The 288,358-nt window shown below is 39.1% G+C and overlaps 4 protein-coding genes across 12 annotated transcripts; 2 read left to right on the top strand and 2 right to left on the bottom strand.

Annotated features, from left to right (window-relative positions):
• Positions 1-11,692: 11,692 nt before the first annotated feature.
• Positions 11,693-47,431, bottom strand: Nct (Nicastrin). Of its 3 annotated transcripts, none has more exons than XM_083121127.1 (15): positions 47,300-47,431; positions 43,207-43,305; positions 40,639-40,762; positions 38,921-39,042; positions 37,552-37,679; positions 36,428-36,572; positions 35,307-35,391; positions 33,361-33,778; positions 32,040-32,206; positions 30,070-30,253; positions 29,237-29,461; positions 27,490-27,646; positions 25,649-25,841; positions 15,755-15,856; positions 11,693-13,525 (listed from the first exon to the last, which is right to left on the bottom strand). In XM_083121127.1, the coding sequence occupies exons 1-15, from the start codon at positions 47,358-47,360 to the stop codon at positions 13,507-13,509; spliced, it is 2,229 nt and encodes a 742-aa protein (XP_082977253.1). In that variant the 5' UTR covers positions 47,361-47,431; the 3' UTR covers positions 11,693-13,506. The 3 variants fall into 3 exon arrangements, with proteins under 3 accessions (XP_082977253.1, XP_082977254.1, XP_082977255.1); XM_083121128.1 differs by having other exon boundaries at positions 15,759-15,856; XM_083121129.1 differs by lacking the exon at positions 15,755-15,856.
• A 24,854-nt stretch (positions 47,432-72,285) lies between these two features.
• Positions 72,286-100,601, top strand: LOC145987326 (apolipoprotein D-like). Its single transcript, XM_083121848.1, has 4 exons — positions 72,286-72,474; positions 98,124-98,331; positions 98,494-98,632; positions 100,272-100,601. The coding sequence occupies exons 1-4, from the start codon at positions 72,310-72,312 to the stop codon at positions 100,375-100,377; spliced, it is 618 nt and encodes a 205-aa protein (XP_082977974.1). The 5' UTR covers positions 72,286-72,309; the 3' UTR covers positions 100,378-100,601.
• A 9,229-nt stretch (positions 100,602-109,830) lies between these two features.
• On the bottom strand, positions 109,831-263,764 carry LOC145986749 (homeobox protein PKNOX2-like). 7 transcript variants are annotated; one of them, XM_083121123.1, is made up of 10 exons: positions 263,276-263,559; positions 219,600-219,684; positions 184,201-184,253; positions 137,105-137,304; positions 126,043-126,214; positions 123,417-123,638; positions 121,854-122,094; positions 120,016-120,155; positions 118,357-118,624; positions 109,831-111,242 (listed from the first exon to the last, which is right to left on the bottom strand). In XM_083121123.1, exons 4-10 carry the CDS (start codon positions 137,272-137,274, stop codon positions 111,133-111,135), a joined length of 1,323 nt encoding a protein of 440 aa, XP_082977249.1. In that variant the 5' UTR covers positions 137,275-137,304; positions 184,201-184,253; positions 219,600-219,684; positions 263,276-263,559; the 3' UTR covers positions 109,831-111,132. The 7 variants fall into 7 exon arrangements, with proteins under 7 accessions (XP_082977249.1, XP_082977246.1, XP_082977252.1 ...); XM_083121120.1 differs by lacking the exons at positions 184,201-184,253; positions 263,276-263,559 and adding an exon at positions 263,634-263,764; XM_083121126.1 differs by lacking the exons at positions 184,201-184,253; positions 263,276-263,559 and adding an exon at positions 263,634-263,764 and having other exon boundaries at positions 121,923-122,094.
• A 792-nt stretch (positions 263,765-264,556) lies between these two features.
• Paf-AHalpha (Platelet-activating factor acetylhydrolase alpha) lies at positions 264,557-284,121 on the top strand. The gene is made up of 4 exons (XM_083121119.1): positions 264,557-264,733; positions 270,072-270,278; positions 274,046-274,168; positions 281,571-284,121. Exons 1-4 carry the CDS (start codon positions 264,668-264,670, stop codon positions 281,853-281,855), a joined length of 681 nt encoding a protein of 226 aa, XP_082977245.1. The 5' UTR covers positions 264,557-264,667; the 3' UTR covers positions 281,856-284,121.
• The last annotated feature ends 4,237 nt before the right edge of the window (positions 284,122-288,358 follow it).

The raw sequence follows: 288,358 nt of genomic DNA, 5'->3' as shown, positions 1-288,358 counted from the left end.
TGCAAATTCAGAGTGTTTAATATTCAATTGATCTATCAAACTGCTTATTATTTTGTCTGAATTTGCATTTGAATATACCGGTACAGTTTCTGTTATGTGGGGCTGTGTAAATTTTGTGCCATTTGGCTTCTTATATTGTGTAAACAATTTGAGAGACAGCTTATAAGAGCCATTTTGTGCATTTAGAATTGCCTGCACATCTGGATTTATACTATTCAAAAAATTCTTAATGTCACATCTTGGCTCTGATACAAAACGGTGATCCCTTAATTGGCCGTTAAAACTGCTATGGATGGGTTCATAGCGTGGCTGCTTTGCTGGTCCAGCATTAACAGGTGTTTCATGCTTCCTTTTCAGACCAGATGTAGATGGTTGAGGGGGCAATGTTGATGACTGTACAGAACAAGTACCCACATGTCTATTGAAATATGCCTTGCTAAATATTTTATTGCATTTGGGACATATTTTAGTGGGAGTTCTGAATTTGCCTGGGTCACAATTCTTTTGGTGTCTGGCCCAATTGGGGCTGGATATATTCTTATTACACTGATTGCAATATTTTTGATTTGGCATTTTTTGTTGTTGGTTTATTATATAAGATTTCCTGGGGTTCAATTCAAAATTTTGTACTTAATATATATATATATATTTTGTTCAGCTGTGTGCTTTGTTTATTTCTTGTGTATATTTAATATGTTAATATTATTAATTTTTATTCTCAGTTTATTATATAAAATTTTTTGGGTTTTAAACCAAAACTCTATGCTTATTATGACAGGTTGTAAAGCCAATAGCCTACAAGTGGAAAAAAAGAATAAATATTGATCTACACTGACCTTCCGCAAATGCCTGCACAAACATGCATGTCCTAGAAAGGCAATGACCTAGCGCTGTGTTATGTATTGATTTTTGTACAACAGGCTGGGGCAAATATAAGCCTGACTCTAAATATGCGTGGATTACAACAAACAAGCTGGATGTAACAAATATCAGATTTTTTATACAAAATATAAACCCTTTTGTTCAATATACCAGAAATATATTTAATATAAATAATAAGAATTAAACCAAACAGGCCTGTATGAGAAGCACTGTAACAACACATCTGTTCTCCTCAGCCACTCTCACAATACTGGCTGAGGAGTAGCACAAAATCTCTTTATATACCCTAAGCACGGATTAAAACATCTGAAACAATAAAGCAATCAGAATATAACACATCATCACATTATGTCATAATTAACCAATCAGAAAACAACACATGCATAATAATTTGTTGCACAGCATGATGCAATAGAAATAAACCAGAAGTAAGCATGTATGTGTGTGGGTAGGTGTGTGCGTGTGTGTTTTATGAGGATTTTGGCTTAATTTCAAATGTATCCAAAACAATATCAAGAAGAGCTTATTTTTAACAAATTTATGGACAACAATCTGGCTGATGCAACTTTTGTAAGTATGGGCAAATCAATCTGAGGGGGCTCATCATTTGTACACTGTAGCTTTGGGCATTTTTACAAAAATCTTGGATTAGACGGGGTGCTACACTTGAGCAAAAAACTCATATGGGCATGTTGAGCAAGTTTTAAGTGTAGGCAAATCTGCTTGAGGGGGGCTCATCATTTGTACACTGTAGCTTTGGGCATTTTTACAAAAATCTTGGATTAGACGGGGTGCTACACTTGAGCAAAAAACTCATATGGGAATGTTGAGCAAGTTTTAAGTGTAGCCAAATCTGCTTGAGGGGGGCTCATCATTTGTACGCTATAAGTGCGCTGGTTATATAGCCAATCATACTACTTATTGCCTATTTGTCCCCGATATGCAACGTTCCGTTGTCCGAATTGGAAAGGAGTTTCTATTGTGTAACACTAGATGGCAGACAGATGAAACAGTTGAATTGTTGCCTTGTCCGGCAGCCATTGATTTGTTTGTGTTGTACGTAGAGGCGAAAGGAATAAAGAGATCCTAATCCGTTACGGCTTGTTAACGTCTCCGCTAAAATCAGCTGGTCAGCCTGCCTGATCACTTACGGGCTACCTGCTCCCTGCTCAAATTGCTTCAAAAATGGCTGCCTCGTTTCCTCTCTAGTGTTCATATATAGGGTGCGTTCCGAAAGTCTTAACGAAACAAAACGAATCGGACAAAAGTAACTGGCCTCGTGAACCTGGCGAAACCAGTTACTTTTCAGACTTATGAAACGCTCTAGACGAAAGCGCAGGCGCAGAGTTTTGTTTATACAAATTTTCCGCTTGGCGTCCAGCGAAAGGCATGTCCTTCTGGCAGAAATTAACTCTGCTGTGAACACTATTACTCATTTTAATCACTGTAAGAATAGTTATGGCACACTCATCTTGCGCATGTTGCTTCATATCGCTCTCTGTTACAATTATAATACATTTTCCGAACTTGAAGTCATCATGCACGCGCGAAGTCTGCAAGCAGCAGACGATTCTCACCAGGGTTGGCATGTTTAAAACAAGTGTTTAAAACACTTTGTTTTAAAGGTTTAAAACACACGGCTTTGTTTTTTTACAAATGTTTTAAACGTTTAAAACAATGTGTTTTAAACATGTTTTTTTTACAAGTGTTTAAAACACATTTTGGTGGTAGATATTTTATAGTCTGTGATATTTTTTTGTTTGGCAACCCTATTTTTCATTTAATCTGTGTCAATTAAACCGTGCTTTGCAGGTCTCACCTATCGCACAACACTTGGGCAACCTTTTGTTCTGACGTCACGGGAGAAAGCTTTTTAATTTTAGGCTAAATGCCTATGTTGTTAGGTTAGGCAGGCTAGCTATGTATGCACAAGGTAGCAAAATTGTTGTGCGACAAGAAAGACCCATTCTTTACTGTAGAAATCGAAACCTCTCAGTTCCTTGTTTCGTATCGTCCTGTAAGTTTGAGAGTGGTGGAAGCTTGAAATGGAAACTAATTATCTAAATACACAATGCGTGATTTTGATCATGAAGTGATTTTTTTTTCTTTTGCGATGTTTGGTAACATAATTTTGACTTTGAAAGATAAATTCATCTGGAGAATCTATTATGACACTGCAGGTTGTTTTCTGCTATATAAACTGTTCAGGCAGCAGGAAATATTTCACCGTGATTTTTTCAGGACGAGGACAGTAATTCTATAATATTTAGTTTCTTGAAATTTAGATGAATATAAATCCTAACCTACTTCAGTAGTGGCGGAAAAAGGGGGGTTATTACCCACAACTTTTGTCCCTGCAGACATGGGCGCCGACTTGTCAAAATTATTGGGGGGGCTCTGATCACTGAAATAAATTAATGAATGATTCACTCTCTCCCTTCTTTAACTTTTGGCCTCAGTGTTCGGAATCTCATAAAAGCTAGGGGTGTGCGGGATCCCGAAAAGTCAGGACCGGGATCGGGAAAAAAATTTCCCGTTCCGATCCGGACTTCGGGAAATGATTTCCCGAATTTTCGGGATCCCGTGCAGTCGGGAAATACCGAATGCTCATTCGAAAATGACGTTATTTCTCGACGTTTTCTGCATTGTCAATTTCTGGAACTTAACGTAAATGGTTAGTTTTTAATCCAGAAATCCCTTAAAGTGAAAATGACGTGTATAATTCGAGATTTTCAGAGCTTCGAGAAATTTTGAACATTTCCCGACTCAGTAGGGAAATTGAAAATGTTTCCCGTCCCCATCCCGTCCCGCACACCCTTAATAAAAGCCCATGAATTCCTCAAAAATATCATTTTTTTATTCACAGTTCGAATGCAGAATATTAATTGTCCACGGATGGATATGTCACAAGTTTCGTCAACCGTCAACCATAATAGCAAAATATTCCCGACTTTTATTATCTGCTACCACGGAGCGTAAAAGAGATCTCCCTAATATATCAATGATCTCGTTCTGAATGTCATGCGAGAGCCATTTGTAGCCCGAACGTCCCATCCACTACCCTAGTTCATGCACGTCGTCTTTTGAAACTCTTTTTTAATAAAAATTTTAACAATACTCATAATTACATACTTAGTATATACTAGTAATAAATCATGCGTTTTGCTGTCTCTGGTCATAGCCTCCCCAAAGTTGATGGTTTAGCGGTTTCAGCCCCCAAAAGTTGATGGTCTAGAAAATTTTAAATGTGTATTAAAAGTTAAGTTCATGTGGCACAATTCAGAGTAAACTTTACAAGAGAAGCAAAATAATACATTAGATCCTCTTAAGCAAAATTATTTGGGGGGATCTGCCCCACATTGTTAATATTGGGGGGCTAGAGCCCCCAAGCCCCATGGAGTCGGCGCCTATGCCTGCAGTAGAGGTGTGCGGGATCCCGAAAAGTCGGGACCGGGATCGGGAAAGAAAATTTCCATCTCGATCCCGACTTCCGGAAATGACTTCCCGACTTTTTGGGATCCCAAGCAGTCTGGAAATTCCGAATGGTCATTTTAAGACGTCGTCAATTCTAGACGTTCTCTGCATTGTGGTTTTGTACCAGAAGTGAAAAAACAAGCACTTAAGATGGAAATTACGGGTAGAATTCGAAATTTCAAGAGCTTTGGGAAATTTCGAACACATCCCATCCCGAAAATTTTCCGACTTTTTCGGGAAATTGAGAATTTTCCCCATCCCGAATGTCGCAATTTCAGCATCCAACACCTTTTGCCAACGTTCCTGCAGCTGCACAAAACCATGGTGATAAAACTCGGCGGGCTTGGATGCAAAGAAGTCCGTGAGTGCGTTCCGCAGGTCTCCCTAATTTGCGAAGGATCTCCCACGGAGGTAGTTGTTCGAGGGAATGAAAAAGGTGGTAATCTGTTGGTGCAAGGTCCAGTGAATATGGTGGATGGCACAGTGTCTCCAAGCCAAGTTGTTGAAGGGTCTCCCGGGTCCTCTTTGTCACTTGTGGCTTGGCATTGTCGTGCAGGAACAGCACACCCTTGCAATTCACTAATGCCGGCTCCTTCTGCTGCAATGTACGGTGCACCCTTTGCAACTGCTGAGAGTAGCGGTCAGCAGTGATAATCTGACCAGGTGGAAGGAGCTCGTAATGCACCACTTGCCGACAACCTTTTCGTGGGTGCAGAGGAGGTGGTCTTGAGGTGTGAGGAACAGGGTCACATGGCGACAACCAATGTCTGGTACACTTGGGAGTGTCATAGAGGACCCACTTTTCGTCACCAGTGAGCGAGCAATCAAATATGGGTGTCTTCAGGTGCAGAGTGAGCAAGGACAAACACGCTGTCACTCGTTGTTCCTTGTTGGCTGCCGACAATGTGTGGGGTACCCACGACATGAATATGAATTATGTAACATTCTCCACTCACCTGTCTCATCCCTTTCAGGCCCAACTATTTTCCTAAGGATCTTATTTTCAAATATTCTCAATTTATGTTCCTCTTTCAATGTAAGGGACCAAGTTTCCCATCCATGTAATATTACAGGTAAAATTACTGTTTTGTATATTTTAACTTTTAGTTCCTTAGATATTAAACAAGAAGACAAAAGTTTAAGAAGAGAAAAGTAACATGCATTTCCTAAATTAAGCCTGATTTTACTTCCTCTTAAATATAATTTTCATTTGTTAGTATTACTCCTAAGTACTTGAATTTGGAAACTAGTTCAAACGAATTATCAATAATTAGATTTTGATTATACCTAACACTTGGTTTTGGCCTGTAAGCATATATTTAGTTTTTTCTTTGCTAACTTCCAAACCTATCTCTTTAGCTGCTTTGAAAAATATTTTAGCATTATTCTTAATTGTATTTACATCACCCCCCCCCCCCTAAGTCTACATCATCTGCATATGCTAACAGCATATGAATATTAAATTCTAGTCCTTCGTAAGTTTCTTTTACCTTACTAACAGCGTATTCTAAGGCAAAATTAAAGAGCAATGGAGATAATGCATCCCCTTGTTTTAAACCATCATGAATTGTAAATTTGTCAGACATATTAATATCCACACGAATTTTACTTTCTGTTTCACTGGTGCATACTTTTATCATATTAACAAGCATCTTAGGTATTCCAAACTCTACTAATATATTACATGATTTCTCTCTTTTGACTGAATCACATACTTTTTTAAAATCGATGAATAGCTGATGGACATTTTAATTATATTCCCACATTTTCTCACGTGTTTGTCTGATATGAAAATTTTGCTTGCACACCCCTTAATTTTCAACCGAAAACACTATTTACTCTTGCAGTGACTTATTGTCATGTTGCCATATCATAGCTCCTTTGTAACTTATGTCTGAATGTATACACCAATACCCCATGACCACTTTCTTGGGAGTGTAACATGACACACAATGTGCATCATTGGATCGACTTCAAAAAGGTGTTGCTTGCAAATTTCCAAACTGGCAGAAAACAACGTAAAATAAGAATAACCTAAATCAATAAATCAAATTTCTAAACATGTAGTAGTTGTGGTATAATCAAGCAAAAATGAAGCGTCACTAGTATTCTTCAGTTTCATTCATTGGCATATTATCACAAATGCTTACTAAAAGTGATGGTTATTTGATGTAGTGGAAAGATTGCATGCATATTTCATTCTCATTGCACCCCCTAAATTTCATCCTGCAACCCCTTAGCACCCATAGATGATAATTCTGGTGCCATCGCTGCTTGCCGCTTTCAATGGCTAAAACAAAAAGAAAAAAAATATGGTGGAAAATTTGCTTGGAAATACCACAAAATACAAAAAAATAATGCATACGTCAGTGTCGTTAAGTTAAATAATTTGTAGTTCAGTAGGTACTTGATGTTAGCGCAGCAAGAAACATTAATTTCACACTTGTATCGCTTAACTTGTCAACCTTTCCTCACAAGGGGTAAAAGAATTCATAGTTCAGTTCATACCTTATGTTGGCACAACAAGGAAGAAACATTAATTGTACTTGTGAACACGTAGCTTGTCAATCTTTCCCAGGAAGGGGTATACAAATCATGGTTAAGCTGGTACCATATTTTGGCGCAACAAGGATGGAACAATAATTTCATACTTCTAAGGCCTGCCGAAATAATCATTTTCAGTGTTTTAATTGAGTTTTTTAGTGTTGGTAAATGCTGAACATTTCTGAAAATTTCCCAACATTAGGTGTATTTGAAAGTCACACTTTAAGGAGTTTCCAAAATCCAGGCATGCGCGAACTTCATTCTCACATGAAATTCAGACCAGGAGGTTGGGGTTTGTTCAGTGAAAATTGTGTGCATCATGGCTTCAAACTGCGCTAGTTCAGAAAATATGATATGAAGCAACATGCACATTATGAGTGCATGTTCTAAATATGTGATTAAAATTAACATAAATGTCTGCAATAGTTTATTTCTCAGCAGGACACCATGTGAAAACTTTCTGTAAACACTGCAACTGAAGGGTTAACCTAGTGCGTTCCTTAAAACAGAAATCTGATTTCATCAGGTTCATGAGGCCAGTTACTTTCGTCAATTTGTGCATTTTGTTACAACTTAACCACTTGCCTCACACATTATTTTCCCAAAAATGGTCCATATTTTACACATTTTTTTATTGTGTGTTTGTAATGTACCGATATCGGCAATTTAGGAACAGTAATGAAATTCTATTTTTGGGGTCAAATAAGGTTACCAAACTATTCAAAAAACCTCCATAATTATTAACCCGAGTTAACTCGTACATACATGGAAAGTACTACAAATGTTTCAAAAAAGCATATAAACTGTGGAAAATAAAATGTCTTCACATTTTAATGTTGAATTCCAAAGAGACAGATTCAACAGATGAAAGAAAATCTTTTTATAATACTTTTTGCCACGCTTCGTTGGCTTGGCGTACGAAGCAAGATGCTGATCAACACCACCCATTTTGTCGTCGTAATCGACCACCACTCGTGGTTTAATTTTTGCTTTGTGATGTGTTACAGTCATCATTTCAACAGAATGGATGGTTGACAACAATGTCACCTCCTTCTTATCTTTCCATTTCATGACTGTCACTTTGCAGCATTTCAACCCTACTTCTTCACCTTTCTTTAATTTGGCTGTTCTTAGAGCCTGTGGTACATCTTTCCTACTGCGTTTCAGTGTTCCAAATACATCAGTCTCTTTCGAAATGAACAGATCTGCAAGTTGTGGTGAGTTATAATAATTGTCAATTGTCAAACAGTACCCCTTTCCCAACAAATCATATACCAAAGCAAAGATTTTGGAAGGCGACTTACACCACCACAACTATCTATCTGTCTCATCAGTACACACATTGTCCACTGTTGTATCACTTCCACTAACGTCCATTTCCTCCTCCTCCTCCTCCTCCTCTATACTGTTGTCTGTAAGCTTGTCGTCACTCATCTTGTCGTTCTTCACATGATGGAAAACACTAAAACATGAACAGAATGAATTCACAACACAAAAACGCTCTGAAAGTTTTGGCACTACACTCACACAACGACCACAAGTACCACTGGAAAGGTGACAACTACGTAGTGTCATGGGAATCCGGTAGATGGCAGCAGTACCTCGACAAGCTATCTACACCTTCCTCTAGTGCCCAAAATGGGAATTAACACCTTTTAAAGCTCAAACGAGTCTGTCCGGGTAGGCAGAAAATTGCACTGCAGTTGCACGATTTTAACGAGATAACTCGGGTTAATCAGGCAAGTGGTTAAGGAATGCACTCTTTGTCATTTTTTTTTTTTTTTGCCAGTCCTGACGGAAATATTTCCACCCTGCACACTCCCACCAAGATAATTTCTCCATTTCACTTGAAGAGAGCCTTCAGTAAGAGAATACAAAGCTATATAAAAATTTCTTAAATTCGAACATTTTCAATTATTTCAGGTTCAATTAATTTAAAACTTAATAAATATGAGATTTTATTTCACACTCTTTCTCATATTAAGAAAATTCACACTTCCAATATGTACAAAATCAGACATCATAATTAAACATTTTCTAACACATCATTTGTTTCATACAAAACTTATACTACATTTATAATCTTGTACTATTCATACTATAATTCCAATTTATATTAATACTTCCAAGCTAGAAACTATGTAACCATTAAATTATAACAAAATCTTAATATTCAGCAAATCAATATCACCTAAATTTAGGGAAAATTACTTCTAAAAACAAATTATATTTGTAAGAAAAAAAGAATCCAAGTTCTTCACTTGGAAAGGGACAACAATAATTCTTTTAATTAATCTTCAAAATTCAAGATTATAATGTAATTAAATTCTAGTTTTAACTTCTATTTGATGACTTTGAATTTCAACTGTTACCCTACATGATTTCTTATTTTTGAAATGAACAAAATTTCATGCATGCATATCAGAAGCATACAATCTGTGAATTTTATTTATAACAAGTAAATTACAAAGAACTTGCAAGAAGAAAAAAAATAAGCCTATCTCTGCTTTCTGAATTCTATTTCCTCTTCGTTAACAATGGTGTCATTAAATGTATCTATGAAAATACCATCCTAGAATGGAGAAGAAAATCTGACATTTCAGACACCTAAAAGAGGATATAGAATGATTTTTATATTATTATTTTTATCTAGTTCCAAAATCTCTACAACACATCCAGCAAGCTTCAGTCAAAATTAAGAAAATGCAGATACTTCATTCAGGCATATTACACAATTTCTACTGATGGAAATATCACAATTGGAAGTTCATAATTTTAATGCAAACTTTCACCTGAAATGTCATTAATAACCACTCTTATATACATTCATTCTTCACGTAATTCCTCTCAATATCATTGTATTAAAGCTTGTTTTTGTGCTCCTGAAAAACATGCAACGCGTGATTCTACACCAAAAATTACATATTATTTTTAAAAATAAACATGTAAGCAAGCCTTATTTTGTTATTAATATTCACATCTCATTATGATAAAAATCACAGTTAATCATTATTACACCATACAAACATGCCTTACCAACTTTTACACTTATTACTCTTAGTACTCAAACATACGTACTTTCAAATGTATTTTTTAATAAATTACTGCAATTAGCATGTGCTCTCTCTCTCTCACACACACACACGCACACTAACTTCTTCTTAGCATGTTATCAGGCACCTCTGATAATTTTGCATAAATACTTGAATTTATACAAAGCATTTATATATTACAACAAAATATTTAGTTAAAAATAAATAGTGTTCAGAGTAATCACTATTCTCAAAGTTAACACTAAATATAGGAGAGAGCAAACACTTTCACAAAAGTATCATTACAGTTAAGAATATATTAAAATTTATTAATTACACATAAATGCATCATTTGATTTGCTGGGTCTCCTCATTACAATTATTTATAAGACGTAAGCGAGTTACTAAAGATATATGCGCGAAACTTACTTGTAAATGTTCTATTAATTTCGGTGGCCACTGCCACCATCCACTTGGGAACTCTATGCATCACTGTTAGGTTGACTTCCGGTTCCTGTTATTGTTTCCTCGACTACCGCTAGAGGTCACACTACATTGGCAGATTCATCAGATCTGTCAACGAGCGTATACAACAGCACTTAGCGGATGCAAAAAAAATCCCAAGCCACTACCGGACTAGCAACGCACCTCAAGTTCAACAAACACAGAATCCAAAAAGTTTCATTTTTCAGTTAGGAATGCATCACACACCACAATCGACACCAAAATCAAAGAGATGCATGCAATTATGCACTTTCCGCACGAGCTGAATATTGACAGCAGTCAGGCTTATCATGTTTGGCTCCCATTATTACAACAGCTCAAACCCATCGCACGAGCAGACGACATGGCTACACCAGCACCCCTAGCGGTAGTCAAGGAAACAACAACAGGAACCGGAAGTCAACCTAACAGTGAAGCATAGAGTTCTCAAGTGGATTGTGGCAGTCGCCACCGAATTTAATAGAACATTTACAAGTAAATTTTGTGGATATATCTTTAGTAACTCGCTTACGTCTTACATTAGCAACCGCGTTGTTTATTCCCCTCAACATGAACAATTATTTAATTTATAACTGTTAAAACATTCCCTGATAATCAATTCGTACAAAATTTGAAAAGCAGAATCGTTATTTGTACACAATATACAAGCACACATTTACAGGAAATTCATTTTGGAATATTTTTTTCAAATGAAACATTTACAAGATATGATTATCATCAAAGATTAAAAGAAATGAGTGTGTATTTTCCTGAAAACCAGTTTTCTACACTGGATTGTTACCTTGAAAGAAAAAATGCATCATATGTTCAATAACAACTTACCTTTGCCATGTTGTAGCCAATTTATTGAAGGTAAAATGTTGCATTTTGACAAACGATACAAGTTTGTGAACTGTATCATATTTTTCTCTGCAAGAATTCAGCATTGTAAATGCCATGGTGCTTTTGTGAAGGTTTATAATAAAATTCAGATAGGGAAATTAATTCACTACAAATAGGGCCTATTAAATGGCCAAATACTACTACTAACTTTATTAATCTGATATCAGTTTTAAAAAAGTAACTTGCTTCCATGGTTCTGTTTTTCTATTATTTTACCACATTCATGCACACTGTCTTTTAAATAACCACCTAGTACCTCAAAGGCTGAGGTACAGGTTTTGTGTGACCTGATCTACCATGACGAAACTGTGCAACTTTCGAAGTGTCCGATACTATTATGGTTTTGAAAATGTGCAGGTCACGGTAAGGAGTCTTGTAGCTGATCACCTCCCCCCCAGTGTCATTTTCCTAGATCTGATCTCCTTCTGATCACTACCCTGTCCTTTTTCCTCTCCAAACATTTCAGACTTCTGCAATTCTGACTAAAGTCACTCCAGCAGTAACTGGACATTTCCCTGAAGAATTTTCCTCTAATCACTTTCATGTCGGGAGACTCATACCTGCACTGACAGATTCCATGATAAATTTCTGAGAATTTAGTTCCCTTTTTGCTAACTTACTATCAACCAGAGTCATCTGATTAATTGGTATAATTACTGAAGTAATCAGGTTCTGCACAGAAAATTAGTATACGAGTTATTGGTTATACAAATTATAGTACTCTTATTAGTAAACTTTTCACACTGGTGGATATTACATGCACAGAGATGGTTAGTACCAATTAAAAAAAATGATAAAAGGGTGTTCTACTAGAATTATAGGAGTATTCTGCAGATAAATAATTCTTACTCTATACCTGCTACCTTGAAAAATGTATAATCGATATTCCATTGTATATGTATCAAGATTGTCACAAAGACTACAGTGAAACTTTCAGTGTTCAAAAGAATAATCTCTATGTGGATCAAAATACATGTGTGTACTAAACATGGCTAAACATAGCCATTTGTTGCTGAGTGAACCAGAAGAACAGTTATGGTCTTCTTTCTCAAACATGTCCAGACATGTTATCTTTACCCCCATGGAAGCAAGATAGATATCAGTACATAAACAATTATTATTGGTATTAACATGAAAACAAGTTATTTCATTACACTTCTTGCATGTACAACGAGGCATATTTATACCTTTTCGCAGTCTTCCATATTGTAGTTATTCATATGGAACTATATTTCATGGCATTAAAATTAAAAACAAAATTAAGTTGCTGTAATACCCAATTTTACAGGTTAAAAAAGACATATCCCATGTGCTAGAATGATATGTTTGACTTGAGTTTTTCCAAATTTCCTTTTCCAATTCACAATTTGCCAGATCACGTAAGAAATCACGATACTGAAAAATTCAAATGCAAAATCTCTTACCACCAAATCAGACCTTGCATTCATGTATTCTTATTTGTATTATAAATGGACTACAAACAAGCATATAGAAACCAACTCAAATAACAAACACGTAGCACACGCAGAGGCAGAAAGTGCCTCCATTTGAAGGAAAAAAAACTCACAGTTTACTTACATGGCCTAATACGACCAATGATAAAGAAATGTCTTCATTGCAGATGTGCTTAATATGGACGTCCGAGGCTGCAAATCAAATACCCTTTCCGCGCAACCATCAAAAGTGACCACAGACTTGTGAAACAGGGGGAAACATCACAAAACAATACAAAATAAAAATATATATTTTTTTTAAACAACATTCTCTCACTAGCACTAAAAACTGAGTGGCTGGATTCATAATAAAATACATCGTATTACGGAATGTTGAGTGTGCTGGAACGCCGGTCCAAAAATCACAATCCTTTGACAAGATTGCGACCTTCACAATTCACTTCTTCTAGACAACAACAAGGATGTACAGAGGGGAAGAAAATATATTCATTATTTCAGCCTTAAATGTCCTTCAATACTGAAATATTTTATGTACACAATAATAAAAAAAAATTATATGTAAACACTGTCAAAATGGCTCCGGGTCAAGACTGAGCACTCCCTGTTTCAGATAAGGATCCGCAATTCTGATGATGGTTTTTAAGTATTCCTCTAAAAACGAGTTACAACTGGGTCACAGGAACTGATGACTCCCGGCGGAATGTTGTTAAGGATATTTGATTTGCATCGCTTTCCTAGCAACCAGTACCTAACCTGCAAGAAAAATAAGAGAATAAGATTTGTTTACAAAACTTACTTTAAAACATTGCCGTATTTTTTAACACTTTATGGTGTTTGACTTGCCTTTATGCTGTTGAAGCACATACAACTGACACGAGCGAACCAACAACAAATGTTACATTTGCGTTGCTTTTAGGGCCAACACTATTATACTCTCCCCCGAGAATGTCTGGAGCAAAGCTGCGCGTGATGGTAAAGAAGGGGATAAACCAAGTGGGTGGAGTACAAGCTACTGCAAAGGCTGCTAACTGCAGGCACTCTTCCCGCTCAATGCGATCCCATTCCTTCACACTTGTTCATTGGCCAAGCCCTGTCAAGTCACTACTTGCCACAGAGACTTGCTTTTGCTTGCTCCAGAGATCCGCAAGACAGGGTATAGGTTGAGTTTTAGATACCAGGTTTTGGTAACTGTCGCATACTGAAAAAATATTTAAATACCAAAACACCAAGAACACATACATAACATACAGGTTTTCTCTTCTGTATATTAATACAATACCACAGTCTCAGTATATTACAATATGAGTATTGATACTGATATATCGAGTGAACTTAGCATCAGTATATTAATACTTCCAGCAGGCTGAAGGGTGATTTCATACCGAAGCGACAACTCATTTACACCTTAGGAATAAATGCAATCTTTCGCTCTGGAATGACATAACATGCTCTACATGTGCAGTAAATGATTTTTTTTTACATTGGAAAGGGAAGTGGCTATTCACTGTGTAAGTTTGTAGAGATGTGTAATTTGCCATTTGCCACTGTCGTGAAAGACTCATTCTATTTGCTAATTCACTGTGAAATCTTTTAAACACATTATTACCCGTTAACGAACAGGGTGTTCCACATTAAACAACTGCACTTTTGGAGTTAAAGAAATAAATTGGCCACTTCAACTTGTGTTCCTTTGGTAGCACAGGCAATTTTGAGTGAATAGTCAGATGCTCTGCATTACATCTTTCATGTCATGTAAGCGTAGTGCTTTTTATTTAGCTAGGTGATCTGCTGCTTAATGAAAATTGTGATTTTTCATAATTGTTAAGTCCATATTCTGATTAAAATAAATAATATTTACATATCTTAACACTTTTTAGTGCATATAAATGTGTTTCCTGCTAGTAACCAACTTTTAAGTGTTAAACACACTTTTTTTCAAGAGAATCAATTTATTCAAGATTGTTCAAAATAAATTAACAAAAACAATAACAAAAACATTTAATAACGATAACTTTCACCAAGAAGCTGGTTAAAGAAAAAATGGAATTTATTTCCACCCCAAGTCCTAGCAAGTACAAAAAACACTAAATTTTCCCTGACTTTCCCAGGTTTTCAGTTATATTTTCAAAAATCCCTGACATTTCAACTTGTATATTTTCCCTGAATATTCCAGATCAATTGTAACCCTGAGAAAGGGCAACCTTCTATATTCTGGTATAAGAACATGAAAAAGAATGACAGGATTACAAGGGCATACTACTCAAAAAGCATTAAACATATCAAAATGATTTGAGGGATAGTTTTCAATGGATGCAAGATGTGCAGTGATACAACAACAGCAGAGAGAACCGTAATGGTCATTGGAAACATCCTGCCAGAGTTTAAGCAGCAGACTTAGCATCAAATCAATTTCCATTACAAGGTCTACCATACAACACACATCGAAACCTACTAAGGTAGGATGAACACTTCAGACATTCTGTAGCATTTCAACATTGTTTAACACATTTTGAGTAATATGTTTCTACGACCATGACACTATTTTTTTTTAATGATACTGCATTCTAGGTCACATTTATAAGTTTTGCCCAGGATGTAGTGGAATAGTAATGTGACAAATAAATATCCAAGAAAACAAACACACAGAAGTACACATATTATATCCCACTACAGATTGTTACATAACCACTAAATCGTGGAAGTCAGCTAGCACCAGTGCCCTAGCTAAATGCATTACAGTGGTATTTATACATGGAAAATACACTAGAAAGAAAAAAACAGTATGTCTATGTACATATTTCTTTTGAACAAAGTTTTACAAGAATGAAGCAACAGTACTTATCCCAAACCAACATTGTTGTAGGCTACAGTTAGTGTTATCTACTCGAAGCATTGTTCCCAACGTTGTGCTCTAACCAGTACCACAGTGAAGACGGTGAACGAAGGAGCAAGAAATGGAGACAAATGTGCTATAAAACTTACCCACCATCACGTGAAACTTCACTTGTTATTTGCGCACATTGCAAAGCCACATACTGAAGTTGGCCATCACTGCTTCTATCGGGTAGAGATATCTGGTTCAATCTGCCAATATTGTTAAATTAACCCATTAAAGGCCAATGATGCGTTAACACAATATTTTTAATCACCCCTCCCCAACTGATTATTGGATTCCTGTCAGTACAAACATACACATATGCATACGTGCACGCACACACAAAAAAAACACACACACACAAAGCCAACATTGCAAACAGCCATTTAAAGTGGCTTTCCAACTGTTCTCACGATGCTGGGTCAAACACAGACATTCCAACAGGAATCATACACAGGACCGCTTGAACCAATGGTGAGACTGCTGACCATTAGGTTACATGGGAGCTCCTTACCAGAACATAAATGAATGTTTCAATCTGCCTAATGAAATTTTTGTTTCTATTACATCTGATAATATGTACAGTGAAACCATGATATTATATTTCCCATCATTATATATTCAATGCACATATTCCCAAGAAGGCACAATATCATAAAATTTTCCCAATTTTATATTTCCCTGCATTTACAGGAGGAAAATGTATAATCAAAGTTTCACTACAATGCCTTCTTAAAATTTGAAATTTTGTTGTACGAGGGTCGTTTGAAAAGTTCTAAGAATGGCAAAGGAAAAACAGAGTTTCCTGTTAAAATTGGTTTTATTTTACTACATAGTCTCTCTTGAGAGCAATGCACTTCATCCAGCGATGTTTAGCACCACAACCCCATCACCAAATCCAGATTCCTCAAGGCTTGCAAAATAGTCCTCCACTGACACTTTCACATCTTCATATGATGAGAATTGCTTTCCACTGAGGAATTTTTAATCTGTGGTAAGAGATGAAAGTCTGAGGATTCCAGGTCAAGCAAATAAGCAGGATGTGGTAGCAAATCATACTTCAACTGGTCAATTTTTGACATTGCAACAACACAAGTGTGTGGGTGGGCATTGTCCTGATGCATGATGGTTTTCTTCTCGCTCAATGCTGGTCTTTTTGAAGGACTATTTGTGTCCAGTTGCTCAAGGAGGTTAGCACAGCACTGTTAATTGAAGGTGGATCCGGTTGGGAGATAATGTATCAATAGGTTGCCATTTGCATCCCAAAAAATTGAACTATGATTTTTCCCGCTGATTTTAACGCCTTCGCCTTCTTTGGTGGTGGTGAATTACGATGCTTCCACTGCTTTGATTGTTCTCTTGTCTCTGGTGTGTAGTAGTGTATCCAGGTTTCATCTGTAGTTATGAATATTTGCACAAAATCTGTTGTTTTTCTTAAAATGAGCCAGACAACTCATGGGACACTCGCATCCACATTCGTTTCTGACCAACTGTTAACAGATGTGGCACCATCTTGCAGACATTTATCTCATCGCCAATTCTTCAGAAAAAAAAAACACCTGTTCACCTGAGATACCCATACCTTCAATTTCACGCACCTTCAGACGACGGTCCTCCAACACCATATCATGGACCTTTTCAAACATTTCTGTCGTTGTATCTGATTTTGGCCTTCCACTACGTGAGTCATCTTCTAAGCTCTCACGGCCACGTTTAAATTCGGTAGTCCACTTTGCCACAGTGGCAAATGAAGGAGCAGAGTCCCCTAAACTGTCCCTCATATCGACATGAATTTCTGTCTGTTTCATTCCCTTTTTTCATGAAGCACTTTTGTCACTGCACGGTGCTCAATCTTATCCATTTTACACTACAGTCACACCTGCTCAGCTGTTCCTGCATCTCTACAAAAAACAAAGGAAGGCACTCAGGCGATACTGTGCACATGTTCCCTTGAAAGGTGGAGGATTCCACTGGTACGCATCGTTCCGAACTACTGTGGCCATCTGTCCGTCATTCTTAGAACTTTTCAAATGACCCTCATATATGTATGACTGTAAGGAGCATTTTTTATAAAAAATGTTGTGTTAACGCAACTTTGACCTCTAGTCTGGTACTTGTTCGCCGCCATCTGGTACTCTCAACCATGTATTGTCACTCGTTTGTAAACTGAAGAAGGGGAAGGAGTTGCTCCTGCAACAAGGGATTCGGCCCATTCTCATTCCTTCTGAAATAGATATCATATGAAAAAATAGTTCTCCCCTGTGACTGTGTATCATATTATGCTATGAAGGCACATAGAGGATATGGAGGCGGGGCTCAACTCATCCTCGATCTTGGTCGAAGTGGGGGTGATGTGATCAGCACCATGCTCAAACTGGCTCCAGGCCTGGTAGGGCAGCTTATGCAAGTCGAACCCCCATTCTCTTATAGTTAGATGCACTAAGATCGTGGTTGTACGGTCTATAAAGTAGAAGGTGAGTGAAATAAAAACTCACATTTCAGAACATAACAAACCAAGGGAATTTAGGAGTATGAACAACTTTGCAATTGGTGAACTTAGATGTGAATTGATACAAGCTTTCCTTTGATTCAGCTTCAAAGTGTAGCATCATCTACAGAAGACCTATGCCAATGTAGTCCTTATCGAAGGCACGAAGGCTTGGATTTTGGAGCACAGAGAGTTTGCATATGAATTACAGCTTTAATAACAAAATGAAGACTCTTGATCCTAGTTATGAAATGTCAGTGTGTTAAATTAAAACTGATAACAAATCATTATCTATCAATACCGATAGGGTATGAATTTATCACCTCCAAAGTGGTTTCAAGTGTGGAACACATAACAGTGGTGATGGGACTCAATGTACTGGCCAAATGCCATCACATAAAAAGCTTCTTAACAAGATTTGGCCATCATGAGGCTGTTGCATTACAGTGTCTGAAATGTGTCTATTATAATAAATATCCTTTATTTACAAATGTACCACAATAACCAGAGTTTATAACTACTAGATGTGAAGATTCATTTCTTGAATAATATTTCCTTTTCATGTATCAGTACACTATCAGTATCTGTAAAATTTCCATATATCAAACATATGTCCACTAACACAGTTATCAATTTGTTTCATGGATTTTAGTGAATTTCAAAGCAGCAAATATACAGGGTTACCTCAAACTCGACGTATTCCTTTGAAGGCATGATAGTATAGCGAATTTGGAACAAATTTAACCGTAAAGTGCATTATACGAATGGGGTCCATTTTCGAGATATTCCACATTTATTGATTTTGTTGAAAAACTCCCATTTCCAGGTTCAAAATTAAAATAAGAAAAAAGTGGTTATCGAATTCAACTTGTTTTAATTTGAATGTCATGCCAACACGTTGACAATGTTTTATGAACAGTAAAGCAATCAAAAGTGCCGAACATTTTCAAAGAGCAGGTCAAAACTTACTCGATGTTTAAATTTTCAATGAAGTTGCTTCCCAAAAAACAGCAAATATCTGAAAATATCAATAAGACACTAAGCGTACAAACTACTAGAAAATCTTCCTTGTTTTATCAGCTGTCGACGACGTATTATTATGTTCACAAAAAATTAAAAATTCTGGAAAAAAGTTCAATATCAACTGGACAGGTAGAGTGTGACTATGAAGTGGAAATTGAAAGAACAATTAACCTTTTGCTGCCCAAGCGTCTCGAATGAGATACCCAAAAGTAACCCTCACGGAACCAAGCATCTCGAACGGGATGCTGTGTCAAGGTCGTAGTTTTTACGTTATAACTTTTCTATTTTTGGCTAGAATTTCGATTTTATTTTTTTATATTGTTCCTAACACATGTATTTAACAGAAATGGTTTTTTGCATTTTTTTTGTCTTCATGAAAATGGAGGGGAAAAGGCGGGAAAAGGTACTTCTCTTTTGCGGCTCTTTTCAACGTCAAATTTTTGCCGACAAAGGAAGACCAGCTTTGTTGTTCTAAAGCAATGCTTTTCACATCCTCCTGCTATCTGCCTTCGAAGGAAGCTTGTTTATAAGTATCCGATGTCAAAATGAAAGTTTTCCGTGAGGGCGGAAGCAGGGGGGAGGGGGAAAACTGGTTGTTGAATCTGCGTTGTGAGAATGGGAATTCGAAGCACGCTGAAGGAAACCTTTTGTTTGTGAGCACAAGTGTTCCACAATGTTGAGCAGAGCATTGTCTAAAAATAGAACGTTCATATCTCCAGGGCAAATAGTCTCTGAGCTGTAGTCAATTCAATGTAACTCTGCATTTTGCTCAATTCCGAAGCTTGAGACAGTGGCATACAAGCCTTTCGTTTCAGGGGTACAGCTCGCGTTACATTGGTCATACAGCAATGATGCAAATATTTTTCTGTTTCTTACATGCCAGTGATAATTTCTATGTGCATTTTGAACTTTTCATATCCTTTTTTTTGGGGGCGGGGGGAGAAACCCCATTTTTTAAAAAAAATATCAGGGGATTTCCCCCTCCATATGTGCGCCGAATGTGCATAATTATATATCGTCTGAATCTGTGATTCATTCTGCATACAATGGTATATCGTTCATATCTCAAGGGCAAATAGTCTCTGAGCTAAAGTCATTTCAAGGTACCGCTGCATTTTGAAGCTTGAATCAGTGGCGTGCTGACAATTCCTTTTGGGGGTATAACTCAAGTTACATTGGTCATATGATAATAATGCAAATATTTTTGTGTTCCTTACATGTTAGCGATCATTTCCATGTGCATGTCGACACTGTCATGTACTTTTTGCTTGAGGGGAGGGTGGGGGAACAAAATTTTTTTTCCCGAAATTTTGGAATTTTGAGAGTTAGCCCCCTCCCCCTCCCCCCGCCACATATATGCCGAATTTGCAAAAATTTCATATAGTCTGAATCTCTGGTTCATTCCGCGTACAACGATATATATCACTCATCTCTCTAGGGCAATTAGCCTCCGATCTACACTCATTTAATTGAAACTCTGCATTTTGCTCAAAATCGGCTCGGGCAATAGAGGCTTACTTGTGAAAAAGGCCTTGGGCGGCAAAAGGTTAAATGAAAGAAAGTTTGTATGTAATAATGGATTTAGTTCACAAGTCGTTCTCAAAATGTTCTACTCTATGTTGAATACACACCCGAACCCGCTTCCTTACTTCTGTTTTAGTTACTTTTGAAGTGAAAGAGCTTCACATTTCTTCAGTCGCATCGAAAATTCTTGGTTTGAGATTTTACACGGAAAGTACTGGTGTTGTGTAAGCTAAGACCTTCATGTGCCTCCCCCCCCCCCCCCACACACACACATCAAAATCAACAGGTAGGGCCAATCCTGTGGCCTGCAAGGTGTCCCGACTTGATTCCTGTCGATTTTGATGTGTGTTTGTTGGGGGGGGGGGAGGGCAATGAAGGTCTTAGTTTACGCAATACCAGTACTTTCCGTGGAAAACCTCAAACCAAGAAACCTTGCAGGCCACGGGATTGGCCCTACCCTACAGATCTAACTCCTTGGAAAAACCTGAAAAAGTGGAACCAACAGGTTCAGAAAGACGTTTTTCTCTGAATTATGGATGGGAGTAACTGACAACTATTTGATTGAGCCTTACTTTCTGCCTCGAACTTGAAAAGGGGAGAATTAGGAAGAATTTTTAAGAAATGAGCTGATGACATTGCTTGGGGATGTCACTCTTGGAACAAGACGACAAATGATATTCCAGAACAACGGCTGTCCACCGGGTATCTAACCAGGAACTCCTTGATTACAAAATGATGACGTTACCACGATGCCATCGGGGAGGCAAAAGAGAAATATATACATAACCCTTCCCCCCTCGAAAATCCTAAAGTAAGAATCACGAACCTTCCTACCTTCTGTAAACAACCGTCTCACTTCGAGTAACGTATCACTCCGCGCCAGCTGTTCGTGAATGGTGCGGCCATCATATGCTGCTCACTCGCAACCTTTAATTTTACGTAACATGGAAAAAGGTATTCTTATTTTAACTGATAATCTACACATTGAAGTATAATAAATTTTCTACAAGTGATTAAATATGTGTTCTTGTTCAAGAATGAACATATTTTTCTATGCCAAAAGTTCAATTTATCTGACACTGGGTTAACAGATCCCCCTTCCCCCTCCTCTCTCAGTATGACAGCGCCAAAGTTATACAAGAGAGAGAGAGAGAGAGAGATTCGTTTCAGTAATTCAAGCCTTTTGGTTTTATTTCCACCAAATTATTGTCCAACATTGTTGACATGTGGAGTATTGTTTTCTCCTTTGTGCAATAAATATACCGCCAGTTTTAGCAGAAGCTGAACAAAGATAAGCCGGGGAATAAAAAGAGATTGTTTATCTTTCTGTCGGTTTCTCGTGCACTAGAAAACAAGAAGACTTTAATAAGCACATTATTTACGCTCGTCTCATGCAAGTAATGTATTTTCTTACCTTGATTCAGCAGTTCCTTTTTGAACTTGAGGCATTTTCGGCGCTAGACATCATCCTGTCAGAGTACGGTCTGTCAAATTTGCTTCCCAAAAAGGAACTCAACGTGGCACAAGAGGCGATTTAACGTCGACTGCTAAAATTGGGGAGATCGTCATCAATCATCACTCTCAACATCTTCCCCACAGTGGACAGGACGGCTCTTTGATTGAAAGAATACGATAGCACCTCGCTTTGTATTGCGCTTATCTCAAAATCGGTGTACTTGTTTATACGAGCAACGTGTTTTTTCCGCGGGACTCACAACTTGACCGGTCGTTTTACTTTCTTTCACCACACCGAAAACACAAAGACGCACACACACAATTACACTTGGACACCAACTTCAAGGCTTGCTTAGGATAGTACCGACACAACGTCACATGAACGTTAAGAACAACCTGCTTCTTGCCACTTTTCGAACGGCTGTATTTCCGAAAGACTTCTCTGAAAACACGGGAGACCTTCCTGCACGCATGGAAGTCGCCATGTTCGAAACTGGCGCTATTTTCTTGCTGTTCACGTGATCGATTGTAATTTATGCAATAATCACGTATTATTATTATAAACAGAAACCTTTAATGAAAATATATTTTAAAATGTATAATGCAATGTAATTTACACGTTTTTCTTCCATTAGTGTACTTTCATAGAACGGACTACATGATGCGGAAGAAATCCATTATTAGGCTGTTGCCAACCACAATACTTCTCACTAAGTACAGAAACGGAAGTGGTATGTCGATTGTCGGCATATGATAGTATATTTTCACATTGTCAGTGACGATCCTCCGGGGATGGGGAGGGGGGTGGGATGCGGGAGTCGATCTATAATACAGAGGTGTTCACCATCTGGATGGTGACATCCTCACACTCCGGAATACTTTTGCAGGTGAAGGAGGGCAGGCCGTAGGGTGAGGGAGGTTGATTTAAAATGAACACCTCACAACAAGAGAGAAGAAAAATGTGACAATATTTAAAAATTCATCCCCCCCCCCCATATGCATTTTATTTTATATGTAGCGTACAATAAAATGTGACTGCCTCAAAATATTTCTGTATTCTACAGTCTTCTTTCCCCAATTTTATGCATCTCTAAGTTGCCAATTTAGTTTCCCTTGGTGTCTTTGCTGCATAATTATTAATTTAGTCAATCAAATCATATGTATTAGCTTACTTTCATTATCTATAATAATAAATCATAACACTTTCCAACATCAAATAAATTTAATGAAGAAACCCCGGTTTAAAAACGTAATTTATCTCATGTGTCACATTCTTCTAGCAAGGTTTTTTTAGTAAAATATGAGAGAAAATTAATCCTTTGGTACGGAACCGTCTTACTCCTGGGGGATAAGATGTATTTCATTTTTTTTATTTAGCGTTGCTTTTCTTCCACTTTTGGCTAATCCCGACGATGAGAATGAGTGATCGTCAGATGAAATTGATGAAGGGATACTCACAAATAACACCCATGACGGGGTGAGCCAGGGAACTTCGGTGATGAGTCTGAAAGTCGGCCACCAGGCAAGATGTACATTTTTTAAACATACATTCAATAACTTTCAACAGGTCATCACTCAGTGATACACTGCATATTCCGCATCTGTTGACAAATGGAATGTTTTTACACCTTGTAGGCTATGTGGATTATTTTTTCTTTCATAAGTTTGCAACACTGTTAGGGTACACGTGCTTTTGTTTACAGAAGGTCTGAAGTTCTATGATTCTCACTTTAGACATGCCACTGACTCGAGTGTTCAAAAGGATTAATCTTGTGTTATCTGCCAGATAAGAGTTACGGTTTTGCATCCTCTATGTTGGATGAGTCATTGCTGTCGGAAGCGATTTAGGCAAGGGACTGCTTTGGAAGAGCTAGACATAACACTGGTACCTGTAGCAGCCTCCCTCCAGACAATGCACAGGTGACGGAATAGAATGTTCTGCACGTTTCAAAGATAAAGCACTTGTTGAAGACCAAGAAAAGCTGGACTACCGCATTCATGTTGTTTTTTTTGGGTTTTTTTGCCAGCAGCTTGCTTATTCCTGAATCAAGCTACAGAAAGAGGGAAGGATTATTGTATTGTAAGGGACACTGGAGCAATGTTTTGTATGCAGACAGCTGCATTAAAAAGAAGGCTGCTTCGTGAATACCCCTGCACAGTGGTGTGCCCAAGGGAAAGGGGGGATTTGGCAGGAATCATACCCCCCCCCTTGGCCCAGAATTCCTAAAAAAAGAACGTTGTACGCAGGAAAAGATGGTATAATTAGGGCTGACTACTAAAAAAAAAAAAAAGTATTCTTAAATCCCTCTCATTTAAAAATCCTGGGCACGCCACTGGCCCTGCAAGCAGTTGCAGATTAATTATCTCTTGTGAGAGGAGATTAGCGACTTTTTTCACCTGTTCCTAAACCAATATCGGATAACCGGGATTGGCAAATTATTCTTACTTTTCTCCCAGCAAACAATAAAAGAAAGTTTTCCAAGCAAGCCCCTCTCACCCCACTCCCTCTCTCCTTCCCCATTCTACTAGGAACAATTACGTAGATAAAGAAATGGGAATAGTGATTGAGCCATGTTCTCAATTGTCCACATACGTTTTTTTTTTGGGGGGGGGGGCACAACAGACACCAGAGTCACGCTTTTAGAATGTGTTAAAACGCTAGAGAAAGCAGCATTTAATGACTATCGTTTTAGCAATAGTTTGCTTCTTCCCCGATCGGAAGGCAGGAGTTCAAGGTCGCATGGTGAATGGTGAATGAATAGTTTGCTACAAAAGCAAGGAAGGGGGGGGGGGGGGGGGAGAGATCGACTGGCATATGGGGCAGGCTTCTGGCAAATGTTGTCATCGGCGGGGTTTGTAAAACGTATAAAGTGGGGAAACGAGAGTTACAGCAAACATAAGATCGAGATAAACGTCCTAATGTTCAGCATAGTTTTTTGCAGGGAATTGGCTGAATGGATCAAGCAGGTAAACCTTGCTTGTACCCCTTTCACCCCCCCCCCCCAGTGCCTTCAATGTCTATTTCTCGTGAATTTGTGAATTTACAATAACAATTTAGAACAGATTAGTGCAATACAGCAAACTTTGGTGTATATGTAGTACTCCTTTTCTTCCTTTGTGTACTTAAATTTACCATTTCAATTATATTTCAATAATACGTTTTTCTCAGTTATACGTTTTTACCCTTCTGTCCCCCATAAAACGTATAACTCAGATTTCACTGTATCCCGAAAATGGACCCCCTTGGTATAAGGCACTTTTGGGTTAAATTTGTTGCAAATTCGCTGTACTATCATGCCTTCAAAGAAATATGTCGAGTTTGAGGTAACCCAGTATATGGAGTTCCAACAAGTAACCTGCAAATTTGTGCATACATACAGAGACTGCCATTTGTATAAACAATGTATGCTCATGACAGAGGCGGGCATAATACCTGTAATTCGCAATAAGTAACAAATAGAATTTTAGCATGTACAAAAATGCACTTAAAAAGGAGAAATATTGTACTTACGTATTACTAAATAGGAGATCAGTTCTAGAATTTGTAAAATAAACTACAACGAAAGACAGAATTAAAACAACAAGTCCAACAGAAAATGTCATTATTTCATGACTTCTGGATGGCTTCAGGAAAATTCTAACTGATATGGCACTCCATATAGACTCCGCCCACGAAGAGTAATTCCCTGATTTCAAGTTATAACCTGATGAGAGAGAGAGAAAATGCATACAACGTTAACAATTTCAAAATAGTTTCTCTTTTACAGAAAAATCCAACATCACAAAATACTTCAATTGTTTACATTATTTTTATGGACACTGACATTCAACTTATTTCCTTCTTGTACTGGTAGGTTACTTATAAACATGTCTGATAGGGTAAAAAATTAGAAGGTGAAAAAAAAAGGTAAAGTGCTCCCCTGTGCATAGCACCACGCCGTGAAGGCGTATAGGGGGTGTGGGGGTAATGCCCCACACTTTCTTGATCCGGTCATGAGTGGGGGTGATGTGATCAGCATCACGCCCCTGACCGCCTTTACCCCCCAGGGTTTCCCCCAGGTACCCATGTTATTCGACGCTGGGTGGGCACCGGAGCCGCTTCCATCGTTAGAAAAGTTCCCGGATTTGAACCGGCCGGGGATCGAACCCGGGACCTTTAGCATGGTAGCTAGATGTGTTACCGACAGCCACCGCAGAATTTGTCTCATTTTTGTAGGACTTACCAGAGCTGAGATAAAAAAGTTGCCGCAGATGCTTATGAACGGAGAAAATGATGTGCGCTATGATAAAAAGATGCCCGCCATCTTCAAATCGGTCATAGTAAAAATAAAATAACAGTGGTTCTGAACTGTCAACATATGAGGTTCACACCACACAAAAAATAAGCTTTTTTAAAAATGGTCAAGCAACCATGTTGTATGACTGCATATGGATTGACCTCTGCATGAAGTTTCATGCTTCCGCGTTGCACAATTGTATAGGTTTTGCCCGATTAACTAACAACTAACAAAGAAGTGACGTGCTACCATCTCCGCTCCAAATGCTGTGCCCTTACTGAATGAAGGCACTGAGCCTTCAAAAATAATCACAAAAAACTATCCAATTGTGCAACGTGGAAACATGAAACTTCACCCAGGTAATAACCACATTGATTGTTTTAAAGTGGGTAATATTTTGCAAACTTGAATGTATTGTGGATTACATAACTTGCTAAATCAGTTTCAAGATGTTGGTGACAAAACAAATACTTCGTTCTTCATTCAATTCCACTGGAGTCCTAATTGATTGATTGATTTGGTGTTTTACGTCCACTTTATGCACAGTAAGGCTAATCGGCACTGGACCTATAGTTTAAAGTGGGATCCGAACCATTATGTGCCTCCACCGGGTATTGAACCTGGGACCCCTTGATTACAAGGTGACGATGCTTCCATTGCGCCATCGGGAAGGCCCACTGGAGTCTAATGATGAAAATGAGAAGTTAATGAAACAATGTGCTGTTCAAGGATTAAAATTGTTTTTAAAACATTCAGGGATGACTGCAAGTTTAAGTAGGACTTTTCTGTTTCGTTTTGTTTCTCTGCACTTTAAAGATGTATTTCCTTTTACATCAACATTCTGAACTTAACTGAAATGGGATGCAGGGCAGATCTGGCTCCCAGTTCCTTCATGTCAACTGGCAACCAGTACCTTGTTCTTGTTATGGTAGGAGAGGACTTCCATAAACAGTAGCGTTCATATCATTTAAATTAGAGGATTTGAATAGTATTGATACTTTTTGATCGCAAGTCATACATACTCTGATATTATTGCATTCAAATGTAGCAGAAAAAATATGAAAAATCAACTTACCGTCAATAACAAATGCAGGACTAATAGCAGCTGAGTAGTTCATTGTAGTCTCCACACAAATTCCAGTTGCATTTTCTTCATGCTGACAATCTTTCAACCACTGTTCACCCTTGTCTTCCCCTGGCTCACAGCCCTTTACCCATATGTATTGGAGAATCTGTAAGAGTAACGACTATGTTATAACACGGTCATAATATTTTGAAATAATAATTCTCAACTCAAACCTTCCAGGTGGACAAGGATTGATTGAAAGAGTGACGTTATCTCTCGCAAGCTTGGAAACCTATCCGAAAATCACCTGGTTGATATCCCGAGAAAACCTCTTTATTAAAGATTGATCGAGTTTCAATTTACACACAGAATGGCTAATCTGGACTGGGCAATAATTTATATCGAAGACTTCACATTTAAATATTTGTGTTCGGACCTATTCTCTTTCCAATTCCCATGAAAACCTAAACATTACAACATAAAGTAGTTCAGGGTATTTATACATTTTATAAATAAAACACAGAAGTATTCCATTAAAATTAGTCCATATCAAGCATTTCCTCTAACATTTTCGCTATCATAAATGCTATGTAAATGCTTCCAAAAATATCAGCAAATAGTACCTTACAAGAAAGCATTTCATGGAATATTTCGGTTAGCTTTTGCCATTACAATGTATAACATATACAGCATGAAAGGCACGTTGAGTTACACCATCTATGCTGAGTGCACGGTGTTCACAATTGAAACAACTAGAATATTCTTCCATACGTGTACAGTAAACGTTGTAAAGTATGTATTTAAGCAGCTCCATTGTTTTATACGAAACATCATTCCTCTCGGTTCAATAGTTCTCGGTTTTTAAAAGTGTGAAGTGATACACTGTTTACATCTCACGCGGCCGCCATTACATCTTCAGTTGTGACCAAGAGGTTGCTTCTGATTGGTTATGCTATGGAAATAGGGCAAGTTCTATCCTTGAGAAATGCTATGGCATCTGAAAAGCCATAAGATTTTTCACTTTACACGGTAGCATTTTGGTCATGGCACAAATGTGAAGGAAAATGCTTTCGTCAAAAGTGGGCTTTAGATATTCAAACACTGATAAAGTACAGGTTGGAATTAGTGGATCTTTCTGATACTCACACCTAATTTGTGTCTAAAATGAGGATCAACCCCAGAATATTATAGGGATATATGAATGCACAGGTGTGTATTATTTATTACCAATACCAACATAATATAAATATAAAATGTAAGAATATTGGCAGTGTAACGAACAGATATAAAGTAGCAAACATATCGGGAAGAACCTGAATGACCTATTGCCTTACCTGTGACAATGACACATAAATTGCAAATAATAAAAAAAAAAAGTGCAAATTTAAAAACTTGTTTTACAATAACACTTATGTTATTTACACATCTATATGTTTCATTCATTTATCTTGTAGCTTATGATTCTTACAAGCACGTAACCACAATTTTGAATGTGACATTTTGGGAGAACACACACTCCCGTCATCATGCATTTATTCTAAGTCCAATTAATATTGCGGTTACAACAATGTAGTAAATTTAACAAAAATAACGTGTAAATAATTTTTGCAAGGTCAATTTCAATAAACAATACCTTGACGTTTGAAGATAAATTATTCTCCTTTGGGCACAACACAACAGTACAAGGAGTATTCTACTGCATCCAAGCATCGCCTGTGAATTAAATTTCCCAACCTTAAACAATTGGTCAACCTACCTGCTGATTTGCATCGCTGTGGCAGTCTTCTTCTGTGATGTTTTTCTTCAGATTGCCGGTAAGAAGGGCCAAAACCTGACCAGTCAGTGATGTCACAAGGTTTGGGGAAACAGTCACTCCAACGTACAGGGATAACGGCTTGCTCTGTAACTTCTGTTTGTAGCTGGCCGCTCTGAACAGGCTACAGTTTGGTGTCACAATGTAGCAGTACATAAGTTCATCAACCTAAAAAAAAACAAAAACATGTGATTACAGTGAAATTGGTGTAGCTTTCTTCAATAAGCAAAATTTTCCTTCATTTTCAAAGTAAAGTATTACCTTAATGATTCTGCGGTAAGTCTGATTTCTGGGATGCCAGCAGGATCAGACTTTCTTTCTTTTGCTTGTAAGAACTTTTTTTTTCTGTAGGTATGAGGCCAGAAATGTTTCCAAAACATTGAAAAAAAAAATATATGAAATTTAACCATCTGTAAGTGCACTTTTGTAGCATCTTTACACATAATTTATTCCTCACATTAAGCAAACTTAATATTGAACCATTTTTCTGATAGTGTTAACTCAAGGTGGCTACTCTATGATCTAGATAAACTCAAATATAATTTCAGGTTTTCAAGGTGAAATTTCAACAAATTGGTATTAGTATCTTTTCACTTCCTTGCACATCTTACAAGACGTGAATAATTTCCAGGTAGCTTTCAGAAAACTACTGATAATTCGTGAGTGTTAATAATATATTAAGTTATAGCTAAGTTGTATTTAAATTTCTGAAATCCGGATATCATTAAAAAAATGGCAAGCCAGTATAGAACTAAGGAAAAGGTCCATGTACATACCAATGTGGCATTTGCAGTTAAATTCTCTGGGTTCTCATTGGTTATTAACTTGTACAATGTCCTTGCTAGAGCAGTTGACAAATTTGCAATGAAAAGCTGTATTGAATCATCTACTTTATCATCAGTCCCATTGAAATATGAATAATTCAGTTGTTTTCCATTATCATATATGCTGTGATAATACCTGGAAAAAAATATATGTTTTTGAGAGTCATTCACATGAAAACCAAACAAAAATTCAGATTTAAAATGAAATGTATATTGCTTGAAAATACATGTGCCAAGCATCAAACCCAAGACCTTTTGATTATAAGGGGATCATTATACCATTGGCGACATCATATTACTGACTATTAACATTATAAATGCACATACCCTGATATCACAAATGGGGATGTTTCACAAACTTCTGTTTGCATCATTCATCAGGTAAATGTTTATAAAGTTACTGGTAGAATGTATTGAATTACAAGTGGGTTGTTCTTTGCCTCTTTTTATCGATGTGACCATCTGAAGTTAATGTTAAATAAACCTAGTGCACTTAAATTATAAAAATAGAGCGGTAAGAAGATTTAAAGTAAACCCTTAAAAACACAACGGTCTTCAAGCATTCACCAAGCCATGTGTTTTCTTCAGGAGGGTGGATGAGATTGAGGTTAAAACATGATGAAAGGTAAATTCCTAAAAAGTTTAACCTTCTTTCAATACAGCTTTTTAACATTTTAAAAACCATTTTTAAAGTTAAAATTTAAAATATTTTCTAACACACAGATTGTTCAAAATTTTTAATCTTCTAAAATATTTTAACAATGCACCTTTTAACTTATTAAAAACCTTTTGACAATCGAACCTTCAACCTTTTGAAACCGTTTATCATATTTTAATCTAAACCTCGTTCACCCTTCAAAAATAACCACATGATGTGGTGAAAGGTCGAGAAAATGAAGGTACGTGCTTGAACATTAATCTTCCTGAAAAATGTTGGTATGAGTTGTAAGCTATGATTTATCTAAACCCTTGGTTGAAAAATATTACATCATGCAAAACATTTAACAAATGTCCTGTGAACCTTCAATATACATTCTTGGGGGGAACGTGGCTAAAGAACTTTGAAAAAATCCATAATTTCAATAGTAACAAAGGTTATATTCATAATTGGAGAAAAAGAGACACAGAAGTATACAAATATGGAGCGAGTACAAGTTTCTTCATATTTAAAGATTATATTGTTTTCTAATTCGAGTATGGCATTGCTTCAAATGTATACTAATGAACAAAAAAAGGCAGAACCAAAATATCATGTGTAGGTTTTAAGAAATGGCATGTTTATTGCTGCCATGTAGTCTGGGAAAATTTAGAACTCTGGTTCTTTGCTCCCAATGTATTCCTTGGACCCATAATTGTTACACTTTGTTAAATTGTTGCTTTTTGCCTATTATTACATGTAAAATTAAAAATTTTCAGAAAAAAAGTAGCGGTTGAGTTGTAGCCCTTTTTATAACATCTATCACATAATACCAAGTGAGAAACAAAGGGCTTTTTCAATCTCCACTTGTTATTAATAATAACAATGGATATATTGTTTTGTAATCCGAGTATTTAATACCTTCGTATGTATACTAATGAACCTACAAGACAGAACTGAATTATCATGTGTAGCTTTCAAGAAATGGCATGTTAATTGATGCCACTTGGTACTAGTATATCCCATCTGTCCTCAACGAAAATACACATGATAGGTATATATATTATTATACAACTCTACAATACATTCCATCCGTGTGATAAAGGTTAATAAACGTGTCACAGCGTACATGAAAAGTTTTGCTCTACGGAACACTACATATTTAAAGTTTTAAAAATATATATATTCATTAGAATATAAAATACTACTGTCGAAATAAATTACATCTACATCTACCTATTTTGATATGCAATTATTAAAAATATAATAATAATGGAACAATTACTTGTTGACGTATGCTTTCTCATGGTCTGTTATCACAACTCCGGGGATATTCTTATCACTTTTCAAGAAGCTGTGAAGTGATGATGGAGGCAAACTCTGGCTGACGTTTGTGAATTTTATTCCCATTTCTTGGCTTCTAGTCCTCATTTCCTCCATGAAGTCCCACAGCTAAAAGAGAGAAGGTTACGTTGCTTCAAGAACAGTCATTGCATTGATTTCTCAGGCATGAACACAACAAAGGGTTGTACAGAAGAGGCAACAACAAAAATACGGACCACAAAGTTTGAATTTTTAATGAGGCAATATGTAAAATCAAGGAACATAAAATTGGGATTTCAGTGTATTTTTGAAGTTCGCACTATTATAGCCACACATGACTTTCACTATTATAAGATTAAGCGTTTGATTGATGCACTTTTTCTTGGTCATTTTAAATAAATCGTGAAAGGACTAATTTATTTACTGAATTAAGTGATCGATATATTTTTTCAACTTTCCCCCACAAAAAAAGGGGTGGGAGCTTCCTTGTGTCTTGGCTGTCAAATGTGCATTAACAGGATTAAAAATTCAAGGATAAATATTTTTTAGTTTCAATTAGTGCACAAAAAAAATGCCATCAACAGAAATAAGATGTTACGGAAATGACAACAGATTCTCCGAGCATCTGGGAATCTTACAAGATTCTCCACAATAATCCAACGCTCAGCACAGACGAATAACAAACCTACCAACTTCGATAATCAATTTTTTTAAAAAAATTCAAAGAAAGGAATTGAAACAAGAATAACAGGGACAGTCAGTGATCCAAACTGAAATAAAATGTACCAAACATGGACAAAATTTCACACATACATAGATTCGTATACACAATCCATAGCTTATCAATTGTTCATCAACAAGGGTGCTGTTGACCCACTGTAACCCCCTCAAGAATTATGTTGATTTTTTTTTAATTAACAGATTTCGATATTTTACGTAATATAAAATTGGTTCCAGCACACGGGAAACACAAATAACAGATATTTGATCCGAAAGTATGGTCCATATAAGTAAAAACCTGCCATTTTGGAGTAGTACTGCTTGTATGAAAACTCAAATAACTATCGGTCCCAAACCTAACTATGTAAAATCATAGTTGCTGTTGTGGAATGTTGTGTTGAGTGCTATATTCACTTCTGTGAAACCTTCGGGCTGTTCTGCTTCACGGTAAGGTAACACACTAAAGTGACAGACTACTTTACTTCACAATAATACATTTCTGCAAACTAAAATGGTAACACAAATGCGGATGTTAATATGCATAAGGAGTGAAAATAACTTACCTTGTTATGTGACAGCACTTTATTGAATGATTGTTTAGGGGTGTGAAATACCAATTGCTGTTCATTCAGGAAGGACACCTGGTTTAGCTCAATGAACAATCCTACATTGCTCAAATTCATTGGGGGAACCTGCTGAGGCACTTGCGAGTCGTTCTTTGCTGGGAACTGTCCCTTCTCCATGTCGTAAACAATGCGGCTGGAACCAATGTAATCGTAGGATTCTCCATTGATGATGAGAAACATCACGTTCTTCAGATCCATCTGCTCATTTTTCTCTGGGTTCATCTTTGACATTTTCGACAGCAAGTTGGCGGCAGCCATCAAGGTGACCAATCCCGTCACTGGGGAATTCGCTCCAGGCACCAGGTCATCGAACATTGTGGTTGTGTCCAATCTTGTGGCAACAACTATTATAGATCTGAAAGTAACAAAGTAGTTTTTTTTTCTAACACTTCATTACTTTTTTAGCCTTAAATCAAGTTAAACTTTCCCATACAGTATCTCTAAAAAAAATGTCTAACTCAGTGCTAAATTTTGCCATTTTATTGTTATTTGTTTAACTTGCTTTCTTAACCCTTAAACAAGTGAGTATGTTTGCTGGTGAACCCACAAACTACGGATGTGTTTTCAACGGGAAACTTAAACTTCCGCATGCTTTTAAATGATTTTTCATACACCTGGAACTAAGAATGCAAGAGTTTCAAATTATGCCTCATATTCTTCAGTACACATTGGGCTATAAGAAGAAAAATCTTTTTTCACGAAGTTTAAAATTCATCGGACCTCCATGCAGGCAATGCCACTACATAAAGGTACAAAACAGTACCTGCATATTGCCCGGTAAGTTTTCCATTACCATGGTAAAAATTGCACACTTATTGCTTTCCATTGATAAAATTAAAAGTGTGAAAGAATTGAGTAAAGTGCGATGTCAAAATCAATGAAAAAAAGACAAAAAGAAAAATTGCACATCAGGACAACACCCCTCCTTGCCTTTCCAAATATATCAAGAATGAAATTATACTTTACTAATTGCTAATTACATACTTCAAGGCTTGTGCAGAACTCAAAACATGTATTTCCCACCATTATCCTAGTCACAGTATGTCACAAAAGTCACGTACTTCGAGTAAAAGCTCCTTGATTCATTATGGAACAAGCTGCAGTTAACGAAAATACCTGCGGTTACATTATGGAACAAGCTATACTTTAAGGGTTAAAATAAAGGTTTAATTACATAGTTCCTTTTCCTAAGGTAATACACGGGTCGTTCAACAATGACCAGAATATTTGTGCACCAAAAATGGTGAATAGCTGCACAAAGACAAAACTCCCAGAGAATGTACGTTCATCCTTTGTGAGTATTGCACGTTGGCACACAGCTAATTTGACAGCTACAACTCTCGCCAAAATACACTGGAAGGTTTTGTTTCATGTCCTTATACTCTGGACCTAGCCTTCTGTGATTATTATATTTGCTTCAGCTCCTTAAAGAGCATATGAGAGGAAATAAATTGAAGAAAGATGAAGCACTGACAAAAGATGACCTGCAGTGACTACAACAGTAGTCAACTTCCCTTCTATGCCAAAAGCTTCAAGAAACTGACACAATAATGGCCTGGAAATTCAGGGGGAATCCTTTCAAAAACTGGCCTAGTTTCGAGCTTGTAGAAGATTCCAATTATTCCCTAGAGATAAAAGTCGTCCCAGTCACCCTTGTATTTATTGGTTTTAACTACCTGGTTACATATGTTAATGATGTAGAAATTTAAGTGAAAAATGTAGATTCTACCAGGACATGAACCTGAATCCCTGGCCTACCATGCCATTGTTACACTAAGTTACTGAGCAAACCTTTGTTTCAAATGGCTCTCAGTGTTAATCCTTCTGAAGGGTGGAAGTTGTACACTGGGCTGTATGGGCATTGATATATTCATGTTTCATACCTGTCTGCTTCAATGCCATCAGATTTGTTCCTTGGGTCGAGGGTCATCCATACATTCCTGTCTCCGAGTGGATCACACACCTTGACTGAAAAAAGAATACCTCAAGAATATCATAAAATCATAAGCAAATATAAAAAACGTAAGCAATCTGAACAGTTCCGGAATGCATATACATACCAGAATGGTTGCATGAAATTTTTCACTTACCCCACTATATTTTATCATGTTTGTATTAAAAACACAAACCTTGTCCTCCAAATTTTTGGATCAACCTTGGTCCTATGCTTCAGTGATATGATCAGAGTATTACGTTTTTATACATTTTCATCCCTATTAACTATTTGAACCATGTTTTAACCCATTCACGACTCATTTGTCTTCTCTCCTATCCCTGAAGATGGAGCTACATGTTTTGATTTTATCTCATTTTTAATATATTGATGTGACACAGCAACTTATTTGTTTACAAATATTTGTATACATAATACTACCTACACTGACCAGAGCCTTTGAATTTTCCAATACTGTCACATAAAGGCATTAAAACTTTCTCCACAATGTACACGAAAATACAGTTCAGACTGCTTTATACGTAATTACTGTAAGTCCCGGCAAGGAATACCGGTAATTTAAAAACATGTTAATTAAACCTCATTTATTTTTAATGCATTTATTATATGTAATTCTGTATTATACATACTCATTTTCATAAAATGCAGTTGATTTGCAGCTGATTTGTACGTAACCAAGCTACAACACAGGAGTATACATTTCTGGTTGTTACAATTTCTTTCGTACGTGATTGCGATATGAAAGTACATATGCCAGTCGGCTATTGGTGCAGCCATAATTATAAATGAACAAACTTAGGGTTGTGAGACTTTTGTAACATGCCGTACAGAAGAAAAATACATTTTGGGGAGAAGAAAGGTGAATTTTGCTTTAATGTGCAAATCATGCAATGAAAGAAACACATGTTAACGAAGACTAGAACGTTTTCAATAAAATATTTCAAGGACAAACAATACGGACTCTCCTTACGCCTTGAAGGAAAAATTAATAGGAAGCAATGCAGATGGATGCAAGTAGTTCATTTAGCACTTTTATTGTGCAATACATACCTGGATTAAAATTTGTTATGATGTTACTCCTGCGAATACACGTGACTGTATCTACAGCTGCATACATTGTGGCTTGTAGTTCCACAGCACATAATGACCTTGTCATTTGCTTGTCCCTCTCGTGCGAGTTGTACTTCTCAAAACACTGAAAATGAATAAAAACTTGAGGGTATAATTGCAGGTTATAACCAAAACCACAAAAGAACCCATTGTCCCAGTTGAGTGCAAGTGGCATAAATGTAGTGAGAATTCATTCACGCAACTGAAAAATGGAGATTTATGAGAAAAATGTTCTGTGCAAAGGGTCCATTAAGACAGACACACCAAGTGGCATGTGTGTCGATTGTTTCATGCACATGTGCTATTGTAGGATTCACTGGGTAGTTCATCAGTTTTAAAACAAATTGTATGAAAGCTTTCACTTTATTGTACAGAGTTATCACTGAAACATATTTTAAGTTACGGTATATTTTTGGAGTTTTAGGCTGTAATTATTCTTTATACATTGACAAAAATTATACCATTCTCAAGTAACTCCGAAAATTAAGAGAACACACTTTCACTTAATAAGTGCAATTTCTGTGACATGAATGGGAAAAGAAGAAACCTATCCAGCATTTTGGTATTTCACGGGGTGCACATAAATGCCACATGATACTCTCAGACTAATTATCCTGGAATTATGAAAAATTCAAAGTTTCCATTTATTCTGCAGCAATATTGTTGAAAAACTGTATTTTGTACTTGCATTTTACTATTCTGAAATAATATTTTGAAGCAAAACTGTGCTCAATTGATGCTTATAATTGAAGCCAAGTACTCACTCACAAATATTAATAAACATTTTGCACAACTTTTAATTCTTTCAAGTTTTAAGCATTGGCATCAGAGGAATCAGTAAAGTGGCCTCAGCACACTATACCAACACCAAAATTTTAAGAGCTAAAGTTGGGGATGGAAGCCACGACTCATTGCCAATATCAGATTGAGTACACAATAACACAATTTTGAAGGGGAGAAATAAAATGAAATGTTTTTATGCCTAGCTACAAGACAACTGAAGCCAGGTCAATATGCATTCCAAGAAATTATGATACAGAGGAAGAAAAACTATACCAACTTACATCTTTAATAAAAGTTGCATTGCTTTCGTCTCCCACATGAAAAATTGGGAAGCCCCAATCATCAAGCATCATCTTTGTGCCCTCGGGGTTCCAGGGATTCTCATCCGTGCACTGTTCTTTCTCAAGACCTGAGAAAAAGAATGAAAAAAAAGTAAAAAATGACTTCTAAATATAGTAAAATCATTAAAACTTCCCTTCTGCAATAGTATTTTGGACAAAATAAACTTTATTATCCTCACAGTAGTATGAAAACTAATCTTTATCGATAACAAAATAATTAAATGCTGAAGAAGAATGGTGGTGGGCGCAGGAGTAACAACAGCAGGATTGCAAAAACAAATAAAGAAAACCTTTAAAAGACATGTCAAGAAAACCTAAGTAGAGTTGACAATAGATCCCTTGATCATCAAATGAAGAGGAGTGTTGTTTCTGTATGTATCATAAAATTAATTGAAATGAAAATTTTAGTTGCATCAGTACTTGCCACATTATATGGGGTCAAGGCCCTTATTACAAACAAAATCAACACGTGTCTCGGAGAACTAATGTCTCCTTAGCTAGGTTAAAAGCTGAGGCTGTAAACGGGGACTCAATATGAGGACAAAACACAGCCTCCTACAAAAGTCACCCTCACACCCCAGCACAAATAGCTCTAAAATGCCTATTTATGTTATTTTAAACTTCCAGGCAGGTTTCAGAGGGTTAGAGTATGTCCTGGTTGGCCAAGGTGCACCCCTTCCCCCCACCCCAGTGGCTAAGCCATTCGGATATTGTCTAGATTATCCCGATATGTAATATTTGGATTACCGGAAATATTCACATTGTCCAAAATGTCCAGATATCCGCATGTGTGCTTTATTCAGAGTTTTATCGTTTATCTGTTTCACGGGCTATCCACATATTCTTTTATACTTTATTTTTGTATTTCACTGTACGGATTTTCTTTAAATTCTTCATCAAATCTGTTCTTTATCTAGATATTTGGATTATCTATTGCATCTGAAATGGATATCGAATAATATGAAATCCGAATATCAGTTATCTGAATTTTGTAGCCAATCTTAGTTTAAATGTTTAAAATACATTTCAAACACTGCTTTTAAACCCTGAATAATTGTAATATAATTACTTGTAGCTGACAGCTCTATCACTTTGTGGCCCAGCATGTTAAGAGTCGACTTTTAGACTTGCAACTGAAGTATGCACATCCAAGTACTTCCATCAATTTCATTGAATCAGCACTCAACCGCATCATCACAATTAGCCAAAACTAGCAGTAAAGCAATGTTAAATAACAAAAATACAAAAACATCACCAGCTGGAACACACTACACATAATAAAATGGCAAACTCCATGGAATAACTTTACCTGAGTATCTATTAGGGCAAGTATCTTCATGAGTGAAATGGATGGGATCTTCCTGTGCACAGGTGCCTAACAAAATTACTCCATTCACCTTCCCAGAATGCTTCAACTGCATCATCACATTTCTGTAAAATTAACAAGAACATTAGAGACGGTCTTCAAGAATCTCAAAAATACTTAACTGCATCTAATCTAAAAGAATCTGATGTTGAGATCAGCCTATGCACAAATCATGCATAAATTAGACCACATGTACAATGAGAGGCATTACTAAGTTCATAACCCTTGTTTTATCTACTACAAGGTTCAAGAGCCAGTCCCCGTGGTGGAGTGGTTAGCACATAGCCCTACGACACCAGGGGTACCAGGTTCAAATTCCGGCCTGGGCATGGATGTTTGTGAGTGTCGATTGATCAATTTCATCATGTCATCACTCATCCCCATCTTTGCAAATTAGCTACAAAAAGGGGCACAAAAAGTATAGTAAAATAAATCCAATCAAATCAATCAATCAATCAAACAAGGTTCAAGAACAAGAACTGAAACAAAACATCAACAAAGCAGATTTTTTCATCATTATTATTATTTTATTTTACGTTAACAGAGAAATGACAGAATTATTTGAATTCTGCATGTCGAATATTGAAATATATCTGTGTGTGTTATGCTTGGAAATCATTCTATACAAGTACAACAGTCAGCCAACGAGATCCCAAAACAAGAGGAGACAAGATGCAGGGAGTAAAGGGAAAAGCCGGTCTATTTACAGATTTTAGGGATAGCAGGAAGCCTTCTGCTGCAGTCAATGTCCCTATACAAGTGTGCGGGAGTTGGTTTGTGTCAGTTACACGAAGTGTATGTCTGCAGAAACAAGTTGTTGCTTTCTTCAGTGTACAGAATATTTTTGTAATGCTTATCCTGAATTATTATTAGAATAATTAAATCAAGAAGACTTAAATGTGCAGGCTATATGGCACGAATGGAAGAGGAAAGAAGAGTTTACAGGATTCTTGTTGGGGAAACCCGATGGTAAGAGACCTATAGGAAGGCCAAGATGAAGATGGAGTGATAACGTTCAGATGAATCTACAGGAAATCGATAAGGATGGAAAAGATTGGATTGATCTTGCCCAGGATAGGGACAGATGGAAACCTTGTTTTGCTGCAGCCATAACCCTTCGAGATTAAGAAGGCTAGAGAGTTAGTTAGGTCTCCTGTATTTCAAAGAAGCTCAAAGAAAGTATACAGCAACGACTTGCACCTGTTATTATATCGCCAGCATGTGTTTTTGACTCAAGTTGTACTCCCCCAATTGTAATAGTGGAGTCACTTCACTTCTGTCAGGGATCTTCTCGTGAACAGTCAGCTGTATTGTATACTTGCAAAGAGTGGAAACACTAAGGCAATGAAACCTAACCTACTTGAAACATATAAATAGTAGCACTGTAAGCAAGTAGTAATAATGCTAAGAACAATGAACCTGACCTGCCTAACATACACACATAAGCATAGACAAGCAGGATGGAAAGAAATGTTCTGTACAAAAAATGTGTTAATCAAAAAACCTGTTCAACATGTTCTAACAGGTACATGAAAAAGATATGATTAAAAGAGAAAACAGGTGTGTGCCAGTATCATATCAGAATTACACAATTGGGACATGAGCCTCTGCCACATGTGCACACAAACTCCACTAGGCCTCAAAGGAACTGAAGAACTCACCTTGTAAACATATCTGGACAGATTACTGCAGCATAGGGCGTTGCTTCACCATGATCTACTAACCACCTCAGGTCGGTTTGGTTGTTTACAATGTGTATCACTCCAACATTACCGGATCGATGAGCTAAAAAAAAAAAAACAATGTAACATGTACATTCATTTCTAGAAAATTACATCCATGCAACTGTTTACGTTAATAGTGGACTGATATTTGCATCGTAAGATATTAATACAATGAATGAAGAAACAAAATCACATTCTTCTGTGTTGCCTAAAGTGGCCTAGGGTGTCAGTAGCATCCACTTTATACGTATATATATTAACCAAATACTATCCAACTGCAGCCAGTGTAACTTATACGTGGAGAATAATTGGCATATACAAAGCCTCATTAACAATAATGTTTTAAAACAGCCATTTACATGAAATATTTTTTGGATGGAGCTTGACAGGATATGCAGATTACTGCCATAACATTCTACTTGGGACTCCCTTGGATTGTCTGGCCCTTCTGTTGTTCTAGTGCCTATTCTACTTTTGCCCCAAGCAGTGCCATTATTTTTCCTAATAACAGAGCACAATGGGAATACGCTGTATATTTGAATATTTGTAATGAATCAAGAGAAGATACCAATCTAGGTAACTGTTTGATCTCGGCTCAACGCATTTCTTCACTTTTACAGAAGAAACTACTTACGGAAATGAGTTTCTGTAGCATTTTCAAATTTCGTGAAGGTATTTACTTCCATCGTGGAATTTATTTGACCGGGAATTCATGTATTTTTCAAGAAAAATATCTCTCTGACACACAATTATTTGCTTTTTCTACGTGAACCGGATGTTGCGTACGTTTGATGACATAACCTCCTGCCCGTGTTTCAATCACGCCGTTGTTTTGCAAGATGAAAAAACGAAATATACGTTCCTGATATTACTATGACCCCAAATTTTAACTATGTTTGCCTAACCTAACCTTACCGTGAATGGTTTTTGGGGCTATGCGTGAATGGTTTCTGGGGCATTTTTCGGTTAAGAACGTTGGAAACACTGCATACCCACGGATGATCCACGACGCTACTCAAGCTGTGCCCGCCATATTGTGTGTTACGAAAGCAAAAGAAGGAAGAACAATAATTACTCTTAATGTGAAAAATTGAAATTATTTTCGTGAAAAAAGCAAAATCCCACCTTAAAGAATTAAGGTTGAACATTAAAAACGACGAAATGAACGAGTGAGAGGTGTTGGGCCGAGATCGAATAGGTACCCTGATCTATTTTGCAGCATGCAGTATATCACGTAATAATAGTAATAATTTTACTTCCATTAAATTCAAATCCCTTACCATATTAGAACTTTCAAAACGTGAGTTTACATGTATATCCACTAGAATCACTACTCAAGCTGTGCCCGCCATATTGTGTGTTACGGAAGCAAAAGAAGGAAGAACAATAATTACTCTTAATGTGAAAAATTGAAATTATTTTCGTGAAAAAAGCAAAATCCCACCTTAAAGAATTAAGGTTGAACATTAAAAACGACGAAATGAACGAGTGAGAGGTGTTGGGCCGAGATCGAATAGGTACCCTGATCTATTTTGCAGCATGCAGTATATCACGTAATAATAGTAATAATTTTACTTCCATTAAATTCAAATCCCATACCATATTAGAACTTTCAAAACGTGAGTTTACATGTATATCCACTATAATCCCGGACTAGTTTAAAATAAAAATGTATTTAATTAATCTTCATTAAACATGATGTTGCTTTCTAACCAGGGTTGATAAATATCATGATTTTTATTTTTAAAAAACCCTTTTTGACAATTTTTTTTATTCTTTTTAAAAACATGCTTAAAATTGCTTGTATGGTTCTTGGCACCATACACATAGATATATGTTTTTAGGTTTTTTCTAGTAAACAGCCCTGTAAAATATTTGAACAGTATGATTAAAGCAAATAAAAAAATATATGTAAATATACAATTTTCTGTTTCTGATACTGGAACCTGCTATGCAAATGTTTGTTGAGTGCATTAATGAAATTATAATAATTTCAGTAACTTTTCTTCCAGTGAAAATCAGTGTACTTGATAATTGTAACTTCAAATATTTTTTAGTCTTTGAAGCTGAATTTTTGGAAATTTTTTTATTACAGTTTAATGATAATGACACTATTTACGGTTTAACATGATTAGTATTTTGTATATTTTTCTACACAAAATGTTTGCTATTTTTGCCCATAAAAATCTATGAATTAAAAATCAAAAGAAATGTAAGTGTGTTTGCAGTTTAAATTTCCTTTCGTATGAGCTTCACACCATCAGTACATATATTTTGTTTCCTTTCTTAGAGCCTAACAAACACCATTAAATGATTACGAGATTAATGCACTTTCACAAAAAGTGAATGTGATATCTACAAAATCCTTATGTACATTATTCTATAAATTATTTATTTAAAATGATTTAAATCAATCCACCTTGTTTCTAACTAAAGCAAATATTGATTGTCACCAACAATAATTTTGTAACCATCCATTGTAATGCTAGGAATGTTCCAAAGTACCTGCACATCCAAACTGATGGGTGCCATTCAACCTCCTGAAACAAGCAACAGCTCCACCAATTTCCTGATACATTTTATCTTTTGTTCTTTCACATGATGCTGTAAGAGAATAAAATGGAAATCAATAAAAAAAAATAATTATAATCCAAGTCAACAGTCATTGTTACATTCACATTATGCACAGATAGGTTAAACTAAAATTGAAAAGGGCAAAATGAACTACCAAAGTGTTGACTAAAAAGAGATTATACACTATCATGAACTACAAAATTAGTCTTTCTTGATACCACTAACATTGTTATCTAATATTTGGTTTACAATAACGCTAACTTGGTTTGAATTGGTGTTTTAAGAACACTTTATGCACAGATAGGCTAATCAGGACTGGACCTACAGTTTAAAGGGGGATCTGAACCACTATGTGCCTCCACCGGGTATCGAACCCAGGACCCCTTGATTACAAGGCGACGATGCTACCACTGCGCCATCGGGGAGGCCCTTACTAATGCTAACTAGATTAATACTGTTAACAGGTTATAAACTAACAGTTGGGCTGAAAAGTTCATAGGCTGACTCATAGATGGCGTTACTAGAATTAAATCCATGTGATTTTTACTTAGTACTAACCTTCAAAAGATACGTGTATAAATTTCACAGCTGCCGGATAATTAGTTCGTGAGATATAGCATTGTGAGTGAAACAGCTTTTGTTATTGTGAAAAAATGGATAAAAAATAATTTCGTGTGTTAATAAAGCATTGCTTTTTGGCGAAAAAAATACTGCTGAAGCCAAGGCTTGGCTTGATAAACATTATTCGGATTCTGCACCAGGAAAATCAATGTTGAGAAGTGGTTTGCTACATTTAAACGAGGCGAAATGAGCATCGTAGACGATGCACGCAGTGGACGCCCCAAAGAGGCTGTTACCGACGAAAACATCAAAAAAGTCCACAAAATAATTTTAAATGATCGTAAAGTGAAGTTGATCGAGATAGCTGAGACTTTAAAAATATCAAAGGAACGTGTTGGACATATTGTGCATGAATATTTGAACATGCGAAAGCTGTGTGCAAAATGGGTGCCGCGCGTGCTCACAATCGATCAAAAGCAACAATGTTTTGATGATTCGGAGAAATGTTTAGCGATATTCAACCGTAATAAACACGAATTTTTTCGTCGATATATTACAATGGATGAAACATGGCTCCATAACTACACTCCAGAGTCCAATCGACAGTCAGCCGAGTGGACTGCACGTGATGAACTGAATCCAAATCGTGGAAAGACGCAACAGTCGGCTGGCAAGGTTATGGCATCAGTATTCTGGGATGCACATGGTATTATATTCATCGATTACCTCAAAAAGGGCCAGACCATCAACAGCGATTATTACATAGCGTTGTTGGAGCATTTAAAGGATGAAATCACGAAAAAACGGCCCCATTTGAAGAAGAAAAAAAGTGCTGTTTCATCAAGACAATGCACCGTGTCACAAATCAATGAAAACGATGGCAAAATTATATGAATTAGACTACGAATTGCTTCCCCATCCACCATATTCTCCAGATCTGACCCCTAGTGACTTTTTCCTGTTTGCAGACCTTAAAAGAATGCTCGCTGGAAAGAAATTTAGCACTGATGAAGAGGTCATCGCCGAAACTGAGGCCTATTTTGAGGCTAAAGAGAAATCGTACTATAAAAATGGCATCGAAAAATTGTATGACCGCTATAATCGTTGTATCGCCCTCAAAGGCAACTATATTAAATAATAAAATCGAATTTTGTCAAAAAAATATTTTTTACTATGTTAGCCTACGAACTTTTCAGCCCAACTGTTAAATGGAGGAAGGGAAGGATTTTTTTGTTACTTATCTTTGTAAAAAGGCTACATTTTTCATGTACAGTATCATAGGAATACAATATCGATCTAGTGAAAACGGATTTCTTCAATTTTACAGAAGAAACTACTTACGGAAATCAGTTTTTGTAGCATTATCAAAGTTCGTAAATGTATTTTCTTTCATCGTGTAATCTCTTTTAGCGCGAATTCATGTTTTTTTTTCTAGAAAAATGAATTTTTAACTTTGTTTGCCTAACTTAACAGAACCTAACCTAACCTTACCGTGAATGGTTTTTGTGGTTATCTGTTATTGGTTTTTGGGGCTATCCGCAATCATTTTCGTGAGAAAAGCATAATTCTGCAGTCTTACCCTAATTTATTTTGTCCTTTTTAAGATTCCCACTTACGTATTCTGCATTGCGGAACATTCTTTAGGGTGGAATTATGCTTTTCTCACGAAAATGATAGCGGATAGCCCCAAAAACCTTTCACGCATAGCACCAAAAACCATTCATGGTAAGGTTAGGTTAGGTTCTGTTAAGTTAGGCAAACATAGTTAAAAATTCATTTTTCTAGAAAATAAACGAGTTCGCACTAAAAGAGATTACACGATGAAAGAAAATACATTGACGAACTTCGATAATGCTACAAAAACTGATTTCCGGGTAAGACTGCAGAATATGTGCTGCTTAGGAGGAACGTGGTTCATAATTTTTTGGTAACGTTTTGTAGTTAGTAATCGGGAAAAGTAAGTTTGAAGGTGTGGAATTTTTTTTCTTTGAAAAAAAAAAAACAAGAAATACATATTCAGGTTGGGCGCTCTTGGAAGGAAAAAGTGACATGGTGGCGCACATTCCTGCACAAATCTAGTGAAAGCAAAAAATGCCTAGGTTGTTAGGTAGCTAGGTTTAGTTCTCTTAGCCTGAATAATAATTTGTCATTGTATTTATGCTAATGAAACCTAACCTAACAGGCCAAACCTAACCTTGTAGGCATTCCTCGTCGAAATAATGAAAGTAACTGTGCGTAAACAATATGGACGTGAACGAATAGAGAAATGCATTGCTTTTAGTAGCAGTAAAAACATTTTTTCATTGTATTTATGCTATTGGAACCCAACCTAACAGGCCTAACCTAACCTTGTAAGCATTCATCGTCTGAAATAATGAAAGAAACTGTGCATGTGTGGGTGGAATCCAGAGCGACAAATCAACTCGAGTTCAGCTAAACGAAGGGTCTCGCTTATCGCACAACACTTGAGCAACCTTGTGTTCTGACGTCATGGGAAAAAGCATTTTTATTTTAGGCTAGCTTGGTTGTTATCTTAGCCCAAAGAATAATTTTTCCATTGTATTTATGCTAATGGAACCTAACCTAACAGGCCTAACCTAACCTCATAGGCATTCCTCGTCTGACATTGGAACACAAGGTAGCCAAACTCTTGTGCAAAGAGGAAGACCCCGAAACAAATGACAGCAACTGTGTGTAAACAATATGGACGCGAACGAATGGGAAAATGTATTGCTTTTAGCAGCAGGAAAAACATTCTTTTACACGCAATAATATAATAGTAATCGGAAAAGTAACACCAGAAAATGGAAGTAGAAGGTACATACTTTCAGTGGATATAAATTTTGTTAGTTTATTTAGAGGAAAAAAGCAGCCCATGTTCTGCAGTGAGACCTAAATGAGTGTTTTCACGAGATCGAAGTGGTAATAAAGTGAACAGCTTTATAATGTAACAGTGGTCCAATGTTTCCCTACATGACACTTAATCTGATCGTTTGTAATTAAAATGTCAACTCATTTCAAAATTAAGCAACCGCACTTTGAAAAGATTGGAAATGCTTGTCTTGCAGCTTATATATGACCATGACATTTGAACAACTTCCAAATATGTGCACTCTTTATTCATTATTTTCAAATACATTTGTATTCGTCAAGTAGGTAAACAATGACCTATGTAAAGAGCCACTGTAATATTGAATGGAATATCCCATAGGAGCGGTGGACCACTATCATGTAACGAAAAAAATAAGTAACAATTTTGTGGTATAAACAAAGGGGCACACCCCACATGAGTTATTGGGAATTTTGTCAAATTCCAATGTCTTATCACAATGAACAAGTCACCCACACAAACACGGGAGCTACATCGTTTTTCTTGTTAAACGATGGCTCTGAATTACACACAATTTAATATAATATTTTCCTCTTTCGTTAATTACGAGTGTTTATGATTTTTGTTACGTACCGAAACTAAATATCACGAGTATACAACATATTAGACACAAGAGCTTCCCACATAACGCCATGTTCTGATAAAAGTCGGTGCTGGTCCTTTTCTTCTACTTCTTCTTCTCTTTCGTTTTGTGCTATCCAAAGTATACATACAGCGCTGTAGTAATGAGACAACCGGGGATATCATCACCCCCGTACCCCCTCCCTTCGGATGTTGTTGACCACAGACAAATTTGAACATGAACCTTAATCAGGGGATTTAAAAAAATACCCTTAATGGAGAATTCACACCGAAACGACAAGCGGTAGGTGACACGTGTCGCTTGATGATTTCACCAATCAAGAACAGCCTTGTGCGACTTGCTGCTGATTGTCTCGTTCGAAAGCCTATCGCTTCGGTGTGATTGATTGATTGATTGATTTGGTGTTTTAAGTCCACTTTATGCACAGTAAGGCTGATCGGGACTGGACCTACAGTTTAAATTGGGATCCGAACCACCATGTGCCTCCACCGGGTATCGAACCCGGGACCCCTTGATCAAGGCGACGACGGTACCACTGCGCCATCGAGAAACCGCTTCGGTGTGAATTCTCTCTAACAGTAAATGTTAATAAACCTGAAAATTTAGGTAAAGACAAGACAACTGACTCCTAACCCCCCTCCCTCAAGTTAGGTCTATTGCACCAGAAACACATTCTGGAAACGGCTAACAAGGGCTCCCAAAGAGTAGGCCAACTCTACAGTCTATTGAAGAACCTGCCTCTTCACACCCGGGTATCCATCTATGTACAATATAGAAATCAGCTCCCTTCTCACCTATGCTTGTGTCATATGGGGACACGCAGCACCAAGTACCCTTTGTACAAAAGCTCTCCCTTTCCGTTTCATCGCAGGGGCTGACAGATTCACACTAGGGATGGCCAGATACGGATCCTGGCGGATCCGAAATCCGAATCCGGTTGGTTCCGGATGATCCGGATCCTAAAATTTTTCGGATCCGGATCCAGAATTTTCGGATTCGGATCCGGGACTTTCAGATCCGGATCAGGTACTTTCGGATCCGGATTCGGTACTTTTGGATCCTGATCAGGAATTTTCGGATCCGGATCCGTTTTACCATCCCACATGCGCTTCTTTGGAAAGTAAGAATGTGCTTATAACATATTGTTACCTGCTAATATACATATATACCACGGCCGTAGGCAGGAAAAATTTTCGGGGGGGGGGGGTTCATTCATAATTGTTCCCATGGGCGTCGCCAGAAATTTGAATAATAGAAATAATAACAATAATTGTACAATAATTATTAAAATTTCATAATAATAAAACAATTTTATTCCATAATAATACTAATAATAATTATTATTATATTATTGTTATATCCTTGAGGGGGGGCTTACTCAATCCAGCAGATGAGTGAATATCCAGCACAAGTTTCTTTTTGTTTTTTTTACGTTTCATACAGAGTGTACTGAAATGCACAATTATTATACTTCGTCTTTAAACTTTAGACACCTTCAAGAAAAAGCTTTAAAAGTTAGATGGAAATTTTAGTCATAAAGGTTTTGTTGTTTAACTTTAAAATTACATTTTTGGAAAATAATAATTTCATAATAATAAAACAATTTTATTCCATAATAATACTAATAATAATTATTATTATATTATTGTTATATCCTTGAGGGGGCTTACTCAATCCAGCAGATGAGTGAATATCCAGCACAAGTTTCTTTTTGTTTTTTTACGTTTCATACAGAGTGTACTGAAATGCACAATTATTATACTTCGTCTTTAAACTTTAGACACCTTCAAGAAAAAGCTTTAAAAGTTAGATGGAAATTTTAGTCATAAAGGTTTTGTTGTTTAACTTTAAAATTACATTTTTGGAATTTTTAAAAGTGTCGAAGCAGTTATTATTTTTAAAAACTTAGCCTGGTGCATGGATTGTAACCTCAATCGCGAACGTAATGCGCTACGAAACTGGAGATCCTAGGTTTGAACTCCTATCAAGGGGGGTTTTCGACTTTATCGGACAGAAAATTTAAAAGCTGGAAAGCGAATTTTGGGACAATCATAAGGGAATCTTCAGTCTATATTCCTTGTGACGCAGGAACAACACTGGAAAGATGACAGCAGAAGTGATAATGGAGGGGTCGCGGGTTGGCTACGATTCTAAGAATAAATCCTGTTTCACTCAACTTTCAGAATTCCAAATGTATGAAAATTCTAGCTCGATCGTTTCAACATTGTCTCCTTGTATTTTTGTGATGCTTCGAAAAAAAATTGAAAATTTGTTACATATTTTGGTTTCTGAACTTCCATTAATCCAACATGTCAGAAGTTTCGGGGGGGGTTTGAACCCTAGAAACCCCCCCTCTAAATACGGCCATGATATATACCGTATATAATATAAATACACACACACATATATATAGTGTGTGTGCGCGCGTGCGCGATTTGTAATTAATTAATACACTTACTAGGGAGGTATAAGTCTCCCCCTCCGATTTCCATGAAACTTGGCAGGTGTATAGAGGGCCCCCCCTCAAATGTCAAGATGACGAGAAATTGAAGTGGGGATCTGACCCCGAAACCACGTAAATATGGCATAGGAAGAAACAGGGGGCATAGGGCCTCTCTATACACCTGTCAAATTTCATGGGAATCGGAGGGGGACACAGGGGTCAGATAATCCCCACGTCAATTGGTCTTCATCTTGACATTTGAGGCGGGTTTTGCCCCCTAAAACAGTCTTTTAGCCGAAACAAAAAAACACGTATTTCTTCCTTTGGGCCCCTCTATACACCTGCCAAGTTTCATGAAAATCGGAGGGGGACACAGGGGTCAGATCCTTACTTCAATTTGTCCTCATCTTGACATTTGAGGGGATTTTGCCCCCTGAAACAGTTTTTAGCTGAAACAAAAAAAACACGTAATTCTTCCTTCGGGCCCCTCTATACACCTGCCAAGTTTCATGGAAATCGGAGGGGGACACAGGGGTCAGATCCCCACTTCAATTTGTCCTCATCTTCACAATTCAGTGGGTTTCGCCCCGTAAAACCGTTTTTTAGCTGAAACAAAAAAAAAACGTATTTCTTCCTTTGGGCCCCACTATACACCTGCCAAGTTTCATGGAAATCGGAGGAGGACACAAAAATTAAATGCCCACTTAAATTTGTCCTCATCTTGACATTTGAGGGGGTTTTGCCCCCTAAAACCGTTTTTAGCTGAAACAAAAAAAAAACACGTATTTCTTCCATTGGGCCCCACTATACACCTGCCAAGTTTCATGGAAATCGGAGAGACACAGGGGTCAGATCCTCAATTCAATTTGTCCTCTCATCTTGACATTTGAGGGGGTTATGCCCCCTAAAACCGTTTTTAGCTGAAACAAAAAAACACATAATTCTTCCTTTGGGCCCCACTATACTGCCAAGTTTCATGGAAATCGGAGGGCAACACTTAGATAACCTCCCTTGTTAGTCTTACACTTTGTAATTATTTAACACTGCATATATTATAATGTTTTATTTTAATTTGTAAAACTGTAACTGTAGAACAATTGTATAATTTTTGTATAACATTTCTATCTTGTTATATGTGTTAAAGGTTTCATCCTGGAATGGAATGTCTCACATTTATGTGTGTTTTCATTTCCAATACATTCGAATGAATACATATTCGTTTCAATGGCATTTACAAAATCACCTCGGACATTTGTGCACGAGTGTGTTAGCCGATGCGTAGCAAAGTATTTTAGGAACAACACTTGAAAAAAAATTCTTGTAGGACTAACGAAAAATTTCTTTGTAATCGAAGATCATAATACCTTTTAAGGTGTGGTAATATTATAATGGGATTGAAATACGAAACTCTCGGATCCGGATCCGGATCCAGATCCGAAACTTTCGGACCCGGATCCGAAATCGGATCCGGAACTCTGGGATCCGGATTCAGATCCGAAACTTTCAGACCCGGATCCGGAACTCTCGGATCCGGATCCGGACCCAGATCCGGAATTTTCGGATCCGGATCCAGATCCGTAACTTTTGGATACGGATCCGGATGCGAATGGATCCGGATTTTTCGGATCCGGATCCGTTTGGCCATCCCTAATTCACACGTTATGTGCAACTTCACCACCATCTCGACCTGGAAACGCTTAATGAATTCACGCTTCGCACAAGAATCAAATTCTGGGCGATGTTACCCCACCACCTCAATCCTACAATCCAACTTGTCAGCCAAGTCCAGCCTGATAGAAACGCTCACAAAATGCATGCCAGGACTACAATGAGTAGCTCATATTCACCAGTACAAATACTGTACGTCATCACTAGACCTCGGATTTTTAGGTTCTAGAAAATGTGCTTTTGTGTTCCTAAAATAGGCTCTAAATATCCGAAAATAGGTTCTAAAAATCCCAAAATAGGTTCTAAATACCTTAAATTAGGTTCCAAAAATCCTGAAAGAGGTTGCAAAAAGACTTAATTTGGTACAAAATTTCTGAAAAATACTGATTAGATACAATCGTTAAAAACAAAATTTCACAAGAACCGTAATAACTAAATATTAATTTTCTAAACAAATTTTCATTTCTTTATATCATTTTCAAAATAATCTACAAATTATTAAAATACTGCAGTTGTGCTGTTAGAAAATGTTACTTGTTGATATGAAAAATGAATTACGTATGTATAGGTGTGTTTCACCTACGTCACAAAGTGTTGCATTGTGGGATCGAGCAGCCATGATTGCGGCCGGTTCTGGTAAACATACGGAATTCAAGCGGGCGGGCGGGAGATTTCAACCTTGTTTACGATGGTACTGTGCCGTATTCAGTTGTTTAACAGAAACTTACGTTCATCCTCGAATTTTCCGAGAAAGAACAGAAGGTGCGTTTCACGGCACGGAAATCGATAATTAGCTATTGTTGATCAGAAGATACCGCGTCGCAAATATTACAGTGTGTGCAGTGAACATTTTCTCTCGCAGGTACGTTTATATGCCATCTTTCTCTGTGACTTTTAGTACAAATGGAACGAACTGGTGTGTTTAATCATACTTGCAATAGTGTTTCTTTTTTTTTTTTTTTTTTTGGTAGAACGATGCTAATACTTCCGATAAGTTTAATGATAAAAATGATAATATTCAAAGTTTAATTCATCTTGATAATTGTACGTTTGTACTACCTGATTATTTATTATATTTCGTTCGTTAACACGAACTGTTATTAATTGCTATTCGATCCATGAGAAAATGTGCCGGTAGTAGGCTTTGCGTACTGTCAGGAAAATAAACACTGCTATCAAAGTATCGTCAATTGATTGATTGTTACTTCGCTTTTATGCCAGTTTTGGCTAATCGTGAAGACGAGGCTGAGTGATGATATGTTGAAACTGATAAAAGCAAAACGTATCAGAACACCCATGTTCAGGCTGGGATTCGAACCCGGGACCCCTGCCATCGTAGCGCGCTGTATTAACCACTCCGCCACGGAGGCCGGTATATCCCAAATTGTTAAAGCAAGGAGTGAAATTACTGTTTTTGAGCAACTCAACATTTTAAGTTACAGCGCTTGAACAAACCTTAAAGGAAAACAGAGACGATAATGTCAGAGCCTAGAAAATATTAGTAAATCTGTACTGGATGTAAATATTTCAAGCCGAATCCGAACCACTAATAAATACGAAAACGAATTGATTCCAGGTAGCTGGGTCAAGTAATTAAACAGATGTGAACTAGAGTTGGACAAAGGTTTAGGCCCCTTTTCATTTCGTTATCGTCCAGTTCATATGGTTCTAAACCGCAAAACTTCGCCTTTTCTCCATATCTTTTTGTGTCGACTGCGCAAAGAGCTTGAATCCGAAAAATTACCGCCATGTCCAGATGGCACAACAGTGTCATTAATTGTATGCAATGCCGGACCCTGTGACTGAGTGGTTAGCAAATCGCGCTGCGACGCCAAGGGTCCTGGGTTCGAATCCCGCTCGGGCATGGTTGTTTGTGAATGTCCATTCATCAATTTCATCATTTCATCACTCATCCCCATCTTCGCAAATTAGCCAAGAGGCACAAAACGCGAAATAAAATAAAATAAATCAAAAAATTGTATGCAATGTTTTACCGAAAATTTACACAGTACTAGCAACAAACGTACAGTTGGCGCAGGTGTAACGAACGCTACGTGCAAAGAGAATGGATCCCATTCTCCTACGTGGTGGGTATTTCCTTGCAGACGACAAACAACTCGGCCGCAAACATGGCGGCGGTGCAAATTCTGACGTCACATGAAACCCACCTATAAGCTGCTGCACAATATCAGGGTGGCTACTCACTTGGAATTCCTCGAATTCCGGGAATTACACGTGAATTATTGGCTCCGGAAATTATGCGTGAATTATTGACTGGAAATTATTCATGAATTTGGCAAAACATGAAATAAGGTAAAAGCGGATGTTTTCTCCGTAGACGTGAAAAATTGCAACTTTTATTAATCCAAATCCCATTAAATTTATACATGTTTATAAATGCACTGAGGCAAGTTTCTCTCAGTTTAGCTTTCTTTTAGGAAGAAAAAGAAAGCTACGTGGAAAATAAAACTAATTTTTTTCAATCCGTTTACTTTGTTAGTGTCTTTTGCAGAACAATCTATCTGACAAACGGAAGATTATTACAAAACAATATATCTTGAAGTTGATTAGGTAAATTGTTTGGTACACTGGAATCATACAAACCCTTCATATTGTAAATACTTTTGTGTGTGGAAGGGAGGGTGAGAGTCGGTAATACGTAAGGTTGGAATAGAGAAACCATCTGCTTGTATCCTTGAAGTTTTGGAAAGTTCGCCTTGAAAATCAGGAATTATAGCTACTAGTGACCACCATGAATCTTTTTGCGTTTTCCACACTCAAACTCCGCCTTTTGTCTGTGAGGATCATTTCATGTCCTGAAAATTATCTTTCAACAGAAACATAGTCAATAGTGCAAATTTGAATGCTGAAACATTTCATCGCAAGGCGTGAATGCCAAGAAGGACCAAACTGACACGAGAGTGTGACACGTCCTTTCCCATTGCACAAATATTTATTGTTATTAATTATCTTTTCTCTTGTGCAAATGTTTATTGTTTTTGTAATATTAATTACTGTAATTTACCTATCACTGATAATGTCAGGATAGTGACTAACCTGTATATAATTATCTTGTTAAGAGCTGTTGCCATGGGAATTACCAGTGTCTTTTGTCTTGACTTAAGAGTTCGGACACAGATGGTTCGGACTGGGTTTTTGGAAATAGAGTGATCAAGTTGAATTGTAAGAAGATTTATTTGTTTGAGTGACATGGATTATATGTTAGGAATATAAGTATTTAGTTTGCAAAGAAGTAAAATAGACTTCCTTTTTCTTAGTGCAAACTTAACTTTGATTTTTATTTGGTTTGAACAACGAAGAGAGATATTACCCCATACCCTGAGAGGCATCACGTGTATGCTTTCGAGTCTTTCATGTGAACTTATTATTTGTTCTTTTAGTTAAATCATGTTCTTTTGACTAAAGAACGTTTCAAGTGGGCAAGGCCGACACAGATCAGCAGTTTGCACTTGGGACTAGTGTTGCCCACGAGACGAGACATGTCCCAACTCGTCTCGAAAACGAGACGAAACACGAGACGGGACAGCCTTTCTAAAATTCGAGACGGGACGGGACAAGAAGGCTCCTAAAAAGTCTCGTCTCGTCTCGAAAAAATATAAACAAAATAACTAATCAATTACAAATATTTATTTATTCGGAATAAAGCATTTTCTTTGGAAACCCAAAACAGCTTCAATTACATGAATAAAGATCTGCAAGATTCGAAAAATTCTAATTCGTCACACGTTGCCCAGACTTTAGCCTCGCGTCCCAGTTATCTTAACTTGCAAAATCCCTGTATCTTTCTATTGACATTTCCTCAGAATACCTTAAATCTGGCTACTATCTGCTACCCCAAGAGCTCTCTACCATTCATTCGTGCGCAAAACGATCCGGAGGTAGTCACTGCCATTGTTTACTATGGCTACAGCTGTACTATGGCCCTGTTCAAGCCATGCTGGCGACAATCGTCATAAAACTTCTCGCCCAAACAGACCCTTCTTTCATTTGCAACCCTCTTCTCAAAATTCACAGCAGCTTCGAGTGCTGGTTGCACACTCCAAAGATTTCACACTAAAAACCTAGGTAAAGGTAAAGTTCCAAATGCATATAACACAGTGCCATGAAAGCACTTTTACGGGATGTGGGGGAAAGGTCATTTTGGAGTCGAAGTGATCAGCATCACACTCCGGCCGCTTTTGCCCTCCAGGATAGCCCCCATGCACCCATTGATATGAGGCTGTTGAGCCCCGGAGCTGCTTTATGCGGGGACAATGCAGAAAAATTCCGACCTTTATTCACCCATCCCGGGAATCGAACCCGGGTCTCCCGCCTGGCAGTCAGACGCCCTAACGACTACACCATCGCGGCTCTAAAAACTTAGTAAAAGCTAGTGCAATTAGATACTCTGCTTTGACGTAACGAACACAAATTTGCCTGAAATCATAGGAGTAATAAGCGACATGCGATAGCAACAAGTGTCGCTTTGAATTGAACACACTGTAATAAATGCAACCTTCCGAAGCTTTGTCGCTTGCTTGTCGTTCGGACTAGGCCGTTTTTTAATAGCGTGCATTTTGTCGCCTCTGTCTGTTGGCAGTGAATTCACAGTGAAAGCTTGCTTATAGACTAAGGGAGATTTCACATCGAAGCGACACGCGACCCGTAACACGTGTCGCTTCAGGATTTCACCAATCGAACGCAGGTTTGTGCGGCTTGCCATGCTCCTACCCTGTGAAACGTTGCTGTTGATTGGCTCGTTCCAAAGCAACATGTGTCGCGTGTCGCTTGCCGCTTCGGTCTGAAATCTCCCTAAAGGAGCGTGTCGCTCGTTGCTTTGGTGTGAAAACCCTGTGTTGCTTGTCGCCTGTCGCTTCAACCTAAAAGCTATCTTGTGGAAATTTCACACCGAAGCGACAAGCGACACGTATAATTCACACCCAAGCGACACAACCCCCTTCAGTCTGAAGGAAAACATTCACCCCGCATCCGTGAACAACGGACCGAGGCGACAAGACATCTGTTCGAAAGGTTGCATTGATTACTGAAAGTTCGCTTCCAAGCGACTCGTGTCGCTTGTCGCCTGTAACTTTGGTGTGAAGAAATCTTCCTCACAGGAAACTCTTCGAACCGAAGCTGCACGTCTCGCTTGTCGCTTGCTTGTTGTTCTGCTTAGGCCGTTTTCTGGATACCGTGTATATAGTCGCGAGGGTTGTTATCCGCGCATGCGCGATGAATGCTTGCTTACAAACTGAAGTGTCCCTGTCGTTCGTTGCTTCAGTGTGATACTTCCGTGTCGCTTGTCACATTGAACAAGCCACAGGAGAGAACCGACAAGCAAGAAACATGTTTCGCTTGGATACGAACCCTCAGTAAACGTAACCTTCCGAATCGAAGCACCACGTGTCTCGTGTCGCTCAAATTGGGTCGTTTTCTTAATATCGAGCGTAGAATCGCCTCGATCTGTTGGTACTGCCCGTGCGGTGAATACTTTTATCATAGACGGAACGGAAGGGGATCCTGTTGCTTGTCACTTCAGTGTAAACCCCCGTGTGTCTTGTCGCCTGTCGCGTGTTCCTTCCGTCTGAAAGCTCCCTGCGTGTACGATGGATAAAGAGTGGATAGGAGCTAGAAAAGCAAGGCAGATTCTATACATTATCTAGCTATTGATAATCAACAAACTTTATTTGATATACTCATGTTCTTATGATTAAGGAATCATATTTATTCTCACTATAGCTACAGTGAGCAAAGTGATTACAGGTTTAACCCATTTTCGAGAATAATATTTTGTGATGTCTCCCAGTTATAACTTTTGTTGGTATAATATACTGCATTATTTTTACGAGACGAGACAAAACGAGACGGGACGAGACGAGACGAGACAGAACCCTTCGAGACGAGACACGAGACGGGACAAACGAATATTTTCGAGACAGCATTTCCCCGAGACGAGACGAGACAGACCGAAGTCTCGTCTCGTCTCGTGGGCAACACTACTTGGGACTGTGCAGGCAGTAGAGACGATTGGGTGCCAAAACTGAGAATGGGGAGAGGGGGGAGAGGGGAAAGTACAGTTTACTTTATCTTAGTAGGCAAGGCTTAGAATTAAGAGTTTATACTGCAGGGATAAAAAGTATGGGGGAACTGTCCTCTTTCTGACGTCACTGTTACCTGAAGATAACAGTGACGTCAGACATTTTTTGTTCTGTTTAATGGTTTGATAAAGATCATATACTTGGAGGGAGGGAAATCAACAGAGAACATGTTTCAAACACGCCAGTCATTGAATTATTTCACCACCAAACCTAGTAAATACCTCTGCCAGATATAAAAATCCTGTAAAACCTAAAAAAAAATATAAAAACCTACAAAAAGGTTTAATTTAGGCACTATAAAACTTCGTCAGTTGTTTCGTTTTTTAATGACTTGTTATTTCTTATTTGCCTGCAAAGGAAAAAAATAGGTTAAAAACCTAAAATCCAAGGTCTAGTCATCACAGTGGCGATTCCTCCATGTAGGAAGTGAGGAACTTCATACAGTTTCATTTATACTTATTTCCAGTTCTCTACTTTTTAAAAGTTTAAAGAGCGGTATAAAATTTTGAACGCAATCAAGGTTCACTACTCGACTGTCAAGAGTCAATGTGCCATCACCCGCTAGCTCCAGATCTGTTGCCCAAAGACGACCGTCTTTGCCTGCCGCTGACGAAGCTTTCTCGCCATCCTACAGACAGTTGCCCAGTTATACGGTCCGCGAGGAAGCTCCCGTGGTTTCCTCAATCAGTGATGCCAACCCTAGCATAATAGTTCTAAACCTAGCAAAATTTGAACTTCGTTGGCACCTTAAAAAAAAACTGCAGGAGGCCTTACAAAGAGCGCTTCGCGGTCTAACAGCAGACGTCGCTCGCACTCTGTTGCCGATACTCTCGTGTCGTCTGCTCCTCAGCCGAACAAACAGGCCGGGGTAGCAACAGGCAGAAGTCACTGGGTTCGCTCTGGTTGGTTCTTGCAGACACGCGCCCATATTGTCGTCTGCTGCAAGCCCGCGAAGCGATCTTTTTAAGGCCTCATGGAGTATAGCACGCTGTGTTTGGCATAATGGTAAAATCCAGCATCATCTCAAAAAAGTGCGTCCCTGCGAAGCAGATAAATTGAATCCTAATGTGATATTTTGAGGAAATATTTATTTTTAAAAAATCTCCAGATCTTGTTTGTACTTACCTCTCCAGCGGACATGTTTCAAACAAAAGGAAGTATGCCAACCAAGGGACAAGCTTTTACAGGCCCTGATCTATCCTCTTGTTTTCATCTTTTCTTTATCCTCCCCGATTTAACAAGTGGGGAACATTTTATAAGAGGAAATGGGTAGAAAGTTAGGTGTCACAAATAAAACAAACGAACGCCGTTACCAGTCGTCGAATTTATTTCAACTTTTTTCAAGCACTTTACTGAACCCATTTTATTAAATGGTCGAAATTCCTAATGTTACTTAACTACAATAAATAATCTATGGGGGATATTCACCGGATGTTTACATTTCTGTGCTTCCTTGGCGTGGGCGGGAACTTTACTTCCGGTTTCCAATAGAATAACATGGAGTTCAAAGTTGTAAAGGCAGTTTCTTAAGAAAAGGCGACAATCATTGTGTAGCTTGTGGTTACAACACAAGGTTGGGAACAAATATTTTTTCTCCGGTATCTATACATAGTTTTCAGACAGATCCGATACGGAAAAATCAGTGGATTCAGGCAGTAAAGCGAAAAGACTGGACACATCACCGGAGTAATTCAAATGAAAATGTTTTACATGTTTCGAAAATCATAATCGTATAACGCACATGTTTTGACTATATTGAAACTGTTTATAATCATCCAGAATTCCAAAAATTATAATTTTATAACTTAATGTAATCAATGTAAACTTTATTAGTAAAATAAAGTCTTTTCTTGAACAACACTTGCAAAAGTTAATAATAAAATACAATAACTGTGCATTTCAGTATTGTAACTGTTGTGCTAGATATGCACTCGAATAGCATTAATAAATAAATAATATTAAAATTTAGAATACAATTTGATTACATTAATTTAGTAATTATTTATTGTATAACATTTATAACAGTTGTAATTATTATTATTATTTCTACTATTCTACTTTTATTACTGGCCTTACCCCCTGCAAAAATTTCTGACGACGCTCTCTCTCTTTTTTTTTTTTTTTTTTTTTTTTTTGGATTTGATTTAGTTTATTTTACTTCGCGTTTTGTGCGAAGATGGGGATGAGTGATGAAATGATGAAATTGATGAATGGACATTCACAAACAACCAAGCCCGACCGGGATTCGAACCCGGGACCCTTGGCGTCGCAGCGCGATGTCCTAAGCACTTTTTTTTTTTTTTTAAAGGAAATACCCCCTACACGGAGGTATCCCCCACCATTCACTCTTTTTCTCACTTTTACACTTTTCAATTCTTACATTTTTCTTTGTTTCTTATCAACTGGACGAACACAAATACCCATGCCTTACCCGGGACTCGAACCCAGAACCCCTGGCGTTGTAGCGCGCTCTGCTAACCACTTCGCCACGGAGGTCGACACCACTCGGCCACAGGGTCGGGCACGACGCTCTCTCTAAGCCATATGATAAATTTAATCTAAAATTAAAGGGGCTGTGTTTGATTACACAATGTCGAAAATTATGGACCCTGTTAAAAATGTAAACATAAATATTGGTGATGGTCTTGCCCGGTCCCCCAGGGACTTCCGGTTTAAGCCAGTCCCCATTGTTTCCAGTACAGAAACAGCGGCATACAATACCAAGTAAGATATGAGCGCTTGTTTTCGTCAGTTGTGAAACGATAATCAAGAAAGGCATTTGCTAAAGTTTTACCAAGAAGGAGTGGACTTGTTGAATCCTTTGGATGATCAACTGCAGTGCAGATTATGTAAAAAATAACTTGTCTTTGTGGCCGCCAGTTGTATGTTCAGTATACACAATGCCACGGGCAGTACACGCACAACGAACTCAAAACGTACAAAAGTTTAGATATATTCAATTGTTTTGTAAATTGAAAAGTGAGGGAAATAGAATGCTATAAAACTGCTGATATTGTTATGATGTATGCTGAAGTGAATCTTTAGCAACAAATCTGCAGAAGTAACGAGTAATACAAATACTAGTAAGAAACGAGGACGTAGATGCAGCGGTGGAGGCCTTGAATGATAACATTATCAGATTAATAGATAAGCACGCCCCCCAGCGAAAAATTCGTGTAACCAAACCTCCCGCCCCCTGGATTTCAAATCAAGTAAGGGAATTCTGGAAGTTGCGCGACTTCTTTCATCTGAGATATGTAAATACAGGAGACCCAGACGCTCTTCTATCGTACAAATACTTCAGAAACAGAGCCAAAAAAGCAGTCAGAAACGCAAAATTTAAGCACTATAACGAAACGGTAAATATGAATGTAAAAAATGCTAAACATTTATGGTCTAACCTCAGAAGCCAGGGACTTTTACCAAATAAAAAGAGTAATGCGCTCTCCTCAGACACATTTCGGCCGAATGCGGTAAACGAGTTCTTTGTTAAGCCGAGTGCACCCTCAGATAACAATGCAGCGGTGATTGATGAAACCAACACGTATCTTGAGCAACCCAACAATGACTCGTTCTTTTTTACCCCAGTAAGTAGCGAACAAGTACGTAAAATTTTTAACAAAATGAAATCAAAAGCGTGCGGTTATGATGGCATAAACCTAACTGTTTTACAGTATTGCATCCCCTTTTGCTTAAAAGCTCTTACGCACATTATTAATCTTTCCCTTTCCAAAGGTTGGTTCCCTCAAGAGTGGAAAAAATGCGAAGTAACACCTATACCTAAAAAATCCAACTCCACAGAAATAAAAGATCTACGACCTATTAGCATTCTATCCACAATGTCCAAAATACTTGAAAAAGTAATTTATGAACAAATACTTTCACATATTCAAGGTTTCCTACCACACTTTCAATCTGGTTTCAGAAAAATGCATAGTACTTGCACTGCGCTGGTAGATATCGTAGACAATGTAAGTAAAGGAATAGATGAAAATGAAGTTACACTTTTAGTCCTGTTGGATTATTCAAGAGCGTTCGACTCGATCAATCATGAATTGCTATTGGCCAAACTGTATCACTATGGCGTTACCGGAAACGCGTTAAATTGGTTTCGATCATATCTCGGCAACAGGAAACAACGTGTGAAATATCGGGAACCGGAAGTCACATACTCTAAATGGTTAGTTGTTCAACAAGGCGTCCCTCAAGGAAGTATATTGGGTCCACTACTATACATGATTTACGTAGCTGATTTCGACCGCGCTGTCCAATATTGCCACTACCATCAGTATGCTGACGATTCGCAAATCTATATTCAGTGTAATACAGAAAACTACGATAATGCGATGACCAAACTTCAATTCGACCTTGATGCTATAACAAATTGGTCACGGAGGAACTCCCTTCAATTAAATCCAACAAAATCTTGCTTCATGACCATAGGAACTCATGGTACCCTTAAGAAACTTCACAAAAACGCACCTTCTCCTCCAACTCTTGGCAGTATACCGCTAAGCGAAGTGGATACAAGCAAAAACTTGGGGATTGTGTTCGATAGACACTTAAATTGGGAGCCACAAGTCGAATTTATTGTGAAAAACTGTATGGGGAAACTTAAATCTCTGTATCATTTAAAACATGCTCTGGACGCTAATGTTAAAGATCGTCTTATGCAATCACTCGTCCTATCCACATTAGACTATTGCGCTCCAGTGTACAGTAATATATCCCAGGGCTTAAACTATAAACTTCAAAAAATTCAGAATTGTTGTATACGTTTCATATTTAACCTAAACAGAAAGGAACATGTATCCCCCTATTTAAAGAAACTTTCTTGGCTAAACATTAACAATAGAAGAAAATACTTAACACTCACCTTGATGCACAAAATACTTAAGAGTGGCTCCCCAAAATACTTATCCGATAAGATCTGTTCTCGTAGAACATCAGCCGAACATAATATCCGCAACAAGCACAATCTAAAAATCCCCAAACATAAAACCGCCACATATAACAAGTCATTCATTGTTACAGGGATCAGGGAATGGAACAAACTGCCTGCACCATTGACTAACATTATTTGCCATCAAAGTTTTAAGAAAAATCTGAAGAACTTACTATTGTCCCAACAACTTAATTAACCTTCATATGTTAACAATTGCACCTGCACTTATACAGGGTGTTTCTAAAGGTCGTTTACAACGCTTGGGAGGTGATTCCTCACACGAAAACAAGCAAAAAGTCTAAGTTCCATTTTTACGACTGAGGCTTCGTTTCCGAGATAGGAGCCTGGCAAAAGGTGACAAAGTGAACGTCACACCTAACTGGGACGAATACTATCACAGATAGAGAGGCGGTTCCAAGGGAATCATAAAGGAATCGTATGTGCTCAGTCCGGAAGTCACTATGAAAAGTTCACTGCACGCATGCGCAATGGAGTCCTCAAAGGAATTGGGGATTTCCAGCAACAACAATGCATGGAAAAGGTATGTAACGCAGCAAGAAGGACCGTGACAATGAGAAATGCGTTCAAGACAACACATCCCGACCTCAAACATCAAAACATGACCACCGAACACAAAATCCGAAAAGTTGAGCACGGTTGCATACCCCAGTTACACGCGAGGAATGAACGAATCATGTCATGTGGCATACGAGAGACAGGAGGAGGGAAAGAAAAACACAATATCAGATGATTGCGACAACGTGTATTTTTACACGCTACAACTGCGTAATATCCCCCCCCACACACACAACAAACAACAAATGCTACAATATCTTACGCACAGACAGTCCGTGTCACTGTACACCAACTGAAGATGTCACTTTCACCACACAAAGGGGGTGGGGAGCAATACCAAAAGTGTTCTCACTGGTATTTGCCGAGGGCAATAATCACAGACGGTTTTCAAAATGTCTGCCGTTTACTTCTACGCAGAGATGACAGCGACGAATCAATGATTGTCGAGTACGAGCAAACAAGCCAGGTGTATCTGCTACCGTCGCGGCGGCGACGTTGATGCGAGCAACGAGGTCCTCAGCTGATGTGACAGGTGTGTCGTATACGAGGGTTTTCATTTCTACCCAGAAGAAAAAATCGAGAGGGTTGAGATCTGGCGACCTCGGTGGCCAAGGCACAGGCTCATCCCTACCAATGAACCTATTGCGAAACACGTCATGCAGGAAATGTCGTACATTACGATCGAAATGAGCTGGTGCACCATCGTGTTGGTACCACATTTCTTGCCGCAGTGCCAAAGGTACGGTCTCCAACAGTTCAGGCAGAACCTCACTAAGAAATGCATGATACGTGCGACCATTCAGGCGAACAGGGAGAATGTATGGTCCAATTAAATGATCATGTACTATCCCGCACCACACATTCACTGAAAACCTGTGCTGGTGATGGGCCACAAAAAGTGCATGTGGGTTGTCAAAGTCCCATACATGACTGTTTCTACTATTGAAGACATCCATCCTGGTGAAAATGGCTTCATCTGTCCACAATACGTTTGCCCCGAAGTGAGGGTTTGTGTCCAGCTGATGCAACAACCATTGGCAAAACTCCATACGAGGGCGAAAGTCACGAGGTAACAGTTCTTGTACTTTCTGCAGTTTAAAAGGGTGCATTCCTTCATCTGACAACACTCGCCAAACATTCACATGAGACGTGTTTCGTGCCCGAGCGAGCACTCGCGTACTGGTGCCAGGATGTTCTGCGACCGCTGTTAACACATCTTCTGCAAACTGATGTGTGCGTACACTTCGGGGTCTTCCAACTTCTTGTCGCGGTGGTAACACTGACCCTGTTTCACGCAGTCGACTGTCCACTACCTGAAAGAAGGTGTGAGACGGTAAACGTCTATGTGGAAAGCGTTCTCCATAAAGACGCCTTGCCTCACGGCTATTACCACGTGCCTCCCCATACATGAGATGCATGTCTGCTAGCTGCTGGGTCGTATACGCAGCCATCTGTGTAATAGGGAGCTGGAACTGCAAAGTATCGTTTTTGTTTAACACTGGCACACTGCACAAATTGGCCGTATCACCGTACGAACACCACAGACCAATTGTTGCGATACTTGACTTGCCCACTCCACCACGTCAACTTCTTTCAATGCAACATACTAGTACTCTTCAATGCGTATGACAACCTAGAGCGAACTGCTGATCATATCCCAGCACCTGCAACACGATTGGGACGACTGCCGGAGAGAACCAACCCTTCGAGCTCCTCTCGCGGGAACAGCAGTCATGAAGGTCAAACGTAGACTACGAGAGCCAGACTTGCCTGTGCAGCGCTTCCAAAACTGGTCTCTTTTACGTCACAATGATCGCGTGCGAACACTTTTGGTATTGCTCCCCACCCCCTTTGTGTGGTGAAAGTGACATCTTCAGTTGGTGTACAGTGACACGGACTGTCTGTGCGTAAGATATTGTAGCATTTCTTGTTTGTTGTGTGTGTGTGGGGGGGGGGGATATTACGTAGTTGTCGCGTGTAAAAATACACGTTGTCGCAATCATCTGATATTGTGTTTTTCTTTCCCTCCTCCTGTCTCTCGTATGCCACATGACATGATTCGTTCATTCCTCGCGTGTAACTGGGGTATGCAACCGTGCTCAACTTTTCGGATTTTGTGTTCGGTGGTCATGTTTTGATGTTTGAGGTCGGGATGTGTTGTCTTGAACGCATTTCTCATTGTCACGGTCCTTCTTGCTGCGTTACATACCTTTTCCATGCATTGTTGTTGCTGGAAATCCCCAATTCCTTTGAGGACTCCATTGCGCATGCGTGCAGTGAACTTTTCATAGTGACTTCCGGACTGAGCACATACGATTCCTTTATGATTCCCTTGGAACCGCCTCTCTATCTGTGATAGTATTCGTCCCAGTTAGGTGTGACGTTCACTTTGTCACCTTTTGCGAGGCTCCTATCTCGGAAACGAAGCCTCAGTCGTAAAAATGGAACTTAGACTTTTTGCTTGTTTTCGTGTGAGGAATCACCTCCCAAGCGTTGTAAACGACCTTTAGAAACACCCTGTATATCATATAATACATACCTAACCTACCCCCCCCCCCCGCATACACATTGAACTACCGAAGACTTATTACTTATCTTTACTCAACAGTATATATACTAATCTATTCAATGTATTATTTTATCATTGTATAATCTTTATATTATCTTTATTGTATTATCATGATCATTATGTGTTTTTTTTCTTTCTTTTTGTTTTTATTCATTTATTGTATCTTTGACAAGGGTTGGTTGTAAGAACGGCCCATGAGGCCGAAACACGCCTGCTTAAATAAAGACCATTCTATTCTATTCTATTCTATTCTATATGTGACAATAATTCCCCTTGGCGCCTGAGGGATTTATGGAAAAGCTTTGATAAGACATGCAACTTTTACTTGCACGAATGTAATTCAAACAGTAAGGGAGAATTCACACCGAAGCGACAGGCGACACGTGTCGCTTGGGAACGAGCCAATCAGCAGCAATATTTCAATTCATAGCGACATGGCAGGTCGCAGAAGTATGAGTTCTATTGGTGAAATCCTCAAGTGGCATGTGTTACCTGTCGCTTCGGTGTGAATTCTCCCTAAGGAAGCTTTCAGACTGAAGCGACAAACGACATGGGGATTTCACACCGAAGAGACAAGAAGTATTAAAGCAAACCATTCACCACGCATGCGCAAACAACAGACCGAGGCGAGAAAATGCACGGTAATGATAAAACAGCCCACCGAGCGACACGTAAGCGACAAGCGAGACGTGGAACTTGTTGTGTCGTTTCGGTTCGGCACGTTTTGTTTATTTCTGAAGGTTAGTCTCCAAGAGGCACGTGTAGCTTGTCGCTTCAGTCTGAAAGCTTCTTTTCAAAAGGCACGTGTCGATTGGACTGGGCCGTTTTTTTTTCAATACCATGCATCATGTCGCCTTGGTCTGTTGTTCTCGTATGCGCGGTGAATGGTTTGCTTTAGAATAATTTCACGGTTTGATATCTCCTTGTCGCTTGAAAGCGAACCCTAGGTAATACATGTAATCTTTCTAACCGAAGCGACACAACAAGCTGTACGTGTCGCTCGGACTGAGACCATTTCTCTATGGTGTCGCTTCGATCCGTTGTTTTCGAATTCGTGGTAAATGCTTGCTTCGGTCTCGTGTCTCTTGGCACTTCGGTCTGAAATCTTTCTAAGGGATCTTCCAGTCCGAAGCGACAATTGTCTCTTGGAAGCAAACCACCAGTAATCAATAGAACCTTTTAAACCGAAGCTGAAAATGTGGCCCAGACTCCAAATGGCGTGCGTCGTGTTGCCTCAGTCTATGGTCGCCCATGCGCGGTGAGGGCTTGCTTATAGACTAAAGAGTCCTGTGTCACACTTCGGTGTGAAGCCCCGGTGTCGTGTGTCACTTCGATCTGAAACTTCCCTAAGAGACGTGTTTTCCAGCATAACACCACGGACAGATCCACGATCCACATGCTTGTAAGAAAATGCAAGTCGTACAAACGACTGTCTTGAGCCGTGCCAATCCTTTCTTGTTCCGCTTTTTATCCATAGGTTCAGTGGCGGCCGGCGGCAAGTATGATGGGTAGTGCCAACGTGATCAAGAAATCGAAAAAAAAAACCTCCTCAATGCTCCTTCCTTGAGGTTGCCCCACTAGCCAAGATGTTTATCCTCGTTTGGTAACGTGGAAAACAGTGTGTGTTTAAGTAATAACACACTAATAAGATTCATCTTCAGTCACTAACCTATCTTTATACACTACAGGACACTTCACTAAAAACACAATTACAAGAGGAAGGGAAAACAAATCTTCTCACCTTCTCCTCCCCCATGCACACGTATTCCAACTGGATGTTGAAAATATTCTAGACATTTGATGTAAAAAGAAATTGTCGAAATGCCAAAGGAAGCTTGCATCACCATAGGATTTTTTACTTTTATATTTTTAAAAAGTCTGGATAGCCCTCTAGCCTTGTAAAGGAATCTCCATTTCGCCGTTTCATATTAACGCCCCTAGCACCGTCAGCTTAACCGGATGTGCGAGGGAACCGGACATGTGCGCATCCTCCGCACTAGCTCCGCCTTTAACACCGTCTATACATTTTACTGTTGTAAAATTAAAGTATTTCAATGCTTATAATTTATGTGAGCTTTATTTTAACCTGCAGAAGTAGGGGTGTGCGGGAACCCGAAAAGTCGGGACCGAGATCGGGAAAGAAAAATTCCCGTCCCGATCCCGACTTCGGGAAATGACTTCCCGAATTTTCAAGATCCCGTGAAATACCGAATGGTCATTTTAAAAAGTTGTTAATTCTCAACGTTTTCTGCATTGCAAATGTCTGGAACTTATCCGAAATTGTTTGTTTTTAGTCCAGAAATGCAAAAACAATCACTTAAGTTGAAAATGACGAACATTTCCCGTCCCGAAAATTTCCCGACTTTTTCGGGAAATGCCGAATTTTTCCCGTCCCGAATGTAGGGATTAAAAAAAATTCCCGTCCCGACCAAAAAGACTTCTGTCCCGCACACCCCTATGCAGAAGTGTTAACACGAAACTGTTGGTAGAAGATCAACATTGTCTTGGAAAAGACTACTATTTTTCCGTAAATTTTCATCCAAAGGATCAGGGAAATTGCCAATCTTTTCTAGGTACTACCTTTGTTTCTCCATATCACTCCAAAATTTCAAGTGATCCATTACGTATCTTATCTTTTGTAATAAAATAAGCTCGGTGATGATCTGTATTCCACTTGTTTACATTGGAAAATTACCCAAACCGGAAGTTCTTTCCCCGCCATCTATAATCGAATTGCCTGATAGATTATTTTTTGTTTACTCAGGAATAACCCCTATAACGCAGTTCACAACTCCAAAATAGCAAAATAAAATTGAACTAAAAACTACTACAGTCATCAGAAAATGATAATAATAAATTAATAATAATGGTATAATAATAATAATAATAATAAACCCTAGCATAATTGTATCACATTTAGCGTAATTTAAGAGTTCAAACAGCACATTTTCTTATCAGGAGGTTGGTATAGGCATAGCTGTCCTCAATCCACACACGACAGGCAGGGTGGGTGGGTGGGGGGGGGGACTGCACCTAACATTACAAATGCAATGGCTAGTACAAAGTGCAAGCGATGCGTGTGACTGTGTAATTGAACACATTTTCGAAAACTTTTCTCAGCCGGTTTACCATAACTTCCTACACCCCAAAAAATTCAGGAGTCGCTACTGCGTCAGCACCCCTTTCCCACTCATCTATTGTAGAACTCAAATTCCAGACCTCAGGCAGGTCACCTTCCCCAAACGACCCACACCTAACCTAAACCCTGTGACAGTTGCAGGGGTTGACAAGCCACAATCCACGAAAAACACAGCCAAGAAATAAGACAAAGGACCTATCAATTCAGAGGCATAGTCTCTTTCACGACTGAAACTCTACAAATTAAAGATAAACTACTACGACTCCGATCAAAATAATAATAATAATAATAATAATAATAAACATAATCAAGATATGCGTCCGTTCATCGGAAGATGCGGCGATGACATTTTATAGAATAAGTGACAAAAATATGTCAGAATAGTAGCATATTTGCGCAAGAGATTCGCTAAGTTTAGTGCATCGAAATGAGAACTCCCGTGCCCAACCGTCCCACTACGTTTCCTGTTGAGTGCAATGTTGCCAGGCGGCCCAGGTCATCGCAGGAATTGTGCGAATCCAAGGTCCTTCGACCACTTGTCCCCCGCTCTTGAAGGTCTGGTCATAAAACTTTTTTTCAGCCCCTATGTTTAAAACCAAGGCAGGGTTTCTGTGACGTCACCAAGATGAAACTTCTCCGAGTGTCTCCTATTCCCAGCACTGTAAAGCATGCAACGCTCCACAACTTACACAGAATACATGAAAGTAATGTGTGCATATAAGGAATTATACGTAAGCAAAAGCATAAATTTACCCACGGTTAGAGCTGGAAAGAACTGGAAAAAGACAAGTTCTGGTTCCATGTATTTCATTCGTAGTATTTCTCCTTTTAATTTTCTTGGATCCTGCGGTTCCAATATCGAATTTGAAAAAAAAAAACGTTACTTCTTTACAGAACACGAAGTACTTCCTGTTGTTATGTATTTATTATGCGATTTAGTGATTTGGTTTATTTTACTTCGCTCTTGTGCCACTTTTGTCATTACGAACACTGTTATCATTATTATCAATGTAGGAATGGCGCCTTTCTTCACTCTCTTCTTTGGTGTAATAATACCTAGTAATTCGAATTTTATATACAGTTCGTAATATTATAGTAAAAAAATGCTTGCACCTGAAATTTGGTATTTTCGATGGGATTTGCTCTTGTAATTTTCGGAACATCTCACTGGATGTAAATGTATGGTAAACAATCTCAGAATTTTTTTGTTTTCTTGAGACAATGTGGACATGCACCTACAGCACCGTGAGATATTATCAGAATATGAATCGCATAACATATCGCATGACCTTGGTGTTTACCGTGGAGAAATATTGACCCCCTTCCCCTGGTTGAAAGATTTACCATGACGTTGGCAAGTCTTCCGATGACTACGTAAAAATATCACGCTTCGCCACTGGATATGCGAACAATATTCTTCCCATCCGTGTACATTGATTCAAGAGCTGTGTACGTATTTGTTGAAGTTGGAGTTTGTTCTAATCTTCATTATGCACAGAGAGTAATCAGGACTGGGGTTTCAGTTTAAGGAGGGATCAGACACTGCCCATACCCATACTCTGATGTCGGCATTGTTGCCATGATGCCAGAACATACTGTTGCTCCCAGTCCGTCGCTGGATACTTTCTTGGTGATTTTTTCTCCTCTCCGCTAACCAAGAGAAAATGGAAACATATGAAACTGTTAGTTTTGGTGACATTTGACAGGCTCGTTTATCGGTGAGGCATTGACATATTTCAACCAATGAAGGTATTGTCACCACTGATATATACCGTAAGGTAAATGTATACATACAGGGTGTCTCAATGAAATGTGTACACATGTTGAATGATTATAATGTCAGTGTTTATTAACAGTTCATTTTGAAAATTTAAAATAATCTACAGACATGAATATTTTTTTTCCGTCAGCGCCTGATTCCAAACTGATTGATGACCGTTCTGGTCCAGGCACTGTTGGAAAACGCGAAGCTATGCAATCGCGAACACCAAGAATCATTCCTTTCGGTATTTGGACGCATTCGCGTTCAATCGCTGCCTTCAATTCGTCGACTCGTGCTGATTTCTTACAGTAAACCTCATCTTTTACGTATCCCCATACAAAAAGTCTATAGTGGCGTGAGGTCTGGTGAACGGGAAGGGAATTTTGAATATCTTCGTCCAATCTATTAGTTCTGCTCATAAAACTGCACTCTCCGGTCCGGAACATCTGCGTTCAGACCATGAACTCTTCCCGGAATGTAAGGGGTTCGATACATGGTGGAGGCACATATGTGGTTCGGATCCCACTTTAAACTGTAGGTCCAGTCCCGATTAGCCTTTCTGTTCATAAAGTGAACTTAAAACAACAACACTCAAACACCCATGCCCAGGCCAGGATTCCAACCCGGGACCTCTGGCGTCGTAGTGCGATGTGCCACGGGGGGCGGTACCTGATTTTGATGTTACTGTTAACGTGTGTATACATTTTTGGGACGCCCTGTAGATGCAGGTTGCCCCCTGAACAGTGTGTACATTCAGATGCTATCTAAACTGATAAAATGACTAATTTTCTTGAGTCAGTTCAGTTCCGATTAGCTTTTCTATGCATAAAGTTGACTTAAAACACCAAATCGACAAACAAATCGACCAACCGTGGGGGAGTGGTTATCACAGCGCGCTACGACACTAGGAGTTCCGGGTTCGAACCCCGACCTGGGCATAATGTTATTTGTGTTTTTCCCTTCATTAATTTTATCGTATCATCTTCGTAATTAACGAAATGTGACAAAAAAGCGACGCTAAGTAACAAAAATCAAATCATTGATTGATTGCTTGATTAGGTTTATTTTACTCCGCTTTTCCGCCACTTTTGGCTACTCGCGAAGATAATACGATAAAATTGATGAAGGGACACACACACAAAGAACACCTGGCCAAGCCGAGATTCGAACCCGGGATCTCTGGCTTAGTAGTCAAATCAAATAATTTTTCATTTTCGAAAGGGCCTGGGAGTTTGTGTACTTTTTAAAAGTACCTATTGATCATTTTGAAATATTTTCCTTTTTTTGACGTTCTTTCTTTAGGAATAACGGACCCTAAAAGAGGGGAGGGGTATGACCTACACCAAACCCCCTTGGGCGCGCCACTGATTTCTACCCCAAGTGTCGACGTCACCGCACGTCACTGGTTATTGCACCATTCCAATGATTTCCTAGGTGCGGCATGCATGCAAACGAATATATACTAAACTGTACGCTTGCATGAGTGTAAAAAACAATCCTAACCCACACATATTAGCTACAGAAGAACTGAATATGCATTAGGTATGTTAAACATACTTAACGTTTAGAGGTTGAGAAAGTTTTCCTTGTACTGAGCTACCAATGAATCCAAAAGCTAGTTGCACGTTAGTTCTAATTGCTTAACTGTGTCCCCATTGTGGCAGATAATGCGAAACCAAACAGGAAGAAAGACAGGAGGGACGATGTTTGCGTCGCAAATCATCCATGATATTTTCACCTCACGCCCGTCCCCAAACCTACACCAAGGTCAAACAATGGAAGCAATGTGTGTGCCTCCCAATGCTTTCCGCTCGTAACCGTTTTCCCACACAGTTGTCTAGCAGTACAGGCTCAATGAAGGTGCTACTTTCTACGGTTTTCTGTGCATTTTTACTTGCACTTGCAGCAAATGGCGACAATCTCTGCCCCCACATCAGGACCAAGTTTCCTTTCGACTTGCATCGGGTGAGTGTTTCGCTTTGAATTACTTTTGACAGCACTTACGTCACTTTCGTTATTGTATCAAAAAGTAAAAATTTCCACTGTGAACTTCAGGCAACCGTCCTCAACAACTTATGACTGAGATTACATACACTAGTGTTTCTCAACCTCCGGCCCGGTACGTATCAGACCACAGACCCTGGTGTCAATTATATCGGGACGCGAGAGGTTCTCCTGAAGTTTGCAACTTGCAGCCCGAACTGCAAACTATCTTGCCTTTCATTCGAGGTTCACCAGAAATACAAATAAGAGGAAATTCTTTCTCGCCAGAGCTGGTGAGAAACAGGGAGTCGTAACGTAACGAAATGGAACGGTATTTTCAATTACGGTTTCCGTTACGTTACAACCAGAAACAGAATAACTTTTTTCGTGAACAGAAACGTTACCTCAGGTATATGAACATTACGTTACAGGTGTGCATAACGGTACCGAACCATAACTGATCTTTAAAGAAGTAGGTCTTCACGTGACACTTTAACGTTACATCCATTGCCGGCAACCAGTAACGTTACAGGGTAAGAAAGAGGTTCGTCACGTATTGACTAGTAACTTTAGTGTGTGTGGAAAGTGATAGTAACGTTACAATTAACCAGTAACTTAATTGAGGTCACTACTGAAAAAACGTTACACTCCTTTTTTCAAAGCAACAACGTTATTTATAGCTGGTATCATACAGACGTTCCGATGTGCAATACCGTGTCCGATGCCGTGTTCCGGAGAGAATAACATAGGTCTCTCGTATAATTGTGCTCGTTACTTTTGTAACGTTACAGTTCTTTTCCTCCACAAAAGTCTGTTTCGAAAAAGTGATACACATATCCGTTACGAATAGCAAATACCGTTATCGAAGGCGTTTTCGAAGAAGTCTCATAATTGTTTGATTTTGATATGCTTTATTTGACTTCGCTTTTTTTTTGCCACTTTTGGCTAATTCTCGAAGATGGAGATTGGTGATAACAATATGAAATTGATGAATGCACACTCACAAACATCCACGCCCAGGCCGGGATTCGGACCCGGGACCCGTAGCGTTCTCATAATTGTGATCGGCAGCATAGTAACATTACAATATTTTGACACCTTGAAAGTCATTAAGTTATAATACGTATTTTCGTTTTGGATGTCAGTGAAAACATTAAATTGTAAAACAAAACGTTTCATTCGGCGTGACAGAATTCTGGTTATCGGAATTTACTGACTAACTATGTATTTATCACAAATATATTTCTTTTCTGCATACTTAATCACTTTACGTGAATTTGTTCTAATTTGAATATCTATGCAAGATGAATTTTAACATGTGCGTTCACTTTATACAATAGGAAAACAAACGTTTGTTGAAGGAAAACGTTTCTATCTATCTATCTATCTCTCGCTCTCGGTTTACATGTGTTACATCAATTAAAAAAAAATACATTATGTTTTTCGATGAGAATGATTCGTTCTTAGATTAAAATGCTGAAGGACGAAACATAAAGGACCAACCATGGTCGAGCCAAAAAGTCATCCGTGCCACGCGTTCGTCCACATAAGCGAGAGGCAAGCTTTTTCCTATCGGAAGACGAAAAATAATTGCTTGCTGCGCGACCTTGAGATGGCGAACCGAACTGATAGCAGCAGCACCACGCAAATCGGAAAATCTGAAACTTTGTACACGTGACCTTCGATCACGAAGCATCCGAGTAGACAACGCCCTGAGGCGATATGAAAGGCACTTTTAGCCAGTGGCGGCCGGCGGGTACTGTCAACGTGATCAAGAAATCGAAGAAAAAAAACCTCCGCAATGCCTTGGCCCCCCTCCTTGAGGTTGCCCCACTGGCCAAGATGTATATCCTTGTTTGGTAACGTGGAAAACAGTGTGTTTAAGTAATAACACACTAATACGATTCATCTTCACTCACTAACCTATCTTTAAACACTACAGGACACTTCACTAAAAACACAATTACAAGAGGAAGGGAAAGCAAATCTTCTCACCTTCTCCTCCCCCATGCACACGTATTCCAACTGGACGTTGAAAATATTCTACATTTGATGTAAAAAGAAATTGTCGAAATGCCAAAGGAATTTTTACTTTTATATTTTTAAAAAGTCTGGATGGCCCTCTAGGCGCATCTATCTATTATCAAAATGTTCATTTAACTTCGGAAAAATACTAGGTTCGTTTCTCCAAATGTTGGCAGAAAAGTAGATAGTACCTTTTTCACGAATTACTTCCCCAACGGGTCGTACAAATCCGTCGTATTTAGCGACTTATCTCTGAAGATGGCAACGGTGTCAACACTGAGAAAGTTCCCTCGCTGTGCTAAACGGGCACGGCTGGTGTCTTATGGGCTAACCCCATTGGCTAACACCACCCCCTGCCACCTTCTTCCCGGCTTATGGTGCAAAGGTTACTCGCTGAGACTTCACCAACCCTCTGCACGCGTTTCAACTTGGTTAGGCCAGCTCTTGGGTGGCGCCGACCGCTGCCTCGCCGAGGATACGAAACAGCTGGCGATGCAGTGAGGAGGTTGGGGCGGTTCATATCTAGTCTGTGGTTGGGGCGGTCGTCACGTCAGCTTGACCGATTGAAAGATTCGAATCTCATTGTCTGTAAACTATCAATGTATTAATTTAACAATACTTGGGCTAGGGGCTAGGTATGCATTTCTTCTGAGGGTAGTGCCATGGCACGGCGGCTCTCCCCCTTGAGCCGCCGCTGCTTTTAGCAAGTAGAAAATACGTATAAAGGATGGAATTTGTGTACGAAACAAATGAAACCGCGTTTGCGCAACTGGTCTGTAGCTAGACAGGGCCTTTGGACTCTGAAGTAGGCAACAATTGTATGGAGAGTGATTCTCAAAACTAAGCGAATAAAAGGACAGTACACGTATTTTACAAGGGCCCTCATCTGCTTACAATTTTGAAAATTACTTTCAGTAATTCGTGCCTTTTTGGACAGGAGATGAATTAAACTTTTTGGTGTAGAAACAGACAGAGCGCCTACCACGTTTGAAAGAAGAGCATAGGCAGACATTAAAGTAATTTTCAAGAATGTAAGAACGACAGTCGACATGGACATTGAGCAACGTGTGACTGAGAAATACAATCGGAACAAAGGACAAGATTCTTCAAGAAACAGTAATTTTATAAAACTTCCTATCATTAACTAAGTTCATCCTTTTATCCTCTTTTGTTTCTTCTACTTTTGTATTGTTCTTGTATCGCTTTTCTGCCACTTGTAGATAATCGCGACTATGAACATTAATGATGATCATATTAAATCTATGAAGGGATGGTTACCAAAGAAAACGCTCATGCCCAGGTGTCTACTCGAACTTGAAATGTTTGGTAGAGAGTTTATGAGTGGATCACTCAACGACTTCGGCTTCGAGGATACTGTTTCAGTTGCAACATGCAGTATAATTACGTTTCTACTACTCTCAATTGACCCAAGCATGTGGTATGTGTCCTTCATTTTACTTAAAAAGCCCCCTTGATACATGAGATACTGCAAATAATTTCAGGCATGCCGTCGAATTCACATTGCCTGGCACTTTTTTTAAACTAAGTAATGAAGTGACGTGCATATTCATATTACGACTAGCTCGAACTAAAAACTCTTGTGGAATACTGTGTATATGTTGTCCTTGTTGAAGTGAGGAACTTCATATTTTGCTAAGAAAATATGTATGAAAAAATATGTTTGTAGCTACTAGAAGAATTCAAATTATTATGATGGAATTTCAACTTGCGTATACTCTTCATATAACGTGGTATATAGTTATCGCAGACGAGGTCTTGTTTCGCAGTCAATTTATTTTTAGTTGAGGAACTCGAGAGTAAGTTGCAAATATTTAATGACCCACGTTGTGGTGTGCTGTTCGATTAAGCAGAATTGGAGTGAGAGAAATCATTCAACACGTCAATTTGTAACTGTGAATGCAAGTTTTCTTTGATTTAGCGGGAAATCAGTCTGCTATTGTTGTAAGTAATAAATGGAAACATATACATTTTCTGCTCGAGTAGGAATCCACAGGCGTTATCCAATCAATCAGTTTCTGTGTTTGAAACTTCTGTCTAGGAAAGCTACATAAAATTTGCTTTTAATAACAGCAGCTTCAAAATAACCTATCCATTCTTGTCATGCCAAGTAATGTTTGATTTTGATTTGTTATATTTAACTTTGGTTTTCTGCCACTTTTGGCTAATCGCGAAGACGAGGATGGGTGATGAAATTACAAAATTGACGAAAGGACATCACAAAGAAAAATGAAAATGATGCATAGGCTGGGATACGAACTCGGGACCTGTGGCGTCGTATTGCGATGTGCTAACCGCTCCGCCACGGAGGTCTGCAAAGTTGTATTTGACCATTGTACATTGTTAATGAAATAAAAACATTACATATACAGTGGCTCACATTAGTAACCGAAACGTAGCATTTTGTTTCATTTCTTCACAATATTTCACAATTAACAACATGTACATAAATATAATCCATTGTGAAATATTTATACGCATTTATTAAAGCTATATTCCCTGTTACGTTTTTTTTTTTTTTTTAATTTTGGGTGTTTCAGCACTTAGGCTATTTTGCACCCGCCACGTTATACTGGGTCCAGCCCCTTACCACAACAAATAACATAACTGTAAGGTCGCATAACTGAAATATGAAAATATTCTGACTTAGGTTAAAAGCTGAGGCTGTAAAGGGGCACTCAGCACACATGACAAAAAGCAGGAGAACATACAGAATTATACTGGCCAGTCGCCAGAGACTTGTTAGTCAGCAAAAGGCAGCCCAGGGTGTACTACGTGGAACTGATTTTGACGATCGGGTGTATGTACTGCGTGGAAGGTCACCCCTTACACCCCTGTTACGTTTTCAAATCTGAAATTAGTTATTTATATTTGGGTGTGAAAAAAAAGATCACTTTAATATTCAGACAAATCTTGAAAGCCTTCTGTTACTGTTACATAGTTTTTTACCGGTCAACTACAATGCGGGGAAAGAACAATTCATGCTACTTCCTGACTACATCTGTTATGAGTAACTGCATTGATCCCTGACTGAAGTACGAGAAAAATGGGTAACAAAACAAAAAAACAACATTTGACGAACGACAGCTATTTATATTTGCCGTATCTAACCAAAGGGTGTCGGTACGTGCAAGGAAATTGAAAATGTTAAGTACATGTAAGCGTACCGTGGGTAACGCAATAAAACGTAATGAAAAGCAAAATGAGGTAAATTCCGTATCTCAGAAAATTCAACCAAGATAAATGGGAGAAAGAAATGAAGGAGCTTCGGTATGAAAAATCAAGACCCTTTCCTCACCCCCACCCCCTTCTCAAACCAAGGGCTCTGAAAGCAGCTGTGCAACTTGGAGCAGACATTGGGACTGCTTTACAGACGGGATAAAATGAAATGTACTTCCGTTTTCCTACCAACTCAGAAGCGAGTTGGAAACTCTTCATTGCTCCTGTATAGATAAGAAAGTGGGGGAGGGCAGTAGCAGACAAGGCCACCACGGAAACTTGTTTCCAGCAAGCTTTATGTTGGAGTCTTGGCAGTTTGTGGAAGGATTTTGTGTTCTGCCTTCCCCCCCTCCTCTCTCTCTTTGGATTGAAAAACAGGGTGCGACGATTATGCGATGAAATACGGTAATATATAACGATAAAGCTTTATTTGATTGAAGATGATGATAATAATAATAATAATAATAATAACCCGTGACGCAACGGTCCGTGAGGGCCACGTCCTACCTACCGACTGCCGGCTTCACTTCCACCTGCCGAGGTTGGAATTATGGGGTGACGCGTGGTTAACAAGACAAGTCTTCAGCTAATCTGTGGTCTTCAGTCTTTGCAGGTTTCCATGGCCGCGTCACGCTACTAATTTGTAGCTCCTCAATTTCCTCACGACGGTGGATGGCCACCAACCCCATACACAGGCCGAAATCTCAGAACCAGGGGTTCCGGGTTCGAATCCTGGCCTGGCCATGAATGTTTGATCTTTGCAAATTAGCCAAAAGTGGCACAAAAAGCGAAGTATAATAAAAGAAAATCAATCAATAAATTGTTTATTGTTGGTTGACGTGAATTGTTAATATGCCTAAACTATTAAAATACTCTAATATCAGGTTTTCTGTTGCAAATTATTATTTGAATTTTGAGGGCATCCATGACGAAGTGCTTTGCATACTGCTCTATGAAACCGGAGACCCTATGATCGATTGATTGATTGATTTGCTTTATTTTAATTCGCTTCTTGTGCCACTTTTGGCTAAACGCGACGATGAGGATGGTCGATGAAATGATGAAATTAATGAAGGGACACTCACAATGAACACCGAATGAACACAATGCCAAAGCCGGTGTTTAAGCAAGCTGTGCTAACCACTCTACCACGGAGGCCGGAATCCTTCTTAATGTATAGGAGAAATCGTTCTTTGACATCGAACTAAGAACAGTTAATATGCGTCACCTCGGAGTTATTATATTTTAAATTTCGAACAATCAATTGAGATTTATTCTTCACCATTATTTTGTCCACATCAAAACTTCCACACAATAAGATCAATTACACTAAGGACAACAGCATTAGAGTCTATGCTTTAAGGAATGATTAAGCACACAACGATGACGGAAAATAATTCACATGATTAAAGTGATGCATTACATCAGTGAAACATAAATTTTCGGTCATGAAGAAAGATTGAAAAACGCAGGGACACAATAATCGATGTGTTTATTTATTTTATTTCGCTTTTCTTCCACTTTTGGGTAATCACAAAGATAAGTATGAAAGGTGTGTTAAGATGAAATTTGTGAAAGGACAACTACAAACGTAAATGGATAGGACACAGTCCAAACCCCACAGACCATTATACTGACCTTATGTCATGACGCCAGATCCTCGTTAGTGTGCAAAATGCACTCCATGGTCACAATGACGTAAGCATTCGTAGAATTGATTTGTATATCATTCTTTCTTTTTTTCAGAAAAACGCGAGCTAAACTATTGCGCGTTCTGTGATATGTTCATTACTTCTCAGGAACACTCGCGGACTTCAACCAGTTTTATCCTTAAACAAAATTGCGGGTTAGGATGTTAACAGATACTTCAAAGACAATATCCAAAAAATTACTTGTCACATACGCAGAATGTAAAACATTTTTATTTTCTCGTTTCTTCTACATCCTTGGGGAGTAAAGACGGCTGGAGCGTGGTGCTGGTCATATGACCTCCAAAATGTCCGAACTCGAGAATATGCGACACCCTACTGCCACAAACCCTTAAATGTGCCTTCATGGCACGGTTCTATACGCACGACGAACTTTACCTTACCTTTACTACTACTAAGTACTCATGCCCGGAATTTTTGTATTTTTGATCCCTCATTATGTCTCCATTGCTAACCTGTTTCATTTCCAGTCATGACAGCAATTAGTCCATGCAATAAAAATACGTCAAACTTAAAATGAAACAGGTGTCGGCGCGCGCACACACACACACACACACACAAACACAAACTCAAGGAGAGAGAGAAAGGCGGGGTTGGGGTGGGGGAGGAACACAAAATCCTTCCACAAACTGCCAAGACTCCAACAAGACGCTTTGCCGGAAACAAGTTTGCGTGCTGGCCTTGTCTGCTATTGCCCTCCCCCACTTTCTTATCTATACAGGAGCAATGAAGAGTTTCCAACTCGCTTCTGAGTTGGTAGGAAAACGGAAGTACATTTCATTTGATCCCGTCTGTACATCCGAAATGGTAATCTGGCGGTTAAGAAAGCAACGATGAGTATGAGCGACGAAATGGTGAAACTGATGAAGGGACAATCACAAAGAACACTCCTGCACAGGTCGGGATTCGAAACCGGAACCCCTGGCGTCGTAGCGTGCTGTGCCACTCTACCACGTAATATTTTTTATGTACTCATTTTTAGCTACTTCCTTTGTTCCTTATTTTATTAAGTGTATCCGAATATTAATGTTGCTGCTATGTAAAGTCCAACGTTCATAATTTAATATCTGACTAAATTGTATTTTTTCAAAATTGTTCCACTTTGTATCACACATCTACGATACCGAAGATATTTTTTTTAAAAAAATTCTAACGTTCCTTCATTTAAAATGTGTCTGACATGCCTTAAAATGAAAACGTCTTATCTGGCCAAATATTCGAGAGTCTACCTATTTAGCGAAGCGTTTTTCTGTTGTTTGCGACGTGAACAACGTAACGTCTCGAAGGTAGTGAAGTATAAAGACATTTGTAGACATGTGAGCACTTTTGTTATCATATTCACTGATTGTAAATGTCAAATGATGGGGAATTGCAGAATTAAGCCTGTTTATTTGATGGAATTCTAAGTGAAAAAGAAGAGAGGAAATGGAGATATTAATACTAACATTTATTGAACGTTTTATCCTGGATGCGAACCCGGCTTCTTAAAGGTAAGTGATCTCACTTTGTATTTGTTGAATATGTATTTAGTGTACACATTTGTGCCTAATAAAGAAGTCCAAGAAAAATGTATTTTTTAGCTAATACTTTTTAGAATTATTATTTTTTTAAGTATTTGTAGGTGTGTTTTACAACAAAAGAGCATTTCGGTATCAAAGCAGAGGGACACAAGAAAGAAAATGCAAGGGCATTAAATGAAAACTCCTTAACTTCATTAGGGGTAACATCTGAAATAAATAAATCAATAAATAAATCTAAGCGTACATATGGTGAGACATGAATCCATAGGGACAAAAGTATATTTTTGGTGAAATGGATTAGAATCACTGCGTGCACCCTAGAAAGTTTGATAAAACACCTCAAGTGTTTTTCTTAAGAGAAGTGTAATACTACCAAATAGGACCTCTGGCAAGAAATCGCTAATAGGCGGTGTGTGCCAAACAAAGAAGACGACGACAACCTATCTCCAGTTCTCAAGGGCATTTAGTGGAATGAGTGATTATAAAGTTTTATTTTGGATTTGTTCAGTAATATGGTGCAGGCGATAATCGTTCAGGTGTGTATATGTATATGATTAATTGAATTAGGTTATTTTACTTACCTTTTTGTCATTTTAGTATATATATATACTAAAGCAAGATATATATATATATATATATATATATATATATATATATATATATATATATATATATATATATCTCTTGCTTTAACCCACGGAAATAACTATTTCTGCTTCTGCATTTTTCAGCAGTGTACAAATACGCCACAAGCTGCTTCTACATGGAGCCAATCAGATTCGCAGTGTTCGATTTAAGGGAGGGGTAGGAGGTTAGAACTACATTTTACAGCGGAGGTAGATGAAGAAATTGGGATCCTTAAAACTAGCGTGAATGGGAATCTCGGTCTTTTACGATTGGTTACAATGGAAGGAGAAGGTTCTTCGCTATCCAAGGGAAGAAAGAGAAAAAATCCCGTTCGCATGTTTTTCTCCTTTGATGACATACGACGAGAATCTCACTGTCTTATTCCGGGCTGCGGAAAGAAAGTTGCGGTAAGTGCAATCTTCGGGCAGGTTGAAATGTTTCAGTTCTCGCCGTAAATTCCGTTATTTAGGATTTCAGGATGGGACTTATCTTAACTTGTCGAATCTCATAGCCGTCCTAGACCGAAGCCACCTTGATCGTGTTATTACTATTTAAACATCATAAGTGTTTTCTATCTTATAAGTTACATTCTTCCTCTCAATTGTTCTGCCAGTGAGGGTCAACGTAGAGAACGTGGTCTCGAAAAAGGAAACTGAAAACAGCTCGTCTAAATGTCGGAGAGCCTTAGTTTAGAGTGCAATGGGGTTATACGTCGTATAGAGCGACCACAAGGGGAAAAAAAACGCCGAAAAGTGTACGCACAGATTTTCCTTCTTCCATTCAGCTCTGGCCATAAGAAAGCATGCTTTACTGTGCCCCTCTCCTCCACGCGAGAGTACGGTGCACGCGAGCCGCGAGTCTGCTCAGGTTTATATCCTTGTGGTCCCACAGTAGTTTCTGTTCATTTCTGCAGGAATTCAATCTTATCATAAGGAAATGGAAAATAATTAACGTTTGTAAATTACACGTAGGATTGTGCACGAGTGCACTCTTGCTCACACATCACATTCTGCTATGAGCCAGCGTATTTAAAGGTGCTTGAAGACTATGGGCAGATCTTTTCATGTCTGCAGGTTTGCCTTGGGAAAATTCAAATGCCTAGTTTCAATACATTAATTAATTTAACTTTATTTGGGATTCTATGAAATTATTTGCATGGAGGTGCATATAGAAACGTTCATTTCATCATGTTAACGTTTGAAAGCAACTGATATAGTCTGACCGTGGGCAATAGTTGCTTCGGCATTTCAAAACTCGGCTGCATATGCATGTGTGGGGGGTAGAGGAGTATTTTATTTCCTATTTCGGCAATTTTACGTAGCTTTCCTACCTCTTCAGTTATTTACTATGTTGAGGTTGAATAGATATTGGGACAAACTCAATGGTACGTCCATACCTTAGCCAGGGTTTCAAATAGCAGCTTAGCTGATCAGTCACGGAGCAGGCAACGACTTTAGTCTTTACGGTGTTCTTCAAGCAGCAATTTTAGTATGGTGTCTTGATACTAATTTTTTCATGGCCATTATTTTGTTGGCCGTGACGATATAAGTTGTTATTGAACATGGTATCTAAAACTCAAAGTTTGCTGATTTACGTGAATGCTGAACTCTTACTCCAAATTGAAATGAATGCAATACTCCTTGACTACTAAAAAGTGATAGCGATACTTGAAGTGAAGGTCGGCTTCCCCGATGTCGCAGTGGTAGCGTCGTCGCCTTGTATTCCAGGGGTCCCGGGTTCGATACCCGGTGGAGGCACACAGTGGTTCGGATCCAATTTTATAAACTGTAGGTTCAGTTCCGATTAGCCTTACTGTGCATAAAGTCTGACTCTTAAACGTGACTCAGTCTTACAGATAAGAATTAGAAGTGGAAAAATGTCGATTTACTTCAAATACCCTTCAGAGGATTTTTTTTTTAACAAAACTGAAAACCGCATTTTTGTAGTTACGTTCGTCTGATTCCCGTAGGACGATAGGTGAAATACGTTTCCCGAGAAATATTTGAAAGGAGTTGTGTTAAGATGTCAAGCATGTAGCCCACAGCCATGCTGTATGATGAAAGCATAGAGGATAAGCCCCACACTTAATCTAGGTTCACAACAAAGATAGCGACTGAGAGGCCTAGCGTAATGAAAGGCAAGGAAAACTGTTAATCATTGGAAGAGACAATGAGTTTCATGTTTAGATCATTCTATCATATGTATAATTAATGAAATTGCTTATAAAAATAAAAAATGGTACAAAATGCTTCAAAGTAATTGAAAATATCGTCTCCAGGAAAAACCGAGAAAAGGAATACGCCCATTCAAACTGCAAACCTCGATTTGCATACTATATAGAAGGAATTTCCACCACATACTTGAAATTAGTTTGAGAAAATCTAAAATACGAGGAATCCCTATTCTCGTGTTGCTATTTCCTGTCAAATAAGAGGCTGTTGCGGTCTACTTCCGCGCTATACATTGAAGAAACAACGCTTTATACTCCGAAGTAGATACCAATGGTTCATGGACGCCCGCATTTTTTTTCAGGGAAGGGCAAGCAAGGTAGTTTTTTCCAGGGGGGGAAACAAGGTGCATGTCCTACACCATAAGTGTTGTCTTTTAAAAAAAAACATTACTTTAATTTGAAGTTATGTTCATGCAATAATTAACATATATTATTGTAGCTGAAATGACATTATATGTGTGATATATATATATATATATATATATATATATATAATTTTTGGTTGACTTTCATTTTCCAGGGGGGTCGTCCACCCCTTGCCCCTCTTTCGGACGTCCTTGCAAAGGTTCTATTTTTATTTCGCGTCTACCACTGTTAATCGCGATGATAAAGGATGCGATAGATGATGGAAGTGGTATAAAGACAATATCTTCTAGTCCAGGTTCTAATCAGACTTTAGACTTCGCATTGTATTACGCTAATTAATTTGCCACGGGATCGGCTACTTTGTGTTTGTCTGCTCATCAAATGATTAATTAGTTATTCAAACTCTATAGGTAGCAAAGCGATATAAAATAACGAAACGGAAAAAATCCACTTGACGTCTTGTAGTACTATCATCAACCTACAATTTCATGCTCACAAATCCACACAGGAAACTTCTTGTGGCATTAGTTTTGCGGAATGGCCTTGGGAAATAAAGATCGCCCATTTCCTTGTTCAGCTCTAGACAATTCAGGTGCCTTATCGAAGCTGCTCTTGAGCACGCAGGGTTTCTAACCTACTTCGCCGTAATTCAGTTGTTGTATCTTGATCAATATGCTGCATTGAACATTCCACTCAGAAATCCCATCCTATTCAACAGGGCGAGCTCACTACCATTCACGATTTTCGTCTGTATAAAGTTTGAAAAAGAAGAAATTTTCAGAAAACTCGTGTCTAATGTATTTCATTCTTTGATGTTTGTGTACAATTTGTAATACTATTAGTAATTGTAATACAGCGCGTCATTTTACTAGATATTCAACTAGTCTCTGTAGAAATAAGACAAAAAAGGAAGGAGGCTACTTAATGAAAAGGTGCAAACTGCTAATTTATAAATCTAAAGTCACGAAAAGAGTTCAGTCAAGGTCACGCCGCTCACCTAGTCTTGCCAGTAAGTAGACACATCCATATTTCGTTTTTGACGAAAACACGAAATGTGAAATGACATGCTGTAATGTTAATTTTTCATGTTTCTGAAAGGTGAGGTGCATTTTCCTACCCTGTTTCGTAACGAAATGATCTGCAAAATAAGAAATACTCCTAAACACAAAATTAGTTTATTTACCGATGCGATACTTTCTGAAGTTTGAAATATCCTGAGTTAGGTAATTCACGGAGAAATGATTAATTCTGCTGTAAATATTTGAGAAGCATAAATTGACCCCTTTATACAGAATAGACTTAATACTCTCGTAACTACATAAATGCGTAGCGTTCCAACATAACTGATATGCTACGAATGTACTATAAGGGATATACTTATTTTGTGTAATAAGTGCAGTTTTCTAATCAAATTTAGGATTATATTCAATTTGTCATTTTATACACCACTTTTGATCAGATTTTTCACCGCTATAACAACGAATTTTTATTTTATTTAGCGCATTTGAACCCGAAAATTGTACCGAAATTTTGTATTATTTACCAAAAATATATGCCTCTTCTACCAATAAGCAACAATTTCAGCTGACGCAATCAACCGCATACGTACAGTGCGATGCACTAATATTGCTCGGCAAATTGTCCGACTATTTTCGTTATTTTTCTCGTACATCCTATGTGTTTTAAGCGATGGATTTTTATGTATACTGGTGCAGAAGTTGTCAACAGCTTGTTTTGAGTTTTCTTTTAATTCTTGAAGCTCTTATTGGGTCAAATAAAATGCACTAACATGGTGATGGACAATTTGCACGGTAATACTCATGGATCCCACTGTACAACGCGCGAAGTGTCGACTGAGCAGCTAAGATGTGTGGCAACCCTGTAGGACCAGGGGTGTGGAGGAGACAAGGGGAAGCTCAGACTTTGACTGGACTGTTTTCGTGGAGAGAGCAATCGTGGGAAATTCCTACTATCCATTAGCTAGTATATCCATATAAAATTGCGGAGGATGGTTACATTCTAACATTCCAAGTAGGACCTTTATTCCATCACTTGAATTGTTTAGTAAAATTTATTATTTTAATTCGTATATGCAAAATTGGACTAAATTGATCAATTTGATGGAGTGGTAAGTTAAATTTTACGTTTGGTACATACATTATATTTCGTCAGAAACCAAATGCTTTATTGATGGCGTTGCGGGCCAAAACTGAACGTATGAAAATATTTCAGATCAAATTGTGACTTTACTGGAAAGACAAAATATCAGGTTCAGGAAAGATTTCCGTGGGTTGTAGTTTATAAAACACACACCTCTGAATGGGTGTCCAATATGTCCAGGATTGAATTGCAGTAATTGGTTAATATCAAGGAAATAGCGTTTATAACAGGGCGAAGCAATTAATGACCTAAAAATAAAATTTTAAAAATATATCATTTGTTATTAATTCCTTAACAGTTGATGAGTTAATTTTTGATAAATTTAATGGATAAGTGTAAAATGTTTAAATTTACTACAACTTGTTCGGAAAATGGAGTAATACACACTGTTAGCAGCAGTGAGATTAATGCAGAATTGGCAAATACGTGAGATTTAAAATCATTTTTTTTAAAAAATAATTTTATGTTGTATTGTTACAGAAGACAAAAGTTGCAATGGCTTTTCAGAATAAAGCTGAAGTAATATGATCAATAAACACTTGACGGAGATTCTAAAATAAAAATGATTGTCTGCTAGTAAAGACGTGTACAGTACGATACACAAGTATCGTGTGGGAAATTGACAAAGATTACTTTTGTTAATTTTTTTTCTTGCATCGTGCGTGTGTTTGAGAAATAAATGCTTGTGTAGAGATTCAGTTGCTTGTCTGGCGCTTTGTTCAAATTCGCAACTCTCATTGGGTAAAACAGAACAAACGCGATGGTGGATAATTTGCTTAGTAATTAATACTTATGCATCGAAATCAGCATGGAAAAGCTCCTCTATACTCTCATTGAAAGAACTGAAAGATACTGAAAGCAGTGTGTCCTAGGTTTACTTCAGTCAGCAAGAGGACATTATCACATGACAAAATTTGAAAAATAAGGGTAAAAGATATTCAATTAATAAAATGTCAAACTCTACAAAAAATCTTCAGAAAACTACTATAAATGTTCAAAATTACCTAGAATTGACAAAAGTTACTTATCATTACTTAAGCATTAAAAATTCAAAGCAAATTTGCCTGAACAAATTGGCTTTACTGAACAAAGTTTTTACGCACATTGTTCTTGCATTGGAGCAATCTTTGCATCCTTTTTTTAAAATTCAAAATCAAATTACTTGTTCTATTATTATAGTAAAAAGAGCAAAAGTGTGCCCATTCATCATATCACTCATCCCCAACTTCGCAATTAGACAAAATTGGCAGAAAAGCGAAGTAAAATATACTAAATCAACTCAAATGCATATCCCAATCATTGACTTTCAATTTTTCCCAAAATCTCAAAATCCATAAGCACAACTTTCTCCCTATAACCTGTAGAGTTTATCTAGAAGTTAGGCGAGCTTATACCGCAAATTAGTCTTGTTCTGTCACTTATCACCACGCCCCCCTCTATAGTTGCCTCCAGCTCGTTGTCCTGTAAATTCTCCACACGCATTGTAGTCTAGCTTTCCCCATGTTCAAGAATTTCGACGTATTTTATATTGGGGAAGGTCCACTATGTGTAGGGTATTCTATAGTATTTTAATCAGGCGTAAAAAGTGCTGGGATTCCAATTTGTGACTAATCTCCATACATTAAGCATATTGTTATATAATGACAGTTAGTGGTCTCCATATATTTACGTATATGGGTATATTGTACGAATACACAAACTCGCACATAGATTTTACTTTGATATTAATTCTTTCAGTATGAATAAAACTATTTTCTTTATAGGGAGATCATAGTGGTAACCTAGAGAAACATATCAAGCGGAGGCATCAAGATAAGCTGTCATTTCTGCAGAAGAAGAAAATGAGAAATGCTATCTCTAGTAATCCGAAAGCCAATATTCTCCTAAATGTAAAGATGACCGCAGACATCCTCAGGCAGTCTTGCATCCGACTCATCTCGGAGCACGGACGTCCTTTTTCACTGATGAATGACCAAGCATTTCAAGATATAGTGAATCCTCTTTTGGAAGCGATGCCAGCTTCTGACAGGTGCGTATTTTCATCAATGTCGTCAGATTGTCCTTTACATGTATTCCTTAGTATGTTCACATTGTATACGAATGAAATTATTTTCATTGTTAGTAACGGACAGTCTTAATCAGTGTTCGGAAAGTTACTCGAGTCAGTTGCTTGGTTCAAAAAGTAGGTTCGGTGCAGCTACTCAATTTAAAGAATAACTTACTTTTGCAGTTACTTTCTGTTGGATATTTTATTGCGAAAAATTGAACACACCCAATGATCATTAATTACAAGAAAATAAATATTTAAGAAATTTTATTTTGGATTTTATGTCTGTGGTATGTCATCGCATTGTAATATTATGACAACAATCAAGATTAAACCAAACACTGAAGTTTTAATGAGCAACTAGAAATGACGAATTGCAACAAAGCGTGGATGTCCTAAATTCAAAATGGAACGAAGCCCAGCTTTCTTGCCTTAGTAGGAGATTCCGAAAAAAAAAAGGAAACAAAAGCGTCCAGAAAAGAAATAGTTGGAAGCTAAACTACCCCTCTAAGAGAAAGGCCCTTAAATCAATTTGACGTATACAAACAAGACTAATTATTCAAATGCCAACAACTCTAAGCTGATTTTTCAAAGGATGACGCTTGGTCCGCGCATAGTCCATCGCAGCTATTTCTGGCTTTCAAGACAGAACCCACTCCTTAACTAGCTCAACTACTGTCCTCGCGTAGCTGGGCAGGACTGAAATTTTGGAGGGCTCCCACCAGGAATTTAACCCTGGACCGCTAGCGCCAAATGTTAAATCACTAATAATTTGGCTACGCGGGAGCCCATAGTTGAAACAGTGTTGCCAAATTTAACTTTTTCCCCCAACGCTACAAATTTTAAAGTTAAAAATTTGTCTTAAAGAATAGTAAAAGTAACGTCATAAAGTTACATCTATTGCAAAAATGAAACTCTGCTACGGTTACAGCTACCTTCTTTAGTTAGAATTCCTTAGAAATTCATTTCAGGTTACTTCAAATACATTGATTTTATTGATCCAGCCTCATGTAATGAAGGTAGAGAGTTCTGTATATCCTTACAATGTTTAGAAGGAATGCAATTACGTTAAGTTAGTTTTTCAAATAACTGTAAAACTAGTTACTCACTGACATAATCATGAGTAATTTCAACTGCAACAGTTACTCTTTGAATAAGTAAACTAAGTATAACTGTCTGGAAAAGTAATTTTCTGAAGACTGATATGTATGAGACACATTTTTTCATCAAATGATATTTAACACACTTTTGTACACTCAAACAAAACTAATTAATATAAAGTTTTCAAATATTATGTCAAATTTTCCTCAATTTTACAAAGTTGTTACATATACAGTGCGTTCGTTTTAAACTCTTATAACACAGGTTAGGTCGGAATATGTAATATAAATACTGTATAATTGTCTGCATGCTAGACGTTACGGGACGAAAATGCCGGCATCTGTCCCATATCACGTGCTAACTCTGCGCAGAGACAAAACAAACTCACTGTACTCCATATGCCTAGAGACAGGTTATGCTAACATTCTGTAGCTTTCCAGTGCTGGATGGAACTGAGCATGCAGTACAACTTATTTAGATATCCCCTATATACTATTGTTAATATATTTTAGAAAATAAAAAAAATATAGGTGTCACATATATCCTTTTCACAGCCTTAGGTATATCTGAATGAAGCAAAAAGACCTATTGCCAAAGCCCAGTGCTGTGACCAGGGAGGGTGGTGTTATAACTTCCTCATTAGTTCAAACTTTACTAAAGAGCGTTGATTGCATCAAATAACACTGTTTATTGCATGCAAGCTGCGTTAGTTTCTAGACACACTGATAGAGGTTAACCTATTATGGTTTTAAATAACAATCTTTTTCACTTTCACCAAAAAAGTGTTCTGCTTTCTCATATTTGTAGCATTTGCCTAGTTGATGAAAGCTTGATAATATAATTAATTCATACTATTTGAAAAATATTTTTAAGAATTTTAATTCTATTTTGGGTTTGAAACAAATGTCTTGAAAATTTCAAAAATCAAGAAACAACTTATCAATTAAGGATTAAAGCAAATTTTATTCTCTGCAGGTTTATCGTGAACAAGGAAGGTGTACGGAACATGCTATTCAGTCAGGCCCAGCAGATCAGAGAAACAATACGCGGCGAAATGGAGGGAAAATTGATACATCTAAAAGTTGATTCTACTTCGAAAAATGGACGATCATTCTTTGGTGTCAACGTCCAGTTTGTTGTAAATGGGGCTCTCCAATTGCGTACTTTGTCAGTTCAAGAGTTATTTGTGTCTCAAACAGGTAGCAATTTGCGTTACGAATTGTTGAATATTCTGGATAAGTATAATGTGCCCGTGGAGAATATATATAGTTTAACTACAGACACTGGAGCAAACATGATTAAAGCCGGGAAACTTATTGGGGAAGATCAAGAAACAAAGATGTCTAATATTTCTCAAGACACTTACGAAGATGAAGATATTGAAATGGAATTGACGAGTAAAGATTATCGTCTCCAATCCGTTCGTTGCGCGTCGCATACTCTTCATTTAGTCGTGAATGATGCTCTCAATTCCATTCCTGAAGTTAAGGATATTATTGTGACATGTCAAGCAGCATGCCGTGTCTTACGATCGCCTACAGCACGGCGTCAATTGAATGCAGAATCACTGCCGGTACCATCCCTTGATGTCCCGACAAGATGGAACAGCACAAATGATATGCTCCAGTCACTTTTTACACTTAAAAAGTTCATAGGGGATTACTATCAAGAGCAAGTTAAAATAAAGCAAGAAGACTGGATATACATTGAGGCTATTTTGACGTCACTGGAACCAGCCAAAGTAGCCACAAAGAGGCTGCAAGAAGAACAGCTTCTACTTGGCGACTTCTACGGGATATGGCTGGAGTGTCGCCTTAAAACATCAACAATCAACACAGACCTTGCACGCCACATAGTAGAGGGCATGGACAAACGAGAAAAACAAGCATTATATGTCAATAACGAAGAGAGACTTCCATCATTATTTGAGTATCCAGGATTTCTTGCTTCTATTTACATGGATCCCAGGTACTTTTCTGTTTTAAGTGAAGAAAACATCCATGTGGCGAAGGTGTATCTCCAGAAGTTGTGGTTAAGACTTGAACACATGAAATCCTTATCAGTGTGTGGAGAGGTAAAGAAACAAGAAGATTCCAGCACTGAAGATGATGACAGTGACCATGTCACAAACTACTTAAAGAAACAAGATTTATTGCGGCGGAATACCATATCTGCACCAAAGTTTAATATTGCATCATTATTGGACACTTACTTTGTTTCAACTCGAAGACTGAAAAGGACTGAAAATGTTCTAAATTTCTGGGAAATTAGAAAATCAAGTTGTCCCGAATTGTACATTTTGGCTTGTATTGTTCTCTCTACTCCTGCAACACAAGTTAGTGTCGAGAGACTCTTTTCATCTCTGAAATTCATACTAAACCCACTCAGGTGTAATATGGCAACCGAAATTATTGATGACATACTTGTTATTAGAAATAATTATATTTTCATGAAAAAAAATCTAACTAAATCTTCATTAAAAAGCAATCTCAGAAATAGCAGCACAGAATTGACTACAAACATTGTAGCAAACTTTGTGGAATCCAATGATACACCACAGAAAGATCTTGTACAACATGTTGAAAATGTGGGGAATATTACTGTCTAGATTAATAATGTATATAATTACTTGATTTTTTTTGTGATCTTATAGTTCATTATACATAAGTAGCTGTAACCAAAGAAAATCTTTTCAGAGGTTCCATAAGAAGTAATTTAATTAAAAGAACAATTTTGCTCGTACTTGTTTAATGTTTCCTAGTAATTAATACATTTAGTTTTGAGTAGCTGTCTTACCTGTTCACAAAATTGCACAGATATACTGATGTTATACAAGAGTATGAAATATATTTTTATTCATGTCAAATTTGTGGAATTCTGTTTAGTTTTAAATTGACACCTGGAGGAAATGACAGTGTATTTGCTTTGTTTTGAAAGATACAAAATTTCTCTAGTTTTTTAAGTAATAAGGTATTTTTTTTCCTTGTTTTAGAATTTACCTTGGAATGATTAAGAGAATAATAAAGATATTCAACAAAATTTTAAAAACTGTTTCAATATATACTTTTCAGAACCTCCGTTCTATTCTTATGCTTATACAGTACGAATGCATACTTTAAATATATGTATATTTACATTTTTTTAAAAAAAATTGAGCTTCGATGTTGTAGGGAGTTGAATATATGGCAAATATTGTTATTCCTTGGTTGGTGAACAAATCCTAATTTTTTTTTATTGTATTAATTCCCATGATATCTATTTCTTTGTGAGAGATTAGTGTAAATTTTTAGATTTTTTATGATAAATTTGACAGCCATTTTAGAATGTACCTCAAAATGTAACATTTAGAGCAAATTACTCAGGAACACCACTCAATAACAGACGTTACTGTTAGCCTCCTAATATGTAACCTAAAATCAATTCTTGTTTTTCAAACACGCTACTTCCTAAGGTTAAGTTTAGTTCTCTTGTTATAAAATTCTCTTAATAAAATATCAAAAAATGGCAACATCATTGTCATTATCTTGTCTAAGTAATTATTGCATGGCATCTGATAAATTATCAAAAGACGCACGCAAATGCAAATTAATGTACATTAATTACCTTGATGGACGCACGTGTCTGCCTGTGTGTGTATCCAAATCAGCATGTTACTTTCTAATGTTCTGGACAATGAGTTTTTGAAGAATGGAAACCGAATAGTCAATCACTCTACTACCAAATCATCCCGTGTAACAGCATGGAATGTAAATGGAGATGACAAATAGCATCCACATATCTTTTGAACTTGACTCATTTTGTTAGAATCAGTCGTTCCACATGTCTTATCGATACCTCAAAAATACTGAACCCACAATTGTAATATTAAAATGGGCTCCAATAACTATCAAAGTTTAATTTTTGCATGGCTGAGTTGGGGTCATGTAAATTCTTGTCCTCGCTAAAGTACAGTATGCGTACGTTGCACAAGACTATATAAAAACAAAGTAAATTTGTTACACACACATAAGTGCGCGCCCGCAATTGCATAGCTGAAAGTCTACTGAACACACACACACATCAACTTTCGAGCACTAACGATGACCATTGCCATAAGCACAATCTCTGGCGTGTGTCCAAACATGCACTTCTATGTTCACTATCTAGTAGTAGCAATTTATGGTAGAAATCAATGGTCACTAAAAGTGCATGTTACAACGTCTGCCCACACCTGGGAGTTAGGAATGGAAGACATCGCCATTATGTTATTAAGTGTCCTGTTCAAAATGTCCTTACTTTTATTTTTAAGAAATTTGCCAGAGAACGAAGCGCGATAGTTTTCAATTACATAGAAAATGATGCACCCCCTCAGAGGAGTAACCACAAATTCTTGTCTGCGGGGGGAGTACTTGGATAAACTATTAATAATAGTAGTAATAATGGCACTATTATTATACGTACACAATTTATATAGCCTATATTAATACATTACATAATGAATTCATTCGCCCCCACAACAAACAACAAAAAATATGCCTCTGAAATGTGTGCGCTTCTTCTCCCCCAAACAATTGTTCATACATTTAAGACTCAACTGTTTGTAATAGTCTGACGTACTTACTTCTTGTTACTTCTCCCTCTGGTAATTTACAATGCATTACAGAAAATAAATTGCTAGCGAAGCGATCAAGAAAACTTTTAGATCCAAATTTTTGCAAACTGAAAACAATATTGATTTAATATGGCGCAAAAAAATCATGGAGGCCCATGACATTCTCTTTTACATTTTTTTTTCTATTTACATCGTTCGGCGTCCAGGGCTGACTGCCGCCGTCCCCTATACATCGACCACAAGGAAAAAAACCTTGGGACGAAAAGTCCCCGCGCAGCTTTCCCTTCTTCCCTCCACCTCGGGCCATAAGGAAGCATGGTCCACTCTCCCCCTCCCCTACAAGCGGGAGTATGGTGTACAGGAGTCGTGGGTCTGCGCAGGTTGTTTTGCTCATGGTTCCACTATAGCTAAGGGTTTGAAATTGACAAGACTGTAAGAAAAGCAGATATTGCGAGCGAAACGAGCTAGACAATTTTATATAACTTTATTTACATTTGTATAAAGATATAAATCGAAAGGGGGCAATTGCCCTTCTGTGCCTCCTTGCAGATGCTCTTGACCGTCTGGAAGAAATAATGCACGAAAGACGTGAAAACTAAATCCGTCTTTAGTATCGTTTTGTCCTGCAACTCTTAGATTCTGCAACCTTTCTTTCCATAGTTCAATGTTTGCAACCTTACTCCTTAGAATTGATTTCCGTCCAAGGTTGAGGCCCAATCTCCCCCCCCCCTGTGGTTGCGCCACTGCACCTTCTTTAGCCGTAGTTGTTTTGTGAACTTTCATTGGCTTAAAAATACTTCATTTTCTTCAAGAGCATAATATAGTTTAATAACCGGCGATAAAATTCCTCTCCCCTAAATTTCTGGATTAAAGTATAATAATATAGGGGCATGGAAATCTGAAAGGGGGGTGCGGATGGCCACCTCTCTCCTTTAGAAAACGAATGTCAGCTAAAAGTATATATTTCACACGTATAATTTGATTCCAGTCATAGTAATTTACATTAATTATTATAATGGGTATGCAGGAATGCGATAATTTCGAATTCAAGTGGTGTTTCTTGAGGGGGCAACACTATTATCGGGGTAATATGCCCCATGGAAAAATACCTCGCTTCTCCCTCCGTCGAAAATATCTGCAGACGTCCATGATTAGGGCGGGGCATTAACCCCCCCTTTGGACTTCGTGCGCACGCCTATGGCTACTCATTTCTACACTACATGGAAGGTTTATTCAATTTCGAGCCAAAAATGTAATTTTCAAATCAGGGTTTTTAAACGTCCACGAACCCATCAACTAATGGGTTCTATTGGGTTCCGCAACAATACCGGAACCTGTTCTATCACAGTGTAAATTCGGTCCAAGTTGCGTATTGTTTCATTTCAAATATGGAACTTAGACCGTCTTTAAATTGATCCGGAACGAAGGACCCTGTGCCGTATTTCAATTGATCCAGAAAAAAGGTTCCTGGAACTTATTTAAATACCTTAAACATAAAAAGGCTCTTTACGGTCCAGATCCATTTATGCTTGCTAATATTCCCTGCTGAACCTGAATTGAATTGATTTAAAATTCCTGATCCTTTAACAACCCTGGTGGAAATTCATTAATTTACAAACAACCATATTTTTAACGAAACATTAATCCCACACAATATACTGAGTTATTTTTCGCAATGTTCCAATGAATGGCAAGAGATTTGGGCTATTCCTTTTTCTTCCTTGATGTTTAATAGATTATATTTGTCACGCACCTATAACGTTACTAGCAAACATTTGTGAATTGTTCTTTCCTTGTAACGTTAACATCTACCATACTGAATTTATTTACGTTCCTTATGCAGATGGTATGTACCCAACTGCATTTTGTTCCGTTCCGCTACAGTGGTTTACATTTTGTTACATTCCTATGTAACGTTAATTAACCATATTGCCTTTCACTTCGTTCCGTTACGGAGGATTGCATTCATTACGTTCCTATGTACCGTTATTTACTACCATGTTGCATTTCGTTACGTTTTTTTGTAACGCTAGTATATACCACAATGCATTTCGTTACTACGTTCCTTGTATCCTTGTAACGGTAGTATATACCATATTGCATATTACGTTATGTTCCAATGTGCTCATTTCGTTCCGTTCCTTTATAACGTTAATATCTACCATAATACATTTTGTTACGTTCTCTGTAACGTCAGTCTGTAACATATTGCATTTCGTTACGTTCCATGGGTACCAGCAGCTGAACCATACTCTTCCTCCTACAAAATGGAACGTACCGTGTAACGCAAATTGGGTACGTTACGACTCCCTGGTGAGAAATCAAAGGCGCAGGTAGGGGATTGTCGCCCGTGCAGCCTTTGAATTACAACCGACTTGCAGCCCGAGCTAGCATCCACCTGGAAAGATGGCCTTTCGTTTGGGGTTTACCAGCGATACAATAACCTAATTGGATTATATTTAATTATAGAGGTCTCCATCGGTGATCATTTGACTCAGGTCCGCTATGAGAAAATACAAGGCCCTTTGTACACTATGTCTGTGAGGCAGTGGCGGCTCGTGGTCTGACTTTATGGGTGTGCACTTCAGCATCGCGTCCAGAAGAAGTGTTTTATAACCCTCTCAAATACTCGCTTTTTTTTTGCGTCCATAATGATGCTAAATGTATTGGTAACCCAAGTTATGAACACCTTTTACTGAAAAATAAGGCTATAGGAGAGTTTTATTTCATAAAATATTAATTTTTACAAATTTCAAATCCCGGGGCGAATTTTCCGTTGATCACGAAAAGAGCGATGCTATTGGATATATAGATAATTCAACATTCGATAACCTGACAAAATCACTATAAACATAGAAATGCCGATCTACAATATTCAATATTATTGTCGATTTGCAAAATATTTAGTAAAAACTTTCCCCTTCGCTCTACTGATAAATGTGAACAAGAATAATTACATTTGCATACATAAAACAAGCAGGATCGAGCGACTACCCAGGGCGCCAAACCGGGACATCCTCCTTGATTAGAACCAAATCCTAAGCGAGAGTTTATTTTTCATTCCACTTTATGCACAGAAAAGCAAACAGAGACAGACGATCTACAATTTAAAGAGGGGTCCGAACCACTATGTGCCTCTACCGCCTGCGTGGCTATTTGTTTTAAAAAGAGTTGAATTCATTGTTGACAAGAATTAATTGAAGCTACTGCTCACAGTGTGAGGCCCTTATATTCAGTACTTGAAGTGTAAAGAACTCGTTCGTCGAGTTTTGGGGTTAAATGGGGAGATACTCCTATGGTTTAACATGGTGACAATGAGCCAGCTGGGGGATGCTTTGTGAAAATTCTTCTAGCTTGGGGTAACATCCCTCTGTGCCCTTCGAGCACTGCTTGTGAAAAAGTGAAAATATATAAACCTTCCATACCTTGTAAAATTCTACATTAACATCAACATGATCATTAGCATTGCATAATAGGGTTATTCCATTTCAAATCAACCAATAAAAAAATATTTTTGAACCTTTAGGATTTAGATTTTTTGTTTATTCAATGTACCTATCAAGACAAAAGCTGCCCAATTTCAGATTTTTTGGGTTCTTAGATTTTGAATTATTGACTTTCATAAAGCAAAAATCTCAAAATTGTGAATATCAAGTAGCGTAAAATTCCTTACCTATTTTACAGATGGAATGTTGCTGATTATATGAATTTAATAAGTAATGTCTCATTCAATATACCTGTCAAGCTCCAGTGCAACCTTCCAATAGATTCACAATTAAATTTCTTAACACACACTTCCTTTGACAAGGACATTCTAGAGAACCCCAATTTCTTTCAAAACTGGAAAAAAAATATATAGAAATAGTACAAAATAGCACGTGTGTGTAGCTAAGATATTCTTGCATCAATACGATCTGACGACCATGTCCAAGTTGCTTTACTATTTTAAAAATTAAATTAGCCTTACCTAATGCAAAATACTCATGATATTGATTTGATATTTGCAATTCACTTACAGTTTCTAGGAACATGGTATGAGATTCAACGTTTTCCTGTTGAAGATGAGGAAGGACTGAGGTGCGTAAGTCTGACTTACGGTCTTCAAGATGATGGGAACTTACGAATTGAAAGAACAGGAATGACATCTGCTGGTGAACAGACACACGACATTGGAATTGGCCTCAAAAGCGACTTAGACAGAGCTTCATATTTGATTCAATTCTCAAGTAAGTACTTTCTATTCATTTTGATGTGGCTAGTTCATTCAAAATCTTTGAAATTTTTGTATTCCCTGTTGAGGGAGTTACAGAGCTATATGTACCACTGTGGATGCGGTTTGCTTTTAATTTAATCAATTTGTAAAATGAATCATGCATTGCTATTTTCAGATGAAACGACTAACAAAGTTGGCGTTATTGAGGCAGATTACTCAGAACATGCTCTCTTGTATGCTTGCCAAGTTGAAGAAGCATCAGAGTCGGAGGAGGACCACAAACATGAAAAACGAGAGACAGCTTGGATATTAAGGTATTGATAATTCAATTGATCAATGTTTTATCATGTATTGCCTCTGTGGGCAGTTTCAGTGTGTTTTATACTTCTATTTCACACAATTATTATTCATCATCATAGTTGAGATTAATTTACGTAAGAAAAGGGATGCCCAATAAACAAAATACAAATACAGTACCATCTTATAGTTTTTAAGGCTTTATTAAAATTAAGATGTATGACTAGTTGAGGAATGGAAGCACTGATGTTGCAACCTCTTCTATACAGAATTAAGCTTAAGGTATTGAAAGAGGAAAATATCAAACTCCTTTCTCTGCAGTGCACCAAGCTAAGTGCAAGTAAAGGGGGCCAATTGTATCCATGCCCAGAGGTGTTCACAATCCAGAGAACTTGTGAGGGTGGAGGTAAGGAAGGGCAAGGGCTTGAATAAAATTCCGGGAGATTTCACTACAGTCTCCAAACCCTAGGGATTAAAATGTTCTGGAAGACTTATTTCCTGAATATCAGCTGTTTCCTGTTTGTGGTCTTGCTACTGTGAATACAAAATTGAATCAACTTGGTCAAAAGAACTATCAAACACAATATGTAAGTAAACAAAACCAGTACAGTGATACAGACTCTTCTGAAGCCATAATACTACCTACGTATAACAAAATTCTTCAAAATCAAACAACATAAATTTATTTATACCAAAAACTACATTTAAAAGTTAACATTTGAAACACACCAAACACCAACGTAACATACTTTAAACTAAATCTACATAAAAAAAAAAAAAAAATGGGTGGAGGGAAATAAAGAATTCTTGAGACGTTGACACATTATGTTTAAACTTCCTATTTCTTTCCCTCCCATTTACTTAAAGAATCACTCATTTTTCACGAGTCTTCAAAATAATACTGTGAAGTTTAATTGTTTGGTTTGCATTAACAAACTTCTTCACTTGGCAAATCCATACCAAAAGAAAATTAAAAGACAATAATAAAAATATAATAATACTAAATCTCATCATTCTGCAAGATAACCAAGTTTGTCTGGGAGACCGGGAGACTCCCAGCCATTCTGGGTGGGTTGGCCAGCCTAGGTGAGTCTTATATATAGCTGAAAGAAAGAAGAAGAAACCTGCATCGAAGGATACTGAACCACAGTTATCTAGCAATACTGCCATCTCTTCATCAGCTACAGGTTCAGTTGTTGCACTTGGAACAGCCATGCTGCTGTCATGAGCCATAGGCATCATGGCAGATACACACATTGGGTATGAAATGTTAAATTTATTTTTCCTGGAATACCCACACATTGCAGAGGTGTTCACCATTCAGAGGGTGTTTTAAAATGAACACCTCTGTCCATAGCCAGATAACCATCCATAGTTTCTATCATCATCATCATCTTGGAAGGATTGCTGATAAATTCAAATTTATAGTTTGAAAATTACCTGCACAATTTGCTCATTGTTGCTATTCATACACATATACAAAAGAAAATACATTCATATTGATTTCAAATACATGGTGCAATGCCACCTAGGTAGATGCACCGGTTCAGGAGCTGAATATATCATACATGTACTGCATTAAATAGTAGCTTGATTTTTGTGATTTAGTGAGATTTCTTAAAGCTTATATTAATGAGTTTTTCTTGGTAATTTCAGCCGCAGCAAGCACCTTGATGAAACTACCACTCAAATTCTCCAAGGATTGCTGAAAAGTCGGCAGATTGACACTGATCAATTTGAAGAAGTGGAGCAGAACTGCTGAAACACTTTCAAGTTGCAACGTATTTGTACACAACATTTTGTTTATCATTGTAATAGTAAATGGCATACTACTATATATTTTTTTATCATAGTATCACTTTTAATTAATTCTAAGTTTCTATTGTATTTTTTAAACATATTTATCAATTTTGAAATACCAATGATGAATGTTTGTCTCAAATAATAGTTTTCTCCAACAGAAAATTTGCATCACTACTGTAGTTCCTTTTCCCAATTTTCTTTCCTTGCACATTCACAGAAGAGAGAGATACAATTTACTAGGGATGGATTATTGTTCAGTACAAAATAATTATTGACTTGTAATCACATATTAGAACAGGGGTCTTCAACTCGTTAGAAAGTGCGGCCACATTAATAATTTTAATGACGATCGCGGGCCACGAAGCTATAGTATGGTATTGAGAACTGGAAGATGCTGCCACCTACCATTTACTTAATCCAGTTTTTATGTTAAGTACTTAATTTTTCAAATGGGCACCGGCCATGGCAAAGGGTTCTGCAAGCCACCTCTGGGCCATGGGCCATGGGTTGAAGACCCCTGTATTAAAACTGTTGTTTATAGTGTATTTCTAAAACTTTGTTTCACACACTCTCTCTCTTGCACTCATGTTTGATGAAGCTAGATTGTTTTTAAAATAGTGTATAAAATAACAAAAGTAACATTATGATATTGTCAATATCTGCTTGGCAGTTGAAGGTCTTAGTGATTATTTGGAAGGGAATGTTGATCAAGTATACTGAAAGCAGTAACAGACCAAAGTGACAAGAGACAGGCACCTTCTGTCTGTAAGAAAAGCATTCACTTCCAGTGGTGGGGGATGAGGGCTCGATACTAAAAAAAAGTACATGTAACCCCCTCCCCCATTAGAAAATCATGGGCACGCCACTTTTCACAGTGCATGCATGAACAACAGCCCAAGATGATACAATATGAACTGTGGCAAAAACAGCTCAGTCCAAGTAACATGAAATTGACCAGCAGCATGTGTAACTTGCAATGTTACTTTGTGATGAAAGGTTCATTCATTTATGAAGGTTTGTTTCCAAGTGACACTTGTCACCTGTTTCATGTCACTTGCCACTTCAGTCTGAAAGTTCTCCACACACTTTGAGTATTGAAGAATCCAAAACTCTTACCTTTGAGTGAGTAGCTCCTGTGTTAATTCAGAATCATGAGGACAATTGGGAAGCTGCTTGAAAAGAAGTCTATGATTATCTAGAAAGCCAGATAATATTGGTGATGAGAGTGCAAACAACATCTAATGAAAATTAATGAAAGTAATAAATTCACACTAAGCTTCAACTCACTTTCACACTGGCACCATGACCTTGGAGACAGAAATTAAGACAACAAGTCAAGTTGGGAGAAATCTTTATTTTGGCTATAAACAGGAATTGAAGGAGATTACAACACTGCTTTCCTTCATCAGTTCTTTTTGTTTTATTTTTGGAATAAAAATGCCTTGACTACAATTACTCAATATACATATTTAAACTGCATGGTGAAATTTACACTTGGAATTTCTAAAATGGAAGAGGTAAAATAATTATCAGCTTTAAGTAATAGCTGAAAGATAAAACCACGTTGGCCAAAACTATGAAAACATATGTCCTTGAAAAATTGGTATACACATGTTTCATCACGCAATATAAAATCATCGTATATCTATACTGTACACCGACATTGTCATTGGTACAAAAACAAAAAAACAATCTCAAAGCATGTTTGAAAATGTCTCAGCTAAATCTTTGCTTCTAAAATAAATCTAATGTATTGCAGTACAAAAGGTAAAGACATTTTAAGACATTCAAAATATCAAACACTTTTCATCTTCCTACAATATCTACAAGCTTATGTAATTAATTATTGCAAACCAACTAGCAACTTCTCTCCCTAAATGGAATTAAACTCCATACACTTATCACAGACAAGTATGCATGAGAATTTGCTCTTATATATATATATATATTTATATTTTATTTTTATTTAGAGTGTATGGCTGAGATATCTATAAATATATATCAGACATCAATACGTATACTGAAGCACTGTTAATGCAATGAATGCAATATGGTGATTGCCCTGTATGCAGCCACAGCACAGGATCAAACATATGTGTACATCAAACAAAAGCAAGAAGAGGAGGTATGTGTGATGAAGAGCCTGAAAAATGAAACGATAACGGACTATTTTGTAAAACCAGGCCGATATCAGAGTATTCACGAGAGCCTCAATTTAGGTGTTATGCAGATCAGATATTTATGATACAAGTAGCTTTTACATTATCAAGAAATCGTAGTACATCAGAGGCAAATTTTCACACCATGTAGAGGACATCAAAATATTTCTTGATAAGGCCTTGTTTTGAAGCTACACAGCCTCAAAAAATACATTGTTTATCCAGTATGTATGCATACATGCAAACACAGATTCATGGCTGCCCCTGACAATTATTTTTGTATTGGAAAGTACAGTGTTTTATAATTCTCTCCAGGATTTGGTTGTCAGTTGCTCAGAATGTAACTTACCCATGCAGATGAGAGCATGTCAGTGCAGAGAGTAAATATTGAAGTTTTTAACCCACTTTACAAATGTTCGATACGACCTCCCTTGGTGACTCAAGACATAAAATGAGCAGCTAGGCTGGGGCCATTGCCCAAGACTGGCCCGTATACAAGCACTATTACAGAACTGACATCTATCGAGTCACCAAAGAAGGACATATCGACCATTTGTAAGGTGGATTAAAAAACTTCGATATTTACTCTCTTTCCTGACATGTTCTCATCCCCTCTGAGCAACCGACTTCTGAAATCCCAGAGGGAATTATGAAACACCGTGTATATTAAAATTTGATACCACAAATACAGTATTGTGCCAGGAGATATGCTACCCCAAAACATGCAAGAATTTGCATACATACTGTGCATGAAGCTTATGCATTGTACGATAGAGTAAATATATGCCAGTGTCAACCGCGAATCTTTGATGTGTTGTTGCATATATTCAGGATAAAAATTGCAAATTGTAACCAATTTCACTCATGTCCTGTATGTTGTGTGAAAGTTCATCACTGTTACATGGCAATATATTGTATATAAACACCAGTAAAGGCAATACGCAGGAATATTATTCCCCATTCCTTATAAGAAGTTATAAACATATATAAATATCTGCATATTTTTTTGAAACAAAAGAAATTGTTGAAAAAGGGAAGTTTGTGAGACATGGTCGAAGTCCAGCAGAATCTTAATCAAGAAAGAGAAGCCCTTCATTCATTTTGGTGATTTAGAGAAAAACACCCAGGTTCAAGTCCTGAATAAACCTGCACTTTTTGCTTGATTTATACAATAAAAGCAGTGCTTGAAGTGAGGAGGGATCTGTCTCATTGTTACCATGTAAAACACAGGAGCATCCCCCAAAGCTAAATGCAAAGGCTTGACTGAACATCCCCCAGATAAAAGTTTCCACTTCAGGTGCTGAATAAAAGTAATATACTACAAACATTTTTTTATTAATAACTTTATAGAGAGAGACACATGTGAAATGTTTTCAAAGAATTAACAAATTTTGAGATGAAGTCCTGCATTTTTGAAATTTTGAAACCAAATTTTACAATTTCAGTAGCAAATAACACATTTAATGCCACACTGAAAATCCCTATTTTTTGTACTGCTGTTATTTGCTATGCATAAAAACTATGTCAGTACAATGTATCCAATAGAAATACAGATATAGTCATGAAAAAAGCATTCCTGAATAGCAAAGATATATAGGACAATAATACTGAGCAAAATACCTATGTGCAAACAGTATGGCACTCTTAAAATATAATTTTGATTATGAATTATAGATAACACATATTAAATTTGTACTGTGGCTGCAGATGTTAATTTGTGCCAGTGCCAGGCAGCACAAGTTACTATTATTTCGGGCAGTTAAACATGAGTGACACTGGGTTAACAGTGCTCAAAAACACCAGTGTTCTCATAATTGGACGACAGGTTTCTCTTCTTTGTTTTCTGCTAGCACAATTATTTTTTTCCTTTCAAAAAGAAATGAGCAATTGTATGTATATTTTAGAAAAATACAAGCTAAAACATTACACACGGACAACTTAAAACACACACATGCAACTCTAATAAAAAAAGATCATGGTGTGTGCAATTTCCAGCATCCATTAAAGCAATGAAGCTTTCATTTATTATCATTTCCAATTGTCTGTCAAGAGTGAAGGCAAAGGTAACCCCATGCATATAACATTGTGCCCTGAAGGCACATTTTGGGGATGTACGGGTAGGGCATCACATATTCTCGATCTCGGGTCATTTTGGAGATGATGTGATCAGCACCATCCTCCAACCACCTTTACCTTCCCACGTAGCCTCCACATACCCATTGTTTTGAGGTTGGGTGAACCCCAGAGCCACTTTATGCAGGGACAAGGCTGGGAAAATTTCGACCTTAGATCACCCACCCCAGGAATCGAACCTGGGTCTCCCACATGGCAGTCAGATGCCCTACCAACTATACCACTGTGGCTCAAGAGTAAATCTTTCTGGAATATTTTAATTGAGGAATGTCATAATATTGAGCCACACATCTCATTTAAAGATAGAAATATTTATGATTTTTTTAAAAAAATTTCTAACATCATTACGATAATATACAAATCGTGTCTTTACAGGCTTTTTCTTGACAGCCCAGGACTGGTAAACTATAGTCATATGTTCTTCTAGTGTTCCTAATTAATCCAGTGCTCATCTACTTGTCCACAACTATTAGTTCAAAAATAGTTTTGGCTCAATGGCTTCAGAAAAAGGTAAGATAGACAATACAAAACACAACTAATATCATCAATAAACTTTTATAACTTTTGATCGTGGGTAGTAAAGTACATACATAGTTTTAAGTGCAAAAAAGGTCCTGTCTTCTAGATCACAGAGATAAACAAAGTCTTCAATGTTTTATTAAAGTTCAGACACTGCTCACACTATCGATAGGAGTTATTGTTTTAAGTCCACTTTAGGCAGGGATAGGCTAATCGGGACTGGACCTCCAGTTTAAAGTGGGATCCAAACCACTGTGCAATGTGCCTCCACCAGGAATCAAACCTGGGACCCCTTGATTACAAGGCCATGACATTATCAGTATGCCATTGGGGAGGTGACTATCGATAGGATAAAGTCCACATTGATTAATCTACACTATAACAGATTTTCAAACAAACATCTCAAAACTCATTGCACAAGGCAATAAAATAATGTAGTTAGGAAGGAGAAGAATAAAGCTTGCATTGCATTAGGAAGCTGGAAAAATTCACAAATACCTACAGATGTGCATTTAGTACTAGCAAGCCTATAGCAGTTGTAATGAATATATTTTGTAATATCGTTGAAAGGATTAATACAATGCACTTCACTGTAACCAGGGCTGGATTGACAAAATTGGGCCTGATGCTGCATGCTCATAGGAGCATTAACTTGAAATCTTCGGTGAACAATAAACACAACGACATTATAGTTACGTCACAGTGCAAAGAATAATAGTAACTGTATAATAAGTAACGCTGTGTCTAGGCATCCGAAATTGGGGCTCCAAATTTCATTCTAAGATTTATTTTCAGGTTAATATAGCAAAAGAAAACTGTTCAGCTTTTGGAAAGTTCTCGCCTGTTTTCATCTGGGCCTATTTCAGGAAGTGGCCTAATGCTGCAGCATCAATAGCACCTACCTTAATCCATCACTGATTGTAACCAATAAACATGCATACACAATGAATACATGAATTGAAATTTTAAAAAAATCAATTCATAAGTTGATTACCTTACATTACGTTTCTTAATCTGTTTGGAGAGCAAAATCATTGTTCTATTCATTATAAATTTTGACACTGTAGGTCCACAATTGCATATTCAAAATTCTTCGACAAAGAAGTGCGTTGGTTTTTGGCATTTAGAATGGTACTGCATTGTAATTATGGACTGTTGTTTAGTCTACTTTGCAACCTTAACATATATATCAAAATATATTCAAAATACCCAGTACATGTTCATCTGTAAATCTCTTTGTGAATGCACACTACAACTTCTACACCAAAACGAAGAAATTCATGTACATATATATTAAAATACAAAGAGAATGTCGGCCCAATGTTCAAACTACAATCATGAGGGAGCAAGAAGTTAACACTGAAGTAAAAGTTATATTTTTGTATGACAGAGTTATGGCACATGTAAACGACATGCAATGTACTTATACACTAGGTCACATTATGTTCAAAAAGGCAGTTGCACATTATCATCATCGACATGCATTATTTTACAAAGCCCCAAAGACATTATGTTCTAGAGGTAGAATCAGCATATGCTTATTTTTAATTGCTTGAACATATCAAAGATTGAAACAAACCTTTCTTGTATGGACTGTAAATAGTAATAGTTAAAATGCAGATATGCGAGTAGTTTACAAATTCATACTGATATGAAAAAATATTATACTCTGACAGTAACACTTAAAGTGTCATAAAACAAGAACAAATTATAAAGATATCACGATCTATTTTAGGCATAGAGGAGGGAACACACTATATTTCATACTCAATTCATGCCAGTGCTGTAGTATCACGCACGTGAATATTATAATTTAGTGCTGCACACTATTTCCACACAGCCAACTAAGTTAAAACACAGTGTTTCCTTGAAAATAGAGAATTCTGATAATTGCAAAATCAAGATTTAGGTAAAACGTAGCAGTAAAATACACACATGTCATTTTTAATTTTACATAGTAAATAACTAAACCTTTTTTTGGTCAAAATAACTACACAAAATATATCCTTGTTTGCAAATATGCATCAATGAAGACTGAACCAAAATGAAGAGAACATATACTTTTTAAATTTAAAAGTAGCATCCCAACAATATTTAAAAATCTGTAAAAAATCCTTACGTTTTTAAAAAATAGTTTTGAATGTCCATGTGAATTGTTCTAAAATATCACTAATCCCACATCTATATTTGTAGAAGGTAAACAATGTTATGTAAAACGGATTATCTGTAACTACACACCTACAAAAAGCATTACATATTTTTCCAATATTTTCCAAATTAGAGTCAAAGTGAAACTTTTCATTAAGCATTGTCTAGTATAATCTAACATATGTATTAGATATCCTGAACATACAAACTTCATTTTTAATTAATAATACCATTGAAACTGAAATGAGGATTCAATAATATGATGATACCCTCAAACAGATTTAATAGAATTAAAAAGAAATGTAGCCTATTTATAACTTTTAACCTAAAATTCACAATTGATAAATTTAAATCCTTCTAAGTGTGTAATTAATTATTAAAATTCGAAAATCTAATAGGTTTCATGAAAGTTCTTATTCTACAATTTAACAGAGTTATTTTAAATTTTAAGTAATACTGTAATGCTGATTCTGTGTTTTATATTCAATTAATATTATTTAATAGAACACATACGATTTGCTGATAAAGCTTTACTCAATAATTCCTTGATTTAAACTGAAATATTGTTGGTTAAAAGCAATATGTGCATTGGCAGTTGCAAAACATTGCAAGAATAAATCTAAAATAATGCAATTAAAACAATGTGATAATTTTATGATGATACTGTCACTTTGGCCAAACTGCCTAGGGAATTCATTACTCACTAACACCCATACCAAATACTGAGCAAAAAATACACAGCACAGGTGTTACTGTGAGGATAAAAACACACACAGCTAGACAACAGAACTGCTGAGTATGCTTGGGACAAGTTGCACCATTCTGAGTATCACTTATACTCTTTCAATTACCTTCTCTTATTTTTTAACAATATACAAGAAACAGTTAAAGCTGAGTGCATAATTTGAATGTAAAATGAGCAAAGTAGTGCAAAGTTTTATCCTGACTCAGCAACAACATGGCACATAATAACTATACGATCTTGGTATTTTCCTTGATACACTAGCAGAAATACCCATTATATTTTCCAGTTTTGATGTTAGTTTGTAACTGTAACAAATTCTCTTTAATTTGTGCAAGTATACACTGTTGACTGTATTAACGGTTTAAATTAACAGGTGTTAACATGGTAACGCATACAATAATACTCGTACTGATTGATTTGGCAAAAAAGGTTTTTTCTAATATTGCAATATTTCATGATGCTGTATTTTCAAGGGGGAAGGGATATAGTTTTGTATAAATAGTGTATTGAATAGTAGTGTACAAATATTGTCAAAATGCATGACCGTATATAAAAATGCAGATAAGCATCAGTTTCCACAAGTCAATTATTAAAATGAAAAGATATGCTGAGAAATAATATTTCTGGAATCACATGTATTTATTATGGACAAAAGAAGTGGTCTCACTTCAAACATTCTGTTTCCACTAATGAAGCTATCTATTAAGAATTTTTTGAACAAACATTTTATATTTCCACTCTGAACCAATACTGAACCATCGCAACACTTAAAATAGTTTAGCATAGGGATGTGCCGAAGCCGATTACAGATGTATGAAAATCGGCCGAAATTGACATATCGGCATCAGTATCGGAATCGGCAAAAATCCGATATTTAAACCGGTACAGATTATACTAGAGTTTTACCTTCTATTAAGTTTTATATTCTAGTTTTGTAAGATTTATTTAAAATTTGGTTATGATTCGTCATTATTGTAGAGTTTTTGTATTAAAATTATTGCAAACTCTCATTCAGAGGATCAACCTAATTATAAATCGGAAATAAAACAGTACATTGCTGAACCAGGATCTGCTGTTGTGTTGGAACTTCAAAAATGAGTATTCAAACCTGAAGCAAGTGCTGAGAAAATACTTGAGCATACCTGCTGCATCAGTATTCAGTGATTGAGTATTCAGTGTTGCTGAACAGATTTGCGATAAGAGAAGAAGTAGGTTACTTCCAGAAGTGCTTCCAAATCTTGTATTTCTGAAGTTGAATCTGGCAGAACAGGAATTCATTTTGCATGTCAAAGAACTGTTTGTGTACTAATGTTAAATCTCTAGGTTCACATAACTTTTTGTAGATGCAAATGTACATTCGCATCTCTTGAGAATATATATGTATATACATATGATATGCAATAGAAATGTACATACCAAATTTATTTTTGTCATGCAGAAAATAACATCCCATTTCAGTTTAATAATCTTATGTATCGGAATCGGTTAAATATCGGCATCGGTATCGGTTCCAAAAATTATCGGTGAGTACATCGGCATCGGTAAATTTTCAGCTTCGTCACATCCCTAGTTTAGCATATCTATAAATTTTACTGTGGAAGTATTCCAGCAGTATACTATATCACTGACCACAGTTTTGTTCTAAAATATTCATAATTTTACATGAGACAACCAAAATATTAAAACAATTGTCATAAATCACAAAATCTTGCATGTAAGTGGTTTAAATTTAATGAAAATTATTAATTTTGAGGATATCTTTGACTTCGTGAAATTATTGTGTCTCCACAACATATTCAAACTTAGGAAAACTATCAGTGATGAAATTCTAACCAATAGTTTCAGATACTGATACATGCGTTGACTCAGTTATATAACCAACCTTTTTTTTCTTTTCATGTGTTTTGTAGTTACTATTAAGTTGCATGTACTACGAAGTCAAAGTCATCTATAATTATAGATTATAATCTTTAATATGTGAAGAAGACTGTACCCTTTGGCTTCTCTCCATCAAAACTGGGAAATAAATGGGGTTGTACTACACAATTTTGAGGGAGAAAAGTTTTACTGAGTAAAATAATGAAATAACATACACATACCACTGCTCATCACTATGCCATGAAAAAACAAATAAAAATTCCAGCGAAGAAAGTGCAATTCTAAATGATTTGCACAAGAGGTACAACTCGCATCTTTCTTTAACTCCCCACTATCGCAGCTCAGAATTAACAACTTTGGAAAAAAGGTACATACACAAAGAACGAAACATAGAGAAAGACTCTATGAATTCAATAACAAGTTTCTTCTTTCTTATTTAAAAAAAAAGACAAACTAGTATACATTTATATCACTCATCCTTCTGTGAGAAATGTACTTGAGAACTTGGAAAGCCACAGATGATGTAGCCACGTATACTTTTTACAAGGAACTTGGTGAGCTTTCTGCTCCACCGAACTAAGATGCACTACTTTCCGTCGTGCAAAAGAAGGCCATGGTGGAGCAGGACTCCGAAAAAAAGCTGAGGTATAAGAGCTTAATATTTCGCTAAGATTCTGCTTTGTACAATGTCAAGACACAGAAAAAACAACAATAAATACTGTCTGCATGCTTATCTTTCAAAAAAAGTCTTTTACAATGGTTGTACGTATACTTTGAAGACTAACGTCATTAAGGACAGAATAAACATTGCCAACAGTTTGGAGGCCGTGCTGCCTGACGCGGCCGTCGCCAAGGACACGAGAAAATCTTGGGGGTATCGTTTCACCCACCATGGGGGGTAAAAGCATGATTCATTTCTGAATAGGTAGGAAGAACGAAGTATCCTTCAGCGAATCCATCCTCACCACACTTTCACGTGTATACTGTTCACCGACAGTGATGTGCGGAGTTTTGTAATGCTAATAAAAAAAAAAATCTTCACAAGCTTTTCGTCTGCCTCCGAAACACATCCCAGAACATTTCACTTTAGTCACATGTAACAGGGAAATTGCAAAAGTTCTGGATAGTTGTGTCATTGCTGCGAAGAGTCGCTGCCTTCTAGCTTCAAACTTTCTGTCTCTCCTTGACTACTGTCGTCACTTTCGTCACTACTTAACACTGTTGAACTGATGAGGGAGGAATCTGAAACATGGGTAGACTCTATTAGTGTAGTATACGTAAAAATCATGCTGCAAGTACTTTTCAACTTTTCAGCCAAAGAATTGTTTAAAGATGAAAGACATACCTGTAAGCAACACTTAAATTCTAATTTACAACATTTCAAAACCAACAACAGTGATTCTTCTTCAAAACTAGTGATTGATTGATTTATTTATTAGCATCCGTTCAACTACTACAAAAGTTTGGTATTGTCACATGTTCACAATAGCCTTTATTTAGGTCCATGTAACTATAATTGCACAATCGCAATATTTTTAATACATAAGTATTCCATTGTAACCATACCATACCAATCTACAATAGTTTTGCTTTGAATTATTCCAAATTTCACATGAGATAATCATTTAATGATTAAATGTCATAATAGTGACAGAGGGTAGCTACGATTTTTTTATTATGAAATTCCCTGACTTTTCCAGGTTTTCCAAACCAGAAATGAAATTTTTCCAGACATGTTTGTCATCATGATTTTTGCTTTTGAACCTCATGTTTTTCAATAAAATATGCAGGCACGTTATTTATTATGAATATGAATATACACAGTTATTAGCTGAAAATTTACCAAGTGATTAATACAATGTTTTTCAATAAAAAAAAAACTTTTGTACTTCCCCATTTTCACCAAGTCATTACAATTAAGGTGGTGTAAAAATCAATAAAAAATTGTGGTATATATCAAAGATTTACAATGTAACCTGTATATAACCTCAACTATATCAATACAAATGAGACACAACAGAAAATTAGGTCATGTACCTTCAGCAAATATGCAATAAGTTTAATGATTATATTTTTAATTTATTGAAAATAGTACATATTTCGGAAATTCAGAACGTGAATGGGGCTGGTGACCAACCATACACCTAAAAAAAATATATACGTGGGCCATACTTTGGAATCAAATATCTCCATTATTTGAGTTTTCCACGAGCTGGAACCAATTTTATATTACGGAAAACATCGAAATCTGTCTATTAAAAGGTAACAGTTCCAAATGTTTTATGATTTTTTTCAAATTTTCCTAGCAGGAAGACTAATTATCACAGAATTTTGGCAATCATTGTGACACGAAATTTGAACCTTCCTTAAAATAATGAGCACTGTTTGGATTCGAAAAAAGTTATTTATGTTGAAAAAAAACTTCAAAATGACCTTACGCAATCATACACACTTCCCACGGACAAGATATTCTCCGGTTGACAAGCGACAGTAAGTATCGTAAACTAGTGGGAATGAATGTAGAAATAAATTGGAACCTTAGTAGAGTGCATTCAGGGTCTTTATTTTAATTCTAAGACAACCAAACCTGACCTTTCTAACCTAACCACAAAAGCATATATTGACAAAATCTTAAGTAATCGCTAAAACTCTGCAGTATGTGTTAACAGACATAAATCGAAATCGAACCATGTTAAAGTTGCATTTGTTGCATGATGAAATCGTAATAAAACAAAAGGAACTTGGGCCCATTTTCACCACTTTTCAGCATAATTTCATTGTACACGCAAAAAATACGTAAAATTACTATCGGCATCAAACCAACATTCCTAACCTAATAACGATGTGTGACCAGCGTACGTTTAATTCCTCTATTTCACACCAGTTTTTTAAAAAATAAATTAATTCTACATGCACAAAACATTTGCATATTCGAATAATGACATCACTGATACTGCATAAAATCACTAATTTCTCGGGCGTAACACATCTCTGCAATGTAAAAACTACGACAACGAGGAAATGAACTATTTGATCAGGTTGCTTCTGAACGGGTCACAAACAAAGGACTCAAATTCACAGAATGGGTTCACAGGGGGAACGAAGTAGTGAGTCCCTTTGTCTTTACTCTGCGTCCCCACCCGTCCAGTGTGACGTCAACCACAGCCAGTTACGTGAAATTCTGCTCTTCACGGCAGAAAGTATTACATTGTCTTTGGTTCAAGGAGTATACAGTTATTGCAGATCCAAAACCAATGAACTGTCTGAACACCAACCTGCTCCGCTTCACGTATCAAAAGAGAACGGGTTCCGAACGGGTGTGTTCTTGCAGAAAGGAAATTTCCTCACCACACTCAAAGCTAAAGCAACACTTTTTCCGCAAGAAATTCTGAGGATGGCTGGTGCGTAGGTTTCATCTTGAGTAGCTTGTTCTCTAAGGAAATATCTCACGCCTCTCCAATTTCCGGTCTTGAACAGGTTCACAAGAACGAGTCGCAAAATGAACAGACGGTCGTAACGAATCCAAGAACCTAGATCCGAGAGTGAATAAATATAGAATCGAAATGCAAAGGAACCATAATTTTGTACGTAACAGACTAGAAGTCATAATGACGAGAGGAACAAGTTTCTGAACTGAATCTTTTGGGGGGGCTGGAATCACAAGAACCGAATTCGGAATTGGAAATGAACCGTTCATTCATTTTGTAACTGGTTCTCCTGCAACTACAAAATGCACGTAAATTCCAGAAAATGTTCAAAATTCCCTGACTATTCCCTGACCAACCAAATTCCCTGACTTTTCCCGGTTTTCCCGTCGCGTAGCAGCCCTGCAATGGTATTCAATCTTTTGGGGCATAAAGATTAGAACAGGGGACACAGTTTAGTCAGTGTGAAAGCTGTTACATCAGTTTCATTTGTTTGATTGATTGGTATGGGTTATTTTATTCCGCTTTTCTTACACTTTTGGCTAATTGCGAAAATGAGTATGAGTAATGATATGATGAAATTGATAAAGGAACACTCACAAAGTACATAGGGGAAGGAAGGGTAAAGTAGCCAGTGCAGGCAAAGTGGCCATGTGAGTTTTCTTCGCTGTATAGCGCTTCCGCCACGTGGGAGCTGGGCGAAACAGTCGCCACGGATGCTCAGTGTTGTCTGTGACTTTGAAGTGGGAGGCTGCACTTTTCTAGATGTGAATTCATTTTATTGCTTTTTTGCAAGTCTGATTTTAGCTAAGTTTTACAAATTGTTGATTACAGCTAAATAATAGTAAGTGTTATAATTATATGCTCTTGTGATGTTTGATCAGTGTGAAATAACCTTTTAAATGATCTGTGTTTGAAAACGCTAAGTCATGTAGGTTAGACGTTAGACCATAGTTTTGTAATGGCGTCATTCTGGGCAAAGAGGCCACGAAACAGACAGACTCGAAAGGCAATGAAGGATGGATTAGATGTTTAAAATGTAATAAGTGGGAACATGAAGAGTGCGCCGGTTGTGACGAAGATGATGATGAGTTTGAGTGCAAATTTTGCAAATAGGCCTACGCCTAATCCTTTATTGATAGACTATTGATTACGAATTACTATTTACTTTATCTTGTAAAGATTTCATACTTAAGATAATACTTAAAAAACATAATACTTATTCTTAATGTGTATTACTGTTTGACCAGCGATCCGAGAGCTCTCGAGTTTTCTGCGCATGCCCGAAGTAGAAGAGTCCAGTCGTAAATTGGTGGAGTTTGCGGAACCGTGTGTGTGTCGAGTGTCACGTGGGGAAAGAGAGCAATGTTGCCAACCGGAGAATACTGTCACAAGATATTGGAAGTGCTCTGGCCGTGGAGAGGCGTCTTTGCAAAAGCTGAAGTCTTGAACGTAGCGCCAGTTCGGCATCTTTGACCGAACCCCAGAGGAAGCCGACTGGACCCGTATCTGGTTTCGAGCCACCACTATGGGCGTCCGGAAGGGGGGCAAGGGGGGACGACCCCGCTGAAAAATGAAAGTCATCCAAAAATTATGTATTTCGCACATATAATTTCATTTTAGCCACAATAATATGTGTTAATTATTGCATGATCACCATAAATTCAAATTTAAGCAATGCATTTTTAGGGAACAGCACTATTTTTGGAGAAAATGTGCCTTATTTGCCCCACTGGAAAAAAAACATCATTCACTGCGACGTTTTACTCCCAAGGTCTTTATATTATATATATAAAAAATAGCACAGCACAATAACACTAATCGAGATTCAACTCTTCAATACCAACAGTGAACCTAAAATTGGCAAACGGCATGGTTGTGCATGTCCCTCGGTTTTCGTTACTTATGTTCTGGTGGATAAGCATCCTCGCAGATTGGTAACACTGTTCAACGTGCAACCGCGAGCGACGTTCTCGTGCCTGCCTTCCTATCGCCAACTTCCCCTTTTTCTTGGCACTTTGCCAACTGGAGCTCTCGGATCGCTGGTCAAACAGTACTTCAGCTTGTGTTGATTAAATACACACTCTGAATGAATGTGATTTGTTCATTTACCTATACAGGTAAAATGGGAAGGGCTGGCCACTTTACCCCAAGCTAGGTAGCAAAGTGGCCACTTTGTACTTTTTAAAAAAGTAGTGTGTACATTTTTAAACAACAAGAATGAAAAACAGGCCAGGAGAACATGTCCATATTTAATGGAGGTTTTTTTTAGGTTCAACCCCCCCCCCAAACTTCAGGCATGTTGGATGAAGGATTTTATTTCCCCCTGACAAGAGTTCAAACCTGAGACCTCAATTTCATAGCTTGTCCAGTTTGTACTAAACTCATGATAATTTCACTGTAGTTTTACAAGAAGAGAAAGAAGAATAAGTTCCAAGAAAAAAAAAAACAGGAAACATAAGAATAGGAAATTATAAACTTGGTACAGAGTTTAAGGTGATGCAGTTTCGCAAAAGTTGCACATCTATTTCAGTTTTGTCAAAATACACACAAGTATTGGAAAGAAGATGCCACATGCCATCATATCACTAAGTAATAAAGACCAGTTTCGGCATGTACTTACTGCTTTCATCTACCTTTCACATCATGTGGCTTTCTCAGGAGATAGGACAAGAATAGTCAAGATTTAAGACATGGGAAGGTAAGTTAGGTTAAAAAAGGTTAAAAAGATAAAAGACAGTGCAGTGCCCTGTCACTCCTTCCTACACCATGTTTGGTTGGCTTTTGAACCTTTTTTAACCTTAACGTAACTTCCCATGTCTTAAATCTTGACTATTCTTGTCCTATCTCCTGAGGAAGCCACGTGATGTGGTGAAAGCTAGAGAACAAAGTAAGCATATGCCAAAACGGATCTTTATTACTTAGTCTGTATTTTTTATCATGTTGAAATATTAAGCTGATCTTTAGGTCGATTATTAAGTTAGATACACTTTATTAAAAATATCATTAATGAATGTTTCTCGTGTACTTTCAGTTACATATTCAGATCCATAAAATAATATGTTGAGTTTTGCATTTTCTCACATTATACCAGGTGTACCAGAAATAATTGAGGGGTTACAAAAATGTATTGCAAGTAAACTATGAACTTATGTTAATGAAACCAGTCCAGAACGAACGAGGAAATCAAACAGTTTGTGCATGTATGTTTTGTTAAACTGAGAGTTCACATTCCCTCCACTAGGCAACACTTGCATCACTCAGTGTTTTGTTCAGCTGTAGCTCGCAGCGCGTGGTACAAACGGTTTACAGAAACAGGTTGTGTGTGCAAAGGAAAACCACCTGGTCACCCATCAACCTCAGAGGAAGACAGGGATTGCATGCAGGCATGTTTTGTGCGCAGCCCACAGAAATCAACCACAACTGCAGCTAGAGAACGGGACATGTCAAAAACAACTGCACAGAGGGTTCTCTGTAAGCATTTGTCCTTCAAACGATTGTGTGCCGTGTCACCTGTGGTGTACACATTGAACATTTGTAGGTGTAATAAAAAACGGTTTGCGTTCTTCATTTGTTCTGGACAGGTTTCATTAACATAAGTTCAATAGTTTACTTGCAATTATTTTTTGTAACCCCTCAATTATTTCTGAAACACATGGTACATTCAATTTTCATGGTTCAAAGCAATGTGTTATAAAATTTTCCCAAATTTTACATTTTCGTGCATTGTAAATTTTTTCAGCTTGGTTCTCTAAAAAATGTAAACTAAGGTTCCGCTGTGTACTAAGGTGACATTTGATAAACTTGGTCTCTAGAAAAAATTGTATTCATTAGTATAGGAAATTTAAGCACAGAAGAGAAACATTAATTTTCTAGTAACATAACTAACTGTGGTAAAGGTTACAATAAAACAGATCTATGCAGACTGTTTGGCCTCGAAGTACAGCAGAAGAGTGCAAGTGTACAGAAATGTTTATTGCAGTGGAGCAATGCTCGAGGAGAAGAGTTGAGATTCTATGAGGTCGAATGGACAGCCATGTTTTCAGGAACTGTGGGAAACATGTTGTGATGCGGTATTGCCTTATCGAGGAGTGAAGTACTTCACGTACAGGCATATTAGCCTCCCATATTCAAGGTATAAGCCAGCAAAAGGCATTGGAATGTTGCTTCTGTTCCTTCATATATGGCGGAGGCAAATAATTGAACAGCTTCCATACTCCCCTGATGTGAGAGTCATTGTGAAAGAAACATTTCCATACAAGATATGAGATTCAGTGCTATAGGGTAGTCATCGTAAGACGAGAGAATGCTGTGTCAATGATAACTTTTCACAAATGTAGTGGAATACTTTGAAGGGACGTAAGTGATTTTGGTTTCGTAAATAAATTCCTCTGAAAAGTGTACACATTAGAATACCGCATGGAACCACTTTCGCTCAGTCATACTCGTTCAAGTCTCCCAAGCTCTAGCATCTACAATGAAATATAATTTTAATGTAACAATAATTGTAGACACATATATAAAATATATGTCCTGGCAGTTTCAGCCCATAATAATCTGTTTCATTTTCATATATGACTGTATTGGTATGACTAAACTACATTTTAACATGAAGATAATGACTATGTTTACTTAATTTTCATTGTCACTGAATCTTTCATCTCGCGATCCGTATTTGAGGGTCCACTACCACAGACAAATTATGGTTATACGTGTACTACTGGGCTTCGAGTGCATACTGCTTGTTTTGCCTGCCCGAGCATTATTGGTGCTTGAGAGAAATACTCTCCCTGCACAGCACTCTAGTACACATATTCCCAACATATTTTCCCTAACACATTCTAGTTCTTAAAGAGGTATGCAGGCAAAGAGAAACTACAGAAAGAATGATAGAAAGGGAGTGTGTGTGTGTGTGTCATATTTCCACTCACCTGTGTTTGGTGCACCATTGTGGTCTTCGCTACCAGACAGCTGAGGCTGAAGATTAGCAATATTGTCCGGCCAGAAACGTTGCGCCGCCTGCTTTGTACTTTGAGTTTTGGCCTTTTTCGCTTTATGGCTTGAGTCTGGGTTGGAGGCGTCCAGCATGGGTTGTAGGATCCTCCGCCTGGCATTGATAAACCAATTGTTGACTTGGAGGAGCGTGAGGTTCGTCTGTGCGGCTATCTGGCGCTTTTCGTCTTCTGTTGGATAAGGATGCTGCATCCAAAAATTTGCTTCATAAATACATCAAATGCAAATACCCACAAAATACATCTAGATATTTTGTGATTTAAATCCCAATGCTTTACGTGTAAAAAAAATACTGAATTTGCATGTTCATATGAATATGTTGCAAGTCCTTACTATAGCTATACATGCTGAACGATTTAAAAATTGTAATAAAAACAAATAAACTAACTTGAACCATCACTCTTATTGCCTTTGCTCTACTTGCATTTTACCTTAGTCCCCTTTTGGCTAAATGAGCATACAATCAGTATTGATTGTGGTGTCTACAATTTCTTAGCAACAAAATTTCCTGACTTTTCCAGGTTCTCCAGAACAAGTCAATAGGGCAATTCATAAATTCACACATTTGTATGAGAACAACACTTCATTTTGGCTAAACACCACACTTAGAAACCCACTAAACGAAGTTATAAGTAAGAAAGAGAAAGAAAACTGAACAGAAATTAATCATTGGATAGGGACATCAGGGGTGAGCTTTTACGTAATACTTGCCACATATTGACTAATGATAAATAAAGAATTCTATATTTTTTTACAAAAAAGTATAACAATCGTAGCATAAATAATACATACAAGAGAAGGAAAAGAAATGAGATAACATGAGAGTGTAAGAAGTAAGAAGTTCCTCTCCACCTTCTCTAAGTGTTTTGGTGAACCACACAAACTATTCTTTGAAATGTTATGTTCTGTTAGAATGGAAATTCATTTCAATAAATGCAATATCTGACATCAACATACACAGTCATTTCTAAAAAGTATTATACAGGTTGATTCATATTTCCCTCCGGGGTTTAGAACGTTTATAGTACAATACGGCAAAAAGGTGCATATCAGTATGAAAATAATCTCTCCAAGTTTCCACTCATAATAGGCCTCATCATGTAATTGTAAATTTAGCTAGGTTGCAGCATAACAAAGTTAACGCAAAAATGGCATGCACTGTTGAACACAAAGCATTCTGCATCTTAGAATTCGCTAAATGTGAGTTGGTTGTGATGGCACAACTAGTTCAAGGAAACTAGCTGCCTGTGTGATGCAAAACGATATGTGTGTGGCAGGAAAATGATTTCTGGATTGATGTCTGAGTCACCAGGGGTGAGCATCTGTAAGGTATGTACCAAACTTGGAGAGATTCTTTATATACTGATTTGCACCTTTTTGCCGTATGTGTTATAGTCTTATTGTACTATAAACGTTCGAAACCCCAGAGGGAATTATGAATCACCCTGTATAAAGTACTGTAGAAAGTACCTTGAAGAGGATTTAAATCAGAGTTGAAAGAAATTTTCAGAGGTGAAAATTTGGAGACAAATGAGATGAGGGACGAAGATTAACATGCTTTTGTTTATAATACTCACCACCAGATGCTGGAAAAGCCACGACCTCATTATGCTTGTAGCATGTTTCGGCAGAACACCTCGTTTCTGCTTCTTTTTGCTGAGGAATTCATCCTCGTCTTCAATGGAGCCTGGTGTCGTGGGTGCGGGAGACAGCGAACCTGTCAAAAACAATAATTGAGTACTATTATATATTGTACAACAATGCTAACAGTTACCTGACATCAGGTGAGTATAACATGAAGAAAAGCAGCAACATAAGAGGCATGCTATAAAAAAAATAAAATAAAAAAATCTGTGGTGATTTTCATTCTAACATAGTCATAATTTTGTTACAAAGTATGTAAAGAAGTGGACAAATATTGCTAATTTTTACATGCATTATAATTATTACACAGTTTTTTGTAGGGTGTTTAACCCCCAACCGACTCCCTCTCAGCATGCCCTTGCTGAAACATTACTTATACTGGAGGGTATGTGAAAAAGTGCTCAATTGCTACTTTTAACACTTAAAAGCCTACACAATAAATACCAATAAACTAACACTATATTACATAGGAATTTAGAATTTTCTTTGCAGTATTCCATAAATGAACAGACACTAATATTTGATAGAAACTAGGAATTTTTCATTGTTCTTGTGCACATTCCTCTCTTTTTATACACAGCAAACTTGCTGAAAGCCTGAAGCAAACTTGCAAGGCTAAATAAGAAGCTTGCAGCAAGCCCTCCTTGGCAAGCTATGAAGTTGCTGCAATCTTGCATCCAGCTATCTAGTTACTATAAGTCTAAGTTGCAGCGCCGGCCTCTGTGGCAGAGTAGTTAGCACATCGCGCTACACCACTAAGGATCCCGGGTTTGAATCCTGGCCTGGGTACAGATGTTTCTGAGTGTCCATTCATCAATTTCATCATATCATCCCTCATTCCCATCTTTGCAAATTAGCTAAAAGTGGCACAAAAAGCGAAGTAAAATAAAGCAAATCAAATCAAAAATCAAATCTAAGTTGCAGCAAACTTGCCAATGCAAGCCTGCATCAAACTTGTTATAACTAACTGCAAGTTTTCGGCAAATACTCACTTGCTGAGTACCACTTGCATCCAGCTTGCCATTCAAACTTGCTTTGACCAGGTAAAAACAAGCTATCATAAACTTGCAACAAGCTTACGTGCCATCTGGGTACTACATTACAAACTATAAAAAATTAACCTAGCTTTCAAAGTATCATGTAACTAATTACTTAATTATTTTCTTTTAAATATAATTTTTATTTACTAGAAAACATCATTTCTCCATAATATTGCTCTGGCTAGGAAATATAGCATTATTCTAATTAGTAAGTCAATGTTAAGATGCAAAATAAGGTGTAAATTACCATTATGCACAGGGTTATATTTGAAAAATTTCCAGTGAGAAGGAAGTTCCAGTATCTTCTTTCAAAGTATTGGGCTATTATATATACACCCCCCTTCCCCCAACTGCCAGACTAAAAATTTGCAACCAGAAGAGGGTTGCGGTAACTATAGGGATAGGGGATTCAAAAAGAGCTCAAGAAATAACATCAAATATTTCCTGCGATTTTCTTATCAGTTCTATTGTTACAATTTCTGTTTTCTTACAAGTCCCAAAGAGACTGCAGCAATGAAAACAGAATAATTGACCTGCCTTATTTCTTTTTTCACTTGTTTTTTGTAAAATTTCCCAAATGTAATATCGGACCACCCAACAAGCAATTTAACACAAACACTATTACCGTCATGCTGCAACTTAAAATTATCCTACAAGCAGAACCATTATCATGGAGAAATGATGGCCGAAGGGAACCAACAGAACTGAACCGCATCGACCCCGACACTCACTCTGTAGCAAGGAGTTGTCCTGGGGGGGCGGGCAGGGGTTGGCCCCGATCTGAGAGAGAGGAGTACTACCGTGGATGATGCCGGGTGATGGGGGCACGCTTGGAGGTCCTGACGGGACGGTCACGTTCGGAGGACCCTGAATCTGGATGGGCTGCGCCATGAGACCTTGCGGAGTTTGCACCATCTGGTAGGCGATCTGCGTCGGCTGCTGGACTAGCACCTGTGCGCCTGTGGTGACCACCTAGAATCAGTCCACACATTCACTGCCCCACGTAACCCATAATCTAGTATTACAGCAGGCTCAAATAGCCTTTTCTAATTTGAAAAATTATTATCAAAAGGGTGAAAAAAACACAATAATAACTGAAAAGAAATTAGAAAAAAAAAGAATAATTTCTGAACGTGATATAGTTTGTTACAAGTACATGCTTTACGGAATGAGCAATGAACATTATCATATATTATACAAAATGATAACCTAACTTTACAGTGGTGTAGACACTGACTGATTTCCTGCCTTGTACAAACTGAATGAATTTACCTGTGTGTATGGAATCTAGATTTGACGCTACTTTAAGGTTTGAACACTCATTGACACCTAGTAAACTAATGTTCGATAACAGAATGTATTGCATTAATGCATTTGTAAGTGATTTTATCGTAACACAAACTCGCATGTGAGATGATTACAAGTATACAGGGTTTCTACAAAAGAACTCCGGGGTTTTAAAAAAATCATAACAAATTAAATAAGTGAGATGGAAGCATGTTCTTTAGTTTTAGGAACTCGAAAAGTGCTGTTTATGCATGAAAGTGTCATTAGTGGAAATTTTAATAATTTGTTTGGTTTTAGACTTGCAACTTCTAAAAGGTGCGTTAGAAGAGGAGGGGCAATCTCATGGCTACCATAAAATCCTGACACTACACCCTTGATTCTTATATGTGGGAATAGGCTAGGAACTTGGTATATGCTGATAAGATTCATGACCTCTGTCATCTGCAAGAAAGAATAATTGCAGCCATAATGACCATAACTCTTGATATGCTGATGCACACACGGAAAAAGATAAGAGTATTGCTTGTATGTATGCAGAGATACAAATTGAAATTGAAATTTAAAAAATGGAAAAAAAATATCAATGCATCTCTATCATGATATCTATAAATTATAGGTTGACTTTGTTTCTCATGTGTCAGATTTCATGCAAAACCTCGGAGTTCTTTTGTAGACAACCAGTATTTCACATGCAGTTAAATGACCGACACTTGCCTCTCAAGATACCAATTATAGGCTCGCTCATTAGTTTGGTTTGTTTTCCAACCATACATGAACTTTGACTATGGAAACTGATATACAGTGAAATTTAAGCACATAATGTAAACTGAATGTTTGTGTGCATTTTTTCACTAACTGGTCTGTTTGATCTGTTTTTAGCTAAAACAGACCAAAGGTTCCAGTGAACCTTAATATTAATTTAGAGACTTGAAAGACACTACTACAAGTATATTGAAGAAGTACAGAGTGAAAGTATTGCAACCAAGAGTTCAACTTCTACTCCTCACCTGAAGATTTGGAGACTGGTGCTGTGAGTTGTAGTTATTGTGATTGTTTCCTGGACTATTGTTGTTATTATTTTCATACGCGTAATCGGAACGTAAAAGGTTTTCGCTTTGCATCTTTCCTTTAAGACACGTAATGTACCGATTACAGAAGTCCTTACACAATTCTTGCACTTTTTCCAACTCGAGGAGATGAATTCTTAACACCTGTATTGCTTTTATCATCTGAAAGATCACAAGAAAAGAACACATGAAATAACTATACAAAGCAAACAATAAGCTATAATAATTAAAGTTTGTGTACCACAAGTTAAAACATGTAGTCCTAGTAGTAGTCATAGTGGTACCGTAGACCAGGAGATGGGTGAAGTCTGTGGACTGAAGTTTCAGCAATGCATTTCATTTGCCCCTGTTGCTATTTAATACGTGAGTTGTAAATTTCAAAGTGGCAACACTGTCAGGAAGAGGCGATAACACCGTGCATGTGCTATCCGGCAGTGTGCATTGTCAGTTGTGGCCCATAGCGATGTGTGGAGTGGTGTATGTATGAGGTTGAAATGAACACCATTTTGTGTACTGCCCTGAAACATGTTTGCCAAGGTAAGACAGCGATTTTGGATCAAAATCCATGTGGCCTGCAGGACACATGCACGAGAATGTCATCAATACTTGCATGAAGCCTGTAGTAACAATACCTAGCTGCATCTGATTGTTGCACAATGGGTAAGTGCATTTCTTGAGGAGGTTGGGATGTGACAATGAGAGCATGAGGAAAATTGCATCATCTTGGGTTCCCTATATTTTGTCACCATTGTGCAACAATCAGATTCGGCTAGGTATTGTTGCTACAGGCTTCATGCAGTCAAGTATTCTTGACATGCTGGTGCATGTATGCAACAGGCCACTTGGATTTGGATCCACAATCGCTGTTCTACCTTTGTAAACATTTTTTTAGGGCAGTCCACAAAAAAAGTGTTAATTTCAACCCTCTACATACACAACAGCACTCGCTGCACCGACCACTTTTGGTACTCCAACATGGGCCACAACTGGCAATGCCCGATAGCACATGCACAGTGTTATCACCTCTTCCTGACAGTGTTGTCACTTTTAAATTTACAACCCACGTAACAACCAAGGCAATTTCAGTGCCACGTGATGAATTTCGTCATAGCAACTATCCTATGGCAGTCCCTATGTATCTTTTCCACGTGCAGGAACTTTAAGGGTTAGGATTTTAATGATCCCGTGTTCATATTTTGCTGAGACTGATAACTGCCTGAGGCAAGTACATGAAAGACTAGTTAAGTGAAGGAAATTAGTTTTTGTATGAAATGACAATTTTTTAAGAACTGTATCCTTTGGGAATACTTTTCCACAGCAAGACATTTTTATGTGCTCGATTATTTCTTGTATATTTTGATGGCTTCATTCAGAAGTATGGTATATGGTAATTATAAAATAAAATTAACATTCAAATAATTTTATTAATTTTTTGCCATTCACTGTTGTTTTTATATCATAAAAGTCCTAACCCTAATAATTTCCTGAAAGTATGTGAAATTTGTCTGTTGTGTTCAAACAAAGCATTATCAGGATTAAGTCAAATATACATTTGCTATGGAACAGCAGCTATCAAAAGAATGGAGAATATGATGATTTTCTATTCATATGCTATTTACCCAAATAAAGTACAGTACAACCTCGTTAATCCGGACCCAGATAAGCTGGACTTCACTTAATCCGGACAGACAAAAGGCAAGAAAAAAGCAGAATGCAAGGTTTTAAATGTGGCTATAAGTCAACAAGAGAACTTCCCAAAGAAAAGGCAGTCAACCACTGATGAAATTCTGTTTCCCGCAGACTTGGTACTGTACTATATAGTGTATTTAGGCCTATGCCCTTTAAATACACCATAATAAACGTGTTTTGTTGCTATAAACGGAGTTTTAATGCACTTCTACTGTTCTTTTAGGTTACTTCAGTTAATCTGGACTTTCGTTAAACCACTCAACTTTTTCCCCATTAGTCCAGATTAACGAGGTTTTACTGTAATTTGATTACGGATGAAAGGAAGTTGGATAACTACATAAAACAAAGCACTACTATGAGATGTGATACAGCCCTGGAAAAAAAGTGGAAACTACAAAGACAAACTACACACATTTTCATCTTAATATAACACTTTTGGAATATGAAAATTTTGCAAAATATTGAGCTATTACTGCATGGGTTATCACAGAGGTTTTGTTGTATCTACCACAGGTATCTTGCATAAGATATCTATGCAGTGGCAGCTGCTGGTATCTTCAGTGTTGAGCTGTATTGTGTGCAACAACCACCTATACAGCAATTGCTATTCTGGAAAATCTAGCTTGTTCTAGTAAGCATATGACAATGTATCCAGTTTTATTACATTATTGAACTATAAAACAATATGCTTCTAAGCATTCAAGGGGTGAAAATTGGAAATACTGTAACTGTTTTATTAAATGTCTTCTTAAAAATATTGCATTTTTATAATGCTACAACAATATCAAGAGACTTGAACCAAGGCACCCCAGCCTGAGATTTTTAAAATAAAAATTTCATATACTGTACAAATTATGAAACAACTGTGAACACATACCAAACCATCTACTTCAGGGTCATTTATAATGAAAGGTTTCCGATCCCTCTCCTGATGCTGCACGAAAGCCTGGATGTCCATGTTGAAGCTCTCAGAATTGGGGCACTCTGCTGACTGGGTAGCCTGCTCGCACCTCTCGAATAACAAGGCAAGCAGCGGGAACAAAGGGTGCCTGTGGGAAACATAAAATATGTATTGCTATGCGTTTCAATAGTTTTAGGAAATTCAAAAGCAAGTTTTCATAATACATCAGGGCAGCGGCGGCTAGTGGTCTGACTTTATGGGTGTGCATTTGTGCCTCGCACAACGAGAAGAAGTGTTTTATCACCCCTGTCAAATACTCAATCCCGTTTTTGCGTACATAATGATGCTAAATGTATTGGCAAACCAAGTTATGAGTACCTATTACTGAAAATGAGGGTATGGGAGAATTTTTTCCATAAAAATATTTAAAAAATATTAACGAAATATCTAGGTGAATTTTCTGTCTCGATCACGAGAAGAGCAATGTTATTCGCTATAGATAATTCAACATTCGATAACCTGACAAAATCATTAAAAAAACAGAAATGCTGATCTACAAAATTCAATATTATTCTCGATTTGCAAAATATTTAGTAAAAACTTTCTCCCTCTCTCCGCTGATGATAGTGAACAAGAAGAGGAAGAATTTTTGCATACATCTAACAAGCAGGGCCAGGCGACTACCCGGGGTGCCAAACTGGGACATCCTCCTTGATTAGAGCCAAATCCTAAGCATGAGTTTATTTTTTAAGTCCACTTTATGCACAGAAAAGCAAATAGAGGCGACCTACAGTTTAAGAAGAGATCCGAACTACTATGTGCCTCCACCAGGTGCGTGGCTATAAAGTTTAAAAAGAGCTGGATTTATTTTTGACAAGAATTAATTGAAGCTACTGCTGAATAACTTAATAAGTAGATTGCAAAATCATCTAGCAATTTAATCTAAGGGATTAATATTGTTTTGATGTCATTATGTAGGTATTAAATAAACACATACCTACAATAAACATGTTCTTTAACAGCATTAAAATAATTTTAAAATAAGGCTATTATTTTTCGTCATTAAAACCGTTAATATATAACATGGTTATGATTTATATTGGAGGAAGGAGAAAAGTAGGGGGCGCCAAAATTCCAGCTCGGCCGGGTGAAAATTTTATCTTGAGTCACTCCTGCAAACAAGGTAGCAGATCAAACGACCACATGCACAAAATCAGTTGTAATCTATCTAGCAGTTGTTAAATTTCTAATGACCGACTTACCAAACCAACCAACTGAAGCGAAATCAAGAGAATAAATAAAAAAATATTAAAGTACTCACTCAGTCCACACTGCCCTGCTTCGAACTTCAGAATTTTTCTTTCCCTTCCGGCTTATCTGTCTTATTACTGCAATCGCTGAGCTGTTTGCTAACTTCCCTCCATATATCCAACAACTTTAAATATTACGTCTCTGATTTCGCTATGTACAGTTTTCCCTTTCATCATGCTCACTTTGCAATGAAACAGGAATGTGCTTTTGACATTGCAACAATTTTACCACACAATGGAAACAGCTGACTGATCCACGTTCCCCCTGCGCGGGTTGATAATTCCAACTACAGCACCACAAGGACGCGGTGGCTCAGTCGGTAACGCGTCTGACTACCATGCTCAAGGTCCCGGGTTCGATCCCCGGCCGGTTCAAATCCGGGAACTTTTTTAACGGTGGAAGCGGCCCCGGCGCCTACCCAGCGTCGAATAACATGGGTACCTGGGGGAAACCCTGGGGGGTAAAGGCGGTCAGGGGCGTGATGCTGATCACATCACCCCCACTCACGACCGGATCAAGAAAGTGTGGGGCGTTACCCCCACACCCCCTATACGCCTTCATGGCGTGGTGCTATGCACAGGGGAACACTTTACCTTTACCTTTTAGCACCACAAGGACAGTTTATTTTGGCCAAGCTGTACTAATAAGCAAAGGCAATGCAATACATTGTTTAAAGCACACATTTCGCATTCAGTTATCCCCCCACCCTCTCTTCCATCTTTCTTGCACCTGCTCCCAGCCTTGTTCGGAACAGTGTGGGCCAGGCCCCTAAACAGGATTTTTTTGAGGGGGGGGGGGCAAGCCCGAAACCTTCGTTATATATATATAAATTGTCACGAAATATATGTCAATTATTAAATAATTAATTAATATCATTGATTAATTTATTTATATATATTTATAAACAAATTAATTTGTTACATTTATATATTAGCAAATTAATTCCTTTAACGACTGGTTCAAAATGTCAAGAAATTAAAAGATAGGCGAAATGTTTTTAACAAGAGTTAGACATTATTTAATTATTGCTATTTATTAAAATAATTAAATTTTCATACGTTTATTGTGTTATGTTCTTATAATAGTGTAAATCTATTAATGGTCTTTCGAAAGGAAATATTTCCTTATCAGAGTTGTAGCTAGAGCTTTCAGTGGCCAGGACGAGAATGATTTTCGCAAATCCTGCACCCTCCCCTACCTAGATGTAGCTGGCATACTTAGACATTGTAGACATTTTATGTACCTACTCTTTTCCGTTGAATTCGATGAAAAGATAACTTAGCATTCAAGAAATGTGACTAATAAAAGGACAGTCGATTTTGCATCCCACACCATCTTCATTGAAGCAGTGTGTGTTATTGTTCACATCTGCAAAATCGATTGCAACTTAAAAATAACTAGGTGGAGGGACAAAAAATGAGAAACTTTAAAGATGTTAGTTTGCTCTTAAATTAACATGTAAATGCTTATTAAATTAACATGTAAATGCTACGTTTTATTCCCGACTAAAGGAGGTGAGAAATAGAGGAGAAATAACAGGTTCCAGGGGCCTAGGGTGACAATGACAACCACCTTCGCAGCTACAGCTCCATTTCTTACTAGTCCAATTTGATATAATTTTAAAATCTTATCTATGAATGTAGAAGTACGTTTTTACCTCATGCTTACCAGCCTTAAGGAGAGAGAGAGAGAGAGAGAGAGAGAAAACAAGAGATGTATGCAAATTCACACACAGGCTGACATCATTCTTTGTATGTGTTTATGGTGTTATTCTTAGTGAAGTATGTTTGAAGTCCAAACTAATTGCTTATCTTTGTTGTTATAACACAAACTCTTACCCTCGGAAAATTTTAATAGAACAAGATCGTTGGTGGGAAGGTGGGAGATCCCCTTTCTGCCATGGAAATTCGTACCTTGAACGTGACTCACCACCAACGCTATGGAATTATCCTTATAATGAAGAACATATCTGAATGTGAATTAACCACAAAAAGAGGACATTTTCTCATCAAGACTGCAGTTCGAAAAGAGTCAAAAGAGGGAGTTTATATGGTGAACTGTTCCGATCAAATTGGAACATTTATTAGCTTCGCATAAATGGTTATAAAACTAAAACTACTAACAAACTAAAATTACTAAATATAGTAGACTGCAGACTTTTGGAGTCTGCCTCTCTCCAGTGACAACCTATTCATTTATACAAGAAGAAAATCTAAATTCTTGCAAAATCTTTAAAAAATTATCCATATTATTTTTGTAGGTTTGCATAAAAAAAATTCATGGCTCGAGGGAGGGTACGGGCCTGGTGTGGGCAAAGATACCATAGAAATTCCCTTTTACAAAAGAAAATCCCTTGATTTACAATTCGCGATTAAAATTACCACCTGAGCGCTAGTGTCGCTTCCAATATGGCCGCTCTACGTAGGATAGATCTTTGTTTACATTGAGTAGTAGTACGTAATAGCAGCGTGTTGTCATTGCTGGTATGGAAGAAACGTTTAAATTACGCGTTATATTTAAATATTGCGAATGCGATGTGAATTCCAGAAACTATAACGAAGGTGAAGCTGTGCTGAGAGCGAAGCATTTAATTATGATAATAAAAATAACACGGGAAACGCATACGAAACTAATGTATACGCACTGGTTTTTCAAAGCGGCGCTGTTTCATCTGCACTGCACCTCGGTTGTAACTGCCTAACTGGGGCCCTCAGAAATGATTTGAAAATAAAGCAATTCACCTGTATTGCAAAGCTTGGGAGGAAATAAATGGAAACATGCTGTTGCAGTTTTTTTCCCCCAAAGAGGCAGGCTGGTTTAATAACAACACCGGATAATTATAATAATAATAACAATAATTTCATTGAGGCTATTTTCAGTCTTCACTGAAAATTGACATACTGAATGAAACAGCAACATTAGCATGTCAATTATGTTTTTCTGACTTACCTTTATGATTACGGACATTAATTAATTCTCAAACTATTTTCATCTTTGCTCTTAATCGACTTGCACCTGTTCCAAATTACATACATAATACATTGTTTTCGAAAAAAAAAAAATTATATTCATAAAGAACAATTTAAAACTTACTTTCATGGCAATAAAATCATTTTTCCGAAAGATTATTTCGGAAAATAGAGTGAACAGACTCGTACATTCTTCGTAATTTCCTTGCTGCATTTAAGTTATGCCAATCTTGTCAATCAGTTCTGTTTTCCCTGATTTATTTAAACATTTCATTTTGTTGATTCCACGGGGTGTAAAACACATGTAAGCTTTTCACTTGTCCTGAACTACAAAACGATTTAGAGCAAAAAACTGAACAGTATACGCTACTTTTTCGCATGCTCCCCATGCTTTGAATGGCATCAACACGGCGAAGCGCAGCGATGTGTCCTACGTGGAGTGGTTCCTGGAAATCTCACCAGATGGCATATCGAATAATTTTAATCGCGAATAGGGGTGTGCGGGATCCCGAGAAGACGGGATCGGGAAAAAAATTTCCCGTCCCGATCCCGACTTCGGGAAATGACTTCCCGACTTTTCGGGATCCCGAGCCTCTGGAAATACCGAATGGTCATTTTAAAAATTTGTTAATTCTCGATGTTTTCTGCATTGCAAGTGTCTGGAACTTATCGGAAATTGTTTGTTTTTATTCCAGAAGTGCAAAAACAATCACTTAAGTTGAAAATGACGCGTAGAATTCGAGATTTTCAGAGTTTCCGGAAATTTCTAACATTTCCCGCTCCGAAAATTTCCCGACCCTGTCGGGAAACACCGAATTTTTCCCGTCCCGAATGTCGCGATTAAAAAACATTTCCGTCCCGCACACCCCTAATTTACAATGATGTATGTTTGCCTCTACTCAGCTACACGATCTCGAATGGAACGGGATTGCAACACTGGAACATTTGGAACACAACGCTAGCAGTGGGAGTTTAGCCCATAATACTGCGAGCAAGAAGAGCGAGTCCCTTCTCTTTTCTTGCGTGCTGCAACAGCGACAAATGAGCACACGGCGACTTGTGTTCCGAGCGAACGTATCTCAGTGGCAGGCTCTGGTAAAACGTAGCCGATTGTACGATGGGGCGTGGGAACGTTTGATGTTTTGAAAGAGATAGTGTCCAGTGAATAAGTATAATAAAAATGAATTGCATTGCAGATTTATTTGGGTCTGCATGTGTGGATAGGCACAAGCCGCTACTGCATCAGGGCAAGGTCATGAGAGTTGTTTACAAGAATGAACTGAAGTTACTGCTGCAGAACATAATAAGCATATTGCAATGCAAAACCATGTAGCAGTTGAACATATTAGTTATTTTGATGTCACTGTGTAGGTAATAAATAAACACATACCTACAACAAACGTATTCTTTAACTTTAACATTTAAATAATTTTAAAAATAAAGCTATTATTTTTCTCATTAAAACAGTAAATACATAACATGGTTCGGTCTTTCTTTCTTTCTTTCTTTTTTTTTTTGGAGGAAGGTGAAAAGTAGGGAGGTACCAAAAAAACTACCTTGACCAGGTGAAAATTTTACCTTGAGCCCCCCCTGCCCGCTCTTCATTCACAATAGACTTTTATAGTACACGACTCTCGCCTTATTGGAGAGCAGTTGTACGATGGGCATACCTGAAAGTAAGTGGCAAGTAAAACATTTTTATATGTAACAACTATTCACATTTTTTTTTCGCAACGAAATGACATTGTATACCTCATTTTTGTAAACATCAAAAGATTGAAATTGAGGATAAGGTAAAGCGAGGATGGTTTATTTACACAAAATCATGTTTCCCTGCTGGCCGCATCGGCGAGGAGGCATTCTAATGGCGATTATTGCACAAACAGGTGGACAGCGGTATGCTAATCAGCCGTTTGACTGAAAGTTTCTTCGTTGGTAAACGCGGCAACAAGTGGGTCACTGCCATAAATGCGGATCCCGCGCCGGGAGTTTCTTTCCCTCCACTCAAACATTTTTTGATCTACGGCTCCCAGCAATTTGTAGCATACTTGGTTCCAAATTAGTGACACGGTAGTTTCCCAGCATGTAGACTCTTATTTTCACGAGCATAATCAAGTCACCATAGTGAATATATACGAGCCGTGTTCGAAAAGTACCCGCTGCTAGGCTTTTATAAACTATAGCGTAACATATTCTCAAAAATTACATTTTCTTATCAAAATTGACATTCCTTGCACTGTAGATTTTATTTTACAGAGGGATTTACCAAAAGCAGATACTAATTTTTATATTCAGTTCTCTTAGAACAAATCCACTTCAGCGCGCTTCTGTTTTGTCTTCTTTCATCTACTGATCCGGAGTGTGTGTGTGTGTGGGGGGGGGGAGGCCACTAACTATTGTTACGATACACAATATCAGGAGGAATAACAGAGGGCGGTCTGTGCTCGACAGCCTTAGAGTCCATGGATGTATAACTGTGACGTCGTATATGACGCCATAGGCAACATACTTTTTGGCGCCCAACGTGGGGCTTAAGGATGAGAGAAAAAGAGAGATGGATAACGAAAGGAGAATCAAGTAGATGGTTTGACTTTGTGTTTAAGTCCACTTTATGAACAGAAAGGCTAATCGGGATTGGAACTAAGTTTAGGGTGGGATCCGAACCACTATGTGCCTTTACTGGATATCTGACCCGGGACACCTTGATCACAAGGCGACGACGTTACCACTACGCCATCGCACTGGCACAGAAAGTAGCTCATTTACGGTGGAGATAAGAAAGACCTTTGTATGCTGTGGAAGGAAAATGGGATCCTGTAAAATGGTTACTGTACCGAAATGAAATTGTAGTCGATACAGAACTGAATGACGATCTCAAATGAACACTTTTCTCTTTCATGTATTATGTTACTAGTATTGTGGAATTCATGTAATATCATAGCTATGTGTCAGTCTCAAAGTTATCTACAGACTGCTTGTTGCATGGTACGCACCCAATACGCCAATATATCGTCTGGTGTCATGGACATCCACAGGATTTTCTTCCGGGGGGGGGGGGGGCAAAGGAGGCAAATTTTCCCCCACAATAGTGATGCCCCCTACAAAAAACACTGCTTGTCTGAAGTTATCATGTTCCTTCAACATCCTTACAATAATTAACATAAATTACTGTGACTGAAATGAAATTATGTGTGAAATATAGGACTTTTTAGGTGGACATCCATTTTCCAGGGGGAGGGGTGCCCCCCTTCCGGGCGTCCATGTCTGATGTAATTTGTATAAATGAAAGACACTCAAATTCCAAGGAGAAACTAACATAGCTTATCGTGTTTAATATTTTTTAAAGCCCATTGCAGCAGCAAGCTGAAATGAGAAAAAAGGTTATTTTATTTAAGCGAAGTTAATTTCAGGAAGGGCTTTAGCCTAGAGAACAAGTGCCTAATTTCGTGTTAGTCACTTGCAAAACTCTTCCGGCCAGTATTTTGCCTCGAGTGAGAGAGAGAGAGAGCATATTAATAACTAAGAAGCGACGGGGACCGCAAATGCTTAACATAATGACGAATTAATTGGCAAGAATGCTAACTCCCTTAATACGATATCTCGAGTAGCTGGCTTGCGAGCCTAGAGTTTTATGCAAAGTCACGACTCTGGGTGCTTTTTGTAGCCTGCTCCTTTCTTTCTCTTTTCCCCTCCCTGCCACCAGTTTCATTTTGATGTAACCACTACCGCCATCTCCATTGATATTCTCCAAGACTAACGGTAGCTTGATCCAGCTTCTTCGTAATGTCCCTCCAATTTCTCAACAACCGAAGACTCTTTTGGGAAGTTGCCAGTTCTCCAATTACAAGCAAAAACACTCGCTCAAGCCTCCACTCTCGAGGAAACTCCCCCTACTTGCTACCCGCCATTCCTTTTTCGACGTCGCGGGGCAAGCTGGGAGAACAAAAGAAGCACGGAAAGCGCGTTCCGGACACAAGGAACGAGCTGACGATGAAAGAAGCATTATTGCCGTAGATAAACTTTCCTGCTGATGTTGGCAGAAGCTTCGAGATGCCTCCTTGTCTTTCAAAAGTGTATCCTGCTACCCCCGTTGACAAACTGGAACAACTTTTCAATATCACCGGAAACTTTTAATGGGATTTTTATACATATGAAAAAAAAATGGCAACTTAGCGCCTGCCGGAAGAGGGACACCACAACACAATGGCCGGCGTGGAATGGGTGGTGACGTATACAATTTCCTTTTAAAAAGGAACTGGCCACGTAGAGGGTTTATAAAAGCTGGAATGTCACGTTTCACAGATCAGAAAAATATAATGTTTTTTAAGTCACCAGGGAGACGTATAATTTCACTCCACATATTACTGTTTTACAACTAGGTTGCTTATGATCAACATGTTTTCTTCATTTAAACAAGCGGTTTTTTAAAATTAAAAATAACAGTTTAAGATAAAGTTTTAAAAAAAGGCATTTTCATATTTGTTGTTGATTTGATATATTTTAGATCGCATTTCTGCCACTTTTGGCTAATCGCGAAAATGAAGATGTGATGATATGATGAAGGGACACTCGCGAATTTTAATTTTAACGTTTTCTTTGAATCAACTAAGTGAATCATATAGCGACATCGTTTGTACGCACAAACGTAGTTTTGTTTTGTTTGGAAGTGCAGTCCACGTTTAGGGTATGATATAACCACACTGTTAAAATTACAGTAAAAAATTATAATACAGCGTGAGCACAAAAACACTCCCTGGTTTCAAGATGTCATAAAATTAATAGTTACTTGAATATTTTGATAAAATTGATATCCAAAGCTCAGTTAACTCAAAATATTTTAATATCTTTCTTTTTAGAATCGCTAGTTGTGAATTCGGTAGCTAGAGGGCAGTAACCTCGAAAATGGCGTTCACTCCGCAGCAAAGAAGCTGGTGCGTGTTAGAATTTGCCAAAACAAGCAGTGTTGTGAGAGTGCAGCGTGCATTTAAACGGAAGTTTAATGTTGATCCACCTACACACAAATCCATTCTGCAGTGGCATAAAACATTTGTTGAGAGTGGATGCATTTGTGATCAAAGAAAAGAACATTCTCTCCGACCGTCCATCTCTGAGGAAATTGTGGACCTTGTGCGAGAAGCCTTTGTACGCAGTCCCAGAAAATCAACACGTCAAGCCAGCAGGCAGTTGCAGGTGCCACAAACTACCGTAAGCAAGATTTTAAGGAAGCGTTTGCGTTTTCACCCGTACCGGCTGCAATTGGTTCAAAAGTTATCCACAAGACAAGGTAAAGCGATGTGAGTTTTGCGAGACTATCCACACTTTAATGGAGGACGATGAAACCTTTCTGACAAAGATAATTTTTAGTGATGAGGCGACCTTCCACTTGAGTGGAAAAGTGAACAGGCATAATGTTAGGATCTGGGGAAGCGAGCATCCGCATGCCACTCTTGATGTGGAACGTGACTCACCCAAGGTGAATGTTTTTTGTGCAGTGTCAGAGCGTCGAGTGTACGGTCCGTTCTTCTTTGAGGGGCCAACAATCACAGGTGAAAGCTACTTAACAATGCTACGTGACTGGTTAATTCCCCAACTTGCTGCAGAAAGAGGTGACTACATTCTACAACAAGATGGAGCGCCCCCACACAGGCATCAATCTATACGCAGCTTTCTGAATGACAACCTCCCACACCGTTGGATAGGACGAGCTGGACCCAATGATCAAAATCTATGCAAGTGGCCCCCACGATCACCGGACATAACAGTTTGTGACTTTTTCCTTTTGGGGTTCGTGAAGGACCAGGTCTATGTACCTCCACTACCCACAACCTTGAATCATCTTCAGGAACGCATCAGTACAGCTGTCAACTTCATCACACCGGCTACGCTTGAGAAGGTGTGGTTGGAGCTGGATTATCGTCTCGATGTTTCCCGCGTAACAGGTGGCGCGACATTGAGCATTTGTAATTCCAATGAACACCACGAAAACTTTATGAGTGTTTACAACTACTGTGAACATTTCTGTAGAATACTACTTTTGGTATTAAAGTTATACCCTTTCAAAACCAGGGAGTGCTTTTGTGCTCACGCTGTATTATAGCCTACCGTAAAAATTTAAGTTTGCCTGTTAATGTAGAAAAGTGAAATGCAACTTTTTTTTTTTTAAAAAAAAAAAATAAAGTTGAGTATTTTATCATGCACAACGATTGATAATGATTATTTGCGTGCACCAACTGAATCATTAACTTTAAAAATTGCAAGACAATCTTGGTATCTATTCTATTGGTTGTCCTGTCTATATTTATAATTATGTAGTAGCAGCTTGGTTCATACGCTGTTAGACAAGTTAAAATATCAAAACTTTCTTAAGGTAGTTGCATGGCACCGGAAATTTCAGTGTAGAGGAAGATTTACCAAGCAGAGGTTCTGAAAAGAGGAATTTATGAAGGGTACGAGTTCGTTTTCCTCCTAAAGTTTAGAATTTGAAGTCTGAGTTGTTTTATATATTACATATCTCAACAAGATAAGGATTATTATTATTATCTTATTCGTCAAGTGAAGAATAATACAAATTTTTATTACTATATTGATAATTCTAATTTTTAAGAACGTAAAAACGCTATGGGATGAGAACAGTCGATCTGTAAGGATAAGAACCGTCTTGAGGATAAAACCATTAAAGCAAGAAAAACACTGACTGCGTACAGGACGCCAGCAGTGAAAAGGTGCCAAAGCAGATAAAACAAAACCAGGGTACTTACTTATACACCGCCCTCTTGTCCGCCTCGAATTGACCCTGATCCTGGCCGTACTGATTGTCGTGGGCCGGCAGCTGCTGGCTCGTGGTCATGGCTAGCCCTGCGTCTTGTTGCTGTTGCGTTTGTTCGTAGCCCGGAGTCACCATTGTCACCTGCCCGCTGTCCTCTTGCATACTTCACGCTCCTCCTGCCAGCGGCTCCATCTGTCAGGATAAGAAGAAAACGAAGCATTAGTAAACGTTAGCGATAGTAATGCACTACTAAGTTCAGATAGAATTTCTAATTCAGATTATGTTGTTCTTATATAAGTAAGTCGGTAAGTAGGTCACGAACGTTTATTAAAAAAAATAGTAAGTGAGATACTGACTTGAAAACCGTTGTTACTTTTCAATATAATCTCCACCAACATTGATACACTTATCCCATATATTTATCAGTCCCCCAAAACCTGCTGCATACAAGTCTCTGGGCTGCTGTTCCAGTCTCAGTCGAATCTCACGTTCAACATCTTCATCATCCGCGAAACGTTTGCCACCACCCACGCTTCTCGGAAATGCTATCTAGCGACTGCTAACTGAATATCATCAAGCTGGATTGTGCTGCCACATACTGACATCTTTAGAAACTACTCACTACTATTTTCAGCCATCCCACATCAGTTTGTGGCCTATTTACTGACTTGCCCTCGTAGCTTGACTTTTATTTATTTCGCTTTTCTGCAACTTTTGGCTAATCGCGAAGATTAGACTGTGTGAAGAAATTGATGAAGACACACTCACAAATAACGCCCAGGCCAGGATTCGAACCTGAGAGCCTTAGCGTTGTAGCGCGCTGTAATAACTACTCCGCCACGGAAGTCGACTGTTCTTAGTTTCAACTGGCATCTTAAACTGTAACAGCATTCTTTATGAAGTTGCGTCTGGTATGTATGGGGATTTGGGGGGGGGGGGGGAGCTTCTAAAGAAACCCAAATGTCAACCTTTCTTCCATGTAGTACATTCTGGACAAGGACGTATTTAGTGGGGCCGGAAGATTTATCAATTACTAAAATTAAAATTAAATAATGAAAATATACTCGTTTAGCATTTGTTGTATAATTTCCTCCGAACTTATTGGAGGACAAGGTTTATATTGGGATTAAAGGGGTTTGAAGGACACGAAGGATGTATTAGGGGGTCCAGGGGTCAGGACCCCCCCCGAAAGACTTACCAAGTACTAAAATTAAGTAATGAAAATATTAGCATTTGTTGCATAATCGATGGTTATTAATTTCCTCTGAACTTTTTAGAAGGCAAGGATTATATTGGGATCATACGGCTTTGAATGACATTACAAAGATGATTTATGTACACTATTACTCAAAATAATTTGCATAACATTTTAATCAGAAACTTACTTTTCTTCAACGTTTAACATCATTCTTGTTATTCGATAAGCATTCAATTATTCATTTATTTCACATTAATTTCATTGCCAGGGCACTTGTTTTTTATGTAAATTATTCCGATCGTAACTACAGGTAAGTTACGTAATGAATATGTACTCTTATATCCCTATTCTTATAGTCTCTTTACCGAATCGCGTAATAATAATATAATTATTTTAATTTAAACATTATTATTCATGAGACACTTGGCTCGGACCCTCCCCCACGGAAACATATTTCTAGATACGTGCCAGATTCCGGACTGCGCTTTACAGTTTAACCAGACTCTCGCGTTTGGATTTAGAGCCAGTATAATCCTATGCGGGTCTTGTGTTATCCGTGTGTGTTTTTGTTTGTCCTTTCATCAATTTAATCTTACCATCGTTCATTCTCATCTTCGCAATTACCCAAAAGTGGCAGAAAAGCGAAGAAAAATGAAACAAATCAATAATCGAAGTGACGGCTGATCGTCCCTCGCAACTGCTAAAATATTTATTACTTTCATACGTAATGATGCATAATATAACCGAATAAAAATATTGTAAATATTACGTTAACATCTAACATTGCACATTAATAATAATGTCCAAAATAATTAATTTCCATTTTTTTCCCAAATGTATTTCATACTTCGAATGTTATGTTTCCAACAGCACAACTAAAGGAATTTTACCAAGTATGTTGAAATGTAATTGAATTAACTGAGAAGACGGGGGTTAAACGAGAGAATTATCTCCTTAACCCTTCGCTGTTTTCCAACCTACCACCACTACGTGGATAAGCCGGTATATATGTCTACACACAATATACACCACTATGCACCGCGACAAAGTTAAGTTTGCAGCAACTTTTCGCATATGAAGACCCAAACGGGAGCGCAGAATGTAGTTCCACTGCAATACTGCTTTTCTCGCTGTCTGTGATGTGAGCAGCTCGGCAGTTAAAGCAAGACTCGCACGGGAGATGCTGAGCGCCGTTCTCGAGTGGATTAATACATTAAACTTGCTGCAAACTTAACCTGTCGCGGGGCTGTCACGTGATCTCATCGTAGTGCAGCGTCCATTCAAAACCGTGCGCCCGACCGCATCCATCTGCTTTTATCCTTTTCGTAAGCCGCCGAAAGGAAATAGCACCCACTGAAAATTGCTGATAATTTATGAAGTAGACGAGAAAGACGGGACGGTGCATGCACCTGCTGTAACCGTTTCCCTGCAGAATTGCAAGGATTAAAATCACGCAATCTTATACAACGCCCTTGCCGGAAAAAAAAGAGAAAAGGACGTTAACATTTCAAATGCAGAGTTTACGGCAGAAATAAACCTGAACAACGATCTACATTTTGCGTCAGGAGACAAGGAAGATATGCATACCTTTTATAATGACCAGTGGCCGGGTTTTGCCCTTAATGTCAATTTTATTCTCACGAACAGATTTCACTACAGAATAAGTTTCAGTCAGTGGTGGCGACAGACGTTTAGGTGTGGGTTGGTTACTGGATGGGTGTCCTAAGATTTTGTGGGTCACGTGTTGTACTACTTTGATGCAAACAAGGATTTATTGACCAATAATAGAAAAATAAATTTTACAAATTCAAATATTGCCAAGAGTCCGGACTCCCCCCCCCCTGAAAGACTTACCAAGTTCAAAAGTAAATAAGCAAAATAATTGTTTTCTACCCCTGCGAGTAGAACTGTCTTTTTCTTCTTGTTTTTTTTTTTTTTACCCAACTGTTCAAACGGCTCCAGCACCCACCCAGCGTCTTATAAAGTGGGTACCTGGAGGAAATTCTGGGGGGGAGGGGTAAAGGCGGTCAGGGGCGAGGTGCCGACCCACCATCGCCCCCATCTTCGGTCGTGATCAATGAAAGTGTGGGGCCCTAACTCCACACCCCCTATACGCCTTCATGGCATGGTGCAAAGAACAGGGGAGCGCTTTACTATTTACTTTTACATGAGCACATATGACCATTTTGCAACCTTCAGTGTATACGGAGAAATATCCCTTTATCTGAAATCCTTACCTGGGAGTTAAAAAAGCGGTGTAAAAAAGTGTCTTCAAAAAAGTTAAAAGTGCAATGTTGTAAAGACACTTCTACAGAACGCAACATAACACATTCTAAACTTAAGGATACGCTAAAAATTTCCTCAAGATACAGTGGAAATCAAGCCTAATATATTACAAGCATTACTACGTCCATTTTATGCTCAGATCCCATAATCGGGACTGGCTCTACATTTTAAAGTAGGATCGAACCTGAAACCCCTTGCTAACAAGGCGACAGTATTACCAATACGCCACCAGGGACGCTTGACAAATTACAGGATTAACTGCTGCGTGGAGAATCTCCTTGACAAAATTCTTGGTCACGCCACTGGAAACGACTGTACTATGAATCCTGATTGAGTGAACGGTACGAGTCCAGCAGCCGGGAAGCATAACAACCCGTGCATTGCGACTTGGCTGGTCGTTACCAGCTTTGAAACCAGCCCCGTCTGTACGCAACCTCTTGTTGTTTGTGCTGCTGTTCCAAACACGCACCTTTCCCGCTGAAGCCTTTTAAATATCTCTTTTACGAGCTCGCCCTAATCAGTGGAACTCTTGTAGCACAAATCTCGGAGTCACGAATTCTGCTGCGGAACAAACAGTCTTGCATTATTTCCACTCGCCGCAGAAATTCTTGGTGCTGCTGGTGGCTACCTAAGGGGACCACCAAACTGCAGACGGTAAGCATGCGCCTGCAGAATTTTCTTTCAGGGGATCATTACAATTAAGAAGTTGTGTTCTTAATGAAGTGGTAGGTACTGACGTCACTTTCAGGTGTCATGAGAAGAGAAGTTTTTAGGGGAAAGACAGAAATGATGAGAGAGGATTTGATCTCGTCCACTTTATGCACAGGAAGGCTACTCGAGACTGGACCTACAGTTTAAATCTGGATCCGAACCACTGTGCCATGTGTCTTTCATAGAGATGAAAGAAGACAGAGTAGCAGAAGAGAAATAAAAAAGCCACAAAGACACACACAAAGAGTGTGTGTAAAAGGAAGAAATGAAGATGCCAGAAACAAGGAAAGGGGAGAAAAAAAAAAGCGAAAAGGACACTCAGAGAGAACGAGAAAGAGAAGGAAAGTAACGGACGACGCTGAACTACTGAATTGCAATCTTCAATCCCTCTACTATAGAAGATCTGCAATCACGAATTATACTGTTGTACGGCCTGTTCCAAACTGAACCATGCCTAAAGTATATGTATCTGATTAAAAGTTATCCTGATATCCTTGATCGAATAATACTCAGCTTCTACAATACTGCAAAGAGCTTATTCCTTTCCTGTATGTACACCTTTGGAAGGGGGCTTCCCCGATGGCGCAGTGGCAGCGTCGCCGCCTTGTAATCAATCGGTCCCGGGTTCGGTACCCGGTGGAGGCACATAATGGTTCGGATACACTTTAAACTGTAGGTCCAGTCCTGATTAGCCTTACTGTGCATAACGTGGACTTGAAATACCAACTCAATCAATCCTTTGGAAGTGTTCTGCGCGAGAGAAGATTAAACATCATCAAAAGCAAAGCAGCGAATGTGTGCGGTCTTACGTGGGAGAATTCGAACGTTATATGAAAGAACGGATGCAAGAACAGAAGGGACACACACGAAGGGGTGAATAACACAGGTCTGTAAAGTTGCAGTACATGTAAGGAATACAATGGAACAAGGTAATGGCTCTCCACAAAAGCAGATAAGCCAAACCGAAGGGAACAATAACCTTGACATAAAAACTCCAAGGCAAGCCTATCGTACACAGAAAAAAAGCATTTAATATAACAAGCATGCTCGTTGCACTCAATTTATAGTTATTTGCATCTATTTTCATCCATCCATTTCATTTTGTCTTATTTTGTTCCGTGAAAAAATAACTGGCTGTGCATATTACTTTCTTTTGTATTATGGACTTATTCTTTCATTGCTTATTCCAGCATTAAAGCTTATTCGCTCATATTCCTGTATTAAAACTTATTCCTTCATGGCTTATTCCTACATTGAAACTAATTCGTCCGTTTATTCCTGCAATAAAACTTATTTGTTGCCTGCTTATTCTTGCACTTATACTTATTCATTACTTTCTCAATCCTGCATTATTATTACTTATTCGTTCCTTGTTTATTGTGCGAGCAGTAGGCTGTACATAATTTTATTGTACAATTTCTGTATTCTCTCTTCGTAATAATGATTTGGTTTATTTTACTTTGTTTTTCTACCACCTTTGGCTAATCTTGATGTCCTAATTATCTTAATTAAAGGTCAAACATTAATGCGCTGTACCCAGTAGGATGCGAAATCCTGAAAAATCCTCCCACCAAGTTTCCGGGGGGCGGGCAGAATTATTGTTATAACAACTAAGATAAGCAATTAGTTTTGACTTCAAATATACTTTACTAAAGAGCTCGCTCTCAAGAGACCATTAACATAGCAACATCAATATTTGCACAATAAAAGTGAAAAAAGAATGCAAGACAAATACATATAAGCATGAAATCTAATTAATTTACATTAATAGAAATGAAAAACTGAACAAAAAATTTTTACATAATAAAATAATTACAAAATAGTTGATATTTCTTGATATTTTTAAAGAATGGGTAAAGGAATTAGTTTGCTACTTCATAAACATATTTTATATATATATATAAATTTAATTTTATAGTTATATTTCTTGCATAATAGCATAAGAAATTTATATCAATAATAAACACACACACACACACACACATATATATATATTCAGATCTTCCTCCCCCCATCAGACTTCAATGATTTCGCACCCTAGTTACACCATTGCGTATTTTTAATTTGCGTTTACTTCTTTGTGGTTAAGTATAAACACCGGAAATATTGGTACTGTATCAACCCATAAGATTATATTTTATTTAAAGCCTCTCTGATGCTTCATGTTGACCAGGGCATTCACTTGTTTATCTCAGTTGTCTCAACCTCTGAGGTATGTAAATAATGCACAGTGTTGCGCTATGCAAACTTCCTGAGGTATTCAGGATATAGGAAGTTCCATCAGCCTATGGAGTCAGCTGTTTGCAATAGAGGCAGTAAAAATCACGTTTCGGCATGGAGGAAGGTCTCCATGGCCTGGGTGATATAGAGGTGAGACAGACTGAGAAGGGACTGACTTTGGTTTTGGATTGAGGAGAGAGAGAGGAGCTTGGAGAAAGGACTTGAGGGAAAGTTAGGCGAGGCCTGGTCAACAAGCAACGAAGCCTAGAGAGGACTTAGTTTATTTTATTCTTCGAATTTATCATCACTCTTCAGATAGACAGGTAATTATCCTAACCCAGCCATGATTCAGGTTCGAAGGTTCATAAAACCCAATGAGTGACCATTGCCTTTTCTAATTGCTAAGCTGTTTAGTTTTAGTTGTGCCTTTCGCACTGCCAAGCGTTTAACTTGTCATGTTAATGACGAGTGCTCTCATCATTGAGGATGAAGGATGAATAAGTTACATCACCCATTAATTAATTGTGGGAGTGACTGGTTCTGATCTCCGTCATTCTCTGGAATGATACGGTACTATCGATTCTAACTCAGCTACAGAGTGTAAAAACTTTCTTGAAGGGCGAAACTGGGAGAAAGTTGCATTTTCGAAAATCTCAGGGCTTCACCGCGTCCACATAATAAGTGTCTCATTTCTGTATCTATTACTTCGACACTCGAGAAGAGGCCTCGAAGAAGACTGGAAAAGTCTAGTTTCTTCTCCATAATTTTTAAAGAATTATTGCCACATACCACAGTGTAGTAAAACAAAGCTCAATTAACTCAAGCAAAAAATATTTTATCAATTTAGAAAATGAATAAAAGTGAAGGGAACGCCACCGCTCCTCATTGTACTTGGAAGGGCCCTGCGTTCTCTCGGAGGCTGCTTCGGTCACGTACTCTGCTTCACGGCAAACAAGTCCAAGAAGAATCAGCAGTCTTCCGTCAAAAGTTAATGACAGTGTCTCTACTCTGTTATTAAACAGTGCAAGCCGGACGTCGCTATCTAATGTGGGAACACCGTGCCTGGTCCCACAGGATATGCCGCTTAAGAAATACGTGATAGGATGCTTTTCTTCTTCATTTTCTTACAGGAGAGAACCCTCATCGGAGCTAGCAGAGCTCCATCGAGTGTAAAGCATCTGTGGATTTAAATCTGAAGTAGGGATTGTCACAAAATCCGGATAACGGATATCCGGATTTAAAATTATCCGATATCCGTTTCGGATGCAACGGATAATCCGGAGAGAACATATTTGATGAAGGGTTTGTAGAAAATCCGTACAGTGACATACGAAAATGACGAATAAAATAATATGTGGACAGCCCGTAAAATGAATAGAAGATAACTGTCCGGATAATGTACACATCCGGACATTTCGGATATCAGAATAAGCGATATTCGGATAGAAAATTATCCGATATACGGATATCTCATCCGGATTTAGCCATTCGTCATCTTAAGCTAGTCAGCGGGCCTATACTCCGCGCAAGCTGGATACTAAGGATGCGCAGTAGGATGAGCATGCCCGTTAGCAGTGAATAGCGCTGTGTGGGCGGAGCGTTCTCTCCAACGTCAGATTTCAGACTCACTTCCAATATGTGCAGGAGATTGAACAGAGATATCCTGAAAAAACATCTATAGGCACCATTCGTTAGAAAGCAGACTTGTGCACCTAGTGGTATCAAAGCGTATTGTATCTCTTTGGTATGAATGACATATGAGAATATAGTAGCTAGAATTTATCCCGGGGAGAGGGGCGCATATATCCACTTTTAAGGTAACGAAATTTGTTTTTTTCGAGTACTTGAACTTTTTAAAGTCCACTTTATGCACAGATAGGCAAATCGGGACTCGACCTACAGTTTAAAGTGAAACCCAAACCACGTGTATCGAGCATGAATCCCTTGAATACACGGTGACGACCTTACCACTACACCATCGAGGAAACCCGCAGTAAAAAAATGAAAGCTGTGTGTGTGCACATATATACAGAGGTTGTTTCCGATCTATGGTGACGAAATTGCACACCTCTTGCAGGGAAGAGAACGAAGCTGCCAGTCGTGTGGGTACGTTGGACCGTTGACTGTGCGTGACAGGTGTGGTCAGTGAGTATCGGGAAGAATGTCGCCGAAAATCAGTGCATATTGGGAGGGTTACATATCTGCACTTTCCGGCCTAAACTACATTGATAGTGCCATTATAAAACTGTGCAAGGAGCGTGGATTCACTGTGTCCAAAAATGGCATATCACGGGTGTTGAAAGGGGCAGGTAATGCGAGGCGTGGGATGATTCCTATGGGGCAGAAACAGGCCAACCCCCGGCCTGCCACTAGCCGCACACCAGCTACAATTCGGGACGTCCGGGCGCTGGGTCATCAGGGAGAATCCAGCCACAAGTATCGCGAACCGGCTACAAACATCACTGAAGACAGTGCACACCATCATTCACCGCGATTTGGGTTTGGAAAAGCGACGCAAAGGGCGTGTTCATAAGCTCAAAACAAGGTGTCAAGTCACACATCTCGCTCAACCCGCCTCTTCCTCCAAAAGATGGCAGATGAAACTGGAATTCGTGCCATTCGTTTCACAGACATTGCAGTGAAGTCACCTGATGCCTCACCGATGGACTTTTGCGCCTTCAGCCTACTGAAACGAGCCTTGTCTCACAGGAGACCCGCACCATTGAAGGGCTATGGAAAGCCTGTCAGGAGGAGTCGTTGAGGCTGGACATGACAGTGGAAACTTCGCTGTCGGGCAATTGCCAAGATGCAGGGACACCAAATAGAGCACTCTCGATGATGGCGACATGGTTTCTCTTAAAGTAGCTGCAGTCTGAAATCGTCACCATAGATAGGAAACAACCTCTGTAGAAGCATCTCAACAAATAATAATTCACATTTACACCTATTTCTGGTCACAATTTTAAACTAAATTAATACTTTTCATCTACCGGTTTTATCATCCACACCCAGTAATTAATTTAACGTGAACTTTGACATACCGTATGCAATTGGAACTATTTCTAAGTTTGGGGGAAGGGAGGGGTTCGTGTCAGAGGTTAATGACCCCGTCCTCTCCCTGATCCTTCCTCGAAAAGATATTTACAATGATATGTTGATTCCAGTAATTAATTTTCTATGTACCTTAACAGAGTACTTTGAACTTCTCACCTAGTCTCTTGAAACGGGAGTGTTCCAAGATATTTTAAAAGATATAAACAAATGTAACACTAGGAGGGAGGACCAGAGTCCAGAAAACGGTTCAACCACCTTACCCCTAATAAGCTTAATTTTTCGAGTAACACTAACTCACTTACTTCTTACAAGTAACGAGACACGAAATTACCAGCTACTTTTACAGGTAGCTACTTTTTGGCACTTTTCTACGATACTGAACAAAAATTTGCTATTTTATTAAATAAAATTTAAATTTCCACACATACATTTGATGTGAGCCAATATTTTGCGTCACGTACTTTTTTCAAGAGTTTTCCTTATTTTCTGATGTGAACACATATGACGATTATTTCTAAGAAATATTAAAAATTAGTACTAATTTTAAATGGTCGTCAATTAGGAGTAGAAAAGTGCGTTTGTAGTCCTTCACGTTCTAGGTAGTTTTAAAAGTGACACCGATCTCAGTGGCGTAGCGGTTAGCACAACGCGTTACGATACCAGGGGCCCCGGGTTCGAATCCCGGCCTGGGCATGGGTGTTGCTTGTGATTAGCGATTAGCCAAGTGGCAGAAACTCGAAGTAAAATAAGCCAAATCAATTTTAAAATTGACGACAACTCTAACGGAGTTAAGTTTTGAGCAAATTAACTGCAACAGAAATACAAAAACTGAATCACATCGAAATTCCACAACCGTCAACCACCTGCATCGCAGGAAAAATAGTTTCGACGCAACTTCCCGACAGCGTATGAAGGCAGTTTGAAGCTGCATGCGAAGCCCAAACAGACCATTAATTTTCGGTTATTTTGGACTCACCTCGCGACATCACATGCACCACAGGAGCTGCTGCCTGACAACCTTGACAGGAGCGATCGGAGTCTCCTCCATCACGTGAGTGCCTGCGGCGGTGCCAGCTCTCTCGCAATAACACGCGTGGCGAGGGAATGCCGCCCGGGAACTGGACACGCACAGCACGGGACGAGCGGAACCCCTTCAAACCCGCCGTGACGTCACTGCAGTGTTGCCAAGCGGATCGGGGTTGCCAGCTACGTCCGAAAATCTCTACACGTGCGCGATTGCAGTCTTGTGATTGGTCCGACCACGTAAAGCAACTTTGGAGCACATGCTTGCAGGCTGACGAAGGTCCTGGCGCCTGCAGAGCTTGTGCTTCGAGTCCCGTCCGGTTGTGCTTGCCATTATCGCGATTTACCAAATGTGGTGAAGGAGCATGTAAACGAAATCAAAATCTAAATTAATCATCCCAATTTGTAGGATGTCTCCGCTGTCATCTCGTAAGCACGGTGTCCTGAGTAGGAATGGCCAAATGCGGATAACATTCTATCCTGATACCGGATGATTCTTATCCGGATATCGGATATTCTGATAACTGAATTGTCCGGATATCCGACCGTGTGCCTTATCAAGACAGTTTTATCGATTATCCGTTCTACGGGCTATCCACATATTCTTTTATTCGTCATTTTTGTATTTCAATGTACGGATTTTCTACATATACTTCATCAAGTCTGTTGTATCCGGATTATCCGTTGCATCCGAAATGTTATCCGATTTTGTGACCATCCCTAGTCCTGAGTTCGATTCCTAGTGAGTAGCATGATTGTTCCTATATAGTTCAATCTAGGTTCAAGTAAACGTTGTTTTTCTACGCGTCTAGGTTAATCGCGACGATGAAGCCTGATTGTCAATTGAAAATTTGTACTTTTGACCATTTTGCGTCGCATTTCCAACGATAGTGACTTGATGATGAAAGATACACAGAAGCGAACACAACGTAAAGTCTTTCCTTTACTCCGGCTTCGAACCCAAGATCGCTAGTCTCGAAGCACGTTACACTCGTCGTCATCTTTGCAATTAGCCAAAAGTGACCGAAACGCGAAATAAATTACAAGAAAGCAATCAATCAAATCAATCACATTGCCAAAATAAATTTCCTGACTTTTCCAGGTATTTTCAAATAAAATTCTAAACCATTCTGTATTCTTTTAACCATGCCCGGATAAAGGTAGGGGGCTTGGGAGGCTAAAGCTCTGGGTCTTCAAGTGTAAAAAGGTTTCCACTGGAATTGCTTTGCCACAAAATGAAAAAAAAGGGATATTTGAAATGTGGTAAGAATATAAAAGACATAACCGACGATCCAAGATAGGGTGTAAGTCGTAATCCAGTGTGTTTATCGTTTCTGCGAAAAGAAATTCCTTGACTTTTCCAGGTTTTCCAGATATTTCAAATTAATTCCAAACCAATGTTGTTTTATTATTTCCAAATAAATAAAAAAATAAAGAAGTCTTAGTTGTCAAAAGAATTAAGTATATTCAATATTGTCCAAAATAAATAAACAATGAAAACAATTTTTATATACAAATAGAAGCTTGTTCAAGGAAAAAAAGTGGAATCAATTTTCGTGTCCAATTCTAGCCAAGTAAAAAAAAACCAGGGACCTGTAACGTAACCCAACTTGTAACGCTGTCAAGTTACGAACGGAACTATCGATATGCGTTACAATGGCATTGGCGTTCCACACAGTACCGGACAGATTCGACCTACCTGCAACCTGGGTAAATTAGGCGTACCGTTACTCAACGACCCATTCGCTTCAGGTACTGAGTGGAACGGGTCTCGGATGGAACGGGTACGATCGTACCCGTACATACTGTACCTGAACGGTGGCTACCGGGTACGAAATGGAACCACAAGTTGGTAACCGGTACTGAAGCACAATGACCAGCGCTTGTTATTAAAATACCGGTACGTGGATAGAAATGGATGAAGCGGGTAACATTTGTAACAGGAACTTACAGTACGTATCATAACAGTTTACTGTCAATCAACATTCCACAGCAGCAAATGGAATACCGATAAATATACACTTCTTTGTTTAAAACTAATTATAATAACTTTAGAAAAAAGTAATTCGTGATCTTTCTGGATTTTATTTATCCGAAAAATAAGTATAAATGCTATCTACTTTATCTTTAATTAATTTGTTAATAATGGTATCAGCTAAGCAAAAATTTTGAAGACCGTCACTTTGGCAAACTATTAACAATAGAAACAATTAGTTTCAACAAGCTCATGTATATTATACTAATTACAATGACCTGCGCAGAAGGTCGATATTCGTCATTCAGGCAACCTGTTACTAGGAGGCATGTGCAGTAGGCCCCATTACTTTTAAAATAGGTAGAGAAGTGAAATTGAGTTTGAAGGTAGATAATGCTAATTAGAGCACGGCTAAATCAACATGATTGTGGAAAACCGGAAGTTGGTGGACGCCATATTGAAAAATGTTACTTCTTAAGATAGAGAAGTGAAATTCGGCTTGAGGGTAGCTTAAGGGAATTAGAGCATGGCAAATCAACGTGATTCCGGAAAACCGGAAGTTGGTGGACGCCATATTGAAAAATGTTACTTCTTAAGATAGAGAAGTGAAATTCGGCTTGAAGGTAGCTTATGGGAATTAGAGCATGGCAAATCAACATGATTCCGGAAAACCGGAAGCTGGTGGACGCCATATTGAAAAATGTTACTTCTTAAGATAGAGAAGTGAAATTCGGCTTGAAGGTAGCTTATGGGAATTAGAGCATGGCAAATCAACGTGATTCAGGAAAACCGGAAGTTGGTGGACGCCATATTGAAAAATGTTACTTCTTAAGATAGAGAAGTGAAATTCGGCTTGAAGGTAGCTTATGGGAATTAGAGCATGGCAAATCAACGTGATTCCGGAAAACCGGAAGTTGGTGGACGCCAAATTGAAAAAATGTTACTTCTTAAGATAGAGAAGTGAAATTCGGCTTGAAGGTAGCTTATGGGAAATAGAGCATGGCAAATCAACATGATTCCGGAAAACCGGAAGCTGGTGGACGCCATATTGAAAAATGTTACTTCTTAAGATAGAGAAGTGAAATTCGGCTTGAAGGTAGCTTATGGGAATTAGAGCATGGCAAATCAACGTGATTCAGGAAAACCGGAAGTTGGTGGACGCCATATTGAAAAATGTTACTTCTTAAGATAGAGAAGTGAAATTCGGCTTGAAGGTAGCTTATGGGAATTAGAGCATGACAAATCAACATGATGTGGAAAACCGGAAGTTGATGGACGCCATATTGAAAAATGTTACTTCTTAAGATAGAGGAGTGAAATTCGGTTTTATGATATTATGGATATTACTGCATTGGAAATCAACATGATTAGGGAAAACCGGACGTTAACGGAAAAATTTACTTTAATATTCCTCTTTGCTTTGGTGATTGCTTATGTTAATTAGAACATGGTCAATTTATACGATATTATAAAACCGAAAGTCGATGGACGGCATAATGAAAAATGCAATTTATTAAGATGAAGAGGTGAAATTCGGTTAGATTATTGCGCTTACTAATTCGAACATGGACAATGCATATGCTGTCTGTGAAACTGGAAGTTGATAGACGCCATGTTGAAAAAGAAATACATTTGAGTGTCGATTTAGTTTTTATTTATTAAAAATTAAATATGAATTCCATCAAACTCAGGTTTTCCAGAATCATGTTCATTTGTCATGCTCTAATTCCCATAAGCTACCATCAAACCAAATTTCACTCCTCTGTCTTAAGAAGTAACGTTTTTCAATATGGCGTCCACCAAATTCCGGTTTTCCACAATCATGTTGATTTTCCATGCTGTAATTTCCATAATCTACCATCAAACCAAATTTCACATTTTTCAATATGGCGTCAACCAACTTCCGGTTTTCCACAATCATGTTTATTTGCCATGCACTAATTACCATAAGTTACCATTACACCGAATTTCACTCGTATATCTTAAGGAATAGCATTTTTCAATATGGCGTCCATCAACTTCCGGTCTTCCACAATCATGTTGATTTAACAAGCACTAATTAGCAAGATCTACCACCAAATCGAATTTCACTTCTCTATCTTAAGAAGTAACGTTTATCAATATGGCGTCCATGAACTTCCGGTTTTCCACAATCATGTCAATTTGCCATGCTCTAATTCACATAAGCTACCGTCAAACCGAATATCACGTCTCTTTCTTTAAAAGTAACATTTTTCAATATGTCGTCCATCAACTTCCTGTTTTCCACAATCATGTTGATTTAACATGCACTAATTAGCAAGATCTACCACCAAACCGAATTTCACTTCTCTATCATAAGAAGTAACATTTTTCAATATGGCGTCCACCAACTTCCGGTTTTCCACAATCATGTTGATTTGCCATACACGAATTAGCATATGCTACCGTCAAACCGAATTTCACGTCTCTTTCTTAAGAAGTAACATATTTCAATATGGCGTCCATCAACTTCCGGTTTTCCGCAATCATGTTGATTTAACATGCACTAATTAGCAAGATCTACCACCAAACCGAATTTCACTTCTCTATCATAAGAAGTAACATTTTTCAATATGGCGTCCACCAACTTCCGGTTTTCCACAATCATGTTGATTTGCCATACACGAATTAGCATATGCTACCGTCAAACCGAATTTCACGTCTCTTTCTTAAGAAGTAACATATTTCAATATGGCGTCCATCAACTTCCGGTTTTCCACAATCATGTTGATTTAACATGCACTAATTAGCAAGATCTACCACCAAACCGAATTTCACTTCTCTATCTTAAGAAGTGACATTTTTCAATATGGCGTCCATCAACTTCCGGTTTTCCACAATCATGTTGATTTAACATGCACTAATTAGCCAGATCTACCACCAAACCGAATTTCACTTCTCTATCTTAAGAAGTGACATTTTTCAATATGGCGTCCATCAACTTCCGGTTTTCCACAATCATGTCAATTTGCCATGCTCTAATTCACATAAGCTTCCGTCAAACCGAATTTCACTTCTCTATCTTAAGAAGTAACATTTTTCAATATGGCGTCCATCAACTTCCGGTTTTCCACAATCATGTTGATTTAACATGCACTAATTAGCAAGATCTACCACCAAACCGAATTTCACTTCTCTATCTTAAGAAGTGACATTTTTCAATATGGCGTCTAATTTCCAGTTTTACCAAAATAATTTTGATTGGCAATGCCAGGTCAACCCGAATTTCAGATCTGTAACTTAAATGGTAACATTTCTCAATATGGCGTACATTAACTTTCCCTTTTTTCCACATGTATTATTAGTTGGTAATATTCTAATTACATAAACTATCATCATGTCGAACTTTCAATATCTTGCTTGAAAATATTTCTTTTAAATATGTTCACCTTGCACCCAATATTACGTGTATTGGTTATATAAAAGTAACATTATTAATAGCGAATCTCACGATTCCATATTTATTTATATATATACAATTTGTATTTTATTGCCTACAACCTCAATTAATATTAGTTCTTATCGATTTTTCAAGAATTCAACAATGAAAGTTTTAAAATGAAGAGTTACATGACATATATTTTCTGATCCATTCAATACCCATTTGATTTGCTGAAAATAGGTTTTGTTACAATTGTACCCGATCCTAAAGTTCAGATATACCCATCATGAATTTGTACCGGTATGATTCTAAGGAGAGGTACGTACCGTAACGGAACCGGCATTCAGATAAGGAACAAGTTCCATGCTTTCTGGTACGGGTATTTTAACGTTCCACTCTGTGTACCCAAAGCTGTCGTCCCCGAAGCACTCTCGGGTACGAACGGAACGGTATAGCAGAAGCGTTACTGTTCGCCTTACCAAGAGGTTCTGGTATTTTCCTTGGAACGGTCCACAGCACTTGGGCCGGTACGCGGTACCCGGTACGGAAATAACGCGGAACGGTGACAAATACCAATGAATTGCGTTACGTTACAGGTCCCTGAAAAAAACTAGGTTTTCGCTGACTTATTCAGATTTCTTAACAAGTATTCTGAAAATTCCCCGACTTACTCACGCATATATAGGTTGATTTGGACGACTTTCCACGTTACTGAGAACCCTGGATGTCTCTCGCTACAACAATTTAGAGACTTTCCTTGACAAGAGTTGGCAATACTGATTAGTCCATCGTTCGCGGAATGGAAGCCGAAACAAAAATCCTGGATTGAGGCGAAGAGTGGGAGAAAAGAAGAAGAAAAACAACATAGCGGCTCACTGAACGAAATTACACACTGCTGACAAAGGGTTCCGTCAATTGGCAACCTTGATCGATGTTAAAGGCATCGGATGAAAGGAGTCAATTGCTGCGGAGTTTTTGCAAAGGTTGCTGCAGGGTTTTTAAAGCGCCGGAGAGCTACACTGATATAATAAAGCGCATTGAATCCCCGGTATTAGCCAATGTTTTCTAAGTGGATTTGTGTAACGGGGGCGTATTTAAGAAAAATCATCTCTCGCGAAAAAGATGAAGAAATAAAAATAAATGTCTCCCCTGGACAGCTTCGAGGAGAAGCGTGGAAACCATCCAAGTCCAAAGGTACGTGGGGGGGGGGGAGATGATGGGGCTGAAGCCCCTCCCGAAATTTTGAGAAAATAAAATCAAATAAAATGAAAGCAGTAAAGACCTCGGGAAAACCAAAAAGTAAATGCAACCTCATTTAAAATGAAACTCGATGGTATTTTTTCATCTTTGACCAAGGTTGTACAGCGTATCCCGCCTCCCTCTAGAACGCACCTATGTAATAATAACCATCTTTACAATTCCAGACCCCTCCGAAGAAAAAAATAGCCTGTTTACGCTAGTGCTCACTACTGTGGCCAAAGAGAGGTTCAGAAATTCAAATAAAACCGTCAACTAATCATCACCTGCAGAAAACCAGCCCGTGTAAAGGAATAGGTGAAATAAAAGTGCGAGAAAGTAGAGACTACTGATGTAACTGCAGACTATACGTCTACTACAGGAGTTCAAATTGTCGAATTGCCATTCTTTTTTTTTTTTTAAAAAAAAAAAGAGACATAGGATTGGATTGATTGAATTAGGTTATTTACTTCTATTTTAGGCCACTTTTGGCTAATCGCGACGATGAGGATGAGTGATTTAATTGTTGGAAGGACACTCACAAGGAACTCCCTTGCTCAGGCAGGGATTCCTACCCGAGATCACTGGCGTCGTAGCGTGCTGTGATGACTAGGGAACGGAACTTTAGGTAAATAAATGTTTGTTTCTGCGATAAGATAGAGACCCTCGTTTTTGCCAAGATTCTGATCATAGCCTTATATGTCAACACAGCAAATTTTATTTTACATAAAAACACACAATTTCCAGTTTCCCGTATGTAAATACATATTTTGCAAATTTTCATTTTAAATACATAAAATCGCTCATTGACTTCAGCTACCTCGAAATCCTGGAAGGAAAAATGTTTAATCTCGCACCTCTTTCATATCGAGTGTGTTCGGTTTGTTTTGTCTTTGAACACGCACTCTGGCAGACTTCTGCTGCCTCGCCTACGATCCTATTGGGGGAAAAGATTAGCTCCACTGGATCTAACGCTAATGTCTAAATGTACAGAATTTTTTGGGAAAAAAAACAAAGTTTTCAAACTTTGTGCCAAATTGCACGTGTTTTGGAAGGTGAAGTAGAGGAAGAGGAAGCTTTGGAAAACTTCAGCATTAGTGACATTTCGTGCTTGAAATATGCAAGAATTGTTTCTTGTGACGTGGAGCGTTTTTCCCACAATATAACATGATTTTTAGAGATAATCGTTACAGATTTACAATAAAGAAGTTGGAAAAAAAAACTATTGTGATCCACTGCAACTCTTCCAAAAAATAGCTCGCTAAGAGGTAAGCATTTAGAAACTGATTTCAGGTGTTTAAAATGGATGTAATATTTTGTTTTGTTACCAAATGTTTTTTTTTTATTTTTGTCACATATTTTCCGGTTTTTATCACATATTTTCAACATTTATGACACATAAAAGTCCTCCTCCGTAGTCGAGCGGGTTAAGGCGTTCACTCGTCTTGAGATCGTTCGCTGCGGGACGGCGTAGGTTCGAATCCGGCTCTGGTCGGAATTTATTCGGCCTGCGTATAGTTGCCTGTGGCAACCCACCATCGTGAGGAAATTGGGAAGCTCCGAGTGAGTGAGCGTAACCTGGTCAAGAAGACCTACAATAACGGCTGGGGGTTCGTCGGGCTGATCACCCATCACCCCAATACTGGTCTGAGACCTCCACGCTATAAACAGGTGACGGAGGAACAGTGTGGGAGGGAGACCAGCAGTCGGTAGGTAAGCCAAGGCCCTTCAAGGTGCTGTAGAGCTGTGGGTTATGTTATGACACATAAAAAATAATTATTTCTGAGTTTTTTTTAGCACATAAAGTTCCGTTCCCTAGTGATAACCACTCCGCCACACAGGCCGGCCAAATATATATTTGCTACAGGTACACAAAACTACACCATTTCATCACACTTCACTTCAAAAACCAAGCCACTGACTTATCAATCTATTTATTCATATCTATCGTGCTATCTACGTACTGACAAGTTTAGAAAATGCAAAATAAAGATAGTGTAATACAATATCTAATGATGAATTTCCTAGTACTGTTAATCCTCCTATGGTAAATAGGAAAATAAATCCTAGGGTTCATATTATGGATGGTGAGTAGTAAATTTGTGTTCCGTGTAATGTGGCGATTCATCTAATTCCTGTTGGTACAGCAATAATGATTGTAGCTGCAGTAAAATATGCTCATGTATCTACGTCTATTCCTACAGTAAATATATGATGTGCTCCAGTGCCGTATACTGAGTCTAAGATCTTGGCTATCTCACAATGTCACGTGGTACTAGGCTATGAACATAAATAAATGTACCAACTCCTAAGAAATCAGGTTGCCAACTCATAGGAAATCAGGTTGCCAACTCATAGGAAATCAGGTTGCCAACTCATAAGAAATCACGTTGCGAACTCCAGAATCAGCATCATCTCACTGATATAAATAATATTATTTACAATTTCTGATCGATTTTTTTTCTGTATTTTATTCTCTAGACTTCAGGCTTCGCAGATAGCTTAGCTTGTCTAGAATATACGCTCCTGATGTGCTCCTACAATAAATCCTAAGAAACCAATTGCTATTATTGCATAAATTATTCCTAATACTCCGAAGGTTTCTTTTTTACCTCTTTCTTGGGTTATAATATGATAGATTATTCCTAATCCTGGCAAAATTAGAATATATACGTCTGGATGTCCAAAGAATCATAATAAATGTTGATATAAATTGGATCTCACTCCTCCTGATGGATCGAAAAATGAAGTATTTAGATTTCGGTCTGTTAATAATATGGTAATTACTCCTGCTAGGACTGAAATTAAACAGATTACTCTTACATTTAGCACCATCTGCAAGACCACGACAAGAAAAAAGGTGACTATCCATCAGTTACCGAGCACTATCCATATATGCATGCTGTTAAAAAAAGCACGCGAATATTCGAAAGCACTCAAGTGTCAAAACTGAATACATGAGAAATTGAAGCGGCGGATTTCTGCATTGAGCATGCAGTCCGACGGAATGGCCTTCGTGCAGAAGGAGTGTAAAAAGGGCGAAGAACCATAAATCATGAGAGCTCGTCGCATCAGTTTGATCATTATTACTTTCACATCGTAAAGTTATCTGCGTACTCGTTGTGCCTCAAAGAGCTAACTACGATTGCAATTTTGCGTGATGTTGAAACCGACGCACGCACTCGCACGCGGACGGATATTTCAACTGCTTCGCTCGCTGCACCTACAGCTTGAGGTTTCAACCGAGACGAGGCGAGATCTGGCCAGATATAGTGAGGTAGCACGCTGGACGTGCCATTCTCGGTCTCGTCTCAGCTTGTAAGTGCATGTTTCGTTCTCGATCTTTTCTAGAGTCGGAATATATAGTAATAATAACAACTAGGAATGCACACAAAACGGATATTCGGATATAAAATTATACGATATCCCTTTCTGATTCAACTCATAAATTCGAATATCCGGAGAATTCGGATATCCTGATAATCCGAATAGAACATATCTGATGGACGATTTGTAGAAAATCCGTACAGTGATATAAGAAAATGACGAATACAAGAGTATGTGGATGCATAGCCCGTAAAACGGATAAAAGATAAAACTTTCCGGATAATGGACATATTCGGATATCCCAATAATCCGCATATCCGATATCCGGATAAAATTTTATACAGATTTAGCCATCCCTACTAACAACACATTCAGTCGTTAGGGCGTCTGACTACCGTGCGAGAGACCCGGGTTCGACCCCCGGCGCGGGACAACCGGGATTTCGCCCCACATGTTCAAGCGGCTCCGGCGCCCACCCAGCGTCGTATAAAGTGGTTACCTGGAGGAAACTCGGGGAAGGGGGGAGGAGGTAAAGGCAGCCAGGGGGCATGGTGTTGATCACATCACTCCCACCTTCGGCCGTGAATAAGAAAGTGTGGGGCCCTAAATCCACACTCCCTACACGCCTTCATGGCGTGGTGCAAAGCACAGGGAATCACTTTCCTTTACAAGGTGTCACCCCACGGATTTTCACAGCGTACGCGACTCAGTGAGGCAATCAACTTCTGTCAATAACATCTTTCTGTTTGACGACTCGTTTCGACGATCGAATAACTTTATCTTGAATATGTTCGAACACGCAGTACACGTCACAACTCATTGACTCAGTTTATTTTACTTCGCTTTTCTGCCACTCTTGGCTAATCGCGAAGATGAAGATGAGTGCTGATATGATGAAATTGAAGGGACACAAAAAGAACAACAATGCCCATCCGGGATTCGAATACGGGCTCTTGGTGTCGTGCTAACTATTCCGCCACGGACGTCGGTTGAATATTTGGTCGAGCCTTTGGTATAGCTGGGAGGGAGGGGGGGGGTGCTCCTATGTTTTAACATGGTAAAGATGAGAGACAGCTGGGGGATGCTATGCAAAAAAATTGCTAGCTGGGGGAGGGGATTAATTTCAACTAGTAACCTTTCATCCTCATCGTCACAACGAACCTAAAGAAGCAGCAAAGCGACGCACTGGGAATTGCCTCCAGCCCCCTTCTCCTAGTACCGAAGTAAACACGATTTTCCTTCCGTACAGGAGTTTTGTCGTTTTCCACTTACGAGAGGGAATTTTTCATTCGAAAAGGGATTTTTGCCATCGAAAGGGAATTTATTCCCCGCCGAGGGATTTTTCCGAGTAAGCCACCGGATCGGAAGTCCTGTATTGGAAGGGGGAAGAAGAGCGTCCGCGTCGAGAGTCAATACATCTGAAGAAGAAGCTCTTTAATCCTGCACCAATACCCTGACGGTGTTTACGTATTTCGCACCCGAGGCGGAAAATTTGGGGATAATCTACTGGGGGATCAGATCAGATCCTGTTCCTTTCGCGGATGTTTTTTTTCTCCCTGTGCGAGCGTGCCTGAGAGAAATTCCCACCTGCCTTGCAAGGACAGGGCTTCCATACCGCTTCTTTGTCTCTTCACAACATTGCTGTTGCTTACATTGCTGTAAGCATGTTCTAATAGCAGGGTGCGAAATCATTTAAGAGGACTGGTGGGCGAGAAAGATCTTAATCTACAAACCCCCCTCCCCACAAACATACATATAAATTATACAATATACATATTTATAATGTATTTAAAAGTAAAAACAAATTACTATATTAAAAATATATTATTATTATCAATTACCCAAAAATGAATAAATTTGTTACTTTTAAATATATCATATATTATAAAGTAGCAAAGTACGTCCTTTACTAACTGGTTAAAAATGTCCATAAATTACGAAATAGTTGAAATGGTTTTTAATATAAATTTTCTTTAGTTTTGGTTTATATTAACATAAATCAATTAGATTTCATAGTTATTATTGTTTTGCATTCCTGTTTTACTTTTATTGTGCGTATTGATGTAGCTTTCTTAATGATCTCTGAGAGAGAGAAAGCATTCAACACAACTACACTAATTTGTGTACGTTTTTTATATTATTCTTAGTAAAGTATATTTGAAATTAAAAGTAATTGCTTATCTTTTGTTTGCTGTAACAAAAACTCTTCCCCCCGAAATTTTTTGGTGGGGGGATTTTTGAGGCCAAGATTGTAGGTGGTTGGGGGCCCCAGGATTTCGCACCCTGTCTAATAGGGTGTATTGAAGACCTCTATCTTTATATGTTCTTACTTAACAACGCTTGGCTAATCGCGACAATGACCATTGATTGCTTGAATTATTGTACTTTACGTTTCTGCCAGTTTTGTCTAATTGCGAACATGCGGATGAAAGGTGATAAGATGAGAGGAAGTAGATGAGTTGAGAAGATGAGGATCAATGGTAACAAGATGAAATAGATGAAGGGACAAATACATTTGGACAGCAAACAAGAAAGCCCTATAGGTATCTGCAAAATACACTCCCAAGTGTACAACATGGAAGTGAGGTTGATATTTGGGCGTGTTGGCAAAGGGTCACCCCCTTACACCCCATGAATTATGATTATATGAAAGTGATGAACAGTCGCATCCATGGCCAGACCAAGATTCTTTGATTTTCTGCCACTTTTGGCAAATCGCGAAAATGAAGGAAGATGAGGGATGATGAAATTGATGAAGGGACACTGACAAAGAACACCATGCCCAGGCCGGAATTCGAAACCGGGACCAATGGCGTCGTCGCGTGTTGTGATAGGCCATTCCACCACAGAGATCGACCCCGGACCAGGACTCGAACCTTCTGAGTTAGCGAGTCAAGAACTCAACGAGATGGCACGATGAAAGGGTGCCATACTGGAGCGATTTTTTTTTTATTTTTAAATTTTTTTAACAGGAATCGAACCTTCGAACAAACTCCTTGAGCTTGACGGGTATTTTTCATGTCGGAATATTTCTCCCAAACTGTAAGGGAAACTCCATAGATTAAAAATGTCCTTAAATGAAGAGATATTTTCCAATTTCAAGGCAAATTCTCTCCAAAACTGCCTACTGTGAGAACTTTTTTCCAAATCTCAATCCAATTGGATGAAGAAATATTTCCAAACTGTAAGAAAACTTCTCTCCCAACTTCCCCCTGTGGAGATTTATTTTGGAAATTTAAGAAAAATTATTTTAAAAAATTCACTGTTAAAATTTTTCCAGCTCTCAATTTAATAATTTATTGAATGGAAAAATATTTCCAACTGTAAGGAAAATTCTCTAGAAAATTTCATCCAATGACGGGATATTCCTCAGATTATCTTGATTATCTTCAAAACTGCTTACTACGAGAATTTTTTCAGTTCTTAGCAAAAAATGTTCACGGGTAGATATCTACTTCCCAACTGCCAGGAAAAGTCTCTCCAAAATCTACTTAGATGGAGGGATATTTCCCACGTTTAAGGAAAAAACCATCCAAAAATTTCCCTACAATAGGGGGAATTTCACTCCACCTGCTCCCGTCTGAAGCCAGGGAGAAGGGGAACGAAGGAAGAGCGTTAAGAGGGGATATGCTATCGATCCTTTAAACCGACGGGGGAAGCAAGCACCAAGGGTCGGAGGGAAACTTCTTCATTGATCAAGCAGAGGAGGCTTGGAAAACCGCTGAACCGGCGGGACGTGACTTCGGTCTGCTTGCTGATATTACACCGACACGTGTTTCGAGAAGCGAACTCTCGAAAATCTCGTTGTCGTCTGCCAACAATATGTGCAGGGGCTGGAGAGTTAACGCGCCCCTCGCCACCCGACGCCCCGAAACATGATATATACCTCTGCGTTATTCGAGAATCGAGAGAGCGAAGCTTTCGAAGGTACCCTTTGAGCACCAAGACTGTTTTTCGGGTGCGATGAAACCCGACACCCACGATCAGTGTTTGGAAGTGACGACTCGCTTCTACGGCAGTTACTTTTTTAAAGGTGATTTCAGCATTGTTCCTGCATGAAGCGGTTCTAGGGTTCACCAGCCTCTAATAAAATGGATACTCGTAGGCAACCCAGGAGCGGCACCCGTTGCGGATTGGTTAGCACATCGCGCAACGACGCCAGGGGTCCCGGGTTAGAATCCCGGCCTGAACATGGATGTTTGTGAGTGTCCATTCATCAATTTCATGTCATCACTCATCCCTATCTTCGCAAACTGGCACAACAAGCAAAGTAAAATGAAGCAAATCAATCAAAGCAACCCAGGGGAGTGAAGGCAGCCGGAGATTGGTGCTGGCCACATCACTTTCTCACGAAGCAACTTCATCAGGATGTATTGTATCTCGCACAAGGATAAATATCTCACCGTGTACGGAATATTATGTGATAAATCTAGATTATACATTGGAACTCGTATATTATATTATTATATATTTTATAATGATTTATAATAATCTATGTATGTATTACAATTCAATCCCTACATAGATAAGAGATGTAAACGACAAGTAGCCTAGAAATAGGAGTTCTATCAGTAATGTTAAAAAAAAAACAGTGGGGGCATCACCGTACCCAGACACAAGAATAAAATCAGTATTAAGTGAGAGAAATCATAAAAAAATAATCTAATAAGAATAAGAAGAAAAGGAAAATAAATACAACGAGTTTAAATAGAGGAAACACAATTTGGAATGTAAAACAGATGACAGGTTAAGATAAGACTGACTTGCTGCATGAGACCGTGAAGCAAATGTGAGTGGAGGATGGAGGCCCGCTTCATCACCTTCAGAATGTCCAATATTGTGAAAGTGTGGAACTCCTACATTCACACCTCCCTTATATCTTGAAATGTGCAGGGAAAGGCTTTACTTCAACTTTGTTACTTGAAGTAACAGAGTTACTTTCACAGCTACTTTTTCTTCAGCCAGATTTTTTAAACATCTTGTACAGTCACGGAAATTTCTGGGTTGTAACGATCCCACTGGGTTGCTATGGAATTATTCAATTCTGGAATGTAGTAATCCCATAGGAACTCATTGAGATCGTTACAACCCAGAACTGGCCTCCCCGATGGCGTAGTGGTAACGCCGTCGAAATTAATCAAGGGGTATTGAGACCCGTTGGAGGCACATAGTGATTCGAACCCCGATATAAACTGCAGGCCCAGTCCTGATTAGCCTATCTGTGGATTGAAAACAAAACCTCAAAAACTCAAACCCAGAATTGGCCGCGACTGTACAAAAATGTTCCCCAGAAAAAAAATTTACAAATTTATAATTATTGAAATCTGCAACTTATGATTCCCAAGTTCATGAATTTCAGAAAAACTAGTGATAATTTATATCAATCATTCTGGGCGCACGACAGCTTTTCAATTCCTATTTTAGTTATTTAGCGTCGCTTCTCTGTTCCTTTTCGCTAATCGCGACGGTGATGATGAGTGTCGATCGCATGAAATTAATGAAGGGGTCACGTGAAGAACACGCATGGCATGGAGTAATCCATTAATTCGGATAAATATAAGAACATTCATTCGTCGCCATGGATTTTTTTTAAAGCACCATCGGCGAAAGAACTCGGCAGGGCACCCAGTGGGCCTAACTCTCCAATTAAGTTCTCTCAAGGACGGACTGCTTCAATCAAGTGAGGGCACAATTAAGGAACGAGAAATCTCCCCTTCCTGAATCGGGATCAATAAGACTCCCGTGAAATAAGGACCCTCAAGTAACGGGGTGGCTGAAGTCAGGCATCCTGACGAGCAGGCATCCCGCAGTACATGGTTGGCAAGCGGGTCGTGGTGCTGCAAGGATACGAGACATGGATGCAACCTAACTGAACCCGAAAGCAGGAAAAAATGAGTACGTTGACTTTCATAATTCGAAAATCGAAAAAAGTAACATCCGGTTTCGAAAACCAGAAAACAGCGCCGCCCTGACCACTTGTAGGCTTACCAGATAGATCATTACATACCGGCGTCCCAAAATGTACGACACAATCAAAGCAAAAAATATACTATATTGTAATAAAGTACGGAAAAAAAAGTAAAGTGCTCCCCTGTGTTATGCACAACGCCATGAAGGCGTATAGGGGGTGTGGGGTTAAGGTTCCACACTTCCTTGATCACGGCCGAAGGTGGGGCGTGATGTGATCAGCACCACGCCCCTAGCCGTCTTTACCCCCCAGTTTCATCCAGGTACCCACTTTATACGACGCTGGGTGGGCGCCGGAGCCGCTTGTACAGGTGGAAAAAAATCCCGGTTCTCCCCCGCCGGGATCGAACCCGGGTTCCTCGCACGGTACTCAGACGCCATAACGACTGAGCTACCGCGTATTTATGTTATTTATACTATATCCCGTGAATCTCTGGAGGAAGCGAACGAAAAGACTTCTCTGCGCAAGTAGTGACGCGAGATAAGCGATTGCAGTTAGCAGCCGCTCTGTCAACGTGTACTGCTTCGCTCCGTCCACTCACATTCTTCCCTTCTCTACCGCTATGCGCGTCCTTGCTCCAGAGATTCTGCTACTTTTGGCTAATCGCGATGTATCAATAGTTAAATAGACTTACGTACACACGAAACTATTGTGAATATCTAGACAACAGGGAAAGCAAACCACACGAGGATTCACGCGAATGCTCTACAAGGAATTCTAAGCTGATGCAAACTTTCAGATTTTGGAATATCATAAACTGTTTTTTGAAAGAAGAGGAAATTTCGAAAACGTCTGCCCTAGCGTCGGCCCAGATAGGCTAATCGAGACCGGACCTACAGTTTCAAGTGGAACTCGAACCACCATGCGACATGCCTTCACCGGGAATCGAATCCGGGAATACACTTCACGCTGCTGGTAGCAAGGTCGATTTGCATTAGAACTACACCCTCCCTTTGTACTATTTCATAATTTGCTCTGTGGTTCTTCATCAAGCATTCCCTCTGAAAAGAATATTTCGTTTCTATTGTTTTTGGGCCCTTTCTTCCATCAGCACTGGTCGCATTGGAATGCAAAATCTCCCACTTCACAAGGATCCAATTCCGACAAGTTCCACTTCCCTCTTTTCCCGGATCTATTTCGCTTTTTACTTCTTTTTCTGGAATCGCCGTTTGAAGTTTCCAGCACCAGCGCGCTCTTGCGGTCAATTCTCGTAACACACGCAGGAGAGAGAGGGGTCAGAGTTACCGAAAGCTGCAAATTAGAGTGTCTTACAGCGGCACCCCCCACCCTCCTCTCGGAGTAAACTCTTGTGCAAGTCGTGGGTGCCATTGATTACGGGCGGACGGCGGCCATTAAAAAGGAGGGCTGGATTAGAGGGATCCCCCCAGCTTCTCACTCCTCGCACAGACGCTAATTTACATACGTACGGTCATTTGAGTCCAAGAGGTGTTCCTTTTCCAAGAGAAGGAAACGGAGCGTGGACTAATCGGACCAAAGGGAAGCCGAACCAACTCGGTGCTCTTCATTTTTTTCCCGTTCCCGCCTTTTTCTTTCCTTCCCGCTCTCTGGCGAGTTCACCCGAGAGCGGTTACAGGACCCGGGCGAAACTAACTCCAGACCGACTCCGATTACAGGGAAAATTACGCTGTTCTCGAATTAAACTGATAACCGGATGGGACTTTGTTGCGAAGAAAGTTTCGGCTCAACTTCCTCCCGAAGCGAGAAGCACCTTCCTAACACGCCATTACGTTTCATTGTCCTCCCCCTGTTTCGCTCCCTCAGCCAATCTGCACGGATTTACAGAAGCTGCTAACTTCCTTCGAAATTGAAAATCTTAAGACAAAATAACTAGTATGTAAAATTACGAAGCCCGCTACAGATCTTCAAAATGAAAAAATACAGGGAAACCAACTAAAGAACTTTCCTTTAACATTTTGATATAAGGGCGCAGTTTATACCGGGTGGTCAGAATTAAAGTTGCCCGACTCGGAGCCCTCTGGAGCCCATTCGAGGCATTGGTATAGAGGCTAATCAGACTATCGGCAAGCGAATGCAGACGTAAAAAAATAGTTCAAATTTTCGCCACCAGGTGGAAATGTGGCGCTGACACAGCCGTTGCATTCTGATTGTCACAGTATGGTGTGGATTCACTGCGGATTTTATTGTGTTCCCCTTTTGCTTTGTTGACACCGCACGATACTGTCATGCGTTCCGTTACGACAATACTGCAAAATGATCGGCGTGAAATAAATGAACAAATGCGCTGTTCGGTTTCACGCCAGCTGCCCCTCCTCCCATTTTTTAGAATTCTGTAGTGTTCATTCACGTTGTATGCAAGATGCAACCATATTATTATTATTGTATTTGTTGAATTTTCCTCGTATATGAACACAGTCGTTTTGGTTATTAAATTTTCGTTTTCGTTTATATACGGCCCTTTCCTCAGTTTTGTGGGCGGGTAAAATTCGGCATCGCCAAATGTCTTCGACGACCATCCTTTGTATCACAATTGACATTGAGTTTTTAAGTCACTTTACGCACAGATAGGCTCATCGGGACTGGACCCGGAGTTTAAAGTGGGATCTAAACTACTATGTGCCTATTTCGGGCATCGAACTCGGAACAGCTTGTTTACAGGGCGACAACGTTATACAGTTCTCCATCGTCCTTGTATCACAATTGTTTGCAAATAGGGAAATAACTCTAACAATGCCGGACCAGGTTTGGAACCTGGGGCTTCTGGCTCGGAAGCCAGCTCGTGTCGTTACTACTGTACATAGTAAATTTCTTTATCAGAAATATGTCGTGTGGATCAGAAAAAATTGAACTCACTGATGCAAAAATGTTATGCGGTAGATTCAATTTCCTATCAACAAATCTATCAGATATGTTCGGTTTTCCGCCCCTTTCTTTTAATCAAGAGCATCTTCTTTCTAATCGTAGCAGGTGGAGGCCCTTAGAAATATCGCACGTCCCCCACCCCCCTTCCCGGCGACGCCGATTTACTGTAGGATGCGCTTTTATTATGAAAGGAACCGGAGCGGGGCCATTCCTGCCAGATGACTGGCTTCTGTTGCCATGGCAACTGCGGTATGGGTTTTCGTTCCGACACCTAGAGGTGTTTGGCGGCGGCAGCTTATATAAGTCCCCCTCCCCTTCTCGACTACCTTGCGGTTGTCCGGGGGGACTCCCGAGCCGTGGGGGACGCTCGGAGGACGCTTCATTTCGCCTCTTCCTTCTGGTTCCTGGCGTGTCCACCTTTATTTATTTGTTTACACATTCCTTTCTCCACAGAATCACGTGATGTGGAGTTAGTTTTATTATATTAAAGAGTCGACTTTTAGGGAAGACATCGGCGAATTTCAGCGAACTTTTATGGCAGTCTCAAACATTAGAACGGTTAGAAATTTTAGCCTAATAAGAATGATACCGGGATTTGTCGAGACACACACTAAAGGAGATATCACACCGAAACGACAAGTGTCGCTTGTGGAATTTCACCAATCGAACGCAGGCTTGAGCGGCTAGTCATGATGTTACGTGAAGCAACATTACTGTTGATTGGGTCGTTCCTAAGCGGCATGTGTCGCGTGCCGTTTGTCGCTTCGGCGTGAAATCTTTCTTGGGGGCTTTCAGACCGAAGCGGCACGCGTCGCTTGAAAGCGAACCCACAATAATCAATGCAAGGTTTCGAACCGAAGCGACAAAACAAGCTGCACCAGTCGCTTGTCTCTGGGATTAGGACTTTTTACATTTAATTTAATTGCTGTTTTAAGTCCACTTTATGCACAGATAGGCCAATAGGGACTGGACCTACAGTTTAAAGTGGTATTCAAACCAGTGTACGGGCCTCCCCGATGGCGCAGTGGTAGTGTCGTCGCCTTGTAATCAAGGGGTCCCGGGTTCGATACACGGTGGTTCGGATCCCACTTTAAACTGATTGGCCCAGTCGCGGTTAGCCTTCATGTGCATAAAATGCACACCAAAACACCAACTCAATCAATCAATCGAACCAGTGTGCGATGTGCCTCCACCAAGAATCGAACAGGGACGATGCTGAAGGAGGCAAGAGTCTTCAATTCAGACTTGAGCTAGGTATGGAATAATATTAGCTTGTGAATATTGGGAAGGTTTCGGGTTTGTGTCGAGGCTTCAACAAGCCTTTTTGAGTGTTCCTTCATCGCATCATCCTCATCGTCGCGATTACCCTACAGAGATAAGTCAAAGAACGGTTTAACCCTAGCAATACCAAGGGGGGCTCTCAGGCCAACTGATTCATTTTTTGTGTATTACACGTATATCCATCAATGTAAAAATTTCCAAAAAATAGTAATTGTTCTTTGCAATATTTAGAAAGACATCGCGTGATTTTTACCAAAAATGTTCATTAAAAAGTTACTTTATTTCGTTGATATTGTTTATGGGCTTCAAAGGGCCACCCCTTGGTAATTCTAAGGAAAGATTTCGCAATGACGTATTAAAGAAAGGTATTTCAATACATGAGAGGATATATTCAATAGCTAAACTATAGTAACAATATGAAATAATGAATGTATGGGTAGTAGAAAAAGAAAAAAAAGATAACTTTGCTAGAATTTTGCACAGTTTAAGCATTGTTCCAATTATTAACATTGTAATTGAAGAAAAGTAATAAATGTTACAATGATTTTCTATAATTACTTAAAAATCATTATGTAATTGGTCTTTCATGTATAATCCATAACAAAACATGAAAGTAGTGTCTAATTAGTTGACTTATATGTACAAATGACAGAAAACACACATCAGTCCAGTTCAATTGAAATTACATTCATGGGCGTCTGAGCCCCCCCACCGGTAATCCGTGTACCAAAAAATACCTTGGTATTGCTAGGGTTAAGAGGGAAAATACGATCTCGTTGAACTCGTTTGCACAATCCAACTTTCTGGAGAAAATAACACCAGTAATGATCGGTCGTAAAAACACAACATAAATAAACGCCGACCACATGTACACCGCATGTTCGTGTAGTATTTACATACGCACAACATTATGCTTGTTTTTATGGTGTTCCACCAAACATATACAGTGGCAATTAGTTCCGCTCGTCTAACATAAAGGACGCGGCTGCTTCAAATAGTACCGCCGGTCTTTTTGAGAAGCTTGTCAGAGCCGAGGGAAGAGAGAAAAGGCGGAAGACATGGACACCTGCAAGTGCAAATTATTTATTCGAACAAGATATACTTTTAAACCAAATGTCGAAGCTAAATCATATAGATTTTTTAAAAAAAGAAGTTGTACTCGATTCTGTTTTTTTTAAAACAAAAAAAAATCCACCCTATCTAAAAGTCGAGGCTGTGAAGGGACAAGCACAAACAAAGGATATCACTCACCCGCCTTAACATTTTTGGTAGCATAAATGCTATGTAAATGGATCCAAAAAGCTTATAGCACACAGTACTTTACACGGAAGCATTTCATGTAACTTTTCGGCTAGCTCTTGAGATTACAATGTATAATATATACAGCACGAAAGGCAGGTCGAGTTACACCATCTATGGTGAGTGCATGGTGTTTACAATTGAAAAAAAACTATAGAGCGACCACAAGGAAAACAAAAACCTTGGACGAAAAGTTCCCGCGCAGCTTTCCCTTCTTACGTTCAGCTCGGGCCATAAGGAAGCATGGTCCACTCTCCCCCTCCCCTCCTCGCGGGAGTACGGTGCACAGAGTCGCGGCTCTACGCAGGTTTCTTTGCTTGTGGTTCCACCATAAAATACTCTTCCACATGTGTACAGTAAATGCTGTAAATTATGTATTTAAGCAGCGCCATTCTTTTTTACCTAAAACCATTTAATACGAAACCTTATTCCTCTCGGTTGAATAGTTATCGGATTTAAAAAATGTGAAGTGATACATTGTTTACATCGCACGCGGTCGCCATTACACTGTACCCGTGACCTAGAGGATGCTTCTGATTGGTAATAGAATGGATCCTACCATGGTAGAATTATGGTCATGGCATAAATGTTAAGGAAAATGCTTTCGTATAAAGCAAGCCTTCATTATGTTGGTCGTAGGTCCAGGTAAACCAGCCTTGTTGCCCTGCAAGAATGAAGATGCCGGGGAAGTGAGATTGGTTTTTGGATGTTTTCTCAAAAGGTCACTCCTTACACCCGTCGTCTCGCCAACACGCAATTGAGCATTCTTTTTTATATATCTGTATTATATATATTTTTACGTCGTTTTCATCCCTCTGTAGATTAACCCAAACGACAAGAATGCTGTTTACATTAAATTGAATCAGGAACACTTATAATTATTATAATTATCCACCGATTTTTCGGTGTAACTGCAACACTTTAAAAAAGACTTGTAACGTTTCAAAAACCTTTTCTTCTTTTCTTTTTGCCTCCTCTGGGTCTAGAAAGGAGTTCGCATAAATTATTACAATACATTTTAAAGTGCTATAATGCTACATGAGAATAATTTAGGAGTTATGAGTTGTTATAACTCAGTAACTACCCGTTGTTATTTTAAACTCGAATTATACAAGTATCGATATCGGCTCAGCCCCGGTGAGAACATCAGAAAAGCTCATGGAATAAGATTTTAGTGTTGAGGCACCGAAAAGAAGATAGTTATTTCCCAATTGATCGGCATCAGTCTGGTTTTAACTATTCGTGCGTATCTCGCAGGGGGGAAGGGGGGGACACGCCTTGATAAACCGTGCCGAAGCACAGACCGGATAAAAATAAACGCAATTTAAATTGCATGCGAGGGAGACATTTTGCCAGCGCCAAATTGCCTATGATAATGCACACGAGCAACGATCTCTGATGCGCAGGGGGTGATAGCGACTAAGAGAACGGTGATAAATTTCAGGCAACGGTAGGAAATTGTGCCAGTAGTGTTCGACATGCTCTTCCTTCTACCCCCGCGGCCTTCTCAGCCTTATCGCACTAGTTTATAGAGTTATATTGCCCCCGGCTTCCCATGTGTGTGCATACGTGCGCGTGTGTGTAACGTTATCACTCACACGTGAACCTGTGGTGGGTGTCACGACAGTCACAGTGCGATGATATCCCGAAACGTTCACCTGCAGTCTTGAATTTTTGCTTCTGCAAGGCGAGCTGCCGAAGTTCGGTCGCATTTAAATTTCATTGCATCTTTCTTCCTGCACTTTTCGTGCTCTATATTTTATGCGCACGCAGGGTGGGGCACTTTTGAAAACGTTACGGCCTCTCCCCCCTCCCCTTATCACCAGCACGTGAGGAAATTGTTCTTCATGTAAATGAAGAAGGAAATAAGATCATGCGTGATGTTCCAAAGTTTGAAAACGTGAAAATGCTTCTGCAATGGCCGTGGGTTAAACTAGACGAATAATTTACAAAGGGTGATATCGAGACGAGACCAGACAATATTTAACTGTGTCTCGGTCTAGTCTCGAGATTTAACATATACAAGGTGCAACCGCACAGACTTCCACAGCGTATACAGATATTTAACGCACACAACTTTTCCTTTTTTGTTTGTTTGTCTGACGCCTCGTTTCGATCATCATGTATGCAACCACGCTGCAGGTCATAATTGATAATGTGTTGATTTTGCAATTACTATTACTCCTCCATGTCCGTATGCGGTCTAAGGCGCTGTGCTTTGAATCGAAAAGTTTTCCATCTCATAAAAATAGCGCCCAGGATTGTTTCCTAAACAACTGTGACGCTCGCGAAATCACAAATATTACTCTTTATTATTTTGCTCCTCAGTTCCCTGGATCTGAACAAAAGTACCTATAAGTTGTAAATTTTGATAAAGCTGAAAATTTGGGGATCAAGTGCCCCCTTGCCCCCGCAAAGTTACGCCTATGCCAAGTGTGAATGCGAGGGCTACATTCGAATATTACATCCTAATGGATTCGACTAACATGCACGGATTATCGAGACACTAATATCGTATCCAAGATTCGGTCCTGAAATCCAGGATACTGGGTTCAGATATCGGATCTCAGATCTACGATTCTGAATTCGGACACTGAATCCAAGATTCGATACAAAATATTCGGACATAGGATTCAAAATTTGGATTTGAACTCGCACTCCGACATCCAATCCTAAGGAGTACTTCTTAGACAAAGAAAACCCGTTCTTTCGAGTTCAGTTCTCGGGGAAACCGTTCACGAGAATCGCTCACTCATCTCTATTTGCGCCGTCCCGTGTAGTGTTAAGGGAGAAGGAAGGAAAAGGACGGCCCAGACTGTTTTGGCTAATTGTTACTTCGTGTTTCCGAAAGCGGCGGAATGGGTTTTTGGCTGCCCCGACACCCACTTCCTTGGGAAGTGTTTGTGCAGCCAAGCAGGCCAGATATTGCGCCTAGTCATGCCACGCTGTGGGAACGGGTCGTTCGGCTGCGGCTTTATGGCCTTTTGGTGTGCTCGCAGGCGATGATTTGGTCAGCGACTCAAGTAAACGGTTCTTAAAACCACCTCGCATTTAATGAAGCCCAAGAACAACGAACTGTAAAAACAATAAAAAAAGTAAGTTACTCAAAATCAAATTTGTACTGAAAATACTTCACACATGGGGGGCGGGAGTCAATTTCTCTTAGCTGAATCTACCTCAATGAAGTAAGAATATCGTTCTCAACCCTTTCAACATCAACTCTCAGATAAGGGTATTTATTTTTAAATGGGTGGAGAGAAATTTACAACAACAAAATTGTCGATAAGTATTGCTTATATTAACTATATATTTATTTACTATATAATTGAATTGAGGTTACACTTCCAGAGCTATATTACGACATTGATTACAAAAGAATAATGCAGGACACTGACGGTTTGATATCAAGTAATGAACAAAAAAAGTTTCTTATTTATGACAAGAACTAATTTTTTAAGCAATTTTATTGTTGCACTTGCTAACATACTGTTTACATGTACAATATTTTTATCGAATTATCTTTCTATCATCATTCCGCACACAGAAATACATACATAAATACATACATACATAACATCCTTATATGTCATGGCATCGTGACGAAATCCGCAGCGGGCCGTTATCAAGGCGCGCTACAACGCCAGGAGTCCTGGGTTCGAATCCCGGCTGGAACCTTTCTTATGAGTGTACCTTCTTCAATGCACAAAATATATGACCTACCAATAAATAATCTGGGTAGATATTGGTTTGGGTGCATGTAAAATTTTCAGGTATCATACACTATACATAATAAAGTCACGGTCTGGGTGCCATCCCTCTTGGCCAAGATGTGACACATACGTGAGAATTGCTAGTGTGATATCACATCCGTTGCAAACTCTACGGATGTCAGGTGTTGCACGTTACGTGTCAAGAAACATAGCAGAACGTTCAGAAGTCGAAATAATTCAATTCCGAACAGCAGTTGGCTCGTCGGCTGGTGTCATGGGCTCCTAATCATCGCTAGACACGCGATCCGAGGAACTTCAGGCGGCAGCTGCGACGGAAACTGGGAACGTACACGCTCGGGAAGGAGGGAGGGAGGATATGTAACCGAACACGGGATTCGCGTGTCATTTTCCTCAACGGTTCTCGTCACACTGCGATCGTCAAATGTTTTATTCGATTGCAACTTTCTCGTGACAGCATAGGTTCTTCAAAGATTGTACGAATCCAGGATTTTCCCCTTGGCTGTACGGTCAGTAGCCAGGAGTACTGAGGAAAACAACCTGCCGAATCAGACTAATGATGTGGTGAGCGTTCATCAGCAGAATAATGCAAGGTTGAACACATGTTGTGGTTTTTGACACATAAAGATGATTTCAAAGCACTCAGTGGCCTCCTCAGTCACCAGATCTCAACCCTATATAGAAATATTTCGAGTGAGGTCGAAGAGATTGACCAACACCGAGGAATCAAAGTGCTACTACCATACAATCTCTATGTGTCAGCCTGCCCGGGGAACATTTCCGAAATATTCTGAAGCCCTTTCGTGAAAGAGTTACAGCTATTTGTAGGTGAAATACGGACACAAAAATATTTGTCGTGGTTCATCGTCGGGAGACGGCGATCGTCTCCCCCCTTAATTTCTCAAGATAAGAATGCACTAAGTGCATAAAAATCTAAAGTTAGGACCCACTATCGTAACTTTTCACGTTAGTAATACGAAAAGGGAAGTTTTTACTTTCGTTGCTTAGCGTCGGTTTTCTGCCACTTTTAGCTGGCTATTCGCGACGATGAGGATGAGTGATTATATATTAAAACATTGGAGAAAGAACACGCATGCCCAGGCCTTGATTCGAACCTGAGAGCTTGTATTTGTGATTGTCCTTCCTTGTCATCATTCATCCTCATATTAGCAATTAGCCAAAAGTAGCTGAAATAAAACAGTTCAGAGCACATTCCGTTTTTGAGGGTTCGTAGCGGATGAACAGTCAAACAGATAAAACGTAGCTAATACTGCATATTCCGCGACCTGAGACGGGCTTCTCTGCACACGAAAGAAGACCAGCTTTGTACTTTTCACTAATCGCGACGATATTGATGAATTGTGGCGAGATGGGCACTCACAAAGATACACCGATACCAAGGCCAGGACCGGAACCCGGAACCTTCGATGACGAAGCGAGATGGCAACCATAATTTTTCAGAATTCTGAACATTAACGCAGTTCTTCGAAACGAACCAAGGGTTTTAACAAAAATCTTCCGCGTAACTCTTTCCAACAGCGCGGACAAGGCCGTTGTGGAAACGACCACGTCTCCTCCTCCCAAGAGGCACACAATCTGTGATATTAAGCGATTCCGCTCTCTCCTTTGTGCTGAGGAGTTGTCGATAAATTGGACGCAGCTAACAGATTACACGAGGATGCCCACTTCGACTGGAAACACTAACCGCAGGCACTCGGCGCTCGACGGTTCACTCATTTATTTCTCATTACCCGACTCGCTTAGCAGCAACAGCCCCACGTTGCTGGCTACGATAATGAGAAATAAATTAGTAAAGAAATTAAGATAAAAGTCTGGAAAGGAGGGACTTGAGAACGAGAAGGGAATTTCAAAGAAACGGGGGGAGGGAGAGTCTTGCGAAAGGGGTTATTGTACATTTCGCCACTCCGAAGGCGTTTCAACTCCCTTGTTCGTCTTCTTGGCTTCAAATGCCGAAGATTTACTGTGCAAAACGCTGGATGGTCTACGAGAATAACAGCAAGAAAGAGGAACTTTCAAATTAGACAATTCTTCACGCAAAAGGGTGAATTACACGGTTCTTTTCTCATGCAGCTAAAGGGGTGTCTTCCTTCCGAAAACACACACAACCTCCCTTCCAGGTATAGTAGAGCCTGGACTGCATTTTGTAGACTAACGTCTGGACCCATGGCCAGTGTAACCCTTCATGAGACTTGCGTTGTGTACTGTTCGCATCTGTTTCCGATCGTCCTTTCATCTATTTCATTTTATCACCATTCATCCTCATCTTCGTAATTAGCTACAGTATCGTAAATGCTTCTCAGGCCCAGATTTATATATGCGGAGGATAACATCATTGTCAGGCTCCTCCCATATACAGAATCATTGAAAACTTTCAGACCAAGTTATGTCAGCTGTTTTTCTTTAAAAAATATTTTTTACTACATTTCAAACGCCTCTTTTTATTCTCTGGTAATTTTTAAACCAATTCTCCCTCAGTGAAGGCTTCCTATATCCGTGCCAGCTCAGGCAGAGTTGATTGTCAACTCTTGGATAAGGTAAAAGATGAAACACAGTGCAGAGTTTTCTATTTTCCTACACGTTATAGAAAGCCTCCCGATGGCATAGTGACAACGTAATCAAAGGGTTCGATACCCAATGGAGTCACATAATGGTTCGGATCCTACTTTCAACTGTGTCTCCAGTCCCTATTAGCCCATGTGCATAAAGTGAACTTGAAACTGAAAACAAAACCTATACGTTCGAAAACTGAAAAAAAAATGCACAGTCTTCAATTTTCCTACAAGATAGATTACAACTATGGGCAGAGTTTGACGATGTTTATTTTAAGTTTACTTTATGCTCCGATGGGTTTATCTGGATTGGACCTGCAGCTTAAAGTGTGATCATCTACGTGGAATCGAACCCTTAGATACTATCCTATCCTTTGGGCAGTATACACCTTATGGAAACATACAAATATTTAAACAGTAATAATAACTAGGACAAGGATTTTGATGACCTTAAAATTGCCAAAAAATTACCTTAAAAAATACATTTATGACCTAATACGTGCAAGAAAATGCCCTATAAACATAGAAAAATGACCTAAAAATTCTGAAAGATTTGTAAAACAAATTTATAAACTACCAAGAGAAATTCAAATTACAAATTAACGTTACAGTATCCATCACATGTTCATTGCGTATGGTAGTACAAGCAGGTACAAGTAAGAAACTTTAGGGCCTCCTCGATGGCACATTGGTAGCCTCGTCGCCTTGTAATCAAGGGGTCCCGGATTCGATACCCGGTGGACGCACATAGTTGTTCGAATCTCACCTTAAACTCTAGGTCCAGTCCCGATTAACCTTTCTGTGCATAAAGTGTACTTAAAAGAACAAATCAATCAAGTAAAAAGGTTAACTTTTTGTCATCTTTTACACTTTAAGTACTGAGTTGCAGTACACAACGAAAATCATATGCAAATTTTCAAAAGTGAATGATTGTCGGTTGTCGGACAAGAGAGCCTTGTAGATGGAAAAACTTTTCTGGACTCCACCGACACAAGATGAGCGTACTTGAAATGGACAATATCACTTGCTGTTAGCTGTAAAGTCACTTTAAATTCCATGGAGTGCAAATTGCTTCCCTGCCAAAATGTCCGATACAGAGCACAAAACTTTGTACACCTTACTTTTTAACAATAATGCATCTGGCGACAATGTATTTACTGATAGAGCGGGAAATCACAGTGTTTGAGCTGAATTGTTACACAACATCTTGTATCAACATTACTGCACATAATTTCTTTGTTTCTTCAAACACAGTCGTTCAGAACTGCGCTGAAGGCAATGAGACGAGAGTCGGGAACATCTCTCCTTCAAAGGGTTACATTTGCATGTAAAATGCCCCTTCTTTCACCAAAATGTAGAAAAATGCATAATATGACTTTTAAAAGGCCGAATAATGACTTAAACGGTTTAAAAAATTACCTTTACTCCAAAAAGGGTCAAAAATGCCCTAACCAAGGCATCCCAATTTATTCACTTACGTGTAAAACATATTCCTATCTACTTATGCAATGTTTCTGCCTTACCAAAAAAAATGCATTTGCATCAAAATCCTAGCCCTAGTAACAACACTCATGAACGTCCGCAGGATTTTTTTTCAAGGAGGGACAAGTAAGTTTTTCCCGGGGGGGAGGCAAATGAGGAGGGATATTTTTTCCCAATAAATTGTTGCCCTCTAAAAAAAAACGCTCCTTCAGTTCGTAGTCATCATGTTCCTGAAACGACCTTGAAATAACACAAATTATTGTGACAGAAATGATTGGATTTGATTGATTTAGTTTATTTTACTTCGCGTTTTGTGCCTCTTGGCTAATTTGCGAAGATGGGGATGAGTGATGAAATTGATGAATGGACATTCACAAACAACCAAGCCCGAGCGGGATTCGAACCCGGGACCCCTAGCGTTACAGCGCGATGAGCTAACCACTTTTTTAAATTTTTTTATCACACTTCATTCATTTATATCATTTTCACTCAAATTTCTAGTTCAGGACTTTTCAGGACAGACAATCACAAACATCCACGTCCGAGCCGGGAGTCGAACCCGGTACCTCTGCCATTGCAGCGCAGTGTGCTATCTACTCCGCCACGGAGGCCGACACCACTCGGCCACAGGGTCCGGCTGTAACTGAAATGAAATTATAGTGTGAAATATACACTTTTTAGGCTGGCACTCATTTTCCAAGGGGGACCGTTACCCTCCCCCTGCCTATAGATAGAAACCTATTGTTAAGTTAACGATTTTACACAGGAAATATTAGTACATCCATGGTTCTTTAAGCAGGCATGAATATACTTTTTACATGGTGATTAACCTTATTCTCATTGAACACAATGGAAAGACCGGGATTAAAAATCAATGAATTGACTACCCAAGGCTTTATCTCTGTTTCAAAGAACAACACGTGAGCGTCGAAGCTGTCAGCTCAACTTTCTTCCCAAGGTTCTGAAGATCTGCATGGCAAGAACCAATAATTAGCGCTTTACGCCTGGTAGTCGTCGTAATGAAGGTGGTCCTTGGGAAGATGGTAATTATGGGAAACGCTCCATGAGCTTGGGAAGAATACGAGTGATAGGACACATGAGGCGTCATCACTTAATCGCCCCGTCGCCCAGCGTGCAGCGCGCGATAAATCCCATCTTCTCGGTTGTAATTCGGCGGGAAAGAATCTCATTCACGCTCAATTATTTATTGTTATTAGCCTTCACAAGAGAACCGAAGTTCAGTTTTTAAAATGGCTGTCGCGCCGATTACCGTGGCGGAGTGGTTAGCAGAGCGCACTACAATGGCAGGGACCCCGTCTTCGAACCTCGCCCTGGGCTTGGGAGAGTACCTCCATGAATTTAATCGTATCATCACTGATCCTCTTCGTGGCGATTAGTTAAAAGTGACAGAAAAGCGGCGTCAAATACAATCTTAGTGACAATGAAGTTCGACCAGTCACAAATATAGGAGTGCGTTGTGAAAGAAGGAGAACACATGCATATGCTGAACATATTTTATTCAGCAGGCTACATGGAACAAAGTAAAACATAAATTTCCGCTGCAACGCAGCAATGTATGGTGTCCACACAAAATAAAACATTTTCGTCCATCTACACGTGACATTGAAGTTCGACCACTGTTAGAGGGGATCCTGTTTACCATGGTGTGACGCCGCCCCGTCGGCGAATAACTGTGACAATGCGTCGGGGCATGCTGCGGACGAGTTGTTCAAGGTATTTCACATCGATGCGGTGCCATTCCTCCTGCAGGCAGGCGATAAGAGCAGCCACTGTCGTGGGTCCCCTCTGTTGCACACGTCGCTTAAGAACACGCCACACATTCTCAATGGGCGAGAGATCGGGACTCGATGGTGGCCATGGCAGAGTTCGCACGTGATGGCGAGTCAACCATTCTCTTGTCAGCCGCGCTGTATGAGGCCTGGCATTTTCGTGTTGAAAGACGAGACGCCGCCTGTGGAACAGGTGCCTTCGCACTGTGGGAAGATGCCGCTCCAGTATGCGTGTATAGGCGTGTGCATTCACAATGCCCTCACAGACGTGTAGTGGGCCAACCCCAGATGCCGTCATGCATCCCCATACCATCACTGACGCAGGTTTCTGTACCCGACGTGCATAACATTTTGTTTCATTCTGTTCCTCCTTCCGACAAATGACTGTTTTCCGTATTTTCCCGTACACAACATTGAAAATGGATTCGTCCGTCCACAAAACCCTGTTCCACTGCCGAAATGTTCATCCCCGGTACATTCGTGCCCACCGTAGTCGATTGCCTTTGTTCAACATGGAAAGGAATGGTTTACGTTTCGCCTTGTACACTCGGTAACCGCATCGCTGTAGGTAACGGCGAATGGTTCTGGTTGACACTTCAATGTGAAAGCGTTCTCGAGTCCACAGTCGTAATTCGGCCACAGAAACATGATTGTTGGTCTGGATATAGCGCCTAAATATCCGTAGGTCACGCACGCTCAGCAGGCGTTTTCGACCGGGGGCCTTACCTGGCTCTGTAGTACCCGTATTTTGGTGGTGTTTGATGATGCAGTGGACGGTTGACTTGGGTAAGTTCAGTTGGCGCCCTATTTCCCGTTCACTGAGTCCATCCCGTTGCAACTCCACCACTCTTCTCCTCACCGTGTTGTCAATAGGTTTGCCCCTGGCCATGGTGATGATGCACTGCGGTTCCTCGGTGCACAGCACGCGCTTATATACGGCGGACTCCCTTATCGTGTCCGTGACGTCATGCTTCCGTCGAATGCGCCACTATCTGGAATTTTCCGTATGGGTCTGGTGCCTGGTCGAAGTTCAATGTCACGCATATGTTCCCCGTTTTCGTTCTTTACGTGACCTTGGGTGCAACATGCTTGGATCACGATTCTTGCCTGCTCACACGCCTCCTCTTACACACATGCGTCACTTCTGCGGGTCACCCATTCCACCGCCTATGCCTCTGTGTATTTAATCACGTATTCCTTTCTGGTCGAACTTCATTGTCACCAAGGTTGTAACAAAATCACATCAAATCAAATGACTATGGCGCACACGTAAAACGATAGGCCACAACGTACGCAGGATTCTTTCGGAGGGGGCTAGAGTTGTATAGATGGATATTAGCCTACATAGCTGCATTCTATGTGGGGGGGGGGGGGTACACAGTAAAATATGATGTAATTACCATTTTTCTATCTTCGTTTTAAAAGTTGTTCAAAAATAATAATTGGGGGTTGCATTTTGTACTATTCCTTTTCTTACCGTTTCGGATATTTTACGGCGCTTTACTACGTCTTACAGTAATTGCAACGATGAGGATGAAAACTGTGATACAGCCAACAACGCAGGCCAGACGGACAAAAAAAATGTTTATTAAGTGCTGCAATATTTTTATATTTTAGAAAACAAAATCCCCACAAGTGTAAGAAATCAAGAAATTCCCGTCGTTGAACCCCCTGTATAACATTTTTGAAACGGGACCAATAAATTACGGACGCCCTGTACTGAAGAATGTGAGTAACAGCACGGGCACGTTTGTTGGAAGCAGGGAAGCTCTAGCGTTCCAGGGTGCACGTCCCAGAAAAGGAGGAAGGGTGTGGGGGGAAGAGGCGGAAGTGGATTCAAACAAGAAGTTATCCGGGCGCTTATGTAGGAATTTTTGCAAGTCGACAGAACAGAGGCAAGGAGGCCCGGCCGGCGACGGGTCATGAATAGAAATAACCTCTTCTAACAAGTGAACCCTGCCAATCTCCGGATCCCAAAGCCCGAGACAGAATCAAATCGACATTAGAGCGGGGGGAACCGGGAGGGCGACCCCCAGACTCTAATCACACAGAATGATCGCTACTGGGGGAGCGCCGTGCATTTAAATTGCAGGTAAGTGAGGCCGGAGACTCCGATGGATATTCGCTCCTGCGATCTCTCGAAAATGAGAAGTGTATGGAGGAGGGACTTTGCTGATCGGAAAGTGTGGTAATCTCCAATGTTGCCAACCCTTCGCTCGGAGAAACTTCCAAGTTAGACACTGAAGAAAGTACCTTTCTTTCTTCGGTGTTCAGTTTGAAGAAAGGAAGAAAGGGGGGTAGGAGACTTTAGAAATGTATTTTTCCCTATTTAAATATGTGATAAATAGAGCTGAGCCGATACCACTTTGCACAGATACCCATCCGATGCCGATACTCTTAAAGGTTCCCACCGATACGGATACTTGAAGATTACAATAATTAAAAATTGTTCAAAATATTGATCAATGTTAGTATGTAAGTACTCTACTCTAATTGTATACTCAATTTACCAAGTTTGTTTCAAATATTCAAGAATTACATCAAAATACGAGGGTTAAGTCATAAGTCATGGCAATTTTTTTTCTCGCAAACAGGGGACAACACGAAAAATCTAAGATGTATGTTTAAAAGTGTATGGAATGTACCTTCGAATGAAGCCACCAGATGAAGTCTGGATGCAGGAGACTTTCGTAGGGAAGAGGCAAAACACAGGATATTGGACAAAACAGTGTTTTATTATGAGGCAGATCGGCAGTTCATTCCCGTACATTTCTGCCACGGAGAACTGCTATTTTAACGTACGAACGTTGCTCCTGCTTCATGACCTCCATTTTCGAACGCTGTCACTCACAGACTGAACTTGGGTGCGTGCTTACCACCCCACCGTTGTTCACATACGGCATCTGGTGGCTTCTTTCGAAAGTACATTGCATACACTTTCAAACGTATATCTTAGATTTTTTGTATTGTCGCCTATTCGCCAGAGAAAAAACAGTTGCCATGACTTATGACTTAACCCTCGTATTAAAATAAATGTTATGCAGTAAAAAAATCAAGTTTTCACGCAAAATTGGTGGAAAATAAAAAGGAAGTTCGAATTCTGCATAATTTCCAGGATATCTAGAGTACGCGAAAGTGTCATGAGGCATTCTTGAGACTCTGGGAAAGACCAAAATGCTGGGAAAATATCGGCTGGTATCGGCCCAGCCCTAGTGTTAAATAATATCTAATAACAGTTAATTTTCTCTCTCTCCTCATGCACACCCCACACGTAAAGGTTTGTCTTATTGGTTGATTTGTTCTTATTGAACTTCACTTTTCTGCCACTTTCAGTTAATCGCGAAGATGAAGATGAAAAGACAGTCACAATACGTCCCACAGAGAATTATACTGACTGTGAGTCGAGTCCCCATAGCCTCGTTGATTTGCAAAATCCAGTCCAGGGTGCACTACGTACAAGAGAGGTTGCACATAGTCTCTATAAAGGGTCAACCTTTACACCCCTAAAGTTTGGCCTAATCCCACATTACACTCAGGCTAATCGGAACTGGACCTAGAGTTTAGTATGATAAAAGACTCGACAAGATTAATTTTCTTAAAGTTTCAAAAAAGCGCAACAACAAGAAAAGAACAATACGAGATGGCACCGAAAAAATTGAAAAGTTACACATACATTCTTAAACTGTGATCTGGTAAGAAAATGTGAACTTTAGAGGCTGGTTATTATATCAGTGGGGAAGCTTACAGAAAAGAGACCGCTGTATTAGAAGGGAGAGCCTTGTAGTGGGATTGTGAAAGAGCTTTACTTTGCGGATTGGTCGTGTGGGTACTTAAATTCATTGATTTCAAATTCGGTTTTAGCTTTACCACTGATGATTTCATGCAAAAATGTTCATCTCTGCTAGTATGTGACACTGGATATTCACAACAGATATAATATCTGTTTTATGGAGGCGTCTCAGCAGGCCCGTAGCTCACGGATTATCAGGGGGGGCTTTGTAAACCAAGTCCATTTTTCAAAACTTTAACAGTGTTAAATGAAGGTAAATTATGTGTGTGTGGGGGGGGGGGCATTAAGTTACATAAAATTTAGAAATATACAAAAACTACATTTTTCTATATCTTTTAAAACATCGCTTGAAGTGTTAATTGACTGCCACTGAAATCATCCCTTACTACTTTTGATGATACAGATATTTATATCACACAAGAAAAAATGCACAATATTCAACAGTTCCAACCCCGGCCGAAGTAATGAAACTCCCCTTCGTTCCCAAAACTTGGGATCTGTTGACCTTTGACGCCGATGACATCGAAGTCACAGATATTTGTCTAAACGGGAAGTCGCAACAGGGCCAGCGAAGGCACAGATAGAGAATGTAATAGCTGCTGTTCATGTTACGTGAATTTGTCCTTCACCAAAGTTGTGAGTAAAATAATATGTGCTGTCTACATTTTCACTCCTCACTGCAAACAAATAATACAAAATAGTTGTACCTAATGTCAAGTGGGCTGACGGCAGTGCCAGGGGGAAGGGGGGGGGGGCTGTTAAAAAAAGCTGAGGACAGAATCAATCCTGGAAATATTAGTTTCAGAAGCCATGGTACAGACATGGGAGCATCAAGGATAGTGGAGACTTTAGAATAACACACAAAGCATGTTTCGTCCTGACAAATAAAACCCCCAGTTCTGAATTTATGAAGATAACGCCAAGTACCCTTACAAAAATGTTGGTAACGTGCTACTAACGCAAGTGTCGTAAAAGTAACGTTACTTACTCCCTTCCACTCTCTCCTGAACAGTGGTTAGCGATAAATCTACAGAGATGGCAACAGTGATAATCTTCCGTAAGAAAGCTCTCGCGACGCCATTGGTAAAGAATCCAGGAGAAGTGGCTTCGTTATTAAAACACGGAAAGGGAATGAAAATGAGGGAGAGAGAGAGAGAGTTCAGAAGACGTGCGGACCCCCTTCCCATCCCCCTACCCGGGCGGGTTACGAAAACAAGAACTCGGGGAAAAAAGAGAATTGGCTCAGACCAGAGTACTACTTCTACGGATTCAATTGCATTGTTTGCGCTCCGAGTACGGTTTACTTTGCCGCCGCGAAACGGGGAGAAAATTTGCTGCAAGTAGCTTTTGTTTCAGGTAAAAAAAAAAAGGACTGCGCACCCCGTAATGCTTGCTGTCACCTTGGTGGCCTAGGGCGTTGAGTGGTCGACTCAAAAGTCCCCTCTGCCGAAGATTCCAGCTTCGAGTCCTGATCTGGACATGGATTTAAAATTTTGGGATTTACCTTACCTTAAAGTTTAAAAAGGGATGTAAAGAGCCTTTTGAGAAAGGTTAAAAGTTCATGTTGTAAAGGATAAACACAACACATTAAGAAGGCAAGGATAAGATTAAAAAACTTCCTCCGAAACAATGTAATAGGCCCGTTCTTATCAAAAAACATTTGCTAAAAGGCTCATCATCTCCCAATATGAATTTCCTCTGCCTCAGGAAATTAAAATCTGATGATGTTGTTAATGATGTTGACATGTTTGCATGATGATCTTAAACCGTCATTTCTTCACTCAACTTCTTACAGTCTATAATGGAGATAAAGGAAAAGGACTGATACCCCCGGCAGTCTTAATGATCTAATACAGATAAAAATAAATAAGCAGGTTTAAAGTCTTGTCACAGCTTATGTACTTACGTGTACGTGTTCGTTCAGCAGATAAAAGGAGAAAAACATTTCCATCGACTCACCTGAAACAGAAAAAATAACAGTTCAGTATTGCATAGGTAGAAACAGACACTAACAATACTAATAATTGTAAAGAGTGTATATCGGACGTTGCTACTTTGCAGTCGGACTTATCTTTTGTATTTTAGACTCCGAGCTATCTGCACAGCTTCCAAACTCGTAGTACATGAATGCGAGATGTCACACAGCATAAACTTTATGAGTAAAATTTCCCCCCTAACTTTTAAAGGCTTTTCTTGGACGAGGTGTGTAAAAGTTAATAAACTAAATACAATAACTACGAATTTTAGTACACTAACTGTACGAAATGCATGAAAATAATGGATATGTAATAGTAATATAATAATAATACATTTGGAATACAATTGGTTACTTTTTAAACTAAGTTATTATTGTAAAATACCACTTATATACGTGGTAATAATTATTATTGTTATTATTTCTAGTAATCAAGTTTTATCAATGGCCTGCCCCTCCTACAAAAATTTCTGGCAACGCCAATGTCACTGGTGGTCATCGCCCTCACGGCCTGATCTCGTCCTCACCTTCCTGTCCTAATTTCAACCTCACACTCACCCACCCTCAAGCCTTGATATACTTCACACTAACCCTTGCTGCTTGATCTCGCAATCACCCTCACTCTTGCTCACAAGCCTTCCGGAGGGTGAGAGTGAGTCCTGCCTTTTGGAGGGTGAACACCTCTGGTTCTAATACCAACTCCCTTGTCTATGGCATGCTACTGTCTTCAGGCCACTAGCATCATGAGCTTTTTTATTTGCTTCTCTGTTTGAGTGAACAATTCATGTTGCATTACCAAACTATTCCCTCCCTTTTACAGGAATAAAAAACAACAACAACAAAAAAAACGAAAACATATATATACCGGCTCTTCCTCTACGACAAAATAGCTCACATATGAACTCGCAATTAAACCAGTGAGGCCGTTTCCATTTGGAAGGTGCCGAACATAAACTCGAGGGCGCACTTGGAGAGCAGCTGGCCCACATGCACACGAGATGCGTCCTGTCGGCTTGCCAACTCGTCACTTCAAAGACTTGAGCTGGACCGCATCTTCCAGCCGCATAATGCGGGCACCTGCATGCGAACTTCAAGTGCCTCCGACCACCTGCAGCAGAACTAATGACGGACGACGCAGGGCCGCGGAGACCGCACCGGGAAAAGCCTCTCTGCATTCTAGGAGCTTCCTGTGGGATAACTCGGGAATAAACAACTTGAAGTTGCATTTATGGTAGGGAGACATGGTAGAAATCCGAATCCACGATTTTGCGTACTTTGTTCAATTCTCGAAAACTGGATTCGTTATAGAATCTACAATTGTATATTCATTACCTGAATCTCAAATTCTGGATTCGGTACAGATTTCAGAAACCGGAATTCCTTTCCTGCAACTCGAATTCTGGGGTCGTCACGGAATCCGGAATCCTGCATACCGGTACATTACCGGAATCTCAAATTTTATATTCGTTACAGAATTCAGAACCCTCTATTCATTCATTACCTGAATCTCGAATTTTGTCACCGTTCCAGTGTGCGAATGAATTAGGTTTTTGACGTCGTTTTCTGCCACTTTCGGCTAATCGTTACGATGGGGATGAATGGTTGGTTATACAGCGGGATGGATGAAGAGATTATCAGAAATACATATACACGACCCAACATAATTGTTACAGAGAATTATTGTAGGTTTGGGTGCCAGAATGGAATCAATACAGAATCCAGAATCATTACGAATTTTGGAAGTTTAGATTTGCAGCCTGAACTAACTAACGCAATAGTTTCCAAAAGGACAGACGCTTAATTAAGACAAAGAAGAAATGAACTTAACATGACTGAATTACAACACAATACTCATAATACATTTATTTAAGAACCTTGAGGAATGGTTCCAAATCGATGGGTTACAATTTCTGCTTGTCATGCGCGTAGGCTACTGGCCGTACCTATGCCCCGTGGCAAAGGAAACTTGAACCCAAAGTACAGGATCTTAATAGAAGACGAAGCTTCCGTCGTGCAGCAGATGCAAAGGAGGAGGATAGTAAATTATCGCCCACAGCTGGCCAAGCAAATTAGACGAGATAAAATCGGACGACATACTTGATGGACTTTTCCTGCTGGAGAATTAATGGCTTATTACGACATCCTGGGGACAATGCACAGAGAATACCTGAAGAGTATTCGGCAATTTCATGAAAATTCTCTCCTCGTGGTGATTTCACATTTTTATGAAATAAATTGAGTAGAATCGGCAAGAATAGGTTAGTTACTTTGTAACATTCAATAAAGACGTGATTTAATTATAAGTACAAGTTTTGAGGAATAATTTTCTAACAATTTCTTACAATTTCATTTAGTGTCGAAAAGGTCACCACATTGATGTCCTACTCCCCATTTTCAACATTTTCCTCTGTCGTTCAGAAGCTTATCACATCACTAGCATTTCCTCATGTTCAGTATTCCCCTCTGATGTTCAGCTACGGTAATTAAGGAGTCAGTAGAATTCTCTCTTGTTCAGAAGCTTATGTCAATGGTACATATTTTATGTTCAGCATTCCTCCTATCCTTTTAACTTTTCATCTCCCCGATTCCTTGTCCATGTTGAAAGATGATGACAGTCGTTTAGTAATGCTATTAGCTTTTTTGAGAAGCATGAGCTTTTTTACACCGTCTCTGAGGATTACTTTTGGTGCTCGCTTACCTTTTTAATGTGTTGTGTATGTCCTGCGCGGGCCCCTTTAAAACTCTGCACATTTATCCTTTCTCAAAGGGCTTTTTACACCCCCTTTTTAACTTTCATGTACAAATTTTAGATAAGGGGAATTTTCCTCTCATATTGTTAAGGGTACAAAATGGTCATATGTGTCGAAGCAGCCAAAAATTTTAACTCTGTCATTCATTCATTCAGCTTATCAAGTCAGTAATATATTTTTTTTGTTCAGCATTTTCCTCGTCGTCTGCGGTTTACTTCATCAATATTATCTTCTCATTTAGCAAGTTACTCGGCCGTTCAGAAGCTCATCAAGTCAGTTTGGATTGTTCCATGTTCAGCATTTTTCTCTTGCAGCACTTATAACTTATCTCCTTATTCCGAATTTTCCTCCATCGTACAGTGACCTAGCATTTCAGTAGGATTTTTCTATCCTGTTCGACATACTTCTCCGCCTTCTTCACCCTAGCTATCACGTCAATAGATTTTTCTTGTTCATTTTCCTCTTTCCTTCAGAGGTTTACCACTTCAGTAGGATTTCATTTATTTTACTTCGCCTTCTGTGCCACTTTTGGCTAATTTGCGAAGATGGTGTTGAGTGATGATATGATGAAATTGATGAATGACCACTCACAAACATCCATACCCAGGCCAGGATTCGAACCCGGGAATCCTTGCGTCGTAGGATTTTTCCTATGTCAGTAGAACTTTCTCCTCATTCAGTGTTTTCCGCTTTCATAACTTATCACGTCACTCCCTTATTGAACATTTTCTTCCCTCGTACAGCAGCTTATCATGTCAATAGAATTTTCCCTGCCTTTCAAGGGCTTATCACGCCCATAAAATGTTCTTCTTATTAAGGCATTTTTCTCTTTCATTCAGTTGTTTATCAGTAGGATTTTCGCTAAGTAAAGCACATTCCTCTACCACTCAGTGGTCTATTATGTCAGTAAGATTGTTCCTATCGCTTTGTGGCTTATGTAGGACTCTCTTCATAGTTTTAGTGGCTTGTCACGTCAGTAGGATTTCGCTATGTTAAGTTTTTCCTGTTCGGTTGTAGCGTCAGTTTTGCCACCCCTTGACAGTTTCTTGTCGGTCCGCAGTGAACTGTCATGTTTTTTACACAAGTCAAGGAAAAGGTACGAACAAATCACTGAGCAGAACGCAAATATTTCAACGCTAACGTTGAGTGTCATCGTGGACCGCCGTTGATGATGAGTGGTAGGTGTGAAGTTCTTTAGAGTAACCGGCGATCCCGTCTTTCCCCGGGAGGCTTAATGACAGTCCAAGAGGGGCAATTTGAAACCGCTCCGCACGCACGCCCATTTACCTCGTAATAATACATCTTCGACACGCAAACTGGGCATTGTCGACCTCTGTACGCGACATGCGGCAGTGTTGCCAGGACGCTTTAATTTCATGGAGAAGAACTACCACAAGAACATTTTTATGTTGGTAAGTATAATGGCACAGAAATTACGGCGATTGTACTAGTTACTTTAAATTGGCGGATATTTTTATTGCAAATGGTGGAAAACTTGCAGTCGAATTTTCAAGGATTTTCTTGGAGGTATTTTTTCATGTCAAAATGGGCTGGACTAATTAGGGTATGGAGCATGTCTGGTACAGATTACTTATATAATTAAAGCAAAACACTCAAATGTAGAGATTAATATTACAAAATATTTACCCATTAGTTGAGTAATGGTAAAAGTACTCTTTCACTCACTTTTTCTTTATTAGGGGTACATATCAGAAATAAATAAATCCCTAATAAATAAAAAAAATATATAGCGGACATTGAACGGTTTACTGAAAGGCTAAAGTACAGTGTTGTTTGTTCATTATTTTATGGTCTGTATTTGCAGCCTACGTCCATTTTTTCCATCCCTTTCCTGTTTCCAGACAATTGTCTTTCTTCTCCATCCTCCGCTCTCTGTCCAATCTTCTCTAAAATATCCTCAAAGCAGGGGTCCCAGGTTCGAATCACGGCCTGGGCATGGATGATATTTGTGAGTGTCTCTTCATCAATTTCATCCTATCATCACCCATCCTCATCTTCGCGATTAACCAAAAGTGGCAGAAAAATCGAAGTAAAATCAATCAATCATCCATGCATACATGGTCATACCATGAGTGTTTTTCCTTCTTCAGAGTTCGGGAAAGGTTCTTTATTCTTATTTCTCCACGCACCCCTTCATTTCACACTGTTACGCTCCTTATCTTCCCTGACATTCTTCTGCGAAGCAATGTCGCTTTTTATATTTCAAGGGTTCGGGTGTAAAATATGGTAAGTGGCATTTTGGTTATTTCTGAGTTCATTAAGAAAAAAGGTTATTAGAAGCTATACTGTAGATACATTGTTTTCCGATTGTGTTTACGAATTTCAGAAGGCTTCACCGAGTCCAATGCAAATTGTATGACATGGCAATTTCACTCAAAAATTGAAGGATGGCACATTTTACTTTGCATCTCAAAAATTACCAAAATGTCACTTACCATGTTTTACACCCGATCCCTTCATTTCAGGAGCGTATATTCTAGGCTAGCTAGGTTATCTGCGAAGCCTGAAGTCTAGAGAATAAAATACAGGAGGAAAATCGATCAGAAATTGTAAATAAAATTATTCATATCAGTGAAATGATGATGGTGATCCTGGAGTTGGCAACCTGATTTCTTGAGAGTTGGTAACCTGATTTCCTATGAGTTGGCAACATGATTTCCTATGAGTTGGCAACCTGATTTCCTGAGTTGGCAACATGATTTCCTATGAGTTGGCAACCTGATTTCTTAGGAGTTGGCAACCTGATTTCTTATGAGTTAGCAACCTGATTTCTTATGAGTTAGCAACCTGATTTCTTAGGAGTAAGCAACCTGATTTCTTAGGAGTTAGCAACCTGATTTCTTAGGAGTTAGCAACCTGATTTCTTAGGAGTTGGTAAACTTATTTCTATTCATAGCTTAGAACCACGTGACATATTGAGATAGCCCAGATGTTGGACTCAGTATACGCCACTGCTTCATTTGTATGTTGCTGGCCAGTCAGCTGTCTGTATATGTGATTTTGCAGCGGGCAAAGCTGATTTTTAGTGCTGGCCTTACTTCTTCTTGTGAGAACAGATCTGGCGGTGTGCGACCACGATGCTTAAACTTGCAAATTCGCATCACACGTTTTCTCCCACCGAACCAGCAATCATATGAGAAAACCGTGTATGGGCTACAGTTTCGGATTCGTCGTGTGTGCGTTCCTTCTCTGGTCGGCTGGTTCCCTGGCTTCTTCAGCCGGCTTTTCGTGCATGTCCCTCGACTGTCCGGGGGAGGGGAAAGAGTTTATTGCCTCCGCCATAAATATTTCCTCATCAGGCCATGTTCGGCCGCCTGGCTTCTTTTTTCTTTCTGTTGCAGGGCCCCGATCGGAGGGGCAGGGGGAGGCGAAGCCAAGATGGGACAGGTGGGAAGGTAAATTCGCTCTCGTCCTGCATCTCTTCGTGTTTGTGTTGTGTTGCCCTTCTCCTCAAGCGGTTGCTGTTCATGTAGTTTACCGGAACAGGGTTGGCAGTGCCACGCCTATTATCTCCTAGCCCTTTTATAAAATGAAATAATTATAATAATAAAAAAAAAACGTCTTCATACTAAGAAACACGGTAGCTCAGTTGGTATAGCATCTGGCTACCATACGGAATTCCCGGGTTCGAATCCCAGGGCAGGTGGAGTCAAGTATTCAGTAAAGCTAAAAAAAAGAAGTTACATGCAGTAATAGGATATTAGTAGACACGCTGCCATAAATAAATACTTAATGGGGATTATGATATGTTCTGGGAGGAGTCTTGGGGAAGGGTGTCAAATATACCCAAAGTGCTCATGACCACCTTCCTTTCAGAACTACAGAACTGTGGGGGAACTTCCGAATCACCATACTTACATGTGACACATTTTCCCTTCTAGCCTTCCCGATGACGTAATGGTAAAGGCATCGCCTTATAATCAAGGGGCCTCGGGTTGGATGCCAAGTGGAGGCACATAGTGGGTTCGGACCTCACTTTAAACTGCATGTCCATTCCCGATTAGCTTCCCTGTGCACAAAGTAGACAAACAATGAACCAGTTTTCCTTCCGTTCAAAAATTCTCAGCGCTGCATTCTATGTAAGTAAAGAGATAAAACATGGGTCATGTTCTGGGGTAATATGGCACGAAACACACGAGCATTTTACCCTAAACTTACTTAGCCTACATTCCAAGACCTGATCCTTAACATTTATGCATGGCTAGGTACAACATTTTTCTCTCACCCCCTCTCCTGGGTAGCCATTTCGTGTTTCGGAAACTAGCAAAGTTTCCGCAAAAGTTGACATCACACTCGGGCACGTCTTCAAAAATACATGTGTTCCTTACAAGAAAAAGGGATTTGTCGGCAGCTTCATTCATATTCTACGAAACTTAATTGTGAGGACAAAGAAAGGGAAAAAAGGGGAGATCATTGTTGCTTTTTTCGGTGGGAGGGGAGAGCCCCATCTTCTCCCCCCGCGCGCAAGGTGCGGTCGTCATTGAATTTTTCACGACGCCAGCCCCCTAATTGCAGCGGCCACAGGTCCCAGAGTCGTGTTTCGGAAGCGAGCGCTTTCTTACTTATTCATGACGCGGGGGAGATAAAAAAAAAGGGATGTGAGGGTGGGCTCTTGCCCCCATGTGGAAATGTAATTAACTAAAAACAACCTCATTCGCTGGAGGATCTTCTGGAGCACTACACTTACGGTGCTCCCCAGATGTCTCTCTTGTCGCCTTTCTTTTGTCTGTGCTGCCACCAGGAAGGACAAGGAAGTTTCTGCTACCGAGATGCTGCAAAAAAGTGTCTCTGCTTCATGCAATACTACAATCAGACACTTATGTTGTTAACATGAACGCATGGACACTTCTTTGGTTATCGTATACCGGCTTCCCTGACTCCCTGGGTTAATCTCAACGCCGAGGATGATTGCGGAAATAATGACATCCAGGGTAATTGATATTGCTTTCTGGTTTTCAGGGCGAACTTTTCAAAAATTCAAAGTACAAGCAGTTGTTTTCTCTTTTTCAATCTTACGCACTACCGCCTCTCACCACCCACACACAAACATATAAACGCCTCCCCGATGGCGCAGTGGTAGCGTCGTCGCCTTGCAATCAAGGGATCCCAGGTTCGATACCCGGTGGAGGTACAAGTGGTTCGGATCCCACTTTAAACTGTAGGTCCAGTCCCCATTAGCCTTACTGTGCATAAGATGGATTCAAAACACCAAATCAACTCAACAAACATATAAACATATTAAACTTATAAAGAGTTTGTGTGATTACAACGTATCCAAAAATTGAGGACTAAAAGTGGTAAACGATGTAAGTGCCAAAAGCGAAAGTGTTGGGAAATCTCATCGTTCCGCACATCAGCCCGTAAAAACGTTCACATTAGTGACCTCTTTAGAACTACTTAGAAGGCTACCAGCCACTTTTCACGTTTACCACATTATAAAGCATGGCACATTGTAGGGTAAAACGAGGAGAGACGCCGCAGGCGGGGAGATGCCGCACATGCTGTAGCTTGCCTAGTACACATCAGATGGTAACAATATTCTGCAAGGATGTGTAACTGTCGTTCATTCCACCACGCCAGTGCAGTAGTGACCAGTCAAGTGAAGTGGAAAGGAGTGGGGCGCCTTCATATGAAAATTTTCTGGTGAATTGACCCTCGAAATTTTATGAAGGGTAAGTGTGATAGATCGTAATAGAGCGCACGCTAGTTTCTACGTGACAAATATTTTCTAGAATACTTGTTAGAGTATTGCGATTACCTTTCGCACGATTTTGCACCGAAACTACAAAACCAGTAAAAAGCAACTGGTGCGGCATCTCTCCTCGAGAAAAAGGATTGTTGCCGCAGTTACACAAAGGAGAGATGCCGCACATTTTTCTGTTAGGAGAGATGCCGCGCTTTTCTCACCCTCATATTATAAGGTGTACAGTGTCATTTATTTCACCTTTTGACACATTGAATATTTTGAACACAGTGTTACATGTACTGTAGGCTATGTATTTTAACAAAGAATGCAATACAAACACAGCAATAAACACATGTTATTTATGCTTGTATATGTTATCGTTTTGTGTTTGCCAAGTCACACTACACAAGCCCTTCAACCATTGGACCGATCTATAATTGGTCCAGTACAGTCATATTACAACAAGGAAGCAACATCATGGATGAGAACCCATAAAGACAGAAATATCACAAGATACCAAGCAGGCTCTCTCATTGGTGCGGCGTGGAATAAAGCTGCTTCTGTTGGAAATGCCATTTCAGGTTTCCGAGCCTGTGGCATTTACCCTTTGAATTCAAATGCTATTCCCGACTACTTCTTTTCCATTTCTGATGCTTGTCAGTCAGGTCCTAGTCCACTTTCATCCACCCACACCAAGATATGAGACCATATTGATTCGCAGGATCTAGAGTCACCTCCATCGAGTACCTCAGGAAGTCTCTCACATGTCACAGTTAAACCAACAACCTCGCAAGCAACACAACTGACACCAAAAGTAACTCAACAACCTCCTTTTGTGCCCCAGAATCAATTACCAGGAATAAATTCAAACCCTTCGACATCTACCTGTAGTTCCATACCCACGGAAAGCCCCAGTAAGTACCTCCGCCAGCTGAGTTCCATTCCAGAAGTTCCTCGCCAAGGTAAAAGGTTCAAACAGTCAGCCGAAGTGCTCAATTCCGCTTCCAGACTTGCAAATATGAAACCAAAAAACTCGCAATCAACTTCCAGGATCAAGACAGGACAGAAAGAATAAACAACCGGCAGAAAGCAACCTGCGCCAGATGCTACAGCGAGTGGATCTGAGCAAGACATCAACAATTGTGTGGAATGCTTGGAGAATTACTTCCTCACGGCTTCCAAATCTGACTGAATCCAGTGTGTTACGTGTTCGAAATGGTTACACGAAACCTGCACTGTGTATGGAACAATGTGTGTGGACTGTGGAAGAAAGAATGTTCGTGAGAAGAACTTAAAAGAGGCAGAAGTGAGTCAGTGCGGCATCTCTCCTCGTGTTTTTCATGACACTCAAAATTCAATGCTTTTGTAATTTGAAAAAATATCCATTTAAATTCTTCCTAATGGATGCCAATTATTTTTTTTCTTAAAGTGCAAGGACTGTAGTTAAGTTTTCATGTCAATAAATTTCCACAAAAGCAGAGATGTTGTTTTTCTATTCAGTTATGAAAAGGTGCGGCGTCTCTCCTCGTTTTACCCTACAGTTTAACGTGGAAAACGGTGTTTGAATTATTTTGGCACTTCCAGCATTTACCAATTTTAGTCTTCAATTCTAATTCCATTCAAATTAAACGGCACATATATTTAAAATTTTTAATTTTTAGTTTTTGAGTTTGCATTTGCTATTTCACATACTCAGACTCAAAATGCATCTACAAACATAAATCATAAATGTTACGAGATATACTAATCTACGAAAAAATGTTAATTGTATAAGTACTTCAAACTGAAATTTACCTAATCAACTTCAAGATACATATCGTATCTTATTTTGCAATAATCTTACGTCTGTCTGATAGATTTTTCTGCAAAGGACACTAACAAAGCAAACGGATTGAGAGAATTCTATTTATTTTTCACTCAACTTCCTTTTCCTTCTCCATAAAAATAAAAGCTAAACTGTGAAAAATTTGCCTCAGGACATTTATAAATAGGATATAAATTTAAAGGAATTGCAAAAAAAAAAAAAAAAAAAAAAAAAAGCCATTTTTCACGTCTACGGAGAAAAATTCATGCAGAATTCATGTATAATTCCTTGAGACAATAACCGAAGCATAATTCCCGGCGAGTAGCAACCCTGTTTTTCTCGCGGATTCATTGGTCGAGCCCTCTCGAGTTATTACTTGCCCAGAAGACTTGTTTTCCTGCTCCACAGACTCCTGGAATAGAATATAACCAGGGCAAATACTAAAAAAATAAGCTGGGAAGAGGAGCATTTTAAAGCAGGTTTGACGACGATGTAACTCCAGGGAAGATACCCGGAAATAAGCAATTAAGAACATCATATACAGTGGGATGACTCTTTAATTCGAACTCAAAGGGGACATGAAAAAAATCGAATTAACGAAAACTCGCGTTATTAAATAAAATCAATAAATGTAAAGTATTGTACTAGAGTATAAACAAAAATAATGAACATGTAGTGGAGCTTACCGTAAAAATTGTCGTATTTTGTGCGTGGTCCTACAGTGCAAGCCAAAAATCATTCGTCTCACATTATTAATTAACTACCAGGAAATGGAAAACAAGTAGACTCCAGCTCTCCACAAGTTTTTCTTTATTTTTAATGTAGACTGATAATAATTAATATCCCACCTTACTTTTCGTCTTCACACATCTTTCCACTTTTCTTGGAACTTCTACTTTTTCTCTAATGTTAAGGGGACGAGGAACAGTTTCTATGTCCAGTCAGACGCGAGGACCCTAAACTGCCCCTTCCCCGCGGCGAGCTCGGGAAAGAGAGGTCTCTGCGCTGGATGGTCGTAGGAGAAAACTTAGCATTACGCTTATGGGAATATTATTTTTACTTGTTCTCTTGAGATTATCAAACATCCGATGGCGTAGAAAAACACATGAACGGAAAGAAGACACGTTGAAGATGCTACTGGTCGTCGTAAAAGTCCAAACTCCCATTTGATTAGGCGTAACTTGAAGAGGTGCGGTTTTTCCTCCATAAGGAATGCATGGGATTCTGAAAATTCTTATTCATCATGATTTTCAACAATGGGAGAAATTCATACTCTCTTGTATGGTCTTCTGAGTAGCTGTGCCCATCCCGACGACATTGAAACAAATCCACACCTAGTGCAAAACTGTCACTCTTCACCTTAAACTAGTACAAGAGCCACGATTCGACATTGGGAACAAAGTACCTTGACTAATCACAACCGACAACTGAGAGCAGATAAGAAGACTTTCAGAATTCATTTGGCTAATGAGGGTTCAAGGACTTACACCTAGACACAAAAGGGGTGGCAATCCCATATTATTGAGGAGAGGGTGAAGGGTTTAAAACAAATTTTCTTTTCCATACAGCTGTTTGCCTTTGAATTATCCAAATCAAAGGTTCGAAATTTCGAATTACAGATGAATTTTTCACTGGTTTCGATAGAAATTTCAAGGGAAATAAACTGTTCGAATTACCGAATAATTCGAATTAAAAAAGAGTCTGCTTGATAAGCAGGACTGACGAACACATAAAACCAGGGAAGAGGAGCATAAAAAGTAGATCACAAACAAGCAGGGAACACGTGCGTTTAAAAGCAGGGAAAACACAGAGAAAAGGTAAGTGGCAACTAATTTCACGAATCTCATCTAAAATCAGAACAATGTAAATTTTCCTCTTGTCCATGTTCACCCTTTAGAATCTATAGCGGCAATACACCTGACCCTGGTTTCATTACATTCCCGATGAGGTGCGTGTTCATTAGTTCGATCCCCACTCATGCCTCCTCAGGCACCTCAGCTATGCTTCAACAGCTGCAGGAAACAGAAGATGACTGAAGATAGAGACGGAAGATAAGTCGCAGAAAAAAACTGATTTAGGAATTCACGTGTCGAAGCAGGTGAGTTAAATTCCTTCGCTGTCACCATGAGAGAACGGGCTTAAATTAAACTAAATAATGCCTCTGGGGGTTATTTGCATTTTCTTTACAGACGAACTGGTCTTTAAGCTTAAGGCGTCGTTCATTATTGTGGTTTTCTTTTTAAGCGAGGTAATTTCGAAATCAGATATGCTTGAAGTAGTGAGCCCTTTACAAGAAGTTGGAGAATATCGTAACACCAGTAACGTGTTACAGAAATTTACCAGTGACTGTAACACGTTAACTTTGCTTTGTGTTATCCGGCTAAGTTCCGAACTGGTCCTTACAAGAAAACTTATTTTCTTACAATTAATTGGTCCAGTTTATTTTACTTCGCTCTTCTGCCACTTATCGCTAATCGCGAAGATTGGGATGAGTGATGATATGATGAAATTGATGAAGGGACACTCACAAAGAACATCCATGCCGGGATTCGAACCCGGTACCCACGGAGGTTGGTGAAAACTGGTGGATTTACTCTACTCGTGAACCTCTAGCATCTTGACTGAAATGAACATTACACGGGTATGTCGCATGGACGAACGCACTGAGTGGTCTACTCGCGTCGCTATTAGAAATTTCCTAAGTTGAAGTCTCGGCATGTTTGTTCCTTTCTTCTGGGCGTTCTTAGCATGCAATGTTAATTGGACCTTATCCATTGTCTAGTGCTTTTAACAATCCTAACACTACATTTCGAGAAAGCACCTCTTCCCTCGTCTTCAGGTGAAGTAAGTAGGTCGTAGGTTCGATTCCCAACCTGCAAAAAAAATTCACCTGAAGACGAGAGAAGAGCTGCTTTCTCGAAACATAGGGTTAGAATAAGTATTGTTAAAAGCACTAGACAATGGATAATGTACAATTAGCACGGCATGCTAATGTAGAACCACTGTCACTTAACATTCAGATAACAATCTGGGTGTTCTTCACAAATTTCATCTCATCACATAAACGTTGGGAAGGGAAGGGAGCGGTCGAACCGGCCCTTCAATCCCTATGGAAATTGGAATAGTTTATTTCAAGTTATAAAAAAGCAGAAAGTTTGTTCTTTTTATTGTTAATGAAACAAATAAAATTCAGTCGGTCAGTATTCGAACTAGTGTTGCCCACGGGACGAGACGGGACAGGCTTTTAAAAATTCGAGACGAGACGAGATTGATCATGTGTCCCGAGACAAACTAATATTTTCGAGACGAGCCAGCATTTCCACGAGACGAGACAGGCCAAAGTCTCGTCTCGTGGGCAACACTAATTCGAACAGAGTAACCAAAGTAGAAACTGCGTTCGAAACAACTGAATATAAAATAAAACAAACAAGGTTTTTTAAAATATAAATTTTACTATTTAATCCATTTCAAAATCGTTTTAAAAATTCCAAAAAATACAGTTTTACGCGAGAGGTCAAATAACAAACTTTAGTTATTATAAACTGCTATTCAACCTCTGCAGCGACGGGCTGGCTGAAGACGCGAGGTGGTGGGGAAGCAGAAATAGAAATCTTCCGTTCTTCTTTCGGCAGGTCTCGATCTGAAAACGGTCAGGCGGTCGACAAGGCTGTGGAACCACACGCAAAAGGATCTACGTGGAGCGGAGGAATAGAGTGAAACATGGTTCCTTATGGAACGAGTTGAACGGATGGAGGGGAAGATGCGCGAAGGGTCTTTTGTTTGTGGTCGCTCTTTATACAGTAGCTCCTTCCAACTTGCGTGCTGATCCTACCGAGGGGTGAGAAAGACTGTCGCTTATGAACTGTGGCTTCGACTAGACAATAAATATTGGGATTTGAATGTGAGATTGACTGATCTATCACTGCTGGACTCGCTACTACACAGTGCACGTCCCTGACTGCATTCTTGCAGTCAGACTTGTTAGTTTTGTCCATTCAAAATTTAATTCAACACTCCCTACTCATATTTATTCATGTAAAAAAGAAACACACTCATGGGTGACAAATACGAACTGCTGTGGGTGCCAGAGCAGGTCTAATCATTAATTGTTTATCACCAAACCCAAATGTATGACATCACATTTTTTATTGCTATATTGTAAACAAAGAATAAATAAATTATTAATGAAAAAGAAGAACGGGGGAACCAGTAAATTCGGAGCAAATGACGCCGGCCCCTGTGGCTGAGTGGTTAGCACATCGCGCTGCGACGCCGAGGGTCCCGGGTTCGAATCCCGCTCGGGCTTGGTTGTTTGTGAATGTCCATTCATCAATTTCATCACTCATTCCCATCTTCGCAAATTAGCCAAAAGTGGCACAGAAAGCGAAGTAAAATAAAGCAAATCAATCAATCGGAGCAAATGACGTCCTGGTTTAATGAAAGACAGCAGGACTTTAAGCGCATACTATCGAACGAGGCGGGTTGCTTCGGAGGGTTCCCCTTTCTTCATTGCTATTAATCCTCATTGTCGCGATGGGCCAAAAGCGACTTGAAATAACCAAATCATGAACCCAGACTCTACCGAAGTCTCACAGAGTAAGGCTCGGTCACAATCAACAGTATCAGTTCGAACGAGGATAGCCGTTCCTTGGCTGAGGATCCAAAGGGTGTAAAGAAGTAAAAAAAAAGCGCATCGGGTGAAAAGCGACTAAACCCCAGGAAATGGCAAGATCCACTTCCCGCAACCCTTGCGCTGCTTCTCTCCGGGTTATTCCGAGCGGAAGGCCTGCAGTCGCCGAATGCACCGCCAGCGTAATCCGCGAACCGAACCCAACCCCTCCGTAACGACTTCCTGTTGTGTGTGATGGCTCGATTTGTATGCCGGTCCGCCAGGCGTCCTGGGGGAATCTAATAGGGTCCAGGCTCGGCATACACAACGACCCGCTCCCCCATAACTTATTTCCCTAATAAACCCCCGCCGTGGGATTTAAGAGCTCGAGGGGAAAGCCACGCCTCCCGCCCCGCCCTCGACGCGATCCGGACCCGCCCCCTGCACGCGTTACGAAAGGAATCGGCCCCTCCCCCCGAGGTTTATGCCTTGTGCCGCCAAAGTTTACGACGCATTGTGCGAGCGCGGTCGTCCCACGCACTTTTGCACGAGAGGTTCTCCGATGCGTAAAGAAGTATTCGTCCCACTCTCCTCGTGCATCCCATCCTAATAAATGAGGATAAAAAAGGCAAAAATTGGTCCATTTTGTGCATAGAGACCAATCGAGACGGGACCTACGGGGGTTAGACTTATACTAGGGCCACGATAAGAACCGGCCCCCATTCACAACGCAAAACAGTGATTTGGACAAAATCCCGTTTCCCTGCTGGCCGTTTCGGGGAGGAGGGATTCAAAGGTTGCCGCATGTTGCTCCAACGGGGGGGGGGGGCAGCGGTAGGCCTAATTGGTTGTTTGAACGCAAGTTCCTTCTTATAATGGAGCCGCTGTACTAACCGGTGTGTAATCACAGCGCAGAACGGTTATTTTGACAAAATCCTGTTTTCATACTGGCAGCTTTGAGAAGGGGGAAGTTTAACGTTGTCGGCTTTTCACCAAGCGGTGGGCGTAATTGGTTGTTTGACAGCGAGTTCCTTCGCAGGTAAACGTGACAACAGCGGGTAACTGCCGGGATTTAGCGTGGTCGCACTCTACTTACTCACGTTGATGTATCGTTCAGCTTGAGCTGCCGGGTTTGTAATAGGAATTGCTACAAAGTCCGGATAACAGATAATTCGAATATCCGGAAAATTCAGATATCTGGATGGCACAAATTTGATGAAGGATTTGTAGAAAAATCGTAGTTAAATACAAACATGATGAATAAAACAATATATGGATAGTCCGTAAAACGGACAAACGATAAAACTATCCGGATAATGCACACATTCGGATATCCGGACATTTCGGATAATCCGAATATCCGGAAAAATAAGATATTCCGAACATCGCGATAATCCAAGTATAATATCCGATATATACTACGAATATTTGAAATCCGGATAGGAAATTGTCCAGTATCCGGATAAAACTGTAACTGCACTCAGAGAACTAAATGCATCATATCGATTGCTGCACCAGAATGCATCGATTGATGTATTTTATGGCTTCTTCAAAGAATCAGATTCACATTTGATGCATTTTAGTATGTCGTGAAAGAAACACCAAAGTGCATCATTTGATTCAAGTGAGGATTCCTTTCAGTAGAGATGCACTTCAACGTATCAGTTGATGCGTTATGATGCACCACAATGCATCTTTTTTGATGATGCATGAAGGTGCATCAAGGAACATCAACTGATGCATTGAAGTGCAGCTCGACTGAAAGGAATCCTCACTTGAATCAAATGATGCACTTTGGTGTTTCTTTCACGACATACTAAAATGCACCGAAATGCATCAAATGTGAATCTTATTCTTTGAAAAGTCATAAAACACACTTTAGTACATCAATCGATGACAAATTTTCCTGTGTGTGCCGGCCTCCGTGGCGGAGTGGTTAGCATATCGCGCTACGACGCCAGGGGTCCCGGGTTCGAATCCAGGCCTGGGCATTCATGTTTGTGAGTGTCCATTCATCAACTTCATCACATTATCACTCATCCCAATCTTCGCAATCTTATTAGCCCAAAGTGGCACAAAAAAACGAAGTAAAATAAAGCAAATCAAAACCTAGTTTATAACTAAAGACGAATTCTCGCCACGAGTCCTGGGCCTAGCATGCTCCTTCCTTGTGAGCATCCATTCACTTTCTCCTAATCATTATTCACCTTAGAGGGAAGAGTGACAGTATCGCACCAGGTGTGAATTTATTTCAATATCGACGGAATGGGCACTGCTAAAGAAACTCCCACTACATAAGAGAGTATGAATTTCTCCCCCTGATGCAAGTGGAAGCGGTTTTTTGAGTTGCTTATTAATCAAGGCACGATGTTTGAAAAATATGAACATGAATTTACAAAATCCCATGAATCGTTATGGAGGGAAAAAACGCAACTTCAAGTTACGGCTAATCAAATTGGGAGGTTCGACTTCTCCTACAACTGAAATCTTCAACGTGTCCCCTTTCCGTGCATGTGTTTTTCTACGCCAAGGGAAGTTTAATATTCCCAAGAGAACAAGTAAAATAACACTCCCATAATGCTAAGTTTTCTCCCCCTGCATCATCTGAAACAAAAAAATGCATAAAGTCTATCGCTCAGACCAAACGTGGAGAAAGATGCACGAAGGTGTATAAAAAACGCATCAACTGATACATTAAAGTGCATCTGGACAGAAATAAAATACTCACTTGCATCATATGGTGGACTTTGGTGTTACCATTACTAAATACACTTAACAAAACACACTTTAGTGCATCAATCTATGCGTTTCTGGCGCATCAATAGATTTGATGCATTTAGTTTTGTGTGTGTAGACCGTAAAGTCTTAGGTTGTAATTATTTGCAGACAAGTTAAGTGTCATCCTAATCTACGAGAAGCGTTTGACGCACTGCGGCTTGATCTGATTGGCTCCTTTCTTCCTGGTGGCTCAACTCATGTCTAAAAGCGAGCGGGCAGTCCTTCCGACCGAGGATATAAAATCGAAACAGCAGACGGTTTGTACCTGCATGTTCAAGGGAGAAGCAAAGGTGAAGGCGAACTAATGAAAAACCATGGGGGGCTCGGAGAAAGAAGAAAACACCGACGCAACTGGTAAAACAATTCATCCATTTTACATGAGACCGAACGCGCGTCGTTCCTTCCGCCGACGGGGAAACATGGAACTCCCTCCAAGGCGCTGTTTTTACTTACAGCGACCGCAGCAAGAAGGGGGAGAGGGGGGATGAATGGGAGACAAAGGGAGGCGCCTCAAACAAAAGGGGTCCAATTTGGATTACATTGATGGCCCTTCCACTGTCAGTAAAACGACAAATTACTCTTTGCAATAACACTAGCCTTAAATGTGGTGAACCAAGCACGGACAAGAGGGGTCCCCTGTTTCTGAGGCATTTAAAATTAACAACAAATCACCAATCAACAAAATTCTAGGTGGCGACCCCATCCCACTTTGAAGTATAAAATTAAGTGATTGAAACTTTGATGCCTACATTTAAGCGATGGCCCACCTTGAAGTATACTTTGCAGAGGGGCTTACTTTGAAAGGAACAATGACAATTACTTGGCGCCAGTCCTAGAACTTACATGACAAAGGTTGAAGGTACCCACTAGCGTGCCCAGGATTTTCGAAAGGGAGGGGTTACGTATACTTTTTCGTAGCAGTCAGCCCTCCTTTTACCATGTTTTCATGCATTTGATGTTATTTTCTTAGGAATACTGGGCCGAAGGCGGCCAACCCCCCCCCCCCCTGGGCACGCCACTGAAGGTACCAGAACTAAAGTGGAGACTAATCAATTGCGTCACTTAGGCATATTCTTAATAATGATAGCAAAAAAAAAAAAAAAGTAGCTTACCTAATAGGTGGCTGCTCCACCACCTCTTGTTTTTCGAAAGCTTTTATCAAAAATTGAAAATAAATTACATTATTCCTTAATATATTCCCATTCTTTCTATATTACATTGTTCGTAAAATCATAAAGACAACGTATAGTCAGCGATTGAACACACACCCCTTTGTGGCGGTTGATAGACTCAACGCGTGAATTTTATATCCTATGTACAGTCATCAGCAATATAAATCTGACATCTTTATCCTGAAATACTCGATTTCCCGCAAGGCGTTATATGCGTTGCCTAACTCAACCGGCGATAAATGTATTTTAATAGTAAATTTTCAATGGAAAGTTCTACCACCGCCGTAGAGTTAGGCATAACGCCTTGCATGGAAGCGGGTGTCAATTTATATTGCTCATGACTGTACATAGGAGGCAAAATTCACGCGGTGAGCCTATCAACCCCGCACAAAGGGGTGTGTGTTCCGTCATGATACTCAAGAAAGTGACCGTGAACAATTGGTGTTTCTTGTGATTTCTTTTTAATGGTAATTTTTGTAATTATTATGATTACTGTATTATATGAAATGAAATGAAATGTATTTATTTGAGTGTTGTTAACAGATTAACCTTTATACAACACTGTGTGTTTAACATATATGCATAAAACTATTTTGGAATAATATACATTCAATATATACCTAGGTACATCGGAAATTAAAAAAAAATAAGTTATATAAAAGTTGAAACATAATTGTTCTTAAAATTGCTTACATTTTTATCGAATTTTATTTTCATAGATTGGGACATTCACCTGTACTAACGATACCAGTTTGTCCATCCAAGTGTTGGATTTCAAGACTGTAGTTGCAATTACATTATCATGTCTTCTGGTTTTATAATAAGGTACTTTCACGCATAATTTTTCCAGATTTGTTTTACTATCTACGATATTACACCTGCTAAGACAGTTCATATAAACTGATGACAGAATATATTTCATCTACATTCAAGGTTACATAATTTAAGTTTTTTTTACTTAGATTACTGTATTCATAATAGACATGATACATTTTAAAATTATTATATATAAATCTACAAAACGTCCGTTGAACATTTTCAATTAGCGATGTATCACTTTTGAAATTTAACGGATGCCATATTTGACGAGCATATTCTAAGGACGGCCTAACCATGATGGAATACATGAAAATGAAAAGTTCCAAATTACTGCTTGCTTTCACTTTCGTATCAGGTTTCCCATAATAGATCTTGCTTTCTTCACAATCATATGGTGTGGCTTAAATGTAAGCTTAGTATCATATAGTATAACACCTAGGTCTTTGAAATTGTCTACATTATGTACTGGTACATTGTTAACCTTGTAATTATACACTGTAGCTATATTGTGTTTTCCTGGCATACCTTACAAATTTAGTTTTATATACATTTAGTTGCAATTGATTGTTCTGCATCCATTTGTTTATGTAATTTAAATCCTTCTGTAACAAATAACAATCATTAATAGAATGAATTTCCTTGTACACCTTGGCATCGTCTGCATATAATAGGAGATTGCTGCTTTTGACAGAATGTTCCATATCATTTATGAAGAGCAAGAACAATAGTGGCCCTACGGATGACCCTTGCGGTACACCACTCTTCATGTTGGCTATTTCTGAATAACAATTGTTAATTTTAACTTTAAATGTTCTGTCCAAGAGGTAACTGCACCTATATAAAGAACAAAGGAAGAATTGACTCAATAACAAAATGGTTTCTTGACTTTTAGTGGTAAAAAATGTGTGGACCTCTGAATTCTCTCTTCAGTCAATTAAGTTTCTTGTACGACCAGGGATTTATCCATACACACCCAACACCACCTAAAATACGCAAAGGCTCAATTTAAAATAATTTTGTCTCTAAATTGATACTTATAACCCCTCTAAATACGAACCACCTCCGTAGATGGGAATTTCTGGATAAACCCTTATCGCACGGCACAGTGGCAAATTCTTTATAAGTGAAACTAGACGAATTCAAAGAAATGTAGGTCTCAGATACACATAACAATGGTATTCACATCAATGGGAGCCTAAATTTGGTCCTGCGCATTTCCTATTTCTCACTACACAAATGCCCATGATCTACTAATGAATGAACGAAGTAGAAGCTCTGTGGTTGCGGTGGTCAGGCATCCTCTAGGCGCAGAGCAACCGGGAGACGGTTGGCTACACTGCACGCCGGCGAGAAGACTGATGAGGAGCCGGTGGAATGACAAACGACAGCTTTTCATGCTCGGTTACCGCGCTCATCAGTCACCGAGCAGGTGAGTCACTTCTCCCCTCGCGCCGAACGTTCGAGCTTTTCCCGCGAGATGGCGTCCAGTACGTGTCCCCAGAAGTTTTGAGCCGAAAACTAAGGAAAACGAAATTGTGTTTCTGGTTCTTGTTTCTGCTTTGTCCTCGTGGTCGTGTGTAAGGCGAGGGTTCAACGGGTCCAAACACATTCCATTGAGTTAATTATTAAATCAAATAATCAAGAAAAAATAACTTCGAAACATTTGTTTACCGTATTTTTCGGACCACAGGAACTAGTCAAAGGGTCAAACAATTACTGATTTCACACACACACACACACACACACACACACACACAAATGACCAAATTCTAATTACTAATTTGATTTGATTTTTGTTATTTTGCTTCGCCTTTCTGCCACTTTTGGCGATGAGCATGAGTAATGATATGAAGAAACAGATAGTTATTAAAACTGTGTTATCTTCTGGATACTTTCATTCATCTCATTTTTTTGTATATGTATATACAGCTATACTTATTCTGTCTTTGCCCGGCTAATACTCTATTAAGTACTTTATATCTCGTCTCGATTTCCAGTCAATTTGTTTTTAGACATTCCTTCAGCAACCAGTAAGAAAGACGCCCACTCTCAACGGAATTTCATTTTAGACATCATTTCAGCAACCAATCAAGAAAAGGCCAATCAATGTAACTGATATAATGCCAATCGTAATGTAATTTGACTTTAGACATTATTTCAAATCAGAAAAGGCCAATCAGAGCAACCGAAAGACACTTATCCTCATGCCTACTCGAAACATAATTTGATCTTTTCGGCAGCCAATGGGAAAAGGCCAATCAGGGCAACTTATAGAAGTGTACGAAAGCATAATGAAATGAGCAACCAGAAAGGAAACAAAACCTGACGTTCCCATACACTTTTAAACATGTTAAGAAATCTTCTGTAGAATTTCCATTGTGTGTGTTTGTGTGTGTGTGCGACAGAGAGGGGGTAGAAGCTAACCTGATGTACGAGGGCAAAAGCAAATTTCTCTGAACGTCGTAGACTTGAACAAAAAAGAAAATTTCACACAAAGGCCAAATCTAGCAGAACAGAAAAAATACTTTGTCGAAGCGCAGACGGGACCTAAATAAACAAAAGCTTGACACAAGCAATATTTACATGGGGATCCTTGATTTGGGCCGGAGATGGAAATGAGATCGTGCCGTGAAGGTGCAAGGAGCAGCGAGCGCCAAAAAGAAGCAAAGGGGGGGAAGGAAACAGGATGAGGGAAAATCGCAAAGCAGCAAGGGTTCATTTGTAAATTGAATTGCGCGCGCACATACGAGCAAGTGCGAGGATGTTTAAGTAAGGTTGCGGGTTTCGTCGGGCGCCTTGTAAAATAACAAAAAAAAAAGGCCGAGCGGGGGAGGAGGGAGGAACGAGGGAGCTTGTTTATGGGGAAGTGCGAAGTTGAAATTGTCTGGACCAACAGGGAAATCCGCTCAACGCTCTGCTTGTAGTTTCCACCCTCTCACACAGATAAGTTCTTCTCAATCCCTTTTGCGAAAGGACGAGGGAAGTGGCAGGAGAGGGAAGAGATCAAGCATCCCATCGAGGCACGAGCCTTTGAATTCAAGACTAGAGATGGCCACTTTTTTTTTTTTTTTTTTTTCGAAAAATTCAAAATCGAAAAATATATTACGAAATTTTTTTCGAAACGAATTATTTTATCGAAAAATAAAAAAAAAATGAAAATAGAGAAAAACGAAAAATTTCACTTTCGAAATTCGAAAAACATTTTCTCGAAAATGACCATCCCTATTCGAGACGAGACCTTGTGCGAAAATTCAGGAAAATAAGACATTGACGTAGGTTCACCGGGTTCGTCCCAAAATTATTCCAAATTAATGCAATTTTTACATAAACAAAAGAAGCTGTTCTTTATAGATTTTTGGGTGCAGAATTTGAAAAATGAATAACATTTATTGAATGGGTTTCGTTTTCATAAGCAAAGGAACTGAACCGCCTGGAAAATGTATCATATGCCCTACATATAGGAGGGGGCTTAATTTTAAGAGGGCCAGTCTGCTGGAAAAACACAGAGAATAACATGTCATTTTCAAATTCAAGTCTACCCCTGACTTGATTACCTGTGCATAAAAGAGGGCTTAAAACTCAAACCTCTATATTGAATGAATGAAAATGTATAACAACGAATCTGACACAAACTAAAATTTACACATATATTAGCTACACAGCGAGATAGAAAAACAGGCAACTAAACAAACAGAGGGAGAGAGAAACAGATTAAGAAGAAAGAGACGAAGATTGGCAAAACGGTAGTTCAAGATATAGAGACAGAGAAAGATTTTAAAAAATGAGACAGAATGAGACTGATGACTGAAAGAAGGCAGGGAGACAGATGGCAAAGCAAGAGAGATTTCTTGCATTCCAGCTGACATATCAACCTACCCAGGTTGCGAATTCCCCTTTAAGAAAAAGTTAAAAGTCGCCGCCACATGAAGATGGGGGGGAAGAGAACCTGTCCAGGCGAGTTGGACAATGGGATTGCTGACGTCTGCTTCCCCCTCCCATCTTCTTCTTCTGCTCTCGTGGTCCAGGGAAGAAGAGCAATCCAGCTTGATGAAGACTACACGGAGCCACTGGAACCAACATTAGCATGGCGGAGGGGAGAAGGGGTCCTCGTATCATTACAGCCGGCGGCTATTCTGAATGAGCTAATTTTTCGGAATGTTGGGCTCCGAATGCGATTCGACGCCAGCTTCTGTAAACGGTGGACTTTGGTCCGTAACGAAAGCGTGCCGGATAAAGAAAGGACGGAGAAAGCCCTCTGTATGAAGTAGTAGCAGTCCATTCTGTATTCTGCCCATAGTGATTTGTCCCTTCACGGTAAATAAGGGCGGGTTTAACGAGTCCAATTCCCCTGCTTTTACTTTGATTTGATTTTTGTTAAATAAGTGTCGCTTCAAAATAAAATCCTTAGACAAATATTTGGACCTAAAGGAAGACTTAGGTGGGCAGGTCATGTGGCACGAATGGGAGAGGAAAGAAGAGTTTACAGGATTCTAGTTGGGAAATTGTTTTAAGGGATGGAGGAATTTTTGTATCGATTGGGATTTTTTTATACTGATAAATTGATTTCTTTTTCAAAATGGGTCCGTTACGTAAAATCTGATACAGTGGGAAGCAAATGACCAACTGCTGGATTGGCCTTCACATTTCATCACATCGGATCAGATGCGACCACTCGACGACGTAAAAAGTAGCTATGACGGGAAGGTGTCGAATTGCGTGCCAGAAAACAGCAGGACGGCGAACGGCCAGTTGTGCACAAAACGCTGAGAGGCAACTTGATCCTAGCCACAAAAAAAAGTACAGTGACGGTAACGGAATTTCGCAGGAATTTCCCCTTTTCCAGGGAAAAAATCCCTTTCTCCGTAAAAAAAAATATCGATACAAAATTTCCTCGCATTTAAAGAAAATCCTTATCCGAAAGGTAAAAACATAACATTCGCTGCACTTAGTGCATATTCGTTCTTTTTCCCTTCAAATATTAACGACAGGCAGACTGAGCCATCAATTTTGTGTGTGTGAGTGGGGGGGGGGGGGCTAAAAATAAAAAAAACCTTGAATAAAAAAAGACACTTCTTTGGGGATGGTGATCTCAAACGTAAAAGCTGAATACTGAACTCTTAGATTGGGATCATCAACGCATTAAGTGAGTTTTAAAACAAAAACATGACAACATGTATTTGTAAATACATCTGTGCATATTTTTCTACTATTTTTCTGTACACCGAAGCAGGAAATATTATTTCAACACCAATCTACATTTTCTCTACGCTGAGAAATGCTTTTTATAGGGATATTTTCCCTACTTTTGACGGACATTTCTCGCAGAGGAACAAATATTTCCCCTTACACCGAGGGAAATTTCCCTAACCTAGGATCCCCTTTAGGCTTCCCAAACAGGAAAGTTCCCTTCTCGTAATCCTATCTTTTCCCCGACTAATTCCAACTTTTATGGCGTCTGCGAAGTTTGCTTTTATTTTTGGTCCCACAATGACTGCGGTGGGATCCTGGATGCTTTCGGCCATTCGACACTCACTTCCGGAGGAAACGGTGGTCGCCGAAACAAACACACTTTCTTGCATTCTCCACTCTCCCCTTCCTTCTCAAATGCCGACCAACACCCTTTCAGCACACGCACTCTGTTTAGACATACGTAGTTGCACGGCTGTGTGTATTGGGATACAGACTATTCTCCGTCCACCGTTGGAATGAAGTCAACGTAAACAATTACGCGTGGCTTGTGAGAAATTCCATTGGTTATTCCAATGGAATCTGTGTAGGAATCTTGTCAGTGGGAATATAGTGCATGTGATGTGATAACGCCATGCTACTCAACGTAACTGCTATGTCGAAGTTGTGGGACCTCATATAATGACATGTTCAGATGCGAAAAATATATTCATGGGCAAAAATAACACCAGAACACAAATAGGAAAGGAACTATTTCTCAGAAGTCCACGTGGTTTTGTTTACATTAACTTCGTTCTTGCAGTGCATGCAGTCACCAACATATACTGCACTTTAAATCAGGGAGCGAATTAATGGGAGTGTGAGGGATCCCTGACAGAGTTAATTTTCATTCCTCCACAGGATAATTTACCCCCCCCCCCCAGAATAAGCAATAGTAATTTTAAAACCTAATCCCTTCATTGAATAATTCACTATATATGTAATGCATAATACATGCAATATTATTTAATAACTGGATATTACCCATTGTCTAGTGCTTCTACTACCTGCACCTATTCAAATACTACGTTTCGAGAGAGGGGGACAGAGAGGTAGAGAGAGAGAGAGAGAGAGGGAGGATATCTTCGGTGGTGGGAATCAAACACACAACAGACCTATGATTTTTCGGGACTGGACCTACAATTTAAAGTGGGATCCGAATCACTATGTGCCTCCACCGGGTATCGAACCCGGGACCCCTTAGTTTAAATTAGAACCCGAACCATTTAGGTGCCTCCACCTGATGGGAGACCCCAACGCGGGACCTTTTGATTACAAGACGACGACGTTACCACCGGAGAGGCACGTACACCCAACTGCAAAAGAAACAGTAGGCGAATTGTCCACCATTATTTTCATTCGATCTGTATTACACAATATCATGATAATTAATTGAAGTAACGACGTCAATAAGAAGAGGACAATGCCTGCTTCGAACCAACACAGTTTCATTCCCTAAAACAACATCGAATGTAGAATAAAAAAGTAATGAAAATAGCGATGGACAATTTGCCTACCATTATCTTTGCCGTTGACTGCACATACATCGGGCTGTAACGGAATGATCATCTCCAAAGGCACCCAAGTATCAACCTTTCCTCCACGTAATCCATCCTGGACTGCATTTTTACAGGTTAACAATCTGGGCATTGGTATTCTTTGTGCCACTTCATCAGTTTCATCATATCATCACTCATCCTCATCGTCGCGATTGTTAAAAAGTTGCAGAAAAGTGTTACGTACCCAATAGGACCAAATAATGTAAATAGTTTGCCAAAGCGGAACAGAGATGGCAGCACCAGGCATGCAATATTATGAATTAGCATAATATATGTGAATAATCTTATATATAAGAACAAAGCAAATTGGAAAGATGAAAAACAATAGAATCTACTATAAGAACATAAAGAATACACATAAAAGAATTAAATTAATGTATATACGCGATAAATTAAATCAGTGGTCATATGTAAGTTAATATGAAAATTAAAGAAGTCAAAGCACCGATACAAATTTGCGTCTTTGAACAGATATTGAATCTGTATGATTGATTTACCATCCCCATAGTGGAAACTTTGTTTACACCAGTGGCGGCGCGTTCCAATCAACGCCCCACAGCATTTTTGGTTGCGCGTTTCAACCGTAGCACCTACGTGGATGCTCGTGTCAATCGCTTGGCACCAAGTATACACTCTGTTGTACCCAGTTAGTGTTGGCGCGTTCCAATCGCAGCCGCAAGGGAGGAGATTAGTATATTTTCCAAAGCTTAAGGGAAAAAGCTGGATAGAGGAATTCATTGAATCGTCAAAACATAAATAAATTGAAATCCAGAGGGAAGTTCACAAATAAGATAAGAAAGAAATTCAGAACGTCCATTGAGAAGGAAGTCCAGATCCAGACCGTCCATTGAGAAGGAAGTCCAGATCCAGACCGTCCATTAAGAAGGAAGTCCAGATCCAGATCTGTCCATTACGAAGAAGTCCAGATAGAAGAATATTCAAATAGAGAAAAGAAATAATAAAATTCATATTGAGATGAAAATTGACTGTAAACAAGAATTATAGAAGAAAGTAGCTTATCGTGTAAATATTCTTACTCCATGTATCCTGTGTTTAAATAATATATTCGTTTAAACGTCTCCATTGGAAGGCATCCTGTCTGGTTTCGTCGTCTACAAAGAACCCTACCCTATAGATATTTTAGCTAAGGTTTAAGATTAAGATTCATACACCTTGCACCAAATGGGGGTAGCAAAAGCGATCTAAATACAAATGGAAATCAACGTGTGTGTGCTGTCTCTTCGTCCATCCCATCATCATCCAACCTCCATTAGCCTAAAGTTGAAGAAAAGCGACCTACAATAAACAAATACAAATCAAAGGAGCAAACTATCATGCTAATTCATTGACAGTGACACTCAATCTTTTGTCTTTGTGTCAACATCCGAACGGACTCTTGATAACAGATACTAGCGTCCCAGCTCACGAGGATGGCCATTTCCCGGCAGGCAAGACACACCGGTGCCTCCGGAGAAGAGCCTGCTTTATTTGAATTCTTCCGCGGCCGGGCGTCTAAGGGGTGACACAGCGCGGGTGTGCTCAACGACGGGACTTGGCGTCGATTCTTGCCATCTGCAGGAAGGACGTCCCCGGACGTGACAAAACGGTTTTATGGCGTCGCGCTAAATCCTGCGACAGCTGCGAGGCGTGACGGGTGGGCTGCCTCTTTGGGAAGCAGGGGCACATTGGAGCGAAAGTGGGAAATGGAAGAGCGAAGATTCGGCTGGGACGTGGATGGCCAACCGAAGATAAACTCGAGGACGTTCGTGCCCCTGTGTGTAGCTACGGTTTGGTTACGCAATATGGCATACATCATATTGGCCTGCAGGGTACGAAATCATTGAAGACTGATGGGGGGAGGGGGTGGGAAGGAAAATCTTAATTTACATACACACAAAATTATGAAAGTAATTTACTAAATATTTAATATTTATTATTATATATATGTAAAATAATTCATTATATAAGGACCCATGTGGTAATAACGGGAAGTGCTCGTAAAGAGCGTAGTTGGGAATAAATCCTAGAGATGGCAGTACCTTGATTGAAGCTTTTGAAGTCATGAAAGCCAAAAACCGCTCTGGAATATTCTCTATGGCGCCAGTATTTAACCATGCTGTGCAGAAGACGGTTGATTTTCGGTCAGTATTAAAATAGCCACGGTAATTCCGTTGTATGCCAGACTGTAATTAAATGTATGTCAATTACACTGCACATATTTAATGTATTAGCGTTATATACTAAGTGATCGTGAATATGTTAAAAAGCGACCTCGTAATTTAACATAGAACGTATAATAAGTAAGCCGGGTTAATAACGTCAAGTTTTGTTGTTTTAGTTTATGAATTGGGGGCTTGAGGTCAGTATTGTTTTGGCATTTTAGATGCCAAGGACCTACAAAAAACAAATTTTACATACTGCATACCCGAAGAAGTACAGTAAAACCTCGTTAATCCGGACTAATGGGGGATAAGTTGACCGGTTTAAAGAAAGTCCGGGTTAACTGAAATAACGTAAAAAAACAGTAGAAAGTGCTTTAAAACTCCGTATATAGCAACAAAACATGTTTATCAAACGATATCATACTCTTAAAGGAAATGAAGTATTTTCAAGCCGATGAAAGTTCAAAGCAACTACGGAGGAAGGGGGTGCAGTGACGTAACCACAAGGGGGCAGGGGGTATTGCCCTCTCCCAACCTTGGACGGAAATCAGTATTAGGGGGGGCACACATTGAAGTAAAAAGAGAGCAAGACTACCAGAATCTAAGAGTAGCATGACAAAAGCATACTCAAAATTAGTTTTCACGTCTCTCTTGCATTATTTCCTCCAGACAGCCAGAACGCATGGGGGGCACAGAGGGGGCAATTGCCTCCTCGACTTCAAATTTTATACAAATAAAAATACATATCATAAAATTTTCTTTCTCTCTTCGCTCGCAATTTTATTATTTTCTGTAATGCATTGTAAATTACCAGGGAGAGAAGTAAGGACAACTAAGTACTTCAGACAGTTGCTGCTATAACAGTTCCGTTTGGAGGGAAAGGAGTGCGCACATTTCAAAGACAATTTATATCATTTTTGTTGTTGGTTTGTTATAGGGCGGATGAATACACACACGCGCGCGCATCGATGGAATAAAACTAAAAGAGTGAGATAAAAATGAGGATTTTCTTTCCCGACTGAACTTTCATCAAGGCTTTTGCCCCCTTAATCAGAGGGTCTGAGCACGCCTATGAGTGGTTCGGAATTTAGTAATCACAAAGCTGAAAAGCAAAGTATCATTGACACGGCTTGCAAACTACAAGTTAATGGCCACCGAATGCTGGCCTGCACCTCGACATTGCCCACATAAGATCGGGGTTGGGCAAAGGAGACTACGTCCAACTTTTCTTGAACTAGCAATTTTAAGGATTGTATTACATCTTGTTGTTCTAAGGAAAAGAGTCAACAACTTATACTGAGGACATTCCCAAACATTGTGTTCCATAATATTCTACGGAGGTCGAGATAATCAATCACCCCCTCTGCGGAATGAAGTTCCACGAGAAAATCCAGCGTCGTTGGTGTCACATTACGTCATATCAAATTGACAGTTACCATACGCGTCACGGCCAGTCCATGAATCACGATAATCACGGAGCGGACACTGCACACGTACAACAATAAAAAGCATCGAGTAAATTGCCGTTCGATTGTTTTACTCCATTGCCACTTCCAGTTAATTGTTGTGGAAGCAAGCATGTAGTCAGGGATAGAGGTAAGGCAGAATTGCATGACAATGAGCCAACTGCGGAAGCCAGTGCCCTAGGTAACTGAAACCACGTACCGAATTCTCTCAAGAACTTACGTCATTTGTTTCCATGCTCTTAACACACGTGTAAGTCATACTGAAACCTTCATATGGTATTTGGAATTTCCGTTCTAGCACTAAGCACAATGGCTATCTTCAATATTTCAGAATTTATATCGGCGACCGCGAAATCATGTGATGGGAATAGTATGTGAGCTAGTGCCACATACAGGAAGGAAAGCCAAAGCAAACGAAGATCAATAATTGCGGGTCCCTTTACAAAAAAAAAATTGGCCACATAATTCATAGCAATTTTTATGCACCACGAAATATGCTTCAATAATAGTTCAGAGCAATATCTGTGCATCACGAAAAAAATACCCATTATAATTCATAGCAATTTGTTAATGACGAAATATGATCCCCTAACATATCACAGCATTATTTGTTCATCATACAATATGCTATCCTAATAAATAACAGCAATATTTGTGCATCACGAAATATGTTCCTCTAATAATTCATAGCAATACTTGTGCATCGCAAAATATGATGCCCTAATAATTCACAGCAATATTTCTTCATCATAAAATATGCTCTTCTAATAAATAACTGCAATATTTGTGCATCACGAAAAATGTTCCTCTAATAATTCATAGCAATACTTGTGCATCGCAAAATATGATGCCCTAATAATTCACAGCAATATTTGTGCATTACGAAATATGATCTCATAATAATACACAGGAATACCTTTGCATCACGAAATATGTTCTCTTAATAATTCACAGCAATACTTGTGAATAGGAAATATTTCCCCTGATATTTGTTCATCATAAAATGCACTTTCCCCTTAAGATTAATGCAATATTTGTAATTTACATTTTTGTTATTAGCATAGAACTTCTCTCATTTTTGGCTGGTCGCAAGGATGAGTGTGTGTGACGATTAGATAAAATTGGTGAAGAGACATTCACAAAGATATACTCATGACCAGGACAGGATTGGAACTCGGGATCCTTCGATAGCGATATCGGTAAAGTAATAACAAGGGCTCGGAAGTTGAAGACCTATAAATTGCCAAAAAAGACCTAAAAACGGAAAAAAGGACGTATAAATGTGATCCAAATTAATTAATAACTTCAGTTTTAATTACATATTTAATGAATAAAGAAAAGACAAAATTCTGGTGGTATGAAACACACAGTGCGAAAAAACTATATGAATGAAATGCATCTTCTTTCAGACATTATATATTTTTTAGATTAACATAATTTGAAAAATCATATTTGGTCTAACCACACTAGGGTTACAGAAATAGGACTTCGGATCCTATTTCAGTCGTCCAAAAATGTTTTTCTCTCGTTTCAGGGACGGTTCAAATATATTTCTTTATTAGCTCGACACCCGTTGTGGTGCATCGAGCTAACCTAGCAAACTGCGAGGGAGGAAAAAAAATATGGTTCCGTAAGTGAAATTCCCTTTAAACTCTCCGCCGCGGCTTAATTTGAATCGGGACCAAATCAAACAGACCGAAAGGTGCAGAAAATCTTAGTTCGCTCGCCTCCGGGAGCCAGAGAAGGAAAATCACAGTCGCCACCGCCGAGTCAACAAGAGTCCGATGAAATACTTCTTCGGGGGCGCTTAATTAACTATTTAGCTGCTTGCAAAGCGACGGCGAGGGTGCAGATCGAACGGCGGCGTTTTAATCACGGCTCCGGATCCACTCAGCCTCATTCGGATGCAGAGCAAAACTTCCGAAGAGAGTCGTTAAGCAGCCTCAAAAGACGTTTACAAATATCTGGAGACTTCGCTTTGATTTGCAGCCGAAGAGAGTGAGGGTGTGAGGGGAATTAACCGCGGGCGAACTTGATAGACTCGGGGTGGAAGAAAGCGGGGACAAGACGCGGAGAGCTCAAGATGGCAGTAAACGAAGCAAAAAGGGGCCAGGATTAGAAAACGAGCAGCCCCCGCCACTGGTGGAAATGAGCACGGTTGCAGCTTTGCCTCCACTTGTTTCTGGAAACAATTTACAGAGGTCTTCCCTCGCGAAGAGAAGTTTTCCTCGGTGCAAGGTTATTCAGGCACACTGTGAAAAGTTCACTGGAGAAATCACGGTCTAAAACCTTTAAAAAGATGAACAAGACCGTTTGAAGATATTAACGCTCATTTTATATAATTTTAATAATGCAGTTATTAAAACTATATTTATGGTTCACGCAACTGTAATTTACAATATTTATCTTATTCGTGATAAATACGTAATTCATTTTCTTCAATATATACCAGGAAGACTTAAATATTGCAATATAACACTGCAAATTTTACCGTAACTTCAAACATTAGAATTTGAGGTGAAAAAGAAAAAAAATATATATGTAATGGAAAATCCAGGGACATTGAACATGTTCGCCTAATAATTCAAGACAATATTAATGCACTGCAAAATATATTCTCCAAATAACTCAAAACAATGTTAACTGTGCACTCAAAAATGTTTTCATAATAGGATTAAATTAAAGCAATATTTGTGCGTTACAAAATATATTGTCCAAATAACTCAAAAATGTGGTGAAGCCGTGCAGTACAATTTCTTCTGCAATACATCAAATATAGCAAAATATGTTCCACAAATAATCAAGGTCATATTTGCGCATCAACAAATATGTTCAGATAATATTTCAAAACAGTATTATATATATGTGTGCACTGCAAAATGTTTCCGTAATAAATCAAAGCAATATTTGTGCATCGCAAAATATGTTCCCAATTTCAAGTTGGAGTTTTATCGTTAATTCCACTTTATGCACAGATAGGCTAATCAGGGCTTGACCTACAACTTAAAGTTGGATCGAAACCACTGTGTGCCTCCACCTAGTATCGAACCCGGGACCTCTTGACGTTCCCCTATTCACTCAAAGCAATATTTGTGCATAACAAAATATGCCTTCCCGGAAATGATACTGTAAACTTGAAACGCGTATACCTTCACCTTGAGGTTTTAAGTTTAATCTGCAATGGTAAAAGAAAAGCGCCTGGCTAACAACACACGAGAACACATCACAGGCCTTCATCTGCAACCCTATCTCTCAAAGAGGACACATACCGCAATGCAATTCGAATGCAAAAGATGGATAAGCCATTTCTGCGCAAAATGGCTCTCGGTCACCTTGCATTGTTGCGACAAAGCGCTGCAAAATAATTAAACGAAGTGTTGTTACGCGCGTGCTGTTCGGCTGTTAATGCGACAAGGAGCGCTTATGCGTGCGCCATGCAATTAGTGTTTATATGTCCCCTCACCCATTCTCGTATTCATCCGAACGAATGCAAAAAAAGTAGGGGAGGAGGGGGAGTTGTCACGTGATGGAAATGCAAATGCACAATTTATTACCTGACGAGTTTACCCCCGCGTGGTCCGTATTGCTTGTATAAACATTTATTTGCCGCATAAAAATGTGTGCCCCGTTGAGGTTGTACGACATTAAATTGCTAACCATCCCGTACTGCGGGGCCGGCTGCGTGAAATTTATGCACATTAAGGACGAGATAAACATTCGTCGGGGGTTTTTGAAGCTTGTTTTATTAACCATGCGACCCGCTCTTGCCCTGCGTTAAGATACGCATTCAGCACTGAAATTAAATCCTTGTCTGAAATTGAGATGACACCGCAACGAGACAGTCCATGTCGAGTGTGTTTTAAAACTGTTGCCTTGGCCTTGCGTCGAATTTCGAGACGACACCGAAACTTGATTCGCTACCACCCGTGGCCGAGACTTACTCTCCGAGAATCTCGTCTCGTTCCAAATTTTAGTAAATGTGTGTACATATATATGACAATTTCACCAGGCATGTATCTAGAAATATATTTCGGGAGTGGTCCGAACAGTGCGTATCATAAATAGTATCAGTAATATACATGTTTATAATTAATGCAATAATATAATTTATAGATATATTCATAATTATAATCACTGAAACAGTTCAATTAATTAATATTGTTATTATTACACGAATAGGGAAAAAACGGCATAAAAATAGAGATATAACAGTTAGCAAGTATTCATAATCTAGCTTACGTGTAGTTAAGAGCGTTAAAATTTGCATAAGAACAACTGTCCTGCCAAGGAAATTAATGTCAAAAAATTAAATCGAATATTTAATGAATAATAAAAAAAGAACAGTATATCCAGTTGATGAAAAGTAAAGTTCCTGATTAATAGTTTATGCATATTATTATACGTGTGCATACATTTACTTAGGTACTGTCCATTCAAAGCCGTACGAACCCAATCTAATCTTCGTTTTCGTGCAAGTCCACGGAAATAAAAAAAAACCCTTCGATTATACAACAGCCAAACAAGTATACATATTTTGATTATTTAAGTTTAGTAACCTACTTCATATGTCTTTCGGGGGGAGAGGGAGTCCGCACCCCTCCCCCTCCAAACGGGTAATTTAATTTCACCTAAACCTAAAATTGTTTTACAAGGCGACTTATTCAGATATGGCAAGGGCAGGGATGTACTGGCTCAACAGAGAATACCCGGTTATAATCAATGGGAATTTGGGAGCAACCCATGGATAATGGAGGAGAAAGCGTGGTGATGACTACACCCCTTCACTATGGTTGAAACCGAGAATATGTGGTCGCCTACCTCCATATTTCTGTATGCCTTCGTGGAATGTTTCAATGCACTGTCAACAGTTCTAACTTTTTCCCCCGAGATCAGACAGAGGCTTCTCCTTCGCGAGAGAGAACACTTATAAGTACATTTGAAATACCGAGCACTTCGATATACAGGATGGCCCATCAGTCAGTTGACATGCACGGACGGACTTCGATGTGTTCGGAGGTTGGCAACACTTCCAATCTCTCTGCTCATGCACTGTGACCAGTTTGGTGGTCGAGGCAATCGTACACACTGAAAGGCTAATCGGGACTGGACCTACAGTTTAGAGTTCAATCCGAACCACTATGAGCCTCCACCGGAAGACTCGAATAGGTACTGTTTTAACAAAGTGGCAGAATGCTAATCAATGAAGAGATGAATAACTGCCAGCGTCAACTGCCTTATGAGCCACCCTGCAGTAACAGAACAAAATGCAAACACTCACCTGAACGCTAGTGTGAACCATGCGGGCGCCTGTGTTGTTCGCTTCCGGTTTCTGGAAGGAGGGGATGGCAATTTCTGGAACTTACCTGGAACAGAGAATAATACATCAAAATTCGAATATTATGAATGGAATTGTCTGAAACATCTGAGAGATCTCACACCAAAGCAACATATCGCCTGTCATCCGAGTGGTGCAACTTGAAAACGACCTTAGAAAACAAACGCAATCTTTCACACCAGCGACATGGAGGTGCGCTGTGATTCTAAGAATAAAACATGTTCAGACAAGTTTCAGGAATTCGAAACGCTTGAAAATTCTGGCTGAATTGTCTCAAGGAAGGGTTCTGTTAGCATTGTCTTCCCATTGTACAGTCACGGACACTTCTGAGGTCTAACAAACTCATTGACTTATAGCGGGTTTGTTACAACACAGAACTGTTCATGACTATACTTTTGTAAAGCTTCGAATACGTATTTGAAAAAGGAATTGCCGATTTTTGTTTCTGAACTTGTATTCATCCAACATGAAAGAAGTTCATTTCGGGCGGGGGGCGGGTGAACACTAACCCCCCATTTAAATATGGCCATGAGTCGACTACTGAACGTGCTCTGCCACCGAGGCTTGTCATTATGAAGAACAGAACACTATTATATAGCCTATATTATGAAAAATTCAGAGAGAATTGTTTTCGTAGAGTGGAAGAAATCCTTTTTATTATTTATATTTTTAGTGGCCACCCTGATTGAGGACGGGGAAAGTTGCAGCTCCGAATATAGGGCTTAGAAAGGAGATTCTGCCAACACTGCCTTCGCCCTCTCCCGATGTATGCATATGAAGAGGCAGGCTTAGCGGCATTCAACTTTAAGGCTTCTGGCACGCTACGCAGGATGGGGGGTTTCATTAGCCCCAGAAATCCCCCTTTGTCCCTCGCAGGGGAGAAGCAAAACATGTGATGGGGGAGGAGTGGGGATTTGCTCTTCAAAACTTGGAACAAAGTTGATGCATGCAGAAGGGGGACTTAAAAAACATTACATTGTCTTGCATGAATATTCCGGAACAACAAGACAACGGCGGTACAGGGAAAGTCCGCATCTAAATCTGCAGTGGTAGAGCTCGCTTATGCTTCGTAGCCTCCCTGGATGTATCTTGCGTGTAGCTTCGATGCGAGTCTACGGTCTGACGTTCCGGTTCCGCCCACTTGTCGCTCTCTGTGCTTCTGCGCATGTGCGGGAAGGCACGGCGCACGTCTATGCGCAAACAACGTAACAGCAGTATGAACGTTGTAGGCTCTCTGGGCAGCTTCAAGAACGTTAAAGCCAAATTCACAAGCCAAAAAGCGAATGCCTTTCAAGCGGACTGCTAGAGTCTTATGAAAGCAACGATATATACGGCACAAGATTAAGGATAGTCAAAATATAAAATGACAATGAACAAATTACATACACAAATGCATCTAACAGAGTTATGGACAAAGGAATATGCTGCCGACAAATTGAATTTGTTTCAATTGTTGGTTTAAGTACATTTTATGCATAGATAGGCTAATATAGACTGGATATACAGTTTAAAGTGAGCTCCAAACCACTGTGCAATGTACCCACCCCCACCGGGTATCGAACCCGGGACCTTGATTAAAAGCCGAGGAGGCTTACTGCAGTCAATGAAAATCAAGTAGGATTAGAAATGTGGAATAGCAGCAGCAGTACAAAGGAAGACGCAGTCGATGCTAATTTCAGAGAGAATGTTTTGTGAAGCTCCAGGAACCAGTTCACACATTGAAAGACACGGGTAAAGTGCGATGAAAAAAAAGAAGAAGATAACCGTTACCTTGGTTTGGTGTTGGTCTCGTATATCGACATGGAAACTAATCTCGGTACCACAGAACGCAGCAGAGAGCTTGCGACAAAACAAGAACTCAAGAAGGACTCCAAAGTCAAAAGAGGCATCGTTACTCTCTTGGGAGAACAGAACACAGATCTCAAGATAATTGAACAATGCACATGAAGCTATTATGAAACTTGCTCCGTATTGAATTGAATTGAATTCACGAGCCGTCTCGTCCCGACCCGTGTCTCGTCTCGAAAACGAGACGAGACAGGTGGTCAGGTTCGTCCCGTCTCGAATTTTGAAAAGCTTGTCCCGTCTCGTTTCGTGGGCAACACTACTCCTCTTCCCAGCTTATTTGATAATTGCCCTGGTTATATTCTATTCCAGGAGTCTGTGGAGCAAGAAAACAAGTCCTCTGGGCAAGTAATGACTCGAGAGGGCTCGACTAATGAATCCGCTAGAAAAACAGGGTGTCTACTCGCCGGGAATTCCTTAAATTCCGGGAGTTATGCTTGGGTTATTGTCTCCAGGAATTATACGTGAATTCTCAAATTCACGTCCATTCCTGGTCACCGTGCAAAGGGATCACTCGTTTCCAGGACTGGCAGCGATTAGTTGCTCTGTCCGACGACAACGATTCCGCCCAGGCGATTTCACCGTTGACACTGAACCAGTTGACTAAAACTTCAACATTAGTCTGCGAACTGTAGACTCGTTAGGTGTTTTATTCCTTCCGAAAATCGTTTTCGCACTGTCTGCGTTGCACTTTCACCACTTTGGTAAAATGTCTTCACAATGAGAACACGTTGCTCAATCGTAGACTGTTCCATATCGTAACCACAACAAACGAGTCAAAACAATTGAGGCTACATTAATTGGCATGACAACAGATACCAACATTGGTAAGAACAGGTCTGCCAAACTCGAAACAAAACAATAGCACTTGATTCAAATTCGGCTTCCTATACGGAACACCCTTTATTACAAATATAGGGGTCATAAAAAAATAAGTGGATTGCAAAATACTTGTACTATATCTTAATGGTACATGTTGTAGGCACTGTACGTAAACTTCAGTGAACTCAAACATTTTCCTCCTTTTGTTGATGGTGGGAATTGAACCTGCGACAAATCTGTGAAATACTATTTAATCAATGCTCTAACCACTAGTCCATTCCCCCTAAGTTATCTGTAACAATGTCACTAACGTTTTAATTTTATACCAGCTTTCGTGAGGTGTATTAAGTGGTGCAAAAGTGATGAACGAAGAGGGTGATAGACTTGGAAAAGACTGGGAAAAACTGCCCTATATTGTATATTCTCTGCGTGGTACATCGAAACGAGAGCCATTTTGAGAAAAAGTCCGCTTGTTTAGAGAGGGCCAAGGTCCAGTCACGGAATCTTAATGGTCCCTTCCTCCCTTCTAGACCACGACAGCAGCAAAAACTTGCAGGAATCTTCCCAAAAGCTTGCGGACGAGGATAAAGAACAGGTAGACAAAAGCTATCGAAAAATACCATTGAAGGTGACGCCCAAACAGGAAGGGAGGGGGGAGAGTGTGGACACTTGGGAGGCCCATTCCCATAATCTCCGCTCCAACAGTTTCCAAGAGACAGTTCGAGCGGTCCTGGCATCACGCTCCGAAACATACAAATGGGAGAATGATTCCAGCGACCCTTCCATCCGAACGACGGCCATTTGCAGGAGTTCTGGAATCTGAGGCGGTTCACGATGATGGCAGTAAAGCGTTTCACCTGAAATGGACTGTGTTCTTTCCATCTTTCTGGAAGACCAACCGAATGGCTGACGAACAGTGTTTCCACCCTTTATCTAGTATGGATGCGCTGATCAAAACCGACAGAACCAAATTTCCATGTTATACCCCGGCCACGCTACCTCCCAGCCCCACTCACAGCGTAGAACGGTTATTTTGACAAAATCCGGTTTTCCTGCTGGCCGCTTCGGAAAGGAGGGATTCTAAGGTTGCCGCTTGTGACCCAACGGCAGACCTAATTGGCTGTTTTATCGCAAGTTTCTTCATAGGTAAACATGACAATACCGAGTTAATGCCTTAAAGATGATCCCCGAGCCGGTTCTTACCTTGGCCGGACTCTAGGCACGAAATCCATTGTAACTACAGGGTGATTCATAAGTCCGTGAAACATTTTAGAAATTCACCACAGATTCACTATGCAACGGATAGTGGTAAGGCTGATGCCGATAGAACGGCAAACTCTCAAGTTTTTTGTAGGAAACCGGACGGACGCATCATGGTTTGCCGCTAGGAGGCAGCAGTAACAGCACTAGCAAATATGGTGCTATGTAAACGTGAGGAGGCATTTTGTCCTATGATTTAACCCCATGTGGTACAACAGTGTGTCGTAAGTGAAAAACAAATATTCGAAAAAGTGTGCTTTTGTATAACAGAAACCATTGCTACCATACACAACTATATATTCCAATCAGGAACCTCTGGATTCGTTTGAAGTGTGTTTTAAGTCCACTTTATACGCAGATACTCTCAATTTACACTTTAAAATGGGATCCGTACCACTATGTGCGTTCACTGGTTATCGAACTCAGTACTTCTCGATTACATAGCGACGACGTTACCACTACGCCATCGGAGAGGCCCTGGAGCTGTAGAGCGATAAGCTGACTAGTCTGTGGCGATCTGAAACACGAGACAAAGGTTCGAGTCCTGGAATTACTCCCTCCTCGATTTAATATTTCAACCTTACCTGGAAACTCGAGTAACCAAAATATCGTCAATTAGGCGCAGGTTGGAAACATTGCTCGTTCCGAGATCATCCAAGGAGCTGACGACAAAACGACACTCACGAAGCCGTATATATAACTTTCGAGCCTTCTTCGTCCAATGGAGAGAAGAAAACAACAATAAAAATACCTCACACGCTCGATTGAGCGCCGAATTTCACCCTTCTCGCAACGTGCGGAGTGATTCTTTTGAACGGACTGACGTGGTCCACGCTGCATTGATCTCGAAAAGAAAGAAAGAAAACCCACCAAGGTGGAAACACTGAAGCAGTGCCTCATCTCCCTTTCGCATAGAGATAAAAATCTGTGGCGTTCAAAGCAAACTAGGGATCGATAGATATCAATGTGTTTTCCTCAAAACATTAGCAGAAAAGAAAAAAAACAGAGGCTACCACATTATATCGGTCTACGCCCAATCCCATAAACAGAAAGTCACGTAACTTCTTAAGCATGCTGCAATTCAACACATACGAATAGGTATGAGAACTGCGATCTTTGGATTATTTGTTAGTGCAACGAGGTACGAAGCCAATGGTCCAAGGTTCTAATTCTGGGCAAAGCGTTTATTCGGTTTCCCATACACTATTTCAATGGGGAATTTAAGGGGGGGTCCATGGAGCCCAGGCCACAATGACAATGTCTCCCGATGGGATAGTGGAAACGCCTTGCAATCAAGGGTCCCTGTTTCGATACGCGGCGAAGCCACGAAGTTGTTCGGATCTCCATATGGGTCCAGTCCCAATTTGTCACTTACGCCAAAACCAAGACTCGAAACCAGGGCGTTCAGTGACCACTCAATGCGTTCAGTCACCGAGGCATTTGTGTAGTTGGCCAGGATGCACATAAAATCGCAATTTTCTTTTGAAAAGTTCAATTCAACTCTGGAAGGTTTTTTTTCTCCTGCAGAATTTGCTTGAGCTTACTAAAATATGTGCTGCGCTACCAACCACGGTAATATAATAAATCATGTGGGTTCGTTTTATAGAAAATAATAATTTAATCCATAACTAAGAATAATACAACATGGCTAACTCCATGCTTGACAACCCAAAAAATAATACAATTGAACATCTATATTCAAAGATATAATAACATCGTAGATGTTTCACAATATGTTTGTTCCAACTTGTCAAGTTTCCCGCGCTAGCGATCGCTTGACAGTTTCTGCGCCAATCATCAACGAGGAAAATGTCTGCTAGACGGGGAGAATCATTGATTGATTGATTTTGGTGTTTTAAGTCCACTTTATGCACTGTAAGGCTAATCGGGACTGGACCTACAGGTTAAAGTGGAATCCGAACCACTATGTGCCTACACCGGGTATCGAACACGGGACCCCTTGATTACAAAGCAACGACGCAACCACTGCGCCATTGGAGAGGCTCACGGGGAGAATGGGAAGCAGAGAATCGGCGCTTACGCACGTCGTGTTGCCACTTCCTAGTTTCTTCCTCGCATTTTTTATGTCATTTTGCACAATTATCGTGGTAGTGGTTAATGTGCTATACATATACTGTATTTGTACATTCCCGTGCAGCTTATTTGCATCCTGGCTTTTCTCCCAACACAGGTGGATGACAGAAAACAGCAACCAAGTCGCGTGGCTTCTATGGAAAGATCACCGTTCGGCGAGCTTACGCGGTTTAAAAATGGCAATATCATAGGGAAAATGCCAATGTGTCCTCTGATATACCGAGTCCATGCCAGTCGACAGTTTAACATTTTCGCCACGACATCTTGTAGGGCATCATATTGAAATGGAATCGTAACTTTATGTACACCCTGCAAAACCCGTGGACATTTTCGCGTTTCGTTGAGCTACATGCACAAGGATAAAATCAATTTCCGTAGTGTCAGGTACAGAAGACGCGTCGGTAATAATAAATAAAGAAATAAAAGCATGCGAATCAGCAATCAGTACCTGGTGCATGTGAGTCACCGCAGAAAGCAATTGTCTAGATTGAAGGAATCATATTATCCCTCGTCAAATCGATTCCCGTGATTCATTACGGTCATTCGTGAGAACAAATCGAATATTTTACAAACTATTCCCTGTCTAAGCAGAGCAGAAGTCTGGTCTTGGAGTCAAATTTTGGGTGACAGTGACTTTTAAAATATACTATTTTTTTTTACGGATTTTGTACAATTTCCCCTTTTCCTCCCATTTCGGCAAGAAATGTATGTTTTCCTTTTATTCAGAAATTCTATATAAGTGGGCTCAGGGTTTTTACGTGATCATATACGTATGTTCTTCCTTTGAACGTAGCCAAGCAAAAGTAGCAATGTCGGAGCACTGTGGTACTATACGAACCATATTTCCTATCTCAGAATAATTATGATATCCAGAGAATTCGAATATCTGGATAATCCAGACAGAACAGCAGGCCCTCGAGGCGGAGTGGTTAGCACCTCGCGTTACGACGCCAGGGCTCCCTGGCTCGGAATGGATCTTTGTGAGTGTCCATTCATCAATTTCATTATATCATCACTCACCCCCATCTTCGCAAATTAGCCAAAAGTGGCACAAAAAACGAAGTAAAATAAAGAAAATCAATAAATCAATCAGATTTGATGAAGAACGTGTGGAAAATACGTATGACACATAAATGAATATGTGCCTAGCCCCTGAAACGGATTAACGATAAAACTGACCGAATAATGCACACACTCGTACATCCGGACCTTTCGGATAATCCGAATATCTGAAATCCGGATAGAAATTATCCGATATCCGGATAGTAGCACAATACTCTAATATCACCACGTGAAGAACAAGAGCAACCTCTCCGCCTAGCATTGTTATTTCTCGTCGCCATGCGTCCTTTCTCCACCAGATCCTTATTCCGTTTTTTCTTTCCCTCCACTTGTCTTGCCTCGCATTAAAAAAAACCAGATCCTCCTGGGCCAGATGGTTGGCTTTAATGCCGCGATAATGAGCACCAGATGTCTCTGCGATGCACGACGAGGTCTCCAATGATATCTCAAACCATATTAGGCCACTGTACTCCCAGTGTTAACACTTTTATTCGGGACTATAATTAATTTAGTGGAAAATTAAAAAACTAATGAGAAAATGGAAGCTTTTCGTGGCTAAATGCACGGTTTCGGAGAACTTCCCAGAAACGAATAATTAATATATTCACATAAATTTCGGGCAACAAATATTTTTAAAATTATACTTGCAAATATTTGTAAATTTTACTTGCGAACTATGTCCTCTGTTTCGAAATGCGTCCAGTGTCTCCAGGAAATAAAAAAGACAAAAATCTAGGAAACAACAAATTTGTAGAAAATTAGCATCAATGTCAAGAAAATAAATAATTTTACTAGGTAGTGTACCAGAACACATCTTTTGTTGTGAATTCTACATTGACGTTGTTCAACATCATCTTTGGTGTCTTATTATAGCTACATTTGGATGTCCCGCTACACCAAGTATCGAGGCTGTGAATGTTAGTGTAACATTACTACCTGTTTATTTACAAAAACGGAGCGCAAACAAGAAGTAAACACGACGTGCAATAAATGATCCCAAACCTGCACTCAAACATGTTCTTGTACTTGGCGCAGTGGTATCGTCGTCGACTTGTAATCAAGGGGTTCCCGTTTGAAACCTGGTGGAGCACATAGTGGCTCGGATCCCACTTAAAACTGTAGGTCCAGTCCCGAATAGCCTTACTGTGCGTAAAGTAGACTTAAAACACCAACTCAATCAATCAACTTACTTAGTACAGCATTTCGACACAAGAAAAAAGTTTCAAATTTAAATACTTTATCTTGCAGAGAGAGATAGACAATGATTCTATTTGCATTTGTGTGTACCATACACATTTTTTGACAAACCTATTAATTAAAATGAAAATAATTACGGTTTGAGTTTGACATTTTAAGTTCAGTTTATGCACAGATAGGTTGAGGTTTTTAATTTATTATTACTCAGAAACAGTGCACACATTTGCAAAACTGCACAGATTTTGCGATACGATTAATTCCTTATGTGCACTTAAGTTACCAAATGGGCACCAAACCCCATTAAAAAAAGGGGTGATCATTTCGTACATTGTGCTTTATTGACAATTCAACCGAATGCAGCCTATGTCTCTAAGGGGGAAGGATTCAACTACTGACAAACATTATGAATCCGATTACAACAAAACTCAACCAAAAGTATAGTTACTAAAAAAATATGTTATTATAATAATAAAAGTTCGATTGAAGAATGACATTAGATTTCAGACTATCCAGAACAATAATAACAGCTTATGTGAATAGAACATTTCAAATATTACAATGTACAACGGATCATCTTTACACTCAATGTTTCAGATCTGAACCACCACGTAAGATACATATTTTGAGTTTGTTCCTAAAGCCAGCTTTATGCACTAAAATGTTAACTGGTGATGAACCTACAGTTTAATGTGAGATCAGAACCGCTCTGTGCCTTCACCGGGTATCGAACCCGGGTCCCTTACTTACAAGGCGACGACGTTAACACAACGTCATCGAGGAGGTCCTCCCTATTCCTGTGGACATATGTACAAAAAAAGTTAAAATTTTCGCACTCACGAGTCATTTTTTTAAAAAAAAAAATGTTCCCCTCCAATTGCAAAACGACTACAAAACTCCAGATTTCCGTAGGCTTCTCAGAAAGCATTATGAAATTTCTCTGTCGACAATTGCGGCCTCTCTCTCTCCGTTTCATTTCGGCACAAGGAACACTCCTCCGTCCCAGCGTCACGTCGGCACATCTGGCGCGGGCCCCCTCTCAGCACGCGCCCCGGCAAAAGGATCCACAAGAGCAATTATTGCGTTTTTTGGCGTTCGGGAAAACGGGGGCGCCACTTGCGAGTAATGGTCTCCTGTCTTCTCCCGTCAGGAATGTTCGCTGACGCCGTTGCCACGACGACCAAGTTTGGGTGGCGTCCGCTGGCCGCAATGCTAGATATCTATCTCATAAGTTCCTCTCCCCACCCCCCAACCCCGACACACACACACACACGAGACAGGACGCAAACTTAAATATTGTTTTATTAAGAGTGGCCTGGACCTTGGGAATGACCAAACAAGAACTTTTCTTTAGAAAAAGGTTTATGATGAAAGAGATACCCAGACAAAAATTCACACCTGTGGTAAGGTCGTCGCGTTGTAATCAAGGGATCCTTCTTGATTGATTTAATTAAGGTTATTTTACGTCGCATATATGCCAGTTTTCGCTATTCGCGTCGAAATTTATGATGTGTCACTTACAAAGAACTCACATGCCGGGATTCGAACCTGGGACCTCTGGCGTCGTCGCTCTCTGATACCTACACCGCCACGGCGATCATACTTGAGGGAGGCACATAGTGCTTCGGATCCCACTTTAAGCTGTAGGTCCTGTTCCGATTAGTCCATCTGCGCATAATGTTAGTAAGATTGGCATCCCCAGACAAGGCCGAGATAAATATTTACAATTTGAGACAAGACCGAGATTGGTGTTGGTCTTTACAACTCCGAGACAAGGCCGATACAAACAATTTCAACTCCGAGACAAACAATTTCAACTCGACACAAGGCCGAGACAAACAATTTCAACTCCGAGACAAGGCCGAGACAAACAATTTCAACTCGACACAAGGCCGATACAAACAATTTCAATTCCGAGACAAACAATTTCAACTCGACACAAGGCCGAGACAAACAATTTCAACTCCGAGACAAGGCCGAGACAAACAATTTCAACTCGACACAAGGCCGATACAAACAATTTCAATTCCGAGACAAACAATTTCAACTCGACACAAGGCCGAGACAAACAATTTCAACTCGACACAAGGCCGAGACAAACAATTTCAACTCCGAGACAAACAATTTCAACTCGACACAAGGCCGAGACAAACAATTTCAACTCGACACAAGGCCGAGACAAACAATTTCAACTCCGAGACAAGGCCGAGACAAACAATTTCAACTCGACACAAGGCCGATACAAACAATTTCAATTCCGAGACAAACAATTTCAACTCGACACAAGGCCGAGACAAACAATTTCAACTCGACACAAGGCCGAGACAAACAATTTCAACTCCGAGACAAACAATTTCAACTCGACACAAGGCCGAGACAAACAATTTCAACTCGACACAAGGCCGAGACAAACAATTTCAACTCCGAAACAAGGCCGAGACAAACAATTTCAACTCGACACAAGGCCGATACAAACAATTTCAACTCCGAGACAAACAATTTCAACTCGACACAAGGCCGAGACAAACAATTTCAACTCGAGATAAGGCCGAGACAAACAATTTCAACTTCGAGACAAGGCAGAGACAAACAATTTCAACTCGACACAAGGCCGATACAAACAATTTCAACTCGACACAAGGCCGAGACAAACAATTTCAACTCCGAGACAAGGCCGAGACAAACAATTTCAACTCGACACAAGGCCGAGACAAACAATTTCAACTCGACACAAAGCCGAGACAAACAATTTCAACTCCGAAACAAGGCCGAGACAAACAATTTCAACTCGACACAAGGCCGAGACAAACAATTTCAACTCGAGATAAGGCCGAGACAAACAATTTCAACTCCGAGACAAGGCAGAGGCAAACAATTTCAACTCGACACAAGGCCGATACAAACAATTTCAACTCCGAGACAAACAATTTCAACTCGACACTAGGCCGAGACAAACAATTTCAACTCGAAACAAGTCCGAGACAAACAATTTCAACTCGACACAAGGCCGAGACAAACAATTTCAACTCGACACAAGACCGAGACAAATAATTTCAACTTGACACAAAGCCGAGACAAACAATTTTAACTTGAGACAATACCGGGACAAACAGGCATTTATAACTCGAGACCACGTCAAGATACGTATTTACAACTTCAGACAAGACCGGGACAAGAATTTACAACTCGACACAAGACAGAGACAATCATACGAATTGAAATCGAGAAAATCGAGATCGAGTATAACTCCAAATGAGACCCGAGACAGTAGAGATCGAGACTCTGCTAAGTCTCGTCTCGGTACCATAACTGTAAAATACGCTTCAAATAATTCTAAAAGCTTCTAATGTATACTTATGAAACTGGTAGATTATCCATTACAACTCCTAATGATTCAAGGGTAAACGCCGCGTATGTAAATATACATAGGGGATGAAACTGACACAATGATGAAGCAATGCTGAAGCAGAGCCGTCCCTCCCAATTAGCATCCCGAAGCGGTTAAGACTTAAGCAATCGGAGGCGATTATAGGGTTTTTCAACCCAACCGGAGTCCAAGTAAACCGTCACGGCAGCGGGAAGTCTCTCATTTCGACGACACTTCCGAAAGCCATGAAGAGGGACTGCTCGCTCCTCGCCGATAATGCACAATGAATGGCCTCGCGACACGCTAGCCGGCTGGCGGAATGTGTTGCAGGCACGAGAGCAGAAATCTGCGAGGAGGTGAGATTGTAGGTTGGGTTGAGTTGTTCTAAGTCCACTTTGTGCACAGATAGATTTTCAATGAACTAAATTGAGAATATTGGGTACGTCAGCAATACTGTGCGAATTAAGCTTTTTTCTTTGGGGGGAGGGTACCCATTCAGTGGTATATTTCTAATTTCATTTCGATAGCTGGGCTTTTTTGGGTGTGCAAATTTGTTCATGTTACAAATCAGTAAACTACAGTTGTTCCGGCCAAAAAAATGCACTTGGAAAGCCAAGGAGAGTCACATGAACCGCTGAACAAATCGGCTTTGTCCAGTTGCCGTGGTGAGGCGTTGCCAAATTTTTCGTTTCGAGCCGTTTTCGAAACAGGTGGCACTCTCAACAAGGCCAAGCGCAGCGCAGCACGCGAATCGGTCTCCGATTCCATGCTCCTGAAATGCGAGCGAAGGAAGCTTGTTGACAGGAAGATGTGCCGTGGACGACTGGACAAAATTCAGGCGTGTAGCAACCGGTAGCAACACCGCTTTTGCCCCCTTGAACTGGAGGCGGAAAGTGAGAGAGAGAGAGAGAGAGAGAGAGAGAGAGAGAAAGAGAGAGAGAGAAAGAGAGAGAGTGAATTGACGAAATGTGAATTGCCAAGTTCAAACTTAGTCCATCCAACCTACCTACAACTTTCTTGTGAGCACTGTAATACAAATATCAGCGCTATACCATGAAAACTTAGTGGAAAACAACCTGATGTTGTGTCCGCTCGATAAGGTTGGTCAGTTTCACAATGGTGGTGTTCTTTAGTCCACAAGGCTGCATACTTTTCGGCAGGGAAATCTTGGATGACTGGACCATTAATGGACACGGAATAATTCTTCAATTATGATTGTTACGAAGAAATGGTATATGTAGAGGCACATATTTTTGGTAAATAAAAAAGCAAAATTTCGGTACAAAAACCCGAGTCAATTTCGGGTTCAAAAGCGGTAAATAAAATAAAATTTCGCTGTTATAGAGGTGAAAAAGCGGTATATAAAATGACATTTTGGTTTTAAAATTTTGAATATAATTCCAAATTTGATTTAAAAACTGCACTTACTACACAAATAAACATATCCCTTGTAATAACACATTTTATGTTGTTACCAGAATATTAAGTTTACTCCTGTACGAAGGGGTCCATTTTTGCTTCTCAAATATTTACAGCAGAATTAAGCAATTTTCGTGAATTGCATAACTCACAGGATAATTCTTTCAGAAAGTGTCGCGGCGGTAAATACACTCTAAATTTTGTGTTTAAGAGTCTATTTCGCATTATGCAGTTCATTTCGCATTATTTCGTGACAAAATAAGGTAGGAAAATGCACCACACACCTTTCAGAAACATGTAAAATTAATACAGGGAGGTTATTTCAGTCGTTCACCGCCAGAGTGACGGCCGGTCGGCGGACTCTTCATGCAACAGGTCCCGGCAAATTGCGTTCAGGAAGTCCGTAACAGAAACAGCTTGTTTTGTAATGTTTCCACTTTTCACAATTACAGTTACAATTACAATTGAAATAAGCACGTACCTTTTCGCAAGGATGCTGGAAAATGTGTCCTCCCAAATACAAATATTTCTGGCACCTTATTTCTGACAGAAAATCTTAGATTAGACATCGCTACTTTATCGTCAGTTGTCAGAAAGGGAAGACAGCATCCCGGCGCATAAAGCAAACCGAAAGCGTAAAATGATATTTAAAAGTAATAATAATGATGATCACTAACCTCCTGTGTTATAAGAGATGTTGAAAATGACCTCCTTTAACAGCAATACAACACGTTTCTTAGGTTCAAGAGATCCTGTCTATCTTAATTCCCTGACCACTTTTCTGCAAGAATTCGTTTTCACGTAATTATCGTACATAAAAACTCTCTGTTCAAGACTATATTTGTTTAACGACATAACTAATGAATGAATAACAATTAACACACAATAAAGCACTAGCACACCAACTCAATAACACAGTATAAACAACACGCGTACTGATAAACGCAAACAGAAGTGAACATGAGCTTAGACTCACTACGTCTGGTAGCCGACAGTGTTGCTAACCATTTTTCGGCAATGTCCCTACAGACGTAGTCAAAATGTCCCTACAACTGACCAAATGTCCCTACGCCAAGTAAAGCGACTAAAAAAATTATCACCTCATGAGCATGCAAAACAGAAGATAAAATATACACATTTACTTACCAAATCTTTCTGCTCGGTGCTTCCACAATTAATGAAGGAGCGAATTTACATTTGCCTATCCTAACTTAACCTAACCGTACCTGGAAGCGGCCCCGGCGCCTACCCAGCGTCGAATAACATGGGTACCTGGGGGAAACCCTGGGGGGTAAAGGCGGTCAGGGGCGTGATGCTGATCACATCACCCCCACTCACGACCGGATCAAGAAAGTGTGGGGCGTTACCCTCACACCCCCTATACGCCTTCATGGCGTGGTGCTATGCACAGGGGAACACTTTACCTTTTTTGTACCTGAATGGTTCGTGGGGCTATCCGTCAATGGTTTGTTGGGCTACCCGTTTTTCGAGCCCAAATTTTAACTATGTTTGCCTTGCCTAACCTAACTTAACCTAACCTTACCGAGAATGCTCAGTGGGGCTATTCCTGAATGGTTTTGCGGTAATTGTGATTACGAACCGATAAAAAATATTTTTTTCGTAGCACTTTAACATCATCGAAGACGCCATTTTCGTATCCTGCAATTTTATGATTGATGTAATGTTGCCAAATTTACCTGTAATCAAATCAGTTCTTCTACATCGTGATTGTCGCTGTCACATGTAAGCATGTTCTTTGGGCAATATACTGAAATGAATAAGTTTATTAATTAGCCCTCCTGCACACTCCACCTAACAATCTGTATAACATTAACAACTTTTTTACTGTTCTCTTCCGCTATTCTTACACAATCCATGCTCTCCAAGTATGAAATCAACAGTGTGGCAACGCTGTAGACAGCGTAACTAATTGTAATTTGTTCATATCAACAAATATGGCTACCATACTTGTATACGGAGAATCATTGCGAGAATTGAAATGCTTATTTTACAACTTTTACACGTTAATTAACATTTTTTTCCCCTCACCCCAACATGTTAACTTGAGATAAATCATCACGAATAATTATTTCGTGAGTATAAGACGTAGCATAGAAATTACAGAAGGGTCCGGTATTGGAAATTCTTGCCTTAATGAATAATAGGGGTGTGCGGGACAGAATTTTTTGGGTCGGGACGGGATCGGGACGGTAATTTTTTTAAATCCCGACATTCGGGACTGAAAAATTTGCAATTTCCCGACCAAGTCGGAAAATTTTCGGGACGGGAAATGTTCGAAATTTCCCGAAGCACTGGAAATCTCGAATTTTACAAGTCATTTTCACTTTAAGTGATTGTTTTTGCATTTCTAGAATAAAAACTTACAATTTTCGATAAGTTCCAGAAACTTACAAGGCAGAAAACGTCGAGAATTAACGACTTTTTAAAGTAAAGGATCCCGCACACCCCTAATGAATAACGTTGAGTCGTTTACTGTTGATTATGTTATTTGAAGTCATACATGCTGCTGCTGTGCAGAGATAGATGTTGGTTGGTGATGCTGTATTTCCTGCAGTCTTTAACAATTCTGGTCCCATTTTATTTCCCTTTTTTGTTTTTGTATCACTTAACATTGAAAATATTCTTTCCGTTTCCGCTTTAGAATGTGGCAATGTTAGCACTATTTTCGCGAGAGTGGAAATGTTTTCAAAAAGGAACTTGCCTTGAAAGTTTTTGGTAACCGATAACATGTTCCAAAATTCTGATGGAGATTTGTTAGTTAGTTCTTTTTTCTCCTCTTCGCTAAAGTATCCAGATAAACTAATTCATAAAATGTCATTTACCAAGATTGAAAAAAGTACCTACGTTTTCCCTCATTTGGCAAAATCTGTCCCTACGTTCCTACGCGGGCGAAATTTAGTGAAAAGTCCCTATGCTTAGGGACATGTCCCTACGGTTGGCATCACTGCCGACACGTGCAGTATGAAACTCCCTCTCGCGGCTGACAGACAACTCACTCAACCCCCGATAAGCTGCCGGCGCTGTCGCGACAACTGAGGATAAAGTAGCGATGACTAATCTAAGATTAGATGTCAGAAATAAGGTGCCAGAAATATTTGTATTTGGGAGGATACCGTTTCCACAGCATCCTTGCGGCAAGGTACGTGCTTATTTCAATTGTAATTGTAACTGTAATTGTGAAAAGTGGAAACATTAGAAAACAAGCGGTTTCTGTTACGGACTTCCTGTAATGCAATTTGCCGGGACCTGTTGCATGAAGAGTCCGCCGACCGGCCGTCACTCTGGCGGTGAACGACTGAAATAACCTCCCTGTATTACGATGTGTTATTTCACATTTCGTGTTTTCGTCAAAAACGAAATATGTATGCCTCTAGGTATAATGCTTTGAATTATATTTTCTTTGAGTGGGATAAAAACATCCCTGGCAGGGAGAAAAATAATTTTCTTTTTGTGGGGATAATTTTGTGTGTGTGTGGGGGGGGGGGGTCCCGGCATCCCCTCTGTTAATTCTAACACTGGTCAGCACTTACGCCATTCTGCATCCTTCCAATTCTACGGGGTACAGCCCCTTATCGGAACAAAATCAACATGTCTGTGTGGACTAAAATATCCTTACCTAATTAAAAGCTGAGGCTGTAAAGGAGCGCTCAGCACATAAAGGACAAAAACAGGACAATATAGCCCTACAGAAGATTATACTGGTCGTAGGTCGCCAGAGCCTCGTTCGCCTTCAACATTGCAGTTACTATGTGAAGTGAGGTTGACTTTTGGGAGCCTTCTCAAAACGTCATCTCTCTTACACTCCACAGGCAGGTCAATCAGGAGCCAACCTCCGTGGCGGAGTGGTTAACACATCGCGCTACAACGCCAGGGGTCCCGAGTTTGAATCCCAGCCTGGGCATGGGTGTTCCTCTGTGATAGTCCTTCAACTATTTCATCATATCATGAATCATCCTCATCTTCACGATTAACCAAAAGTGGCAGAAAAACGAAGAAAATAAACTAAATGAATCAATCAATTCTAGCTGGGACTGGTTGGTAGTTTTAAGTGGGATCCGAACCACCGGGTATCGAACCCGGGACCCCTTGTTTACAACGCGACGACGTTACCACTCCGCCATCGAAGCAATTGCAAAAGCTGCTGTCAAACATTACCAAACACATTGGAAACATTTCTTGCAGAGGAGTATATGCTTTAAGAGAAAGATTTCAACCGGCACAAGACGTCTTTTCCTCGGTCCATAAGGTTTTGGCGGGACGCTGTAACGAAGGCGAAAAGTGGGAGGATGGAAGCCATTACCACAAATTAACAACGCTTCTCACCTGGCTACATTGCTGGCAAACAAAGAGTTCCAGGTAGTTTATGTTTCCGCAGCGATTAGTTTTACACGGGCCGTTTCTGAAAGAGCGCTGCGAACACCGACCGACTCATGCATTTATGTATTTTTCCAGCCGTTAGTTTGCAAGAACGATGTCCAAGTGAGCCTACGTCATGCAACTTAATGCTATCTGCTTTTGCTTGTGATTTACTGATGATCACGTAAGATTATTCGGAAATGTGATAGTGTGAATGTCTAAGTAATGTTTCTCGCCACCCAGTGAGGTCGTTTTCAATTTCAACAACGATTGCATCGCCAACACAGTCAAAATTTGGCATTACACAATGACAAAAAGCCACAGCGCGCTACCACGCCAGGAGTTCGTATTCCGGCCTGGGCATGGGTGAGTCAAGGCCGCCCCTAGGGAGGTGTGGGACCTGTGGCGTACAATATACACGGGGCCTGTAACGAAAGTTTTACAGAGGTCTAAAAAAAACAGTAATTTTTTTGTTCCTTAGTCTGAAGTATAGGTGTCCTACAGGCAGGGATCTAGAATACATAAATGAATATTATATTATTATTACACGATTAGGTAAAAATACTATAAGAATAGAGATATAAGAGTACATATTCATTACGTAGCTTACCTGTAGTTAATATCGGAATAATTTACATTAAAACAAGTGCCCTGGCAAATGAAATGAATGTCAAACAGATGAATAATTGAATATTTATCGAAAAACAAAAATGATGATACATGTTTGGAGAAAAGTAAGTTTCTTATTAAAATTTTATGCATATTATTTTGAGTAGTAGGCTAGTGTACATAAATCTTCTTTGTAATGTCATTCAAAGCCGTATGACTCCAATATAATCCTTGTTTTGTAAAAAGTTCAGAGGCAATTAATAACCATTGACTATGCAACAAATGCTAATATTTTCATTACTTAATTTTAGTACTAGGTGAGTCTTTTGGGGGTTCCGGACCCCTGGACGCCCCTTAAATACGTCCTTCGTGTCCTTCAAAGCCGTATGATCCCAAATGCCAAAGAGTATATTTTCATTATTTAATTTTCGTACCTAATACGTCTTTCGAGTGGGGGGGGGGGTTCGGACCCCTTAAATACGTCCTTCGTGTCCGTCAAAGCCCTGTGATTCCAATATAATCCTTGTCTTCCAATAAGTTCAGAGGAAATTATACAACAACGGCTAAACAAATATATTTTTCATTATTTAATTTTAGTACTTGATAAATCTTTCAGGGGTCCGGACTACCTGGACCCCTCTAAATACGTCCTTGGTGTCCTAAACAATCTCAATATAAGAATTACTCCAATTAATAAACAATTAATTTACATATTTCGTAAAATAACCTAATAGCAATCCGCAGAACATGTTGAAGGTTAAAACCAAGGGAGGCTAATAAAGGTTTCTAAATTGTTTCCTTTCATTTCCTATGTGCCACTTTCATTACAGGAAATTACAAAATCTTATCCAGTACCACTTTACAACGTAATTCTCTTTCATTTACTTTTCACCGAATTTTGACGCTCCAGTGACTTTACATTTTTTTATATAAAATGATATTTTCACTTAATGGATATAATTCTATAACTAGAAGAATAGTGCATATTAAATATTCTTGATTGAAATATAATAATAATAATAATAATCCGTGGCTCGACAGCCCTGGAAGGACCTTGGCCTATATCCCGACTGACAGTCTTCCTCCCACCTAGAGGTGCTGAGTTCTTCAACCGGTAATGGGCTGACGTGGGCTCAGCACGTCGAACCCTCAGTAGTGTTGCCCACGAGACGAGACGAGACTTTGCTTTGTCTCGTCTCGTCTCGTGGAAATGCTGTCTCGTCTCGAAAATATTCGCTTGTCCCGTCTCGTGTCTCGTCTCGAAGGGTTCTGTCTCGTCTCGTTTTGTCTCGTCTCGTCTCGGCAGGATATTATGCCAACAAAAGTTAAAACTGGGAGACATGACAAAATATAATTCTCGAAAATGGGTTAAACCTTAAATCACTTTGCTCACTGTATAGTGAAAATATGATTCCTTAATCATAAGAACATGATTATTTCAAATAAAGTTTGTTGATTATCAATAGCTAGATAGTGTATGGAATCTGCCTTGCTTTTTTTGGCTCCCCTCCACTCTTTATCCATCGTACACGCAGGGAGCTTTCAGACAGAAGGAACACGCGACAGGCGACAAGCCACACGGGGATTTACACTGAAGTGACAAGCGACAGGATCCTCTTCCGTTCCGTCTGATAAAAGTATTCACCGCACGGGCAGTATCAACAGATCGAAGCGATTCTACGCCCGATATTAAGAAAACGATCCAATTTGAGCGACACGCAAGCGACAAGAGACACGTGGTGCTTTGGTTCGGAAGCTTACGTTTACTGAGGGTTCATTTCCAAGCGAAACATGTTGCTTGTCGCTTCTCTAATGTGGCTTGTTGACCGTGACAAGCGACACGGAAGTATCACACTGAAGCAACGAACGACAGACACACTTCAGTTTATAAGCAAGCATTCACCGCGCATGCGCGGATAACAACCCTCGCGACGATACACGGTACCCAGAAAACGGCCTAAGCAGAACAACATGCAAGCGACAAGCGAGACGTGCAACTTGTTGTGTCGCTTCGGTTCGAAAAGTTTCTTGTGAGGAAGATTTCACACCAAAGTTACAGGCGACAAGCAACACGAGTCGCTTGGAAGTGAACTTTCAGTAGTCAATACAACCTTTCGAACAGAAGACACACGAAAAGCTGTACGTGTCTCTTGTCGCCTCGGTCCGTTGTTCACGGATGAGGGGGGAAATGTTTTCCTTCAGACTGAAGGGGATTGTGTCGCTTGTCGCTTGTGTGTGAATTATACCTTTCGCTTGTCGCTTCGGTGTGAAATTTCCCCAAAATAGCTTTCAGATTGAGCGACACAGAGTTTTCGCACCAAAGCGACAAGCTCCTTTAGGGAGCTTTCAGACCGGAGCGACAAGCGACACGCGACACATGTGGCTTTGGAACGAGCCAATCAACAGCAACGTTTCACAGCGTAGGAGCGTGGCAGGCCGCACAAACCTGCGTTCGATTGGTGAAATCCTGAAGCGACACGTGTTATGGGTCGCTTGGATGTGAAATCTCTTTTAGTCTATAAGCAAGCTTTCACTGTGAATTCACTACCAACAGACAGACATCACGACACTATGCACGCTATTAGAAAACGGCCCAGTACGAACGACACGCAAAGCGACAAAGCAACACGTGCCGTTTGTCGGTCGAGTCGCTTTCGTTCGGAAGGTTGCATTTATTACCGAGGGTTCATTTCCAAGCTACACTTGTTGCTGTCGCATGCCGCTTATTACTCCTACGACTTCAGGCAATTTGATGTTCATTACGTCAAAGTGGAGTATCTAAGCTTTTTACTAGGTTTTTAGAGCCGCGGTGGTGTAGTCGTTAGGGCGTCTGACTGCCAGGCGGGAGACCTGGGTTCGATCGATTCCCAGAGTGGGCGAATAAAGGTCGGATGGTCCCCGCATAAAGCAGCTCCGGGGCTCCCAGCCTCATATCAATGGGTGCATGGGGGCAATCCTGGAGGGCAAAAGCGGCCGGAGGGTGGTGCTGATCACTTCGCCTCCAAAATGACCTTTCCCCCACATCCCGTAAATGGCACTGTCTGTTTGGGCGAGAAATTTTATGACGATTGTCGCCAGCAGTATGGCTGGAACAGGGCCGTAGTAAACAATGGCAGTGACTACCTCTGGATAGTTTTGCGTTAGGATGAATGGAAGAGAACTCTTGGGGTAGGGATTTTGCAAGTTAAGATAGCTGGGACACGAGGCTAAAGTCTGGGCAAATTCGTTTCGGACAACGTGTGACGAATTAGGATTTTTCGAGGGGGAATCTTACACATCCTTTTTCATGTAGGCTAATACAAGCTGATTTGGGTTTCCAAAGAAAATGCTTTATTCCGAATAAATAAATATTGCAATTGATTAGTTATTTTGTTTATATTTTTTCGAGACTTTCGAGACGAGACGAGACTTTTCACGAGCTGTCTCGTCTCGAAAACGAGACGAGACAGGTGGTCAGTCTCGTCTCGTCTCGAATTTTGAAAAGCCTGTCCCGTCTCGTGGGCAACACTAACCCTCAGCCCTCATAGGAGATTTTTATGATCGAGTTACGCTACTCACTCGTAGCTCCCCAATATCCTCACGATGATGGGCTGCCACCGGTCCTATACACAGGCCGAGAACCCAGGCGGACTCGAACCCATGCCGTCCCGCAGTCGGAGCCCAAAGCACAGCGCCTTAGACCGCATGGCCACAGAGGGCTTACACTTCACTTTAGTTATCCTAATTTGAAACGACAATTTTTAATAGATTGAAATATTGGAACATGATCTTTACATAGTTCTTTGTTTAGAATATGTAATTTAGATAATTTTAAGTATGTCCAAACAATCCATTAAGTCAGGAAAATTAGCTCAGTTGCTTAATTGGAAGCACCAGCGTATTATAAATTGTGCACAAACATTTTTTTTATCAGGTGTGGGGCCTCGGGCGAATGCCAGCTTCCTTGCCTTAACCAATATAACTAAAACCCGTACACCTTCGCATCCAGGTAAAACACGCAACTGAAAACAGAGTTGCCAAATTTAGCTCTTCCCCCACGTTACAAATTTTCAAGTTAACAATTTAAGTGTCATAAAGTAACTGTTCGTAACGTTACTTTCATTGAAAGTAGGAACTCTGTTAGAGTTACTTATTTTTTAATGTAATTAGACACAGTTAGAATATGGTTCCAACCCCTCCCCCCCCCTTACGACTTTCCAGCGCAGTACAGTAATATGCATCACACGCAAACGTGAGAGGGTACAAATCTGCACAAAAAAATGTCCACCCCTCATACAATAACATAATGATATAAAGCGCTCGCAAGTCACCTGCATTCTGCGTCAGCGTACCAAAAAAAGGGGGGCAGGAAAACGGGGGGGGAGGCGACTGCAAAATGGCCGAGCGCAGATGGCGCTCGCAACAGTTTCCCAAATGAATAGCCCGATTCCAGCGAGTAACGGGGCCTACTTATGACGCACTTGGGGTCGATATCGCCGGATCAACTAGTCGAAATAGACTCCTGCCTGCTGAATTGTGCATGCCAAACTCCGCCCCGGGGAGTACTACACATTACACATCGTGATAACTAATCCTGCATGATCCCTGTCAAAATATAACGCCGCGCCGCGAGCAGCTCGTATAACAAAACCTATCTCCGGCAATGGTATCCTCCCGGTGAGGAATTGTTAGCGAAAGCACGGGGTCGGTTGGCTCCGAAAAAAAATATCATCATTCCACGCGCGAACATTATAAAAGTTTTATTTGCATCTGAGTCGCAATGAAACGTTTTAATCAAAAGCTATACTCTGTGAGAGTCTGAAAAATAAAAAAAGGGCCAGTGAGCAGAAAGTCGTTACTTTTTCATAGGAACTGTAATTCTTTGCGTTACTTGTAGCACAAGTTTGGACATGTTCGATTTGTAAGTCAACTTTATAGAGAGAGATTGCACTGTAAAAAATTGCCTTAACTTTACATTGATTACTCCGTAAAACTTACAGGTTATTCACCGTAGGTTCATTCTACTGAATTTTACCCGTAAAAAAGATCAAGTCGAAGGCAGTGAATCGAACTTCTCTTTTACAAATGTTGTGTGCAATAAGAAATAAATGTATAAACACATGATATGAATGTTATAAAACGATTATCAGTGCCGTGAATAGTGCCATTTCTTCGCGTTACTTTTAGCACAAGTTTGGACATGTTCGATTTCTAAGTTAATTGTAGCCTATACAGAAATGGACCAGGAATCTTATATACGCTGAAGAGCAGGTGTAAATGAAACTGTACATAAATGTAATCTCTCCCAAATAATCACTTGCATCTTATAGTTTCGTGGCTATTCAAACCTATTAGGTCGTTGCGCATTAAATGTCGGATTTTGGAATGACGAACTGAGAGCACTAGTGGAGTCTGACCCTCAACAAAACTGTACATTGTGACATTGGATGTACATTTTGCCAGCACTTGCAAGGACTTGGAATAGTCAGTCACAAAGCTGGATAAGTGGGTTTCCCCATGAGCTCACTGAACAACAAATGACTGGAAGTGTACCTTTCTTTCTCTGCTCTCCGGAAACCGAAAAGGTCCCGTTTTGCACAGAGTAGTGACATGTGACGAAAAATGGATAGTATACGATAAATCGTCGCCGCTCTACACAATAGCTAGATGCTGATGAGGCCCCAAAACACATGACCTCATCCGAGGAAGATAATGATCACTTTTGGTGGTGTGCTCATGGCATTCTTCACTATTCGTTCTTGAAAACTGGTGAAACAATGAATGATTGATTGACTTGGTGTTTTTAAATCCACTTTATGCACAGTAAGGCTAATCGGGACTGGACCTACAGTTTAAAGTGGGATCCGAACCACCATGTACCTGCACGGGTATAGAACCCGGGACCCCTTGATTCCAAGGCGACGACGATACCACTGCGCCAAAGGGGAGGTCTTTGAAACAATGGATGAGAAGTACTGCACCTAGCTGGATTGAAAGCATAAAAAGGTAGGGGTTAAGCAGCCTAGATTGGCCAACAGAAATAAAGATTTAGTGCTTCAGGACAACGCGAGGACCTATGTAATAAGAACAGTGCAAAAACTACAGAGATTGCACTATACGACTCTTCCGCATCCATCATTCTCACCACATCTCTCGGCAACCGACTACCACTGTTTTAAGCACCTGGACCATTATTTGGAGGAGGGAGGGGGAGGTTCGCCAAAGAAGTAGCTGTCAAAAACACATTTGAAGAGTTCCTTTAGTCCACAACATAGGCGTGGTATATCTCATGTTGTTGATTTTTGTCCAACTCACAGATAGGCTAATCGGGAATAGAGTGGGATCCGAACCAATATGTACCTCTACCGGGTATCGAACCCGGGACTCCTTCATTAGAAGGCGACGACGTACACTAGAATATCGTTGGAAGAAGTGTATCGCATCGAATGGTGCCCCTTTTGATTAATAATAGTTCCTTTTCACCTACTTACTGTTCTTTGAAGTTTCACTACCAAATCCGTCATTTCATGTGCAGCAACCTAATATAAAATTATAACGAATATCTAGAAAACAACAAAAGGAAACCACATGAAGATTTTGGAAAAATCTTTCTAAAAAAGAGGAAATTTCGAAAACTGCTTCGATGGCGTCGGCCAAAGTTCCAGCCGAGCCTTGTCTCGTGGGTGTCTCGGTTTCGTCTCGTCTCGTCTCAGTGCCAACAACCAGAAACCCTTTCTTACTTGGTTTCGCGCGATGTAGCGGGAACATCCAACACGTAGCGGGGAACAAGAAACAGGGAATCGTGGTCCATTCGGCGAGGGAAGCGAATTTGCACTGAAACCGGGTCAAAATACAACAGCTTGCCCCTTTTCCGCAAATCCATCGGGGGAACAGAAAATCTCCATTAGGCAACGACGACTCCGCAAGTGCTTGGAAAATATCCCCTACCCTCTTCTCCCTCCTGTGATCAGAGCGTTAGGCGACGATTGTCCCCCTCCCCCCTTAGTCCTTTTCGAGTATGGCAAAAATTACTAGACCAGTTGCATTTTCTCCGAAACCTCGAACATGCAATGAGCAATTACCCACGACCCTATGTACAATTTTATCATGACTTTCATCCAGTACAATCACTCATTAAACTTGTATGTGAGCATATTGCGTCAAGGAAAGTATGAATAGATTCTCATAGTTTGCCTACTGATATGACTGAAAGTAACTTTTGGTTTTTACGTGTCACCTCTCAATTGATCGATTCAAAAATTCGCCAACGGTTTGCTCCTCATGAACTGTCTGCGTGTATAGTCCCGTTTCGCTAAATCCCATTTCGCATAAATTGGTTGAAAGGGAAATTTATCTGTCTCTTAAGAACGAGATACGTGCTCTGCTTTGTTTTGTTAATTCATCCATAGCTCTCCTTGATGTTAGAGGGAGATTATTTCCATAACATCTTTGGCTGTTATGCATTTGAAGCTTCGGAACGAGTCATAACTCTCGAAGCAGCCCACTAGGCTCGCTAGACAGACTATAGGTCCAGTCCCAATTAGCCTCCCTGTTCAAAGTGGAAACCCTCAAACGCCTCTCACGCAGGTGCGAAATCACTGCAGATTGGTGGGGGGAAGGAGCAGAAAGACAGACAGACACACAGATACACACACACACACACAATATACGTATATATATATATATACACACACACATATAATGTCATTAAATATATGTCAATTATTAAATAATCAAATTATATTATACAATATAAAATATATTATATCGACTGTCTTTCACTCAAAACGTAATTGCAAATTGAAGATTTTAATGTGCTATGAACAATGATTTGCGTAAGGGAGGAGGGGCAAAAATTAAAGAGACATTAAAAAGTTAATAGTTTCCTGTATAAAATTCACATATAAGTGCTATTACTTATTTTATTAATATATTTATAGACTTCGTGGTTGCTAACGAAAGGCGATGAGAAATGGAGAAGAAATAAAAAGTCGGTCTAATTTCTGTGTTCTGGGGATTGATGGGTTCAGTGTCCTAAGAGATGAGGCTCTTTGTTGTCAGTTTTTTTCTTTTTGTACGTTTTCGATATTATTCCAGTCAAGTTTATTCGAATCCCAAACTAATTGTTTATGTTTGTTGTTAAAACAAAAACTCTCCCCCCCCGGAAGAATTTGGTGGGGAGGAAATTTCAGGACAAGATTGTTCAGGACATGATTCTTGGTAGGGGGAATTCCCCCCCCCCCCCGGGATTCGCACCTTGCTCCCATGATGGTATCAGAAGGTAATTATTATTTCTGCATGGAGAGGACATCAATGTACCCGATTTATTTCTGCCAAATGTGTGGAAAGAAGACACATTACTATATTTTGACAGTTCAGGATGAAGTCTAAAATAAAATATCCCTTCAATTCATTTTGCCTACTCAATTTATGACACCCTACAACTACTCCTTGGAGGAGCTTCAGTGCTTCGCTGCTGAATACACAAGACAGCTAATCCACCTTTTGAATGCCGTGGCGGATGGTGGTGGTTCGACACGTCACGACACTTCCTGCCATGCATTGCGTCTCAGTCGTGCGATTAGCAAGTTTTACTTCAGTGTTGCCAAACCCATAACATTTTAACTAGACCCGTGCCGGGTTTGACTTGATTTTCTTCACAGTGGCGACCTCCGTGGTGGAGTGGTTAGCACAGTGCGCTACGACGCCAGAGGTGCTGGATTCGAATCCCAGCCAGAACATGGGTGTTCCTTGTGAGTGCCCCTTCATCAATTTCATCTGATCATCACTCATCCTCATCTTCGTGTTTGGCCAAAAATTGACCGACATAACGCAAAAACTGAGGAGGGGAATGTACCACCGATTTTTGCAAAAATAAATAATCGAAAAAAATTCAGGTCCCTATTTATATTACGTAAACACTGTTACCGAAGTATCAACAGTCTCATGTAGGCACGTAACCAGAGGGTGGGCTCTGGGGGCTGAATCCTCCCCGAAATATCCCTAATATCTAATTTAAATAGTGTATCGTTGTAATTGATTTTACGGGGTCACGAGTTTGATACTCGGTGGAGGCACATAGTGGTTCGGATCGCACTTTAAGCTGTAGGTCCAGTCGCGATTAGCCTTACTGTGCATAAAGTGGACTTAAAACACCAACTCAATCAATCAATAATTAATTTTACTTCTTTAGCAGGATTAAACATCTTGTAATAAGTTGCAATATACTGAGGAATTCATCTTCGGGGCTTCTAACTCCCTACTTTTTCACCTTTAGATGGCAGCCGTTGATAAGGGATGAGCCCCCCCCCCAAATAAAATTATTGCTACGGGCCTGGATGGCATTTTTCTCAAACCAAGTAACTGATATTTGCTAGACATTGATGTGTATCATTAACATGTATGCTCGTGCGCGTGCGCGCGCAGATAATTTGTCAATCTTGCATTGCCCGCAAAATTATTTGAAATCGACGCCACTGTCTTGGCGAATACAGTGTATACGAGTGATAGGCGAACAAGTAGAATGAACGACAGGGAACACGTGGTTTCCTGCACACACGGCCCCGCCCCCTCATGCCAGTCACAGACCAGAGCACGCCCATCCTTCAGCGCAACAGCTCATAACTTGGAACGCAGCACCATCTGTTCGTCCCCGGTCTAACTACGGCTTCACATGCGAGGACCGGGCTGGGTGAGAGATGGATGTCATCCCCTGCGTCTCGTGCTTGGTGAGAGATTCCCGACGGTATCAACTCCTCCAGAGTGCTGGGCGTCCGCAGGATTGTTTCGGGTGAGGGAAGCAAACAAGAAATCCCCCACAATTCTGATTCAGTTTGAGTTACCATGTCCCGGCAAAGATTCCTACCAGTCCTATTACTGCGTTTGAGATGAAGTTATACAGTGATTTATACACAACTAAAATATTATAGTATTGCGTACAGAACGGACGTCCGGAAAGGGAGGGGGCAAGGCACCCCTGGAATATAGATAACCTAAAATTACGTATTAAGGCAACGTAATTTTCCCCGTGAATGTAGCACCGTGCCCGGAGGCGCTTTTTCTTCTTCCAGTCAACTTGTGAATGCGGGTTCATTTCTTGCTCTCTGATTGACTGTTGGAAAGTTACGGTGCTCTCACTGTGAGAATATCTTATTTGCGCTGTACGTTACGTTAGCTTAGGTTAGGTTAGAAAGCAGCAAATTTGCGCTGAAAATAGGAAATAAGATATTCTCACAATCAGAGCACCGTAACTTTCCAACAGCCAATCAGAGAGCAAGAAATGATTCCGCATTCACAAGTTGATTGGATAAAAAAAATCGCCGCCCGGAGCCACTTCATGCGGGGAGAAGGCCGGAAAAATTCAACCTTAGATTACCCACACTGGGAATCAAACCCGGGTCTCCCGCGTGGCAGTCAGACGCCCTACCGAGTAGTGAATATTTGGAACAATGAATAGCAGAATAGAACAGTTACCAGTACTAAAGTAAAGTTTTAAAAAAATTCTGCCCAACAGTTCTTGAGATAAACGCGACCAACATGTACGCGTAAGTTTTACACAGAGCGACAAAATTCTTGGAGAGGGTATACAGCCCCTTACATATAATTTGGAAACGTGTTAAAACGCAACAAAGGGGATCTAGAACAAGGGCAACAATGGAGAGGGAACAATGTCAAACGCATGCAGATCAAATCCCAACAAGTACTTCGGCTCTAGGTGTAGGGGAGGTATTAAAGCAGCCCAGCTAAGTCTAGTGATATCACGAACGCGGGGGCAAAATCCTCGGGGAGAGGCAACCCACCTCTCCCGACTGCAAATCTGGAACGGAGAACCTGGCGACTGGATGTAGAGGGAATTGAAATTACCTGCGGTAATGGAGGTAAGTTGGGGGACCAGCTTGCGGTGGGAGGATTTCCTTAATTGCTCTCAATGACCACGGTTAATGGGTGTAATAACGTTAGAGCAAAGCATGCCGGGATTCGGAGAGTCTGAGGGGGGAAGGGGAGATTCGGGAATTATACTTGAAGCAAGAGAGGATCTACGGAGGGCCTCTATCACGTGAAACAACGGTACTCTCGAGTAGTGTGAAGAATTATGTTCTAACCAAGGACGTATTGGGGGGAGGGGGTTCAGGCAGCCCGGACTCCCCCAGAAAGACTTACCAAATACTAATATAAAATAATGAAAATATACTTTTTAACATTTATTGTACTATAATTATCGATGGTTATTTGTTTTCTGTGAACTTGGATTATATTGGGATCAAACTGTTTTCAAGGACAGTGTAAAGATTATGCACACTACTATAGTTATGATAATATACATAAAATATTAATCAGAAACTTCTCTTTTCGTCAACTGGATCTAATACCATTTTTTATTATCCAATAAATATTCAATTCTTTATCTATTGACATTAATGTCCTTGTTTTCATACAAATATTGGCGATCTTAAGTACACGCAAGCTAGGTAATAAATAAGGGATGTTGTATCTATATTCTTATACCACATATTTTAATTAATATTTAATTTAATTATTTAAATTTAAAAATTTATATTATTATTATTATTATTGAGAGACTTGGTTCGGACACCCCCCAAATATATTTCTAGATACGTGCCTGGTTCTAACCACCATGCATTACGGATAGAATAGAATTTTACGAGTGTGATCCTTTACAGCTGTACTATACAGGAGAGAGAAAATTTGTGTATTTTCCCTATCCTCTACTCTTTGTCTACACCCACTCTTTGCTTGCTTACTTGAGAGTTCACAGCCACCATTCTTCACTTTCCTTACTTTCACTAAACTTGCACTATTTCGCAATATAATTGATACGCATAAAAATAATCAGTGTTGTTGCACACTACATAACATGTCAATCATTTGAGAAAAAAAAGTTGAGCAAATTTAAAAACTAAAAAAAAAAATTACATTTTTCTGAAATAATTGCATTAAGTAGCTGCGTTTGAGCTCATTCACAGCTGCCTTGGTGGGCACCGAAGGTTTCGAGTTCGAGCCACGAACAAGTGTTTCTTTGTGACTGTTCATCATCTTTTTCCTCACCGTCATTACGCAAGAATGACAGACAAGCGACAAAATGAAAATAGTACGAATACAAGGGATTTCTCGTGTCTCACAAAGTTTTGGACACGCGCAACTGTACCGAATTCGTAAGATGGCAGTCAAATGAATACATTAATCGTGCGTTAAAAATAAACAAAATAATATAGTGGCAATTATTCAACGTAACTATAGTATCAGCCCTTCATTTTGGTGTCGCGATTTAGGTGTCGCTTCTGCTCATAATGCCGGTAAAAAATTGAACAGAGGAGAAACGATGGAACGGAAGAATAGATTTCAACAGCAGCCTCGGAAATAATCGTTTCCGGAGAACTTACCTGTGCATTCCATCGTTTTTCTCTACCCAACTCCGAAACTAACAGGAAATGCATGCGTTATGTTTGACACCCCGTTTTGTAGGTGACAACTATTAAGGCGGAGAAAACCTGGAAGGCATTTCGAACATCGACCGGTAGATGGCTCTGCTCCATACAGGCTCTGTTCTGTCTAAAGGTGGCACCGAGACTCGGACAATCTCTTCTCGTCTCGTGAATGAATCTAGAGTTGAAAAAAAACTAGTGTCGCTCCGTTCAGGGCTGGAAACGTATGAATATCATTCCCATCATCTATGTTGTAATTTTTCATGACACCTTAAGAACACTTCCTACTAAAATTAGCTAGACAACAGCAAATGTAATCTACGAAAAGGTTATCTACGAGGATAGAATTGAACCAAAGAAAATATTATTCTCCGTTGAAGAATTTTGTAAGTTTGTCAATTTTTGTTTTGAGTCCACTTACGCCGACGTGTGGGCGGGCATTGGTGTTCTTTATGAGTGTCCCTTCATCATATCACCACTCATTCTCACCTTCGCGATTACCCAAAACTGGCAGAAAAGCCAAATAACGAAAATCAAATCAAATAGAGTCTATTTGTGCTCAAGACAGGCTAATCGAGACTGGATCTATAGCTTAAGGTGGGATACTATACTATTATAAACCTACTTCCTTAAACCTACCACAAACCTGCTTCCACCGGGGATCGAGCTCGAAACCTCTTCATTACGAGGACACGGCGTTGGCACTACGTCATCAGGGAGGAACTTATAGAATTTTAAGACTGTCAAATACAACTAATATGTACGTACAAAACAACAACGAAAAATCGTGGTATTCAGAGTGATCTCCTGAGTAGGCACCCAAATGTCAATCTCATTTCCACGTAGTACACCCAATGTTGCAGTTCAAAAAGGCTAGCACCTGGACCCATCGCCTCTGTGGGGTTTTGTCTTGTGTTGTCCATGTTTGTCATTATCCCTTCATCAATTTAATATTCATCTTCGCGATTAGCAAAAAGTAGCAGAAAAGCGAAGTAAAATAAAACAAATCAATGAACGAAAAATCAAAATGCAATTGAAAAGCTAACAGAATAAAAAATGCAATAAAAACCTGCAAAAAAATCTCAAAAAATTGAGGGGTCTAGTGAGAGAGGGAGCTATGCCACTTTGACAAGAAAAGGAAATAAATTGAGTTTTGTAAAGCATTGCGTTGAGTCATAATTTGTATAACAAAGGGTAATTTTTTTCCTGAACATATTGTTAGGTAAATTATTCAAAAGGAAAAATATGAATTTCAATATAAATACCATTTATTATGAACATGTATGGTATATTGTTGTAGTATACCCATGTGGAAAAATCAATCTAGCACATCAAACACTTTGAACAAGGCTTAAATACTTTTGCCTGAGTGTAAATCATGTTCACAGGGTTACATAAGATCTACATAAAGACAACTTGATATGTATTCTGGAGGATCTTCACTGTCCATTGTTTCTGTGGATTTTAGTTTTTGGTAAACACCATGAAGAACTGGAGGAATATAAGGCATTATTGCCATGAGATCTTTTAACTACAGGGCTGATATTAAATCTAGCACCGCTTAGTGGAACACAACCTCTGCCACTCCTATTGCAGACACCATCAGTAAGTGGCATAGCTCCTTCTCTCACTCAAAATGCTGATGAGGACGTATTCAAGAACTCAGAAAATCTGCTGCAGATCAAGCGGGAGCTATGCCACATGGTTGTAGTTCACATGATAGATGGCAGATGGTAGGAGAAGACTGAAAATGGCAAAAAATAAAATTTTCAAGATTTGTGGCATAGCACCCTCTCTCACTAGACCCCTCAATTGTCAATGCACAATAAAAGTAATGTTTTCTGTCCTCGTTCCAAAAGTCTATGAAAAATATTCTCGTCAACATCACAGCCCTACAAGTTTAACTTAACCCCCAGACCTGGTGAATTCCGTCGTGAGCTGGCAACACCCCTTCTCCCACGACGACATTACGAACTCAATTGCAGATCACACTTCGCAGTTGCACATACCGCTCAAATCTCCGCTGATGTAAAATTCATGTTAGGGAGAGCCTTCCAGCTGTGCTGGCTCAGGACCGGCTCTTCTCTGCGAATAAATGCATCGCAGATCCCGAGGCCGCAAGAAAATCCCTGGGAAATGAAGACACGAGTCGTTTTCCCTACCCGGTGACGAGCGGGGGAGAGGGAGATTGGGGGGGGGGGATTCGGGAAAGCTCCGGGAACGAGTCCCCCTCATCGCGACACCTTCGGCCCTTAAACACGTGGCCATCCAGTCAGGAAACAACACGATGACGACAACAGCCGGATTTTCGTGGATTCCACCGGGAGGGAGTCCGGGAATTTCGGGGATTCGGCGTTGCTGAATGTCATCAGCATGTTTATCGAAGACAATAACAATCACCATTCAGGATAAGCGTGCTGTACGTGGGATACCCACGGTTTGACAGATAGCGTGACTTACATACAATCTCCATATTTTCAAATATTTTCCGGCTCATATTCCATTCATGCTATTACTGCATTTCCCTTCTTGTGTTAGAAACCAAAGGTTTTCCATTTGTCTGTTTTCTGTTCGTTCTGTAACGTTGGAAGCGGCCCCGGCGCCCACCCAGCGTCGAATAACATGGGTACCTGGGGGAAACCCTGGGGAATAAAGGCGGTCAGGGGCGTGGTGCTGATCACATCACCCCCACTCACGACCGGATCAGACGATTATGTATGCTTTTGATGTTCAAAACGGGATTTTACCTACATTTTAAAGTGGAATCCGAACCACTTCGCAACGTGCCTTCACCGGACTCTAACTCGGAACCCTTTTTGCTCGGTCCTTAATGGGTGGTTTGTGATATTTTCGATAGAAAACTCAATTAAACTTCTAGCATAATATCTGTTTGTGCGCTTTGTTATATTGCTTATTCCCTTTTACTGCAGAGGTAAAACAAGGGCATTTTTCTGTGCATAGAACCACTAACATTAAACTGAACTTAATGGCTCAACAGTCCTCTTAGAACCAGAGTCCGCCATGGAGTTTTTTCATTGAGTTGCGCGTGGCCAGCTCCGTCGCTACTGTTACCTGACTTTCGAAACCGGAACCTCTATTTAAAATTTTCAAGTAGCTCTCACTTTTCCCAATTGTCCTTATGATGCTGGGTCAACACAGAAGTTTTGGTGGCTTCCACCGGGAATCGAACCCGGAACGGCTCGCACCACATGCAAGAGTGTTACACGGGAACTAAACTCGCTTGGCTAGAAACCAAAAAGGTATAAGATCGCCGAGAAGATTGCGTAGTTTATGAAAGGAGACCGATCCCGCAACCTCACAAAGTGGTTTTCCAGACGCGGCAATCAACATCAGAAAGCACCGACTTATCTATAACCCATAAAGGCAATTAATGTCGATAAAGGTAATTCAAGATGCTCTGCAACCACATAGAGACTGTTACTTTTTCTTGTGTATGATGGATGCTGTTGGTAAACAAGTAACACGTACTGCATTGGTCTTGGCATCATATGTATTGGGTTGTTGCAGACAATAGAGATGAGCTCAACAGTGGCATTTAATCTGGTTTTCCATTACATTTGTTACTCAATTTTCACTGCAAGTAAAGTCGACAGCAAAGATAAGATAACAGCGGGCAGTGTGTCCATCGATTCATTTATTTCACTTCACTTTTCTGCCACTTTTGCCTAATCGCGACGATGAGGATGAGTGATGATATGATGGACACTCCAGGCCGGGAGAGTCGAATCCCCTGACGTCGTGGTGCGCCGTGCTAACCACGGATTTCGGAAAATGTCTACCGAGTGTACTACTCCGTGAGTATCCCTTCGTTAGTTTCATCTAATCATCACACATCGTCACGATTAGTGACAGAAAAACGACGTAATAAATAGAACAGACAATTCACTGGGCTTTCCGCAATGTGATATCGAAAAAATTATGCAAAATCTCCAATAAGCAGAGGACAACCCGAGGTTTTTATTCCTTAAAAAAGCACAGGAAAAAAATATCGCTGGACAATTTGCTCAACATTACCCTTGCCTTGTCGTTCATTGTACAAATACTGTATCACAGTAGTATACAAGTCTTGACACACCACAAGTTTAGTTTGAGTTTTGGTTTCAAGTTCACATTATGCACAGATAGGCTCATCAGGACTGGACCTGGAATTTAAATTGGAGTCCTTGCCACTATGTGCCTCCACCGGGTATCGAACCCGGTAAATATAAATCGAGATGGTATATTCATTGAGCATGAGTATCTTTTGAGAGCATCTCTTCAACAGATTCATTCTCCATATATGACGCGAATTCCATATATATATATATATATATATATATATATATATATATATATATATATTGAAGGAGATGCATCGCCCAGTGTTGATACCTAAGTATGCGCGCTGCGCGGGTACATACATGCAGAAAGCAAAATACACGTTTTCGAGGGCTCGTAGCATCGAAAAGAGGCCTTAACAAGCAAAACGTTATTAAGAAAAGTTGTTTGTCTTCATATTCTCCACACGCTGTGAAAGTTTTGTCGGTATTGTCCGAAGCTAGTTTCCAAAAGATCTTTAAAATAAAGGAAGGAATAAGAAATTTAATTCTTTAAATCTTCCGTTCGTAAGAACGATATTCATGGGTGAATCCACGCAAAAACTTGAGAGGGGGAAGCAGAGGGCCAATTTCCATGGCATCATTCCTCCTAGTCTTCAGCCAATAAAATTCAAATTCAGCCTTTCTCGCAGAGATAAGCGAAAAATCAATTTATCCACCTCCTATTTGATCATTCAATATCATTGAGAAAACATATTTGCCCTATCCGTTGACCTGCACCCAATGCCGATATCGCATTTCCATAGAATTTAGAAAGTTCACTGTAATCGCAGAATAAACAGGCAGATCTACGATTGTGCTTTCTGCTCCCTTTCCAACATTGAGAAATGTGAGGGCTGCAGTGAGGAAGGACAGAAGGACACCGTGTCGAGAATACTCTTTTGCTTTTTGCAATATGTGATAACGAGCCGGCTTGGACATAATGTTCTTCTTGAGCGTGTCCCTTCATCAATGATCGTCACCAGGTCCGGTCCTAGGTGAGTGTGGGGTCATCCATGCGAGGCCTGTAACCAAAATATTTCAGATCTGAAAAAATCAGATTTTTTTCTTGTCTGATTACAGGCGTTCTATATAATCGCAATATAAATATTAGATCAATTACTAAAGAGATATCTAAGAGCAATAAGTACAAGTTGACGGTTAAAACCAAGAATTATGGAAGACTAATTAAAAGTTTTCAAATTAGTGATTTATTTCATTACCGATGTGCCGCTGAACTCGAACCCGGGTCTCTGGCATACCATTCTTTTTAAGGAAAGCCTCTAAGCTGATGCTTCCCCCATCACACTTCATTTACTCATATCATTTCACTCATATTTCTATTTCATGACTTTCAGGACAGATAATCACAAACATCCATGTCCGAGATGGGATTCGAACCCGGGACTCCTGGCGTTGTAGCGCGATGTGCTAACCACTCCGGCACGGGGGTCGACTGAGCTACCGAGCCGGCCTCGTCTCGCCTGATTTTTCTCTATACGGTATGCCAGAGATCCGGGTTCAAGTCCGGGTCGAGCCTGCATTTTTCGCTGAAAATTTCTACGTAGTACATCTCCTGTGTGTGTGCCTAATTATTTTACCTACCAGAGAGACAGTTCCTAATCACATATCCAAAAAAAAAAAGTCCTAATCATAATTAGCCTTTGTTTACTTTTCATTTTATTTTGACGCTATAGTAAATTTACATTTTTTATACAAAATTATATTTTCACTTCACGATTTCATTATATAATTAAACAAATAGTCATTATTATTTTTGATTGAAATATTTGAAAACCATTTTCACGTAGTACTTTCCTTGGAATATGGGTCGAGTAATTTTTCAAATTTTTACGTATGTCAAAAACAATCCATGAAGTCAGGAAAAATCAGATGAGTTACTTAATTGAGTTCTCTGAACTCATAATAATCCCATACACAAACAATAATTTTTGTCCGGCATGGGCGCCGACTTTAGGGGGACAAGGTACTTTCTGCCCCACAAAAAAATTCACGTAGAGGAACATATATGATATATATTTACATATATAAAATATTGTTTATGTTTATGCAAATATATTTTAAGTTGGCGACTTTGGGCGCGGGGCCTCGGGCAAGTGACTGAGTAGCCCCTCCCCAGAGACAGCTCTAATCGTCGCGATTAGCCAAAATCGGAAGAATAGCGACGCTAAACGCCGAAGTTACAAATACAAATAACGTGGTTTGCGAAAAGGGCCAAAGAATGATGGTAAGAATGAAGCCATTCAATATCCCGAACTCGGGCCGTAGCGGCAACAAGATCGAAAATCACAGCAAGGCGACCATGAAGAACTGAATACAAAACACCAAAATGCAACGCTATTTTCCAACATCAATTAGAAACAACTGCGTATAAGGAAAAATCATTAAGAAAGATATTGGACAACACAAGAAAGGGAGGCGTTACTTGAGATGCTCGGGTTAGGAAAAGGCAATTAGAACAGACGTTGAGAAATTCGCTCGGCAATTTATGGGATTAATAAACGCAAACCACTGGCTCACCGACACCGCTGGAAAAACAGACGTTGGGGGAGTAGGGGGGAATCCCTGCAGCTTTACAGACTCCATTTAAACCCCATAGAAGTCACCATGAAACACCAGCCGCGGAGCCATAAAGTCCGGGATTACCACAAAATCAGGATTTCAAATTATCCAATATCCGTTTCGAATGCAACGGATAATCTACACATCCGGGAATTTCGATATGTGGATAGTACGGATAATACATATAATCCGGATATCACGCTAATATGCTTATTCCTGATATCCACAATCTGTGTATGCAAATCGCTATTTAGTTTTTCAAGTTCAGTATGTTATGAGACCTCGGATTTTTAGGTTCTAAATACTGTTCTTTTAGGTTACTAAAATATGCTCTAAAATTCCTAAAACAGGTTCTAAAAACCCTAAAATAGGTTCTAAAAATCCTAAAATAGGTCCTAAAATTCTAAAGTTAGGCTCGAAAAATCCTGAAGTAAGTTTAAAAAAACTTAAAATAGTTCAAAATTCTTGAAAAATGCTGATTAGGTATAGTCACCGGCAATGAAAAAGGGACATATATATATATATATCCTGAAATACGCACTCTCTTGCATAACGCTATGTGTGTTGCCTAACCCTACGGCGATGACAGAACATACCAATGGAAATTTGCTATTAAAATTCACTCTTCCCCGAACAGTTAGGCAACAATCGTTTTTCATGTTATCCACAGTCAAACTACTCAATTGTGTCTGTGATGATCATCTTATATGCTGAAAATAATCTTTCAACAAAAACATAGTCAGTGTTGCAAACTTCAATGCCGGAAATGTTACTTTGCAAGGCGTGAATGCCACAAAACACCAAAGTGACGCGAAAGTGAGCAAGACCACACAGATCAGACCACTTTGGATCGTACAGGTAACAGTGGCACCAGACATTTTGCTTTGTTTAGAGCTTTGAAAAATCACCATGGACTTGGAGGAAGGGAAATCGACAGAGAGTACGTTTCAAACACGTTCGTCATTGAATTTTTTCGTTACCAAACGAAGCAAATGCCTCTGTGTGACATAAAAATCCTGTAAAACCTTTAAAAATATATAAAAACCTAAAAATAGGCTTGACTTAGGCACATAAACCTAAAATATGTTCTAACAAGCAAAATATGTTTTTAGGCACTATAAAACTTCATCAGTTGTTGCAGTTTTTAATGAAACGCTGACATAACTTATTATTTCTTATATACCTGTAAAGGAAAAAAAATAGCTTAAAAACCTAAAATCCAATCTAGTTATGAGGTAAAGGTAAAGTTCTCTGTACATATAACACAGTGCCATGAAGGCGCATTTAGAGGATGTGAGGGTAGGGGCCCACACATTCACGATCTCTGACATTTTGGGTGATGTGATCTGTACCACGCTCCGGTCGCCTTTATCCCTCAAGGTTGCCCCCAGTATTAATTGATTTGAGACTGGGTGAGCCCCAGAGCAGTTTTATGCGCGGGGAAGGCCTGGAAAAATCCCGAACTTAGAACACCCACCAGGGAATCGAACCCGGGTGATCCGCTTGGCACTCGGGCGCACTGCCGACTAGACCGCAGAGGTTCTCTCATAAGTTATTTTGGTAGATATGGCGTCTTAAATTAAGGAAATAATTACTAAACAGTGGATCGGGGCACCCAACTGGGACTGTTATATTATAAACTGTATTTCATTTACGATTGTTTTCTTAGGCATTTACACTACTTACTGTCCCGCCGTCCTTATATCCGGCGCGGTGAATGCCTTTATGGTAGTGACCCTCTGTTGCCGCATTTACCTACGAAGGTACTCGCGGTCAAACAACCAATTAGGCCTAATGCTTGGGCAAGAAGCAGCAAATTTCAAAATCCCCTCCACAAAGCAGCCAGCAGGGAAACAGGATTTTGTCAAAATAACCGTTCTGTGCCGTGAATGAACACCGGTTGCTATGACGGCCGGAATATAGTAATGCAGAGATCGGTTTTAGGAAGAAGAAAAAAAGAAAAAAAAGTGAAACATTTAAAAAATATGCGGAGAATCGGTAAAACGAATAAACGGACAGAATCCGTACAGTAGAAATACGAAATTAACGAATATGCGGATAACTTGTAAAACGATTCGGATATCCGAATGGAAAATTATCCGATATCTGAATAAAATCAATTTCATAATATCATCACATCCTCATCGTAGCGATTAGACAAAATATGTAGATTAAGGTCGGAAAAAAGCAAAACTGTAATTAAAAATCCAAAGGATTTTCAATTATATACATATATCTGATCAGTATTGTCGTATTGCATTGCAAACAACATTTACAACATGAGACAAGACATAATGAGAGACATTAAGTTTAATCCATCGAGATAGATTTGGTGTGATCAACACAACACTCTAGCAGCCTACAAAACTCACCCCAAAAAAAAACGTTAAAAAAAATGCGTCGGCCCTTAATGGATAAGCCCAGGGCATCTGATTGGCTGTGAAGTATACTTGACAGTCTTGATATCTAAAATCAAATGCTCAAAATATGAGTTACCTGTTAAAACATTTCTTGAAAAAATAAATTAATTCTTTGACACGACAGGAGTTGGAATTATCTTGATATTTCCTTGGTCTGTCACTTTTTTTAAAAAAAGCAACTAAAATAAATTATGATAAACAACCATCTCCCTCTGACACATTCCCACACACATCATTATTATTAACGAGTTAAGCTGTAGGAAAAAATACTTTTGCACAAATGAAGTAGGAAGGATATGAAAATATCGGACAAAAATGTAAAGAAAGCCAAATGAGAAGAAAAATATGTTAAAGAATAAAAAGCTAATTGCTTTGAAGTTTATGCCTCAAATAATATCCTAACTCGGCTTTCCCGAAAGTTCCCTGGCCACTCCCTGTAGGACACTCTCTCGAAATGTTGTTGTCGGATAATGTCCTCAATTTTTTCTTGTTACTCCAGATAGAACTTAATAATGATTTTTCAGTGTGAATGCAGTTTCATGCTCCTTCTATTCATACGTGTGTGGTGGTGGTGGTGTGTGTGTGTGTATGTGTGCGTGTGTGTGTGTGTGTGGGGGGGGGGGGGTTATGGAAACAGCATGTGAATACTTATTTCTACAGATATCCTAGGTTCGACAACAATGGTTCCTAAATTGTCTGACACTACATCCATATTCGCCGGACCCTGTGGCCGAGTGGTGTTGGCCTCCGTGACGGAGTGGTTAGCATATCGCGCTACGACGCCAGGGGTCCCGGGTTCGAATCCCGGCTCGGACATGGATGTTGTGATTGTCTGTCCTGAAATTGATATTTGAATGAAATGATATGAGTGAATGAAGTGTGATGGGGGAAGCTTCCTCTTAGGGGCTGTCCTTTATAATATAATATATAATAATAATCCTTTGCGCAACAGCCCATGAAGGGCCTGGGCATACCTACCGACTGCCGGTCTCCCTCCCACACTTTCTCTCGTCACCTCTAAGCGTGGAGATCTTCAACCAGTATTGGAATAGTCGGGGGTCAGCCCGACGTACCCCCAGCCGTTATAGTAGGTCGTCTCGACCGGATTACGCTCACTCACTCGGAGCTCCCCAATTTCCTCACGATGGTGGGTTGCCACCGGCCCTATACGTAGGCCGAATAAATTCCGACCAGAGCCGGATTCGAACCTACGCCGTCCCGCAGCGAACGATCTCAAGACGAGTGAACGCCTTAACCCGCTCGACTACGGAGGAGGACAATATAATATATATATGTGTATATATAAAGTGGCTATCACATCGCGCTACGACGCCAAGGGTCCCGTGTTCGAATCCCGCTCGGGCTTCGTTGTTTGTGAATGTCTATTCATCAATTTCATCACTCATCCCCATAGGCGCCGACTCCATGGGGCTTGGGGGGGCTCGAGCCCCCAATGTTAATGATGTGGGGGCAGAGCCCCCCAAAATAATATTGCTTAAGAGGATCTAATGTATTATTTTGCTTCTCTTGAAAAGTTTACTCTGAATTGTGCCACATGAACTTAACTTTAAATACACATTTGAAATGTTCTAGACCATCAACTTTGGGGGGCTGAGACCGCTAAACCATCAACTTTGGGGGGGCTATGAACGGAGACAGAAAAACACATGACTTATTACTATATACTAAGTATATAATTATGAGTATTGTTAACATTTTTACTAAAAAGATTTCAAAATAGCGAGGTGATATGACAATTATACCAGTATGTTGTTTAGTGAATTCTGAACAATTTGAGGTCGTAAACACGACTTTCAGGCAATATTGATATGTACGATATTTAGTTATCCTCGAAATTTCTTCCTCTAGTCCAAAGAATAAGGGGAAAATAATTCTAAAGTATTTGAGTTTATTTAACACTGGCTTGCAGTAAAGTACGCAAGGAAAGCTTATGAAAGGTCTGTATTGCGAAAGCGGGAACGGCTATGATCAAAGGCATTATTCCTAAAGCAGGGCATGCTATGTGTTTATTTATTATTGCAAAATTAAATTTAAAAAGTAAAATATTGTAGCAAGAACAAAAAAGTACAACTATTTGCCTGCGATTTGTGTTAGCATTTATGTAAATAATTAAATAAAACTATTAAATATTGTAAATATTCGCTATTTTTATGGGTACGTCAACACTAAGGTTCTTTGCACCCGTCACATGTCCTTTCTTTACAAGCCTGTTGAGGACATTAAAACACACCCATGTCCTCGCCGGGACTCGAACCCGAGACCTCCGGATCAAAGCGAGTTGAGCCGACCACCCAACACGCTCGTCTGCCGAGGCCGGCATAAAACTGTTATGTTGGCCTCTTAATGTAAATACATAGCCTACTTTTAAATAATAATGTTAATTGTTATCTAAAAAAAAATTGATCAGACACCCGTTTTTCATGTTACATTTCATTTGCATGAGGAATATAATAGCTGCTTAAAAACTGCTATACGAAGACGTAATTTTTATTTTTAAAAAGAGAGGAAATGAGTCATTCATTCATTTATTTCAGTGATCGGAGCCCCCCCAATAATTTTGACAAGCCGGCGCCCCTGCTCATCCCCATCTTCGCAAATTAGCCAAGAGGCACAAAACACGAAGTAAAATAAAACTAAATGAATCAACTACGTGCATATCCAGTCTTTCCGGTATCCACACATTTTATGTCCAACATCAAGAATTTGTGAGGCCTTGTGTCGTTGCATTGTATTAAACATCTAAATATTCTCAAAATATTTAGCGCTCACATCTGAATTAGTCCTTAATGAAATACACGGTCGAAACAGGAAACAACCACACATCGGGTGGAAATAAATAATTCGAAACCACGTCTTGCTACATGTAGAAGCCGCTGTAGCGCAGTCGTTGTCGGCCCCCGTGGCGGAGTGGCTAGCACAGCGCGCTACAAAGCCAGGGATCTCGGGTTCGAATCCCGGCTAGGACTTGGATGTTTGTTTTTGTCTGAAAATGAGTAAAAACGAGAATACAATGAAAATGGAAAGTTTGAGAAATGTGTTAATGACGGGGGATACTGCCGAATAGGGGTAGTCCTTTTTTAAAAAAAAAAGTCGTTAGGGCGTCTGACTATCATGCGAGGAACCCGGGTTCGATCCCCAGCGGGAGAGAAACGGGATTTTTTCCACCTGTTCAAGCGGCTCCGGCGCCCACCAAGCGTTGTATAAAGTGGGTACCTGGAGGAAACTATGGAGGGGGGAGGCGGCCAGGTGCGTGGTGCTGATCACATCACCCCTACCTTCGGCCGTGATCAAGAAAGTGTGGGGCCCTAACTCCACACCCCCTATATGCTTTCATGGCGTGGTGCAAAGCACAGGGGAGCACATGTCTTCTTAACAGGCTATATCAACTGGTAATACTGTATTTTTCTCATAAATAGTTCAAGTTGATGGCATTGTCACAGGAGTTAACATCATACACTAGTTTTTCGGGGGTAGCATAATGGTATTTTAATGTGTCCTCTTTTCTCTGATTACATACTGAAATTAAATAATATGTACCCTAACACACACAAATACCATGCAAACAACGTATTCACTCGATACTGTGTACACTTTTACGAATTTTGTCAATTTATGTTTTCTGCACAACGTTTGATGTGAAGACTAACAATATGGGATCAACGTACGAAAAAAAATAGCAAATCAATAACATGTAGAATATGCTAAGGTAAGGCAAAAATACAAAAATGGACATAACCCTCAGTTTCTAAAAGAAAGCAAATTCTGAACTGATAATTGCATTTTGTTGAATTAGGTTTTCATCATCAAAGATTATTGCATCTAGTTTTCCCGGCAAAATAGTCCCCCAACTCCAAATTGTCCCCTTTTGTATTATTATTTAGCCATGAAAAGTGAGGGAAGCATAATGTAGTCCTCCCACAACACACACACACAAACATTGCAAAAACCTTATAAAAATGAAAACAAGCAGGAAAAATCTAACGTGAAATGCACTTGCTAACTACAGCTATCCAATCTACATGCTAACCTCAAACATGTTACATGCGTTCTACAATCCCCAGTTCTGCTGTTTTCACTCACACGCTGCGGTAGGCCGGTCTTTTGATTGACAAGTGACAAGAAACACACACATACACACCATAAGCACGTTTCTTAATCTCCCCGGCTAAAAAAACACAGTCTGTGACGTTCACTTCAATCTAGCATGCAACAACCCTTGCCGCAGAAACAGCAGCACTTTCGTAGTAATGTTTACAGTCAGTATACAATACAAATTACTTAAGCACACACGACATTACACACATGCATTCACGTAACGATAGCTCCTATATTGAATATTGCTCTCTGATCTAAACAACACAAACGACAGTTGACTGGCAGCTTACCTAGGTGTCACTCTTCGTCATTAATGGCGGGCGTCCCCTCCCAATCTCCTCGGCTATGCAGCTGCAACTACGAAGGGAACATCGGAAATGAACATATATTCACTATATGTCTCTCGAATTTCATACATTTAACATCTTTTCTATCGAAACGTATCTGAAAATAATACAAAGAAGATTCTGTGGATAATTGTCCATAAATTTCTTGTAACTTTGCTTTTATACAATCGTTCTTGTAAATACGAAGATTTGGTCTCCGAAAGTCTCCTTCACCATCAATTTATCCTCTCTCGAAGGTCGTCCCCTCTTCAATAAGCGATGGTACCGTCTTTAGGACCATTCCAAACACCTTAATTTCCGAAGTAAATATTCATAACGCCTGGTAAAAGGTCAAATATATGTTTACATGTGAAAACGGAGATCAATATTGCTTTTCATGCCATACCAAACGTTGTATAATATGTAACTGCGAAGCAAAAGAAGAAAGTGATTTTAGGAACTGGCCTCTTCAATACAATCTATGCTATGAGTAATTCTACATGAAGGAATATGCGTGTTATTATCTGCACCTAATATTCTTTCAATTTTTACAAAAGTATTTGCAAAAACTACCAAGTTGCATAAATTATACGCAAATAAAAATAGGGTCATTTGTAACGCCACGATACCAAGGGTGCCAGGGTTCGTAAGAGGATAAGCCACAAATTTACCGCCATATATTCATAATGAATTACCAACATCGTGATTAACCTCAATATATAGAAAAACAATGTAAAATAACCGAATTTAAATGGAAATCGACATTGCGATCGAGTCATATGTATTATTGTTTATTAATGTTACGCCGGAACTATGGATTGTCTTGTTCCCCATCTGATTTTCATTTCCGTTACTATTCCTATGTCATTGTAAAAGTTCGTGTAACAGTAGGAACAGGTGGTCGAGCATATGGCATGTTGATGGTTGTACACATTAAGGGATTTTGACTTTGTAAACTCGCATCTCGTATAACTAATATATTGTGTTATTAATACACCATGAATCCTGCTGCTGTTCCAATACCTATGGAAGATATTCAGGGGGATGGAAGATGGATGAGTATGGTAGGATTTAGTGTGTGTTCAAATTATTTTGGCACCAATGAGTAGTATTTTCTTTAATATATGCATATGACAGAAACACAGGGCATTTTATAATTCCTGAAGAAAAATTAATATGTGACTTTTGTTTTCGGCCAATATTTACATGTCGTAATGAAAATATAAACCAAGTTTTCAAATTTTTGCTTTGCACCAAAACTTGAAAATAACTTTTTTTTATATTCAGCCGGTTCATAATCATGGAAAATTAATTAAGCTTTCGATATTGTCTAATACAGAATCAGTGCTGTTTTAAAAATACCATTATGTTTTAGCATTGAATGTTCATAAGTATATTTGTAAATAGTTGATGGACGTCTGAAAAACTAACCAAGAGTATACAAATAGAAGTAATAATTTGGCCCAAGTTCTGATTGTTTAATTCAGAATTTATCATGGTGCACAGGTAATTTTTAGACTGTTTGATTTCTAATTTATGTCTGTTACGTCGGAGTCTTGGTGATTAATTACTGTGCATTTCCTGGAGAGCTATTTTCCCCTTCCTTATAGGTCTACTCCTTTGTTTGCAAACAGCCATTCGTTTACTGTCATCTTGGATACAGAATGCTGCTGCCATCTACTTGACATGTGTGGGGTGCGAAGAAGTATTACATATGTAAATGCTTTTATTGTTTGTTTAAGCAGATCAGGTTTAGGGCTCATAGCATTAGAATAACGTCCATATGTGCTTCCAACACCTGATCACGTAATAACTGGTCTCGAGCATGAACCCCGCTCCTTCGAGCCTCGCACGAAAATCCACAAACGCTCATGTCCGAGATCACCACTAACCAAGAGCACCTGCTCGTGTAAGCTACATTTGAAAACATAATTTATTTGGTAAATACTTAGTAAAGCTTTTAACTGTGCTCATTAGGGTAAGAATTGACAATATAGAGAAAGTCTGTAATTCACTTTCTACTTCTTATACTGGTACTACTTTACTATACCGGAGACACCTATCAATGATTTATTTCGCAATTTTTTATATTGCTAATGTACTGTTCTGCATTGCGGAACATTTCTTTAGGTGAAATAATGAATTTCTAACGAAAATAATGTCTTATTTCTTATATTAACGAGTACTTATGTTGTTCCTTATTTCCCACATACCATCCACGGGTAGCCCCAAAAATTCACGATATCCCCACGAACCATCACGGGGACGAGGTATGCCTACTAGGTTAGGTTAGGCCTGTTAGGTTAGGTTCCATTAGCACTCCTTTCGTTCAATTTAGCATATACGGACAATACGAGAGCGTATTGTGCTCTCGCTCAGAAAGCAAATGGCGGCAGCAGCAATAGCACGTCGGAAATAGATTATCGCAGAAAACCACATGCATTCGCATTAAAATGGATCAAAACTACATTCCCGAACATCACCAACACTGCAGAAAACTATTTGCGTAAGTACTTTCTCCTGTAAATTTGAAGAAATCCATCTCCGGTATAGTAAAGTGTTACCCTTATACTCACTTATTATGCACTCCTGGTGACGTATCTGGAGTTACGAGTTGGGGGTCGCCTGTTAAAATTCTACAATTACATGTAGAAGTTTTAAAATAACGTTTTTATTTACCGCAATAATTCTCCGTAAGAAAACACAGGCACCATCTTTCATGTAAGAACAAATGACGTTCAAAATTCGGTGCACTGTCTACAGCATTGCCACACTGTTCAGAGCTTTGGTCATGGAAAGTGATTGAGGTTAGGTGGGAGTGGAATGCGGGCTTCAATTACAGATTAAGTTTGGCAACAATGCTTCACCGTTGATTTCAGGAAAAATCGCGTGTTCCGAAACATTGTTCGGCAGTTACGTGCTACAAAACTAGGAATTGCTTATTGAAAGTGATCATTAGACCACAAATCATTCATGGATAACCATTTAAGATAAGGTTAGGTTTAGTTAGGTTAGGCAAGCATAGTTATAATATTTCGTTCATAAAACTACGCATATACTCCACCGCTCATTTCAGGAAAAATTGCATGTTCCGTAGTGATAAGCATTGTTCGTCGGTTACGTGCTACAAAACTAGGAATTCCTTATTGAAAGTGATCATTGCCCCACAAACCATTCACAGAAGGTTAGGTTAGGTTCAGTTAGGTTAGGCAAGCATAGTTATAACATTTTGTTTGTAAAACTACGCATATACTCCACAGCTGATTTCAGGAAAAATTACGTGTTCCGTAGTGATGAAAATTTTTTCGTCTGTTACATGCTACAAAACTAGGATTTTGTGGAGTTAATGAAATAGCCCACAAACCATTCACGGAAGGTTAAGTTAGGTTCAGTTAGGTTAGGCAAGCATAGTTATAACATTTCGTTCGTAAAACTGTGCATATACACCTATGTATATAAAAAATTCAATCTGCTTTTTTTTTAAAAAATTTCCAGACGTGACCCCCGGTTTTTTACAACAGATTCGTGATTAGGAGGCCAAAATTAGTTAGTATACCGAAAATTAACAAAATTGGAGACTTTCTCTATATTGTCAATTCACTCCCTAATTAGTTTCTCTAAGCTTTGAATTTACTCCTACAATCGTTCCCATTATTCTAAAGGACTTCCTAATACACTTGTGAAAAATCATTAAATATATGCAACTGCTACCGATAACTTTTACTTTTAAATGTATAGTGATCTGTTATAATATGATATAGCATAAATATTAGGGAACACCAATGAAAATTGAGTATAAATATAATGTAAATTCATAGCATAGGGTTAATTAAGGGCATAATGTTGTGTTTGGAAATATATGTTCAAATAAATATTAATTATATATGCTGGTAAATGTGAAAACATGGTAAAGTACATAAGTATTATTAATGTTTTATGAATGCATAGCAACCTAAGCCAGAAATCATGAGGATAACATGTCTGAATGTTTGATGATTCAGCAAATTTTATAGGAGTATAAGGAAGTGCTTTAGAATACTGGAAACTTCTTGTATGTAAATATTTCTTGCATTGTAGAATTATTTTTCTTGCAGTTTACGGTCCTTACAAGCGCATAAACACAATTTTTACTGTTACGTTTCAGGAGAACACATGCTCCCTTTCTCAGACATTTATTTTTAGTTTGAATAACACTACAGTTATAACAATGGAAAGAATTTAACAAAACCATAAGAAAACAGTTATACGAAGAATAAACCTAATTGATCACTTCCTATGCTTTCCACGTAAATTTTGCGAACACCATGATGTCACAAAATGTAGCATGCAGAGCCACCTGGTAGTTGTAGTGAAAGCTAGTTCGTTGTCATGGCAATCTATTTGCCAATCAGATCCATGCGTTCATATCGTTGTCACAGTAACCAGGCCACCAATTACATCCTACTTCATGTAAAAAATTCCGGTTCTCCTTAATAAATCTGAACTTGGCTTATCATCAGCTACCTTCCCCATTCTCTAAGGTGGGTCAACATTGAGTCCATTTTTCCTTGTTTCTTTGCTATTCTTCTGATTTGACATTTCTCCACCGCTCTCCTCTTCTTTCCACTCCATTGAAAACTCTGTAGCCAAACTAAAATAACTTTTTCCTCTCGCGGCTTCCTTGGTGGAGTGGTTAGCACAGCCTGCTACAATGCCAGGGGTCCTGTGTTTGAATCCTGGCCAGAGCATGTGTGTTTGTGAGTGTCCCTTCATTAATTTCATCATATCATCACCCATCCTCATCTTTGCGATTATCCAAAAGTGGCAAAAATATGAAGTAAAATAAACCAAATCAATCAATCCATCAACTTTTTCCACTCGGGCACATGTTAAGCAAAGAAACAAAAACTCCTGGTGAACACACTTGTACAGAATTTGATTATGCTTCCCCCAATTTTATAAACATCTATAAAAGTGAAAATTACAAGCTACAGAACAGTTGCAAAAGATGTATACTGAATGTCAAACGATAAGAACATATTTCTCCATACTTAAAGAAACTTAATTGGTTAAACATGAAAAATAGAAGAACATTTTTGGCATTGTCTTTATTGTACAGGATTCTGAACAATAAGAAACATAAATATTTATGAGACCAAATTGCCTGATACATGAAGATCAGAAAACGAATTAACTTTCATCAGAAAACTAAATTCACGATTTCTGTACACACACCACCACTCGATGGAAATTCTTTCATAGCAATAAGAGAATGGAATGAACTCCCCCACCACTGACCTCAGGAGAACACCATTCTACAACACACAAATTAAACTTAAAGAAACATCTACTGTCCAAACAATATAATGAACAGGAGTGAGATATTGGTCTTAATTTTAGTTTTAACTCTGTAATAATAGTACCCTAATTGTGGTTTTAGATTTAACTCTGTATCTTCAGATTATTAATTTTTATATTTTAATTGCATATGTTTTATTCTTCTATATTTTACATTAGTTTTTTAAAATTCTTAGTGGTGCATACTATACTTATACTTCAATGTATTAAGTAATATATGTTTCCTAAACAAGCATATATTTCTTGACTTGTCTATGCTTCAATATGCTCATGGTACTTTTATCAGGCCATGTATCTCCTATGATATAGCTATCAGTAGCCACATGATGTACCATAGACATGTAATAGGAGCTGTAGAATTTATTGAAAAGCAAGAAAGGATTTGTGAAAGTACAATAAAAAACATGAGCACCAGCAAAGAGGGATAGTGCCATCTAGTGTTTATTGAAGCTTCGCCAATTCAAGAAACACATGCTTGTTTATGCAATATGTTCCATCACGGGTAGACAAATACAGGGTGCCTGAATTTTGAAATTCATTTCTAAAAGAAATTACATTACTTTTTTTTTAAATAACGAGTACAGTATGTGTTCTTTGAATGTTTGCGTTTTTTCTTTATGAAGTGTACTTTTAAATCTGAAAAATAAACATACCATTATAAATTTGTGCACTGTTTCTAGTCAAATTTTAAAATCTGCAGCTATATTGTAGAGTCAGCCACATATTACAATGTATTGCATAGTTATTCATGCTGTTACCAGTTGAGCCTTCATTAGGAGGGCCACTCTGGTGCAAGAATTAATTACTTTTAATTCAATTTTGTATTAATTAATAAATGTTTTAAGATCGCATTTCAAAATGTGTAGCTTCATCTTAGTTGAATTCGTGAGTTTCTTAGCATGATTTGAAAAAGAAAATTGTTTCTGAGAAAAAGGGGCTGGCTCCTGAATTATTTTTAGTTTTGTCTACCCCTGTGTATTATGTAATTTGTTGAAGTACGTTGCATATTAGTTCATTCATTGTTGAGCTGCTGTTGGTAAATATTAACTCTTTCTCCCTCTTTAGCACAATCGATTCATGGCAGAAACGAAAGAGAAGGAACCTGACGTCCTGTTTATTGGAGATTCCTTAGTCATGCACCTTGCACATACAGACATGTGGAACAAGTTCTTCGCCCCAATGCATGCGCTTAGCTTTGGAATAGGAGGGGACCAAACACAACATGTACTGTGGAGAGTACAAAATGGCGAGTTGGAACATATAAACCCCAAGGTTAGTAAATTCAGGTTGATGTAGTTTCTTGATCAAGATATTTCTGCTTTCTGCATCTATATGTGGGTATATACAATAGTTACTTGGTAACAAGATTTCAAGATTTTCTTTACATTGTACTATATCAGGGATCGCCGAACTGTTGATTGCAAGCAACTGGTAGCTACACTCAGCAGAAGCTGCAGTGATTTTGAGAAAAAAACTTTGCAACCTTGCTTCTTCATGCTGATTGGTTCCCTGCCATAGATGAAAGATACCAATTCAAAGTCGTCATTGTTTTCACAAAGTTTCTTGATGTTTTCTGTTACATTAAGTTTTAAAGATGATGGCTTACTCCATTTGTGAAAAAGAAAACTCCATACTAGATGTATGTTACCATTTTCATTATTTAATTTATTCCATTATTATTCCATTATAATGGACAACATCCATTATATAATGGATTCTTTTTGTTTAGAAAATTGCAAATCATTGTTATAACTGTATCTTTAGTGAAAATATAAATAAATGTGTGATGAAGGGAGGCGTGTGTTCTCCTGAAACGTCACAACGAAAAACTGTTTTCTTATGCTTGTAATAACCGTAAACTACAAGAAAATAATTCTACTATGCAAGCAATATATACATACAATTAAAACTATGTCCCCATATGACGTAAAGAGTTTAGTGAATTTCTTGCAAATAGCTAACCAATATAAATCCATCTTTAGAGACAGGAAATTCACGTTTGAACACTTACAACAAAATTTTGTTATTCATTGTTTTGAAAACAAAATGAAAACACATTTTGTGTTGTTTTACAATTAGTGTCAATGTAAGCGTACTGTATTATACACAGCTCATGTAGTGTCTTATCTTATTAAAAGGGTAAATTTTTACAATTTTGAGTTTATATTTAACTCCATATTTTGGTGAATATAACTAAATATGTACCGGTATTTACATATTTAGCACATTTTTACTACGTATAAATCTGTTCTCTGCTATTGATTAACAGAAATGACTGTGTCTGAAATGAAATTGTATATATGAAATATATAATTGTGGGTTGACCCAAAATAATATATTTATTAGATTGATTTTCCAGGAGAGGCCTCTCCCCCTACACCCTCTTTCTGAACATCCATGGTTATGAAACTGTTTTAATTAACTTCTGAAGTATTACCGTATTTTTTTTTAAGTATGCTTAAGATAACAATGATAGTAAAATATAAATGGGAGGGTGCAGATTAATAGATGCACTTACACTGTCACATTATATAAACACTGATTTTTTGGTGAATTAAATTATTTGAAGCAGCTGTAGATTTAGATTCCTTGATTTATAATCAGAGTCAACGGGCTTGAAATGTTCTATTGATTAATTATATCACACTTTTAAAAAGAAAGTGTCTAGTCATTTAGATGTTCAAAGTTGAACTAGCATACAGCACAAGAACAAATTTAATTTTTACCATGTGTTATTTTGACTTTTTTAAGGTAGGAATATGAATTCTCACATGCACATTCTACACTATATATCCTGCTCTATATTGGATTATGTTAACGTACAATATTATTACTTAAATGTTAATTTTCAATGTACACACAATTCGTTGATACTTTTTTTTTTTTTACTTCAGAGTACATATCTAATCTGTATATTTTGTAATTAATTAGGGTGTCTACCAGTCTAGAAAAGTCATGGAAATGTCAGGGAAATTTACTGAAAAATAATACACTGCTCGCCATTAAAATTGCAACACCCAGAAGGAAATGAGATAGAAACATGAAACTTGGCAAATATGTAGGTCATAATAAGATAAGAAAATGATTACAGTTAGAGCTCGGTGGTGTTCTATGTGACACGTAGAACATGGTTGCATAACCCCAAGGAGCTAGTAGCGTGTACAGCCTCCACGGGCGGCAATAACTGCTGCAACATGGCGAGGCATGGACAGAATGAGTCTATCGATGTCTGCTTGCAGTATGGCGTCCCAAGCGGCTTCCACACGGTGCCAGAGGTCTTCAACATTACGTGCCGGAAACCTGAGTTGGGCAAGCCGGCGACCCACCATGGACCAGACATGTTCAATTGGCGACATATCCGGCGAACGTGCTGACCAAGGAAGCAGGGGCACGTGGTTAGCTTCCATAAATGCGAGGACATTCCTTGCAACATGGGGGTGCACGTTATCCTGTTGAAAAGTGGCATTATGCAGTGCATGGATTAATGAGACAGCAACAGGGGTGAGAACATGTGTGATGTACCGTTGGCTGTTCAATGCCCCTTGAATGCGTACGAGACGCGAACGAACACCTATGGCGATGGCACCCCATACCATGATACCCAATGAAGGCCCTGTGTGATGATGCATGATGCAGGCGTCATGAAGCCTAGTGCCACGGTGCCGCCACACGCGTGTACGTCCATCATGATGTTGTATACAGAAGCGGGATTCATCAGAGAACACTACAGCATTCCACTCTGCCATCCATGCACGACGGTCTTGGCACCATCTCAGACGAAAACGCCTATGCTCTAGCGTCAGAGGCATCCGCAACAGTGGGCGCCGGGAAAAAATTCCCCGGTTCGCCACATGACGAAGCACGGTTCGTGGGGACACTGGACGTTGTAAAACATCCTGTACTTCATGCGCAATCCTCGTTGACGTGGCCATTCTGTCTGTAAGGGCCATGCATATCAGACGTCTGTCCTCTCGGTCGCTCTACAGTGCCTTCCTGGACCCACTGGTTCCATACACGGATCACTGTGGATGCATTCCGTCCTACACGGGCACCGATCTCACGGTAGGATAATCCTCATTCACGGTATGCAACAATTCGTCCGCGATCGAACTGGGAAACCTGCTGGAATCGCTGCCGTATTCGACGACGTGGCATTGCTGACCGATTTTAACACACTACACTCACGACCATGCACTTTCACTGCTCTTCTGCACCTATCTGACCTGCTACAGGTACCACTTACCAGATGGCGTGACAGGCGCACATGAAGCATGACGGCCTTGAACACCTAATCATTTCCTTCTGCACCTCTCCTCTACACACTGTGCACATTTCGTCCGATTCCGATTACCCCTTCTGGGTGTTGCATTTTTAATGGCGAGCAGTTTATTTAATAGAAGTGTACTAGAAGTAGATTTTTGAACAAAGAAGAAAGGACAAGCAAGATTTTTTTAATTTATTGTTCACAAACTAGACTTCAGTTTGATAAACTGAATATTACCAGTAATTTCAGTACAAATTGCATGTTAAATACTCATAAAAGGGGTCATATTTTAAAACTATTTTTAAATAGAAGTCTATTACTTGTAGTTGGGTTGATATTAGGATTAATACATATATTACTAAATTTTACTACAATTAATTAATATTTTATGCTATAATTGCTGTAATTTTTTATAAAAAAAAGAATTACAAGAAAGGTCACCCCTAATGCCCCTATCCAACAGTTAATTTCTGTTCAGTTTCCCTTTTAACATGTGAAGTGAATATTCCATAAACTTGATTAAGTGAAAAATCTAAGTGTGATGTTTAACTAAAATGTAGTGATCTTCTTGTTTAAACACACATGTTTAATACATGAATTGTCCTATTTACTTGGTCCGGAAAATTTTTGTTCTTCGTCTGGAAAACGTGGAAATATCAGGGAATTTTTGATTAATTCAAAAGTGATTTTAATTTGCTGGAGTATATTTAAAAGAAACTGTTTAAAACTTTCATTCAGTCTTAATTAAAAAAAGAAATGATCTTCATAATTATAGGTGATAGTAGTACTCGTTGGAACCAACAATCATGGGCACACAGCAGAACAGATAGCGGAAGGTATTCAGGAAATAATTAATGTTATAAAGGAGAAACAACCTCAGGCTTACGTTGTAGTACCTGTAAGTATAAACAATCATCTCTATTATGTTTGAATGCTTCATAATGTTTTTACAGAAAATATGTAATTTAGTTTCTTTTATGAACTGACTTCCAGGTTCAAACCCCGGTTGGGTCTTTCCTTTTCCTTTTTAGTTTTTCTCTAATAAGCATATGCACATAAGGTAGCAAAGAGGGAGGAAGGTTTGTCTTTCAATTAACAAGTAAATGTCTCAAGTGGGTGTGAAACCTAACTGAAATGAAAGTGTTTAATATAAGATTGGCACATCTGGGTAGAATAGATCCTGCATGTTTAACTGAATTAAGGTTGTTATTTGGTGATAAATATGTTTATTGTAGGTAAAGTTGTTTGTTTAGCATATAACCTAGAAAAGGTTGTGGGTATATTATACACTTTAAAGTTAAGTAGCTAACTGAGATAAAAACGATTATTTAGCATCGAACCAGATAAAATTGATGTAGAAAGATGTATATTCTTATCACAGAGTTAGTGAAGAACCCGGATACCACCGAAAGAAGGATAAGCCTTTTGTATGTAATTTGTTAAATTACGAGAACCTGTTTAAATAAGTAATAAACGTTTCTTATATTTGTAATTTCCTTTTCTCACTTTGTAACTGGTCACCTTGTTGGTCATATACACACCCAGCAAGCCCTGAGGTATTTTAGAATCTTGTGTTTTCCGACTGTTGTTTATGCTAGTAATCATGTGTAAACTTTGCAATGCTGCCCAGTTAATTAAAGTGTTTAGAGTGTTGTATACGGCTCTGCGCAGCCGGTGAATATTAACAGGTGGTAGAAGTCAGGTATATCCATAACGTGGGTGCATGTCTGTTGCAACATTCAAAATGAACGGGAAAAATTGCCTAAGTCGACAGTCTAAGCACCTGCTAAATGCCCTAATTTACCTTGGCTAAAAGCTGCAAAATAGCTTCCGAGGAAACAGCTCCAGTCCACCTGTTCCACCAGCCCCAAAACCAAAGTTTCAACGTATGCAGTGGCAGGACAAGAAAGCAAATGTTGTGAGTGTTGCATGATTGACCGGCTGGAGATGAAAGCTTTTAGTTCATTGAACTTTGCAGAAAAGACAGCAAACCAACACCTATCCTAACTGAATTAAAAACTAAAATTAAATCGAACACAAGGAATTTTCAAACGAGTTACTACAACTCTTTAAAATTATTAACTGGATATTCTTCCTGTGGAAAATTATAATTATATTGTTGTCCTTGTTTGTTCCTGAGAAGGGAGTCTGGAACAGTTCGGGTTTTGTCTAGCGGATGTCATGAAAAAACTCTGCCATCTGTATGCCATTATTGCATTGAGGACGTTTGAATTACAAGAATACTCAATTCTACGAAAGAAATGTCAACTTAATCTACGAATAAAGAGATGAAACAGGTTTTGACAAAACATTATTTTTTTTCTCTGATCACTCATATATTGCTTTTATAATTTTTTTCTTTGTTGTGCACCAATTTTGTTATTAATGTTTCCTTTACACTATATCATATTTGCTTTAAAATTATTGTTGTCACATAATGTTAACATACCTCATGTACGTCACTTCTGACAATTTGTAACATATGTATCGTATATTTATTTGATTCTTTTCAGTAAGGGTTGAATTTTACTTGGTCTACTGTATTATATTAAAACACCCATTGGGGGAAGGGGGGGCAAGTGCAGGTGACCTGTTCCCCTGCCTGATTTAGCACCAATGTTATTTATTTTTCTTCTGTTAATCCTTGATTAAGAGGGAATGGAAAACGTCAAGATACAAAATAGTATATAGTTCTTGCATCATTAAAACAAAAATACAAACACATTTTTTTATTATATTGGCATTACATCTTTAAACTAAGAATAAAAATAGAACAACACATTGATTGTTACATTGGAATTAGTGTAACCAGACTGAGCATGCCGATTGTGAATGTTTCTAAGTTACATTGTCAACTTGCATGAATTCTGAGAGACTGTAGAGAGCTTCCTCTGTCAAGTAGTGTTTTATTGTTTGTATTCGTTTATTTTTTGGAGTAAGCAGTTTTATGTTATGAGGCAGCTTGTTGTAGAATATTTTACCTGCATTCGTTAGTGATTGTTTTAAGATAGAGTTTGTGCTGTTTACGGTAATAATTAATTATCTTTCCTTCTTGTGTTGTGGTTGCGTATTTGGCTATTTTTAGTCAATAAAGGTTATTGACTTATAGATGTACACTGTCATTATTTGTTTTTCCTGAATAATTCTTTGCAAGATGCCCTATCGTCGAGTTCATACATTATTGCGAGTGCTCTCTTTTGAAGCCTTAGTATTCTGGCATTATTATTTACAAGATATCCCCCTCATGCTATTATGCCATATTCTATGTAGGGGCTAAACATGGGATCCCAGGTTCGATGCCCGGTGGAGGCACATAGTGGTTCGGATCCCACTTTAAATTGTAGGCCCAGTCCCGATTAGCCTTACTGTGGACTTACAACACCAACTCAATCAATCAATCTATGTAGGGGTAAATTAGTCTGTAATATATGCATTTGTTAATTTCTGATAGATTATACTCAGCCAGTAAATTTAGCAGATATAGGTTAGATGATACTTTGCTGCAGTATTGCTCATTTGCTCTTCTCATGTTAATTTTTTATCTATTGTTATACCCAGGAACTTTGCTGAAGTACAGTTTCCATATGTGCATTTTCTATGCATAGAGTTTGTGTCTCAAAATCCATGTGAGGTTAAGTATTGTGCCAGTTGGTTTATAGCGATGAAATTGTTTGTTTATAGCTTTCTAGTGTTGTACCTCTGGCAAGCACAGTTGTCATCTTCATAGGTGATTATTCTTGTGTTTTGGTATTCTGGTATATTATTTATGTATAGAATAAAGAGCAAGGGCCCCATGATTGATCGTTGGGTTACACCCTGTAACACTTTTCTTCTTTGTGATTTAAAATTAGTGACTGTACCTTCTACGTTGTGACGTATGTGGGTATTTTGCATTCTGTCACGTAGATAGGATTGGATAAGTCCATAAGCTGTCCCTCTTATTTCTATGTTGCTTAGTTTGACCATAAGCAAGTCATGTTTGACTCTTTGAAAGGTCCTGAAAAGATCTGGATATATAGTGTTTGCAGGTTCATGTTTCTCGAAGGTTTCCACTATGTAATCTAGTAACTGTGCTAGGACTGTGTTATCGATTTTCCTGTCTGGAATCCATGCTGGTTTCTGTTTACAATGTTATATTTTTCTAGAATCTTTGAAAAAGTGTATGTTAGGGAGATAGGTCTGTAATTCACAATGTCTGCCTCAGGCCCTTTTTTTTATGGGTATGACTGCTATTTTTTAGGACTTTGGCAAATGCACCATTTTTAGTGAACTGTTGACTACATACAACAGTGGTTCTATTGTAAATTCTGAGCAGGATTTAGTAAGTTCGGTTGATCATTTATCAGGTTTTTTTTTTAATCTTTTAGGACTTTTATTACAAGTTCAGCAGCACTTACTTGTGGAATATATGTACTCTTTATCCAATATTTGTGTGTAGTTATTATTTTCATTCTCTGTGGTTGTGTTCGTTAATTTTATAAAATAATCATTAAATAAATTACACATGATATTTGGGTCTATTACTTCAGTGTCATCCTTTATGACTTTCATGTTTACTTTATCGTTGATTGTGTTTGGTATGCGGTGCTTATTTACAATTTACTACATTGCTTTTTTATTTACAGAGTTTTTTATTTGTTTGTTTTGTGTTTCTTTGTGGCTTTCTTGAAGAGTTTGTTTTATGTTTTTGTATTTTTCCAATTGTTTAGTGTATTCTGTAGTTCTAAATTTTTCATATTCAACATGGATATTACTTTTTGAAAGTATAATTCATTCTATTAGTGGGACTTTCTCCCTACTAGGATAAATTCTTCTTGTTGTTTTGCGACATGCTAAGTTTAAGTAACATGCTTAGTGTCGTATAAGCTATTTCCAGATATGTCAGTTTATTGGCAAAGATTATCCAATTTTCATGGTATAAGAGATATTTTAGATAATTTATATTATACTCTGTCGTATCCCTGTATCTATTGTGTAACTTTTTGAATATTCTAATCCCGTTCCCTTGTATTGTAATTTTTTTTTTTTTTTAGATGTGTGGTAAGAGATAACGTGAGTTTCTATGACTTCTGCTTTAATGTGTTTTCATGGTATGTTTGTTATTGCATGGCCAATTAGTGTTTTTGTATTTTGTTATTCTTCTTGGTTCTTGAATTATCTGAGTTAGGTCTTAAATGTTCATGTAGGAGATAAGTCAGAAATAAATGAAGTACACACAGCAGAACCTTTAGTTCCAGAACCTAACTTGACTGAAGTTAAAGATGCTAGTAAAAGGCTAAAGAATAACAAAGCACCTGGCATTGATTTATTACCAGCTGAGTTAATTAAATATGGTGGGAATTCGTTAATATGTCAAATTCATAAATTAATTTGTTTAATATGGAATAAAAAAGAAATCCCTCAACAGTGAAAAGAATCCATAATTGTTCTTGTGTTTAAAAAAGGTGATAAAATGAACTGCAATAATTACCGTGGAATTTCTCTACTCTCAACAACATATAAAATATTATCTAACATTCTTTTAACAAGACTAACCCCATATGCTAATGAAATTATAGGTGATTATCAATGTGGATTTAAACGTAACAGATCAACTACAGATCAAATTTTTCTCATCAGACAGACACTTGAGAAAAAGTGGGAATATAATCAGTGTCCATCAGCTATTCATTGATTTCAAAAAAGCATATGATTCGGTCAAAAGAGATAAATTATATAATATATTAGTCGAGTTTGGAATACCTAAGAAGCTTGTTACTATGATAAAAGTATGCGCCAGTGAAACAGAAAGTAAATTTGTGTGGATATTAATGTGTCTGACAAATTTACAATTCATGATGGGTTCAAATAAGGAGATGCATTATCTCTATTTCTCTTTAATTTTGCCTTAGAATATGCTGTTAGGAAGGTAAGAGAAACTAACGAAGGACTAAAATTAAATGGTGTGACTCAGTTGTTAGCATATGCAGATGATGTAGACTTATTAGGGGATGATATAAATAGAATCAAGAATAATGCTAAAATATTTTTCAAAGCAGCTAAAGAGGTAGGTTTGGAAGTTAGCAAAGAGAAAACTAAATATATGCTTACAGGCCGAAACCAAGTGTTAGGTAATAATCAAAATTAATTATTGATAACAACTCCTTTGGACCAGTTTCCAAATTCAAGTACTTAGGAGTAATACTAACAAATGATGATGATATTAAAGAGGAAATAAAAAGCAGGATTAATTCAGGAAATGCATGTTACTTTTCTCTTCATAAACTTTTGTCTTTTTGTTTAATATCTAAGAAACTAAAAGTTAAAATATACAAAACAGTAATTTTGCCTGTAATATTATATGGATGTGAAACTTGGTCCCTTACATTGAAAGGAACCTAAATTGAGAGTATTTGAAAAAAAGATCCTTAGGAAAATATTTGGACCTAAAAGGGATAAGGAGACAGGTGAGGGAAGAAAGTTGCATAATTTAGAAGTACATAATTTGTATTCATGTCCAGATATTATTAGAATGATTAAATCAATAAGACTTAGGTGGGCAGGCCATGTGGCACGAATGGAAGAGGAAAGAGGAGTTTACAGATTCTTGTTGGGAAACCTGATGGTAAGAGACCTGTAGGAATGCCAAGACGAAGATGAAGGGATAACGTTGAGATGGACATAAAGGAAATCGGTAGGAATGGAAAAGAGTATATAGATCTTGATCAGGGAGGGACAGATGGAAGGCCTGTGTTGCTGGCATGAACCGTCAGGTTTAAGAATGCTAGAGAGTTAGGTTGTTTGACTTTAGGGTGTCCAAGTAATGAGCACTGTTTTTTTCATGTTTTAGTAGATCAATGTTTATATTTCCTAATATTAATATAGATTAATTTCACTGTTTGTTGATTTATACATATCTATTATTTTAACGATGTCTAATCCTATATTAAACTCCATACCAATAACTTCTAGTATCTTTTCTACAGTATTTGTCAAGGGTTTATGCTTTTTTTTTTAAGCCAGCCTCCATGACGGAGTGGTTAGCACACCCCACTACGACTCCAGGGGTCCCAGGTTCGAATCCTGGCAAGGGCATTGATGTTCTTTGTACGTCCCTTCATCAATTTCATCATATCATTACTTATCCCATCTTAGTGATTAGCCAAAAGTGGTAGAAATGAAAAAATAAACCAAATACCTTTTTTGATATTCTGTAAGCTATTTTCGGCCTTACCATCACTTTTTTTTGGTATTGACCTGTGGTAAAGTGCAAGTATATTCTAACATGTGATTGTGCATAATTTATAAATTTCAGACCTGAGACCATGTTCAGTGACTATGTATATATCTGGTGCACATTCACTTAGCAAATTTCCAGTTGGTCAATTTTGTTTGAAATGCTACGAACATTGTTATGGAGAACTGTTAGAGTTCCTTCTCGTTTTTATAGTTTGTTTTTATTGGACACTTTGTTATTTTCTGTATCCTTATCACTTTCCATAAGAAATCATTTTTTAGTCCACTGGGTGTATGCTTCTTCTGCAGAGATGACCTCGCACTTGGAACGTTGACTTTTTTCACTACACTTTACACTGCTAGATTTCATGTCGTTACTATGCAGCACGAGCCTTGTTCTCGGACAGAACCTCTACCATGCAAGAATGTGTTGCACCTCCTCTTCCTTTTGGTTTGGGATGATTTTCTTGCTTTCTTGATTAGATTTCCATTGTAGTGGTATGCTATGTTGATCTGGGAGTGTATAACCAGTAGACAAGTTAGACACTGAGTGATGTAACTCTGTCTTTTTATTCAATCTGCATCATTTCATTTGCATTGTTCACAAAAATGTGTTCATTGGCCAAAAACGTACATTCAGTTAAGAAAGAAACATATTGTAGTGAGTACCTGTGGCGGGCCACATTTAAAACACATTCGAGTTTTTTTTCCTTAAGAATTGAAAACCATTTTATAATTGAATAGTATATGGATAAAAGTTTTTTTCTGCACTTAACACACATTGTTGTTAATGTCGATGTATTTTATTGCATTCACAATAAAATATGATATTTCTGAAAACAGAGTAGCTACCATGGGGATAGAGTCCTCCTTTGGATGATTAACAGATTCCTCATCAACCATTTTCTTAGAAAATAAGTATTTGTGCTTTCTTTTATTTGTTTTATACATTTTAATTGTTGAATACATTTTTTGTTCTTGATTAAAACACTGTTTAAAACAAAGAACTCCTTTATTTGTTTATTTTTTTAAAAAGATAACAAGTTTATCAAGTCTGTTGAATATATTTGTTCTTGTTTCACCAGACTCTTCTTCCAAGAGGCCAGCATCCGAACCCCCTCCGAGAAAGGAACCTGAAAGTTAATGAACTCTTACTTAAAATCACCTTGTCTATAGATAAGTGTCAACTGGTGAACGTGGGCACTGGTTTCGTGCAACCAGATGGAACTATCTTGCATCATGACATGTACGATTATCTCCATTTGACGAGGAGCGGCTATCAGAAAGCGTTCGAACCCATTTACGATCTACTTCAGCAGCTGCTCTCGGAAGGTGAAGTGGAGGCCGAGGAACCAGCATCGCAAGAATGAATGCGGAAACATTCTTAGTAACTTTTTAAAAAGATTAGGTGTACGTATTTGCCTTAAAAAGCAAGAGTGAGAGAGTGCAGCATTTCTTGCACATGTGTACATAATAACACAGCAGCCTTGTGGCATCACATTCCTTCTAGCTACATGCATTTGTTCCTTTTTTTTTGTTACAGACTTCTAAACAGTGCTGTGCTAGTCCCCTCCCCCACTTCTCACCCTTAACCTCCAAAGCATATATAAAAAATGAGCTTAGACAAGAAATATAATGCTGGATCTAGTTATTTCCCTGTGCTTGAACAAACCTAGTGATGTTTGTTACAATCATAAAAAAATACTATACGATGTTACTGTGTGATAATCAGTTTATTCCGTAACTTAAATCAGTGTATTTTTTCTTTGTACATATTTTTCACTTGGATGTAGCCTGTTGCTGCTATGTGTATGCTAGAATTATTTTCAATGTCTTTTTTTTTTTTATAGTTATTTAGCTGAATATTTATTAGTTCATATGTTTTCTAGTGTGACCAAGATTGATTCAAGAATGGAATCTGTTTATCTTATGTTCACAGAAATGCCAAATGAGTAGACAATAAGGGTAGACGAGATATGCTGTTTTTTCATTCCCCTTTTTTGTAAAGAAACCAAAGTAGAGATTATTATTTGCACTTCACAGTTTGCTTAACTTTGAAATGGTACTTAAACTTGAGTTGTAACAACAATCTTATTTGTTATGCAGAAGGAAAAATATTAACTATAAGAATGCATTTTTAAGTGTAGTTCCAATTTGTTTTATACTGTAAAAATGTTGCAAATATTTATTGGAAACATTTCCATGGTATACTGTTATGCATTTGTATGAGATTCTTGACATAACTGGCAATTGGTTGAACTTTGTATTATTACAAATAATGGCAGAATCAATTATCAATGACCTGTGGGTGTCAAACATCAAAGGTATTTAATGTAACAGATTCATTTTTTGTAATAAAAACTGAAGTTCCTTTTCTATAAGAAATTATGTGCATTTGTCCAACAGCTATACTTAAAAATTGTTAAATTATAAAATATTATCTTGAAAAGGCATTGAAGATATGACACCTTTAAATTTAAAATAAAAGGCAAAAATTAATTATTTTGTTTCATACTAAATAATTGTAAACAGAAAACTAGGTAGCATTTGTTGTGAACAAGCACATATAAGTTATTGTTTATTTTGATGTGCATAGCTTATCACAAAGCATATGCACGTGGTACATAACCACACAAACTGAATGAGTGCTTAGGTTATGCTGTAAATAAAACTAGCCAAAGAAATAGGGTGCAAGTGTTTGTGTACGTGGTTTTGCACTTTTTTGGAGGGGGGAGCTAAAAAAAATGGTCTCGCAGTGTAAGTGTTCATTATTGTTTTCTTGCATTCATTAACATTGTGTAATCATCCATTGTTGTATGTAAAACTTGTGAACATTTGTGTTTGTCATGTTTCTTTAAGTAATGCACTTAAAATTCAAGTTTGTGTTATTTTCCTTCCCTTATGTAAGCTCTCATGAAATGATTATTACTTTTTTATGCATTTTATTTGTCACTTTACGATTACCAAACAAAGCATTATTCTTCAGGAAAACGCACTTTTCTATAAATTATATTCTAAGATTTTCTACGTGACCAACTGTGATAAAGTATATATTTTTGTGAACCTTGTAAAGTGTTGTTATAATTTGTGAATTTAGTAAAATTCGATTTTTCGTATGCAGAAATTACAAATGTAAAATATGATTGTGTTTCCTACGTTTCCCTGAATGCAGTACGGTGGATCATGTCATGAAATTATTTTTGATACATTTACAGGTGTGTCCGAACATATAACTTTTACCATACAATATCTTGATAAGATTCCTTTAAATGTAAATTTTAAACTTGGAGGAAGCTTATTGTTTTGAATTTATTTTTCTTGTGCTGTATGAAAATTATGAACTATATACATCAGTGAAAAACATTGGTATCGAGAATACAAAGTTTCGAGATCTCTAGTTTTCTTTTCAATAATATTCAGTTAACCTTTGTGAAGATGTATGCTACTGTACAATTAACTTGTATTGAGACAATTTTCATAAACATGCCTTCTTACACTTAAGGTATACAAATGTGTGAAAATACAACAGTAAAAAAATGTCAATTTTTGTGTTCCAGTACTTTGGAATAAACAAAACGAGCTTGAATGTCTCAGAAGAATAAATCACTTCTCATAAATTTGTTCAATAAATTAATATAAAATCTGAATCTGCTGTTTAGTATTATATTCTAGGTTACTGCTACAATATGGAAAGTTTTCTTGAAGATGATGTTGCATCAATCTTCCCAGATCTATGTTGACTTAGTGTCATGGAGTTTAATTATAATTTTACTGACTAATTGTGGTTCTAAAACTAGAGAAACTAGGGGGCAAACACAATATATATTCCCTTTGCAGATAAGATTTAGGATAGTGCGGGGGCAAAAGTGGCGAAAAGTGGAGGGGCAACTGCCCCCCCCCCCTAATCGCCACCACTGCTTGTTTGAATATAAAGTGACAGTTATGTAATTGCCCACCAGGTACAGTGCACCAAAGGCAAGTGTTAAAGACCAAGATATGTAAGGGACCCCCCATCCCCACACACTTATTAATGTTATTAAATTAAGAAGATACTTGATATGCATATAAATGTCAGTAATGGCATGTGGATTCAAAATTTTCCTTTCATTTAATAAATACGTAGTTTTAGTGTAAATAAAACTTGCATAATTAATTAATGCAACACGTTAGTTTCACTAGAAGAAGTGTGGAAGTGAGCCTCAAGAGTTACAGCAGCGTATTTAAGAGAATTTCATTCAGTTGAACACACTAATAGTAATTATACTGTAACACTTCTCCCAAAATGAAATCTCGGATGCACAGCTGCTGTGAATTTGGTTGAAGGCAGAAATCAGGTGAGGCCTGTCTCTCTAAATGGAGGTTTAATAAATTGCCAAGTGATCTATTAATTCCATACATTTGTCATGGGATGTAAAATTATTTACTCTTGATGGCCACCATTACACACAACCTGTTTAATATGCATCTTTTAACCTTGAACGGACCAGTGAAATAAGTAACGTAAGCAGACGTGTTGGGTATCCCCAAAGTGAAATATTCAGTTTAGAGGTTATAAAAAACTTTATTTCGGGCCTCCCTCATGGCGCAGTGGAAGCGTCATTGCCTTGTAATCAAGGGGTCCCGGGTTCGGTACCTGGTGGAGGCACAAATGGTTCAGATCCCACTTTAAACTGTAGGTCCAGTCTCGATTAGCCTTACTGTGCATAAAGTGGACTTAAAACACCAACTCAAACCAAACCAAAAAAAAATTATTTCCATTTTAGTACTACAAGTATACCTAGTCATATCATAAATTCTGTTAGAAAGTTTAGACAGGGATGGCAACACTGGTTGGCAAGGTACAATGTTGGATTAAACAACAACCAGTATCATTGTGCGTTTGGCTGTGGTAGCGGAAAGGTGAATTTCACTGAGTCGAATGGAGTGGGGTGTCTAGGAGAACCGTGTGGTAGTAATCTCACTGCACAAAGTTGGCAAATCACCATCGGACATTTTCAAGACCCTGAAAAAGCTGAATATCAGCAGGATGTTCGTGCATCGGACCATCAACAGATACTGTGACACAGGGACAATTGAGGACCGCCTCAGGAAAGGTAGACCTCACAGCGTGAGGAGCCAGAAGCTCGTGAAAGCAGTGGCGGCGCAGATTCAACGAAATCCTGTCAGGAAACAAGCAGTGATGGCTCAAGAGGATGAACATTTCAAAAATGTCTGTGTCCCGTGTGCTCCGAAGTAACCTAGGACTCCGCTCCGCGCTTATCGGCGAAGTACTGGTCACTTCCTCACTCCACAGCTTAAGGTCCAGAGGGAGCAGAAAACAAAAATACTCCTTCAGCGTTACGCAAATGGTGGCCTCAGGAGGATCCTTTTCACGGACGAAAAATTCTTCACGATTGAAGAGCCTTACAATCGTGAAAATGACCGTGTTTATGCCTCAACATCCCAGGAAGCTCGTGAAAACATGCCATGGATCCTCAGAGCCCATCATCCCGCCTCAGTGATGGTTTGGTGGGGGTTTCGTACTGACCTCCACTTCTGTGAACATGGTGTGAAAACATCTGCAAAAGTGTACCAAGTGACAGTGTTGGAGCCAATTTGGAAATCGTTGACCCGCACCATGCTCAACAATGAGCCATGGAACTTCCAACAGGACTAAGCACCGGCCCACAAGGCAAAGACCACACAGGAGTGGCTTCAGAGGAATTCAGCCCATTGGACTACAGGTTGTGGTCCGTTTTGGAGGGCATAGTCTGTAGGAAGAGGCATCCAAACCTTGCGAGTCTCAATCTTTCTCTTGTGATGGCAGTGGCGGACTTTCCCCTCGAGACTGTGCGTGCTGCGATCGATGACTAACCTCAGAGACTTCGGGCCTGTGTGAAGGCCAGAGGTGGCTGTTTGGAACAGTGATTGGCAAGGCCTGTACCTTTGTAACATCCAAATATTAATACATTAGCTTGCTCACTGTGCCTGTAGTTCATTATTAACTTTGTAACAGAATTTATGATATGACTAGGTATAATATAGAGCATGATATTGTTTTAATAAAATAAAGTTTTCAGTACCTCTGAACCGAAAATTTCATTTTGGGTCTGCAAGACCCAACCTGTCTACTCGTTCCTTTTTTTTTTTTTTAACCAGAAGTCAATCTACAAAAGTTCATCAATTTCTTCTTACACTAGGTGACACGCCATTGTGTAGAAAACTTATCTCGTAAACACCGATTACAACACACAATGTTTACAAAATAAACTAGAGTGGACAGAATGGGTCTGCTAGACCCAGACAGAGTTTCAACACATGTAGCAGAGTGGCTGATGCAATAGCGGTCTCGATGATGCAACTAGTGACACCTTCAGAATGTAGACCGAAGGTACTGAGAGCGACAATACAGTATGTTGAAAACTTGATCGGGGATTCAGAGAAATATTGCCACCTGGGTTTCGCAGACCCAATCCATCCTTTCTAGGGTTAAACTATGTAACGTCATGTTGGCTTCAGTTACACGGGGAGATTTCCTTTGTGATTTATTCAGCCATCGCGAAGCATATGTTCACTAGGTTCTCTAATAATAGCTCGTGGTGCAACAGACATTAAGGGTCTAAGCGTACCTACCAACTGTCGACTTCACCTCCACATGCCTCAACAGAACTGGGCGATTATCCAACCTGTTATAGAGTGACTTGAGGTCGGCGCGACGAACCCCTAGTCATCGTCGTAAGTTTTCATGACAAAGTTACTCTACTCATTCATAACTTCCTAATTTCCTGGTGGGTTCCACCAGTCCATACGCTGACCGAAATCTCAGGAGAGAAGTTGTTACGTTTTCCCCAGGAGACTTGAACCTCGTGCATCCCGTAGCCCAAAGCCTGATGCCTTAGACCTCACGGCCACAGTGCACGACACTAGGTTCTCTAGTGCTGTGAGAGAGTAGTTTTACCTGGGACCATTTTGTGGGGTGTAGCAGATGGTGAAATGACAGCATTTTTGACTGAATTTATTGTTGTTTACAACCTTAATTGTTGCCAGCCTGTCACATATGTAAATAGTACAATAATAATAATACTCAAATAGCATAGTTATAAATAACTGTTAACTAAGGTTTAAGAAGGCTAGATAGGTTGGTTAGTTAGGTATTACTGTTAACTAATAAATAATAGTTATTATTTTATTACCAACTTATTGTTAAATCCTTGAGTAGAATATTTTATTTGAAGCACTATATTAATGAGTATATGATCGTTGTTTTCCTTTATTTTTAACATTTCATAGAAACAAGATAAGATAAATATACTTTTCAGTATATTAACTTTGGACACCTTATTGGGGAGAAATCTTTTAAAGTTAGGAGGAAATTTTGGTCCTTAAGTTTACACTGTGTGCTCTCTCACAAAAAAAACAACTTATTTTTGGAATTTCGAAAATTTATGGAACCATTTATTCTTTTAAGTTGTGTAATATGAAGAAAACAACAGAATTTGACCTCGTCCCTGCATTTTCCATTAAAGCCTATTCTTGATCTAAGACATTTTCCACTTGTTTGTCTGTTGAAAATCCTGGATGCTATTTATGGGATCGAAGACTTTTCTAGTTTGCCTCCCTTTGCTTTGAAGAATTTTTTGCAACGGAAAATACCTTCCCACCTCCAAAGTCGGCGACAATGCTTTAGAATGTACTTTGTAACTGACAAAGTGCTTGTTAATATGAAACAGTAACCATAGTCAATTATGTCTCCCCGGTGGCGTAGTGGCTACGTCGTCGCCTTTTAATCAAGGGGCTCTGGGTTCGATACCCGGTGCATGGATGCACAAGTAGTTCGGATGATGAATCCCACTTTAAGCTGTAAGTTCAGCCTCGATTAGCCTTCTTGTACATG

The sequence above is a fragment of the Lepisma saccharinum genome, chromosome 4 (assembly GCF_977018435.1).
Source record: "Lepisma saccharinum chromosome 4, izLepSacc3.1, whole genome shotgun sequence".
Classification (NCBI taxonomy): domain Eukaryota; kingdom Metazoa; phylum Arthropoda; class Insecta; order Zygentoma; family Lepismatidae; genus Lepisma; species Lepisma saccharinum.
This window is presented reverse-complemented; position numbering and strand designations above follow the sequence as displayed.

Excerpts from the sequence above, each read along its gene's own strand:
- Nct (XM_083121127.1), bottom strand. The coding sequence starts at position 47,360 with ATGGCGTTATGTGGGAAGCTCTTGTGTCTAATATGTTGTATACTCGTG. Across the intron at positions 43,306-47,299 it reads ACTCGTGATATTTAGTTTCG|CATCATGTGAAAGAACAAAA; the intron begins GTACGTAACAAA and ends ATTCTCTTACAG. Across the intron at positions 30,254-32,039 it reads GAGAAAGCATACGTCAACAA|GTATTATCACAGCATATATG; the intron begins GTAATTGTTCCA and ends ATTTTTTTCCAG.
- LOC145987326 (XM_083121848.1), top strand. The coding sequence starts at position 72,310 with ATGCTTTCCGCTCGTAACCGTTTTCCCACACAGTTGTCTAGCAGTACA. Across the intron at positions 98,332-98,493 it reads ATATTTGATTCAATTCTCAA|ATGAAACGACTAACAAAGTT; the intron begins GTAAGTACTTTC and ends TGCTATTTTCAG. Across the intron at positions 98,633-100,271 it reads GAGACAGCTTGGATATTAAG|CCGCAGCAAGCACCTTGATG; the intron begins GTATTGATAATT and ends TGGTAATTTCAG.
- LOC145986749 (XM_083121120.1), bottom strand. The coding sequence starts at position 137,274 with ATGCAAGAGGACAGCGGGCAGGTGACAATGGTGACTCCGGGCTACGAA. Across the intron at positions 120,156-121,853 it reads GGACAACTCCTTGCTACAGA|GTTCGCTGTCTCCCGCACCC; the intron begins GTGAGTGTCGGG and ends TGTTTTTGACAG. Across the intron at positions 111,243-118,356 it reads CAATGGTGCACCAAACACAG|ATTCCTCCCTCATCAGTTCA; the intron begins GTGAGTGGAAAT and ends CCCATGTTTCAG.
- Paf-AHalpha (XM_083121119.1), top strand. The coding sequence starts at position 264,668 with ATGAATCCTGCTGCTGTTCCAATACCTATGGAAGATATTCAGGGGGAT. Across the intron at positions 270,279-274,045 it reads TGGAACATATAAACCCCAAG|GTGATAGTAGTACTCGTTGG; the intron begins GTTAGTAAATTC and ends TCATAATTATAG. Across the intron at positions 274,169-281,570 it reads AGGCTTACGTTGTAGTACCT|ACTCTTCTTCCAAGAGGCCA; the intron begins GTAAGTATAAAC and ends TTGTTTCACCAG.